At 41.2% G+C, this 288,358-nt stretch overlaps 1 protein-coding gene, 1 long non-coding RNA gene and 1 pseudogene across 10 annotated transcripts; 1 reads left to right on the top strand and 2 right to left on the bottom strand.

Moving 5' to 3' along the window:
- Positions 1 to 20,345: 20,345 nt before the first annotated feature.
- LOC114228594 (small nucleolar RNA U13) lies at positions 20,346 to 20,435 on the bottom strand (annotated as a pseudogene).
- A 52,009-nt stretch (positions 20,436 to 72,444) lies between these two features.
- On the top strand, positions 72,445 to 90,325 carry LOC129147127 (uncharacterized). Its single transcript, XR_008554465.1, has 3 exons — positions 72,445 to 72,589; positions 81,317 to 81,433; positions 90,151 to 90,325. It is a non-coding gene; the product is annotated as an uncharacterized LOC129147127 (long non-coding RNA).
- A 46,637-nt stretch (positions 90,326 to 136,962) lies between these two features.
- Positions 136,963 to 273,508, bottom strand: NEK10 (NIMA related kinase 10). 9 transcript variants are annotated; one of them, XM_054729842.1, is made up of 37 exons: positions 273,415 to 273,508; positions 273,073 to 273,133; positions 265,179 to 265,309; positions 263,447 to 263,545; positions 251,977 to 252,061; positions 245,038 to 245,079; positions 243,729 to 243,807; positions 242,551 to 242,618; positions 238,592 to 238,671; positions 237,170 to 237,256; positions 234,630 to 234,854; positions 233,461 to 233,600; positions 231,168 to 231,229; positions 230,138 to 230,215; positions 227,991 to 228,055; positions 226,530 to 226,632; positions 226,308 to 226,436; positions 225,702 to 225,839; positions 223,574 to 223,619; positions 221,171 to 221,292; positions 220,934 to 221,036; positions 215,171 to 215,246; positions 202,234 to 202,363; positions 201,233 to 201,303; positions 184,831 to 185,044; positions 172,592 to 172,775; positions 172,423 to 172,509; positions 170,605 to 170,659; positions 166,659 to 166,696; positions 166,419 to 166,559; positions 156,888 to 156,915; positions 155,592 to 155,694; positions 149,351 to 149,461; positions 144,270 to 144,378; positions 142,204 to 142,256; positions 142,063 to 142,118; positions 136,963 to 137,916 (listed from the first exon to the last, which is right to left on the bottom strand). In XM_054729842.1, exons 1-37 carry the CDS (start codon positions 273,489 to 273,491, stop codon positions 137,868 to 137,870), a joined length of 3,525 nt encoding a protein of 1,174 aa, XP_054585817.1. In that variant the 5' UTR covers positions 273,492 to 273,508; the 3' UTR covers positions 136,963 to 137,867. The 9 variants fall into 9 exon arrangements, with proteins under 9 accessions (XP_054585817.1, XP_027985961.2, XP_054585819.1 ...); XM_028130160.2 differs by lacking the exon at positions 156,888 to 156,915 and having other exon boundaries at positions 155,592 to 155,692; XM_054729844.1 differs by lacking the exon at positions 166,419 to 166,559.
- Positions 273,509 to 288,358: the final 14,850 nt, after the last annotated feature.

The raw sequence follows: 288,358 nt of genomic DNA, 5'->3' as shown, positions 1-288,358 counted from the left end.
CCCCTGCCACACCATCCCCCTCCCCGGTACTGGGGGACTCCGGCGGGGCTGAGGGGACTGGGCACCACCATATTTGTGATGGAGTTATAGTCAATTTGCATATTCCCTCTTTATTAGCTAGAATGGGAACTTAGGCAAGTTCATAAACTCTGTTTATTTGTTTACTTTTGTATAAAATGAGGGTAAGTTTGTACCTAACTCTTGGGGTTATTTCATAGATTAGATATAATAATAAAGAGTCTGACATACAGTTTGTACTCAATACATATTAGCTAGTAGTTCCCTTCCCTAATAAGTGCAGAATAAGTACTGGCTTTATAAAAATTTCATTATGTGTATTCCACTCTAAAATGCTGTAGGGGATTGGAAAATCTGGTAAATCAATCTCTTTTGTAGGGAGACTCTTTGAGATTTAAATCCAGTGCCAAGCATGTAAAGGAAATTTCCAATGGACAAGTTTTTAAAGCATAGACTCCTCAAACTAAAACCTTGAGCAAATGTTATGTGAACATTTTCATTTTATAGAATGTTACAGTACAGCATAAGACCCCATGAACTTCTTCTCCCAATTGCAGGGGGGGGGGGGGGGGCTGTGTGTATGTATATGTATGTGTGTGCATTATGTTGACAAAAAAAGGCTTATCTTCAGGCTACATTCAGCAGTGAGTCACCAGCTAAGATCTTTCTTTGGGTGATGGGGGAGCAAATTGGTTTCAAAACTCTTACTGGTAGTAAGACATTTCTATGTCCATGGAGACACTAGGAATATCAGCTCTTGAGCATCTATTTGCATGGACTAATTTCTACTGGGAAGAAATTGGTCTGAAAGAGGTTTGTGTATAGTTACCATGGACAGATCTTGAAAAGGAGAAGAAGCTTGCTGTCCATGCCCCATGCAAGAGCACTATGCACAGTTGGGTAGGCTGTACCCTGCACAACCCACGGGGTTCCATTCACATCACCATCTATGAGAATGGCACCAACTAGGACTGTGTATTAAATCACATGTATATGCAATGGTCCTGTAGCAGCAGACCTTCTATTGATGTGTGAGTTGTATGTAGAGTTGGCTATTTTTTTAGAAGCTCTGTGACCTGAGCAGTACTGTGTGAGGCTCTAACAGTGTGCAGCACAAAAGAAGCAACAAGTCTTCCTTTACTGCAATAGAACAGACGGCAGGGGATTCTAGCAGGAGGCAGTGCCATCGCCATGGGGAAGCATGAGGAAAAGGAGTGTATCCGTTTGCAAAACTAAGTTCCAAAATGATTTGACTATTTGATTATTTTTTTATCCATCTAAGCAACTCTGATGGGAGGTGCGATACTATTTTTATCCATGTATTAAAGAAAGCTGAAGCCCTATCATGTCACATCATATATGTCATTCTGAGGCTCTTGGGTCTAGTAGAGACATGACAGATTCCAGAAAATGCCTGGGGGTGCAGACGCATTATGGAGTGTATGGGGGCCTTCTCCAGAGGGTTCTTAGAAATTCAGATTTCTCTGGGCCTGAGCAAAAGGGGTATTTAGGGGGATTTGAGTGTCACCGTTATTTTCTTCTTCTGTCTGCATAGGCTGGAACATTCTGGGAAAGCAGGGACATGTGGTCCAGATTTTTTAAATGCTAGTGAGTGTTATATAGTTTTATATAAACTAGTTATTAATTCAGGAAAAATATAGACATTGCCACCTTGTAACTATGGCCCATGCTTTGATGGTGACACACCAAGCTGTGCACTAAATGATTTATATGTATAGTTTTTCATGAGAATTCTTCAAGCTGAATACTGTTATCTGCATTTTAAAGATGGAAAAACAGAGGCTTAGAAAGACAAGCAACTTGCCCAGAAGTATTGAAACCAAAGCTTGACTGACTCCAAAGCCTGCTGATACCTCCTCTGTTTCAGTGATCTTGGGCCTGCTGTGTAGACCAGACCATAACGTCAGACACCACCAACTGAGTTCTGGAGGAGACAGCTTGTTGCCCCATTATTATTTCTACTGTTTATCTACACTGAAATTATCCAGAATCTACTCAGCCGTCTGATTCACACTCTGCAGACACAGCATTTTTATAAGATTCATGAAGTTCAAAAGTGAATCTAGTCCATCAAGTGTGTGGGGCCTTGGAGAACTCTGAGTCATCTCTGGCCCACGGAAGTGATCTCGGCTGCAGCGTCATCCTTCACCCTTCATCAGATAACCAAGTGTCTGCAGGTGCATCTGAGGCTATTTTAAGTGGGGATAAAAATCATTCCCTGACTTTGCAAAAAAGAAACATAAATTCACCTATATAAATGCACACATTTTCCAAGAGCATTTACCCTTCACACCTAAGAGGGACAGAAACATTTTATATCTATTTAACTGAGAGAAAATTGTTTCTCCTTTTAACTGTGGGTCCTTGCTTTGACTCATTCTGTTCAGGTTCTTTTTTTTTTAATAAAGAACCTTATCAAACAACTTAATTAAAGTAAATTGATATACAAAAACTTGGACATATTTAATATATACAATTTGATGTCAAAGTATATTTGATTTAATGTACACAGTTTGGACATATACATATACCCACTTGAGAAACTATACCACAATCAAGGTGACATAACTATCACCTCTCCAGGTTTCCTTGTGTTCTTTGGTATCTGTGTGTGTTGGGGTGGGGTGGGAAGAAGGAAATTTGAGACAAGAACTGCCCTCTCAAATTTGTTAGTGCACAATAGATTATTAACAATAGGAACTATGTTGTACAGCAGATTTCTAGAACTTACCCATCTTGCCTAACTGAAATTTTATGTCCCTTGAACAACTCCCCATATATTAGCCTTTGCAGAACATTCCATTTGGCTCAAGGTGATTTGGGAGAGACCCTCAGAGTCTACTATGGCGCTAAGGAACTGCTTGTTAAGAAAGAAATTCCACAAAGCATTCTTACTATTCACCATGCACCCCACTTCCCAGAAAGTGATTTAAAACATACAGAGAATAATTGCATGAGTTCAACATTTAAAAATGCTTTACCAAGAACTTACTGTATGCCAAGGTGGAAAAATAGGTTGGGCTATAAAACTTTTCCAGGAAGAAAAAAATGATGCAATAAAAACAACTCAGAAAGTGTGAGATGTGGTTGCTTTTGTTTGTAGGGACCCTCTGCATTGCCATCAAAAGAACAAGAAGCAGGAGGAGGACGTGTGAATTGTGATGACTCCATGCCTTTCAGTGCTGGTCAACTTGTCAATGCTGATCAACCTCAACGCAGGTGCAGGGCCATGTTTCAGGGGCAAAGGTCCTGAATGATGGTTTTTGTGCCCCAGAGAGCACCATAACTGAGAAATATTCCACCTCGGGGTGGATGTGTATCTAATCCCAGGAAGAAATCTTTTTAAAAAAAACTGTTTACTAATTTATTTTGCACTTCTCTACTCAGCAGCTGAAAACCTTCCTGAGCTGGAGCCCTTAGCCAATTGCCAGTGTTTTAAAATGGCTCTTTCAACAAACACTGATGTTCTCATAAGCAACTACCCAGAGGCCAGCGAAACTTTGACAAGAAAACATTTGCTTTGAAACGTGCCAGACAAGCAGGATCGTATTCATCATGGGATTTGCCGAGGCTGACAAACCCCAGAAGATGCTGTGGGGAAGGTATTCAGGACCACGATCTCATCTCACCATCTAGAGCTCTCCACAAGGACCCAGATGCAGGGCCTGAAGTGACTGAGTTCACATTATTTCTGAAGAAGAAAAGAAAACCCATCAGGCTGCAGATGAGGTTAGCAAGTGTTTCATACAATCCAGCCTTTGGTAAAGTCTCTCAATAGAATTAATGGAGACGCTGTCCTGTCAGCCCTGACGGACACAGAAGGAAAGCGTGTCAGAAGGATGGAGGAGATTGAGATCTGTCTCCTGGAAGCTGGATATCCCAGCAGTAAGGGATCCTGGAGTCTTCTATTGCCAGTGGGATTCCAGAACTGCATTCCTGGCTTCCGGAGGATAAAATGGGACAGCAGTAGCTGGAGGTGTGGGAACCTAATCTCCTATCCCCCAGCTCTGCCCTGCACCAGCTCTGTGACTTTGGGCGAGTCACTTTTCCTCTCTCTGGGCCTTAGCTTTCTCCTTTATAAAATAAGTAGCGTTCTGAATTGGCCAATACAATAGCCCCTAGCTAATGTGAATTAAATACAAATGTCCGTTCTCAGTAACATCAGTCAAATTTAAAGTGCCACGTGTGGCTAGTGGCTACCATATTGATAGCACAGATTAGAAACCATTTTCATCATGACAGAGAGTTCTTTGGAATAGCGCTGGTAGAGATGATAGATCCGGTCTTTTCTAACACAACAATTCTGAATCTATGCCCACATACCATCTGTGTAAGGCAGGATGACAAGGCATGGACTTCTGGCCTAGAACAGTAGCCTTGGTCTGCTAAACATGATAATGAGGATGGCATTTGTAAGAGAATAGGGAGGCATTGGCTGGGATCAGTATTCACCCACCAAGCAGATGCAACAAGGAACACAAGGGAAAACCCCACCAAAGAGAAATAAAAGAGAGAGCTGGCTGGCCAGATGGCACTCCTGGATCCCCATTCCCAGACCTCCCACTTGGTCAAACCTCAGGAAAGGGCAGAAATATTAGACCCAGCCCTCAGAGAACAAGGGCTTTATTGCATACTCACTGATAACTTGCTAACTCAGGATGAGTCACAATTTAAAACATGGTTAATGCTATAAGAACTAAACTCCAAAAGAACCTTCCCCCAACAAAGCCAGAATTACAGATTCAACTTCCCAGCAAAGCTTGAGGAAAATGAAAATGCAACTCGTGGTTATCTCTGGGCCTCAGAACAAGGTGCCGACAGAGCAGAACAAGGTACCTCGGGCCCTGGCTGGTATGGCTCAGTTGGTTGGGTGTTATCCCGTGCACCTAAAGGTTTGCCAATTCAATTCCTGCTCAGGGCACATGCCCAGGTTGTGGGTTTGGTCCCCAGTGGGAGGAATGCAAGAGACAGCCAATAGATGTTTGGCTCTCACATTGATGTTTCCCTCTTTCTCTTCCTCTCGCTTTAAAAATCAATTTGAAAATCTTAAAAACAAACAAACAAAAAAGATACCTCCAGCCACTCAGCTCCTATTCTTTGGCCACTGAGTTTCTATGTTTTCCTGGGACACAGCTCACTTTTGGTTGCTATTGTGGTTGTTGGGTTTTTAATTTTTGAGTCAAAGAAAGCTCTGAGCATAGAAAAGAGGCACTGTTGAGAGGTGATAAGGATCCAGGCCAAATGGACATAATTCTGGCACATTTTTCATTCCAATGGAGTGCAACTAAATTCACAACTGACGCTCCTTTAATCATGGCCTCAGGGTCCAGAGCGCCAGGCCAATGGAAAATCCATAGCAGCACCCTTTTAGCCCAAAGTTTACATTCTCTACTCAACCTGTTGTCAACCCTTGCTCTAATAAAATAAGACTCATCATGAATATTTGTCTAGCACTCGTTACACACTTGGCATGCTTGCAAATGCTTTGAATATAGCTGCTCATTTAATCCTCATAGTAAACATATGAAGTATGAAGTAGGTCATATTGTTCCCATTGACAGTGTGAAACGGAGGCACAACACACACCCCTTAATCTGAATTCTAGGGGCAAGGTCTATAAGCATTGAGCATCTCATTTTCCAGATTCTTTTTTCTATTTATTTTCTTTTTTCACTGTCACTGCCATCTCCCATTCCCTCAATGATGTGTTCCTCTCTGGGGGCAAAGTCTACACATTTTAGATGCAGTCATTACTAGGTATCTGGTTTGGCCCAATACTAACTGTGTCAATGTGGAATGTTTGTATGAATGAAAGAGGATGGGTTTTCATAATATAGCAGTGGTTCTGAGCTTGACAGAGTAAAAACATCCTCAGGGTAAACTAGTTAACTAGACTCTGATTCTAGTTTCCTAAGTCCTTTTCTCTGTCTGTACATCCCCAACCTCTTTTGTTCATGCCATTATAAAGATATGTCTGATTCTAGAGATATGTGGAATCAGACACAGCTACGAGTTGTATAGCCCTCATAGCTAGGAATAAAAATAATTCAGAACATAACCAAGTAGATGAGTCCAATCAAGCTGTAAGGTAGCATGGATTGCAAATTTCCTTAAATAGTGAAATAAGAAAATATTATTAGGACTGACACTCAGAATGATGGGCAATCTGCCCTGTTGAAATTCTGGAGTCCCTGCCATTGCCATCTTTAAAAGCCTGCAAATAAATTTTAATTAAGGCTCTAGACAATTTCTCTAATGTTTATGTAACCTTCACTAGTTGAGAAGGTAACCTCGAACTTATTTAGATAATATAATCCTTGTTAGCAAATAAGAATCTTTTAACCTTGAGAAAATTGAAAATAAATATATACATGCTTATTTAAGAGATTTATGATTTTGTATTAAGTATGTGCTTAATTTCTTAAGAGTTTATAATATTTAAAAGAATTATGCCTTCGAGAGTAACATATCAACTTTATGGTTTCTATGTGAAATGTGTAACTGACTAATTGATTTAGCCATGTAATTTGAAGTTAAAATTGTACTATGCCAATATACATTGTGGGACTGTTTAATATAAATTTAAATTTTCTAAATTTTCTATTTTTATATGTTTAATTTATAGATTTCAAAGAGTGATATAAGTGTTCAAAATGTTTTACATGTCTGTTATTGGAAATTCTTAATAAGAAAATTTAATTTATAAAGTGAGTTTAAAGTGTTCAAAAGAGTTTAACATTTAACATTTCAAATAGGACAGAATATTAGTTGAAGTCCCTTTAAAACTGAGTTTTATATTTTGCTACATTTATAAATATAATAAAAGATGTATGAGTAAAATTAAAAATAAGAGAAAAACTTGTGTTGAATTAATTTTAATAAATGAAATATTAATATTAAATAACATCTAGATAATTTTTTCTGTTAATTAATATCTTCCCAGGGAACCCCAATTCTTGCCTTAACAGTTTATTAGCCTTAGTTTCTTTCATCCTCCTTTTGGGGAATCTCCCAGGAATGGATTGTGGAGATGGATGGGGCCAGGCTCTACATTCATGAAGAAGAGGTTAGCTTGGGGCAGATCAGGGGGTCAGAGGTATATCGAAAGGTCACCTGAAGACTAATGACCTGTCAAATATCATTTTGGGTGGAAAGGAATAGATATTTCCTAAGCCAACGCTAATGACAAATGATACTGGATTAATTGGCTGTTTGCCTATTGGCCACTGGAGTTAGTACAAGATCTATGCCCTTAGGCAATCAGTCCCAGGCTCTCACATTGTTCCCTAAGTGGTGAATGGAAAATGTTTTCATTGACAGGAAAAGTGTGGAAAATTGAGATTGCTATTGGTTAATAAAAAGCTATTTGAGCTGAGTGGTTACCTTTCTTTTTTGTTAGAAATGAAATCAGTGAGAGATAGGTAAAGGAATGGTTTCTATTAGTATCCACACAAATTCATTAGACGTTTGAGGAAGAAATAGACTTATTGGTGGAGAAAAGCGGATATGCTTGAGGATGGGGACCTCCATTTATATTGTCTTCTCTGTTAGTCTTCACATGGTTAAAATAATGGCAAATTAACAGATTTTTAGAAAGCCATCTGCACCCCCCAGAGCCTGGATGAAGTTTTGGAATGAGCTGCAATGCTCAAGGGTGTTGAACTCTCTGTGTCCTAATTTCCCTTCTTACTCTCTGCTTTGATTCCACTCATCAGAGTTAGGCTTGGAACTCTTCAGGGAAGGAGTATCTCACCTGCTTGAGTGAGTTCTTCCACATTCTTCCTTTTGGTCCTGTAAATCTTTCTGCTTTGTGTCTATTCACTTTGGTCTAACCTTCAGAGCAGAATAAGGATGCTAGCCAGGAGCCTCCAATTTAGAGTTGTCATTATTAGGCAGAGTTATGAACAGGATGTAAAAGCAGAATGAAAGTAACAGAATCAGAGGATTCTGGCATATACCTGATCATCACACAAAAAGAAGAGCAAGAGGGTGCTGTTGGGAGATGCCAGTAGGTCAGTATTCTGTGGGACTTGGAGGCTGCTCCAGGGTACACTTTAACGACAATGCATCAAGATTCAATCACCAACTGCAAAGTTTAAGCTAAGCATGAAAGGAACTTGGTTGGAAAAAAAAGAAGTGTGATTGCAGATGATTCAGGGAACAATGACTAAGTACGCAGAGAATGTTCAGCAAATATATTTTGTAGAATTTTAGAAGTACAAGACCTTTGAGGATGATGGAGTCTGAGCCTTTAATTTCATGGATGAGGAGAGTTTACAAGTCTTGCCCCAGGGCAATGGGCATTAGTGTCCCAAGCCAATTAATTTCCTTTCCATTGCTTGAGGGTCGTTTGGAAGGTGATGCTTGTTGGTGGGATTTGATTACAGGCACAGAGACTGCTGGTCAGCTAGCCCACAGAGCCCTACTGCTCTTCCTCCGAGGTTGGCACTCATCTCCCTCAGAAATGAAGAAGTCTCTTCTCATTAAATATCACTGGCAAAAGGAAGTAGTTATGCCAAGAACCACAGTTTACTGCTTTGTTTCTCTTGGAATGGTGCATGACAATAGTATTTCTCTTCACTACGGAGCTTTTGGGATCCTCTTAAGTTTTGCACACACCTCATTGGCCTCACTCTAGTCCCGGACCTGCCTGGATTTACCACTTCTTTGTTACGGGGAAGAGGGAACTGGACCCTATGGAGCAAACTTCTACCTGGTGTGTGGTAAGGTGTGGGAACTTAACCAGCCACTGAACATTAAAATCACCCCCATGTTTTCGTAGGCAGATTTCCTGTGTACATTGTGATGATTTTATGACTGGTGTTTAATGCTTGAGATTCTCCAATGATAATACCAGCCAGGAAAATGTTGCCAATTTACTTTATAAAGTTTACAAAATAGTTACAAATGGAATAAAAACTAGTATATTTTAATGAGCCACAGGAGGGAGGGTGGGGCTGGCCAGAAAGGAAAGATAGGAGAATGACTTTTCTTAAGCTTCCATGAGAAGGTCCAATTAGAGCTGAGAGGTGATGGGGAGCTGGCACCACGTGGTAGCAGTAGAAATGGGGAAAAGTCTTCAGGTTTTGAGAATATTTAGATCTATAGCCAACAGAAGGTCATAATGGGTAGGATATGAGAGAAAGAATGGGGTTGGCACTGATTCCAAGATTTTGGTCTGAGCAACTGGAGGGATGAAATCACCATCCACTGAAACGAGGAAATCTCTGGGAGGGGCAGGTTTGATAAAGTGGGTCAATAGTTCAGTTTTAAACTTATTATATTTGAAATGTCAATCATTAGGAGATTCCCTGGCAGGAAGATATGCTCTAAAGAGAAATCCAAGGATGTGGAGCGACAGTCTTTTTCTAGATCTTTGAAAGAGATAAAAGGGCACAATAATCAGCCTCACAGGAGGCTGTTTGAAGTGATTAGGTGTGTAAATCATGCATCCCCTCAGCCATCCCAAAAGAAACCAAAAATAGAGCTGAAGTTATCTAGAAAAGACTCATGGAGGAACAACTTGTCTACTGAAATCTATCCCTGAAATAAAACAGGAGACCCAAAAGTTTTTTAAGGATGTTATATCAGCAGATGCACTATTTGTTTGGACTAAAAGGGACTGAGAATAAATTCATTCAACAATTCATTTTCCAGAATCCACTGATCATTGTAAAAGGGGATGGAATGCTTTCTTTTACTCAGTTTCTCAGCAGTGATTCAATTTAACATACCTATATTGAGTGCCTACTTTATGCCAGCTAATGTGATAGGAACTGGGCAATGAATGGAGTCTGAACATCTGCTATAGCCTCATGTACATGGAAAACTTCATTAATCTCAATTGCAATTTCATTTCAGAATCCTTCCAATAACTTCCAATACTTCTTTCCTCATTTTTTCTGAGGTTGCATTCATGCATCATTGCACACTTATTGTCTTAGACCCATGCCAACCAGTAGACAGGTGTAAATCCTGTAGCCATTTCCCCTAAGGAATTAAATCATAACTCAGAATTTCCTAACTTTAATGAAAACTTGAAGGATGTTATACTCTCTCCTGTTTTCTTCTATCTTATTAACTCTATCTTTTTCATTCTTCATCCTGTCAAAGGATTGTTCTACCAATGGCCTTCCCCACTGCCTGCCCCTCACTAGCATAAAATTCCACTTTTTTAGGTGCTATTCCTGTATAGTGCAGCTCCAATTATCAAGTGTGTGTGTGCATGTGTGCATGCATTTGTGTGTGTGTGTGTGTTATAAGTTATTGTTGAGATTTCATTTTCTCATAGGCTATTCTATTATCCTGGCACCATTTATTGAAAAGACCACCCGTTCCCACTTCCCCTTCAGTGGCACCCTTTTCATAAGATCAAGGGACTGTCTATATAAATATGGGTCTGTTGTTGAGCTATTTATTCTGTGACATCTACCTTGTTGCCCATACTATCATATAAACCTTAAGTGAGATAAATTAAAAGAGAAGCACAATCAACCACATCATGGTCAAACTGCAGAAAACCAAAGATAAAGAAGGAGGGCTCTCTGCTGTCTCTTCTTATAAGAACACCAGTCCTACTGGATCTGGGACCACCCTCATGACTTTATTTAACCTTAACTACTTCCATAAAGATCCTATCTCCAAACACAGTCACACTGGAGTGTTAGAGCTTCAACATATGAATTTGGGGATGAGGGGACAGAAACATTCAACCCATAACAAGTAGTAATGAATTGTTTCTTAAAAAACACACACAAAAAAACCTTGAGTTCATTGGAGAGGAGTCATTGATTTTGTTTTATTGTGTTATTAAAATAAATAATACAATAAAACACTTTAAGCACACCCTCCTATGGAATAACAAATTAAGCCAAAAAAAATGGGGGGCAAGCATAATTCTGTACCTGGAAAAGTGCCTGGAATGAGCTGAGAGAAGTTATTTATTTTTTGAAGTAATGATTCCAATGCAAAACAGGCAATTAATTTAGCAAATGGAAAAGAAAAAAAAAAGTTTATGTAATAGCCTTTAAATGATGAAGATGTGAATAACTCCAAACATCTGTAACACTTCAAAATATTTCATGAAATAATCTTCTAACATCCTGCCTCAAAATATAGAAGCAAAACAAGCCAAGCATCAACTAATCCAAATAATAAATTTATAAATTTCATTTTGAGAAATATAGAAACACTGCCTGGCTATAATGAAAAATAACCCAACTCTAACCAAGGTGTAATCAGTGACAAGAAATAAATACAGGCATATGTGCTGAAAACACTATTGCTCTCAGCGAAAAATCTGATGTGTCTTATGTGTGCTGGGGCCATAATAAATCAGTCTTTTCCAGGTAGGCTGTTTGCCCCAACCTCAAAACCTGCAAAGACTTTTAACTGTTTGTCCTGTGTACATCTTGGCCCAGTATTAGTAAGGGATGTTCCTTTCCTCCTCTAGTTTTATTTTACCCTCAGACCCTGCCTCTATTTATATATAAAGAGATTCTAAGGTTTTTATTTTAAAATAAAGGCAGGCCCTAGCTGGTTTGGCTCTGTGGATAGAGCGTCAGCCTGTGGACTGAAGGATCCCAGGTTCAATTCCGGTTCAGGACAAATGCCAGGGATTGTGGGCTCAATCCCCAGTAGGGGGCATGCAAGAGGCAGATGACCAATGATTCTCATCATTGATATTTCTCTCTCCCTCTCCCTTCCTCTCTGAAATCAATAAAAATATATTTAAAATAAAGGCAGTGTTGGGACCAGCACCATCTTGGATCTTAAATATTGTTTTTCTGGAAATAAAGATGGGATCTAGTTAAGAGAAAAGAAAGTTTATGATCAGATTGTTTAAAATATACTTTTAAATATTGGGAAAATTTCACAGAAAATAATTGAAAGCAGTCTTTTGTGTGAAACTTGAGTAGACTCATTAGAACTCCTATACAAAGATCATCAATTTATTTTTTTTAAAATAAAGAAGCCTATTGTGTATTGTTTGGTCTTTCACCATGTGTGGGGCCCAAATAGATCATAATCCATGTAGCAAATTTAAGAAAATTAATAATTCGTTATGTGTAATAGGTGATGTTGGTGCCCCACCCAAATTCCCTAGCACTTTCCACTCTGCAAATCTGATACCCTGCCAACTGCATCCCTGCTTTACATGAAACCTTTCCCTGGCTCTTGGAGCTCTTTGCTGCTTGCATGGCAGGTTGGATGTGCCAGAGAGATAATGGTCCCCCGGAGCAGCCCTCCAGCAATGCAGGATTGGAGTCATTGTATGAATACCCCAGCTCTCTCCCATCTCAAGAGGGATAACTCTGAAGTGTGTCCTACACTGGCTCCATGGTCCCAGAAGGATTAAGTTTTATTTACCCACAGTGGTAACTGGATTAATAGCAAACTGTTTATTGGCTGTCTTCCTCCTCTAACTTCCTCATTCCCCTCCTAGTGATCTCCAAGATCACCTACCAAATAGGTTTCCATTCTTTCATCCCTGTCTCAGGGTTTGCTTCTGGGAGACCCCCCCAAAAAATACATCATGAACCCATTGCTCATCTATTTTGCAATTGTCCAGATATTTAATTATCACGTGGAATGAATCAACACTTTTAATATATATATATCTCCTATCTAATAAAGAGGGAATATGCTAATTGGCTGCCCCGCCCTCAAAGATGGCGGTGCCCACAGCCAATAAGGAGGGAATATGCTAATTGTCTGTCATGCACTCAAAGATGGCAGTGCCCACAGCCACAAGATGGCAGTGCCCAGTCCCCTCAGCCCCACCCAGGCAGCAGGTGCACAGCAAGGCTCTGTGCCTGCCTCCAGAGTCCTCCAGTCCTCTCAGCCCCCCAGCTGCCCAGGGCTGGCTTGAGACGCAGGCAAGCCTCAGATGGCGGCTGCCCAGCCACCCAGGGCTGGCCTGAGGTGCAGGCAAGCCTTGGATGGTGGCTGCCCAGCCGCCCAGGGCCAGCCGAGGCTTGCACTGCCAGCAGTGGCAGCAGCAGAGGTGTGATAGGACATCACCTTCCCCTGATCGCTGGGTCACCTCCCACCCCTGAGGGCTCCCGGACTGAGAGGGGGCAGGCCGGGCTGAGGGACCCCCCTTCTAGTGCATGAATTTTCATGCACCGGGCCTCTAGCATATATATATTTAAATATATAAATATATATAAATATATAAATATATATAAATATATTTAAATATATAAATATATATAAATATATATATGCTAGAGGCCCGGTGCATGAAATTTGTGCATGGGGGGAGGGGTGTCCCTCAGCCCAACCTGAACCCTCTCCAATCTGGGATCCCTCTCACAATCTGGGACTGCTGGCTCCCAACTGCTTGCCTGCCTGCCAGCCTGATCACCCCCTAACCACTCCCCTGCCAGCCTGATTGACACCTAACTGCTCCCCTGCCAACCTGGTCACCCCTAAGTGCCCTCCCCTGCTGTCCTGATTGCCCTAACAGCCTCTGCCTCGGCCCCCACCACCGTGGCTTTGTCCGGAAGGATGTCTGGATGGATGTCCAAAAGATGTCTGGTCTAATTAGCATATTACCCTTTTATTAGTATAGATATATATATATATATATTTCAGAGAGGGAGAGAAGGATAGAAACATCAGTGATGAGAGAGAATCATTGATTGGCTGCCTTCTGCATGCCCCACACTGGGGATCAAGCCCTCAACCCCTTCTCTCTCACTCCCTCAGGCATATGTCCTGACCGGGAATGGAACTGTGACCTCCTGGTTCATAGGTCAACTCTCAACCACTGACCCATGCCAACTGGGCTGAATCAGCACTCTTTGACTTCAATTATAAAACTAACACTTTTAGTAGCTGAGCTAAAAAGCTTTAATCAGTGAGACTATATTTCAAAAGGTCTATAACAGAACAGATTTAACACAATTTCAGTCTGCCATTCACATATAGCCTTTTATTATGGCACTCCAAATGTCGATATCTGTAGGTTTTATTGAGAGACCAATTAGCATCTAGAAAATTCTATCATCTTCTTCTTGGGGAATTATAAGCCTTGATTCTGCTATTCTGAGGACCTGGAGAAAGGTTTACTCAGACACCCATCATTTCATGTAATCTCCCTGTTTTTGATTTTGTTTTCTTCACCTTTGACTTTATCAGGGCTATGTGTCTAAAGTTTCAACACTCTTCTGTTTCCATTTTTCTTCGCAATGAACCTCTACTTTTTTTTCAGGAATGGAGAGAGCTGCTTACAGAAGGTGAGAATGGTAAGCACCTTATACATTAATTTAACTAATATTTCTCTTCAGCCCCATGCCTTTATCCATATTGCATTGGTTCTCCAGTTCCTGGGACATTCCAGGGTGGAGCAAGGGATATTGATTTCTCCTTAGTATCCACCCTGTACACTGCTAGGTTTCAATTTCCTGGGCTTCTCCTGCTGTTGTCCTCCTCTCCAGCTCTCTCTGTTCTTGCAGCCTTATTTCTTTCTTACTAATTTCTTTTAGGTCATTCTAGTGGGAATTGGAGGTGGAACAGAGAGAAGCATTTGATTGAAACTACCATGTTTGACAGAGGCTTCTCGTTTTCGTTTTTCAAAAAAAAGGTTGGCTAAAGTCATCAGACATCCTGAGTCCCACAGTCCTCCCAGGTTTGCAAAAAGCGTGATCTGAGGATGTGCTGTGCTATGTGGATTCTCTGTAGAGAAGTTTTGTTTTTATAACAGGAGAGAATAAAGACCTAAGGTAATGGTCTGACTTACTTTGCTGTAAAATCATGTTCAAGACATAAAAGCCCTTCATTTTTCTGTGGAAGCTGTGCCTTTTTTTTTTTAACCAGTAACATGTACTTTTATTTAATCTGCATGAGTCTAGCATATTTGGTGACAAAATGTTTTTCTTGTGCCTTAAGGGAAAAACATTAAGAGTTTGAACATTTACTCATGCAGTGAGTCTTAGAAAGAGTCAAATAGGGTCAGGGGACTAAATCAATAGTACCATTTTTAAGTCAATTGTTTGAGAAACACTGAAAGCCAAGAAGAAGAACCAAAACAGATTTATTTAAAATGATCTAATGAAGCATAATCCTAGAATGTAAAAGAGGAAAAAATTATTACCTTAAAAATAGGGTTAAGTGATCAACCAAAGGACTTGTATGCATCCAGATAAGTATCACCAATGGACACAGACACTAGGAGGGCGAGGGCATGTGCTGGGGGGGTGGGAGTGGCCGGGGAGAGGTCAATGGGGGGAAAAGGAGACATAAGTAATACTTTCAACAGTAAAGAATTTAAATTAAAAAAATTAAAAATAGGGTTACCATATATATATGTACATGTATGCTTGTATTTCCATCCAATCACAACTGAGACACAAGTCAAAATCAATGCTTTACTTTCTTACCCTTAAAATAAAAAATCTACCATGTTTTTATTTTTTTAAAATATATATATATATTTTTATTTCAGAGAGGAAGGTAGGAGAGGGAAATAGAAACATCAATGATTTGGTTGTCTGCCTCCTGCATGCCACATACTGGGGATCGAGCCCACAACCTGGCATGTGCCCTGACCAGGAATCAAACCATGACCTTCTGGTTCATAGGTCAATACTCAACCACTGAGCCATGCTGGCCGGGCTCTACCATGTTTTTAACCAAGAATCTCAATAACAGCATGTGACTTCATTGTATATCAAAGAAGGAAGGGGTATCTTTAAAATTTGATTCAGATTTGGTGTGTCAAAAGAATAAAGAAATTGTTCCATCTGAGGGAAACATACAGATCTGCAAGAGATATTAAAATGTAGTTAATATTAAATTTCAGTTGCACTTCCAAAGGATTGCCTATCACCAAATAAAGAAATATTTAATTTTTTATCGTAAGGGTTGCAACTAAGATAACAAATCATTAACTACCAGGGTTTTTAGCTGGTGTTTAGTCTTTCCCCATATTGGGTTATATTATAGCTACATTAACAGTAGCTAATGGTACCCTATGTTGTATACTAGTATGCCAGGCAAAAGTGGTTCAACCTTGGTGTACTTATTTTCCTTTTGATTTCTAAGTGCTTTTGGTCATTTGAAATACTTGTAAAGTATACTAGGGAGAATAATGCAAGGTAACTATTGTATATATAAAGGCTCCAAATTGTACATTCCTCATGGTTTGTCAACAATACAGCTAAAATGTGCAAAAAAAAATATTGGGATTGGCAGGTCCTAGCTTCCCCCTTCAATTGTCTGTGCTTGAACTGGAAAATTAGAAAAGCAAAAAGAAAGATGCTGTGTTTTACACTTTATATTAAAAGAGTTTTAGAATAAGAATAAATACTAATTACTTTACTGCAATATTAAGTTTCAGAGTAAAATGAGGCATTTAATTAACATCAGTGAAAAGGAGAGGCGAGTTCATAAGAGATGATGATAAATGATAAATAGAATGAATGCCTCTTACACTTTATAAATAAATGTTCTTAATAAATCTAAGAATTTAAACAGAGAATTTGTTTAGGGAGATAAAGGCTCCTTTTGTTCCCAGTTTACTTGGTTACTTAAAAAATAACTCTAAATTCTTCCTAGGAGTTTTTAATTTTAAGTGATAGAGCTTTATTAAGTAAGAACTTTGGTATAAGTGTTATGCACCCTTAAGTTTTTCATGAACCTTTTTTTTTTAAGAATTAGAGTTGCCAGCTATGGATAAGAGCCATCTAGTGCTTACATAAGCCAATGGGATGAACATATGCCAAGAGCAGACCATCACCATCACTGTGACCTGTTAGGAGATGTACCTGCACTAGCAAGGCCCTGTGGTAATATCAGGAGTCAGGTAGCAGATGTATGTGCAGTGTGTAGAGTTTCAAAAGAAATCTTTCCCTATGAAAAACCTCAAAGTTTATCCAGCAGGCACAAGGCATGTATGCCACAGTGAGACTGAACACTTGCTAAAACACATGGTAGGAAACAAATGTAGCCAGTCATTTAGCTAATGGAGCAGATTCGTGAGCCTAAAGAAATAGGCCTTTCAAGCCACTAGATTTTGGAGTGATTGGCTGCAAAGCAATAGATAATCAGAACAGCTACTAATTATCTATCCAAGACAATTAGTTTAACATGCTATGATGTGAAATAAAAGCTTGGGATCACAATTATTGGCAATATGTTAAAAGAATGGGGAGACAGGTGAAATCCCTTATCCATTCTGGAATTAAGAATTTTTTTTAAAACTCCTATGACATAAACCTAAAGCAAAGTTCAGAGATTTCAACAATAGCTTACCTGTCCATGAACTTCAACCTCATGTAAAATTTTATAATATTTACTATATCAGACTACCCAGATCTAATATTTCCACTGACGATGATAAAATATTAGAAATTGAAGACATCTCAGAAATCTTCTAGTTCCTCACTGACACATGAAGAAACAGAAATGTAGAGAGGTGAAGTGACTTGTCTGAAGTGTCTCAACTCATTCATACAAGGTCATTGGCTAGAATTCAGATCCTTTGATGTCACGCCAAAGCCCTTTTACTATTATGGCGAGGGGGGGGGGCATACAAGATTAGGGTAACTATTCAGTTTTTTGTTCTTTCACTAGACTATTTTTGATTTAAGTCTCTATGAATCAGTCCTTCTGAAGACAAAAACTCTAGCAAGAATGCTTACAATAGAAAGAAAACACTTCATTCATTTTATTCATTCATTGACTAAGTGGCACATGCTGTTCCAGGTAGGGAGGCCGTGAATTTCAGAGGGGAAGAAGGAGACTAGAGACAGAGGGTCTAAAGAAAATAAATAGGTAGGTCAAATAAGTTCACATGTTGATTCATCCTAAGAAGAAAATGAAACAATGAAAGGGAGACAGTGACTACTTTAGATTAAAGAAAGTCTTTCTAAGACATAAACTCTTACCCTAGAAGTGGAATGACTACAAGGACCTGGCCATGCGAGGCTCTGAGGAAGCCCACTCTGGAGCATGGAGGCAAAGGGCCTGAATCCAGAATGAGTATGGCCAAGCAATCCAGGAGGGGAACGGCCCATGTGGCTAGAGTGTGGTGCCTGAAGGAGACAGTGGAAGGTGATGAGGTCAGAGAGAGATAGAAGCTCTATCCTGTTCATGATAAGAAGTTTGAATTTTATTTTATTTTTATAGTGTGTGGTGTGTTGTGTTTTTTGTTGTTTTTTTTTGTTTGTTTGTTTTTTTACAGATTTTAGAGAGGAAGGGAGAAGGGGAGAGAGATAGAAGCATCAATGATGAGAAAGAATCACTGATCGGCTGCCTCCTTCATGCCCCACACTGGAGATTGAGCCCACAACCAGGCATGTGTCCTGATCAGGAATCGAACCGTGACCTCCTGGTTCATGGGTCGATGCTCAATCACTGAGCCACATCAGCTGGGCTGAATTTTATTTTTCATGCTAGTGGATCAATTTGAAGGTTTTACACAGGGAAACATGATTCCTCTATTGATTTTTTTCTTTTTAAATCACCATGACTGTCTATGTGGAGAACAGGTTACAGTGATGCCACTATAATTTGATCTATATTGTGTGACATGCAGCAGAAAATAAAACAATCTAATCAGAAAAGACAAGGCAAAAAGAACTGGAATTATTTGAATATTATTTTGTCAAGCCAATTGGGAAAAGAAAGTTACAGAAAAGGACAGCTGAAATCTGGAACCCTATACATCTGGCTGTTGACAAAGGAAGGACCTTGCCATCTAGTTTTACTCAATACAGTTTAAGAATCCAGAAACTTTGAAGAGAGTCATTAAAACTCATGCTACAAATTATGTGGTCAATATCACTCTATTTTGCAAAGGTCAACATAATGAATCTTAATGAGAACATTAATATATTATACTAGAGGCCCAATATACAAAATTCGTGCAAGAGTAGGCCTTCCTTCCCCCGGCTGCTGGCACCAGATTCCCTCTGGCACCCGGGACCTGGGCTTCCCTCGCAGCCCCGGCTTCATCCGGAAGGTCGTTTAATTAGCATATTACGCTTTTATTATTATAGATTCTCAATCTATCTTATTTTCACATTCTTTTCTCTTGACTTTGATCATTTATTCCACTTTTTCATGACCTGTCCTTGAGTGAATGGAGATTGCATCTGCCTCATTTTTCCTGGGGACCAAAGTACTCAACCTGTTGAAGCAACCTGATAAGCAGTAAGTCTAACCCCTCTGATATATGTGAAAAGACTCCATAAGAGGTAAATAGGCACCAGTAAGGTACTATGTTAGTATTTTAGGTATGCCAGCTCATGAATCTTAACAAAAACATCATAAGATAAGTTTTGTTTTTTCCATTTTCCAGGTAAGATTGTTGAGACTCAGAATGTTTGCCAAACTCTCTTGGGTCACACAGCCAGTATATGGCAGAATTGAGGTTTTAATTCAGGAGACTATGGAACTCAATGACCAAGACCTTCTCCTTGGAATTGTCCAGAAAGAATTCATTGTGCTGTAAGAGAACCTTAGGGAGAGTTCTGCCAGGCCTCCTAGTAGACCTTGTGGGACCTGGAGTGTGTACCAATTTTCAGTCATTATTTATCACCTCCTCATCACTAATGGGAATATCCCTACACATTTTTAAACAACTTAGTGATAACTGATATTAGCGGCAATTCAGAACATTAGGATTAGTGTAGCATTATAATAGCTTTAAAGTTGTCTTTTATAAAACAACTTCTTATAAGGTTGGATGGCATGTAAAATCCACTCCCATTCCTACTGCAGTTCAGTGATGCAAATTGTTTTCCCTTTTGTGGTAATTTAAAGCTCCTCTGAACTGGCTCCAGTGATTTCAGAATTTGGCCTCCAAACAGTCATGCTCTGATACAGAACCCTACAGTGAGAAATTCATTTTCTGCTTGACTTTGTAAGTGAAATTACACTCTGACACTGCTCCTTGCTGCTGTCGCTGAACGGTATTAATGAAACATGGCACCAGAAATTTATTTGCAAGGTTGTCTACTATTATATCCTTTGGTTTGAAATGCCTTTACAGATCCCTGTGACAAGAGGGGTGGGGGAAGAACACTCTCAGTGTGGCCAGAAAATCAAACAAATTGTTGGATTTCCAGATTGAGAAGAAGGTAACATTTTCAGAGATATCTTGAATGAGAACTTTTATCTTATAAAAGAGAACTGTTCTCAGAAAAGAAAACTATATAGATCATTACATTCTGCTGTGAAATCTCAAACTTAAGGTTGTCTCTAAATAGCGTGTTCCTGTTTATCATAAATTAGAAGTCATTATAGGGTGTACCATCCTTCAGAAAGGGAAGTTATCTCTTTTTTTTTTTTTTTCACATCAGACGAGTAATGTGCCAATGTCCTAATAAGGTTTGAAGGCGGCACATTTCACACCCAATCATCACACTTATGAACTTTAAAAGGATCTGGAAGTTATCTTGATAATGAAACTCATTGTTCAGGCTATGGTTACAGAAGCAAAGTGTTTAACATCAGGATGAAGTTTCTTGGAGTATTTCCCTGTTGACTGACTTTGTACTTCCCTCATTCTGAGAGAACAAAACCAACCATATTTAAGCAGCAGCCTGTTTAGATACTCTGATTAGAAGACAACTCACTCAAGATTCTTCCAATTTCCTGTCCATATTCTTGCCAATTCAACATGATTTATTAATTACATGGAGTCAGTCAGATTTCTATCCAATTTGCACTCAAGGGTCATCTACACATGCTCCTGAGCTATCTCCCTGTGCTTTACTTTCACACCCAAAGTAAGCAACGTACTCCCACCTCCTTGTATTTCTATGTTAAAACAATATGGTGAGTGGTTTATATCATGGGTAACCTGGTTAATAGTTGAGCATACTTTTCATGATGATTGCTATCTTCCTAGAAAAGACACATAATAGAAAAACAAAAGATATTTGTTGAGTAAATAAATGAACAAATCATTCTAGGGTAGTTGTTTTGTTTCCAAAGTTGTACAAACTATGTTAAGCTTCCAGAATCAAAATTATAGAAAGAAGCAGGTCTTAATTTGGTTGACATTTTCTAGGTACTCTTGGGCTCTCAATTAATCTGTTTTTTCACTGTCCTTGTACTTTGGTTTTATTATTTAGTGCTTGTTATTCTACTTAGGTTTTTCCACAAAGTGTTGACTAGTTACTTTTAAAATGCTATTTGAACTTGAATGTGGGCTATTGCTTGGTTCTAGGAAGATGAGATATATTTCTAGCTTTAATTTTTACTAATAGTAAGTCTTATAGATTAACCTGACTGTGATAGTTCATTAAAAATAATCTGCTTTTGCCCTGGCCAGTGTTGTTCAATGGTTAGAACGTTGGTCTTTGCACCAAAATATGTGTGGGAGGCGCTCTCTCTCTCTCTCTCTCTCTCTCTCTCTCTTTCTTTCTCCCTCTCTCTCCCTCTCCTTCCCTCCCTCCCTCTCTTCCACTCTAAAAAAATCAATGGAAAAATATCCTTGGATGAGGATTAACAAATAAATAAATAATCTGTTTTCCTGGGATCTTTAAGAAGTTATTGTTTTCCAAGTAACTCTAATATAACTTCTAATTAACTTGACTTCATTCCCAAGACCAAGTTAAGTGGTCATCCCCTGGCTTTCATATTATTCCTTATCACTTCATTTATTATTCCTTCCTATGATAATTGACTATCAGTCACTCCCAATTTGGACTGTGTATGCTAAAAGCCTGTGACTCATTCACTATTTTTATCCAGAAATTAGCAGTATTTAAGCATTTAATATATAATAGAGTTTTAACGTAAGTTTGATAAATGAATAGATGAAAAAAATACGTGATAGATTGGTAGATAGTAGTTAGATGATAGATAGATAGATAGATAGATAGATAGATAGATAGATAGATAATAGATAAAATTTCATTTGGGGGAGGTGGAGACAGTCAGGATTCCCTTTGGGCTCTAGCATAAACCTCAATAGACTTCTGTCCACAGTGAATAAGTTGGTTTTAGAGTCCATACTACAAACTGATATCCGTTGGTCAGGGCAGTGTGAGATAGAAAGCAGGAGTCCTGAGGACTTTTTTTTTTTTTATCAACTTCTCATATACAAAGACATTTATGTCTAAAACCTAAAATTTGACATGCTTTTTGCCCAAGCTGTAAAGATAAGGACAATATTCCAGATATCAGCAACCCTCAGTGCAGATTTTGAAGAGTCTCAAGGGGTTTGTGAGTTTGCTGTACTTTCCTGAAATACCTTCTGACAGGGATATGTAGACAACAATTATAAAGTTCCTCCCTCACACTCCTAAATCAGTTCTGAGATAGCATGGAAAAGAACAGACATTTATTGGGTGAATTATTGAGAGATATAATGGGGAAACAGTAATTATCCCAAGTGCCCAGTCTCAGTTCTCACTGCCTGAAGATCATTATTACTAATAATTCCAGGCCCTGGGCTTAGGGAGACTGGTATACATTAGCATATTTAATGCTCATGATAACTCAGTGAGAACCAGGGCTATTTACATTTTATGGAAATTCAAATCATGCAAATTTTAATTATGCAAATTTGAAAGAATGTAATATAAAATGATCACCACATTCCAACTTTATTTACAAAATTTCAAATATAGCAAATGTCTCCCGATTTTAAAGAGTATGAAGAATTGCCTAATTTAAATGACAAGCCTGGAGAATTTTAAAGATTATTTACTCTTTGGTAACATGCAGGTGTGCCACTTTTGCTAGAAAATAATAATTGTTAGAGTGAAAGCTAGTACTTATTGAACACTAAGCATTTCATAGATATCATTCCTTTTATTTTTCACAGAAAAATCCAATGTTGTAGGACTACGATTTTTCCCATTGTGCATATGAGGACACAGTGAGAAGCAGAAGTAGAATTTAAGCTCAGGCAGCCTGGCTCCAGTTTTAATCAAGGCCCCACTTTTCAGGATCCATGAAATTGGAAGGTCCTACCAATCCACAGCTCTGTGCCCTATCCCCTGAGTAGGTGTGGGCACTGAACATTGATTAGAAAAGCATTTGCTTCCAGAACATCTGAATTATGTGCCTTTTGAGTGAATATAACTTTTAAAAACTCTCCTCTCACATAAAATATGCCTGCCATGTAGGTATTATATTCTCACCTTGGAAAATGAAACTTTATTTTTGGGCTATGTTTTTATTGATTTCAGACAGAGAGAGAAACATAGATGAGAAAGAAACATCAGTCAGCTGCCTCCTGCATGCCCCACACTGAGGATTGAGCCAACAATCCCGGCATGTGCCCTGACCGGGAATTGAAATGGCCATCTCCTGGACCTGGTGCATGGGTGGGACACTCCACCACTGAACCACACCAGCCAGGCTGAAAATGAAGCTTTAAAGTGGTGAATAACTCGTCCAAGGCCTCAAAGCTAATGGAAGCCCAACTCAGCTGTCAGGAACATGAGCTATTATGTCCACGTAACATCACAGACACACCTGGAAAAATCAACCTGAGACTCCAAGTCCTCCTGTTGTGTGCCTTTGTGGACTCTCAGCTGTTTGCTTCATATTGGGGAAGCTTAGCCCATGGAACTCCTCGTGTTCAATTCTAAGCCTCTTTTTTTTCCCCAGGTCCCTTCGAATACTAACCGTGTCCTAAGAAAAATACACGTCTCCCAAATTCCTGACTATCCTACCGTATATTTCCATTCAAATTCAGACAAAAGAACCCTGTGGGCACTTCCTCTCAGTACCCACACTCCTCACAGTGTCTGTTCTGTAATTATAGCACCATCTTGTCAAACAGCAGCCAGAATCAATACAAGTTTGATCCAGGCAAATATCAAGGGAGGTGGGGAGAGTTAGTCACTAATCACCACACCACATTCTTGCTATCAGATTTAGATCGATCTTTGCGGAGCATACCTTACCGTGTGGAAAATGTAAGATGTATTCTCTCCAGGTTGGCATCAAAATTGACAAAACTGTACCTGTGGACGCTGAAAATTGAGGGCATGTTCTTTTTCTGTCCTCCTAACAGAGCTCCACAGCCCATAAAGCAAAGCTTTTGTAGGAGCACAAGTTTAGAATGATGCCTTTTGATGGATAACAATGGGCCATTTTCGCATAGGTGGTGCTAAAGCTTTCTGCCTTTGTACTGGCAATAAAATTAGCAGTAATTAACCCAGATGTGTGTGTGTGTGTGTGTGTGTGTGTGTGTGTGTGTACATATGTGCACACATGTGTAACGGAATGATGAGGAAGAAAAACAGTTTTCTCCAGAAAGATGACCACAGCCTATTAATAGTAAACCCTCTTTGGCACAAAGTAAATTCCTTTTTTTAGAAGAACAAAAGATCCATGAAATTGGAAGATCCTAACAATCCACAGCTCTGTGCCCTGACTATCCCCTGAGTAGGTGTGGGCACTGAACATTGATTGGAAAAGCATTTGCTTCCAGAACATCTGAAACAGCTACTGGAATCAATTAAAACAAAACAAAACAAAACAAAAAATGATTGTTCAAACTAAGTGCCCAGGCCAATTTCCTAGTCTTCAGCCTCATTATTCAACATTTTAAAAAAATCTGCTACCTATAAAGAACTTGACTTACAGCACTCTTAGTTGTTTAAAACAATTAACTATGAATTCCATTTACAGGTGTTGATGCCTGGACCCAGAGAGGTTCAACTACTTGCCCAAGGTCACACAGTGATGGATCCAAGGCTGGAACCAGGAACAACGCCTCTAACACATCCACAGCCTTCCTTCCTGGACTGAATACTTAACATACCAATCAAGTTCCTGATTTATCCTGATCTTTGTTTCTAGGAGATCATTATCCTCTTCTTGGGCATGTTTTAAAAAAGCACGTACGCCATGAAAAGGGGCATAGGACCACTTGCTCAGAGCAGCCCATGGAGGAGAAAGAAAGGAGCCCTGGCCAGGTGGCGCAGTTGATTGGAGCACCCTCCCATATGCCCAAATAGATTGTGGGTTTGGTTCCCGGTCAGGGCACATACTTAGATTGTGGGTTCCATCTGCAGTCAGGGTATATACGGGATGCAAATGATATTCTCTCTCTCTCTCTCTTTCTCTCTGTCTCTCTCCTTTTCTCTCTCTAAAAATCAATGAAAACATATCCTTGGGTGAGGATTTAAAAAAAAAAAGACTTAAAGGAGGACAAGACAGCCTGAAGGTGTGAGGTGGTGGTGTAGCTGCCCTCTCTTCTCCTTCTCAGACTGCCCGAGTCTGCAGGGAACCTGGGGTCTTTGAGGAAATATCGAGGAAATGAGCTGTTAAAGGTCAAGGCTGAATCATTTCAGTTAGTGTAAAAGAGAGTAGTTGCAATTGATAAAAAAAAAATAAGGTAGAGAATGAAGCTAGGAAATTCAGAGGCACTGGGACATCTGTGCAGACTGGACCACAGCATGAATCTCAGGACAGGCAGATCTCGGGTCTGGGACTAGGACTGAATGAAAATGGACCACAGAAACTCTCCGGGCCTCTAGGGAAAGACCTTTGGACTGGTCTGCTTTGGGTCACATGTGGAAATGAGGTCTGGCCTCCTGCTTAAAGTCCCAAGATAAAATAGCTGGCAGGCAGTTACAGTTCATAAATAGCCACTGCTGCACATTTTTAAATGATATCTGAGTTTCCACACATTTCTCAAATATCACATGTAAAGCTAATATTACATTTTAGAATGTACTTTCCAAGTATTTCAAAAGCTATCATTTTGTTTTATTTCAACAAACAAGCTCACACTCAGAAAACAAGTGGATACTTTTACAGTGAGAATAGTAAGGCTCAGGGATGCTAAGAGGTATGTGTAGGGCCACATGGATAGAAAGGGGTAGGGTTAAAGCCAAGTGCTCTCTGTTATATTGTACTGCTGATGTTTGATCATGTCAGAGAAAGAAAAACGGAATCAGGGCACACCCAGATCAACTAAAAAGCATCTTTGGGGGAAGAACCTAGCATTGTTAATTTTTAAAAAGTGCCCAGGTAATTCTAAAATGCAAACAAAGTTGAGAACCGCTATTCTAAAAAAAATAGCATTTGAATGTTAGAGGCAAAAAAATCTCTTGAAACCTGAAATGTTAAAGGTCTGCACATACTTTTGCTGCCTTTTTTCCTTTAAATGCTATCCTGTCTTAATATGAGCTTGGATTTATAACAACAGTTTTGAGGAAAAGTTGGGGTTGCTAGGGGCGATCTAATTTACCAGGGAAACCAGCTGAGCTTGGAGCAGCACCGGGTGGAGCAGCCCACAGCTAGAGCGCTGTCTGCAGAAGGGCATGCTCTCTTTGTTGCTTTAAGCAGAAATTGGAACCTTATGCCTTTAGCACTGGAAAAAGAGCATTCGTTCTTTACTGGAAGATGCATTTATGCAACTAAGACCTCCGTTTCCTGCCTCTGCCTCAAAGAACAGTGTGCTCCCTATAGAGCGTGGCAGCCAGCAGTCAAAGGCTGTCCTTCTTTACTTCCCCCTGCTGCTCCTTCCACCACGAAGCATTCCAGTTCTTTTTACTTAAGGAAAGGAGTGCGTGTCACTGGGAAGTTCCTCAGGGAACTAAGCCAGTCTGATTCAGATTGTTGACAGATCTGCTCTCAACTCTGATGGAAGATGCTGTTCCCAGTTGGATGCTGGTAAGGACAGCAGAGCCAGTGTTTTCTCTCTTATGTGCAAAATAGGTAAAAGGAAGGATTCGATAACAGTACACAAGTTATATATTTTTGCTACCTAATTCTTTACAATATTACTCTAAATACTTTTTGCTACTTAACCCTTTACAATACTACTCTAAACATGCATCCCCTGTACAGTGTTCTTTCAGTGTTGCCCTTTGTTGTTTGATAAATGATTATTAATAAGTGGATTAACATGGAGATATTTAGGAAATCTGAATTTCAACTTCTAGCACATGCTTCAGATCACACACCTAAGGTTTCAGATAACACAATTATAGGGTATAAGAGAGAAACAAAACCTTCTTGCGTGATGAACTTGTGACTCCTGAGCAAAAGAACAAATACAGGCTAATGGTGATTTTATAAAAATTCCAAAAATGAGCTCATGTTAGTCTCTCATTTGTGCAAATATCACAGTTCAAGGCATGTAAAATGCGATGATGACTCATGATAACTCGAAAGTTGCTTCTGAGTTATTTATTTATTTTTGGATGTGTACTTATTAAAGTCATTGTTCTAGCTATGTGTACAGATGAGCCCATGATCCTTCCTTCATAGCCATGATCAAACCTAAGTCAAATTTTTGCAATTTAACCAGTATCCTTCTTTTTGCCTGACTAATTCCCAACCAACATTTGGGTGTCTGCATAGCAACATGTCCTCCTGGCAGCCTTCCCTGACACTCCATCCCACAGTGAGTTCAATACTTCCCTCTGTGCTTCATGACATCCTCTGCTGACCTTCCCATGGCAGTGATCACATTGTCAATTTTAGACTTCAAGTTTTTTTTAATATATATTTTTATTGATGTCAGAGAGGAAGAGAGAGGGAGAGAGAAATAGAAACATCAATGATGAGAGAGAATCACTGATCAGCCACCTCCTGCATGTCCCACACTAGGCATGACCTCCTGGTTCATAGGTCACCACTCAACCCTTGAGCCATGACAGTTGGGCTAGACTTCAAGTATTTTTATGCATGGATTCATTTCATGCATTCATTTGCTCAAAGTACATTAGTACCCACTGTGTTCCAGGTACTGTCCTTGATACAACCAAGACAAAAATCCCTGTCCCTATAAAGCTTGTATTTGGGGGAAGACTGATGAAGATATGAAATGTTTACAGGTTGTGGTAGTGGGGGTGGGGGTGAAATTTTAGATGGAATAATCAGAGGCAGACTCATTGGGAGGGTGATATTTGAGGACCACCTGAAAGAAGTGTGGGAGTGAGTCAAATGAAATTCTGGGGAAAGAGGGTTTAGGCAGGGGAGCAGCATATGCCAAGGCTAAGGTTCTGAGGAGTATGCATGGCATGTCTGAGGAACAGCAAGATGGTCAGGGACTTCAGAGTGGGAAGAGAGAGCAAGAGTAGAATATGATCACTTTGTTGCTGTGCTTAGAATATAGAAGGGACTAAGTAACTATTTGTTGATTAATTCATGAGTAATAAAATGTCAGGAGCCAAGAGTTGGTCAAAGGATTAACTCTGACCTTACTTCAGTAAGTTACTGAAACAGAAACTCACAGAAACTAGGCCCACTTCCTCTTGCCTGAGGACAAAGCATTCTTTCCATAGTTGCCCCTCAACCACCATATTCTTTACCTATAGTCAGCACCCTTTTACGACCTTAGTCAATTATCTAAGTCCACATGACCCTTTCAGCCCCCATCTCCCCTAGACATCTCCCCTTTTAGAAACCACATATAAGGAACGCTGTAAAAATAAAATTTCGAGGCTTGATCAGAAACCCCTTTGTCTTGCCTCCATTCTTTGCGTCCCTTGTCTGTCTCTCATTCTCTTAGGTGCGCCGCCTCGGTAGCCCCGTTAGAAGACCCCGCTGGCCAGGGCAATAAAATGAATAATAAATGTAGTAGAATGCTATATTATTTTAAACTGTTATTCCCACAACCAATCTAGCACACTTTCTGATAAGAAACACTCAGTTGTTCCCTCTGCAAAATAAAAGGATGGACATGCAGATTTCTGGGAAATCTGGGGTTAGATGCACCAGATTATCTGAGAATAGGTGGGCTGTATTCAATGATAACCAAGTTTTACTCATCATATTTAACTTATTTGAAAGTAGCCTTGATTATTAAAGTGAGTACCACTTTTACTATTTTAAATATCTCTCCAAGAGTCTCATCTCTTGAGCTCATCATGGCTTTGGGGTAAGCACTGACTACTGTTGATTCTCTCTATTGAGTAGGCTCACTTCCCAAAGGCTTTTTCCTAATGGCTTATTCTCCGGTAAATTTTTTCTGGAGACCTCTGCCCAAAGCAATGACTTAAAGAGAGAGTTCCTACCCACAGCATGATGAAATGAAGTAATGAGGGAAATGCTTAATCTCAATATGTTAGCAGCTTTGTCAAGTAAAAGTAGAAGAGAAAAACATATTTCTTCACCCTTCCTACCCCGAACCATTCCAATGGGCATGGAGATGTAAGGGGTGTGTGCAGAGGGTTGGCAGGTGGCAGGGTGGAGGGGGTGCCATACTTCTAAATAACTGCAAATGAAAGGGCAAAATGGAGACTCTTTTCTTGTGATCCATCTCCTTGTACTCAACTTGGGGAAAACAACCTGATGGATTGAGCTGTAAATCCCAAATGATAGCTTTACTGGCTAGGCAATCTTGGGTGAGTCATTTTATCCTATCTGAAGCTCAATTTCTTTATGAAGCCTGGAATCAGGTAGGAATGAGACTTATTGGGGATGACTTCATAAGTTATATAAATATGTAACCACTCTACCCCTGAAACTAGTATAATAGTGAGTGTCAACTGTAATTTTAAAACAATTAAAAAAGAAAGAAAATCAGCATTGCTTGTCTCCTAAGATTGGGATGAGCATTAAATGAATAATATGTATGACAGTATTAAGAAAATAATGAAGGATCATTTAAAAATAGCATTCTATGGGTTAAAATAAATGTAATACAGAAAATAAAACCATGGGTGGGGGAACAATCAGATATTTTCCTTAAAAGTTCCTGTTCAGATTGTTTGAAAAATAAAAGGTGATTAATGTCCTCAGCTACACAACAGTTCTCTGGATACCAGATGCTGTCAGCTCTACCTCCAAAACATACCTTCCATCTGTCTGCTGTTTCCCTACGTAAGCCAGGGAGCTGGGCCATAGCCCCAGAACTACTACTTCCAAATTCCATCTCCTCCTCCTCTTTTCCTCTTTTAATACTTTCCCCACAGAACAGCAAAAGTGATCTTTTAAAATTGTAAAAAAAAAAAAAAAAAGATCCTGGTACATCTCTCTTTTCAATCCTCCAATGGTTTATGATCACAAATTCTTAGCAAAGGCTAAGACTGTGCCTTTGCTAACCCTTCGGATTTCATCTACAACTTGGGTCTCCCTCATCCACAATGCTTTCACCTCATGGACTTTTTTTCTGTCCCTGGAACATACAAAGAAATTACAACTGCCTTAGGAAATTGCATTAGGAAATTGCATTGCTCTTTCCTCTGCCTGGAAATCATTTCCTATTTGTGTTTGAATGGCTTCTTTCCATAATCCTGGCCTCAGCTCAAAATTCACCTCATTGGGGAGGCCTCCATGGTACCTCCTTTCCCCCGTCACTCCATCACTCTTTCTTCTTAACACTTAAGATTTATAGAATTGCTTGATTTGCTTATGCTTTATTGCCTGTGTCCCTCAATTGAATGTGAACGCCACAAAAACAGTGGTCTTATTAGCCTTTTCATCACGGAATCCCCTGCTATCAGATATTTACTTAGATCATAATAGGCAGTTAGTGAATATTTGCTGAATGAATGAGTTAGCGAAATGAGAAGTCTTATGAATGGTTATGAAGTGCCATTTAAAACTATGAGGTTTTGGATCTTCTGGATGAAATGATTATTCAGCATGAACACATTTCCTGATCTCCTTGGAAGGAAGACTTAGGAGACTGTGCCAAGGAGGAGGATGGCTTTGTTTTGAGCATGGATGTGCCATACCAGTTGGAAGCAAGCCAGAAACTTGTAGTCAGCCCTTTACAAGTCTGAAATGTCTGTCCCGACTTGACACAAGTCATAATAATAAAACCTGACAGCAAAATTGGAAGCCTGTGTCTGTATTACAATTTTCATTTCTGAGAAAATACATATCCACCCACTAGCTCTGGCTTGGCACAGTGTTAATTCCAACCAATGATAAAAATATTTTTTCAAATAAATCTTTTTTAACAGCTTTATCAGGGGACCTTCACATCAACATCTCTGTGGCAGCACTTGAAAAAACTAGAGCTGTTTTCAATCATTCCGTAAACAATGTGACATTTAAAGAATGGGAAAAGAAAAGAAAGAAAAGAAAAGAAAAGGATAAATAAAAGTAATATCAAACTTTGGGGACCTGTGTAGCCGAGACCGATTCATTCTCTTTTACCTGCCTATTCAATTATACATGAAAATAAAAGGACCTGAAATTAAGAATATCAGTCCATAATTGGACAGATGTCAGAATCAATTTTTACTAATCAAACATAGATGGGAGCTGTAGTAATTCCATACAGTACAGATAACTTCAAGATATCCAGAAAAAAATTTCAGGACTCAGAATTTCACAGCCTGGTAAACAAAGATGGAATGAACTCTGTCCAATGGAACCACCATGACCTGCTAAATACTGGAAACTCATCCAGGATGCTGCCAACAGCCACCTCAATGGATTAAGTTCATAAAGGTAAAAAATAGAACTACTTTTAAAAACAAGCACCCAAAAAGGAAACATAAGTGAATAATACATCTCACATTTAGAAAGGGTTTTCTAAAAAATAAAAATAGAAAAAGACAATGTTATCAGTAATTTTAAAAAAGACTTTTGGAAAATAATTTGGCAATCTGTACCACTAACTATCTAAAGGCCTATAGCATTTGACTTTGTGATTTAACTTCTAGGAGTGCCTCTTAAGCAATGATTAAATACTTATGTTTACAATATTCATAATAGCCAAAAAAGTCAGAAAGAGAGTTTAATGTAAAGCAAGACATAAATATTTAACTAAAATTTAGTATATCAATAGAGTGCATCATAACTTAGATATTTATTAAAATTCTGAACTTAAAAATGTGAATTTGAATTGACATAGAAAAAGGCTTAAAATTTTGAAGTGAAAAATAGTAGAATACATATATTCACAATTATAAAATTTTGGGATTACATATACACATATTAAAGACAGGGAAAGAGATAGAAAGAGCATGAGTGAGAAAGAGATATGAATAAAATGTATTCACCAACACATTTGTGGCAGTAACGATGGTTTGAAAGGTAATAATATTCTTTCTTCTTTACAATTTTATTAAATTTATAAATTTTATAAGAATCAAGCACTTACTAATTTTATAATTAGAAAACATCTCTACATAGTCCCTCCCCCCCGCCCCCAATGTTTCCTTTGTATTTTCTTTTGCCCATTTAGCTCTTTTTTATCTCTTAAATTGCCATGTTACCTTGAAAACCTTGCCTGGTGGTTCTCTGGGCATACTAAGCTTGAATAAATTTGAACTGAAAATATGAAAGAGAAACTATATGTTCAAGAAAAACTTCAAACCCTAAACAACCTGAGTTTAGGAATCAGAAAGAGAAAGGGCCCTAAAATCTGGCTTGTGTTCCACCGGCTTGATTTGGGACAATATTTGGGAGAGCCAAAAGACAACTCATTCATTGAGATAAATGCTATTTTAATATATTATTTAATTGTACTTATCTTGATACCTTTTTAGAGTCTCCTAACTTTTTCTACCTAAGGCAAGTGCCTGCCTCACCCGCCCTGGTCCCAGCCATTTCACCCTATGCCAGATAAAAACATGGCCTGATCATTTATTTCCAAGGGATTATCTGGTATAAAAATGGCTCTTCCACCTACAATCCAGAGTGGGTGTCAATGAATCACTCAGAGACATCCATGACATTTGTACACTGTTAAACTGTTAACAATCTGGCATGACCAGGAAGCAGGGAATCGTCAGCCCATGCTTTCCCTCCATCCTGCGCTCCTCATTGTAATCACTGCCAGCGGCCCACTTAAACACTGCCAGTTACAGAGAGCCAGTTAACAACACGCAGTCTGTGTTCAGTGTAGAGCATCAGATGAGAGGGAATTGCCAAGAAATTTCTTTCCATTTCAACCTAAACTTTTGCAAAATTGGGCCAGCTATGAAAGGTCAAAGGAGAACAGAACTCTCACACTTTTTTGTTTCCTTTGTCAGCAAAAAAGTGTGAAAGAATCCAGGCCTTAATAAGGTCAATTCTTCAAGTAAGACTGAGCTGAAATCAGTATGCAGAAGCCTGTGCCATTTGGTCAAGATATATACTAGATTTCAAAACCTCTAACTCCCAATCCAAGTAGTGTTTGCATGGTCTACTTTCCAATCATATCTTCGTTGAGATAGAGACCACCAAGCAGAGACATACTTTTAGTCACATGTACTTCATTCATCATTTGTAACTAATGAAGAGAACAAGAAAAAAGGGAGCCCTAACTAGTTTGGCTCAGTGGATAGAGTGTCGGCCTGTGGACTCACGAGTTCCAGGTTGGATTATGGTCAAAGGCATGTACCTTGGTTTCGGGCACATACCCAGTAGGGAGTGTACAGGTGGCAGCTGATCGATGTTTCTCTCTCATTGTTGTTTCTAACTCTCTATCCCTCTCCCTTCCCTCTGTAAAAAATCAATAAAATATATTTTTTTAAAAGGGGAGATCTTAAAATATATGAATCTAGACAAGAAAGTCATATTAGGGCCATTATAATTAAACTAGAGTCCCAGTGCATGAAATTCTTACACTCAGGGGGGTCCCTTAGCCCAGCTTGCACCCTCTCAAAGTCCGGGAGCTCTCAGGGGATGTCTGACTGATGGCTTAGGCCCGCTCCCATTGGAGAGGCTCCCACCACCACCGCTGGCTCACCAGCCATGAGCCCGGCTTCTGGTTGAATGGTGCTCCCCCTGTGGGAGCACACTGACCACCAGGGGACAGCTCCTGCATTGAGTGTGTGCCCCCTGCTGGTCAGTGTGTGTTATAGCGACCGGTCGTTCTGCCTTTGGTCGATTTGTATATTAGCCTTTTATTACATAGAATAAATGTTGTTAAATGAATCACCATTATACAGAAAGAACATTAGCAATATCATTATTTCAAACATAAATGACAACTTCAGAGAGTCCTTATGTGTTTTAGGACATCAAAGAGTCCACACGAACTTTAAAACTGTAATGAACAGGGAGATGGTCAATATACAGGTGACATGCTTTCTCCTTGTGCTTGTTTATTGGAGATCTGATTTACATCACAACAATCACACCTGCCAAGTCTGCAGGAAATCAGAGTTCTTTACTCAGCAGGAGCAGCCACCAAACAAATCTCCATGAGATTTAGGTTGTAGATAAAATAAAAATAAATACATTTTTAAAGTTTTTTGTTAAAGTATAATGTATATGTAGGAAAACACACATATCATAAATGTACTGCTGCAAGAATTTTCAAAATCCCAGCACCCAAATCAAGAAACAGAATATTATTCCACAAGTGTCATTCATGTTTTCTTTCAGTTGTGATGGTTAATTTTATGTCCACTTGGTTAGGGCCCAGTGGTTGGCAAACTGCGACTCGCAAGCCACATGCAGCTCGTGAGCCATGGTTTGCCACTCTGTTGACTAATGAGTTTGCCAACCACTGGGTTAGGCTATAGAACTCAGTACCCAATCAAACACTAATTGAGGTGTTAGGAAGGTGTTTTGTAAAAGTGGCCAACATCTACAATCAGTTGACTTTCATAAAGGAGATTGTTCTCAATAATGTGGGTAGGATTCATCCCATCGGTTGAAAGGCCTTCAAAGCAAAACTGAGATTTGCCTAAGGAAGAAGAAATTCTGCCTCAAGACTACAGTATCTGCTCATGCCTGAGAGTCTCCACCTGTTGGCCTGGCCTGCAGATTGTAGATTAGCCAATCCCACAACTATATGAGCCAGTTCCTCAAACTAAACCTCTTTCTGTGTGTGTGTGTGTATGTGTGTATACACACACATACACACACACACACACACACACACGTATTACATATACTTACATAGATAGCCAATTGGTTCTGTTTCCCTGGAAAACCTGGAACCTATATAGAGTTACTACTTTCCTGAGAGTAACTTCTTTTTCAACTTCATAGATTCATTTTATTTAAAAACATATTTGTTATTTTAGAGGTGATAATGATAACTACCATTTATTTATAACACCATCTTGGCAGACACTACTTTAGCCCTTTACATTCCTTATTTAAACCTTATAATTTGTGCTTGTCTTGTTTGTTCTTTCTTCTAAAAATGGCTCTCAATCAACTAAGCAAACTGGTACGAACATTGCATTAAACTTCACTTTACTCACAAGTATGAAATTTAACTTTAAGTGCAATTAACAGGTTATTTCTATTATTCCCACAGATTCTGTTTAAAGTTTAGCATTTCAAAATGGAGCAAGGATTGTCTAATGCATATTATGCTTTACAATAAAAAATGTGTAAATCAAAAGAAAAAAGGAAGGGAAAGAAAAAAGGAAAAGTAAGCTCTCTCAGTGATCAATATTTGTCCTAAAGTCCTTGGAATTTTTAAGGTAATAAAATGCAAATAGGGTGACACAGATTATCATGGAAGTTTAAAATTTGAGAGCTAGAAAATAATTTGAAAATTACTTCACACAATTCTCTATCTGGGCTTTCTTCTTTCATATAGTACTGTGTTGCAAGAGGAAGAGAGAGGAAGTAACACACTTACTGCATGACCACCACTACACTAGGAGCTTTTCAGATGTTAATCTAATGCAATGTTCATATCAGTGATGGCATTTTCTAGAATGTACAGATGAGGAACTCAAGGCTTGGAGACTCAAAAGTAGCACATCTACCAAGCCTTGCAATGCTTGCCATTCTCACTTACCCCTTCTATGGTGTCCCCATGGAAGTGGTCACAACTAAGTGGCTCATTAAGCTCAAGTGGCTCCTGTCTCAGAATCTACATCTAAAATTTGCCCTAGTTAATCAGCATAACTCATATTCTCTTCTGAAACAACTAGAAGCCCGGTGCATGAAAATTCATGCACTGGAAGGGGGGGATCCCTCAGCCTGGCCTGCCCCCTCTCACAGTCCGGGAGCCTTCAGGGGTGGGAGGTGACCCGGTGATCAGGGGAAGGTGATGCCCCATCACACCTCTGCTGCTGCCACTGCCAGCAGCGCAAGCCTCAGCAGGCCCTGGTTACCTGAGCCTCAGGCAGCCCTGGGCAGCTGGGCAGCCGCCATCCAAAGCTTGCCTGTGCCTCAGGCCAGCCCTGGGAGGCTGGGGGGCTGAGAGGACTGGGGTATTCAGGAGGCAGGTGCCACATGTCTGCTGCTCCAGTGGGGCTGAGGGGACTGGGCGCTGCCATCTTGTGGCTGTGGGTGCTGCCATCTTTGAGGGTAGGGCAGTCAATTAGCATATTCCCTCCTTATTGGCTGTGGGCGCTGCCATCTTTGCGACAACATGAGGGTAATTAGCATATTCCCTCTTTATTAGATAGGATGATAGTGTCCAGGGCAATGGGATGTGCTGATTGGCTAAAGATTTTTAGAGGAAACTAAAAACTTAAATAGAGAATAGTTGCATGAGAGAGTGCTAAAGTAACAGATATGAAGCACAGACTAAATAGACCCACAAAGATGCTAGAAGTCGAGGTTTCATATTCTATCATAAAATACAGGTGTGCAATGAATGTATACAACCCAGAAGGAATTAGCAGAGGGGCCGGTGCCCAATCACATGAGACCAATGCTCCATTTCCCTTTGGTACCTTCCCTTCCCTTATCAACATAACGGATAGGAGCTTGAAAAATATGATACTAATCTAGTTAGGGGAAATTTAGACACTCTAACTTGGCAAGGCATTAATAAACACTGGGAAATGTCTAGAGGACTGCAGGCGAGATCTTTCCGAAAATATGTCAACAAAGAACTCCCCAAACACTCATACAATTGCTAAAAAGTCCTTCCAAAGGTAAATTCAGTGCTGGCTGGGAAGTGAAGGTTCTGAGCGATTTCTGGGGCCTCCAGAGCTGTCTCTGTTATAATGGGGACTGAGTTTATTTCTCTGTGGGGAAAACTAGAAAAAGCAATAAATTCAGACTCTTTGATGTCTAGAAACAGACCTGCTGCCCACCCCACCTCTTAGTGGTGGCATTTGTCTTGGGAAGGGAGGGCCATTCATTTCCTCTGCCTTTGAGATAAGGAAACATGAGTCATTTCAATTGCAAATAGAGTATAAGGAATTACTAAGTCTGAGGAGGTTGTGCTCTGCAATGTATTTTAGGAGGAGTTAGGCAGGGGAAATATCAGTCCTGCTGCATACATTTTAAAGGGAGAGTGGGGAAAATGCATTCTGTGATCACCTATCATGAGTTTTTCTTGTTTAATGCACTGGTTACCTAAACCATATACACACACACACACACACCATGTATACAGTGAACAAAAAGGGGTGCTGTAATAAATCACAAATTCCTAACCGGGCAGCTCATGGTCAGTAGTAATGTCCTAAGCCTATAACTTCTTTTTTATTTTAATATATTTTTATTGATTTCAGAGAGAAAGGGAGAGGGAGAGAGAGATAGAAATATCAATGATGAGAGAGTCATTGATCCTGCACACCCCCCACTGGCGATCAAGCCCACAACCTGGGCATGTGCCCTGACTGGGAATCAAACTGTGACCTTCTGGTTCATAGTTCAATGCTACCACTGAACCACCCAGGCTGGGCCTAAGCCTACAAGTTCTTATAGTGGAAGGTTTTTAAGCAAGCCCTGCCCACTGTTCTTGTGCATTAGGTTAACATGTCTTTGACATGCCAGAATTAATATTTTCACAGAGTGTTAATTGGGCCCTCCATCAATACACAGTGTTCTATAGCTGGTGAATGTTATGGGAATTTCCTCAAAATGGTTCGGCCCACACAGCTTGGCCTATACGTGAGCCCCTCCCACTTTCCTTCCATGCTCCTGAGCACATAGAATTCCATATACTCATATGCCCACAACTTGGTCCCCAGAAAAGCTCCTCGTTTTGCAGGCATCATTGTTTGAGTACTTTCCCACTCATTCCTTGGGACACTGGTAACCACAAAATCGGTGTCAACTGTGTCAGAATCAAAACAAGATTTCAGTTCACTTTTGCTCATTTCAATCATTTTTCTTACATATTTGTGGCTCCATTTTCCAAACAAAAAAGTCCCCATCCTCTATCTATAAGGCACTAACACCTTCTATTCTTCCTGTCTCCCCAACCATAGGCATGCTTTGCCCCTAAGGAGGGGGATAAGCCCAAAATGTGCTCCTAAGGTCACCAAATGGGGTCATCACACAAAAAAGTGGAATGTGTTGTTATTGTTGTTTGTTTTGCATGAATGGGAGAGGCAACAAGATTCTAAATAGAATAAGGTGTAATCACAATCCTCTCTTCTCAGACTGATTTCTATACTCGCCCCTCTCAGGTGAAGCTGCTTGGAAGGAGGCTGCCTGTGGCATATGAGCTGGCCCACCACCTCATGTTCCCCATAGGCCAAAACCAAAACAAGAATACTCCAAAGGGAACACAGAACTTCTGGTACCAATAGAAGCTTTAGGTTTTGTCATAGTCAAGCTCAGACCAGATCAGATGAAGATTTGGGGCTGAAGCAATACAGAGTGAAAGTTTTCCCATAATATTTATTCCCTAGCTGAGGTAGCAGTGACCTTGGTAGGCACTGGTCTAGCATCCGAAGTCAGAATGCTAGCTGTAACACAATCTGTCTATATTGTTAAAAGGCCCGGCTCATTTAAAATAGTTTTATGTAATTGATGCCCAGTGACTGTTAATGGTAATTCTGAATGTAAAGGAATAGTCAATTGGGTGAGTTTTGTGGCAGAAAATGGAATTAACATAAAACTACTATATGTTAATACAGCTACTATATGGTACCACAGGGCTAACAGATTTGACCGAGCATCACATTTAATCCTTACAACTCTAATCACGGTCCTGTCTCCCTGATGTCTCAACACTTGATGAACTAAATGTATCAATCTGCAAGTTCATTATTATTGCGCTCATGTGCCAGATAAAATTAAAATTCAAAAAGTGTCACTTCTATGAGGTTATACTTTAATATATTCATGAACATGGCCAGTTATATCTGTGTCATGAGAAAAATTTAGTCAAAATTCACTCTGTCCATGTGTTGTGTCCTCAACAATTTGTCCAGTGAATTGGCCAAGTCGAGGAAACAGCCAATTGACAGATTGAATGTTTTTTAATGTAATTGGTTTCTGTGGTGTTTTATACACAAGCAATACTTGCTACAGAGCAGGCAAATATGTAATTATTATTAATAATAAATAGATAATATATCCACAAATCGTTGTCTGAATTTGTCTGAAAAGTTATAAAGAATTCTCTTACATCTACAATAGTCCTATGGTTCCTAGGTTGTATATACATTCTTTACCATAAAAATTCAGACCATTTTCTTGGGTGTAGGAACCCTGAAGTAGGTAAAAGCTAGCCAACTGTTACTTAAAAAAAAGAAAAAAAAAAAAAAAAAAGAATAACTATGCTGGAGTGAGAAGCTTTTATATAATAAGAAAATGGGATTTTTTCTTTTACTTTAATTTTCTTCTCAATATATTGTTTTATTTATTTTTCTTCATGGCTTTTCAAATTTATTCTTCATGAACATTTTTATTTTAGTTTAAAGTATATTTATCATTGGAGCCAAAGAGAGAAATAACAGTTTGGGTCTGGAGTAGATGGACATTTAGATCAACATTTTCCATGGGTAAAGATGGAACTTTGTGATCTACCTTCTCCTTTCCTTTTATATGTAAACTAGAGGCCTGATGCATGAAATTCATGCAAGGGCTCACCTTCCCCCCCCCCCCCCCCACACTCCAGCACTGCCACCTCGGCCCTCGCAGCCCCGGGGGTCATTCAGAAGGATGTCCAGAAGGACACCCGGTCTAATTAGAATATTATGCTTTTATTATTATAGATTGTAGTGATTGGCCACAAAGCAAGGGAAAAATAAATACACACTGAGATGCTCAATGGCAATGAATTCAATTCAGGTTGAAAACAAGATGGTACAGACTACCCTGAAGTATAGGGCAGTAAATCTGAAGAATTTGCAAATAGCTAGGTACGTACTGACCAAGATATTCTTTATTCAATTTTCATCTCATAATTATCTCTATGCAGGTTAATACTACATGATTAAACTTGTTTTGTACTCTATAATTTACATGATTCTTACATATACAATTACCAAATTTGATCTTTAAAACATCTAGCAAAATGCTCACTATATTTTTATTCCATTTTATAAATAAAGGCACTAAAAGTCAAACAGGTGAAATAGCTGACCAAGATCACACAGTAGAAAGTTCTGAAATTAGGATTCATCTGTAGTGTCTGCTAGTCTCATGACCTTTCTAGGAGAGCAATAGCCAAGCATGAGCCTCATACCAGGAATGCTGTCTCCTGTCTGTACATGTAGCAAACCCCAGTGCCAACATCATAAGCTCACAAAGACATCAATCATCCAACTTCTACTCAGCAAACAGTGAATGACCAATTTCTAAGGGACCCAACACAAGGTAAATGGAAAAATATGGCATGTGCCCTTAAGAAACTCATCAATAAAATAGAGTAATTCTACCCAAAAGTCTCTTTCTGTGACCAGTAACCTCAGGAAGCCCTGGAGAGATGATCATTATACATTTAACCTTTTGCACTCGGATGTCGAGATTAAAATTACTCTTTGAATGTATCAATAATTTGAAATATAAAAAAAGTCCAAATAAATAAGTTTGTATGAAAAGAAACTCCAGTTTTTTATTCTACTGCCGCGCTTTGTAAAATCTGGGGTATTAAAAAATTAAATCCCGAGTAGAATAAAGGAATCGAGAAAAAAGCAAGCGAGTGCAAAGGGTTAATTATAAGGCTTTCAATTCCTACAGCCAGTGGTCAGGCATTACAAGACTCAGGTATCCAGGCATATAAAAGACAGTCACATTCTTATATTTCAAATATCACATATGTCTAAATATTAGCTGTTACACTATAACTAATTTACATTAACCTGTTCTATATTGAAGGACTATAGAGGGATTTTCTAAGGACTAAAGGGGGAAAAAAACATATTACAAAGGATGAATACAAGGGGGGTGGCCCTGAAGAGCAGATCAGAATGCTCTAGGAAAGCATAGGACAATGAGAGTCAGAGAGGTAATCATGGGTGATAACCATTCAAACTTTTTACCAGCCAAGGTGGTGGGGATACACAAAGAAGAGATGGGTGCTTAGAGCACACAAGAACAATTTTAATATTGGGTTAAGCAAGACTAAAACAAAAAAAATGCATTTTTAGTTGAAGTGGGAAGGAAATTAATGTTTACCAAGAGCCTACTATGCTAAACACTTTATATAAACTTCATGGAATATAATTTTTCTTAATTCACTACAAATAACGAGGACCCTTTTTGCATTAATAATCCCTTGCAGTAATTAAACTCTAGTTTATTTGTTTATTGAACTGCATTTAATGTATTCACTATGTTATGGGGAAAAGATAAGCACAGGATTGCCTTGAGGAATTGATTAGAATGAAGTAACTAAAAATAGTACATTAGCAAACACCAAATCCAAATCCAACTTACTTACCTTAACACATTCCAGCTGCCTTAGGTATTTGTGACATAGACAATGAATACTTTGATATCATAAGTAAAGAGAAATCTTTCTTAATATATTCCTCTAAGCAATATGGTGCTGGCTGTGATTCCTAAAGATTTCACTGTAACCCATCGAATTTCTATTCTCCTTTTTCACTCAACAAAGAGAAAGAAAACTCTGAGCGTTTAGCAGATGACCTCATGCTTTTCCTTCCTTCAGTCTCTGCTGCAAACAGAGCCAGGAGGGGGAAATGAATTCAGCTAACACAACGTTCCCTCCTTTGTTGTTAGTGGTTAAGAGGTTTCTGAAATTAGAGATTTTTTTCCCCTATGAGATACCACAAAGAAAATAAGAGCTAGCCTGAAAGATAAAGGTTATATTAGATTACATTGTGGCTACGCAGAGGTCTGCGCCAATCAGGATTTGATAAGGGAGACATGACTACATATTTTAAATAGAGAGAATTTAATTTATGGAATTGGAGGAAAAGGCAATAGAACAGCTTGGTGAAAACAGGAGACAGTAAGAAAACCAGAGATTAGGAAAATCAGGAAGCCACGTGCACCCCTAGGATAAGACGGGTAGTAGTAACAGCACAACCCAAGGGCGAGGTCATTCAAGGCTAACTGAGGCTAGGGTGGGCTTGTCCGGCCTGAGTTGGAGCCATGGGGGAGGTAAATCCTGAGGCAGGGAGGAGGGTAGAGAATTCCCCTGACTTCTCCCCTCTTCCCATCCACCCTCCTCAACAGAGGAAGCACAAGGAATGGACCTATGGGGCAAACAAGTCTGAATCGGCAAAAGGCCTTAGAAACAGAATTATTTTGTTACATTGCACTTCACATCTTACTTACCAGAACCGAGCTGTGTGAGATGCAGAGTTCAGTTCTGTCCCCTTGAGGTGCAACGCCATCTCCCCAGGCCAGGCTAACCGCTCTCCGGCATGAAAAGCAGCTGTCGGCCTGAAGTGGAAATATATGTGAGACTTGTTTGTGAATTCATGTTTGACACCTGAAACGTGCCCTTCCTGATGGGGATTCCAGAAATCTCTGGGTGGGATTAGGCAGGAATAAGGAAAGGAAACTTTCTCCAACTTTCAAGGAGGCAAATTCAGTGAAACTTGCATTATGAGCATAAACAGGGCCCAGCATTACCTTGAGACTGGCAATAGCTGGGACAATTCAGATGACTAATGCACATAACTAAACACAAGCACAACACAGCGTCAGAAGTGGTGATCATGCCTGTACTTTCTGAAATTTCGGATGAGTATATTCATTTTTAAGGTTCTAATTTAGAGTACTTACTGCTTTCTGATTTCCTGGTTGGAGCTTGACTCACCCAGACCCTCTCTGGGTGGCTAGTATCTCATTATCCATTTCAAGGCAGGTCAGCAAGCACCTGTCTCCCAGGTGCCGCTCGCTGGGAGCACATCTAATTGCCCTGCCTTGTCAAAACCCGGCATTCAAGCTCTGACTTCTGAGCGCCTCTGAGAAGCTCTGATCAAGACGGGTCTTGCAGCTCTAATGTTCCCCTCATTGTGACTAAATAAACTTCAGGCAAGTCTTCCTGATTATAGGCCCCTGGCCTCCCTTTTCTTAGAGCATTTCCTTCAGAAAACTAGTATTCACAAATTCTTTTTCTGCCCCTTTTGAAATATATATACAAATCTCCCAAGAAGCTTTTTACCAGTTTGAGACCCAGGAAATGTCTTTCTCAAGGACCCGAGAAGCATCTCTTCGCAAAGTAAAATTCAAAGGAGCTAGCTCCCTAGCTCCCAGTCTCTGTGGGCGGGTAGGAGCCTAGCTTCACAGGGCACCTTGTTTCAAGCTGTAAAGCTACCTCCCTTCGTGCAGATAGGAGAACGTTTACTTTTCCTTTGGGTAGAGCCCACTAGCAAATACAGGTGGCTATGATTCCCCCATCACAGCTCTTGAAAACCCTCCAGTGAGCAAGATCTGTGAACTCAAGTTTGACACCTGCAACATCCCCTTCTCCAGTTGAATTCAATCTCTCTCTCCCTTTGCAGTAGTCTTGCATGAAGTCTTCCTTGCCTCTTTCCCTTTTTTTCATCACAATTCTTATTTTGACACCTCCCTGTTCCTCCTGGGCTCATCCTATGAATCATTCATGGTTTCTTAACAAGGGGAAATAGGATTCATAGTTGACGCCTTCATTTCCCTGGGGTGCATGCTCTAACAGGGCTCTCTTAAAGCAAGTTGCCTTTTATAAGACAAGTTCCCTTACTCTCAAAAGGCCTCCAATTAAGAAAATGTTGTTAGGTTTCATTCTCTCCTCTCTCCTTTTTCTCTCTTCTCTCTCTACAAATACCACACACACACACACACACACACACACACACACACATCTTTCTATCTCATTTGAGGAAAGTCTGTACTCTTCTCATTTATTTAGAAAAGAAACTACCGTGAAAGACTTGTCACCCAGCTGCTGGAAGGGCTATTTGGTGGAAAGCCTTCAGTTTCCACCTCCTTCAGTGATTGCTTCACGGCAGAGAGTACCCTTGCCTAAGACTCCTTGTCCATCAAACACAGAGTGCCCTCACTCAATGGCTGACAGATGCAGGGGTATAATGATTTGGGCCTCTTGGCCAGACTCAAGACAACTCTTCAGCACACCCTTCCAGTTCCAGAGCTCCCATGGAATTGACTAAAACTCATTGGGCCTACATCATAGTTTAACTTCTCCTTCTGCCCCATTCTGCTTCCTTCCCCCCTCGTTCTTCGTGGGTCATCCCAAGGATACCTTATAATAAATATCGTGTCCACCTTAGAGTCAGGAAATGCAACTTGAAACAGGGTTGTTATGAGAATTAAATTAAATGTATGTGTAATTCCTACAGAATCTCTGAAGTGAAAACCAACTGAAAGGTAAAAATAATGACCACTTAGCTTTTTTTAAATATTAATTTCAGAAAAGAAGGGAGAGGGAAAGAGAAAAAGAAACATCAATGATGAGAGAGCATAATTGATCGGCTGCCTCCTGCATGCCCCACACTGGGGATTGAGCCTGCAACTCGGGCATGTGACCCAACCAGGAAATTGAATCCTGATCTCCAGGTTCACAGGTTGACGCCCAACCACTGTAGCACGGCAGCCAGGCAACCACTTAGCTTTAATATGTATTATTTAATTCTCATAAAAAATGGCAAGATAGATATTTTCTCCTTTATATTCAGGTGAGAAAAATAAGGTTCAGAAAGGTCAAAATTTTTGGCCCAGCTAACCCAGCTAGCTACCAAGTGGCAGTGACTGGGATTGGGCCTGAGGTCTCCGTGACTCTCCTTCCTCCTGTTGATTCATAATCTACCACAACCTCAACTTAGTTAAGACAGCTTTTTGACTGTGCGCAGTCTATGGACTTGAAATCTACGACTCTTGAGAAATAAGCGTATTTAAAATGAAAGAGAGAAGTGCTTTCAGGTGGGGAGAGTGTATTTGAGAACAACCAGTGGAACGTTCAGCCGCCTCCTCCCCAGCAGCGCCAGGATGTGCTCCTGCTGAGAACAGAGAAAGGTTGCCCAGTCTATTAACCTCGGCAAATGTAAATGGGGACCCAGATGCTCTCATCTAAAATAAAATCCTCTCCAACAGATGGCCGGGTTTAACAAGCTGGTATTGAGACCGAAGCTTCCAACCAGATCCTCTGTACAAGAGCTGAACCAAATCAAACCAAAAAGACTTCAGCCACCCTATTTTCTGGGGCTTATATACTGATCCCAGGAATGGCCAGCTTTTAAGTAGCGGGACCTCTTGCTAATGCCAGTATCCACGTGGCAGACCAGACTGTTTTATTATCTGATCCAGGAGGCCTGATGTGGTGACCAGGAGACTGTCTAGTGTGGGACAACCCTGCGAGAAGAAATAATCTACTCCTTTGAACCATGTTTATTGGGCAGTTATATGCCAAGCACTGACTCCGTGGCTGGAGGTACCAAGTAAGGAAGTGGCAGTACTTGCCATTAAGGAGGCCATGGACCAATGAAGATCAATGGCTAAGGGAGCAATTTTGATCGTGTGCTTTAAAAAGACACCAGGGATAACAGTGGGTACAGTGAGAGAACATAGAGACGTCTTCTAAGCTCCCATATTCGAGTGCATTGATTCTCAAAGTCTGGTCCCTGGACCCTCCACATCAGCATCACCTGTGAACTTGTCAGAAGGCAGATTTTTGAGCCCCTTGTGAGACCGACTCAATTAGTCCTCCGTGATTCTGATGAATACTGCAATTTTGAGAACCACTGCTCTTGTCCACTGGTTCATAAACTTGGCTGGACATAGGAATGGTCTGGGATTTAGATAATACTGGTGCTTGCCTCTCCTCCCCAGAGATTCAGATTTAATTGGTAGGGCGTGGTCTTAGCATTGAAAATAACCTTGAAATCTCCCCAGGTGATTCAACTGTCCTACCCCGAGTGAGAACCACCGTTCTGTCCTAATACTTGGAGTTTCAGGCTTATGGCAGGCATGGGCAAAGCCTGCCTCTTCATCTGGCATTGCTATTTCCTGCCTCTTTTTCATGAGAGTCTGGACACACTCCTCAGTCCCCCTTTACTTTGCATTGGCTGGGCCCAGCAGCTCACTTGTCAAACATTTTTTAAGATTATTCCCATATTAGTAATATGACTCTGAATAATCCTGTGAAGGAGGTAATGCAAAATATGCCAAATGAAGCTAATGTTCGTTGTTTATATGACAAACAGTAGTGACTGGAGTGGAAACATCACTGTGAGGGTACAGATTTTTGTGACTTAAAATTCCTCAATAATATTGCACATAGGTTAAATACGTCTGTGTAGTGGGGATAAATAAACAATACAGAATATAAAAGAAATTGTCTCCACCGTGGAGAGAAGAGCAATTGTAAGCCTGAAATAGAAAAGAAGATAGAAATGTAAGCCACATGAACTTAGGTTGAAATCCCAGCTCCCACGTTTACAGTTTTATGGCTTTGGGTAAGTCACTTATTCCTTCTGACCTCATAGCCTTTATCGGTGAAATGGAACTCATTCATACTTACTTTGCAGAGAAATGATGCCTGCAGTACATCAGCACAGGGCAATCCCTCAGTCCGGGGCCATTATGAGCGTTATGGTGCTGGATTTATAATACAAAATAATAAGAGCACTACGCTCACATTGTAGTATAATTCTCTAAAAATCTCTATAAAGAAATGCTGTTAATATAATTTAATAGATGAGAAAACTTGGGCTTACAGGGGGCAGTAACTTACCAAATGTCACAAAAATGAGAACAAAATTCATGGTAGAATCCAGCAGACTTTCTGGTGAGCAGCCTACATCCGTGCTCTTCAAACAGGCACATGAATCGCCTGAAGATTTTATTAAAATGCCGGTTCTGATTTAGGAGGTTGGGAGTGGGGTCTGGAATTCGCCATCTCTAACAAGGACCTAGGTGATGTGAAGCTGCTGGCCAGCAGACATCTGCAGGAATGTGCAGTGTGTTCATCGTGGCTGTTAAGAGATATGAAATTAGCCCAGCTGGTGTGGCTCAGCCATTGAGCGTCGACCTATGAACCAGGAGGTCACGGTTTGATTCCCATACTGGGTTGCAGGCTCGATCCACAGTGTGGGCATGCAGGAGGCAGCTGATCAATGATTCTCTCTCATCATAGATGTCTTTATCTCTCTCCCTTCCTCTCTGAAATCAATAAAAAATATATATATATTTTGTTTTTAAGTATGAAATTACCGTGTTTCTCTCTGCCCCAAGTTTATCCTTAGAGCGATAAACTTGTGTAAATAAACTGTCTCATCGCTGCTCACATTAACTGCCCCACACCCCACCCCACCACCATGATTAAACAATGCTGACAACATGCCAACATTTAGAACTTCAGGGAGATGATACTTAACTCATATTCCCAGCTGGGAAAAATAGGGGAGGCCACACGATTTCATGAACTCAGATACTAGTAAACTTCTCGATGTAACCCCCAAGACTAAGTTTACTAAAGACTTTATTTCCAACTAGGTGAATATACCTCCCTCAGATGCCACAGCTATAGTTACCCATTTTTACAGGCTTGGTTTCATGCTATTGACATTCACAGGAGTCCTGATTTCACTCGCAAGAGACCCATGGCCCTGGAGAAAGTACACGCCTGAAAACACGACTGGTTTTTCCTGATTCTCTCCCAGAAAACTCTAGAAAACTCTGCCAGCTATTCCAGACAATAATAAAACAATATGATGAAAACCAAAGAGAAGGTCTGTAAATCATTTGCATTAAAAATGTGTCATGGTTATTTCAGCTATCACATATGCTTCTGTTACAGGGAAGAAGGAAAACGTATCTTCTATGCAAGGAAATAGACAGGCTCCTAGTCAGCCAGAGGGAATGGAAATTGGAACAATCTTTCTGTGGCAATCACGCAATTCATATAAGTAAGCCTGAAAGTAAACATATGTTCTCCTTCTGGAAATTCATCATAACAAACTATTAAAAGGGCCCAAACTCACAACTAAAGGATGACCCCATGAATTGCATGAAACTGAATTAATAAATGCCTTAAGTGGACAGGGCACAGTGGCATGCAAGGGGTCTGTGCCACTGGTGTGCATCTAAGAGGTGTGGCGTGGCTCTGAACTGGTAGCAGCCAGCCTACCTCTGGATCTCAGCTAAGACCATGTGGAACTACAGTAGACTAGCAAGGACATCCTGACTCCCCAATCCCAGCGAGGACGGCATGATGCTGGCGCAGCAGGTGCTTCCTGAATGTAGCAGAGGTGTCCTGGCCCCCGATGGACTCAGCTCTGTGCTGTTGGCTGGGAAACAATGATTTCAACACCAAAAGTTTCTGTATTAAATTACTTCCTTCTTAAAATGCTAGAGTAGTTTCTCTTATCTTCAACTGAGCAACGATTCATATCAGAGATCAGGGAAGGAGCCATAAATAAGTGACTAGAACCTCATGCTGCATATTAAATAGTTAAATGAGAGACAGGAGAAGGAAGAGGAGGGGAGGGAAAGAAGCCAGGAAAAAAAAGGAAGAGGAAGGGAAGAGAAGGAAAGAAGGATGGAGAGGAGTAGAAAAGAAAAAATTATAGAAAGATTAAGACCATGTTTCTCTGGATTTTAAAGCCCTCTTCAGACAATATAGAGACTCTGTTAAGTGTCTTAGCCAATCCAATCCAATTATTATGAATACCACAAATTTCACCAATGGAAACTTATATGTTAGTCAGCAGTGCCTCTGGGGTCGATCAAAAATAATTCCAAAAAGTAAAATTAATTCCTAAATGTGAACTTTCTATCCTAGTACCCTTCCTTGAGTAAAACTGACAATATTGATAATGTAACTAAAAACCATACATACTACTTGGCTGCTCATCCTGAGTATTTTGAAATAATAACCAGTGTTCAGTACAAATTTTGGGTTAAATAAATTTAAAGTTGTCATAATAAAAATGTAAAAGACACTGAGTAACACTATCAACACATTGTCACTGAGTTACAGAAGTTAATTTAGGCAGGATGCCACTTTAATTATATAGCTATAATGAGTCAAAACTTGGATTGGATTTGCTATCATTTTTGAATTTTAAGAAGTTTGTTTTTTCATTCTTTTCACTTGCCCTCAAGTGGTTGAAATTGTTATAGTTCATTTTGGTTGATTTGCCTACAGGTTATTGGCTTCTTGAGTCTTCCATTGGGGAATTATTGTTGATTTTCAATTTGGCACTATCCTCCTAGAATTTTTCTCTACTAAACTTCAGCCTCATTGGAGCAAATGAGAAATGTGTAATGGTGTTGAAAATATTTTTAATTTGGCTGTTCTTATGCTATCATTAATCATGTATTATGTGCTTCAAAATCATCATTTATTTCTCAATTATCTCTTTAAATCAGCATGAATTCCTTCCTATAATAGAGAAGATATTCATTGATGCTTTACCATTAAGAAAATGAGGCATAGATACATTAAGTGACTCCATTTTCTCCACTAAAAATGGAGACATGAACGTTGTGGTCTAATCTGCAATGTCATATCAGGTACACGGTGTTGCCAAAAATTAGGATAAAGACTGAGAATATCCTCATAGTAATATTAGTACATAGAATCTTCTTTCCCACATTCAATGTTCTACATCTTGTACTTAAAAGTCTAGGAAGGTCCAAACCGGGTGGCTCAGTTGGTTGGAACATGGTTCTATAAACCAAAAGGTTGCAGGTTTGATTCCTGGTCAGGGCACATACCTAGGTATAGGGTTCAATCCCCAGCCAGGGCATGAACAGGAGGCAACTGAGATGTTTTCTCTTCTCTTCTCTTCTCTTCTCTTCTCTTCTCTTCTCTTCTCTTCTCTTCTCTTCTCTTCTCTTTCTCTCTCTCTCTCTCTCTCTCTCTCTCTCTCTCTCTCTCTCTCTCCCCTTCTCTCTCCCTCTCCCTTCCTTTCTTTCTAAAAAACAATAAAACATATCCTTGGGTGAGGATTAAAAAAAAAGTCTAGAAAGCATGTCAGAAAAGATTAAGATTATCTCAAGAGTTCCACATTTCATCCATACATCTGTAGCACTTTTCAGGGGAACTCATGCTACCAAATTGTAAAGACAGCAAAATAATAGCAAATCTCATTTATGGTGAGTTTCTTGTTATAGCTCTCATTTCATATATATATTACATCATTCCTAAACACCTGGGAAATGAAAACGCGACAAATTTTCAAGTTTCTACTTTATTCTCTCCTGAGACACTATTTTAGAGGCCCAAGGCTACAAAAGATTGCAAAGAGTGTGCACAGCTTCTTTTAAATTAGCATCCTTTCAAGAAAGAGGTACATCAGTTTCCATTGTCATCATTAGAAATGACATCTCAGAAGTGAAGACGAGGGGTACAAGAGCTGATAACAAGCTGAACAATGGTCTAATTCTGACACAGCTAAATAATTGATTATGGGATGTCCTTATTTGAGGCCAGTGTCAAAATAGCTTCCAGGAATGTGATGAGAATATTGGTCAGAATTGAGTTAATTTCCCAAGTAAAGAGCTCAACTGTGTCAATGGACCGTGATTTTTATCTTCTCGTAAAACTTTTACCGCAATAAGAAGCAAGTGTATCATTGCTAATGTTCAGCTCTTGCCAGAGAGCTAAATAGGTATTTCCCAGTTTATGCAATCACTCCAATGCAAGGTGTCCTGGGAACCTTCTGAATGTACTGAAAATTTCTCTTTCCTTACATTTTTTACCACAGTATAAATGATGCATATTATGGCTAATGTTCACCATTTGACTAAGGACTTCATAAATATTTCCCAAGTTATATAATTGTTCCATTTCAGAAGGTTATTTGTAACTCAAATTCTGCAAGGTCAAAAAAATACATACTTTATGTGCTCAAGGCACATAATGATTCTGGGGTACAGAGTGGAAGCTGAGGGAAAAGGAATGGGGATAAACTCACCAGAGTCCTAGGGCAGCTCAGAAAATTTCAGGAGTAGCCTCAGGCCTGATCACCACTGTCTTTTAACATGAAGAGGGTGATCGTTCAGGAACGTGAGAGAAGTCATCGGATTTGGATACCATCCTCACTTAACTTGCTCTTGACTGCTTTCTTAACTTGTGGTCATGTACCATCTCCTGGATTTCAAAAACCATCAATGATTAGGAGTAAAGGTTTACTTGTGTTACCTACTCATCACTTGCCATCTTACCTGAAGGCTTGATTCATGGACCTGACCACGTTGATTTTCTGTACATGATGTGGTATTGTCTGCCACTAAAAAAATAACAAACCTCATGGAATAAATTGTGCAAGAACGAATTCCCATTTGTCAAGAGTTTTATGAACCAAAGAGCAATCATTAACTTCAGAATCATAAGTATAGCTCAACACACACACACACACACCCAATGTAACATATGAGCACACTTTCAGTTTTAGATTTGTGTCTGATGGTGTTTACTAGGATGTGATTGCCTGATTTGCCAGTTGATTCTATACTCTCCCAGGAGAGACATCGGTCTTCTTCCTGCAAACACTCCCCCTTTTAAATTCTTCTCCTTTCTCTAGATATGTTCTCTTGCTTCCAGATCCACATGGAAGCCGCTAACATCACCCACATTGCTGATGCTGAACTTAGTAGCAGCGCCTCGAGGACAGTAAACACTCATTGGGCATAGACTGTAAGCTCGGGATGGCCCACCACACCAGTACATCAAGGCTTCCTGTTGGCAAGTTGAGGTCACTCTTAACCACTTACATCACATTCTCCAGGCCCTTCCATTACTTCCCTGCATTTTTCAAACATGGTTTTGTTTTCTCTGAGGATCCTACTGTGCCATGTGCATACACACACACACACACACACACACACACACACACACACCACACCACACCACAAAGCTGTATACACAAATAGGTATCATCACTGAGAAGTCCTGCAAGTGGAGACATACATCAGCGTCCCATTCACTTCCATCCCAATATGGGTAAGTCCAGGTGGATGGAACAGAAGGACCCTTTTCTCTGACATCAATACTTGACATAAAGCGTGAATGGCCACACACAACAACCTCCTGTTAGGGAGGCTGAGACACTACATCCTTGGTACCCAATGGCATAGAAGCTCAGGCTCAGCAACACATGCCCTGTCTGACTGCCTGCTCTGACTCTACAATTCTCCTCCATTCACATCACTGGACCCAGAGTTTGCAAATTAAACTGGTGGCTCAGACATTAAATCTAGCCACCAGATGGCCAGAAGGATATAATAATGTGTTTTGCATTAGCTGCTGAAAAGAGAAGAGGCAACATGAAAATATGAACTTTCAGATTCCCTCATCAGCCATTGCACCCTGCCTCACCCCGGGATGCGCTGGACCTTGAAACTCTGGTGTCATACCAGGATGCTTCAGAAAGAGAGAGAATCTCATATGCACCCTCATTGGGGGTGTTGGGAGTCCCCAAACAAAGCCCTTCCCAGAAATCCTCTTAATGTCAGAGCCTGCCCCTGGCTGATAAAACGTTTATCACCCACAATTCCCCACTTTCCCCAAGCCCACAGATCCACCTGGCCCCTTCGTCACAGCACAATAAAGAGGGTAGGAAGCAGCTCTGGCTTTTATGGGACTCAGGAGCCAGTGGGAGCCTGGTCTCCATGCTCCAAACTGCTTCATTAAATAATGTATTTAACAACTTCTGCCAAGACCCTGTTGCTGCTTAATTACTTGCTTGCTTTCTTCTATCTCTTTTCAACTTCCTTTTAATTGAAAATCCTAGCCAGGCTTGTCGAAGCCTGGGAAGTCAGATCGCTTGGAGAGATCTTCTGACTGTCTCATTAGGTGTGCAGCCACTAAAAAATGTATGACGGTTGGCGAAAGGGCAGTAGAAGCAAATGCAAACAAAGCAGATTTACCAACCATGTGTGATGAGGGAAACAACACTTCAAAACACCACTCAGTTTACTATTGAACAATCAAAGCAGTAACTGCGGCCATACAAATGATCTGAGAGCCGAAGAGTTGCTGGTACATGAGGGCTGGAGTCAGTAATAAGGAAAACAAACAGCAGGGGGTGGACACAGCCAGTACATCATTGTATCATTAAGGGATGTGAGACGAATGGGACGTCTCAAATCTGTGCGTGAAGAACAACAGAGAAGGGGGGGCCTATCTGAGCAATTCAATCAGAAATAGGAACACAGTGTATTGGAGCTTGGATTTCAATCCCAGTCTTTCTAATCCCAAACTGATGCTGTTTTACCAATGACCAGGGAGATGCTAATTCGAGAGCTTAAAAACCCCTCCGGTGTTTGATGGATCTAATTAAGCCCAGACACAGAACCAAATCCAACAAGCTCATTAAATTTGTTTACAAGTTTTGTAATTGATAGAATAATGCCCAATCAAAATTATTGAAATCTAAGCAGTTTAATGATTTATACTTGCTGTGAGGGTACTATGTTTAGAAGTTAGCTATTAGCAAAACAGAAACAAATCCAACCATTGTCATCTATCTTCCAGGGCACTGATAAGGGGAAAAGTAATGATGTTTTGTTTACTTTTCTGGACCAATTTTCCTATTAGCAAACATAATTTATCTACCCCCACCCCCACCCAACCACCACACAACACACACACACACACACACACACACAAACACACACTACTTCTCTCTGTGGCACATAGATCAATCTATCAGCCACTTCCATAATCTTTCATCAATCTTGAAAGGTCTCCATTGGTACAGTAGATAAGGGATGGTTAGTAATATAGTCTTCTTTAGAGCATGTTTCTGAAAAGGTATTTTCCTCCAGAAATTACCTGGGTAGATGATTACCCAAATCCTCTCTTTTGCACCTTACTTCCAAATAAATTCAATGCAATAATAATTGTTTAAAAAAACACCTTTGCTTCTTTTCTTTTCTAGACTTTAGACTTGAAGCATTTTAGAACGTATCAATAGCTCTTTTGACAAGCCCATGGGAATCTAACCTTCCTTACATTCTTCATGATTAATATTTTTGCTGTAGGGCCAGGTCTCTAAGTGGTTTTTAAATCCTGGAGGAAGATAAGAAACTCCTAAAGTAAAATAATTGCTCCTGGATTTTAGTAGTCAAGAACACTTCTTCCAGAGAGTGACACCAAAATGATAAAACGATATCCCTCAGCAATTTCAGTGATGGCAGCAGCAGAAGAGCAATCTAATCTAATTGAGAGATTACTATGTCCTGTGCCCAGAGAGTCCAGAAATTGGTGTGGGCTCTACATGTCAGCAGCAGAGCACAGTAGTAACTGAACTAAGAGATGTTTGGGGGGTTCCAGAGATTCCTGTTGTCATTTTCTTTCATGAGAGAGCCCATGAATAAATAGATAGAAGTGAGTTTACTGAGGGGAAAAGCCATCAGAGGCAAAGTGTCATAGGACAGTATTGTCACAAAGTGCTGTTCTCATTAAGCACCCTACCATTTTCTGCAGGGACTTTTTCCGTGGCAGTGTACACTTCTATATTAAAAATAAAGTCTTGTTAATAGTAAGATAAGTGATAACTGAAAGATTATATACATGATACTGGCATTGAGTGGCCATACTTCGCTAACTCTATAATAAATAGTACTGTGACCAAGCAAAGAAAACTTAGCTGCTTGCTCCAGGAAGTACTCACACCTAGAAGGTAAGTCTGTTAGCCAACCAAACCAATCATAATTAAAAATATGAGCCCTAACCAGTTTGGCTCAGTGGATAGAGTGTCAGCCTGCAGACTCAAGGGTCGCAGGTTCAATTCCGGTCAAGGGCCTGTACCTTGGTTGCGGGCACATCCCCAGTAGGGGGTGTGCAGGAGGCAACTGATTGATGTTTCTCTCTCATCGATGTTTCTGACTCTCCCTCTCCCTTCTTCTCTGTAAAAAATCAATAAAATATATTTTTTTAAAAATATGAGCACTGTCATATACTACTATTGCAGTCTAGACTTCTAGATTAACTCAAATGCTGTATAATAAATGTATTTCAACTTTTCCGAGGCTACCTTTATATTTCAGCCATAACTGGGGGTTATGCTGCCTACTGGCATTGCAGTCATCCTTTTTGGATGCTATCCTGAGACTCTATCTATTCCCCCTTCTCCTTGGTACAACAGGCTGACCCATCATTCAAAAGACATCACTGACAACACAGTTACTATAATTCCCAACTATCTCAAGGAAAACATACTGGTCTAGTAATGTATCTAACCTATATACCAAAAGCATGTATAGGAAATGAGGTACAGGTCACTGGTTTCATTTTTTTTCCATACTACCAAAGTACATATATGAGACTCCTTTAAAAATTCCCTACAAAGAACATGCTCCAATTTATTAAAATTTTAATAGGATAAGGATAGTTTTATTTCTAGATTTTCCTGATTTGATTTTATTATTAATGTATCTTTTTTTGAATTATAGAATACAGAAAAGTAAATGGACAAATCACAAGTATAAAAATAAATGAATTTTAATAAAATGAACACATACATCTATGTAATCGGCACCCAAAGAAAAAACAGAACTTTTCTTCAATATCAGTAGATCACATTTGTCCCCTTTCAGTCATTCTCCCCCAAAGTAATCACAATCCTGACTTTTAACACAATAGATCAGTTTTGTGTATTTTGAAACTTTACATGAAGAGAAGCACTGCGTGTATACTTTCTTGTATCTGGCTTCTCTCCTTCAATATTTTGTTTGTGAATTTATCAATCTTATTAGTATTTCAAAGTCATACTAATGTGGCCTAATTTAGTGTGCTCAAAACATGTGTTTATTTTTGATGACTTTTGTCACTTCCACATGCCAATGGTTCTATTATGTATTTCATGTGTTTTCTTTAAAATGATCCACTCTTAAAACCTCATTCTAAGCTTTGAAATTTATGAAACAATGGGGACTGTTTCTGTGCTAGTTATAGTTTTCTAATACATTGAAAATAAACATGAAGTATTAAATTTAAAAATATTTGTACATGAAACATTTAAGATAATCTCATACCACACTTTGTACCAACTGGCCAAGACTCCCAGTTGCAAAAGGATTTCTCTAAAAAGTGCATTTTCTAGAAAATTCATTATTAAGGCTGATATTTTACTTGGCTCAGAAACACAGATTTCAAGCTTGTCAGTATCCCCCTGTTACTCAAATTCTAGGAAGCTTAATCAAACTGACCAATCTTACAAGACAGCTAAAGAAAGCCAGAATGCCAATTTGAGGAAACGCTATGAAACCTACAACTGCCAGCCTGCCTGGAAGCTCACATCAGTATGCCTAGAACATTCTCTTCCTACAGACAAGCTACTCCCAGAGCCAACTCACAACCTAAAGGTTTCTTCCTGAGTGTAGAATCAAAACAAGGCAGCTGTGCAATGATGGACAAGCTGCGCTGGCCTAAAAGCAAACACTTCTGTCTATCTGGGTGACTTGCAAACCACTTCTTGAGCACATATAAAAGTCTACTCCTTCTCTGGGCTACCAATAGCATTTCTAAGATGTGGTGGGGAGAGAGGGGGAAGTTGAGGAGTGGAATGCCTTATTATCTGTTTAATTTGCTTTTGATGGGGAGACTAACACGCCAAGAAAGTCATTAATTATACACTGATAAATAGTGGGGCTGTATTTCTTTCACAGATCTACCTAGTTAAAAAGTACATGGGTTTTACATTATATTATATGCCTTCCCTATCTAGCTAGGCCAGCTTCTCTGATCTATTTCAATTCTCTGGAATTTGGAGTCTAAAGCTGTAAAAAGATTGTTTTATTTTTTGCTTAAAAAATTATTGTTTAACAGATACAGAAACTGAGTTCTGTATGGAGACCTGAGCCCATTACAGCCCATCTCTTGTCTTGATTACAACTAAAAGTTCTAAGTAAAACATAAAAAACAGCCCAAGGATACTGAAAAATAAATAAGAGCAGATGGATCAAGGATGGATGTCAAAACTTAGAGACACGATTGCACGGCGTGAGTTTCTCTGCTTTTGTTTGTTTGTTTGTTCGTTTTTAACAGCTAGACCCTAAGAGCTGTGAGGTGGTGGCAGCAACACAGGTAGTTAACACTTGAGTAAAAACTCTGTATTTCAGGCCAGAGAAACCGGGAAAAGGAGATATTGATGGCTACAGAGGGTCCCAGAATGAAGAAAGCCATCTCCTAATTCTGTGTATGAACCTGCTCAAGCCCTCTGGCTCACTGCTGAGCTACTCAGGAGCATGTGGGACACAAACCAGCATGGCAAAGCTTAGCGACTGGACCTGGAATTTGAATTGCCCCACACAGAAGGCAAGACAGACTTTCAGTTCCAATCTAACCAGATTACTTGTCTGATCAAATGCAAACATCAACATTTCCCAGAAGATTATAACAGGACTCAGAGTCTGAACACCATAACATTCAAAACGTCCAAGATAAAATCCACAGTTACTCAGTGCACAATGAAGCACATACAAACAAAACGCAATAAACAGAAGCCAGCCCCTTGAAAACCCAGGTGTTGGAATTATTATTAAGTCAACTGTTACAACCATGCTTTATGAGATAAAGGAAAACATGTCTGAAGTGAACAGATAGATGTAAGTTCTTAGGGAAACAGAAGTTACAAAAAAGAGAGAAGTGGAAATTTTAGAACTGAAAAATAGAATATCTGAAAAAAATAAATTTAATCACTGGATGGGCTTAAATATGATGATAAAAAAGGGTATCAATAAAGTTTAAGGTATGTAAATAGAATTATCCCATTTAGCCCTGGCTAATGTAACTCAAGTGGTTGTAGTGTCCTTCCATGCACCAAAGAGTTGCGGGTTCGATTCCCCATTAGGGCACATACCTAGGTTGTGGGTTCAATCCCTGGTCAAGGCACATGGGAGAAGCAACCAATGGATGTTTCTCTCTCACATCTCTTTTTCTTTCTCTGTTCCCTCCTCCTTCCCCCTCTCTCTAAAAATCAATGAACATGTCCTCAAGTGAGGATTTTAAAAAATCTCACCTAAAATCAGGAAAATTATCAAAAAGAAGGATAAAAACTCTCAAAGAACAATAAGACAGTATCAAAATATTTCACATATCAGTCACTTAATCTTAGAAGGAGAGGAGAGATTGTGGAAAGAACATATTTGAAGAGATAATAGCCAAAAACTTCCCAAGTTTGGTGAAAGATATAAATTTACAAATTTAAGGTATATGATCCAAAATAGGATAAATTCAAGCAAAACCACAGATAGACAAAATCATAGTCAAACTTCTGTAAAACAAAGATAAAAATATATATCTGGAAAGTAGCTACAGAAAAGTAGCATATTACATACAGGAACGCAATGATTTAAGTGACTTTGAATTTCTCATCAGAAAAATATAGAGGCCAGAATACAGTGGAATAATACTTTAAAAGTACTGAAAGAAATGAAGTTTCAACTCTCTTTCAGGAATGACAGTAAAATAAAGACAAGCTCAAGTGAAGGCAAACTAAGAGAATGTATCACTAATAAAGAAGCTCTAAATGCTAAAGGTTTTTTAGGCTGAAGGGAAATGATATTAAAGGAAATTTTGAGTCTTGAGGAATGAAGGAAAAGCAACAGAAATAGTAAATTTCTGGGTAACATAAAATATTAAACATATATGACTAGTAAAAGTAAAAACCATAACATTGTCTAATGGGGTTTTCAATGCATATAGATATAATCTATCTGACAGCTATAACATGATGGTCAATGTGGAATGCTAAGTGGGCTTACATGATTGCAATGTGTCTACATTTCACCTGAAGTGGTACAATACTAACTCTAAGCAGGTGCTAAAACTTTAGGGATGTATATTGTATCTCTAAAAAAAATAGACATAAAAAGAGCCAAAAATGTCAAAAGAGAAATTAAGGTGGAATACTAAAAAGTATTCAGACATTCAAAATAAAGGCAAGAAGGGAAATGAGAATCAAGAGTAAGAAAGAAAAGAAATAACAAAATGATAAATCTAAGTCCAACCTTATCAATAATTTTATTAAATATAAATTAAGCAGAACAATTAAAAGACAAATAATTATATTAGATAAACAATGAAGACCCAACCACATGTTCTCTATAGGAAATCCACTTTAAGTATAAAGATATACATAAATTAAAAGATAAAAAATAACATAGCATACAAACACTAATCAAGAGAAAGCTGGACTGGCTGCAAATACCAAAGGGGACTTTAAAGCAAGCAGTATTTTGAGGAATAAAGAAGGACAATTAAACTAGAATCATTAAAAGTCTGAATGTGTATCCACCTTGGAGCTTAAAAATATTGAATCTGAAACTAACAAAGCTAAAAGAAGAAATAGAACCAATCTACAATTATAGTTGGAGTATTCAACACTCTTCTCTCAGCAATCAATAAAACAAGTGGACAGAAAATCAGTAAGGATAATAGGGAATTTGGACAACATTAACCACCAGCTTCACCTAATTGATATCTATGTAACACACCACCCAACAAAAGCAGAATATGCTTCCTTCTCAAGTGTATGTGAAGCAACAAAGATAGACAATATTCTGGATATGAACACAAACCATAACAAATTAAAAGAATTAAAATCATACAAAAATGTCCTCTAAGGATAACAGAATTAAAGTAGAAACCACTAACAGATATGTATTTGGAATACCCCCAAATAATTGAAAGAAAATGAAAACTTAACATACAAAATGTGTGAGATATAACTAAAAATTACAGAAAATTTTACCAAATTTAAAATTTATTATTGAATTAATAATTTAAATTTTCACCTTACCAAGCTGATAGAAATAGAATAGTAAATTAACCCAAAGCAAACAAAAGGAAATAATACAGATAAGAGCAGAAATCAATGAAATTGAAAACATAAAAACAATAAAATAAATAAATAAGAAGAAAAGCAGGTTCCCTGAAAAGATGTAGAATTTTTGTATTTCTCTAGACAGATTTAAGAAGAAAAAGAGAAAGAATGTAAGATAGTAAGTACATCACTATTCACCCTACAGACATTACAGATAATAATGGGATATTATAAAAGCCTGTGTGGCCAGCAATTTGAAACAAAGATGAAATAGATAACCTAAGTAGTCCTAAATATATTAAGAAATTGAATTCATAGTTAACACCATTCTACAAAGAAAACTCCAGCCCTTTTGTAAATTCTAACATACATTGGAAAACCTAATACCAGTTTTATACTAATACCAATTATTTTGGGTACTAAGAAGTATAATTGCTGGGTCACATAACAAGTTATGTTTAACTTTATAAGAAACTGTCAAACTATTTACCAAGTAGAAATGAACATTTCCCAACTTATCTTATGATTTCATGGTCATTTTAGTATCAAATCTAGATAAAGTAATTACAAGAAAAAGAAACTTACAAGCATTATTGAATCCAGCTATACCTAAAAAAGAGAAAAGGTAAATATAAACAAGTGATATTTTTCTCAGGAATGCAAGGCTTAGTCAACATTTAAAACCAATTAGAATGGCAACAATCATTAAAAGCAATTGACAATACCAACCAGAACTTGTATATGTCACTGATGAGAATGCAAAATGATACTACTACCTTGGAAAATAGTTTGACAGTTTCTTATAAAGTTATACTTATTACGTGACCCAGCAATTCCACTTCTTGGTAGCCAAAAGATATAAAAATTTATATTTATATAAAAACCTACAAGTAGATGTTTATAGCAACTTTATTAATAACCTGCAAAAGCTAAAAACAACCCAAATGTCCCCAGACTTGTGAATGGATATGCAAAGTGTGGCCCATCCATAGGATAGTCAGCAATAAAAAGAAACTATGTGAAAGGGTTAAAGAGAATAAAACGGGGCCGAGGAAACTTATTATGCTTGGCAGATATCTTGCAGAAAGCGTGCAGGCTTGAGCTCGGCACAGCCTAGATAACCACTAGACATCTGGTGATGGGATGAACCAAGGACCGGACCCTTACGTCAGCAGAAACAGCTTTCAGCCAGCAGGAGTTAATAAGAACCTGCATCTCCCTTCAGTCTCCGCTGATTCCTTTTTCAGTCTCAGCCCCCCTGCACCCAGGTGCTTGGAATAAAAGTACGCCTACTCTTGCACAAATTTCATGCATCGGGCCTCTAGTTGATAATAACTATGTATTGGAAAAGAAGTAAACTTTGAATATGGAAAAATATTTTGTCTTAAATAATAAGCATTCTTTTTTGTCTCACTATAAACCAAAACCAGGCAAATTATAAGAAACCAGCCTTGGCTGGTGTGGCTCAGTTGGTTGATCATTGTCCTGTGCACTGAAGGGTCGCCGGTTGGATTCTTGGTCGGGGCACATACCCAGGTTGCGGGTTCGATCCCTGTTGGGCTGCATGTGGGAAGCAACTGATTGATGTGTCTCTCTCTTCCTCTCTCTCTAAAATCAATAAAAACATATTTTTTTAAAAAATAAAACAGGGTTGTTGTTTCTTTGAAAACTAGACAAAGATTTTTTAAATGTCAATACAAGCACTGGTAAAGATGCAAAGCAAATTTTTATTTTGCCCAGTAATGATGATGGTTTAAATTGTCACAACCCCTGGGATGAAGAGGGGACTTGGCAAAGTATAGTCATAGACTTTAAACATAGTTGTATATCCTCTGACCCAGGAATTTCATTTTCAGAAGTTCATCTTAATAAAGTCATCAGGATGTGCCCTTTTATTTTAAAATGTGTGTATATAGGCCTTATTTTTATTGTGAAAAATTAGAAACCGTTTGTACGCACCATAGAATTGCTTAAATGCTATATGCGTACACACATCAATGGATCTCATTCTTCCTTAGTCTTGTTGCAGGAAAATGTCTAATGATATCAGAAAATGCCCAAGATTTACTGTTAAGTGTGTGTGGGGGTGGGGGGGGGGGAGAAATAGATTACCTGGTATAATGTGTACTATTATCCTATGGTGGGCAGAATAATGCCCCTCCCCACCCACAGATGCCTGTGCTGTTATCCCCAGAACCTGTGACTGTGTTTGATTATATGACACTAGGGGGCTTGCAGATGTGATTAAGGTTAAGGACACTGAGGTGGAGAAATTATCCTGCTTTATCCAGGGGGCTCAGATCTAACCTCCTGAATCCTCAGAAACAGAGAGCCTTGCCTGGCTATCATCAAAACAAGATGTGACCACAGGAGGGTCAGGCAGATGCCACTTCATTACCTTTGAAGACTGAGGAGGCTGGAAAACAGGAGCCAGAGCATGCAGGCAGCATCTGGAAGCTGAATAGGCAAATGAATGGATTCTCCCCCCCACTGCCCTGCCAGAACCTCCAGGAGGAGCACAGCCCTGCTGAGCCCTTGGTTTTAGCCCAGGGAGCCCTGGGTCAGACTCCTGAACTGCAGAATCGTGAGATAATAAATCTGGCTGAGCCACTAACTGTGTGATCATTTGTTATATCCGTGATAGAGGACTAAGTCACATCCTAATTTTGTTACACACTACATGTATATTTTATATTGAAAAGAGAAGAGCCCGGCCAGTGTGGTTCAGTGGTTGAGCATCAACCTATGAACCAGAAGGTCACAGTTTGATTCCTGGTTGGGGTACCTGCTCAGGTTGCAGGCTCCATCCCCAGGAGGGGGCATGCAGGAGGCAGCCGATTGATGATGCTCCTTCATCATTGATGTTTCTATCTCTCTCTATCTACCTTCCTCTCTGAAATCATATATATATATATATATATATATATATATATATATATATATATATACTACCTAATAATAGACAAATATGCAAATTGACCGTACCTTCACTATACCCGCGATTGGCCAGGAGGCGCGGGGGGGCGGGACTCGGGGTGGCCGGGGTGGCCGATTGGGCCGGCAGGACGCTGAGCTCGCGTCGCCAGCCGCGGCTCGAGCTCAGCGTCTGCGCCATGGCTGTGCTGTGGCACAGAAGGGGCCTCTGGGGCAGCGAGCTCACATCCCACCGCAGACCATCAAAAGCGGGGGAGCTGGGTGCCTGTCCGCTGGTGCACCAGACCTTTCAGAAGCCTCCGCTGGTGCACCAGCGGACAGGCACCCAACTCCCCCGCGATCGAAAGTGAAAGCGTGGGAGCTGGGTGCCTGTTGACTCAGGCACCAGGCCTTTCAGAAGCCTCTGCCATGCAGGAGGCTTCTGAAAGGTCTGGAGCACCAGCGGACAGGCACCCATCTCCCCCCCAACTACACGTGCATGATTCAATCATGCACTGGGCCTCTAATATATATATATATATATATATATATATATATATATATATATATGAAGAGGGATATCGTATTTGGCCAAATGCTAACAGTGGTTCTCTCAGAAATTATGGACATTTTAAATATTATTCATCATATATTTCAAAGTTTTTCTGAATTTTTTAGAAATAGAATACTTTAAGTTTTGTAACCAGAAAACACATTAAATTATATTTAAAAAATAAAAACCACCTCTACTTAAGCATAACAATTATGAAATATTCCTAAATAAATAAGCCACAGCTTTCAAACTGTTCACTTTCTCTTTCAGCGGGTCCTTACTAAGAACTCCTAACATGATCTGTATTAAACAAGCATATGTTTTGTTTTGTGTTTTGAAAAGAAAAGAAAATTACATTTAAGTGAATCGTGTGATCTTCACTGTCACTTTCAAGGACTGAGACATCAGATCCATTTCAAGAGCACCAGGTGCTTGGAGTTCTCTCCGCCTTAGAGGTGAGGGATGCATCAGCCCTGAGCCCTTCCTGGTCCCCCTGCAGAGTCTCTCCAGGTCACCAAGTACATTTCCCAGGCGGTTGCCTGAGTTAAAAGTAAGTGTTTATTCCAAAAGGACAGTGCAGTCCTCAACAGATGCTCTAGATGATGTGATGACATCTTATTGGTATAATTCCATCCCTAGTGTGCTATAAATTAGTCCTCAGAGGAGTCCCAACCTGAGGCAAAAGGGAGGCCCTTCAATACTCCCATACCTGTCCATCATTGGCTAGAAGGGGCCCCAGAGCCAGGGAGGGGGGGAGGGCGGGTATCAGGTCATTTCCAGCAATCTGCCAGGACAGGCGAAGCAGTAGCCTGAGAAAAGGCTGCCAAGGGAGAGTCACTAGTGCCAAAGCAAAGCGCACCAGAGCTTGGGAAGGGAGCACAGAAACTGTAAGGGGGCAATGACTCCGGCCCCACGAAGACTGGGGCAAAATCATCCCAAGAAACAGTAATTTCTCCCTCTTACCCTCTGATCCCCAAACAAGAGTCCCTGCGAGAGAAAATGTGTGAAGAGGTGCAATGAGAGGATAAACATTGATGAATCCCCAAAAGTGGAGTTCTGCACACACCCCTCCGGGTGTCATTGCCAAGACCTCAGACCTGTGACCTCAGAGTCATTCAAATAATAATAATGTTAATAACAGTGATCATAATAATAACAATAGCTCACATATATGAGGCACTTGGTGTATGTCAGACATTGTTCTGAGTCCTCTGTATTTATTAGCTCATTTAATTCTCACAACAACCCTGTAAGGTATTGCTAGTTATTCCTGTTTTATGGATAAGAATACGGAGACACAGAGCAGTCTAGTAACTTGGTAAAGGTCACACAGCAAGTAAATGGGTCGGGTGGGATGGGAACCCAGGCAGTTCAGATCCAGAACTCATCATGCTCATAACCACCTCATGACACTGCCTGACTCTGAGGTCATGTGGATGACTGGATTAACATTTAAATATCTGTAAGTTGTGGCAGTAACACATAGGAAGAATATGAATAGAATTTAGAGGAGCAGTCAATAGATTAATTAAAATCGCATCAAGTGAGGCAGCAATTTCCATGTGGAGACATAAGAAATAGGTAATATGGCAAGTGAATCCAGGGGTTGTGGGCTGTAAACTGAGATGAAGGGTAGAAGGAACAAGAATAAAACTCAGCTCAGCCTTATAGTTGTGACCTGTTTGCAAAAATGCCTTCAGCATCTCACATGGAAACTTCTTAGGTCATGAATAGCCTCAACCAGCTGTGTAAGTAAACACAAGAATTATTTGAAAAGGTTACCCTAAATATTTTGGTTTAGCATAATTGTTTCATTAGTTGCTATCATCTCTCAACACAAGGAAGGTTCATAATTGGGTCTAGAAATATGTAAGAGAATCCAAGCCATAATACTAGTATTGTTTTAAACTTGTGCATGTTTGGTGTGCTTGAGTATTTATAATAATCAGGAGAATCTGTTCTATTAAGGTAATAGGTTAGACTTGTAATACTAATTCAGAAATTAATGTGCAATTGCGTTATTGGTTTATACTTTTGATTCTTTTAAATCATATCTTTAAAAATAAAATAAAAATATGTTAACAAATAGGTAACATTACCACAATTCTTAACCTCTTTTTCATTCTCTACAACAACCCTTTTCCATCCTTTGGAGAAAATAGTTTTAAAATTTTGTTTTTAAATTGAAGTCTTATTAAGTTATTGTAAATACTATTAGAATACTAAATAAAACTTACTTAAGATTCACCATATAAATTTAAATTACTAGATTAATAAGAAACACTTAACTACTCAACTGAGGTACTTAGGAGGTAGAGTATATTAAATTAATAGATGGATGCAATTTAAAATATTTAAATGAGTTTAATTAAGAGAGTTCATAAATAAGGCCAAATAATAATTGCAGTAAAAAATAATGTTGTATTCACTACACTGTTTCTCCTTCCTGCAAACTCAGGAAAATTCTATTTCCTAGCCCTACTAATAGTGAGGATGGAAGCTTGTCATTGAGTTCTTGTCTATGGGAATATGCTACTTGGGTCTAAGATGGTTAAGAGCAGGAGTGAATGGAAGCAAAGTTCTTTAAGATGGCAAAGTTTCCGAAAGAAAGCAGCCCAGATCCCTAAGTCATTCAGGAGACATGCCCAGGAAAAATACCCAACCTGTACCAGGCTTTGACTGAAGTGAGACATACATCTTTGTTGCAATTAAGCCCAAAGGAAAACACTCGGTATTATTAATCATAAGAGAAATGCAGATCAAAATCACAATAAGATTCTACTACAGGGTTACCCGAATGGCTAAAATTAAAAGATCAGTAAGTGTTGGTAAGGCTGAGGAGCAAACAGTACTCAAATATCCGTCAGCTCAATGCAAGGTATGGACCTTGATTTTTGTGAAATTAAAAAAAATTAGGGAAGGGAAGGTAGAGGTGGGTGAGGTGGGCAAAGGGGGACACCTACAATAATGTCAGCATTAAAATTTTTTAACATAAATAAATAAATAAAAATTAAATCATGAGAGAATCAGAAAAAAATGAGTATTTTAATATTGACTAGCAATTTGCTAATATTAAGGAATTGCTAGTACAATTTTAGGTGTTCAATGTTGTGGTAATCCTGAAAAAAAAAATCTTGTTTTAGTGGTATATACTGAAGTATTTATGGGCAAAATTATAAGATGTCTGTGAATCTCTTCAAAATGATCCCATTTGTGGGGAGTGGGAAGAGTGAGAAGATATAGACAATATATAATTGATCATATTTTAAAATTGTTGAAGATCTATTCAGCCTATTCTGTCTACATTTTTTTATGTTTTAAAATAAAAAAGCTTAAAATGGTTTTAAAAGCAGCCAAAAGGAAAAAAAATACAATTAGCATGACCTCATTTCTGAATATTTGGGGAACACTGCCTTTCTGAACATGATGAAGAGAATAAATACAGAGTTGTGACATGTTATTAGAACATTTACTATAAAAAAAGATTCACTAAAGCTTTTTCTTAACCTTTTCCAGTAGGCAATGTTTTGATTTTTGATTTGGCCCACAGAGCAATGGCAGCCTGAGTTCTTGGACCAAAGGACTAATTAAATGAGATGCCAGGCAAAAGAAACTACCCATTACCAAATCAGAGCTGCATCTCTGCAGGTGATCAGTGATGGATATAGAGTGCCTGCATCTGTCCCTCTAAGAGCTCACCCCCTAATTCATATCTGATTCTGTAGGAGAGATCTCTAATGGGTAATTGGAAAACACTTTCAATTCTGGACTCTACTCTGAAATCTCAGCTGTTTTACAAGTAAATAGTGATTCATTTACTGTCCTCTTAGTGAGAGAAGGAATTTGATTGTTAAAAGTTGGCCATTAAATCTGCTCAGCCACAAGAAGGAGGAACACACAGACAACATTGGGAATGGATGTTCCCGGTTCACTCTAGAGAGGGAAGGATTCAGGCCCCTGCTGGCTGGACTAATCTTTTTTTTTTAATTGTTTTCAGAGAGGAAGGGAGAAAGAGAGAGATAGATAGACACATCAATGATGAGAGAGAATCATCAATCCGCTGCCTCCTGCCAGACCCCTACTTGGGACTGAGCCCACAACCCAGTCATGTGCCTGACTGAGAATGGAACTGTGACCTCCTGGTTCATAGGTCAGCACTCAACCACTGAGCCACACCAGCCAGGCCCAACTGCATTCTTAAGAGCTTTAGCCCATACTCAGAGATCAGCTAATTGTTGTCTAATGAATTCTCTCTCTCTCTCTCTCTCCCAAAACAGAGCTGGAGGTATTAACTCTCTTCTGGCAATTAGGTAGGTGTTCAGATGAGGACAACTCACTGTAGGCATTCAGTTCAACAAGACAGATTTCAACTTAAAACATCGCAATCTATAAATGTAATATCCCACTTTATTTCTTTCTTATTCTGATCCCTACACACAATTATTTCAATCTACTGAGAGTACTGTTTGTACTTATATCCTTTCACCCTAAGAATCAATCAACCAACAGTAGACAGTGAAAGAAATCATAGAATTTTATGTTTGAAAATATAAAAGTTGTGTAACCTTACAGCCCCAAAAGTGTTTTTCATTATGTGTTTATTGGTCTTAGGAGAGAAAAAAGATGGAAAAACATGCATTCCAATAAATTTAGGAATCTTAATTAAACAAAATAAACAGATTTTATTTATGGCAGAGTTTCTCAAAGCATTTTATATGTTAATGCAGACAATAAATTGCTAAGAGAGTCATAGATTGTGCATTTTCCAAATTTTGTTTTACTACATATTGACTCTAATTCAATCCATTGTTCTAGAGATGGTTGGACCAAGGACAGAGAGACTTTGTGAGTTTTCCAAGGGCATAGGACAAACCCACCTTAGAACTGGAGTCCCTCACCATTTCTTGACCCCCATGTCAGAGCACTTCCCACTATTGGTGCTGGTCATACAATGGCTGACACTTTAAAATATTACCTCTTAGGTTTGTGCATTGATCATTGAATATTAGCCTCTCCATAACATAGCTTGGAAGACCTAGAAATTGTATTTCTTCTTACAGGTAAGGAAAAGGAAGCCAAAGAGGGTAAAGTCTTCTTCATAGGTAACCCAGATCTTTGGGCAGATGCCAAGGTAAGGACAATGCTGAGTTCATCACAAGCTACCACTCATAGTACAGACCTGACCACTTAGTAAAATGGCAAATTAATTCCTTAATCCTCTAACTACTTTATGCAGGAGCTTTCTTCTCACGAGTGTTCTCTCTGGACAGGCAAATCAAATCTTTCTCCCATTGCAACTCCTCCACCTACAAGCAGTGTGATCCTGGACACATTATAGACCATCTCTGGGCCTGAAGTCCTATCTGTTAAATTAACATGTAGAGTTGCTGTGAGGAGTAAATGAGCTAATATATGTAAAGTTGAGAAGAGGCCTGTCACAGTATAACCATGATAAGTGTTGCAACCACTTAGGCCCAAAACTATAGGCTAAACTAGAGAGGTATGAGCCCCAATTTGCCACGAGACGCCCCAGAAGGCAAAATGTGAGATCATTTCCATTCAGTTATATACAGTATGCAGTGTTAACTAAAGGGACCATCGAAAATGAGTGCCAGCTACCAGAAGAGTAATGTGTCTTGGAAATTTAATAGGCATGGAAGTTAACTATCTGTAAATAATGAAAATGACTCTATCTCAGATCTTCAGACTGAAACTTGAAGTTCATTTTTTTAATTTTCATCCTGAACATATTTTGGGCTGCCCTTCATTTTCATCATCTTTCAGCCATCTAATTATAAGCTTCCAGCTACTTTTTGGGTCAATATTCCAAAAAATACCCACAAACCTCCCCCCCCCCCCACCACCAAGAACTTTCTACTTGTGCTAGTTATTAATTAGAATAATTAATAAGTTACCTGGGGGCTTTAAGGAAATAATTATGTCAAGAAGTAGACTAGCTCTGTCCAGTGTGGCACAGTTGGTTGAGTGTCATCCATGCATCCCATGCACCAAAAGGTGACTGGTTCGATTCCTGGTCAGGGTTTCCAGGAGGCAGCCAATGGATGTTTCTCTCTCATGTTGATATTTCTCTCTCATCTTCTCTCTCCCTCTCCCTCCAAAGTCAATAAAAACTTTTTTTCTTAAAAGAAGTGGCCTAATGTGTAACTAACTAGGGAGAAAAGCCTAGCCTTGCCTTTAATCTGTTTCTGTATCTATTCTAGTCCTACATGGCTGAAAAATTTCACCAGGAAGAATATGATTATTTCCTCAGAAATGTGGGATCAGCCCTAACCTGTTTGGCTCAGTGGATAGAGTGTCGGCCTGCGGACTGAAGGGTCCCAGGTTTGATTCTGGTCAAGGGCAAGTACCTTGGATGCGGGCACATCCCCAATAGGGGGTGTGCAGGAGGCAGCTGATCGATGTTTCTCTCTCATTGATGTTTCTAACTCTCTATCCCTCTCCCTTACTCTCTGTAAAAAATCAAAAAAATATTTTTTAAATAAATTTAAAAAAAGAAATGTGGGATCAAATAAATGTTGAACTGGAAAGAATATAGAAGGTCACCAAATAGAGTGATTCTCAAATTTGGATGTACATCAGAAGCACCCACAGAGTTGTTAAGATGCAGAATCTCACATCTCATCCCCAGCGATTCTGATTTCAGTAGGTCTGGAGCAGTGATCGGCAAACTCATTAGTCAACAGAGCCAAATATCAACAATACAACGATTGAAATTTCTTCTGAGAGCCAAATTTTTTTAACTTAAACTTCTTCTAACATCACTTCTTCAAAATAGACTCGCCCAGGCCGTGGTATTTTGTGGAAGAGCCACACTCAAGGGGCCAAAGAGCCACATGTGGCTCAAGAGCCGCAGTTTGCCAACCACAGGTCTGGAATATGATCATAGAGTCTGAATTTTCATTAGTTAGCACTTAGTAACCCTGAGAAACACTGATGTCATCCCCAGGCCTTTCAGAGTCATAAGGAGAGAAACTGAGGCCACACAGGTGGAAGGATCTGAGCTCTCTTGATATTCCTAGCAACACTTTTTCTATAACCATGGCCTTGGCTTGCTCGGAGTTTCCAAACACAAACGGTTCCTGACGTCTCCTTTCAGAGAAACAAGTGATCATGGAGGTTGGGATAAGCTGAAGATGCTGAGACCTTGAAGTAAAGATTTCAGTGGAAGGAGCACATTTGAGTTTGCCCTGTGATCCCATATAATGGTACTTGACTTGGTAAGACCAACTTCTGTGCTAAACATTTAGGGATAGGCAGCAAGGGGAAATACTAGTCTTGTTATCCATGAGGATTTGCTTGCCTGAGGGCTCTGAGTTATAAGGAAGTAAAGCAAATTTGCTAAAAATACAGTCTGCTACATTAAGTATCAGTTATAAATAAAGACAAATGATCTATATACATTTAGATTCCAGTTCCTACCAACATAGTTCTTTCTCCCAACTCCTATCTGTTATTAGAAGGGACCCATGTTAAGGAAGCTTAAGGCCTCCTCCACCCAATAAACTGAAACATACAATTATTTCCTTTCCAATAATGAGAACTATACAACTTACCTTACTTCCCTTCCTTCCTTGGACATCAGGAAACTCAGAAGCAAATCTGAAGCACCATCAAGCAACTATGTTGACCACACTGGTCAAAACACTTGTGTTCTTCTATAACTTTATTTTTTTCTTCTGTTTGTATTTTCTGTTTGACTACATCTTCAAATATGCTGTCTGTTTTTGTTTTAGGTTTTCCTAATTCTCTGTGGACAAAGACACCACATAATTACAAATAACATTCATTATAAGTGAGACTCAAACTAGACATGTCAATTATACTTCTATCTTCCCAAACTCCTGACAAGGGGCCAGGTTTAGGTACCCACCTTGGGTTCCCAGTGGCTTTACCCACTACTCAAAGACTTTTTTTTTAACTGACCAGGGATGAGATCCTGATCCAAAAGCAGCCTAGCCTTCCAGACTTATAAGATCATTTGAACTGAAAAATCTCTTGCCAAGTTGATATCAGTTTGAGCGATCAGAACCTCATTTCCAGGAATTAAATTGGAAATCAATGAGAAAGCCAAGCAGTTGGCAGTGAAAGCTGAATTAAAGGGATGCACACAGAAAGGCCTGCAGGGGACTCAGGGGGATGGGGCATGTGAGCAGAAGGTATAAATAAACAAGCAATGTAAGGCAGCAGAAGCTATCAAGAAGCAAGAAGCTATAGGCACACAGAGTTACAGAAAGGTGAGGAACCAGTGGGCTGACCACACAGGAGGTTGAGAAGGTGGTGCCTGGCACCTTCCACCTGGCTGAGGGGGGAGTTGGGATGGAAATCCAGTGTGCACTCTTCTATCCAAACTGTGCTCACTCTCGCATGGCTGTGCCCACCGGAGCAAGGTGAGCACAGTGGTCCTGGCCACGGGCACTGAGAAAAAACATAGACTGATTCAGAATGAAGCAAAGATCTAAAAAAGGGGAAGTCCCATTAGTGGTATACAAACTGCCACTGGTGAGGTCCCTAGATCTGCTGAATGAGCTTCCTGCTCACACTCCTTGAGACTGGGGTCTTCTGTGATTCAGATACTTATGAGGCCTGGATGTTGGGCTTTCCCTAGGGGCCAGAGAGGCTTGACTGTGACTTTGATTTCCATTGCCATTGCAGTGGGAAGTTTGGTGCACCCTGACAGCCTCCCACCTCAAGACCCAGCTGTATATTTTCTGTTTTTCAGCCCAGGTCCAAAGCTATGGGAGTCTGTCTACTCCGTGAGACCGCAGTCCAGATGTACCTGGGAATAAATACCCAGAGGGAAAGCCTCGATAAATGGTGAAAGGAGGTTTGAACTCCATGGATAAATGCCCCAGCCTCTGGGTGCTTGGATGGACTCTACTGAAAGGCATTCTATTCTAAGAGGTCCCATTGTCTGTAGCAATGACCTTGATGCATCTTCATCTTGACCCTTTCTCCTTCCTGGTCTCACTCACCTTGCTCTCTCACTTCCACTTCCTGGGATTACCTCCCAGATCATATTATCTGCACCTGAATCTTTGTCTCAGTCTCTGGTTTTAGACTAACTCAAAAGAATTTAAGGTCTTTTTATCTCTATTCCCTCCTGCCACTGCCCTAGTCCACTGGTCCCATTACCTTCTGCATAGAATCTATATAATAAAAGCCTAAGCAACCATTATGGCGCAATGACTGGAACAACTGGTCGCTATGATGCTCACTGACCACCAGGGGCAGACGCTCGATGCAGGAGCTGCCCCCTAGTAGTCAGTGTGCTCCCCAGGGGGAGCGACTGCTCAGCCAGAAGCCAGGCTCACAGCTGGTGAGCGCAGTGGCGGTGGCAGAGCCTCTCCCACCTCCATGGCAGTGCTAAGGAACAGCAAGCCAAATGGTAAGGAGCGAGCAGGCAAGTCTGTAAGGAGCGAGGGATCCAAGATCACAAGAGGGATGTCTGACTGCAAGAGAACGCAGGCCGGGCTGAGGGACCCCCGCCCCCCCACACCCACACACACACACCCAGTGCACAAATTTATGCACTGAGCCTCTAGTACTGTAATAACCTCCTAATAAACTTGCCTCTTCTACCTCAAATTTATTTTCCACACAACAACCAAAATTCTCTTTTTAAGTCATATTATATCACTGTCCCACTTAAAACCCTTCAATTGTTTTATTCCTCACCTAGAACAAAACTTAAATTCGTTGCAGTGGCCAGTGAAACCTTTGATGTCTAGTCCCAGCCCAAACCCCCAACCTCATATCATACCACTTCCCACACGTCACTATGTTCCAACTACTATAACCTTCTTTCTTTCCTGAATATGCCACACCATTTGCACCTCTGTGGCTTTATACTTACTTGTCTCTTTGCCTGGAATTCTCCTCTCCCAGATACTTTATGACTGGATCCTTCATATTTTTCAAGTTTAGCTAAGACTTCTTTTTAGAGAGGACTCTGCAGTGGACTTATGTAAAGTACTCACCAATCCTATGAATTGACTTCATAAACCTTATAATGATACAAATTGTTTCTTTTATTTGTTAACTTATTGACTTCCTATCTCTTCCTACCAGGATGAGCACTTGTTAAGGGCAAAGACTTCTATCCATTTTTTTTTTTTTTTTTTTACTGTACCCCACCACACATTGCTTGGCGCAATAAATGGGTTTTAAATAAAAAAATAATTTAAATAGAAACAGACAACTTACATATGAAAAAACACAACTAAAAAAAACAATCAATCCAAAAGGATTCCCTGTTTCGAGTAACTAAAGAAATGAGATTTTTATATAATAAATCCAAATAAATGTTTCATTGTTAATCATGTGATTACATGTAATTCTCTGTAAACAAATAAAAATCTTCTAGGAAGTAATTTGGTAATACATATCAACAATAATAAAAATGTTCATACCCTTTGGTATACTCATATTACATTTGAAAATTGAATTGAAGAAAAATATATAAATAAATATGTGGAAAAGCTCTATGGACACAGACTTTCACTAAGATTATATCTGCATAGTACATATTACAAACAGAGAAATTATTCTATATTCACTGGTATGAGCAGAGATTAAAAACAATGGTTATGGAAGCAAAGTAGCAGCATGCGAAAATAACCATGCTATAAAATTAAATTAAAAAGGATACAGAAATGCAGGTAAAACATGAAAAAATAAAACATACAAAGATGATAACAGAGAAAAGTGATGAGATTAAAACTGTTTTTTTAAACTTTATTTTCCAAACATTTTGTGTTTCATTACTTCCATAATGAAAATAAATACCTGTTCTGCTTATCTGAAAAGATTATTTTGAGCATAGACTGAGACAGCTCATGAATTCACTCTTTCAACATCCAGTCCCTAAATACGTATGTGCAAGAACCTGCTGAATCCCATAGGGCCGTGGTCGGCAAGCTGCGGCTCGGGAGCCGCATGCGGCTCTTTGGCCCCTTGAGTGTGGCTCTTCCACAAAATACCACGGCCTGGGCGAGTCTATTTTGAAGAAGTGGCGTTAGAAGAAGTTTAAGCTTAAAAAATTTGGCTCTCAAAAGGAATTTCAATCGTTGTACTGTTGATATTTGGCTCTGTTGACTAATGAGTTTGCCCACCACTGCCATAGGGGAATAGACCCGTGATTGTCTTTAAGACCTGGCCAACGAGCACAGAGAGAAAATATGGCTAATCACAGTGTAAAATGGGGTGTGATAAGGACAGTAAAAAGGGCATCTGTATAGGAATAAACAATTCCTAGTCCTCCATCGGAGGGTATTTTGTTACTCTCAATAAGTTGTTAATACTGGGAAGTGTATTAGTCAGAGGAGTCTGTTACACATCCCCAACTCCCAAAAGTCCAATGCAGATGTTCCTGGTTAGTGATCCTTTGAGGGCTGGGCTCTCTTCTAAGCAATAACTCAGGCATCAAGGGCTCAGCTGGCATCTTCCAAGCTCTCTTAAGGAGGGAGGAAGTGCCAGGGGAAGACACACCAGATAGGCAATCCCTTCTGCCTAAAATAACGCATCACGTTCACTCTCTTTTCATTGGCTTGAATGAGTCACATGACCTCTAAACACAAGGGGCTGGATGCCGTGCAATGACTATACCAAGGAAGGCTTGGGGGTCACATACGTGGTAGACTTAGACTGTTGCAAAGTAGGGGAAGTGGAACATGAATGCACTTTGTCACCAGAAGTGTAATTCAAGAGCAAGACACTATTAGCAGCAGCAGCTTGGACAGTGGCTCTTTATTTGGGTCACAGACCTCTTTGAAAATATGATGGAGCCCTAGCCAGTTTGGCTCAGTGGATAGCATCAGCCTGCGGACTGAAGGTGTCCTGGATTCAATTCCGGTCAAGGGCACATGCCTGGGTTGTGGGCTCGATCCCCAGTAGGGAGCGTGCAGGAGGCACCCGACCAATGATTCTCATCATTGATGTTTCTCTCTCTCTCTCCCTATCCCTTCCTCTCTGAAATCAATAAAAAAATATTTTTTTAAAAGAAAATAGGATGGAAACTAAGAATCCCCTTCTAGTCCATGATAGCTATTCTATTTGTGGTCTGTCTCTTCCTTTCGTGTTTTTCCTCTGCATAAACATTCGGGATTAAACCACTCCATGGAATTTATGAGGAAAAATGTTTGTAGTCACCTAAGAGGTGATCATTAGAATAGTCTATAATTTCCCTCTACTTGTTCTTTAGCTAGAGATCTTTCATCCCAGTTAAGATGGGGATGAGGAGACTGCAGCCACTCAATGAGGGATTCATTATTTTAGGACATAAGATAGTTGCTGTCTGTGCTTTGCTCGTGTCCCTTGGGCCTCTCCACTTCACTGCTCTTCAGCTGAATTCCAGCTGTCAGCATCTGCATCTCTTCCCCCCAAAGGGCTTTCTCGGAAGCTGGAGAATATCCCTTTGCAAGGCAGGCTGGGAATCCTGGGAATTATTGCCCCCTGGGGAATGGTGATATATAAAATCTAAAGTTCCTTTCCCTCACATGGGATAACCTTGAAGGGTGTGTACAGTTTCCCGGGGGGTCTCCCATGGGATGAAGCTCCAGGTTATGCACTGTGGTAGCAGGGTTGATAATATGCTTTCTGTATTCACTGTCTTTCCTCATTAGTGGCACTTCTGCACTCCCTTACTTGATGCTCCCTGTACCTCCCAAATAAACTACCGACCCTTGAATCTTCGTTCCCAGGAATGTTTCTGGGGGCCCCCAACCTGAGACAGTAGAACTAAGCTCAGGGAAGGAAGTTCATGAGCACACGGTGCTTCTTAAGGACTGACAATGTCTCATTTGCTCTGTATCCCTACCATCCAGGAAAATGCTTGGCTCAGGGTAGTCATCCAATACATCCTTCATTAAGGGAATGAGAGATTATGGCTCTTGAGGAAGCAAAGTAGTAAACTAAGCATCATTTAAGGAATAACCAGCATACATATCTATAGCAATTAACCATTCAGAATTTCAGAAAGCACTTTCCTCTATATCCCTTGCAGATATTAACAACTTCATTGCACATAATAAGCAATTAAGTTGCAGAGTATCCTACTGACTTGGCCATGGACATGCTGGGAGCGATAGTGCTGGAAATCACAGCATGTTCCCTGATGCAGGGTCAAACTCTTATTGTCACTGTCAGTATGTCCACTTGCCAGCAGCATGATGTCTCTGTCTCTGTGGAAGACATATTCGGTTATTAGGTTTCAGCCAGACACGACACCAAACATAACCAAGCTTGCTTCTTTTCTCTTTCTTGAATTTCTCTGAGTCAGGGGTTCTTAACTTGGGGTCCATGGATGGACAAAGAGGACTTAATGTTTATGTTTATGTGTATTCTTTGGAAGGGGATTCTTAGCTTTCATCATATTCTCAAAGAGGTCTGGAACGCAAATACAAACAAAGCCGTTCCTGCTAATCGTGTCCAAGCCATTCCTGCTAATAGTGTCCAAGCAGTTCCTGCTAATAGTGTCTTGCTCTTTAATTTCAGGTCTGGCCACAAAGCCCATTCACGTTCCACTTCCCCTACTTTGCAACAGTCTAAGCACCCTTAATGAATTCAACCATTATTCCAGCAGATTTCTTTTCACTCAGTTCCCTTAATATGCATATTAATACTCTTTTTCCTGTGCTTGGATGCCACTCAAGCCTCCATTGGTTTTACGTTAAGTCTCTCCAATATTGGGCAGCAACCAACCTTACCATCTTATCCTCCATTAATCTCTCCATCTTCCCAGCTGTTCAGTGAAAATGAGATGGCTGGTTTTATTGCCTGAAATTTTCTTTCCCTCTAGCCTTTTATACATCACCACTCCCATTGGAGATGCTGTCCCTTAGACTTCTCACCAGGAAAAATCCTACCAGTATCCCAGGACATGACTCAAATGCCCTTTCCTCAGCCAAGCTTTTCTGTCCTAATATTGAATGATATTTATAATGACAGCTAACATTTATTGAGGGCTTGCTATGTACCAGGCATGATGTTCAGAAGTTTTGGGCAAATATTTAAACCAAAACCTTTCAAGGTTTAGAAAGATTAAGTAATGTTAGTTTCTGTAATAAATAAAACAAAATAAACAAGGAATAATCTCAGTAGCTTAACAGAAGCTTCTTTCTTATATATATAAAAGTCAAATATGTGTTCCTTACAAGCAAAAGGTGTAGGGATTTAGGGACTTGGCTCTTCAGTCGCGTGACTCTGCCATCTTCAACATCACTACTAGGTAGGCATTAACTATTTCTATGATGAGTCAAGGAAACTAAGGCTTAAAAATATTAAGTGAGCCCCACTGGCGTGGCTCAGTGGTTGAGTGTCGAATGTGTTCCAGGAGGTTGCTGGTTCAATTCCCAGTCAGGGCACATACCCAGGTTACAGGTTCTATCCCCAGTATGGGGTGTGCAGGAGGAAGGCAATCAATGATTCTCATTCATCATTGACCTTTCCATCTCTTTCATTCATCATTGACATTTCCATTTCCTCTCTGATATATATATATATATATATATATATATAGAGAGAGAGAGAGAGAGAGAGAGAGAGAGAGAGAGTAAATGGCAGACCTGAGACCTGCATCCAATTGCTAGCATTAATCCAGAGAAAACATTATTAACCACCATGTTAGGTTGTGCTGTGTTGGAAGGAACGCGTTTAGACCTCTCATTTTAGCTGGTTCTCTTTCCAGGGCACTGGTCACAAGGTGCAGGCTGCCCATCCAGGAGTTGGCAGTGCAGGGCAGACAGAGGTTGAAAATCCAGTAGAGCAGAGAATCCTGGAGCAGGAAGAAATGAACACACACCAAGGCTCCTTTGAAAAGAAGAGAGACCCCCCCTCTCCCCCAGGAGGAGGGCCTTTCTGCTCAACATGGTCCCACTGAATCTTGGCTCCTGCGGCTTTAACATCCTGAAAACCACAGGAGTCTGGAACATCCCTCCACTAGCCAGGGAGGGGCTAATTAACTAATAATGTTGTCTACCCTCCTAGAGAAGGGCAAGTTCAAAGAGATCTTTATTCTTTGGAGCAGCCATCTGTCTCAGCAAGCCCGGCATCACCTAACAAAGATTGCTTCCTCCTTCTTCATCTCTCTGGCTCTTCATGCCTTCCTCACCCTTCAGTGAACGCTGAGGAGCACTCTTGTGCCTCAGGCTGAGTTTAGACATCTGTAAAAGGTGATGCAACAGAAGTACTTTGCTCTTACTGGCCTTTCCCAGCACCCACAGGGAACCAATATTTTTTTGTAAAGGCAGTAATAGCTATTGAGCTCTGCCTATATGCCAAGTCTTTAAGTATCATCTGCACAGTATCCCGTCTATTCCTACAACAGCTCCTGAGCTTCCACGATTCTCATTTTTCAGACGGGCTTTCTCTGACCATGTAATATGAGTTTGCTTATTTTTATCACTTTTCTAAGACTCTACACAAAATATCCATTCAGGAAGGTTGTCAAGACCTCTCCCACTGGGGCCAGCAAAAAACTGACCTTTGGGAAAGAGAAATGAGAATGGACAATATCCTGGATAAGAATATAAGCTTCTTAAATCTCTTCTGCAGATGAAAATAGATCTGGAACTGAAGCCCTGGGTGTGTAACTTTCTAGGTTAATTGCTTTGCTTTTAGGCAGGCGCATTTATGTCGTTTCATCTGAGTGCTTCCCTGGGAGGGAGTGTGTGCTGAGATTATTAATTAACTTTGCATGATATTGGAGCAGCATCTAATTCCCCGAAGAGGATGCAGAGAGAAGATAGTAGCAAAGAGGAGCCTGGGGAGATGTGTGCCCCCTGTGGAGCCCTAAATGCTGCTTTTTGTGAGCCTAGACTATAAAGAGAAAGTGGGCAGCCTGCCTTGCTCCCCAGGGGTTCCTGCCTCTCCTGAGGACCAGCATTAAGAGTCTTTTATGTGCCATAGTGGCAGGAAGGGCAGCCTAATCCCAGATTATTGCTCACAGTAGTCACTTCCCCTAAAAAAAAATCTGCTGTAACTGCACATACCCTTGATGGTTTTTTACCACCTGATACTGCAATGAAAAAGTTGTTTCTTTCCTGTTTCCTAAATTTTATTTTCAAATAGAAGTATCTAAAAATCTGATTCATGGTTCATGACCAATCGTGGATGGATGTACGGACAGATGGATTGAGTGAATGAATGCAGATATAAATAAACTAGTGGCCTGGTGCATGAAGGGGCAGTTCCCTCAGCCCAGCCTGCACCCTCTCCAACTGGGGACCCCTTGGGGGATGTCCGACTGCCAGTTTAGGCCCCATCCCGGTCGGGCCTAAACCAGCAGTCGGACATCCCTCTCAAAATCTGGAACCACTGGCTCCTAACCGCTCACCTGCCTGCCTGCATGATGCCCCTAACTGCCTCTGCCTGCCTGCCTGATTGCCCCTAACTCCTCTGCCTGCCTGCCCGATCGCCCCTAACCTCTCTGCCTGCCTGCCTGATCATCCCTAACTGCCCTCCCCTGCCGGCCTGATCTTGCCCCCAACTGCCTCTGCCTACCTGATCACTCCTAACTGCCCTCCCCTGCTGGCCTGATCTCGCACCCAACGGCCCTCCCCTGCCAGCCTGATCTTGCCCCCAACTGCTCTCCCCTGCCGGCCTGGTTGCCCTCAACTGCCCTCCCCTGCTGGCCTGATCTCGTCCCCAACTGCCCTCCCCTGCTGGTCTGATCTCGCCCCCAACTCCTCTCCCCTGCCAGACTGATCACCTCCAACTGCCCTTCCCTGCCTGCCTGATCACCCCTAACTGTCCTCCCCTGCCGGCCTGATCTCGTCCCCAACTGCCCTCCTCTGCCAGCCAATTTAGTTCTAATTGGTCGGTTTCTATGCCAGTCAGCGTCAAAAGCTCCACCTCCTAGGCATCCATTGGCACCTCACACTTCACCCAGATTTGGTTCTGATTGGTCGGTTTTTATGCCAGTCAGCGTCTCTGGGCATATCAACGGGGCCTGATTAGAAAGGCAGGGCTAATCAGCAGCCCTGGTGGAGGCCTGGAGAGAAATGGAGGTGTTGCTGCTGGCCGGGCCTGGAGAGAAAGAGAGAGGCAAGTGCTGATCAACAGCTGTCACACAGGCTATGGATCAGACCCTGCTTCTCTCTTCAGGCCTCTCTCAGCGCTGACTGTAGGACTGACTTCTGGTTGGTCGAGCCTCTGATCATGACAGACCCAGGGTTTTTATATATTAGGATGAATGAAAACCTAAGTGCTCTTCTTCATCGAATCATGCATAAAGCATGGAGCCAGACACCCTCATCCTAGATTTTAGCTTCTTAGCAGCTTAGAATGGCTTAGTGATGCTGCTGGAATATTTTAGTTGACAGAACAAACTCAGAAGAGCAATGCTTGCCGTGGTTCAAGCAGCATCATGAAAGCTGATTAAACAGACTGAGCAATGAAGGAAAATGTCAGTCTACAGAGGAGAACAGTCTCAGATGTTTGCTTATGACTCTCTGAATGTGAGGCAATTGATTGTAGTTTCTATCATTTTCCCCTGACTCACTTGCCCATGCACACACCTTTGAACAATTCCTGGGACATTGTTCAAAGCATGCTAATTAATTTAGATAATCATCAAATTCATAAATTCAGGGTGTTCCTAAAAATGTATGCATACTTAGAATAATTATGAATTCCAATGGGTTAAATCTGAAAATAAAGAAACATCAATTGAGCTCTCAGCTGTTAAAGTGTGTATACATTTTGGGGGACATATATATTTACAGAATGGCTTTCCAAGACCATGCTCATCTTACTAAATAATGGTGCAACCAAAAATTTGGCATCATAAATCCACTAAGCCACGATCATAAAGCTTTAACAGTAGATTCAATGCTGTCATTCAACCCTTCTGTGCCTTGAAATGTATATGTTTTCATAGATCCAGATCCTAAAAACACTAAGATTTTCTCCATATAATTAGTAGCACCAGAAGGAAAAGCAACATTCTCTTGCTCTTGGCTTCAAATGCATAGTAAGTGAAAGCTGGAAGAGAATGTAGAGATGATCCAATCTAGCATCTAGGTAGTTGCTAGTTCAGATAGCTTTAATATGGAAACTGAACTGAAGTGAACATTTCATCACCCAGGTTGTTCTGCTTTCTTCCTTTTCTTTGCAGAATGGAAGGCTCTGTTTTTTCACACCTCCAACAAAGATTTGAAAAATAAGCCTGTCCTATCCCCCTGAGAACAGAGCAACAAGGCATTCAGCTATAACGGTGCCAGGGCTGAGTTAAGTAAGTTATCAAGCTTTCTTGGGAAAGAAATGGAAGGTGCAAAGGAAGTTTTCATAGCAGCAGAAGCTACATAGAGTGAATGGAACTAACCAGTTCACTACATGACTCAGGTATTTAAGAGTTTCATAGAAGCTCATCTCTCACCACCGACTACGAAGGCTGTCAAAGTGAACACTTCATCACCCAGGTGGAGTGCCTTTATCAACTGTACCTCCCCATGGGTGCCCAGTGAGGACTTAACTTTGTCAGTATGCATCACTGCCCCAAGGACTGACCATCAGGAGTGCCATTCCATTATGAATACAGTTCCCTTCTAATTACCTCCCATGTGACCCTCTGCAACTCACAGGAACCTGGGAACTCAAAGGAAGGGGTGGAGCACTGGCTGGCATGGCTCAGTTGGTTGGTTGTCCCATGTACTGAAAGGTTGCTGGTTCCATTCCCCGTCAGGGCACATGCCCGGGTTGCAGGCTCAATCCCCAGGTTGCAGGCTCAATCCCCAGTTGAGGGCATGCAGGACGCAGCCAATCAATGTGTCACCCTTGCACCTAAGTTTCTCTCTCTCTCTCCCTTCCTCTATCTCTAAAAGAAGTCAATTAAAAATTTTATCTTTAGTGATTTTTATTGGTTATATCACTAGGAGTAGAACCTTATAACTGAAAAAAGCTGACATGAAAATCTCAAAGCCCCCTGAGCTGTGTGACAAATATTACTTTGGTTTTATTTTACATATGAGAAAATGAGGGCTCAGAGAGGGTTTTATGATTTGCATGAGTCTCAGAACTTGGTAAAAACAGCAGGCACTGATGTTTTCTTAGAAAACATTGTCTTTCCATGAAAATAGACTTTTCATTCCCCCTCCCCAATTCCTTGGATCAGTCATGCAGATTTAGCCAACTATTTGGGCACCATACTGCAAACTCCACACATCCCCTTGACAGACACAATATCATCTCTCCTGCTTCAGTTCACCTGATAAATTAATAGGCATCTAATCTGTAAACAAGCCAGCGTGCAACCTCTGAAATGAGTGATTGAAAATACCATTTGGCAGCAACTGCCTAGCTCAAGTTCAGCATTAAACCCATGTCTCATTGCATATCTTATTGCCTTGGGGAACACAAAGAAATCTGCTAAGATTTTTAAATGCATCACATACATTTCCCCCACGTAGTTCGGTAAGATGATTAAAACACAGGCTCTGGAAGCAGACTGTATGGGTAAGTGTCCTGTCTTTGCCAGAAGAAGAGCTAATTTTTATGGTATTATGGAAGATAAAAGAGGCCAAATAGTCTTGAACATCCTCCTAAATAGAAGTGCCTAAATTTTAGTATAGAATAGTGTTTCTCAAAATGATCTTTGAACTAAAAACATCACCATCACCTGGGAACTGGTTAGAAATGCAAATTCTTGCCAAAACCGTTGCTAGAGCATCGGTCTGCGGACTGAAAGGTCCCAGGTTCGATTCCAGTCAAGGGCATGTACATTGGTTGCGGGCACATCCCCGGTAGGGGGTGTGCAGGAGGCAGCTGGTCGATGTTTCTCTCTCATCGCTGTTTCTAGCTCTCTATCCCTCTTCCTTCCTCTCTGTAAAAAATCAATAAAATATATTTTTTTAAAAAAAGAAATGCAAATTCTTAGGTCCCACCCTGGCTTACTAAATAAGTGGGCCCAGCAATCTGTGTTTAGCAAGCGATTCTGACACAACTAAAGTTTGAGAAACACATGTATAGAATATTCTAGAATATTAAGTTAATCCTTATATTAAAAAAGAACACAACACAATTTTTTAAAAATCTCAACTGTGTTTTTAAAATATTATTTAGGCAGCAGGCAGGACACTACCTAAGCTCAGAGAAGATTGTACCAAAATACAGATGGGGGGCATGTAGACACAGCTGGCAGGCAGAGGAACAGAACAACAGAAAGCCATGCAAGAAATGATGCTCACCTCCCTTGAGAAGTGCTTCATGTGACAATAAGCAGTCATGTGAGAACAAAGCCACATACAAGAATGTATTTACTCACCCAGGTCACCAAATTATCATGGCCATGACTATTATGCATGTGCAGTTGTTTTAAACACTTAGATTCTTCACTGAGCACTTCAGACCAGGTAAGAGTTGTCTATATATAAGCTAAGTAATTGCATTGTTTATGAAACGAGCTGGAAACTGTAGCTTGTTACATAAATGAGTAGCTTGTTTCTCTCTCCCTCTCTGTCACACACACACACACACACACACACACACACACACACACACACATTAAAACCAGCACTGATGTACAAGTAAGTGCAAAACTACAGCTACACATCCACCCAATGGGGATGAAACAAGTCAAAAATCTCAGGATTTTGAAAAAGCTGATCTGTCCAATATCATTCATTTACTCACCCTGCATTGTTGGGTACCTAACTACTTGTATCAGCGACACTATAACTTTAACAGCTAATTTGCAATATACCTTCTTACATGTCAGGTACATCATGCTTATAAGAATTTTCTCAGTTAATCCTATGATAATTTATCTTTTGGGTGTACTATTACTATTCCCATTTCAGAGAGGAAACTAAAATTAATTAACACCCAAAGTCGCCAAGCAGGGAAATTGTAAACCCAGGCAGTATACTGTGTCCTCTTGACCTCTGTGCTATATTGCTTCCTGCAAAATTGAGAGCACTTTATCTATTAATGTGTAATTACACATAGCCTGCCTGTTGCACAGATTATTCATCCTCCAACTAAAATCTGTCAAGGCCTGGCTCTACTGTGTACTCATTGTGGGAACTCAGACACACTACCTTTTCTCACTGAGCTAGTCTTTCCCTGGAGTTCCCAAGGCTGTTATGAAGATGATATAAAGCACTTGGCACTAGGAGGTCCATAAAGTTTTTAGAAACACTTGGAAGGGCTCCCCCACCACCACAGTCAGGCTGAATCAAGACACAGTCCTATAAAGTCCTGACACCGTCTTGTAAAGTCAAGACGCAGTCCTGGAAAGTCCTGTAAGTTCGGGGAGGGTCATCCTACATATTCCCAACTTAAACACTGGTCATCTTAATAGTGTCTCCCATGAAAAGGTGGCTTTGTATGTTCAATTGAAAAAGATTCTGAGAATACCAACATGCCCCCAATCACGTGAAGGTGCACACCAAAGCCAGAGGGCCACAAGCTACTATGGACCAGCTCAGGTGTTCAAACGGGATTCATTTCTTAGTACTTTGCCTTATCTAGTACTCAGGACAGTGAGTTTGATCATTCTCGTCACATTCCAGATGAGACAATTAAAGCACAGAGAGGTTAATTGACTTATCCATGTCATCCATTGGCAGAGCCGGGATTCAGAACCAGGTCAGTCTGAGTTTAAAGGTCCATACTATTCCCAGTACATAATGCCGACTCCCTGGTATAAAGACACATATGGATTATGCACCATATCAGAAGCAGATAACCTTCTGTTTTTCATCATTCGTATTGCTAACTATAACTACAAGTATCACCCTGAGTTTCCTCCATAGGATGTATTATCATGAGAAATGAGTTGCCCTTACTAGGCAGCAGACTCTTCCTATGTCTGGGATGAGATTGGTGTTTCCCAGTGTTCAGTCATGTGTGTGCCACCTTCATGACTTTTGCTATTTCCAAGGGACACCGAGAAGGGACCACCATTGTTACATGCCACAAAGAGAAGGCACTCACAGAAATAAATACAAATAAGACTAAACAATGCCATTGGAGCCTAACTAGATAATGTTCCCTTGCTTTTTTCAGGAAAATGGAGATTAATGAGCATTTGAGAAGTGGTAAATACATACTAACATCAACCTGGATATAACTCTCTACTATATATAATCAGAATGATTGTATAGTATTGGAAGGAAACACCATTCACTGGGTGATTTAATGCTATGGAATGCTTTGTCCAGGTGTCACATAAAGTTAACCCATATGCCCCCTGAAGAGCATTGGATGTGGCTCCAATGATAGCTTACAAAATAATGAACCAAAATGTTTTCAGGGTTCCTTCTGGCCTTTCGATTTTATGGAAATTTTTTGTGCTTATGCTTTTGGTAATCCACCTATTAAATAAATTGATGTACATCCAAGCAGTGCTCAGCAATACATGAGGGTGTCATAAATATTGGTAAGATAAAGAATACAATCCTCACCTCCATTTGAAGGTACACTAACAACCAGAACACAATTCACCTGTAAATTTAACAGTCCCTGAAGCTGAATATGTCTCCAGTGACTAGAAACAAACACTAGAAAAAATATCTGCCTGTCAAAACAGAACATAGCTCACACCAGCTCAAAATCACATATGAAATTGTGCTGGATATTTTCTACTGAGGTAAAATATCTGAGGTTTATCTGTACGATGAATTGCCTTCCAATGTTCCTTTCTGCCTCCCCAAAGGATTTTGTTTGTATGAAAGAGATAAGAGAGACAATTCCTAGGGAGAAGGAAGAAGCTATGCAGAAAGAGAATGCATATATCTGCTTGCTATTGGCATTTCCCAAATCTTAAACATTATAACAATAAATAATATAATGGGGAAATAACAACTGGTTACAAATAAGACTACTTCATAAGCATACGTAAGAGCTGTTCTTTGTTGATTGGCCACACTATACTCAAGCAGAAGCTCCCAGATTCTCAAATACTGGTGATTTTCAAATAAAAATGTCCTTCTCCATCCAATTACCCCCCTGGAAAATTCTATTCAAAAAATTCAATAGATACAATTATCACCTCCATAAATTTTGCATTCCCTTTCATAGACGTGAGAGTCAGGGACAGTTATATCTGAAGATATCACGCCAGAGAACCAGAAGATGCCAAAAGAAAGGTCAAGGAGAAAATCCTTGCAAGGAAGTCCCTCATGTTCACTGAGGAACATGAAATAGGCCTGATGCAGACCTCATTTAAAATGTGCAGGCATCATGCCCTAGCAAGTTTGGCTCAGAGGATAGAGCATCGGCCTGCAGACCAAAGGGTCCCGAGTTCGATTCCGGTCAAGGGCATGTACCTTGGTTGCAGACTCCTCCCTGGCCCGGGCCCCAGCTGGGGCTCATGCAGGAGGCAACCAATTGATGTGTTTCTCTCACATCGATATTTATCTTTATCTTTCCCTCTCTCTTCCATTCTCTCTAAAAATCACTGGAAAAATATCCTCGGGTGAGTATTAAAAAATTCTGCAGATATCGCCATTAGATGTAACCTAGATGTTAACTGGGCAGGCCCTGTCCTTTGGTTGGACCCCAATTCCAGGGTCTGTGACATGACAACACACTCCACACAATTTCTGGACCAAGTTTATTCTTGGCTCCCCCTGCCTCTGATTTCTATATGTGAGGATGCTATCTCTGTTTCAGCCTAATGACAGTCATCAACCTGAAGGCAATGCACCCTGCCTGTCCCTTCTAAGCCTTACACATCTGCCAACTTATAGCAAGCATGTATGAGTATTTCAGATTTTACTAAAACTTGAGAATCACAAAAATGTACTCTAGGTATCCATTGCTATGTTACAAAGGCCTGCTTGAAATAAATCACCCCCAAATTTAGTGATGTAAAACAACAACAATCACTTGTTATTCTCAGAGCCCCTCATGGTTATAGGGTTGACCAGGGCTGGGCTTGGCCGGGAGGTGCTCCTTTCGGCCTCTCATGCAGTTACAGAGGCTGGGGCTAGAGGGTTTCCTCACTCACATGTCTGGTGCCTGGGCTGGGGAGACTCAAATGGTTGAGGACTGGAACAGGGGCCTTTCTCCAGGCTGTCATTCTCTTTATGATCTTTCCAAGTTGTCTTCACTGAAGCATTTGTGATTAAGGATAGCCAGACTTCTTATATGGCGGTCCAAGGCTCCAATGTGAGAGACAGCTAACAGAAGCTATTTCACCTTTTCTAGCCTGGCCTTGGAAATCAACCATCGTTTCTTTTATTGCTTTCTATTTGTCAAGGAAGTCACAATGTCTCCAGTTTTAAAGGAAATAGACAGATTACCCACTTTTAAATATATATATATATTTTATTGATTTCAGAGTGGAAGGGAGAGGGACAGAGAGGTAGAAACATCAATGATGAGAATCACTGATCGGCTGCCTCCTGCACATCCCCCACTTGGGATCATGCCCACAACCCAAGCATGTGCCCTGACCAGGAATCAAACTGTGACCTCCTGGTTCATAGGTTGACGCTCAACCACTCAGCCATGCCAGCTGGGCCTGACTACCCCCTTTTAATAGGGGAGTAGCAAGGATCTAAAAGAGCATGTGGAACCAGAAACATTTTTGTGGTTATTTATGGAAAATACAATTTGCTCCACAGGGATGGTGTCATGGAGACTCTCGTCATTTTGTTGACTACTCTCTTCTGTCTCCTTCCTGTCCTATCTCTTCACTGCCTTCGTCCTATATTCCTTAGAGCTCCAAGTTTTTATCCCTCTATTGTGAAGAATAGTTTAATTTTCTCCCAAGTCCTATTTCCACTGTTAATCAGAATAAAGGGACTCTATTCCCCAGGAACCTGAACTTCTACCTTCTTTCAAAAGCCATTTTGCTCCCTTACTCAGCTTTAGAAGTAAATAATACTTGTGCCCACTCTCTACAGGACTACAAGGAATGGTCTGAGAAGAAATAAAGAGAATATCAAAAGAATTGCCCACAGTCTTCGACAAACAATTCTCCTTCTTACAATAGAGCCAGTAAAGAGTGAAGGAAATAGTTTCACATATTCCAAGATACATTCTTGGAAACTATGTGGACAAGACTACTGAGGCATGGACAGCATCATTTAATGGTCTATTTGAAGGCAGAGGAATGCCATTGCTTTGGCATGGAGTAAGAGATTGGTCAATAAGAATGTCAGATATAGAAAGGCTTCAGAAAGGGAAACAGAATTCTGTAACTCTTACACCAACATCAAAACCCTCTATTTCATTTTCTGTGTCTATCAGTTTTGCCAATTATTTTTAAAAAGTGAATATACTAGTAATAGTTTATCTGAAGATGTCATTGCATAAAAACTATTCTGATACAATAGTCCCCTCCACATAGTATCCTAAGAAAATGTTTTCCGTAAGAGAACATGTGTGAGATGTGCTTGTACCAAGTTAGATTATATTCTGTTGCATGTAATCACAAATCTAATTAATAATAGTTTAATAATTAAGGGTTTATTTTTTCATGTAATAAAGGTGCAAAGATTTCTAGAACAGTCACTATCATGGGTTTACGATTTCATCAGAGATTATATTTCCTTCTGTCTTTTTAGCTCCACCAACGTCAGTGTGTGCCTTTTATGCACAAGGTTGCAAGATGGCTGCTGCAGCCTCAGTCATCCACTCACTTTCCATGTAAGACAAAGGGGAAAGCACAGCTTTTATCTTTGTATGACAAGACAAAAGCTTTTCTCGGTGACTTTGCCTACATCTGATTAAACCAGAGCTCGGTCACATGGCCACAACGAATCAAAGTGATAGTTTAGCTCTCCAGTAAAGCTAGGGGAAGGTACAGAAATGGGGATTGTGAATGGTGTTTGCTTACAAAAGTATGGTGTCTGCCAAAGTAGCACAGCGTGAGTCAGGAGTGCTGGCTTCTATCTAATCCTCTGATCTGGGTATCTAATCATGGAGGAGGCCTTTAACCCCAGGTCTCCAATTTGCTCATCCAAAAAGAATGGGATAATGAAATAAAAGATCTCTAATGCTCCATGATTGTCTGGATCCAGGATTATTTTAAGGCAGCATGGTTGAGACAGACACTGTTAGTCACCTGCCCAACAGCCATGTCCTACCTGTCTTCCTTACTGGCTGAGACAACCCCTCCCACCCCCAAAAGCTGGTGAGGTTTTCCAAGCCTACCTCCCAGCTAGAGCATGATCATGTGACCAAAATTTGTCTAAGAAGACCCAAGGAAAGGTATCCCATGGCATCTGGGAAAGATTTTCCACCAGACTGTAAGCTGAATGTGTAAGAAGTCTTCTGGTTCCCTGTCCTAGTCTCTCTCCCTTCCCCATTACTCCTGTGTTGGGCTCCGTAGTATGAGCTGTAGCATCCCTTTTGAAACCAAGAAGGCAACAAACTCAACACTCTGAAAATGATGGGATAGAAAGCTGATAAAGAATTTTAATCACTGATGAGATCAATCATGGGGCCATCTTTTCCTGACTTTATGTTATGGGAAATAATTAGAAACCTGTTATTTATGCTGTTTTTTATATGATGACATTGCTTGCAGCCCAAAACATCCAGTACAATACAATGATCCAGTAGAAACAATTGTACATTATCAACTAGCACATCTTACATTGCATGTGCATAGGACTCACCAGAGAAGCTTGTAAAAATGCAGATTTCTGATGCAATAGGTCAGTGATAGGGGCTAAAATTCTGCATTTCTAACAAGCAAATAATGTTGATGTTTCTGCTCTGCTGCCGATCTGCTTTACAGATTGAATGGCAAGGTGCTAACCCATGTGCGGCTATAGTACAACATTGATGAGGTCACCTCACTGCCCCAAGCCTCAATTTTCTCATAGGATCTTATATCTTATAACTCTAAGTATTATGAGAAGAAAATGTATTCATTTCCTCCACAAATGAAGACACACATGAAAAGTGAACCGGGGAAGCATAAATGCTGTGATTTATTTTAAGCCTTCTGCCGAATGCTTATTAATCTCATTACTTGTTACAAATTGCATCCAGGACAAGGGCACATCAGCCAGCGCTTGTTTCCATGACTGCCCAACTGCCCCACCTACACAGAAATACCACGGGGACAAAATGTTAAACTGAGCCGTGTTTGCAGCTGCTCTTTGGAATCTCATTATGTACGATGTGTGTGCTAATCAGAAATTCAATTAATAAAGATTTGACAAGATTTAGAGCAATCCATCCTCTTCTTCGCCCCATTCTCTTTCAATGACAATGAAGAATGAATGTGGTTATTTTAATAGAAGGAAAAGCCATCTGCCTGCAAGGATGGCTGCAATTGGGTACCCTCTGTCCCCTGGCAGTCCACAAACCGAAGTCTGGCTGCTTTCACGTCCTGTCCTAGTGTTCTTCTCTCCCTTTTGCCACCACTGCTCTTCAGTTAGGCCCCTGGTGGAATGCAGCCGGCCTTCCTTTGGTACCTCTCAAATCAGAGCCTCAGACTTCCCATTTACTATACTCTGACAGTGTCAGGAAGGGATAAAGCCCTGTTCTACCATGAGTGGGAAATGAGAAATGTCCTATATAATAAAAAGCTAATATGCTAATTAGACCGGACAACCGAACAGCAGAACAACTGTCCAGATGACCTTCTGGGCGAAGCAGGGGCTGCGAGGGCTGAGCCTCTTGCACGAATTTCGTGCATCAGGCCTCCACTTTATATATATATATATATATATATATATATATATATATATATATATAAGAGAGAGAGAGAAATGTCTTAGAACTATTTCAGATTTATGGAAAAATTGAAAAGATAGTACAGAGTTGTTATTTACCTCACATTGGTTTCCCCTATTATTCATATCTTTCATTAATATACATTTGTTGCAAATAATGAGCCAATAATGATACATTATTATTAACTAACTAGAGGCCCGGTGCACGAAATTCATGCACGGAGGGGGGTTGTCCCTCAGCCCAGCCTGTACCCTCTCCAATATGGGACCCCTCAAGGGATGTCCGACTGCCCATTTAGGCCCGATCCCGGTGCAGTCGGACATCCCTCTCACAATCCAGGACTGCTGGCTCCCAATTGCTTGCCTGCCTGCCTTCCTGATTGCCCCTAACCACTTCTGCCTGCCAGCCTGATCACCCCCTAACAACTCTGCTGCCAGCCTGTTTGCCCCCAACTTCCCTCCTCTGCTGGCCTGGTCACCCCTAACTGCCCTCTCCTGCAGGGTTGATCACCTCCAACTGCCCTCCCTTGCAGGCCTAGTCCCTCTCAACTGCCCTCCCTTGCAGGCCAGGTGCCTCCCAACTGCCCTCTCCTGCTGGCCATCTTGTGGTGGCCATCTTGTGTCCACATGGGGGCAAGATCTTTGACCACATGGGGGCAGCTATATTGTGTGTTGCAGTGATGATCAATCTGCATATTACTCTTTTATTAGATAGGATAGAGGCCTGGTACAGGGGTGGGGGCCAGCTGGTTTGCCCTGAAGGGTGTCCCTGATCAGGGTGGGGTTCCCTTGGGGCGTGGGGCAGCCTGAGCGAGGGGCCTGTGGTGGTTTGCAGGCCAGCCACGCCCCCTGGCAACCCAAGCAGAGGCCCTGGTATCTGGAATTTATTTTCCTTCTACAATTGAAACTTTGTAGCCTGGAGCGGAGCCAAGCCTAGGGCTCCCTCCGCGGCCGGCAGCCATTTCTGTTGGGGTTATAATTGAAACTTTGTAGCTTTAAGCGGAGGCCTGGGCCTGGCCAGGGTGTGCGGAAAGCTTTGCTTCCCTCCCCTGTTGCTGGGGGCAACCCTGGCCTGCTCTCTCAAGCTCCATTCTGCCGCCATTTCTGTTTGAATTTGTTTACCTTCTATAATTGAAACTTTGTTGCTTGAGTGGAGGCTTAGGCCTGGCAAGGGCAGGCAGAAAGCTTGGCTTCCTCTGTTACCTAGGAAACCTTGCTCTCTGTGGCTGTAGCCATCTTGGTTGGGTTAATTTGCATACTCACTCTGATTGGATGGTGGGCATGGCTTGTGGGCGTGGTTTGTGGGTGTATCGGAGGTATGGTCAATTTGCATATTTGTCTATTATTAGGTAGGACATCCTTGGTTTATTTACATTTCTTGGTTTTTCCCTATAAACCTTTTTCTGTTTTAGGATTCCACATTTACAGCTATGTCCCTTCAGGCTCCTCTTGGCTGTGACCATTTCTCAGACTTTGTTTAGACAACTTTGAGAATTTTAAGGGGTACTGGTCAGGTATTTTGTAGGATGTTCCATTATTAGAATTGTCTGATATTTTTATCATAAGACTGGGGTTTTGGGTTACTGGGAAGAAGGCCAAAGAGATAAAGTGCTGTTTTCACCACATCCTATCAAGCATACATACTATCAACATGACTTATGACCATTGATGTTGGCCCTGACCATGTTTTGCCAGGTTTCTTCAGGGTAAAGTTATCCTTCTGTCCCCTTTCCATGCTGTGCACTTTGAAAGGAAGTCACTTTGGGCAGCCTACACCTAAAAAGCAGGGGTTGATGCGTCAACTCCTTCAAGGTGGATATTTGCATAAAATATCTGGAATTCTTCTGTGTGGGAGATTTGTCAATTCTCCCTCACTTATTAATTTATCTGGTAATTGGTGTATATCAGTCTGGACTCATGGATATTTACTTTATACTTTGAGTTAAAGTCCAGTACTGCCTTATGGTTTTGCTCATTCCAGTCTGGGCCATTGAGAAGGAACTCTTTTGTTGCCTCCTATTTCCCTTTGGCTTATCCACGTCACCGTGCACTTTATTTTTTTCTTAGTTTCTGGTGCTGCAAGATGATCCAGGTTTATCTTCTATATTTCCTCTCCCAGTCATGGAATCAGTCATTTCTCCAAGGATCCCTGGTTATTTTTATTGGAGAATGGTACTAGAAATCAAGATTAGGGTTCTAGGTGTCTTCGTTGGGAATGAGGTATCATTTCTTTCAGGCCCTCTTAATCTGACAGAACAAAAAACTATGTGTTTATACTAACCCATGTATATACTTTATACATGTCTATACATTTTCATATGTAAATATCTCTACTAAGCTAAACATGAGTTCATGCTGATATCTCTAACTCTAATCCAGTTGTCACATGGATTATTCTAGCTTATTCCCCTTGCTTATCTGTAACCTTCCAATTACACCACCTGCTATCCATTTAATTAGTTATTCTATTCCAATATATGTTAACTATACCTCCATAGAAACAACTTTATCAACTAGGGTACGGTTCTTTTTGCCTTAAGTCTCACAAACTTCTATTTCCAAAGATACTTCAGTCAGCACCTTTTCTCCCCATCCTCTTCAGTGTGGTTGTTTCATACATTTGTAACACAGTTAAATTCTCCTGTCACTGTCTGTATTCCTTCTCAGACTCAGGCAGCTCCTGTGTGTGTCTCTTTAGACCTAGGGCTCCATTTTTCAGTAACTGCATTTCTCTGCAAATGGTCACAATTTCCTCTAATGGAGAGGAAAGCAAATTGCTATTAAAACAAGGAACCTGCATAAATGGAAGGAGCATTAATTACTATTGCCCTTCGCCTCCTGGGAACTCATGCTTGTCTTTCCATGGTGATTGTCATGATTACACGCTACTTAATTGTATATTGAGGTCTCTACAGAAATTACAGACATGCTTCAGCTTAGCTAGAGGAGTTTTCAATCAAAATGAGTTAACATACTTTTTCTTATTCTAGATTAAGCTTAATAGGGTTGGGTTCATTTTAAATGCATGATCACATTCTTGGGCTTTTCGGTGGGAAATTTTGGATAGAGATTGAGTCCTCATCGTCATCATCTGGGAAGCCTGTGGGGTCATTTGGTCTAGGTCTCTTTAGCACTAGGCTAGTCCAGTGAGTATATGGCAAAGAAGCCAGACTAGATACTTTTCCCTCACTGGGCTGGAAAAACTTGAAATGAGTACCATACTCCCACTGGTTCCCATTACCTGTGTCATATTTAACACTGTAAGATTTTCTACAAGTAAAGTGACTGATGATTCCTGACAAGTGTGGGAGCCTGACAAGTCTCATGTCCAGGATTTTGGTGGCCCTGCTGTCCCTTCACAATGGAGATACAGGTTGTTGGAGCCAGGTGAGAAACAGGAATATGCCAGGTTCCTGATGCTGTAAGGGTGTTTCTTTCTTTACAGCCTGGAACTTTACTCCCAAAACCCAGAGAACATTAGAGCTGAATGACAAGAGTTTATAGCAGTAGAGACTGAGTGAATGGCAAGGGAGAGTGAAGAACTCACTTTTAAAAAGGTATGTCCAAACCCAGGAAAAGGCCTTATCCACTAATCACTAGGTCAGGACCCATCAGCCCACCAATGGGTATATATAGCTTGGCATTTCAGGTTTATGAACTATTGCCAAAAGAGCTCAAACACCTTTCTAAATGGCTCAGCCCAATGTGCCCATTCGCCCATGTCAGAAAATGAATAACATCTTAAGTAAGCATCAAATAATTTATGATTTAAGCCACAGTGGAAAATACATTTCCCCAGGCGCCAGAAATGATTTGTATACCAACTTTCCAAAAATAGGTGGATTTTATTTATGTTTTTACTCTTGAAGCTGCTGACAGAAAGCTCAATCTGGGAAATCCATGTTGGTACTAAGAAGTTGGCTACACAATAGAGAGAATTCAAGCTGGTTTAGTTCAAATCTACCTGCAATTTAGAGACTTTTTGCCCTTAGAATCTCACCTGACTAATTAGAAAAATCTCCATAAGGTAACATACATTTGTCAGTGTTAGGAAGGCTTGACAACAGGTAGGAGACCTGGGTCCAATCCTATCTCTGCCACTAACATGTACTTCAATAAGACACAACCTTCCTGAACTTCAATCCTCTAACCTATGAAAGAAAGCAGTTGGATTAGATTAGTGTTTCTCAATCCTGGACGGATTTAAATCAAATGGGAAGATTTTTAAAAATATGATGCCCAGGCCTTACCCTAGAGTAATAAATTAGACTCTCCAGGAGCAGGGCTATTTGTTTAAAGTTCAATGTTTAGCCAAGGCTGAGACTCCTGAGGCCACATTTTTCCTAAGTCCACACTGCATGAACATTCTGTCACTTTCAGTTTATGTTCCATCATCTCTGAATTTTCTCTCCTGTGGAAGGCAGAATTCAAGGATGACTCCCAGTGAGTTATGCCTCTATAAACAAACAAACAAACAAACAAAAAACCCACCTGACTACAGATAGAGCCTGTGACTTGCTTCTGGCCAAGGGAATATGGAAAAGCTGTTGAAATAATCACTTCCATGATTATTTCATGTTATATGTAGCAGACTGGAGTGAGAGCTCACCTGTGGGCTTTGAAGAACCAAATCGCCATATTGTGAGAGGTTCTCTGTTTCACTCTCAATGTTTGTGTCCCATTCAAATTTATATGTTGAAATCTAACCCCCATGATGGTATTTGGAGGTGGAGTCTTTGGGAAGTTATTATGTCATGAGGGTGGAGCCTTCATGAATAGAATTAGCGCCCTTATAAGAAGAGGCCAGAAAGCTAGCTCACTCTCTTTCCATGATGTCAAGATACATGAGAAGATGCCAGTCCACAGCCTGGAAGAGGGGCCTCACCCCATCCTATAGGCATCCTCAGCTCAGACTTCCAGTGTCCAAAACTTTAAGCATAAAATTCTGTTTATAAGCCACCCAGGCTGTGGTACTTTGTCATAGCAGCCAGGACAGACTAAGACAATCCCTAAGAGCAAGAAACCCTCTAGGAGCTAATAGGGGGTCCTGGATGACAATATGCAAGAAAGTGGGGACCTCAACCCAATAGACATAAAGAACTGAATTCTGTACAAAATTATGTGAGCTTAGAGGAGGATCCAGAAGTCAGAAAGGAACAGTGTACACCCAAACTGCAATCTGAGCAGAGTCCTACAGTCTGTGACTGGTCTCCCAACACACAGAAACTGTGATTTAATAAAGTAGATATATTGATTTAAGCTGTTAACTTTGTTACACAGCAATAAAAAAAAACTAGTATGTCTTCAAAGGGTATATTTGTATTAAGTGTTGCTCAATGCCTGGTGGTATCCTAGAGAAAGATATGAGGTATGTAGTGGAGAAAACCAGGATTTGTGATGCTAAAATATAAACTGTAGGATGAAGCTTTTGAATAAATGAAAGGAATATGTAAATAAATACATATCTGAAATTTAAGTTATAATTTCTCAAATAAGAATACTTAAATACTTATTCACTTTTAATTCAGTCAAGTTCTATTATTGACATTTAATTTTGTAATAACTAAATGCCTTGAGGTTTATTCTTCCCATGTTTTGATCTCAGGTCTCTCACTTATAAAACAGAGTAGACAAGTTCCCTTTTTCAATAGCAAAGTTCTATGATCCTGTGCTCTTAGCAGAGGGAGTGCATCAACATAATGATTAAGGGTGTGTAGTTTTAAGGTAGTCCCACCTGAGTTTCAATTCTGGCTCTACTACTTTGGCCAAATGATATATCAATCTTGCTAAACTTCCGTTTTCTTATCTATAAAACTAGGGGCCCGGTGCATGAATTCATGCACCTTGAAAGGAACTGTGGGCCACGAGGCTGCGGTGGGCACAGAGGTGGGTCTTGGCCCATCCTCCATGCCTCTGCCCGGCCCCTCCCACTGCGACCCCCGGTCCCCTGTCTGACAGCAGCCCCACTCCCACTCCCATGTGCTGACGGTGCTAGCCCCCCTCGCACCTGCTGATGGTGCAGAGTGATTGGGGCTGACGCCAGGAGCGGGTATGAGTGGGGCCAGAACTGTCAGTGGGTGTGAGAGGCAGCTTCCAGCCCCAATCGCCCCTCAGGAACAGGGGGAGGTGGAGAAGCCCTGAGGGGCGATTGGGGCCGGCAGCTGCCGCTCACACCCACTGATGGCGCTGAGCGATTGGGGCCAGTGCCAGCAGCAGGTGCAAGTGCCCAGTGGGACTGCTGTTGCAGGAGCAAAGAATTTTCAGTAACCACCAGCAGCTTGCCCCAATGACAGCAACCGACACCCCACCTTGGTCTGGCACCCCCACTCACCTGCTCCACCATCCCACCACAGCCAACGCCTGCCATGTTCTGTGCACATCTGCTGGTGGTCAGCGCACGTCATAGCGACCGGTTATTCGGTTGTTCCGCCATTTGGTCTATTTGCATATTAGGGTTTTATATATATAGATGGGAATAATAAAACTCCTTAATCCTCTAGCATTTGGGAGGTGGGTTTATTATTTGAATCAATGGATATAATTAGCTTAATTGAACAAAGGACTTCATACATAGTAATGACTCAAGAAGAGTAGTTCTTTGCTTGCTTATATTAGAAAAACTTTTTTTTACCACCTATTATCATCCTGCTAGGAGATCATTCAGGAACCTGGAAGGTTCACTGGTCACGTTGAAAAGCATGGATTAGGGAGGAGAATGCAGTAGTGAGACAATGTCTGCATGAGAGGGTAGTGTCCTGCTCCAAAACCAGCAGGTAGAGGCAATCCCCGCTAGGCCCCTTCTTCTATGTTCATGAAGCAAGCTTCAAAAGCCACAAGGCCAATGCGGAGAGGAGGGACATGACAGGGGCTAACAATGCATTCCAAGTTTATCTAAATTAAAGAACAAAAACATGAATCCACCCCCCCCCCCTTTCTTTAACTTGTCCCTAATATATTCTTTCCCTTTCCACTATCAAAGCTAGTCTTTGCCAAGCACTGTTCTGAACTACTTTCAGAGACCAGATGTAGTTCTTTTCAAGTCAAAGCATGGAAGACCGCTTGCCAGCCATCATAAAACTATAAAAATTGTGTTTGAGCTGTGTTATCCAGGAAGACTAGGGCCAAAAATCACATTCTCTGCTCAATCAGATTTATACAAAATAATAATAAGTTCCAAAGTTTGCTTCTGAGCGTCTCACTAACTGTGAAGAAAGAGAACTATAAAGCTGGGTCCCAAGAGAGGCTATTGGGCTACGAAGAGCTTTCAAGAAAGTTGCCTAACAATCCCCAGAACTCACATGTGTTTGGCAAAGAGTGGACTGCTTTTCAAAAGAGAGAGAAGTAACTAAAATGAGAAATAACTTCTCTTCCGTGAAAAAGAAATTCTTTTAAGGATAAACAAAAGTTGTTAACAGTTAAGTGAAAGAAATACTAAATTTTATTGAAAGTTAAAAGTTAGGAGCTTAATGCATTCACTACCAGAAATTTGGCATGAACTAAATACAAAGAGGTTTAGATACATTTATGAATATAAAAACCATAAGGAATCATCAACTTCAAATCAGAGGTCTTGGAGGTGTTCAGAGAGTCTGAAATACTTGTCACAAACATCAAGCAATTCATCCCACCAAGGTCCCTTGGTGATACCATCAGAAAAGCAATTCATCACAGATTGGTCCTTGTGTTGCATTCTTATTTTCTTGGACACACAAAGGAATAGAGTGGAGTCTTTTTTTTTCAGAAACACTTTTATCTAAAGCATGACCACTTTCAATACCATGGTTTTTATTTGATGGGGCAACTGGAATAAAATTTGCCTTTGCTGAGTCGCTATAATCATTGCAAGCTGTATGATTAAAATCAGAAGCAAATTTCCCATGAGAACCATGTTCAGATGTAGGGCTGGCCTTTGCTCACACAAAATAAAACAGGACTGCTGGCCCTAGAGATCTTATCTGGTTCTCTCTGTAGATACAAGGCTGGAAATCGAGCTGTTTCGAAGGCAGGAAGAAGAAAGTAAAAGGATGAAAGAAAGGGAAAAACAACTTGGAAGTTGTGCTCAAGATGGTCTCTTGTCAGCTCCTGCTATGGGAAGATCTCAGAAGAAAAAAATGAGTTTAGGACCTGCCACACGCATTCAAGATCCCATTAGAAAGATCTCTTCACGGGAACCAAGGCTTGGATACAGAAAGTGAAATCACGTGACCCCACTTCAGCACGTCATGAAGAGGATCTGAATGCACTCCTGGCAGTTCTGGGACTGTATCAACATATTTTTTTCAACATTTCTTCAGGTCTGACAATTCTCCAAGCAGTTAGAAATCATTTATGAAACCGTGATCATGTCTGGCATCAAAACTGAATTTAAAAGAACAACATTAATCATGTCTTTGAGAGTAGGAACTCTGGCTTAACGGATTCCCACCATTAAGCAAAGTGTGTGTTCAAAAAAATGAACTTAAACATCCATTTCCCCCTTCTACCCATATCAAAGGAGAATTGTTCATAAATTTCTCCCATAATTCACAAAGATGATAGCCAATTAGATGTGGTTTTCTGGATGCATGCTGAGATATAGCTTGAGCCAATGGGATCAGGCTTTTGTATCTTATTTCAGTTAGTAGTGAGCTGTGGCTATCTACCTAGAGAAGAGGGCATAACCTTTCAGGCATCTCCTAAAAATATAGTTCCTGTAGTAGAGAGCAAGTCTCTGGAGAAGGATGCAACTTTCCGCCCTTAAACTCAGAGCAGCTGGGGCACAGGTGTACCTACTATAAATGGGACCAGCAATATTGGCTACAGCTACTTTAGCTTGTTCCAAAGGGCTATCTCTGTAACACCTCCCATGAGTGCCTCCAACCCTCACCATACAGTCCAAATATTCTATTTAAACAGAAAATAGACACTAAGTAACATATATCAGGTGAATGAATGTTGAGTACTATATGAAACTCAGAATTTCTCTTTTATGTATATTCAGCAGATCTTTAATATGACATCAGGGAGTTGGAATTATAGATAATACATTACTTTCTCTTTGACTAGCTCTATAACTATGATGATAAGGCAGATTTTACTAAACTTTCAAAAAAAACTCTCCTCTGGGTTAAAATCATGCATGATAAATTTCTAGGGGAAAAGATCGTTTTTTCTAAAGGTTACAGGCCTAAATTATAAACTAAAGTCAATAAGTTAGACGTCTAAAATATTCTAAAAATAGGGGTGGATAATAAGAGTGCTTTCTCAACCAAAACCACAACGTTCCTTCTCTGCACTCAAAGAAAGCAGCAGAAACTAATCTTTCTCCTCAAGTGGAAAAACAGGTAATAGAAATCCACTAGATGCCTTGAATTTGGGGCACTGACGCTGTACTTTCATCAATCTCATTTATGTTTGTCTGAAGTATTACTTTCAGGCCATTTTCAGAATCAGGCCACATCCACCGAAATGCTCTGGGAGAGGAAATGCCTTCTACTAGCAGGCACGCTGATTTTCTGGGTTTTACCATCGTTGATGACGTCTCCACTGATGGAAGGAGAGATGGTGGCTCATAGAATCTTAAATAAGCAATTGATAGAGATTCTTGGAAACAGGGAGAAGTCTGGAGGTCTCTGCTGGGTGAACTTTGGAAAGGGTATAGACGTGCTTTGTCAAAAGGACTCCAGCTTCACCGAGTGAAGAATTGGACAATAAAAAATGAGAAGAGGGTTCCAGCACTGCCATGGTTCAAAAGAGATAGGGTGGGAGGCCAAAGTCCTGCCCAGCTAGGTCCTTCTTCCTAGGCATCACCACCTTCAACAACTAACATATATGATTGTGTCGTTTGACTAATTAAAATAATTGAGTGCAGACAGATGCTAATAAAAGAGGCACACTGCTATACATACAGCTAAAGAGACAGCCAAATATGAAATGCAAAGGGGCAGTGGTCTTTCTAAATCATTGCTCAGTCATTGATTTGAGACAATTGTATTCTTTTCAATCCAGGTGATCAACTGGACACATTTTTAGCATTTTTTAATATAAACAAATTCACAGAACAACAACAACAAAAAAACACCTGTTAAGACTTTGTTTTGGGTTCCCATTTGGACAACTCAGTTGCCCCCATTTTCAACATCTATCAAATTACCCCAGTCAGTGGGCCACTGGAGCTTAAATTGCTAAGGAACTTTGGGAGCAAGCTAGCTAGCTTGGGAGAAAATGCAGCAAAATGGGAGTGGTGATATCCCCTTCCCCAGGAAAAAAGGCAATTATTGAAAGAGTTCACTTTTTTAAAGTTCTAGACTTTTCTTATCCTGCCCTTCCTCCCAGCCCCTAACATCTCCCTTGCAGTAGTGTGAGCTTCCAAAATACTTTAGTGGGTGAGCAACTAGAGTTTGGGAAATGTGGCCTGATGACTTCAGACACTTCCCGGGACCAGCTGAGAACTAACTGGAGATTCTCTTTACCATCTTCCAACTCCATACAGATCCTAATCGGTTGCTTGGTCCTTGTCCATGGCTTTTAAGTTGCCCCTCTCTAACCTGACCCTTTGAGTGTAATATAGTTTTAGTACAAAATGTGACCTTAGAGATAATATCAAACAAAACCTCCTTTTATAGGTGAGAACAATGAACTCAGAGAGAAGAAATGACTCTCTCAAGGTCACACCTTATAATTTGCAGTTAACATTGAAGGGAAACCCATTGCTTATTCTTAGAAGCTGAGGGAAGTGCCAAGCAGTACAGCAGTGTAAGTGACCTGGGTTTAGCACATCACTAGTAAAAGCTGGATCATGCCACTAACTTCTAACAAAGAGAACATCAAATACCATCAGGCCTTTTATACCGACTGAGGAGAACATTTTGTCTTTGTCATACTTGGTTTAATCCCTTTGCCTCTAATACCCATAAGCAGTCATTTTTTCCCAGTGTCACAGCCAGCTGTGCGCTAACATTTCAGCAAATTAAAAAATAATTACCTCAATAATGGATTAGTTGCTGAGTTTAATCACTCTGAAAAAGTACTTGACTTTCCCATTTGTGGAATAATAAAATGCTGCATTTCTGTACGGTGCATCATTTAGAGGTCCCTAAGAGTGTCATGCCTTCATTGACATGGACTGACATTAACAACAGAATGTAAGTAGGCAGGTAGAGCCAGAGGAGCTACAAGAAGGAAAGAAAGCTGGTGACCAACTGTATTGACTACAATTATTCAGGTAAAGGGTGAAAACAAATAAACAAAGCAAATCTCACATCCTTGGGTTCTTCAATAGACAAAATCAAATGAATAGAATATAATCAGTATTTTTATAATTTATAACCTCATCCTCTCTCTTTCCATCCACTAAGATTTGTACAATTTTTCCATTTCCGCCCAACTATAGTGAAATTCCCTGCTATTTCCATTGAGTTCCACCTTAGGCAGAAAGTCAGGTTTTCCTGTTATGCCCCATTCCACACAGAATTCCCAAGTTCCTGGCCCTATATCTCTACAAAGCTTGCAAATATCCAGCACAACTAAACATCAAATTATCTGTAAGTAACATGTTGGCAGGTATATCCATTAGCCATGGTTATAACAGTGCTGTAAAACAAACCACCCCTACAAGTTTAAATTTAGAACAGTTGAGTATGATAAAACTTCATTTTCCTGTAAATTTGCAGGAAATACAGAGGGACATAGTTGAACTGCACCATCATTATGTGATCCATAAAATCCAGACTCTGCAAAACTCTGCAGGTCAAATGGCCTAGGAGGCTTTTCAGCAGATAAAATGTAAGGAAAAGGATGAAAGGGGAACCTATAGATTTAAAAGGAGGCTTTACAACATAAAATTTTAAAAATAGAAACGAATGGTCAGATTTAAACTATTGTATTGAGATAATAAATATTTGGGAATTGATACATAGAGAAACACAAGGAAATTATTATTCAAAAGTTAAAACGGTGCTTAATTTTTAAAAAGAGAGGGCCTACATTTGGGACAAGGCACTTGGAAGCCTCCTGGGATGTTAGCAACATTCTCTTTGTTGACGTGTGTGGTGGTTTCATGGGTTTTCATGAAAATGGCCAAGAATGGAATGTGGGCAGGAGTGGCCCCGTGCCAATTCCAAGACCAGGCCTTAAAAGGCATCACTTGTTTTCTTTTTCTTTCTTGAATTTCTGCCATCAACACAAGAGGCATTTCCCCAGGTTACTGGTGCCCTCTGAACGCAGGGCCCCAGAGTAAATATACATGAAAGCGCCCTGAGCCCAATGTGCAGTGTGAAGCTGAGCCCAGTGATGCTCACAACTCGAAGCTCAGCTGCTAGCCAAGCCCAGTCTCCACTAATTGACTACCAGGTACAGGAATAAGAATAAATGATAATTGTTCTAAGCCCCTAGTTTGGGGTGATTTGTTACATGGCATTAACTAGCTGATACACCAACTATGCTGGTGCAATATGTGTATCAATCACTTCTTCCTAAGAATTTCAGCCTTTACCTGACTTGTTCTAGACTGAAAGCCCACAGTTTGTCATTTTCCATATCTCATTCTCCTCTTATTTTGCCCTTTCCCTCACTTTCCTATCCCAGAGTAAAAGAAGATAATGCAATCCAGGCTTTAATAATTAAATTCTTATGTATTCATTGCAGCCTTCGTCCCTGGCCTTTCTCTTTATCCCTTTTCCCTGCTCCCAATAATGTGCTTTTCTGATTTGATCCCTCACCTGGCCTGTGTGAGTGGCGTACACGGCACTCTCCACATTGTCTTTTGCCTCTATTCCTAGATAAGAGTTAGAAGTAGGGTGGAGGAGAGAAAGAACAAGGAAAAGAAAATCTTGAAACTGTTCTTGTTCCATTTTAAACTGCATCCCACCTACAGCCTATTTTGTCATTTCTGAACTATCACTCTACTATCACTCTTACCTATGATTCATTTTTGCATGTTTTGTCATTCCCAATTCTGCAATTTCGAGACACTGCAGAGAAATATGCCAGGCAATAAAAAAGATCCTCCTAAGGAGAAAACCGATACTGTCTTCCCCAACCAGACACATTGCAAGGCAGTGAAATTTCCAACAACCTTCTGGAAGCAAGCAAACTGCCATAAGAAAGGCATCCATATAGGACTTCCTTTCATCCTGGGACTCAGGATGCAATGACAGGTGGCTCAGATCCTAGGAGTGGGGGGCTCTTCCCCAGGAGGAAGGCTCTGGCCACAGAGGGCTGGACCACCAAGCATCACCACCAAGAAGGAGAATGACCTTGAGAACAGGTGCTGCCTCCCCCTAAAAATGTCTCCCCTCCTCCTCCTTCTGCTGGGTTAACACCTGGTAGCTACCCTGGCTGGACACCACATTCCTGGGGCTCCAGGGCAATGAAACCTCATATATGGAATAACCTCTATCTTAGACTCAGGGAATTCTTCTGATGATTGCTGCTTCATAAGGACTAAACAAAAAATTGTGTGATTATATCATCCCACCTATGGCCTGCCAAAGAACCTGTATAAGCCAATGTCTTTAAATCTACCATGCAATTACCCTAGAAATATTTACCGAGGAAAGGAATCTGAATATTAATTGTGTCCATTACTTGCCAAGTACTTTACATAGCTTATTTTATTTACTTCTCATAACATCCCTATAAAATATGTATTTTTATTCCTATTCTACTGCTAAGAGGTTTAAGGGTCAAGAAGATTCAGTCACCTTACTTAAGGTCATACAGCTGGTAAAAGGTAACACTACTCATGGGAGAAACAGGACAGCTCATCAATTTCAGAGTTGATGCAGAGAAGAATCATTATTTTGAATGGCATCGCATGGTACTTAGGTATGCAAGAAATGCTAGTATCCTCCTCCTTATCCCCCAATGCCCACTCAACACATAGAACTCTACCCATACATTCAGTCATTCGTTCTTTGAACAAACTCACACTGAGTACCTTCTCTGTTAGAGACTGTGCCGCGCACTGGGAGGCCCTGCCTTCAAAGACAGATACAGAAATAAAAAAGGGGGTTATCCTCACATTACACACAATATACTTTGCAGGGGGCCTTTTGATTCATATGAACTTAACTCTTGCTCAAGTACAAGATTAGGCCCAAGAGGAAGTCACTTATGCTACTCCCCACATCAGCAAACTAAAACTTAATGTCTATGACTTAATGCCTGGTCTCCCAATAAAGGAAGGCCTAGCTCACCAATCAGTGCTTGCCTGCCTACTGGCACAAGTTACCTAATTCAACTGCAAGATTTTCTTTTGTTCCATATAAGAAAAGTAAGCTGCTTTAACCAATCAGCATATACCCAGCATAATATTCTTGTTCCTGCTCACTTTGGTCTACAAAAATCTATTGCCTTGTAGAGAGGTCATCAAAGTTCCTTTCTGTCTGCCCATTTGGATGCTGCCCAATTCATGGGTTGCTAAATAAAAGCCTGCTAGATCAGGAAATGTCTGGGGGCAATTTTCTTTTAACACTCTAAGTACTGACAGCATTATCTGCCGGACCAATTTGCCACCCAGGATTCCTGGTCACCCCAATGTGGGTGCCAAGCCAGCTTTCTTTCCTCAGGCCTTGACAAGCTATGATTTCCCCTGGAGAGAAGAGGGTTAGATGGGATCCAATCAAGGTCCCCACAGGTTTCAGTTAATTATCTCATATTGACATGCAAACTTTAATTTGAATTCTCCTCATGTCTGTAATAATAATGATCAGATGCAATCAAGCCGGATATTAGCTCAAATCAGGGGCTTGTTAACTTCCTAATTAGCTCATTGTGTTCGCTGTGCATATAAAAGGCAGACCCTAATGACAACCATTTAAAGTTCACTTTGTCTTACTCACTTTTAATTATTTGGGTCTTTCTGTTCTCACCTCCATAGCAAACCCTGCTGAAGCTCAGCATGGGCCCTGAACCGGAAGATAGATTTCTGGCTACCTGGGTTATGCTACTGATGTCCTGCAACTGTAGCACGCCCACCCCCTCAAATAGCACACCCGCCCACCTACAGCACACTCACCCACTACAGCACATCCACTCACCTTTAGCAGCAGGCTATTACCATGCTCCTCTTCCTCTTCAAACTCTAAGAGGCAACCCTCTGATCCAAATTCACTCTGCTACAATTTCAGGCCCAGAGCAACCATCCATTCATTCATGTATTCATTCGATGAAGAAGTCTTTATAGAGCATCCACTTGGTGTCAGCTCTATGCTAGGCTTAAAACTCAGTGCTAAGTGTCTATAGCTAGTGATCTTAATAGCTCACCTGTCCACACACTCAGTGGTCCTCACTGAGTCCATCTTATCATAGCATCTGAATCGGATGTCTGTAGGCAGTGACCAAGAACCTGTTCACCCACACCATGGATTTCTGGGCTTAATGGAAAAGATATTTGCTCACAAATGCTGACATACATAAGGGCCCAACCAGAGCAATCCCCCTTGTGGATTTGCCTTTCATTGTCGTTGGTCCAAGGAGTAGCAGATGTAGTCCTCTTACCATTCTCTGTCATCCCTCAAGCAAAAGTATAAAATGATGTTAGAAGGCATACAAAACACTGAGTGGTTGGAAGACAGAGGGCTGGAGAGCAGCAAGGCTTGAAATCAATTCAGTTTCCTCTGGCCATTTCCCTCCCAGTTCTACTCCCTTACTTCTCAGCAACTCAGTAATGACATGCTTTTCACTTTATCCTCATGGAAACTTGCTTTTAAGTAAGATATCAAAACCAACCACACTGAAGACAGAGAACACAAAATTGTAAATATTACCTCTCGAAGGAACTGCAGTTGCTATGCTCCAGCCCAACCCCATCATATGAAAAATGAGAGCACTGAGAACGGTGAAGAACAATAGATTTTGCTCTACAACCATCTCTCACACTTACATCCCCAGCCCAGATCTTGCCCCTGAAATCCAGACTCATATAGCAACTATTGAGCAGTCATCTCTGAGTGGATATCTAATAGGAATCTCAAACTTGACATGTCAAAAACCCAATTCTCAATTTCCCCTTGCTCACTGTGTGTTCCCAAGACCATCCTCAAGCTTGATGATTCGCTAGACAGACTCTCAGGAATCAGAAAAGTTGTTATACTCATGTTTATGATTTATTGCAATGAAAGGACACAGATTAAACTCAGCAAATGGTGAAGGTACATAAAGTGTAGTCCAGGCAATTCACAGGCAAGCTGTGAAGTCAGAGGGGGACACACTTAATTCAGTCAGCAAAGATGTCTGACAATCCATGTACAGTGTTGTCAACTAGGGAAGCTCACTTGAGCCTTAGTGCTCAAGAAGTTTACTGGGGCGTCAGTCATGGAGGCATGCAGCACTCACATGACTAACCTCAGTTACTCAGACTCCAGCCCCCACAAAGCAAACACAGGCATTCATCATAAATCATACTGTTGGGAGAAACTTACCTGGTCACACTGGTGCCACGTGGCCCAAACCTTTAGACATACAAAAACATTCCTATTGGGCAGAATATTCCAAGGGCCCAGGAGCGGGCTAAGGGCCAGTCCTGAAGACCAGCCTCTCTTTGCAGTGTGCAGAGTTTAAGCAACTCAAACCTGCTGGGTTCACTCTTTGTCTGCACAACCTGCATCCCCGTCTTCCCTGATTGCGCCAACAGCAATCTCATCTTTCCAAGCCAGCCTTGGAGGAATTCTTGACTCCTCTCTTCCTCCCTTATCCCACATCAAATCCATCGTGAATTTTGTTAGCTCTACTTACATAATTTATTCAGAATTTCAACCACTTCTCCCAATTTTGCTCCAGGCTATCAGTATGCATCCCCTAGGCTTATTGCAATAGCCTCTACATAATCTCCACTCCATCCTCACTCAGCACAACAGCAGCCTTAATCTCTTACAATAGAAGTCAGACCGGTTCCCCCTCTGATCCAGCTAGTCCCTGGTTTCCCATTTCAATGGCCTATTTCAATACCCTGGAGGCCTTCCCTGCCTCGAACTCCATTTCTGACCTCACCTCCACCCGTTTTCTGCTGTGATCACTCCTGATCAAGCCAGTGGCCACTTCACTATTTTTCCCAGTTATCTGCAAGGCTGAGTTCCTCTTTCAGGTTTGTGCTCAAGCATCACCATGCTGGTGAATTCCACCCTAACCATTGTGTGTAAAATAATACTCCCTCCACAACTTGGGGCAGCCCTCATCCTGCTTTAATTTTTAATGTTACTTATCATGCTACGTGCTTATTTTACTAGCTATTTACTTGTTTATTTGTTTGTTGCCTTCCCTTAAAAATAGATACAAGGACTTGGTTCACTACTGTGACCCAGGCCTAGTCAAGTACTGGAACATGGTTTAGTAAATACCCATAGAAGAAGTGAATGTGGTCCCTGGACCAGCAACATCAGCATCTCCAGGAAACGAGTTAAAAATGCAGTACAGCATATGGAATATAGTCAATGATATTGTGGTAACTATGTATGTCTGCCAGGTGGGTCCCGGAAATATTAGGTGGGACACTTTGTAAAGTATATGATTGTCTAACCACCACGCTGTACACCTGAAACCAATACAAAACAACACTGAACATAAACTGTCACTGAAAACTTTAAAAAATTAACAAACTTTTTAAAAGGCAGATTACCAACCCGGCACCCCCAGACCTGCTGAACCCAAAACTCTCTGGGGGGAGCTCAGGGATATCTATCCAACGAGCCCTCCAGGGGCTGCTGATGCAAATGCACCCTGAGGACCAGGACTCCGGCTAATGCTTCCCCACAGACAACGAAGTTTAGAGAGAGGAAGTTACTTCCTGCAGTGACACACCTGGATTACCACCACAGGCGTGTCTGGTTCCTGAGGCTGCTCACTTAACCCTGATACTGTGATGGTTGCATTTGAGAACCTTTTCCTCTCAGAGAAAGGTCCCTATTTCCCTCCGTGGGGCAGACTACCCGCACTGTTTCCTAACTCTAAAGGTACATTATACTCTCCCAAACAGTTGTCAGAATGAGGCAAAGACGAAGACCATGTCAGAAATGACACCCCCAGACTCAGTTCTTTCCTGGGACTCCTGTTACCCCACCAAGACGTGCTCTGCATTTCAAACCAGGCCGACCGCAAGTCCCCATCCACTTGCTCAGCGGGGGCTCTGATGCCGGCAGCTCTCATCACCAACCAAGTGCATCCACCCTACGGCCGGAATTGATTGCCAACAGAAACAAACACAGGGAGCTCTGTGAACTTGAAAGGCCTTGGTGATAAAACAGACCCAGAGTTTCCACTGCCTCCCCGTCCGAGCTGTCAGCTAAAACGCTAACTGCCGGTGCAGGGAGAAGCGTCCGTGCTGAGATTACCTGCAAAACTGCTATTGACAAGCATGAGAGCATCTGACCTCTGCAGCCCGAGGCCTCCCAGCTGCCGGAGGTTAGCCTGGCACCTCCTTTTAAGGTGCTTTCGGATCGCTTAGTCCTCCTTGGCTCCCCACTCTCCTCCCTCTCTCCACCCTTGTCCTCAGCAGTAGGCTATGGTCCTGGTGAATTTTAGAAGAGGTAGGCTGATTGGCAAAGCTCTCCCCGGAGATTCAATAACCAGGACAAATAGAGTTCACGTTCTGCCCCGTTGCGCTCAGCCAAGCCACCGGCTTCATTTCCTCCTTAAAATTCAGTCTCACATGAAATGTTTTCTGTCACATCAGGCAATCTTCGGAGGTTTAAAAATGGCCAGAGGAAATGGGCTGCCCAGGCCCAGGAACCTAATTCCTTCATTGATCTAAATGCTAATGACCACAGGCCAGCGAACCAAGAGAAGACAAGGGGGTGGGGGGGGGCTGCTGTCTTCACTACCTTCAGGCCTCAGCTAGAAGTGGCAAAGGGGTGACAAGGGTGTGACGAGGGCCACGCAAGCCTCAGCACAGGAAATAACCAGTTGGGGGCCCCGGAGACATGCAGGAAACATCGCTGACCCAGGAACATGCATTCTACAACCACTGGGTCTCAACCAAAGCAGCACCACGGCTGCCTTTGCCATGGAGAGTTTCTAGAAAATCAACCGCATAAGAAATAAAATGAAAGAGAAAAAAATAAAACCATTGAACATAAATAGCATGCCAAGCACTTTAAATATATTAGGTCTTATACAGTGCCCTCCGGTTTCCTGAGACAATAAGAAAGGTAGCCCTGGCCAGTGTGGCTCAGTTGGTTGGGCATCATCCTGTGCACCAAAAGGTTGCCAGTTTGATTCCCAGTCAGGGCACATGCCGGGATTGTGGGCTCAATCCCTGGTAGGGGGCCTGCAGGAGGCAGCCAACCAATCTTTCCATCGCACACTGATGTTTCTCTCTCTCCCCCTCTCTTTCTCTCTCCTCTCTCTCTCAAAAAAAAAAACAAAAATCAATTAAAACTCTTTTTTTTTTTTTTTAAGAAAGAAATGTAAGCAAAAGAGCATTAAGCTGGGACTCAAACCTGCTCTTGGCTGTTACCTTGAGGAAGTTAAAGTTACAGGACCTCAAATGCAAGTATGCAAAAGCGGCCACTGTAAGAATGGTTCTCCTCTTGGAACATTGAAATCCCCTGGGAAGCTTAGAACATACTAAGATCTTGATCTGGGATGCAGCTTAAAAACTTTCTGGGGTGATTCTCATGCAGAACAGTTTAAGCACCACTGAGTATAAAACGTAAATGAGGTCATGAGTGTAAAACCCTGACAGCTGCTTAATAACTGTCTTCACAACCTTTTCCACTGCTTGTCATCTCTTCCATCACAGAAGGAGTCCAGAAGGAGGGCAGAAACACTCACTGTCTAACCATCAGATGTGCAGTTTATTCACATCTAGGCAAAAACATGGACATTAAAACTGCTGGCTAAGTGGGCTGTGAGGGTTACCTGTAGACTTACATTTTTTTTTCTAGGTCATCCGGCATACCCTGTGACAGACAATTGACTATCTTGAGCAATGGAGCATGTTATTGAACTTCAAGGTAATGTCAGGGAGATAACCACAAAGGATGATACACCTGTAAGGGATTAATATTAGACTTCGTAAGGAATTGGGAATGTGTACTTTCCCCTGTGAGAACACTGCAGATTCATGCCTCTAAAATTAGACAATGAATTAGCTTAAGAAATAGGTTTAAATCCAGTCATGATAACTACTTACTAACCCATCTCCCAGCTGATATCCTCCAATTACAATATTCTTCAGGTTGGGATAATGCTCCCTAATTATAGAATCCTAATAGAGTTTAAAATATTATCTCTGCTCTGACAGCTGACACATGAAATTCTTTATTTTCTGTTCCCAGCCTACACAAATTCTTGATTCCCAGCTTCTCAGTTCACCATACAATTTTACATTCATTTTGAAAAACTAAACAAATAAACAAAAAGAAAGGTAACCTGGAAATGATAGCATTGTGGTAACCCAAGATCTTCCTAATTACATGGCTTGCAAGCAGAGAGATCAATAAATTGATTATGATAACCTGGAATGACACATGAACCTGGTCTTCAAATGCCAAGTGTGAGTAGGGTAAGCATAAGAAAGCATTAGTCACATGTTCATTTGAACATGCAATGCATCATTTAAACTTCACCTTAGTAACGTTCTTGCATTTGTAATTTTTAATCAGATAAACTATTTATGTGTGGTCATTGGAAGTAGATCTGTATTTTAGTTCCCTGTGACAAAAATGTCTGTGTTGAGGATGCCCAAACTTGGTACACTTCACAGATCAGACCCCAGGGCTGTGTCTCTATATATGCTGATGGGCAGGGAGGGAGAACACTAAGGAAACACAAGTATAAGATGAATCCTGAACACTGATGGCCAAAAAGTTAAGGGCCTCACAGTGGCTCTGTGGACTAGGATAACGCAAAGCTTGTTCAGGGGAGAGCAGATCAAGAGAGAAAGAGGCAGGCACCAGACCATAAATGGGAATTCAGTCGGGTCAAGGAGGCATAAATGAGTTGAAACAAAGGATCATGTGGAGAAATCCTAAAAGAATATTAGCAGCATGGGTACACACACACACACACACACACACACACACACACACACGCACGCACGCGCGCACACACATACACACGAGCTCAGAATAAAGCTACCTGGTGCCTGCAGAATCACGTCTTTTAGTCTCACTCATTCTGCACCAAGTGTCTCTCAGGACAACTTCTAATGGTTCCCATGGACACATATATGCATTCTCTTTCCTGGTGATCGTAGCTCAGGAAGGATTGGGGATGGGATATGCTGAACTTTCAGCAGCAATAGATTTAGAAACACACGTGCCAGGACTAAATGAGAAAAGGTCCAGGAAGATAGGCCCAGCCCCAAAAGGTAGGCCCACTAGGGTCAGAGAAGTTGTAATAGAAATGCTATTCATAATAATAGGTCATGTGTGCTGACCGCATGGTTAGCCTTTTCAATGCTTTATTCTCATTTATTACTGCCAATACTGCCACTGTAAGTTAAGATTCTTTTGGCTGCAAGAAATAGAACCCCTTCCTCAAACTGATTTAACCAGGAAGTAAATTATTCTCTCTGTGAAAAGAAACCTAGAAACAGGGCAGATTTCAGGATTGGATGGATTTGGTGCTTTAGCCAGGTCATCCAAAAACTAGCTGTCTATCTGTGCCCACGTGCTTCCATCCTCAGTGTTGGCGCATCCTGAGTGCAGCAAGACGGCAACTCCAGGTTGTCACATGCAGTATCTAGAGGAAAAGTGACTCTTTCATGCTCTCTCTTAAGGGGCAGGGAGCTGGTCAACAGCAGATTTCCCCTCCCATCTCAGCGAAGGGAACTGGGGCATGTACTCCCTCATGAAGCAAATGGCACAAGGCTCACTTTCTCCGGCTCTATGGAGGAAGGATGGAGACCTAAACAACCCCGGAGTTCAGGGTAAATACTCCGGGTGGGCGTGACTCACTGGTTGAGCGTAGACCTATGAAACAGGAGGTTACGGTTCAATTTGGTTAAGGGCTTTAAGGGCTCGGATCCTCAGTGTGGGGCATGCAGGAGGCAGCCGATCAATAATTCTCTCTCTCATTATTGATGTTTCTATCTCTCCCTCTCCCTTCCTCTCTGAAATCAGTAAGAATATTTTTAAATGAAATAAAATGAGAAACAACACAATTATGTACACTACATAGAAATCATTGTTACGCTCTGAAAGTGAAAATGAGGCCCAGGGAAAACTAAATGACCTTCCCAAGGTCACACAGCTCTCAAGAGGGAGATCCAGGATGTATTTTCAGGAAGTCTGACTTCAAAGCCCACATTGTAGACACTTTGCCATACTGCTGTGTTGATGAGAGAGATGAGACCAGAAGAAACTACCCCTGAATATTTAGAGGTAGTCTTAGGAAGCTGATGGTCCATGCCCTAGAGTTTTTCAACATTCAGTCCTTTGTCATTAAGGACGCTAGTAGTAGCCAGTCAGAGGGAGCAAAATCCCACCTCCCCGACCTGGAGAGTATTATGCTGAGGGAAATAAGCCAGTCAGAGACAGACAAATGTCACATGATCATACTCATATATAGAATCTAATGAACAAAATAAACTGAAACAAAGTAGACCCAGAGACATGGAAACATGCAACAGACTGCCAATTCTCAGAGGGAAGGGGAAGAAGGGGGATGGAGAAGAGCTTAACCAAAAAATGTATATACATAACCCAGGGACACAGACAATAGTGCAGTGAAGGCCTGGGAAGCGTGCGGGAGTGTGGAGGAGGGAGTCAATAGGGGACATGAGTAATACTTTCAACAATAAAGATAATTTTTTTTAAATCCTGCCTCCTCAAATAAGTGAGCAAAAGTGAGGCAGACTGTTAGGATTCCAGACCCATCCACAGGCTAAGACACTGCAGAAGTGCAGGGTAAGCTCAGAGGAAGAGAAGACCTGGCAACCAAGGCCTTGAGATTAACTCTAGGCCCTAGCAGAATGGAACGTGGCCTGAGGTTGGGTGAGAACTAGCTTAGGCAGCGGGTGGACCATGAACCTGGGAAGCCCGAAGCTGGCTGGAGAAATTGGAGACTGACTCAGGTGTTGCAGCCCTCGTCAACATTAAAACTAGTAAAATGGGTGAATCAACAGTCATAAAATGAACTTACAATTCCTTAGGACTTGCTTAAATCCACAATAAATGATAGCCACCCATCTCTCACCACAACAAACCTCTAATCAGAAATGGACTATTAATTAAGCAAAAATCTACAACTAGAGTAATGGAAACAGAGTTTAGAAATAATAATAATAATGAGGTCACTTCAGGAATTTTTTTCCCAGTAGGCAGGCTAACAATTACTCAAACTCTATCACATATCTAAATTAAACACATATTGAAATTAAAGGTTTCTTCAAGGACATATTTGAGACTAAATAACCATAATAGAAAAGCACAAACAATATATTCTTCCTCAGGCCCCTATTGGTTTCTGAATATGCTCTTTTTCTCACTGCTTCTCCTAGCTTCCAGGGCCCTCCTCAAATTCTGGTTCTGGGTAAAAGATACCTGAAAGACAGACCTTAATGCAGCCTCTGAAAGGGCAAGAATATTATTCCTACAGAAAAAGTCTATATATTTCTCCTCTTGAGTGAAATCAGTTATATTCAAATCACAACAAAGCAACATACCAAATGGAAAGTTGAGTGAGAGTCTGGCTAATTTAGGTAATAAGGCCCCAAATTCTTGTTAATTACATGGGCAGTTTGCAAACTCCAAGTATGGGTGGGATATGATCCAAATTCTGTGTTGCAAGGTAACAACTTTCAAATTAACCTATGCATTGCATTATTCTTCTGCAGTTCCCTCCACTGCTATCCTGTCCCCACTGTTCACACAGCAACAAGGACTTTCTGTTCTCTGTGCTGCCCTCGGGGTAGGGATGTTATAGCAAAAATGCAGAGAAAAAAAGAAAGGGTGGCTGCACAGCCTTGAATTGCCAACTACACTTCTGAGGCCCCTGGGGAAGACAGTTGCTTTCATAAGGAAAAGCTTTCTTTGCAAGAACTTGGGTATTTTGAGTAGCAAAAGAAAAAAAAATGTTTTATGATCAATGGTAGATTTGAGGATAAAGAGCTGGCTAACACCTGGTCCCATCCTAGAGCAATGGGAAAGAATAGACCAGGAAGGGAGTGGGGGGGCTGGGGCAGGGAAATCAAGGAGGGTTGTGTGGAGAGGCTGGGAAGGACCATGTAACCAGTAGCAGGGTTGGTGTCAGAAGGTTCTTCAGAATCTGTCTGAGAGAAGAGGTCAGCTGGCAGTGGCAGGGAGCTCCCAGAAGCTGAGTTCATGTCTAGAGACTCTGGTTGCCAGTGGAGGGTGTATCGTGCCATTGTTTCTACCATGCACCATCCCCCTTCTCAGGTCATCAATAACAACACTCACCCACAGCAGCCAGTGGTGAGCCCTAGCCGGTGTACTCAGTGGTCACAGCATCAGCCCACACACCAAAGGGTCATGGGTTTGATTCCCAGTCAAGGGCACATACCTAGGTGTCTAGTTAGATCTCTGGCCCTGGTCGGGATGCGTGTGAGAGGCAACCAATCAATGTGTCTCTCTCACTTGGATGTTTTTCTCTCTCTCTTTCCCTCCCTCTCTCCCATCCACTCTCTATAAAAACCAATGGAAAAAATATCCTCAGCTGAGGATTAACAAAACAAAACAAAAAACAACAAACAAAATAGCCAGTGATGAGCCTGTGGGTCCTCCAATACAAGTGGTATCATTTGATCATTCCATGAGTCAGTTGACCTTGTCCATGGCCCAGGGCAATTAGAAGCCCCATAAATAGAAGATATGGGCCTGAGTGCCCAGAAAGTAGCTGATGTTAAAGATGGGAAAGGCTGCACTAGGATGGACAAACAGATTTGAGATCCTCTATTAAACCCTCTGATGATGAAAGATACTACCTTCTCCCTTCAACATAGTTGGCCAATAGCATTGGACAAATTAGGTTAAGTCCACAATTCCAGTTATAAACCTGAAATGCATCTACAATCCCTCAATAATATCATCATAATTTTCTTTGGCTACCGCAAGTGCTCACAAGATTTGACGTCAACACTGAGAGTTCTTCTGTTCCAACACATTTAGCAACATGGAGACCCAACTTTCCAACTGAATTCCTTAAGGAACTCAGCATGCCATGGCCTCAGAAAACCCTTGTAGACTTCCAAGGCCTTGCCTGCCAGTGAGACAAGACCATAACCTCACAGGCCTCAGTTTTCTCCTCTGTAAAATGAAGAGGGTGAGCCCCATAGGGTCTGCACTCACTGCTTCCATGATTTCCAGAGTCCTTGGCTGGACTCCCAAGAGAAATCTTACACTTTTATGTATTCCTGTCTCCAAGACTAAATGCTACAAAGTTAATTGGCAATCACCAAAACATGGAGAAATGCAGGGGAAAAGAAAACCACATCTATTCAAATTGCCTGACTCCCCCTGTTAAAGACACAGCCAACAGCTGCAGTTCCACTGACATTGGGTCAACCTATTACCTTGGAGCCCCTGCCATCTCCTACCTGATTGATGGGCCCCACGAGAAACAGAGGAAACAGGAATATAAACTCACGGGTAACGTTCTTTGCCAAGTTGTCACTGCAGGGTTGACAGATGAGTTTTCTTCTTGAATGTAGGCTATGCCTCAAATGCGAGATGCGGCCTTACTTCTGACTCCCCTTGGTCTGGGGCTCATCTATGATTCCTAGTGACTCTGGGAGATGACGTGACAGCCCCAGCGTTTCTAAAGCCAGAGGTCATCAACAACAAGCCAGAGGTCATCCAGGGTAGTAGAGGCCAGATAAGGCCTGTGGACATGCTTTATATGTTAAAGAGCACACCTGGGGCCTTAATACTTTGTATTCAATTGTGGTATGTGGCTTCTATTTTATTGTTCTAGGCCTCTGGGAGCTTAACCTTAAAATAAAATAAAATTGTAACTTGATTTTGCATATGCATTGCTCTGGAGCGATGCAACCGCTTTCATCAGATTCTTTTTGGATCTGTCATACTGGCTCAAAAATAAGTTAATAAATAAAGAATTCTTATTTCGTATATTCCTAATGTATTCCAGGGACTCACGCATCAGTGAGCATTAAAACTCAGGAAATGAGAGAAACACAGCAGCTCCTCACCCTGCAAACCCAATAACATCTCCAAGAGCTTTAACAAATGCAACCAAGCAGTGGCCTGTCATCAATACATGGCAACTCAGGCCTGGAACTCTATTTTTTCTTCTCACTTGCTGTATTTTCAGCACTTTACTATCTTCAGATACTAAGTTTCATTTTTTTTTATTATGCTGTATTGTGTGTTCTATTTTTTTTCCTAATAAAATGGTAATATAACTACATAATCCAAAAGACAGAAAAAAGAGGAGGGAGAAGTATAGGAATAGGCAAATGTAGGTTTACAGTTGTGAGTTCAAGAAACAGAATTTCTTCTTGTATTATTATTTATTAGTTCTTGTATTATTTTCATGCAAACAACTGTAAACCTACTTTTGCCCCACCCTGTAGTAGCATTATCCATGATCCTTGGAGTTGGAAAAATTAGGCTAATTTTGGGAATCTTCCTCTTGGTACCTATAACCTTGAGTAAAATATTTGACCTCTTTGAGTCTTTGTTCTCATCTGTATAATATGGATGATGATGCCACTTCAGAGAATTGTTTTGAGAATTAAGAGAAATAATTAATTGAAAGAAGGATGTTACTTTCCTTACTCCAATCCTATCAACCAAACACAAACGGTATTTTGTGTATTTCCTCCAAATATTTTTCCAATAAACAAAAATTTGATAGTAATATAGGTATGAATTTTAACATGCTTTTAAATATTCTAATTTGAAATCATTTTAAACTTACCAAAATGTTGGAAAGATAATAGAGTTCCTGTAAACCATGCACCTATCTAGCTTCTTCTATTGTCAACATCTTACAATTTAAAAATAGTGCAATAGCCTGGCCAGCATGGCTCAGTGGTTGAGCGTCAACCTATGAATCAGGAGGTCACAGTTCAATTCCTGGTCAGGGCACATGCCCGGGTTGCAAGCTCAATCCCCGTGTGGGGCGTGCAGGAGGCAGCCAATCAATGATTCTCTCTCATCACTGATGTTTCTATCTCTCTCTCCCTCTCCCTTCCTCTCTGAAATCAATAAAACTATTTTTTTAAAATAGTGCAATATAAAAAATAAGAAGTTAGTATTTGTATGACACTTTTTTTAAACACTTGCAGGTGCCTTTCTTTTCCAAGATTTTAGGTTAGTTGGTGGCTCTGCTATTTTTGCTATCTGATGTATTCCATGTGCCTGTATTCTTGTTGTAAGGGTGGGAGTGATGCTCTTCCTGACTCTATCCCCGTGAAACCTGGGAGACCCAGCATGACTAGGACTTACCCCCCGCTCTTCTTGGTAAGTTTCCTTCCTCCCTGAGTCAGGAACACATCCTTATTAGTCTAACCTTCCTGTTAGTAATCATCGCACAAACATGCACAATTCCCCAAGGGCTAGTAGGCTGAACTTTTTATAATTACAAATTTGGTTAACCTTGGGACCACTCTGTAATTTTTCAATAACTGCTTATTGCTATGCTGGTTGAAGTCCTGGGAATCTTAGCATAACATTGCTAGCTCTCAGAGAAGGTATCTGTGCAAATAGGGGTTGGGAGAAAATTGCTGATATACCCCAGCCATGCCAGGGTAGAGCAAGGGCCTGAGAAGGGGAAGTCGATGGAAACCACTTGAGTTCAAGAAGTACTGGGTGCCTGCTATGTGGCAGGCGCACACTAGGCAAGGGGCCACATAGATCGAAATGGCAGGGGTCTTGCCTCCTCCACCTTCCAGTCTAATGCATAAAAAAATAATTGTAATACATTGTGATAAGTAATGTACCAGAGACATATGCAAATGTTACAGGACAATAGGTGGGAAGCGCTTCTTTTTCCTAGGGAGTTCTCAGAAAACAGAGAGGAGGGAAAGCAGACCCTGAGGTGAGGAGATGAGGATAAATGATTTGTTTTGGAGGTGATCCCAGGACACACCAGTAGGGGCGTGGAAACAGAGACAGGGGAAGGAAAGCAATAAAGGGCATGTTATCAAGATCAATCATGTTAGAAGATCTGGGGGCCCACAGGCCACACATAGCTTGGGATTATTCAGCCCCAAAGCAATCCTGCTGGTTATTGGTGGGGATGCTGAGTCCCTGGGGGAGGGACATTAGGTTAGTTCCCTTGTGCTGGCAGCCAGCATGGCACATGGGCAGAATGGACTCCATGGCCAGAGCAAGCTCACAAGCAGACTCATACAGACTGGCCGCTGGAAGTTAAGTTGACACACACAGGAAAAGGTGCCGAGGGGTTAGAGGTGGGCTGCTGGCAGCATCAGCTGCAGATGCGGCAATTGAATTGTACCTTGAAGAGTGGGTAGCGCCCTAACCGGTTTGGCTCAGTGGATAGAGCGTCGGCCTGTGGACTGAAAGGTCCCAGGTTCGATTCCGGTCAAGGGCATGTACCTTGGTTGCGGGCACATCCCCAGTAGGAGGTGTGCAGGAGGCAGCTGATGGATGTTTCTCTCTCATTGATATTTCTAACTCTCTATCACTCTCCTTTCCTCTCTGTAAAAAATCAATAAATATATATATTTTTAAAAAGAGTGGGTAGCAATAAAGAGAGGAAGTCCACAGGAAGAAAAGATGGCAGAGAACGAAAGACAACCTTGGGACAATGTGCTCCAAAATAGTTTAACAGGGATAGAATGAATGGAAGTGAGGTAGGTAAAGGTCAAGTGGGAGGACTGGATATTCACTCTGTGGGCAATAAGAACCATCAGGAAGAGCAGTTGGGGGTGAGGGGGATGGAGAACTGAGGAAGGGGAAGCATGGCCAAGGGTATGCTGTGACGCGTTTTCTCTCTCTCGCATGCCCATGTCCACATCCACATACGTTTTCCCATTGCATCTGTGTAATGTCTTACTCCACACTAGGGCTTGGATTCCTAAGGAAAATACAGCAAGGTCTGGTCCTTGCAGAGCTGACATCTTTGAGTTTTCTCCTCCTACCAGCTTAAAAGAATTGGCTGTTGCGTTCTTTTCTTCACCCCCAAAGAGCCCAAAGCATTCCTGTCTCAGAGCAGACCCTCAATATACATCTGTGAGAAAATGAATTAAAGTACGTGAAAGCATCAAGACATAAAGTACTCACAAGGCAGTTGTGGGAGATAATAATAATAATCCTATATAATAAAACCCTAATATGCTAAGTACCTGGTCCACTGGTTGGCCGTTCAACCAATCAAAGCATAATATGCTAATGATATGCTAAGGCTGCTCAATAGCTCGCTATGATATGCACTGACCACCAGGGGCAGACAGTTGACCGGTCAACCAGTCGCTATGATGTGCACTGACCACCAGGGGGCAGACACCAACTGGATCAGGACTGAGTGAGATGGGCTGGACATGCCCTGGAGCCCTCCTGTGATTCCTCCTCGGCTGGCCAACCACCCGCATTTCTCCCCAGCCCCGATCATGCACCAGTGGGGTCCCTCAGCCTGGCCTGTGTCCTCTCGCAATCCGGGACCCCTTGGGGGATGTTGGAGAGCTTGTTTCGGCCCAATCCCACAGGGGGAGCACCACTCAGCCAGAAGCCGGGCTCATGGCTGGTGAGCGCAGTGGCAGTGGCAGGAGCCTCTCTCACCTCCGTGGCAGTGATAAGGATGTCCGACTGCCAGCTTAGGCCCACAGCTGGCAGTCGGACATCCCCCGAGGGCTCCTGGACTGCGAGAGGGCACAGGCCGGGCTGAGGGACCCCCCCCTTCCCGAGTGCACGAATTTTGTGCACCGGGCCTCTAGTAATAATAATAACATTAAGTGTTTTAAGTGTTTTCATATAGGAAGGCAGGGAAACAAAGCAAGTAAGTAGATGGCAGACCTGGGATATAATGCAGGTCTGTCTGTTTCTAAAGCCCAGGCACTATCCATCTACCCTGGTTTCTTCAACAACCTCTCTGTATTTTAATGAAAATTCCTCAACAAACGGTGACAGCTCATCCAGCAAGCAAACAAGCCCAGGGCCCTGGGTAGACTCCCCTCTCAGGGCCCTGCAGCAGGGAGTCCCAGACATGGAACAGCCTGGACAGCTCTCCTATTGGCCTGCTCACCCACCACCTGTCCTGGGAAGTGGCCCCGGACAAGTAACTACATTTGTAAAAGGGACTGCAGGGTCAACACAGCGACAGCTGCTGTACTGCAGCCCGTGTCCCCAGAGCTCAGCGTTCCTTCCTAATGGACAGTTTGTCTGCAAGAATTCAAGAAGCATTTGTGTCCTCTGGGCAGACAAAGGCCCTTAAAAAAAAAAAAGCAAGAAAGGAAATTATTTCTCAAGCAGTTCCTAATGAAATAGGACTCGTCTCTCTGTGTATTTGGTGAAAGAAAGAAAAGTTTCTCTCCAGCCTAAATAAACCTTGACAGCTTCCAGAAGCAATGGCAGGCTGTTGAATAAACAGAGAACCTTTGAATGAACATTCTTAGCTCTTAGCATGCAATTGTTTTTCTCTTTCAACTAAAAATAAAAGCACAATTGTCATTTGATGCTGTAATCCTGGGCTTCGCAGCCCACATTTCCTCATTCTTTCCACTGGATTCCGGAGAGAAATGGATGGAAGTACAGGGCAGGACTTAGGTTGATCTGAGAGGGCACATCTGGAACTTGAATGTGCATAAGAATCACCTGGGGGACCTTGTCAAATGAGGTTCTGATTGCATAGGTCTGGAGTGTGGCCTGAGATTCTGCATTTCTAACGAGGCTCACAGATGATACCATTGCTGCTGGTCTGAGGGTCACACTTTGGAGCTATCAAACAGTGCCAGTGGAGCTTGAAAGCAGCCAGAGACAATCCACCAGTGAATGAGCATGCTGTGTTCCCATTACATATTAGTATTTACAAAACTAGACAGTGGCAGGATTTGGCCTGCAGGCTACAATTTGCTGAAACCTGGTATAGATGAAGGTTTTCCAGGCATCTAAAGGTGTCTAGATTTTTTTCTTTCTGCATATTTTTTGTATACCTTTTTTTTCTGGGGAAAGTGAGATGCCAAACAGAAAGGGGCATTTTAATTAAAATAATAATAATAATAACAACAACAACACCGTAGAGAGAACAATGATGCTCTTAAAATCTTCCAGTTTGGAGCTATGGTCGTCCAACTCAGAAGCTGGAAATGCCATATTGTCTCCAGGCACAGCCAAAAACTATCATGCATTAATGGAACAAGCCCAATCCAAGCCGTTTCTAATTCAAGTATGGCCTTTTCAATGCATCCTCCCAAATTCAACCTGAGGGCTCCCTCCAATCTGGGTTTTTCCATGAGTTAGACGTTGGACAAGTTTTATAACCTGCAGAGTGAAGCCCAAGGATGCTTCTCTCCAGGCTGATCCTGCAATAAATGTTCCTGATTTAGTGATCACAATGAGGGACCATTCGCAGACAGTAGTTTCAGCCCACTGACGCCTGTTAAATCTACACTGGTGATAACAGCAAGGACGTTGAAACTATGAGGCCAGACACTGCCTACTAAAAAAATCATTAAAGGCCTGGGTGGGGGGACAGGTGGGGGGTATAGAGGGTCATTGGGGGAGAAAGGGGGACATCTGTAATACTTTCAACAACAAAGATAAATATGAAATAAATAAATAAATTTTTAAAAAGTCTTTGAATGCTGCTAGTTGTCTCCTAAAGCCCATCACCGAATGACGGTCATGGGACATGGCCATTTTCTATCCATGATCTCAGGTGAGCTCACACGGACGGCAGCTTAAACTGAAATGGCATGCCAGCCGAAAGGGAACTTTAATTGAATCCACTTGCTATTTAAGCTGGAAGGAGAGCCCATTCGAGAGAGAACAGATGAAATTGAACTTGTTGAGGGGTAAGGTTTGGGAACAAAGCCAAAGTTGCTTAAGATGGTGCTTGTAGGAAACCTCACCATTATATGTTACTCTTAAAGGTATACCCTCCCCCCAGCCTCTACCCCCACATCCCCCGCCCCGACCCCCCCTCCCAGTTCACCACAGCCGAGAAAGCAGAGGTCTTCCCAGTGCCTGCCTGGGGCTATCATGTCTAAGATCTACAAGAATGCAGCAGCGAAGCACGGCTCTTGGCTGCAGGCAGGGAGATAACTAATGCATGAGCCTTCCATCATTCCCAGCGAGTTAGGGGCAAATTGTTCATTATGTGGAGAGCCAGAGTTCTGAGGCAGGAATGACAGCCCTAACATTTTCACCAGGCCTTATTATCCCCCTCTCCCAACCCCAGCCTCCTCGCTAGGCCTCTTGGGGATCTCTAATGAGCTCTTCGAGAGGCAAGATTCTTATTATCCACGGAGAATGGGCTTCCAACTGACGGCTGTGAAACAGCCTACCTTTTCCTGCTGTGTGCCTGCTTCCTGAGCAAACGTCTCCACAAGCTGTGCTGTAAGCTGAAAAGGGAACTTTCCGAGGGTACAAAGGAGTGTTTGCATTGCCTGGCTAGGAAATCTGTGTTGGCAAAGAAATCACGCCAGACACAGGGGAAGAAGATGAATAGGGATGAGGTGGGGAGAGGCCTTGTCTCTACGTGATCTCCTGGGCAGCTTCTTTTTTGACCCAGCTTAAATGATATGAGGTTGATGGAAATCCAGATAGAGATGGAAGATCGTCAAAAGTTTGGGTGTCTAGTAAGGTTGGGGGATGTAGGTTATTGGTTGCATCAAAATGGCTGGGAATTGGGCATCATCTGGCATGTATGTGCATGTGTGTGTGTGCGCGAATGCATGTGTGTAAATGCAAAGCTATGCTTATACCAAACATCTTGAAAAACTGTATGGTTCAAAAAAAACACCAAAAAACAGGCTTTAAAAGCCAGGTAATTGGTCCAATAGTTGTGTCTCAGTGGTTGGGCATTGACCCATGAACCAGGATATTACAGTTCGATTCCCAATCAGGGCACATACCCGATTTGGGGCTCAATCCCCAGTAGGGGGCATGCAGAAGGCAGTTGATAGATGATTCTTTCTTATCATTGATGTTTTATCTCTTTATCCCTCTCCCTTTGTCTCTCTGAAATCAATAAGAACATGAGTGTTTTTTAAAATTAAGCCCTGGCCTGTTCATTTCAGTGGTTAGAGCATCGGCCTGCAGACCAAAGGTTCAAAGGTTCAATCCCACATCAAGGGCACATACCTCCATTGCAGATTCCCCAGCCCCAGTAGGGGCACATATGGAAGGCAACCAATCAATGTGTCTCTCTCACATCGATGTTTCTCTGTCTCTCTTCCCATCTTCCCTCCCTTCTATTCTCTAGAAATCAATGGAAAAAATATCCTTGGGTAAGGATTTTAAAAAAAATTAAGTCAGGTAATTGAAATGCTAATCTAAGGTTGTCTGTGGTTCCCTTAGCAAGAGGCAGGGCCAGTGGCTATTAGGGTGACTAATGAGCAGAATGCAACAGGGAAGACTCAGTTGGCAAAGGCTGAAGAGTCTGGCCCCTTACCTGTCATTTACCAATGACCCACCAGCATCATGCCTCTATTTTCTTACTACCTAAACTGAAGCTATTGTTCAAAACTTTGATGCAGGTTTTCATTTATTTAACTTTCAACAAATATTTACTGAATTCCTATATTCCTTATCAGTGAAACACTCATTCATAAAATATCATCTGGGAGCTTATTAAAAATGCAGAAGCCCAGGACCCAGCCCAGCCTGACTGGATCAGAACCTGCATTCTAATGAGATCCACAGGTAATTGATATGCATATTAAAATTTTAGAAGCACTGGACTGTGTGATGAACATTTGTTGTATAAATAAATAAAAGGGTGAAAGGACGCTCTTGGCTCACAAGATAGAGTAACCCAGCTTTGCTTTATTGATGGAGGGAGAACTCCCTCAGTGCCGTTAAGTCATGTGGGCAGGCTTGGCCCCAAAGCCCATTGGGACCTTTGAAGCAAAGAACAGAGTTAAAGTGGGTGAATAGGAAAAGTGAGACCTCTGTGAGCTGAGGGAGGGAGGGCTGCAGCCCAAATTTTATTATCCTGAGGGGGATTGAAAAGCTTGTCTTGATGTGGGGGTCATTATCCAAGGGCTTACTTTGGTGTTTGGCATGTAGCAGGCTGTATGTTAGGTTCCAGGTGGTAAGTTTGTGTTGGACTCAAGCAAATGAGTTGAGGTTGAAGGTCAAGCCAGGGCCTGGGTTACAGTCAGGCAGATAACCCCTGAATCACCTGGGCTATGCAGATTGGCTTGGGCCTGAGCTCTATGTGACACACCTGTTAGGCCAGCAAGAATAATGCCAGATCCAGTCAGTGGTGGGTTGAGGAAGAGTTGTGTGTGTGTGTGTGTGTGTGTGTGTGTGTGTGTGTGTGTGTGTGTGTGTGTGGCTCTAAGCTTCTAGTAATATACTGGTTGCTCTAATCAGGTTGGGCCCAAGGCTTGGAAGCCTGAACTGCAGGTTACCAATCAATGAGGCAGACTGAGTAGAGTTTAGGGAAAGGCTGTGCCATGCTCTGGCCCAAATGGAGGAGAGTGGTGGAGGGAAACAAGAATAGCATCCCTGCACAGTCCTTTTGAGAACAAAAGAGCTGGATGTTGTAGAACTGAAGGCAGAGGAATTAACAGGTGTTACTACAGCAAAGTTGCAAACTGCCCCCAGGGAAGGATGTATCTTTCTTCCAGCTTGCTCAGTGTTACTATTCTGCCTAGATTACCCAGGGGGCTCTCTGACAAATGAAACACAAGAGCTATGCAGACAGTTGTTCCCCGGGCTTCCTGATTTGCTTTGATTATATTGCTTTTCTGCTGAAATCTTTTGATTAAAAGATAGTTTGTCTCAGTACCTGTAAGAAAACTGAGGTGATGAAGTGGTGGAGCAGGAACAATTTGGCCAGAAATCCCTGTCTATGATCAGATGTAAATGCTTCCTGATGAGACTAAACCAAGTTCATAAGGATCTGCTTTTGTCTGCCAAAAAAAAAAATCCTGCTCCTCATTATCCTTAGATTCATCATTTCCTCACTCTCATTCTTGGATAACTGCCCCTTTCCACTCTCAAGCCATGGTGTTCCATAGGCTCCTTCATTCTGGGTTCCAGGGATGGGCATCACATTTTTCTGGCCACAGTGATTGACTCAGAGTTGAGCACATGCCCAAGGCAATCATCTCAACTCATTTATCTTCTCTTCTCTTCTAGTTTAAGTACTGGACCTGTTTACCCAGGTTGGTTTTCTGAGACTTCATTCTGGAACTTCTCTCAAATTGATAAGGGAATCTTTCTGATGTACCGGGAACTAGAAGCATATAATCCTAGTGTTCTTTTAAAGCAGTGTGGGAAGAAGACCTGCTTGGAAGTAAGTCTATAATGAAGAGCAAAACTCAGAAATGAGTATGAGAGAGAGAGGCAGGGAAAAACAGAGAAAGATTGAGAAAGAGAGAGAGGGTCCTGTTGCTACCTCTGAGCCTTTGACTTTAGCAATGTCTGGTCCTGAATATTTCAATTATATCAGCCAAGAAATTCCCTTTTACTCTTTGAACCTCTTGGTAGTCTATCTCTTGCAACTGAGAATTGAACAGGATGCTGGGGTACCAGCAGACCCTTCTGACACTGTCCCATTGGAACAGTCATTTTCAAGGTCAGCCATCCTTCAGAGGCAGTACAGGCTGAATCATTTAAAAAATTTGGAAATAGACTTAAATGTTCAGCAAGATTGCCCTTCAACCTTTGGGAAACTACAAGTTAATAAGGCTAGTAGTTTTTACTTATTTAATGTTTCCTCTATTCATTGAATTAATTATTGCTGATATGTTAGCACCTTATGATAATACAATAATAAAAGCACTGTTATCTCAGAAAACTGAGGTCCAGAATGGTTAAGTCATTCACCTTAGGTCACACAGCCAGTGGTATATCTCCTTCACTTTGGAAAAAGAAGGAGAAGCCTCAGTCCATTGATTTTTTCCCCCCATTGATTTTTAAAGCCAAAATGCCCGGTTGGCTTTTGAGCCATTTAATTAGAAAATCATATTTGAGAACTCACTACATATCAAGAGGTTCCATGGGCAGGGTTATTGAAGCACTTTATGGAAAGTTGGGTCCTAGTGAAAACATTAAAAAACGGGCTGTCTTCTGGGGTAGCTTGGGCTTCGGTATCAGGGAATTATTGAAATTCTAATGTAGTCAGCATTTGTGCTTCTGAAAAAGGATGAATAGTAGAGCATCTTTTCCTGTAACTATTTAAGGTGTTCAGACAAAGCAGCCACTAGGAGACAAGATGTTACCATGTAATAAGGCACACAGAGAATTCTAAAAATCTCATAAAGTTAACCATCCTTTCCTTACAATATAAACCAAGGGTTTTGCTTGGTAGGGATAAGAAGAGCAGCAGAATTGGAGCCATGCAGAATCTAACTTTTCTCCCAGGGTCCTGACTTTCTTTTACCCACTAGCTATTAGCGTCTTCACTTTTCTGCATCTCAGTTCTTCCCAATAGTGTTAGTTATAACCTCTTTCTCAGGGGCCATTATGCTGACTAAATAGACATATGGAAAGTGCCTGGCACAGTGCATGCCACACAATAGCCACTCGACACTCTCTCCCTCTTTAGTGAGAATTTATTGAGAGCAGTAAACTTACTGCTCCAAAAAAAACCTAGAACTTCTTTAAATTGATCTGTTAACCTTTGAATGAATGAAAGACCTTCTGATTCACATGATTTGTTGACCTCTTATTTGTGTGCTTGTTTTTAATCCATGTAGCTCAGTAAAAATTTTTAACATAAAAATTCTGGGTCAAGATGTAGTCAGAAATTTTGTTTCCAAGTTAGCAGTTCACTTCTACTGTTTCTGAGGGGGAGAACAGGATAAAAATGGGAAAACAATGTTTCCATTACATTTCATATACCTTAAGGTAATGCACATTAAAAATATTGAATAATTAGGAGAAAGTGGAAGATAAAAGAAAATAAGCTTTAGCATTCAATGAGTGTTGACCCTTAAAGTCATTGAGTTATGTAGACTGAGCAATGTTTCCTAGTAGACACAGAGTTAGTGTTAGCATATGAATCAACATACTCTGAATTTTAGAATAAGAAAAAGGAGGGAACAGTGAAAGAGTTGAGTAGATATTGGAGATGCAGCCCGAGCTTGGTGCTACCTCAATTGACCAATGAAAATGCTAACCAACAGGAAAAGGACTGGGGAGATTTTGTTCACCTTCTCAAGAGTGAGGGTGGGGGTGGGAAAGGGGTCGTGGTGTGTGTGTGTGTGTGTGTGTGTGTGTGTGTGTGTGTGTGTGTGTGTGTGTGTGTGTTATTGTGCAGGGACGTGGGAGCAGAACAAGTGTCAGGAGTAGAAGGGGCTGGGAAACAGTTTCTGGTAGCATTCTCCTGAGCTTTTCCTCCTTACAATTGCACTGACTGAGTGCCAAGCAGAGTTTCAACAACCAGAACTTCACTACCCCTCCCTACTTTTCTGCACTTTTCTCATTTGGAATACTCTCTCCAAATTGGAGCAGCTGATGTCAAAACCCTAATGTTGCTACTGATAAGACCCAACCAGGCCGGTGATGACAGGAACAAAATGGGACATGTCAACCCCTGAAAGTTGTCATAAAAAATGTCCAACAAAAATAGTTCCTCATGTGTAACTGACCAGAGACGCTGATCTGCATTGGACATGAATCAATAGTCATTTGTTATGTACTTCATGTTGAACGTTACATGTTTGTCATGAAAATTCACTTTTTGGAAAGGCAGGAGATAGGACTAGCTAAAAGGTTCACAGTAAGCTTAATCAACATCATCCAAAAGCATTTTTAAATAATTAGCAGACACCAAGATGCTCATTACTTTGGTTGAGGTTTTTTGGAAAAAGTACTGTAAACACTCTCAAAGTAAAACTAGTAAAGCATATAGGAGAAAACATTCCATCTCTCTGAGAGATCAAAAGAGGGTCAGCCAACCTGTCCTCCGTCCCCGACAGCAGGGAGGTTTCCCCAAGGCTGAGCTGACTCCTTTTGTGTGCGGCCAATGGAGGTGGGGGAAGAACCCCCTGTCTAAAGGTTCATCTTCCTGTGATGTCCTCTCCTTTTCCTGGAATTCTGGCCTCACTTAATCTAAAGTACAACAATACATCACACAGAGAGGCAGCTGGCTCCCCAAAGACAGGCAGGAATGCTCCAAGACATTATAGGAGGTTAGGCAGGTGCTTTGCTTAGGCAGCTGATCTGTTATTCCACTAATAGCTACAAGTGGCCGCCAACCTGGGGTAGGGCAGTGGTCGGCAAACTCATTAGTCAACAGAGCCAAATATCAACAGTACAACGATTGAAATTTCTTTCGAGAGCCAAATTTTTTAAACTTAAACTTCTTCTAACGCCACTTCTTCAAAATAGACTCGCCCTGGCCATGGTATTTTGTGGAAAGAGCCACACTCAAGGGGCCAAAGAGCCGCATGTGGCTCGTGAGCCGCGGTTTGCCGACCACTGGGGTAAGGAATGTGGCCCCAACTACCAGATCATAATGTCTGGTTTTTTCCTGCCTAATAGGGACTCCATACCCAACACACCGCAGTGACACCAATCAATGCATCATTTCCTTAGGCACCTGTACCGTTAAGAGATTGTCAATCCACATGCCTAGTCACACAACTTTTAAGCTAATATTAATTTGGCCATTTATATTCTGCCAGCGCCTTCCAGGAGCTTCCCCAGAAGCATGTCCTGAGATGTGGGGCAGTTTCACCAGGAAGTGTTGCCAGGAAGACTGATAGGTGAGTGGAAAGAGAGGAGGGAAGCCAGGCTAGGGTACCTGAACAAGTACAGTTCCACGGAAGATGACTCTGATTCATTCTTCAGGGGAGCTGTGAAGCAGTGAAGAACACACCTCAGAGATGTCCCAGTCAGGCATGAGGGCACTGGAGGTTTGTTCCTAAGGATCTGTCAGTGCTTAAGGGCTGCGTCTGGAGACAGAGTTTTTCAGATGTTACCGTTGCTGGCAGGCCAAACCAGCTCCTGCCACCTGAGGGCAGTTCCCATCAAAGAGCCACAGATGCAGACTATTGGGAGAGAAAGTACCCAGGAGGCCACGCGCACAGGCACGGTCCAGGGTCTGTTGGACCCGGGTGAGTACAGGCTAACGTGGTATTGAGCATCTTACCTGCATTGCATCCAGCTTAGGCTCTGTGACTTTTAAAGGGCCCAGATCCTTCCCAGTGTTCACTTCTCACTTCATGTGCAAATACATTTAGGGAACTTTAGACTTTAAGTGATTTGTTCCCTGATCCTTAAACAATTCACAGTATGTACCCATATACTCATTAGGAAAATTACAACTATTTCCCTGGGTCATGTAAACAACATTTCTGCACGTGGGAAAATGGTTAAAATGTCTGTGGCAAGTCTCTATGGCTCAAGAGATAAAACCAGTGTGTGCACAGAATTAATTCATGCCATTTTAGTCTTTAAAGTATGATAGCAACTTAAATCAGCATTATAGAAACAGGTTCATAAAAAGAGCAAAGTGAATATGAGTTATACTCTCAGTCTTGAGGAGAGGGACAAAATCTTTATATTTGGGAGATATTTTCTTTTATTCACTACTTATGAAGTGTTTTTTTTTTAAGATGGCCATTTTTAGTTATATAAAGCTATACTCTATAATTCACGTAATTCATACTCTTTGCCATATAAACATAATTACTGAGAACAATCAATTTGTTCCCATTTAATAAAGGACTAAATTAAGAATAGCAGAGTATACTGCCCTGAGCCTGGAGGGCATGAGGGATGTCCACAAAGCTCCTCTGGCCTCAGGAAGAATGATTTCCTCTCCTGCTTCTCATGCCAGTGACTGAGCTTTGTCTGTCTGCTGGGTTGGACCTGGCTTTCAAGAGCCTGCTGGGGACAGCCCACTGAATCCTGGGATGGGGCCTAGACTCGCTCTGGAATTCAGGTTCTGCAGTCTGAGGTCATTTTCATGAGACTACCTCACACAGTTCTTTCTTCTCCAGCTTTTTGGATATTGTGATATTTTGTATTTCATGGCCCTAATTTTTCAGGTCTCCCTATGTGTGTGCGCTTTGGTATTGCACTCTGTGGCAGACATACCGTAAGGTGACCCTAAGCATCCATTCCCTTATATAACCCCCTCCCTTTGAGTGTAGCTTGCACCTGTGACTTGCTTATAACAACTAGAATATGGTGAAGGTAACAGGATACTGTTCCCTTGATTTGGATATGTTATAAACCTTTGTTTTAGTCAATGAGAGAGAGAGAGAGAGAGAGAGAGAGAGAGAGAGAGAGAGAGAGAGAGAGACTCTAGCTACTGTTTGAAAAAGCAAGCTGCCTTGATGTGAACTGTCTACACATGGCGGGGAACTCCTACTGGCCACATCTAATTGCTGTGAACCTCAGTCCTACAAACACAAGGAACTAAGTCTGCCAGTGATCACAGGAGCTTGGAAGAGAATCCCGAGGCCCAGAGGAGAGCCAGCCCCCTGCCCATACTTGATTCTAGCCTGTAAGAGGACAGTTAAGGCACACCCAAACTTCTGACCTACGGAAATTGAGAGATTAAAAAATGTACTTTTTCTAATTGCCAAGTTTATAACAATTTGCTACACAGCAATAAAACCTGATACATCTGCCTACACTAACGGGGGTTGGGGGGTTTGACCATCAGAAAACTTGTCATAAGCAGAAGCTTGACAAAGGAGTCTTGCATTTCTACATTCTTCAACTCTTGCTACCGCCAGCCACAAAAACTCGTCTGCTAAGTTGCTGGAGGGATGTGAGAGACACAGAGGAGAGCTTCCTTTTCCCCTCCGAGTCCATCCTAGACCAGCCAGACCCCAGGCAACCTGCCAGCTGACCACAGACGCCCGAGATTATCCAGTGGAGATCATCTGAGCCCCACTCAGACCTGCAGAGCATCTCCCAGCTGACCTACAGCTTCATGAGAAATAATAAATGCTTGTCATTTCAAGCCATTAATTTTGAGGGGCTTCATTGTACAACATTAGTGGCAATAGATCATTGCTGCAGGCAGGGACACACCAATTAAAATTGCAGGACACTTTTGAGATTAAACACGTGCATCTTTGCCTATTTGGAATATTTTCCTTAAAATCAAAAGACTTATAAGTATAAAAGGAGAGATTCGGGGGCTGGTGAGAGAAATAATATGACCATTTGCTATGAACGCCTGATAAAAGAAAAATTTTCCAGTAGGTTGAAAATACATTTTTAATTTTCTTTAGCATTTTACAGAGCATATCTAAGGCGATAGCAACAATAGAGGCCGCTTGCATTTTTATATAAATCCTTTATAGAGGCGTTTCCTTTTCCTTCGCTTCCAAGGCCTCAAGGTCATCAGCAGCTCAGGCTCCATGTGCTCACACAGGAAGGTGTTTGGGAGGTTTGGGGAGGACGGGGCCATGTGCAGGGGGGTCCGCCATCCTCTGCCTTCCACATCACACATGGTCACAGAACTGCCAACATCTCAAAAAACCCAGGGACCCCAGCAGGACACCCGGGAAGTCTGTTCTGGGGGAGGGATGGGGCGGGGGTGTTCCAGGCCTAGGGCTGGAATAGGAGGAGGTACCCTCTTAGAGGCTGAGGTGAGGAGTGCAAATCGGCAGTCCTTTTCCGTCCTGTGGGCCCAGGCCTTGGTCTCACACGCCAGCCACCCAGAGGATAGAAATCCTGAGCAATGTGGGATCAGGGGCTGCCCTTTTCAGAGAACAGCTCTGTTCCTGCCAATCCTGATGAATTCACCGCTGAGAACAATAAAACACAGGAAGCATTCTCATTCCGTTTGGTCCACTAAATGCCAGTAAACAAAACGCCCTCAGAGGATTTTTCTTTTAACTGGTTTTTGTTTTCCATTTCGGAAGAGCGAAATGATGGGATCTCTCCACGAGTTAGTCAAGTGCGTGGTTTTCTTGAAATACCTTAAAATGTTTCTTATCTAACCTAGCTAAGTGTCGGCATATTCCAATCTGCCTGCACTTACCTAAGTCCCACATATATTTCTTATAAAATGAGCACTATCAGAGGAAACGGGCCTGAGGCCATAGAGGAGAGACAGGGGAGAAACCATGGGCCGCAGAGGCAGAGCTGCATTCACTTGATGGCAGACGGAAGTGCTTCTTTGAGGTGTTTCCTGCTTCGTAGGGACCCTGTCCTAGGGATTTGACCAAGTTCCTGGGAGCCTCAGGAGGCCACTCTGGGGGTCACCTGACTGGCGAGAGCTCAGAGACCACAGTCCAATGACACTGCACTCTGGGGGGTGACGTGAGTCAGTCAAGTGCATGGAGTTACCTGGCCCCTTGCCAGCTGCTCACCACCTGTGAGGAGCCTGTAGGCAATGTCAGGCGCTGGGGAACTACTTGCCTTCTACATGGACTCCAACTTCTCAAAATAGTGTTTGTTTGGGGACCATCCCATGTCCGTGAGGGATCCATCTTTCATCTTTGACAAGCTGGGATTTCACTCCTGAGAACTTACAGGTACTCATCCCCCTCGATGTAATGTTGGACTCATACAAACACTTCAGATACTCATTCCTGACATGAGCTATTCCCAAACCAGCCGTGTTCCCTTCACAAGTCACTGACGTAGGAGGCAGACACAGAGAACGTGGAGGGCAAGGAAAGCAAGTTCAACCGTCATTGATAAGCCTTCTGTTCTCTTTCAGAATCCTGACTCAAGTGGTGCTTGACATGCAGACCTGACTCGTGGGTTAAGAATATCATTCTGCAAGTGACTTTCACAGTCTGACTTAAAGGTGCTAAGGATTTAAAGCACGTGTTTCTCTAGGTTTGTTACTTCGTCCAAACCTCTCTCTACCTGTTTTGTGAGACCAGTCTGTCATATGATTGCAAAAACTTCAGCTAATTTTTCATGTGTGAGCTCATCAGATCAGTTCTGAGTATCGACCCAGACTTGTTGGTGAGCTGTCAAAATGACTGATTTTTCTATAAAGACAAAACTTTGTTCGGAGGAAAACAAAGGTAAGCTAGTTCCAAAGGACAGCAGTTAAAAAGTCACATATTTGCTATAACACACATCCGCTACTCCTAAATGCAGTTTCTGGGCACAGGGCAGAGCTTCAGAGTACAACATGAAAAAAAGACAATTTGTCATGTTTAGAGGAGTAATTTTTAGTTTTCAATTGAGAATATAGAGTTCATTTACTTTTAGGATAAAAGCAATAAACTGTATTTAAATTTTTGTATATTATTAATCACTGCATATATGTAGTTAAAACTCTAACATACGTCACATAACAAGAATGCTGCTATCATTTTAGCGTGTGTGATCTTCATTTTCGAAAACAACTATTGTGCATTGACCCAGAGCATGCGTAAACTGGCAACATCCATCCCATCAAAATTATAAACTCTTTCCGTTCCTCTTGCAAACCTCAAAGCAACACCATGGCAGGAATGTAATCAACTATAATAATCATAATTACGATATGCAAGTTAACTATAATGACACAAATAAGAAATTCTTTATCACAAAGTTCTTTCCCTGAGATGTTTGAGTCTTCCCATCAACATGAAAAACAGCATTCAAGGTTAAGTATACAGTTAGCAGCACATTTCAATTGAAAAGATATACAAAATGATGCCCACTTCCACCAATGTGTGCAATCTGAAAGATATTATAAAGATATGGAATACACTTATCATAACATTTAGTTGCTAAACATGAAGAATTGCATGTTTGGACAGAATTTTACCCAAAGTCAAGGTCAGTCTCTGAAAGCACCAAGCATCCCTTGCTCAGGCGCCCTCTGCGGCTGCATCGCCTGCCTCTCCAGTTGATTCCTGTGCTCATGAATACACAACATTAGAAAAGTGAAAGGTAAACAATAAAAGCAGCTTATAAAGAAGCGTTTCCTGCTTTCAGGTAGAAGTTGGACCTACTTATAAAGGAATCCAGCATATTGATTATACTCAGTTCCTTGCCATTCCAAACGAAGGAATAGCCATAAATTAATTCGCAATTTAGCAAATCAAAGGAAGGATGTGGATTCTAGGCATATTAATACTGACAGAGTTGACTAAACAATATCATCGCCTCCACATGTCTTAAATATGAGTGATGATTAAGGATATTGCTACAATTGCATAGAATCAAGCAGCCCTATATTTGTTTTCGCACATCAAAATTTATGGTATTTCTTAAGCCATAGATAGTATCTCTAGGAAGACCTTAACTCCTAGTCAGTTCCACCATTTGGGTAAACTTTATAACAGTGTTTGCTAATGAGGTTCCGCTTCAGAATGCCGAAGCAGATTGTGCACACTGACCACTGCCTCACCAGTACCCCTATTAAACTCAAGCAGCATTTTTCTAGATTTCTGAAATTCCTCCAGGAGCACTGGGTCTAGTGCGCATATTACTATGTCCTGAAGATCTCTAATGAAATGCATCTGGAAGGAGACAAGGTTAACAACCAGGAAGCTCACGGGCCTGCTACAGTCACTTCCTTGAGAAGGAACATTTTTTAAGAAGCAAACTAAGGTTTCAAATATACATATTCAGATAGAGCTGGTGGATCATAACATAATTCACTGAAGTGTCTGTGTAACAAAAGTGATCTGAAAAGACTGACTCATATTCTGTCCCATAGAAATATTCAGTGACTGAGCATGAGATAGATTAACAGGGATTTCATTACACAACACATAATTAAAACTCGTACAAAAGGAAGAGAAATTCTGGAAATGCAATCAAGGTAAGATGATGAGGTCTCTAAAGTTCAAGTAACAATTTCTTTGCACTAGAAGACAGTTCAGATCGTCAAAACAAACGATCCTTCTTGTTTCCTTGTAAGGGGGAGTGGAGCTTGTTATTTGAAAGACAAGGCTTTTGAAAGTTAACTTTGCTGATGGGATGTGCCTCCATGCACAAAGTGATTCCTTTACCAGGACCTAACTTCCTCTTAAAGGCTTGTTCTTGCCTGGGAGAATGTTGATTCAGTAACTGGTAGTTAAAGGGAGGGATTCGAACAGCACACATCCATTATTTTGGCAAAAGAATCCACTTACCAGTGATGGGCCTGAAGCTGCTGCTGAAAAAGACATGCATTTGCTTATTTTTGTTTGTTTTTTACTGGCTCCTAATAATCCATGCCATTCCTCTGGCCTGAAAGTGTGAGATGGAAATCTTCTGCTCAGTTCATTAATGAGATTGACTGCATGCATTGAAGGTCACCTTCAATACATAATGTCTCTTCTCTAACCAACGTGTGACCTCTGAAGACTATTCTTTTCTATATATTGTCATTTATAGATAAAGAACTTTATTGTTCAAACGTTCACCACATAGCTTGGTTTATTTCTAAGTACTTCCCCTCTAGGCCTATGCCTCCTATACAATGAGAAAATGTGCCCATTCCATATATTTAAAAAAAACAACACATGAAAAGTAATAGTTCAGGTTCAAATTAAATGGAATAGGAATAAAATTTTGCTTGGTTTAAATCAACAAAACCACAGCATTTTGATTTCATGTGTAAATTTAACATTTGGATGGAATTGGTTTGAAAGCTGAAAATGAAATTGTCATTACTATATTTACATCTATGATTTTAAATTAGATGTGAATCTATAAATTGCACTGTATTTGTTATTACTTTGGCTTAAAGACAAAGATTCATTGACAGTCTTCAAAGGCATTAGCTAAAGGGAATTTGAATATTGTTTAAGTATTAAACATGCTAATTGTAAAAAAAGATGGATTCACATTAAAATATTTTTCCATTCTATACAAAAGGTTAGTGTTTTAACAACTGTAAATATATTGAACTAAATTCTATTCAATTGTGCTAAAAATATACCAATGTAAATAAAGATAACAGAACTCAGTGAAAAGTAAACAAAAAGCCTAATTTCAGATTACTAATTATATAGCATTAAAATATTATTTAAGAAGTTAGAAGTGCAGTCTGATTTGACAATAAGGGCATTTCTTGACATTACAGAAGTTGTAAGAAGCCAATTGAAGATATTTTAGCCTAATAAGAATCTAGAAAGTTTCCATCGTAAATTCTTTCTATATAGGAATGTGACACTGTTTGGTATTCTGATTTCTCTTTTTAAGGGATGTCTCAATGAATCAAGGAACTTCGATTTTATTATATAACTTATATTCATTTCAAATTTTCAACAATAAAAATTTTATAACAATGTAATTTTAGTAAGGGGGGACTTAGAACAAGAAATATTGCATCTCTCTCATAGATTCTATGAACTCTTCAAAGTGCTCTAAAAACACTATAAGTTTGATTAGCAGCAAAGCATTAGCCTAATCCAAATCCCCTCTGCCCCCACTCATATGTACATATACACACTGTACATCCATATATTCTATTACTCTAACCTAAATATGACTATTTGATAGTTATTCCCAGAGGCTGTGCAAGGTTACAATACTGTCTACACTGTATCCGGGTTCAAGACCACTAGCATCCAAGTGGTTAAGAGAGAACCAATCCTTTCATTAAAACAAACAAAAAAAATCAATCACATTTTAAATATCTTTTAAGATTAAAAAATGGGAGATACAGTGGATCACCCCATATGTTATTATTTTGAGTCCTATAATTTTCTTTAACTAAAACTATTTTGTATACATGGAAGGCTAGATGTCTCTGAACTTAGCAATTCTAAGTATAAAATATTTCTTTGAAAAAATATGACAAGGTGTTCATTTTTTCTAACTTGGAGGAAAGTTCTGTGAGGAGTGGGTTTTCTTCCCGCAGGTGAATGTGCAGCATCTTCTCCCAGAAGCACACTGGGAGCCCTGTCACCCCGTGTGTAATGCATCCCAGGAATTGAGCCTCCAAGCACTGCAGCCCTCACAGAGCCTAGCACCAGACCTCCAGAAAGAGGTCCTGCCGGCACCATGGGATCGTGGTCTTTTCTCCTCCACACTCTTTTAACAGCACCCAGTCCTCAGGCATCTTGCAGTGGTGGCGGAAGTCCCGAACTTGAACTTCACTGGGAGAACCAAGTTCATTCAAAGTGCAGCATTTTCATCTTTTGGTTGGGTGGTTCTTGGTCCCCCATGGATAGGAGTGATACCTAGAAAATTCAGAAGAGTTCTATAGAGTCAAGAATATTTTAGCTTACACGTTCCATTTACAGAGCAGTTGCTCAGGTGTATAAGTAAATAAATAACAAGTAAAAAAGTGGTTCTAAATGACAATAGCATGAGGAAATTTTTAGAAAGCAACCTTTTGCTGATGTTCAGGGCCAATACAGTGCCTTTGTCAAATTATGAACTCAACTAGAGGCCCAGTGCACGAAATTCATGCACGTGGGGGGGGGGGGAATCCCTCAGCCTGGCCTGCACCCTCTCCAATCCGGGACCCCTCGGGGGATGTCCGACTGCCGGTTTAGGCCTGATCTCTCTCACAATCCAGGACCACTGGCTCCTAATCGCCTCTGCCTGTTTGCCTGATTGCCCCTAACCACTCTCCCCTGCCGGCCTGATCGCTCCTAACTGCCTCTGCCTAGGCCCCGCCATTGTGGCTTTGTCTGGAAGGACGTCCAATCTATCTGGTTAATTAGCATATTACCCTTTTATTAGTATAGATAGGAACTGATAACCTTGTATAGTGGAAAAATAAACACCTATTCAAAGTAGCTTGTACATTTAAATGCCTATACACATTAAATATTTATTTTATATATTCATCAGTTAATGGGGGGAGGGGAGCAATGAAAGTTGATTCAATGTAGATCTCTTTTTATCTTGCATATCCCTATTTCTCAACACATATTTTCATTACAAAATAAAATATTAATGTTACATTTAAGTATATGTTTGTCATCTATTTGCTCATAGAACTCAGTTTTACTCTCACAACAATGAGAACATTAAGGCATGCTAGGCTGTATCTTTCTGGTAAGAAAATTAAATGTTTATGTGTCAAATATGATTAACCATACAACCCTAGAAATGATCTGCTTTGGGCTGGCCAAGTTTGTTTTGACCTTGTTTCATTTTCTTTACCCTGCTTTCTTCCTCTCAACTCAGGCCTCCTCCCCTCCCAGAAGCCCAGAAATGAAGAATCCCCTATTTGGTTATGGTTTCTTGCTGCTATTCCTGTTTCTGTTACCATTTTTTTAAAAAACTAATGCAGCATTTTGTGCCAGAGAGATTCTTCCTACCACTGTCCCAGCACTACCCTCATTAAATAGTTCTAGAAATCTTCCCAAAAGATAGCCAATAGCTAGATGCCAGTGGCATCTCTCTATCCCTAAACAAAGTCTTTAATCTAAGCTGAAAGTGTGTCATCTCTTGGCTTAATGCTTTAGTTGCTATCTTGATGCTTTGTAGATGTGTGTATAAATTTGAACTGACAGTCTTAAGCTGTAAACAGAAATTAGGTATATAATCCTCTGTGCATGGTAATTTAATAACATTTGGTGATGATGATGATGATGAACATGATGAGAACAATAGCAGATCTGAGTAGACACTGGCAGAGGAGTTAAAACAATGTTTTCCATTTCTAATCATATTACTAGGGCAGGTTTTCTCAACTTGTGTTCCCAGTAAAAGCTGAGGAATTACTGCGCTAAACAAAGTCAACAGATTTCTTTCCTACAGTCCATCTCAGAGTCTTTAATATGGTATGTGTGTCAACATTCTTCACAAATGGAAAATTGTATGTTCAGAGTTTCCCAAATATACTTGGTCATGAAACTTTATTTTTCAGGGAACATCTATTAATATCTCTGATAATATTAGCTCTTCTCTGAGAGGTATTTGGGAAAACACAATCTACTGCTTCTAAATACCTATACATGTTCTGTGATATTTAATATCCTTTATCTTTTGATTATAAAAAAATCATTACTGTCACAGCTGATTTTATTTGTATTTGAAATTATGTGTATTTCCAGCTTCTAAAGTATTGGGTTCTTCTAAGTACAGCTTGAATTATTTCTTGGGAATTAATTTGGAACACCAGTAAACAAGTGATGGCTTTAAGCAAAACCAAGGGTTATTTTTACTAGTCAACTGTAGAGTCTTTCTCCCAAGATATATTCTATCATTGCTAGTAGAAGCGGAAAAGGGAGTGTTATGATTATATGGATTTATACATGGGTGAATCATTTTCATTTAAAGCATTTTTAAGAATATTTCATATCTATCCGATGTTGCTTAAACGTGATCATTTAAATCATGTCTTCCTATTCTATTCACAATTCTGAATACAAATGTGAATAATTTTTTGCCTTTGTTATTAAGCATCTTATCTGTTTATCATAATAAGAGAATTTGAAATGTCTTTTAATACGGGAATATGTCTTTGGAAATAGAAGTAATTTTTTATTTTATTTTTAAAATGTGATAGTAGAACTGAAAAACATATGCAAATTTTTCAAAATAAGGCTGAAATTGTTTTTTTAAAGGAAAATTAGCTCTTATACAAAGTTCTCTAAGTTCCTTAAACACCTGTTTTTTTCCATTAATATTTAGTTGATTTTTCTGCAAAATATGAAGACAGTTGTTGCTCATGACCCTGAGTCTCTGAGAAGATACAGATTTAAAACTGACAGGTATTCCTTTTGCCCCCCCTTAAGACAAAGCACTTGAAATGAGATGCTAAGAGTCAAGAACAGAGACATGCACACTATCCATGGAAGGCTGAGTGTTCCCAGTCCAGGAGCAGACAGTGAAAAATTAAATCTCTCCAGGAATGGTGGAAGGCTAGTGAACATGGAGATGGTGATTTCTATTAACAACATATCCTTGGGAAATGAGAATTACTCATCATTTCAGTTACAAATCAAAACAGAACTACATTTATGATGGTAGTATTTTGGAAATAAATTGCCACACCAAAAGAACAAGTAGTTGAATAATCTCATGTGTGATTCATAAGAACAACTCGTGAAACAGAAGGAAAAACAATGTTGGAAACTGAACTAACCTCACAAAGAATCTAATTTCCGTACAATGACCTTCACGGGATGTTCTTGGGTCCTCTTTCTCTCGCCATGGCTACTAATAGTTATCTTTGGGGGAAACTTCTTGAATAATTTAAATCATGTCACAAGATAGTTTCACTAGTTAGAAAGGGAGGCAGTTCCTCTAGGCAAAAAAAAAGGCCACTTTGGGAGAACAAACTCCATAAGACTGTGCTGCCTGCAGCTACTTTTAGCCACATATAATGTGTATGTGGTTGCTTACTATCCATGCATATTCTGTGTGGCTTCTTGGAAAAATCAAGAGACAACTTGTGTGTAGCAGACACTGTCAATGCTCATATTCCTTCATCCTTACCACTTCGAAGCATGCTGGCCTGATTCCAATGGCCAGCATCTGCATTTCTTTTCCTTGAGAGTTTCTCTGGCCTGTAGAATAGGCTTTGTCCACTTTCCAGAAAGCCAGAAATGCCAGGTAACTAACATCCCCTGGGGAAAGGCCTCAAACAATGACTGATGGAAATTGGAGGAATAGTGAGGCTCATCTTCTACACAGGCTCTCAGATTCCCTGGTGGGATCAAGCTCGTCATCTGCAATGGTAACTTGCTTGGAAATGAAACCTCTATTGAATGATCTCTTCCCCTACCAGTGCTTCCTGGAATTGCCTCTTAAATAAACTAATTGTACTCAAATTTTTGTGCCCAACACCATGTCCAACAGTAAAACTGCAGGAATCCAGAACTGGACTAAATTGATAAAATAGAGTATATTTTTAGAGCATCAATAATGGTTATAGTAGAAGATACTATACAGCCCCTGTATGGGGTACTCAAATGGCAACACATCACAACAAGTCCCTCTCTCACAAACATAAAGTGACCAGAAGTGATTGTTTTGCTGCATTTTTCCTTTTGCATCCTATACAAGCAATGGGTAGATTTCAGGGATGGAAATCGGAGATTACAGCTCTAATGAATTGAGCAAACAACTGCTTAATTTTTTTAAAAAATCTAAAAATGATTTTCCATTTTACTGTGTTCATATTTTTATGGGAGTAAATTACTACTAAGTGGTCACCCTTTCTTTTCAACAATACCGCATCCGTACAAAAGATGAGCAACATATATTCTACCAATGGTATATCTAGTCTGAGACAAGACACTTTATAAAAGTGTTTAAAATAAAAGTTGGAAAAAGCCTTCTGGAATCAAATATAGAGAAACCAGATCTAATATCCACTGATCTCAAATGATATTTCAAATTGGAAAGCAAACTCTAGAGCTCACCTGTTAGAAGTAAAATTGTAATAACCACTTTCCTCTAGGACTTCTTCAATCACAGTCTAAAGTTGGAAAAAGAAAAATCGGGTTAGCATTGAGTTAAAAGCAACAAAATAAAATCATCCAGAGGTACTGCCGAAACCTCACCTGCATCTGCTCATACGTTATTCCCTCCTCCAAGTCACAGCTGGTGGGGAGGCCTACAATAAATGATGGAAAGTCTGACATTTGGTTCACATTTTCTTAGTTAGACTTTATTGGCAATTATGGCTCAACTGCAGGGAGATCAGGTCAGTTTTTTAATGATGAAGATGAGTACTTACAAACATTCCAAATAGTCTTGGCTTAGAACAGTCAAACTTTTTATTTCTCTTCCTTTAATACATAGGTGCTTTTGAGGTAGCCATCACAAAATAATACACAAAGATTTAGGACATTCCTCCATTGAGAGAGAGAGAGAGAGAGAGAGAGAGAGAGAGAGAGAGAGAGAGAGAGAGAGAGAGAGAGAGAGAGAGAGAGAGTTTGTGTGTGTAGTGATTCCAAACTGCAACTACCTGATGGGTGAGTGTTCTGATCATTGAACTCTTCCTAGTCCACAAGGTAGAGAATAGATTTGTGCTAGAAAGAAGATAAATTTTTAGAAGGAAGCAGAAATAAGACAGTAAAAGACAACAAAAGACCTGACCCTGTCTTACGGCTGCCTAGAGGGAAATAAAATGTATACATTTAATGCCAAAAGGCAATACTTGTTTTGATGTTTGATCTGAGTATGATATGTTAACACCGTAAGCCACTCTGACGCCACCCAAAGTAACATCAACCAGCTTCCACTCAAATCAATCAACACTGACTTATGTGGATGCCCTGGGGCTCCCCTGCCAGTTGGAGAGAGAAGAAAAGAAATGGGATGAAGATCAAGGGAAGGTATGAGCATGGGAGGTATGAGGAAGCTTGCTTTTAAAGCCCACAGGGTCTGCTGTCTTTGCTTTTGCCCAGCCTGCTGTGACAAGGGATATTCCTGGTCTGCTCTGGGGTGGGGTGTTCAGCTGTCCTGGTCCAATCTGTCCACTCGCTCTCAGGCCACAGAGAGACTTCTGCCAGACTCTTCAGTTCACAGAGCTGCTACTGTCAGAAGGCTTGCCTGCAGACTGACTCGCCTGCCTGGGAGATGCTTTCAAAAGCAAATGACTTTAGACAACAGTTTATCTTTACCTTATGGATTTCTCAGGATCTATTTCACGTGAAATTCTGCCTACATGGGCTAGCTTTATCCCAGGACTCTAAGACTTAGGGAAAATTTAATAATTAATACATGAAATAATTTGCCTATATTAGGCAACCACAAAGACACAACCAAAGTGAGTATTTTTCTAGGCTGAGATGACAAGTCTTCATTTAACCATAAACTTGACTTCAATCCATTCCACTGAGTGATGTAACTATAGTTTACAGGGACTCAAAAACTTTGGAGGAATTCTGAAACCTCAAGTAGCTTGAAAACTTCTGAGAGTTCAAATGTCACAAGAAATGTGACATTTGCTGAGCCCTTACTCACGGCCAAGCACTTTTTCCGAGTTTACACAGATCCTCACTTTAACTCTGTGATACGGGTACCATTTTTATCCCCACTTTATAGGCAAGGCAACTGGATGCAGAAAGGTCAAATAACTTGCCCAAGATCAGCTACTAAATGGATGAGCCAAGATGTAAATCTAGGCATCAATGTCTAAGATCTGTAAGAATCTGTACCTTTAGTCCCTATGCTATATATAGCCGCCCGATGTGAGATTTGTGCAAAAAGAAGAAAAAAATTAAGTATGTCTGATGTGAATCCTTCATATAAGTTTCAAATTTTCTCCATTTTAAATATTCAAATTCTTCATTTCTGCTTTTTATCTCCCTGGATGCTTTGGGCACTTGATTTGTCATCACCAGATAAGCAAGAAGAAATAAAAGGAAATATAATTCACCCACACGGATTCTGCTGTTTGTTTACGGTATTAATAAATGATCAAGAAGCTGCCACAACCAGGGGAAGTACATCTCAGGGAATGTCTAGATTCCTACCGTATCCCTTGGAACTACTTCCCTAGACAATCAAAATAAGCTCTATTTTTCTTTTAAATTGAAGATTATAATCTTTAAAGGTAGCTCTCACTCCAAAAGCCATATTTCTCTGTGAGCGCCAGATTTCCCATGCTGGAGACCATTACCTGCCGGTTCATTTGGGGACAGACTGTTTCCACCTGCTGAGTGATGTAATAAGTGATAATCCGCCATGAAAAAGCTGGGCTCGATGGGTTCTGGAGATCCCTGAGATAACTGGAACAGAAAAAGCAAAACCACATCATCTTTTACACTCAGGCGCAAATGGCAGGAGGCCTCTATGTGAGCTTTTCCATTTCCCTGCGTCTGCACAGAAAATTTAGTGCTCTGTGCATTTCAATCCCTTGTAAATAGATAAACACACATCTTCTTCCTTCCAAAATAACGTATAAATCAGAAACAGCCAAGTTACACCGAGAGCAAGTTAGATAATTCCCTGGTCACATGAAAAGAAAAAAAAACACAACTCTACACTTTATAGCTTTATGAGAGCAAAATAAAAAATAGATAGAAAAATAATGTCACGGATTGGGACATCAAAATGTGGTGTGTGTTTTTTTTAATCATGCGTAGGTGGAATGAACTTCAATTATTCAACAGAACAATATGTTTAGCCCAAATCACCAACCTTTCTCGTGTATCTGCTTTGAACAATGCCTTATTCTTCTACCAAAGCAAACACATTTCTTAATACATTTTCCTGAATAACTATTAATTAATTTTAATTTCCACACATTGATTCCCAGTACTCTAAAGGAAAGAGTAATTCACCAAATGACAGAATTTATTGAAGTTGCAATTGTTTATTGCTCTTCTCTGCAGCTGAAATTTTTAATGAAATTTTTTACTATAAACATTTTTTATCCTCCTTTCACTTCTAATTCCAACCAGCATGTGGACTGGCCAAGGTTTAGTGCCTGCACTAACATAATATACTTTTAAAATGTTGACTCATATTAATAAACATATGGCACAATTTGGACCATGTATTAGTGGTTACCTTGGAGTCACATACTCTGTTAATGAATTAAAATACATCATAGTGCCCTAGCCGGTTTGGCTCAGTGGATAGAGCATCGGGTGGTGGACTGAAGGGTCCAGGGTTCAATTCCAGTCAAGGGCACATACCTTAGTTGCTGGACCCCGTCAGGGTACCTGTGGGAAGCAACCAATTGATTTGTCTCTCTCACATCGATGTTTCTCTCTATATATCTCTCCCTTTCCCTTCCACTCTCTTTAAAAAAATCAATGGAAAAATATCCTCGGGTGAGAATTAACAACAACAAAAAACCCATAAAATAAAATACATCATGATCAATCACTTGGGAAAACTGTTTGGCAGTATATATTAAACTTAAACAACATATGGATCCCCTATGACTCAGCAATCCCACTCTTAGGTAGCTACACAAAAGAAATGAGTATGTCTGTCCATCAACAGAAATGTATAAGAATGTTCATAGCACTTTTGCTCACAATAACCCTAAACTATAAATACCCCTAATGTTCCCTGGTAGCAGGAAAATAGAGATGCTGTGTTGTGGTGTGCTTACCCAATGGACTTCTTCAAAGCAATGAGAAAGAACAGACTCTGGACACCCACAGCAAATGGGTTGAGCAAAAGAACCAGAAGCAAAAGAATACACAATATCTGACTTCACTGATATACATTTTTACAATCAGGCAAAACTAACTGATGGTGATAGAAATCAGGAAAATAAGTGCACTGTGGCAGGGGCCAGGAAAGGGCAGGCAGGAGCCTTCTGGGGGAGTAGAACTGTTCTGTGTCAGTGTAGGTGGAGGTCACATGGGGGAACACATCTGTTAAAGTTCAGGGAGCTGTGAAGGTATCTCTGTGTGCATTATGCATTTTATTCCTTAATAAAAACATTTCATATTAGCAACTTCTATCCCATGAATGCACTTTGGATGCTGTAAATACAAACCATTTGTCTTTTTCAATCTTCATGTTGCCAAACAACTACACTTTAGAAAAAAATATAGTTCTATCCTTTTACATTCCTGAACACATGGTGTTAAGGGAGTTCGTTGCTGCTTGTTTAGTTTCTAGACCATTTTAGTAAAAACATTAGAAAATATCTGTATTTTTTTAAAGATGGAATTTATCATAAATTCATATTCATTCATATTGATACTTCCTATTCTAATTTGAGTGACTATCTTCTATCTTGTTTCTCCTTCCTCCCATACTGGAAGTTCTAGTTCCCACAGACACCTACACAATGACTCAGATGCTTTACTCCTCTGCAGCTCTGGCCAAGGTGGAGGCCCCTGGACTGAAGACCACCTCAGGTGAGCTGTAAATAAGGACCTTCATTTGTTAGAAAAGGGATTTTCCTTTTTATTTATTTATTTTTAATTCCTCTCTATAGCCTGCTGGGTCATAGCCACAGTGATCCCATAACGACTCCTTCAGACTAGGGACCTGGTCCCTAAGTTTCAGGAGAAGTTCCAGAGGGGAAGGTGGGAATCAAATGCGTTTGACCTGCCCTCACCACTCGCTGCTTCCAGGGCCCTGGTGGGTGGCCATGTCAGTCAAAGGCTAGTTGGCCACTCTTCCGTGGTTGTACAGGGGATGAAAAAAATCCATCTCTGAACAAAAGTCATCGTTAACAAGAGATTATGCCAGAAAGGAGGAAAAACAGAGGCCACCGGTTCTTCTCATTTAGATTTAGATGGGGCAGGAGGGTTTCCTTCTATATTCACATATGAATATATTATATAAAACCAACATAGAATATATTATACGGAATATATAGGTAATATAGTCTATGTTCAACAACTACACATTAAGCACCTACCATGGGCCAGGCACTGTGTAAGACCCTGAGGGAATCAAAGAATAAGACACACTTACTGCCTTTGGAAAAAAACAGGAAAGTAAGGCAGATGACAGACAAGGTACTTAAAACACAGCAATATATGTGAAAAGGGACTGAAGTATGGGGAAAGGGAGATGAATTCTGGACAGGGAAAATGATGGAAGGTTTTTACGGAGGACTTGGCTTCTCAGTTAAGTGGCGAGGGATAGAAAATACGTTGACATCCCAGGATGAAGATTTCTTTAGCACTTAGGAGATGAGGACCGACTGATCAGGAGGGTAGACACCATGGTGCGTGAACCACCACAAGCTCATAGCAGAGGAGGGAACCGGAGCTCTCTTCATAGGAGAAATAAATCTGTCTTTTAACCAAGTTGAAATTAAAGATGAATCGATGCCCCTTTGGGTCCCCTCACCCATGCTCCCTGAACACCCGCCACCACCCATCCATCCCTGCTTCTAGGACAGAAGGCAGGTGCTCTAATGAGAGATGCCGCCATAATACAGAAGCAGGCAGATAAGGTTGGGGTGCAATTTAACGAAAGGAAGTCTCTCTTCTATTAGGAGAGAAAAGACAGCAGGGAAGGGATCAAAAGTGAAAACCTAAGTAATCAAAGAGAAAATGATTTGCTTTGAAGACACGCACGGATGGAAAATTACTTCAGGGGAAGAGCCGCGCCACCTTTGTGCATCAGACCGTTCGTGCCTGGCACTTTCATCTCCTAAAGCTGGGATTTCTGTTAAAATGAATTTTGTGTACAACCAGGGTTATTCTGAATATCATTTTAATAAGGATCTAAAAATCTTTTCATCTTTTCATGGGAGATTGGAGCTTCTGTCTTTTTAAAATCTATTTACTGGTATGAGTGAGATGATATAGAAATATGTTAAAATAAATATTGATCTGCGGTCTCCCCCACTTCTGTTTTGATCTCCCCTAGCTTTGTTGCTTGGCCTTATTTGCCAACACAGCCCATGGAAGAAACCTGGCTCTCTAATCTCTGGTGAGGTGGGGTTTAGGCTTTGTTTACTTGCTGCTGTGCCTTTTATTTTTTTCCATCTCCTGTGTGTGTCTGTGCAGCCACCACTGATGTAAGGTAACAAAGCCAATACACTGTCTGAATTTCTTATCAAAGAGCCCATCGTCCTGCCTGAATAATGAGCACATTTATGTCTAAGATTGGAGACACTGAAGGAAAAAGAAACCTTAAAAAATATCATTAGAAGCATGACTGTGCCAACGTTTAAGTATCTGATGAAACTTTTAAAAATTATATGAAATTGGAGTGGGACCAAGGATCTGTACCCAGGTGGGCCCAAACTGCCCAGGCCTTGGGTCTTCGGGGACAGGTATGGGAGCTTATGACCATCTTCACGTCTGTATTAAAATGCTATTGAGCAGGACAAAGGGATTTCCTGTCACCATGTTGTTAAACAGAAACAAACAATTTTCTTCCTGTCTGGTTGACTCGACCTTGTTGTGATTTAGTTTCTGTATGTATGAATAGAAATATTTGCTAGCACCTGAAGTCTAGGAGGTGGTAGAATGTCAAGATGGAAAGAACCTTACAAATAGTTCAGTCTATTTGTAAGGTTCTCAGAGGTGATAAAAAAATCATGGTTGAGATGGTTAAATGACTTGCTCAGACTGGCAACACTCAATTTAGGGACTTGTTGAAGAACATTCTAATAAAAAATTGGGATAGAGTTCTCTAAAACAAGATTAAAGTCTATTTAGAGTAAAAATATTTACTAATATTTAGTCTTAGGAAAACATGCAATAACATGGAAAGAACTTTCTGCTATTTTTCTGAGAATAGTGACTTCAGACATAAAGATGAGAAAATGAGAAGCAAAGACATGTTCTTGACTTAGTGTCTTAAGCAATCTGAATGTTTGTCCCCCAAATTCATATGTTGAAGCCAATCCCCAAGGTGCTTATATTACAAGGTGGGACCTTTGAGAGGTAATTAGGTCAGAGGATGGAATCCTTCTATAAGTGCTCTTATTTTTTTAAAATGCCTTTATAACAGGGGCCTAGGTGAGCTCCCCTGTCTCCTCTGTGTGGGTGCAATGAGAAGCAGACAGTCTACAACCTAAAAGAGGGTCATCACGCTGGCACCCTGATCTTGGACTTCCAGCTTCCATAACTGTGGGCAATAAATCTCTGTTGTTCATAAGCTCCTTGGTTTATGGTATTTCTGTGATAGCAGCCTGAGTGGACTAAGAAAATAATAGCACCCTTTAATAGAGGAGAGAGTACAAGGCAAAGGAGGTGGGAAATTTAACTCGAAGGATGTGTTTTTTTTAGCCAAAGAAGAATTCCTAAATGTAGAATACCATACCTTTTTAATTTCAGATTTCAAATTACAAGGGTTACTCTGCTGGCTGAAGAGGGATTTCTTGAATCTCTCTATAACCCTTCTTTTCAAATTGTGGTGCAACGCTGGAGGAAGCTGTATAAAGTGAGAAAACAATCATTATAAGCAAATTGTTCACACTGCACAGCTGACTGACGCCGGGGAAGCATTTACTGAGGGTCAGTGTAACAATATTCGCTCAACAGGACTAAATAAGAATTTAAATTGTACTCCAAATAGCATGAGTCTATGTTACAATTTTTAATTCTATAATCCAGAAAAAAATATATTACTCTGCTGTCTTTCAAAAGGCTGCTTAATTTATCTTACTGTTCTTTCATTGTACTGATATTATTTTTCACATAACAACTAAATTATATTAAGTGCACATATAAATTGACTTTTGTAAAGAACAGACTTGACGAGGAAGAATAAATTCTATCAGATGTTTAGATGTCTGGGTCATGCTCATAAGCAAAACCCATGCTTACACTCCAATCAAGGCCCTGTCCTGAAGGATCTGATACTTTGGACCAGGAAGCACATATCTGCGTCCGCACATAATCAGATCCTGCCAGTGAGTGCTTCTGAGTATACAGCTGGAGACTGTAGAGACCAATCTTATCGAGAAGGACAGAATGGCCCTAGCTGGTTTGGCTCAGTGGATAGAGTGCTGAACTGTGGACTGGAGCATCCCAGGTTCGATTCCGGTCAGGGGCACGTGCTTGGGTTGCGGGCTTGATCCCCGGTGGGGGTTGTGCAAAAGGTAGCTGATTAATGATTCTCTCTCATCATTGATGTTTCTATCTCTCTCTTCCTCTCCCTTCCTCTCTGAAATAAAAAAAAATATTAAATATATATATAAATATATATATATATAAATATATATATATAATAGGAGAGAGAGAGAGAGAGAGAGAGAGAGAGAGAGAGAGAGAATTATTACACATGAGGGCCAGGCCAGGATGAGTTAGGTTTAATAAGTAAGTAGTAGGAAGTCACTACAGAATCTTAGAAAATGTGGGAATGGATGAAAATGGGGATTTCAAAATATTGTGGTTTTTTTTACTACTTTGCAGGTTGGATTTATACAAGGAAATCAAAGGTCCTAAAAGCACAGAGGGGTAAAGTGAAGTTTGGGAGATGGACAACAGAGGAAATAAATAGGGTCAACATGATAAGGAGTCTCCTGGTGAAAATGGCATTTGGTTTGTTGAAATATGGAGCAGTCTTGCAAGGAGAGGAAAAGGAACCAGTAAGAAAAATGAAAGGCTAAATAGGAAGAAAAATGTGGTAGTAGGAACTCTAAAGATTTAAAAGAAAACACACAGAGCTCAGATGGAAAGAAAGAGTAATGTAGCAGAGACGATTATTACGCCAGCCCCCTCTTTCAGTTTTAGTTTGGTGCCATGTGACTACTTGTGACCAATGAAAATGACGTGTGCCATTCCAAGAATAAGGCCATGCAAAGCCAATGTTCTTCCTCCATCCCTGCCCTCCTCTAGGGCAAGAAGCTTGGAGTCCTGATGCCAGAGCCACAGGTGAACGACAGCCAGCGTTAGCTGAGTGAGAAGTAGACCTCTATTGTGACAAGTCAAGAGACTCCAGGGTGCATCTGTTAGTGCAGCATAACTTAACATATCCTGACTAATACAATGGACATCTAGTATTGTAAAGTACAATACAAAGTTCCACAAAACAGGGAGATATATAAAAGGTAATAGTAGAGCACTGAATAGGGTCTACAGGAGCTCACAACCACTGATTTTATAGCAAAGAAAAACTGTTCATCAGCTCAAACACAATAGAATACGGGACCCATTAAGAAGCACGGTAATGATATAAAATAAGAATAATGCAATTGAAAAAAGTTTTAAAATGCATCTATAATCCTAGTTAATCCTTGACTTTGCTTGAGTCAAAGCAGTTTAATTACAAAAGAATTAAGATGGGAGATTCAGAAGCCCTTCAGTGTACCCTGAAAGGTTTTATAGGTTGACTGCACTGAACCTCTGCTGCTCTATTTTTACTTCAATATTGTGGCTTGTTTTACCTTGAGCCAGACAGGATTACTACTTCCTACCCCAGGCAAAGAGTCATAATTAATGTTGTTCTTTAATGAAAAGGGGCAGATTTCTCAGCATTAATGAGCAAACAGTTGGAAGACAGATGAGAAGGAAAATGAGTATAAATGATATTTGTGTGCATGAGAGATTAGCAAAAGTGGGTAAATTTAACTTAAAGTGCATCAGACTATGAAGAGGAGAGCATGTGCATGCTTTCCTAGCAAGGGGGTGATGGGTTGGAGTGGAAAAGAGATGGGGAAAGTGCCTTGAGTGAGATACTACTGAATTTGATAATTTCCTACTATTACCCACCAGAAGTTGCCACTTCCCTAAGTTAAACACCAGATGGCAGTGTTGGCCTGGGACTGTCTAGTAACTGCCCAACATGGCCCCAACAGTCAGAGAGAAAGGCTTAGAAAGCCTGTTCTGATACACCTAATTGTCTGCTATGGCAAACTTTTGAAGATGTGAATCATCAGTGGTCCATAGATTCCTTTAAAGGCGGCTTACCCCAGTACTGGCAGCTATCAGTATCAACTTACTAATTCAGATGCTCTTAAAATCATTATTTATTTATTTAACTTATTGAGCCTTTTGTTAGAATTAGTTTTACTTCTCCTGATGGCTTGAATTAATCCTCATGAAAACTTTCTTGAGTAAGCTAACATTCCATCAACCTAAGATTCATACACAGGGTGGTATTAAAAAAAGATATTGTGTCCTATTGGAATAACTATCACTGGACAGCACTGCATCTTTAAAGTTTTCACGAAAGAATTTGAAATTTTACCCAGTTGCAGATGACATAAGTATAAAAGTATATAAAAACTATAGTACAAAACATGAATAACCTATGATTTCTATGTGCCAGGCGCTCTGATTACTCTTTTATGAAACAGTAAGGCACATTTTTCCTACAACAAACTTATAAAGCCGGTTCTATTTTATAGGTGAGGAAACCAGAGCTTAAAGACATTACATAACATGCAAGGATGCTTCCTGAGGTAGCGAGTCCTCTTGCACAACCAATAATCTGGAGCAAATAGCGTCACCATAAGCTGTACTGTAGTACAGTACTTTATCATTTATAAACATCTCATATTCTTTCTTTTCTTTATCACAATAGCCCCATAAACTGCCTGAATTTTACTGATGAAGGAAATGAGTCTAGAAAAGATAATGACTCACGTCTCAAAGCTTGATTTTTGTTTGTTTGTTTTTACTACAAAGTAACAGATGAAATCTGATACGTATGTTTTATAGTAGGTTTTCTCAAACTTGCTAAATATATGGATTCTTTTTAAAGAACATCATTCTCTAGTATCTCCAAGAATACATCGGCAGACCATTTGGAGTCCGTGGGGCTCCATCTGATAGTGACTTAATATCTGTTCCATAATAAAAACCCTATTCTGACTGCTTAAGAGATTTATTTAAATGCTAAAGTAAAATGTTCCAAGATTATCATAAAAATAAATACACAAAATGTAAGACTTCTCTTAGAATTTACAAATCCTGCAAACCTGAGTTCATTTGAGAAACACAGCATTACCCTAAATTCTATTTAACTGCCACCCTCGCCATTAGGAACCAGGAGATCCAGATGCGGGAGTGTGGATGGTTCTCTTTCCATCCTCATCACTTATGAGAAAGGCAGTATGTTTCACAGTCCATAGTGCTACTTGCATCTGAGGACGGCACAGTGCTCTTCTCAACCAGATAGGTTTGTTCTGTTGGCAACATTTGTGGTTGATAAGATGGAGATGCAGAATGCAAAGCAGCTCTGGCCAAACTGCCTGTCTGTTCTCTGGGAGACAGATGTTTAATTCTTGAAAGTAGCTCTATGCTAATTTTCAAAGCATTTATTTAACAAAACAACCAAACCCTAAATGCAGAGTTAAATCCAAAGCTGAAGTTGGCTAGGCAGGTCTTACCTAAGGGAAAACACACAGAGGCTCAGGCTAAAAGGTAACGTATGTACTTGGTGACCTGATATACCCAGAGATTGACTTTGGCTTCCAGAGATGGAAATGAACCACTGATTTCATTCTCAGCTTTTTGGTCTTAAGATTACATCTCAGTGTTGATTAAAACATGTCAAATCAGTGAAGGCAGGGTAAGGATTTTAACATCCTGCCTTTTAAAATAGTTGCTCTTGGATGATTTCTACAGATCTGTCTCCATGGAAACTGGAGAGAAAAGGCCACCTCCAGCCACAAGTGAACCGTTTCCCCTGTCAGGTCATCTGCTGGCTGTCAGGAGGGACCGGCCCCGACCTGCAATCCGGGGCGGCCTCCACAGCCGAAGTCTGAGAGTTTGACTAGTAAATGAATGTGTGGACAAGAAGATTTTTTTGTTGATTCATTTTGTCTTGTCAATTCCATTTTACTTTTAGCAGTTTTCCTCTGCAATTGGCAGAGAGAGAGAGACAGTGATCTTGGTCTTTAACCTCCAGCAAATTCACTAGTATAATGGTTAGACTTGTATTTGTCTCCTGTATTTGAAAGGCATTGACTTTAGTTAGCCCTGTAATGTAAAGTTCCCCAAAGAGAAATCATTCCTTACTATGTGCAACGTCATAAACTTTAAAGGGTCCTGGAAATGCAATTTAAAAAACCACAATGGTTATATCTGAACTTACAGCAAGGAATGCCATCTTGCCAAAAAATTTGAAACCATTTGTTATGCTGGCAGTGTGAGAGTATAATAGTAAGATCATCATAATAGTTTCATTCTTGCTTTAAAATAGGTTGAAATCTAATAAAGTTATAGAATACATCCATTAAAAAGTTTTTTATTATATATAAATTAGCAAGAAAGGCATATGAACACTACATTTAAATTTCAAAGGCTATTTTCTCTCAATTTACGAGTTAATCATTGAGGCACCAATAAGCTATTTCCATAACACTAAAGTTAAGAATGCTTTCCCCATATATCTGTCAGTATTTAAGTAGAAACGCAATTCTGAATATAATACCTGTTGTACTCAATAGAGATGTGGCACATTATATTTGATTTATTAACCAAGTCCCCCACCCCCATCCTCCTATTGAGAACTGGTAGATGGGGGGCGGGGGGTGTGTCCCAGAGAAAGGTCTCCCATGTCTGCCCCCCTTCCCCAGGTTACGTGTGCCAGCTGTCAATTTATTGCCTCTTAGGTCCAAATACACCCTTCACTGCCCTGCTTGGGATACTGGACTACTTCTCCCCTGCCAGCTGGCAGGATGATCAGCTGTATGAGAGAGGGCGCTGAAGGGACGGACACACTAAAGGACACTGGAGGAGGGCGGAGCTTGTCCCTGCTTCCAGGGATGCTCCTGTCTTGCCCTGGGCCTTTAGCAGGAAGCAGTCAGAGCAATGGGGTCCCCCCAGCCAGATTCAACCCTGCAGGCGGCGCCTACCCGTGGGCAGCCTCCCGGTCCTGTAGAGGGCCCTCCCCATCACACCATGCTCGCGTAGCAGGACACCTCCTCATCGGTGGCTCACCCCAACCCCCTGAGGAAACAGCACCTCCGTGGACTTCCCCCACCTTCCCAGGCTGGGGTGTCCCCTTCTATTCTGTCCCTTTCTTGTGCTCTGCCTCGGGACTTTAAGTAGTGACTTCCCTCTCTGATCCTCCTTTATTTTCTAGATTTCTCTTCCTCTCCTTAGTAGACGAACAGTCAAGCCAGACACATTTCTGTAAGTACTTGGTAGCCATTTTTAAACAGAGTTGCTGAGGTTTAGAAAAAGGGAGTTTTCACAGTCCTGGATTTTCTGTGCTTATGGTTCTCATTTCTCTGAGAGGTCCTGGTTTTAAGCCAGCACCCTCAGGATACTTTCCTCTTTCCTGCCTGTGGTAAAGCTGGTGTCAAAAGCCCATCTCTGTCCTCACGTTCACCCCCACACGGAGGGCACATGCGCGTTGAAGTCTGGTTTTGGTTGGGCACTAAGTGGAAGAGGAGGGTGGAGGCCACAGGGAAAAGCAGTCCTAGTTGCTTTCTTTATTCTGCCATCTCCCAGGCTCTGCTGCCAAGCCATCATGTCCCCAGATATTTGTAGTCGGGGAGGATAAAAACAAGTACTCACTCAACTAAACGTTCCACAAAGTCTGTAAGCGATATTAGCAGCAGATTTATATTCAAGATGAGGAGGAAATGAAAGGCTAAAACACTGACCTGCGTGATGTAGATGATTTTGTGCAGCTGAATTAAGATCTGCTGAATGGGATCACTGATCTGACGGACTTTCCTCTGGGATACAGCGATCCCTGCAGACGCTGTGGATGACACATTTTTCAGTTAGTCAAGACCCTGGTTGTCTCTCTTAAAAGTGATTATTAGTAGAAAATGGGGTAAAATTCTGAAATAAAAGTTAAGCAAAGACCCTTATCCTACTAATGAGACAATATGTAGGGACCTTGTAACACTTCAATATTTTATAATAGGGGATGTACAAGTTCTTCCTTTTACTTCACAGACTTCTACTTTCTAACATCCGAAAGACCAGTTATCTCTTGGAATTTTGCCTGCAATTACATGAGGCTGCCACTGAGAGTCAGTGGCAGCCACTGAAAATCTGGGATTCAGATATGTACAGTTAAGAGAGTATCATGCTTTTAAGTGTTAAATTCATTTATGCAAACACTGAATAGACAATCTTACAGAGAGGAAAAAAAATCCCCCAAAAAACAAAAAATTCTAAGAACAAATGTTCAAATTAAGTAACTTTCAAACTCTTGACTATTACAAATTATAATTTTCACCTGGATTTCTGTCCAGGTCTCAATAGGACACATTTATCATTTATCCCAAATTCTCATCATAGAGCCACACTAGTTTCACAGTTTTAGGCTAGGTTGGTGTCAAATATTATTTTCTTTATGGGTATCTTTATTAAGTTAATTATGAAATTCACACAAGAAACAATCTAGTTCTAGTTCATCTGCATTTAAGAATTTGTTTAAATGTTTAAAATTTAAAGGATCTATCTTCCTTGGGAACTGTGTCTAACTCCTTTTAAGCATCAATTACTTGACCATTAGAATGAGGTTTAATAAATTACTCATAGGGTAAAAAGGTGAAGGTAAATCAGAAAGAATGAAGTTAGCTCTAAAACAGAAAACAGAGCTGGAGCTGCAGCCTGCAGAGACGACTGAGTGTACGTGTGCCATATTTTCTACAGTGGTGGTTTCTTGCCAAAATAATTGTTAAAATGCAACTGTTTGTCTAGACCCATACCAAAAATTAGAGACCATGTAATGTGGCCAAGTTGATGTTGCAACAGGAACATTAACTTTGCATTTTCAAAAACTAAACAGCTCAGTTCTTGATCATTTTTATGTTGCCCACTTTATGCTTTTGATATGTGGACTTAATACTTCTAGGAAACGAGTTACTCTCACAGCCTGGCAGAGTGTCCTTAGATTTGTGATGACATTTTGAGTGGGATGTCACATGGGTTTGACTCTATCTTGCCACAAGAATGTGCTCATCTGTGGCCCTAGATACAAAAACAGAGATGGTTAGCTAGCATGCCTGTCTTCTGAATTACTCAATTAGGCAAAATAACTTAAAATTGTTTTTCTTAAGAACCTTTGACAATTCTCCCTCAATTCCAATAAATTCTTGACTTTGGAAAATAGTTTAGATTGCTTCCTCTCTAAAAAATAAATTTAAAAATGTTTAATTACACATGCCCCTTGTAAAACAAGCAAACAAGCATAATAACAACCTAAGTATTACAGAGGAGCAGGAGGCCCCCTGGAACCACCACCCATCAGCCTCCTCCCCAGAGGTAACCTCTGACATCAGCTTGGTGTGTTGCCAAGTCACTTTTCTATCCATTTACATACATAAGCTTTAACTTCACAACAGTATTTTTCAAACTGTGGTTGATCCTGAAATGAGTTGAATGGGCCATGACCAGCATTTTGAAAAATGGGATGGAATGAAGTGGAACAGCATAGAAAACTTTCAGGGTGCATTGCATGTAGCAAGAGTTCACTCATTCAAGATATAAAATGTGTTTCTTATTGAGGATCATTGCCAAAAGATTTTGAAAACTACTATTGTAGAAAATCTATAGCATTAGCTTATGAATTCTTTCTCTTTTTAAAAATATATGGCGATACATCATAAGACTTGTTCATTTTTTTTCTCATTCAGTCTGGCATGGAGATTCTTTTTGCCAACACAGAGTTCTGGCTCATTCTTCAGACCCACTATTGAGTAGCACTGCACATTCTGCATGCAGCACAGTTTACTTAGCCACCTCTGTCTTGTGTGTGTGTGTGTGTGTGTGTGTGTGGGTGTGTGTGGGGGGGGGGGGGTGTTAATCCTCACCAGAGGATATTTTTCCATTGATTTTTAGGGAAAAACAAAGAGAAACATCGATGTGATTGGTTGCCTCCTGCACGAATCCCAACCAGGGCCCGGGCTGGGGAGGAGCCTGCAACAGAGGTATGTGCCCTTGATTGGACTCGAACCTGAGACCCTTCAGTCTGCAGACCAATGCTCTATCCACCGAGCCAAACCAGCTAGGGTCCCACCTCTGTCTTGATGGGTACTGAGTTTGCTTTCAATTTCTCAACCTTATAAGTGATGCCACAGTGAGTGTACATGAGCATGCTTTGTTGTCCATAAGTACAAAAGGTCTTTTAGAGAAGATGAGGAGAAATTAAATACTAGTTGGGCCTTCACCTATACATATTTCTTATTTTAACAAATACATTTTAAAGTGGCTAAATCAACTTGCATTCTGATCAGAAGAGAATCCATTTGTCTATAACTTGATCAACACTATATATTATACTTCTCAATTCTACCAATCTGATTCTAGGAGTTTTTTTGTGTGTGTTTATCTGAAGGCAATGAGGTTATTGTACTTCTTTGGTGAATTTCCTATTTGTGTCCCATGTGTGTGTTTTTTCTTATTTGTTTGTAAGTGCTCTTTACATAGTCTGAATACTAATTCTTTTATTGCATTTTATATATTAAAAGCATTATCATGTAACCTGCTGCTTTTTTTTTTTCAATTTAAAGTTATTTCCCACCCCATCACCTAGATTAAAGGTAATGTTTAGTCTCAGGTACCACAAGAACAGTCGCTCAGGTACCAGCTGCCGCTGTATCATGGCAAAGCAGGACCCCATGACCAGTTCAGCACTCCTGGTGTACTCTGGAAAATTTACTGAGATGTGAGTTATGGTTGGAGAGAAAAAGGAAATTTGAGACTGGAAATTTGCAAACCCTCTTGATTTCCTGAACAACTTCGGCTAATTCTGGGTATGAGAACTATTACTCCTTCTTTTCTACATGATCAAATCTTCATAATTTCTTATATTCCCTCACTCCAAAATGTATACTTATTTAGCTCTTAATAATTTTAGGAAAACAAAAAGGGATAAAAATCCAAATAGATACCTTTTAAAACTTTTATTCCCTATTTAAATATTAATAACTACCAAGTTAATGGCAAATGTTAACCATATCATTTAGAGATTTAAAGCATTCTCTCTCAATAAATCCTTCAGATCAATACACTGAAAACACTATGCATCCTAACTATTTACACAAAAAGCACTAGGCCTTTGTCGCCTATGCAGTGCACTATATTCTGCTTGATTAGGTCATGGCACGTTACAATACCAGGTCAGTCATGGCCCATCCCTGTGCTTTGAGACTTGATTTACACTATGAACCCAATCTATTAAAACTACAGTTCACAATGCAAGCTGTTAATTACTATAAACTTAGCAAAAGATGGATTACACTGCATTCCCCAGTTGACCAAGATATAGTATCAACCTACTATTTTCCTGAATTCTCTCTGAGAGTCAGCAATTTTTGAACAAGTGGAGGATAGAAAGTTTCAGGCAGGAGCTTCCTGAAGAAGTGAAAAATATTTTCCCTTTATGAATGGGGCTGAAACATACACGGGCTTTGCTCTTTTGGACCGACTTCTCTGTTAAAAGACAATACAACCTTTTACATTTAAGTATGGTGGACAGATTCACTCTCATTTCTTTCCTTTACTTTTAAGTAAGATGAAATGAAGTAACTGAATTGTAGTTCAAATCTACAAATATTCAACAACCAACCCCTGTGCTTAGAAGTTGAACAAAGGATCATGGGAGGTTCACCCCAACAACCGGGGAATGGAGGGCCAAGAGTTTATAAAAAGGTTTCATTTGTGAAGCCCATGCAGAATGAGGAGGCTTTCAATAGGCCAGGACATGGATCTGGTGTGAGGGAAGGGAGACTTGAGTGAGAGCTTCTGAGTGGAAGAAACATTTCCAGCAAAGGACAGGAGTCAGCTAAGTAGGGCCACCTCTGGAGAGCAGCTAGTATCCAGTTTATCCGGGGTGCAGTACAATGAAGGGGTGTAGGTACGACTGATGAGATAGCCAGGGACCATATATGATGGCGAGGAGCCATCCGGGAGACTGTATTTCAGGGAAGGTGATCTCATGAGAAGAGGCCTAGAGCTGAAGTCAGAGGCTTGGCTTGGAATGGCATGTGTGACTGTCTGGGGGAGCAGGAGCTAAGGAGACTGCGGAAGCTTGGGCTCCAGTCACTGAGAGAGAACGACATCTGGTGGAAAGGGAGAGGGAAGTGAGAGAGAAGAAGACTGGGAGCTTGGGCACGGAATCTTCCCATCATAGACCAACAGGGAGTTCTGCAAGTAGGGCCAAGTCCCCCTAATGCCACACCTGGTGGATTTCCCACAAAATGGCAGGAAGCTACCGCAAAGCCTCAGCTTCTTTCACCCTCTGAGTGATCAGGCTCCCTTCAACCCCCTTTCATGTGAACCTTCAGATAGGAGCTGTTTAAAGGCCAAAGAAGCAAGGCTGCTTTGAAGCCCTTCGCTCTTAAATTCTGACTTAGTCACCTTGACATAATGCATTTCATCCTGCTCAGGCTTAATCTCTCTCTCTCTCTCTCTCTCTCTCTCTCTCTCTCTCTCTCTCTCTCTCAACCAGGTAGGGGGTCCCCAATTCTAAACTTGCTATATCTTTAGTTATTCTGCAAAATATAACCTCAAGATTTTTAAAGTCAAAGTTCGTAGAAATGACTACACAATACACATGGCAAGAGGCTGTGCAGAAAATTTTCTGTTGTATTATTTCCCACACTCCCTTTCCACCTCATGAACTCCCTTTGCTGAGCAAGCAGAGTGCGACTAGCATTTCCCCAGGATGGAGTGGCAAAGAGGAACCAAGGAAAAGAGCAAGTACGTTCCTGGGCTTTAAAAAAAAAAAAAAATCTGTCTAAGCAGAAGGCAGAGAGATTCAAAAGAACAATTGCTGAATAAACTCATCTTCCCACCCCTCCTGGATGTCATAAAGATTCTCTGAGGAGGGAGGATACAGAGAAAAGGAGAAAAGCAAGTCTCAGAAGAGACTCAAATTGCAGATCACCTTAGGCGAAGTCTGGGTGGGAGCAGAAAGGAGGAAAGAGTTGGTTGATGGAATTGTCTTTGAGTTTGGGGGTTCAGGAGTGGCAAGACTGGGTGCTGGTTCTCATGCAGAGCTTACCTGCACCATCGGCAATGGCATGGGTCGGTGGGGCCGCAGAGATAGCTCCTTGGAGTGTCAGAGACAAAGAGGCTCTGCTGAGATCTCAAATCTCCAGGCCCAGAAATGTCAGACTCGCCTCCCCAGCCCCTGGAGAAGGGAAGCCAACAGAGCGAGAGCTTGCCCTACAAAGGCCTTGCCTTCATTCCACAGCCACCGTGGAAACACGGACTGTAACGGGAAGTCAGGTAGGCTGTGTCACTTCCCTGGATGCCAATGTGGAAGAGTAACCACGCTCAATAATCAGATCAGACACCAGCACATGTGGTCTCAAAGCCCCAGTACCATGATGCCAATTAAATCCCTGGCACAAAAATATCACCCAGGGAAGGAGAGAGAAGGGCAATCCTCGGTTGGTCTGACTTTGAACCTGATATAATCAAGAAATCACCAACACATTGACATTTAGATTTAGGGTAACTGACCATGTTTTCTGATATCTGGAAGGGGGCTCAATATAACAACTAAGGTCAGTGTTGGGAAAATATAGAGAGTTAAATTTTATTCCTGACTTTTTGGACTAAAAGTAACATATGCATTTGGTCTGGTCCATACAGCCTAACTCTTCTCACTTAGTTATTGCTTATGCAATGCTACAATGACTAACCAAGTCATGCTGACTCACTTATTCCTGCTAAAGGGAACTATTTTTTCTCTGAAAGTCAACTCGATTGATGAAGCCCAGATTCTCAGGAATAAAATATTGTGGTGTGAAAACCACACTATGTTCAGCATTGAGAATGCAAAGGCTAACCAAAAAAACCCCCCACAAAAAAACAGAAAGAAAAGATGCCCCCAACCCCATTCAATTCCCTGAACAAGAAAAATGCTCAGTGACCGGAGCCCAAGCTTTTCCATGATTTATCCCAATCATGGAAAGACTAGGCAAAATGATCATTGCTTAATTCTCTGGCATCGTGCTAGATCGTTTTATAACCCCACTTGATCCTAATCTAACACTTTTGGGTAATGTCCCAGTATATTTAACTAACAATCCATACCGATAAAGGTGCAGGTAGTTTACAGCCTGTAGCATTAGGGATTTACCTGCAGAAACTGACCTATTGGTATGACTTCATAGGCCGAACAAGAAGTTAATCACAAACACACATGGTTTAATTGCCCTGTAGAAATTTCACCAGTCTTATGCTTAATTTAGCAATGTTATTTCGGCTTTTCTTTCTTGACTGACTATATAAATCCCTGCTCTTTAAATGCTCTTGGAAGCAGCTCTTTTATTCTCCAGCTGGTTCCATCATTAATAGATTAAATAAAACTGGAACATTTGTTGAAGAATAACTTTAAGAATTGTGCTTTTGCATTCCAATATGGTTTGAAAAATTATTTACATAAATTATTTACATAACTCACTATCTAAAGCATCCCAAATAATCTATGGAGTCCATACTAGGGAATGTTAATCAAGCATGGGTGAGGTCCCGGGTGTACTGGAGGGCAGGCAGGTGACCCAGCTACAAGAAAGAGCCTCTTGTCATTAGTCTTGACTGACTTGTCTCCGTCCTCAATACTCAAGTAACTATATGATGACAACTCAAAGGATAGTTGAATATACTTCAAAACTATTTTTTAAATTTTATTAAAATAATTAATAATGCCAATTTGGAACTTGAGAGCCTTGCTTTTGTATTGACTCAGTTATTTTGGACAGAGTGCTACCCCCATCACCCAAGCCACAATGACCTCCCTTTCCTCCTACCAGAGGGGGTGTGGCTTTCCCTTCCTTCCACCTGGCCTTTCCCCCAGGGCAGAAACCCTCAGGATGGGATGTGAGCTGCCACTGATCAGCTGATTTGCAGTAGGCACTTGGTCCTGGATTGGGACCATAGATAACTTTTGTGAGTCTGAGTATCTCTTTGGAAAGACATTATCCTACAAAGAATATAAAAAAGAAAATCTATATCTCTGGCAGCGTCCTCCTGGGACCTGGTCCACACTCCTTGGCAGGAAGAATTAGGAAGCAAATTATCGGTGGCAAAGGAAATGTCACCTACCCTTTCTCCAATCTAAAGTCTAACATTAAAATATTGTTTCCATCCTTGAAGTAATCATAAGATTACTATGCAGCTGTTCCCAATAGCAAGGATAGACAAGGATGTATGTAGGGTAGGTCTGCATCATTCACTCAGTAAGTTTTCAAGGGCCTGATCTCAGAGGAAATGCTCCAGATATATGCAAACTTTACGAAAGACGCTTGTAATCTGGTTGGAAGGTAGAGCTAATACAACGAAATCCCAACAAGCGATATAGAAAGTATATAATTATATGCCAAATCACATAGTATAAACTAGTATTTTAAGTTTTGATTAAAATCTGGGGAGCACATTTTTATATTCGAAAAGAATTGTTACACAGTAAAATGAGAGAAGGCATGTACTCAGAATCATGGCAATTGTGAAATTTAGTATTAAGTACCTATTGTGAATGACTAATTTGAACGTAAGCTACTAATTTGAACGGTTGCTCATTAGACGAGAGAATTAGCTGTACTCTCTGGAATATTTGGGAGGGACACTGACTATTTTCTTTAGATCAGCTCATTATGAGCAAAAGATAAGTATAAAAATAGATTCTCTGTCATCTAGTAAGAGAACAAAATTAAGAGCCCAGATTTCATGAAGTGACAATTCCTAGTCAAAACACAGAGAATAAGAATCTCCATACATCAATTCGGTGCCTACTAATGCTGATGAAAATGAAAACTGAGCAAGGGAGAGAAAATATCAGTGTCAATCCAGTCAAAACTATGTACGGTGCCAGGTGGGCACTGGAAATATCAGATGGGGGAAGGGAGGAAGGGAACACATTGCAAAGTATATGATTATCTAACCACTATGCTGTACACTGGAAACTAATACAAAATAATATTTAATATAAACTGTAATTTAAAATAAAATTTAATGTTTCTTTTAAAAAATTAAACAATATATCAGGAAAATAGTAGTGCAGATGGTACTCAGGTATGGTCAGCTGTGCAATGAAAATCTATAAGTGACTAAAGTTAGGGAAGCAGAGCTAAAATAATCAACATGTTTAAAATTTTTATTTAACCATTAATTCCATGTTAATTATTGTTACTATTTTCACCTATGCAATATAGGAATTCCTAAATTTTTATTTTTATTAGCAGAGAATGATAGTCTATTATCTAACCTAAAGAAAGTCTATAAAACATTTACACAATCTAGTATAAAAAGAAAGAATAAGCCCGGCCATTGTGGCTCAGTGGTTGAGCATCGACTTATGAACCAGGAGGTCATGGTTTGATTCCTGGTCAGGGCACATGCTCGGGTTGGGGTTCAATCCCCAGTGTGGAGCGTGCAGGAGACAACAATCATCATTGATGTTTCTAGCTCTCTCTTCTCCCTTCCTCTCTGAAATCAATATAAGTATATGTTGTGAAAAAGAGTAAGAGGACTTTTCATTGTAATTGTGTTCACCTGAAATAGTTCCAGAGTTATTTGTTCTACAGGAGTTTTGATTCTGCTGTATCATCACAATATGGACCTAGAAGTCCACATTTTAGGAGTACAATGTAGGCAGGATCTTATTACAACACAGCCACGTGGGACTCTAAAATAATAATTCTCACCCTTTGTTCTGCCAGAGCCCATAGAAAATGATGTTCACATACTAGCTATAGTCCTGGGGGCATACCTAGGCTTTGACATAAATCCCCTCCCTGACAATTTTTTCTAGAACATTTAGGTAATACAGGGCTGCAGCTGTTGGTTATACATAATTTCCAGCATGTTCCTTTTTATCCAATAAAGCAAAATCAGATTTTAAATAAATGAAATACTGTTTTGTTTTTAATAAATCATTCTCACATCCCAGTGCTGTACCTATCCTGGGTAACAAAGACCTAAAGTATAACCAGAGCAACAGTGTCTCCCGCCTTTTTATTCTCTGAGTTAGGCTAGAGATACAGAGGGGACAACTGGAGAGGGGCATGATTTGCAGATGAGGGTGGGGCTGGTACCAGTTGTTTTAGGATGGAAAAAATACAGAATTGTTTTTCTACTGGAAAATAGAAACCTACCACCTACTACCATAAGTTGTAACTCAAACGGTCATATGCATGAATGTGTTCTATATTATTAATCTCCTTTATGGGTAAACTTTAGCATTCACTAAAAACACTCACAAATGCTACACCATATTCTGTTTTAAATTAAAAGATATATATGCATCAGTGAATATTTAAAAAATTGAACAGTATAACGAACATGTAAACTGTGCTAAAAAGGTCCAAAGATCTGATCAATTTCACTGACATCAAGTCAAATCTTAATCTGACCTTTAGGAAAAGCAAGCATGTCCTTTAAGAAAAGGAATCCCTGTATGGGTCACAACAGAACTGTGAGTCGTTTACATATGTGTGTGCATGATCTGCTCCTGCTGTTAAAAAATTAATCAACAATGACTGTTTTAGCTTCACGATGATGCTGTGAACGTGCCCTATGCCAAAATAGTAGGAATAGAGGAGCACAGTCCACATGAGAGCTTTGGACATCTTAATAACAAAATCATCCTTTTTTGCATCTATGTTGACAGTGTAAATAGCCCCAAGCTCTCAATAACTGTTCCAAGTATCTTTATTAAATACAGAGAGATGGACTAATATTACAGGAAATCTATTCACATCACCTTTGTTCACTACATGTGTTAACACTACAAAAACACGTGAATTGAGGAAGTTAAAGTGAAAATAGCATTAAGCAATAATTCCAAATTAACCAAAGTAGTCAAACAAAACTTTATACTTGAGTCATCTACTCCTACACATGTTAAACGCACAATCACTAAACTTTTTCCTGAACTGTCCAGGTTTAGCTGACAATTTTACCATTACTGTTGTACTTTGGTCCTCTTTAATAGAAATCAGAAACTCTTCCCCCCACCCCCACAACCATTATTATAAATATTTATATTTATTTTAAGAATCATAATTATTAAATTATTAAAGAAAATGTGATACAATATTGTTTTAATCAAATACAAATAATTAAAAAGAACTATCTGTATCAGAGTAAAGGAGATAGAAAAAAATGTGCTTTAGTCTCCTATATCATATAGGTCTAGAGCTTATAGAAACATGTATGTAAAACATAGCTACTATTTTTTGTTCGTAGGTATGCACTTTAAGCACCAATAGTTCAACTGGTTAACTATTCCCACCAACGCAGAAATGCAAATTTTAGAAAAACAGCCTATATTTACATCAAATAAGTGAACACAGAAAACATTTTGATACTCTTAAATGCCAAATAATGATAGACAAAACAAGATTCCTCTGCTCTTTGTATTAAAATTACCTCCCAAGCATCATTCAGATATTTCAAGCCCAACTATAATTCTGTGTTCACCCTTGGTGCGCTTGACATGAACTTGATCTAATAAGTACTACCATGATCTTTGAGATTGCGGAGGATCACAGTGGGGAGGCTGTGGGACTGCCACCCCGTCACTAGCTCGGCCTCTACTTCCTTAATGTGGGCCCTGAGCATGAGGGGTGGCACTTTCAGAAGCAGGTCAAGAGGCAGCAAAGCTGAAGAAATAAAAGGGGGAAAGATAAGAAACTGTAACATACATTACATTGAATTTCAGGGAGGCATGCATGATTTCATTGCTGCCAACATTAAATTACCTGGTCTTGGTCTTGATACCACTCCCCCAGTGAAGTCCCTGAAAACAGAATTAGGGGCCATTAGAAGGACTTGTTCAACTTGGACTTGACCAACATTTACTGAAAGCCTGCACCTTGCTATGGCTTAGATTATAAAAATAAATAAAGTTTTTCCCCCTAGGACACTCTCAAGAGTTCAGTAAAGAAGAAAATAAACATATCTGAACCCAGAGCAGACCTGACAACCCACTGAGCATTAGAAGAGCCTTGCCTCGCCAGAGTTGTTTATCAGCTCTAATGACTAGGAGCCTAAATCTCTTAGCACCTTGAATGATTTGCTTGTTACACTAAAATGAACATACTGATTTGTACTGAAAAGAAATATTTAATTTTTAGATATATTATTTTCCTACACTTTGTCCCTGATGTTTTAAAAAGAAACTATCTCATCCTATGAGATAAGATGATTTTTGCATTTAAAAGGATTATATCTTGCCTAAACTTTCCAGTATTATTAACGTCCCTTGTTTGCACTGTCTTAAAATTCTAGATTTTCTCACCATTCTGCAAGTTGGTCTCAGCACATTCAACCAAGGGAGCTGGCCTAAGACCCCACCAAGGACAGCCATAAATAACCTTCTTTTTTCCACTAAAATTTAGACACCATTCCTTAATAATTGGATTTTTAAAAATAAAATAAAAATCTGTGCCCTGGCAAGTTACAAGAACCAGACTTCAATTTAATGCAATCCAACAAAAATATATACAACATCAACCAAGTATGAGGCACCTAATAGTCATTTGCTGAGTAATGATGCATTCATATAGGGATTCAAATAAACATGATTGGTGATTCTCTTACCCTACCCTATTCATTTTCATCATAGAGATCTTGATACATGCATGCAACATCTACCTAAGTTATGAGGAATAACAAAATTGGCACTCATTACCTACCACCTAACTTCTAGGTACTAGAATAAAGCTAAAATCTTTACATCCAACTGTGAGTTCCTTCCCTATCCTTTTCCATTCCTCCTAACCCTCTACCAAACCAGCCCTCTCTTGATCCCATTATTTTTTCTGTCCCATTTCCAGCCCATGTTTCCAGAGCCTTAAAAAGTAAATGAATCTCGCCAGTCTTGCAGTTAATGTACCCTCCCTAGCCCTGGGATAAGGGGATGTATAAAGAAAGAAAAGGGATGGCCTTTCCCTCAGAAAGTTCAAAGAGGGCAAAGCTCAGCCCTGGCTGGTGTGCTCAGTGGTTAGGGGGTATCCCTGCATACAGAAGGGTCATGGGTTCAATTCCCAGTCAAAGGCACATACCTGGGTTGCAGGTTTGATCCAGCCCCAGTCAGGGCACCTGAGGGAGGCAACCAATTAATGTGTCTCTCACATCAATGTTTCGCTCTCCCCACCTCACCCCTGCCCTCCCTCCCTTCCACCCTTCCACTATTTCTAAAAATCACCTCGGGTGAGGATTAACCAAAAAAGAAAAAAAGAAAGAAAAGAAAAGGAAGGAGGCAAGATCCATAGCTCCTGAGATTACAAAAGGGCCTTTCTGGCCACGTGTATGATACTGGATAGTTACAAATGCCCATAATCATCTTTATATGCAAAGACTAGAGTCAGGCACACACCCCTGAATACAATTATGCATTCACTGATTTATCAAAGTTGTGAACCACAAGCATCTCTGCTGCCACAAACATCCGATGTCATAAACTAGCCTGCCAACTATATCCTGTTGCCTTAGCAACAGGACGCAAGCAAGCATGGAAAAAATCTTGTTGCCTAAGCAACAGAATCTTAAAGAAAAGAGGGAGTGGGGCCTTAGGCTGTGACTATGGCAAAGGCTGTAAGGTCACACCAGTAGGTGAGATTTCAGTCCTATTACAGTGAGAAATATAGAATTTCTGCCAAGATAAAAATCATGCAACTATTAATTACAGGTATTTGTGGACTGGAACCTCTGTGCAGTGCACTGTGTCCTGGACAATGCAATAAAAGACCGGACGTAGTCTGTTATGTACCAACACACAGTAATAAATATCAATTGATGTTCTTAAGGTCATGACACAGTGACCAAAGCTTAGCAGGATCAGGGTGTACGTGACAATGGAAGAGGCTGAAGCCCCTGTGTGCATTATCAAATTCCACTATACAGAATAATTTATTTGTAAATAGAAATAAAATTTTATGGCTTATTGAGTTAGAACTATCAATATATATACTGAGTGAGACCATAAAGCCCAGCTAGAAACTGATAAAAGTCAAGCCCATTCCCTACTCTTGTAATAAAGGAAGCAATAGTAATAAAGGAAGAAGATTTTACATCACTTAGATCACTGAAAATGATTAAAGTTGGAAATTTCAAATAAAGTCCTAATTATTGAATTTTGAATTGCTTTTCCCTGACAGACATTAACCCAGCTTTTGTCTAACTCTGTTGATATGCACAAAACATCAAACAAACGTTAACAATAAGTGTGTCTATTCATATGGTTATTTGAAAGTAGATATTTTGTGAGAGTTCGACCATGAACAGTGAGTTCTATTTTCCCTCTTACTCCTTATCATTTGAGAGATTCACACATTAGAGGATCATTTCCACAAACACTATCATCTGCTTCACCCCCTCCCAATATACACATGAAGTTCATCTCTCTCAAAGTGGGGATGGAAAGGTGCTACAATCCCTCTGGAAAACACTTTGGCAGTTTCTTAAAAAGTTAAGCATAAACCTACCATATGCTCCAACCATGTCACTCTAGGTATTTAGCCAAGATAACAAAAATTATAGTCCATATCAATTCAGAAATGTTTATCTGCTTCTCCCTGGTTGATCACACTCCTCAAATCTACACCATCCAATCATCTAATAAACAAAACCCACCAAGTATACTACTTTCCTTAATATCCCTGTTCTCTGCTTTCTCGCTGCATTTTATCTTTGCCTCCATTTCTCAGACACAGAGAAACGGTTGTCACCTCATCTTTCCCAGGCCCCCTCTCTGGCTCCAAGCCACTCGGAAACTGTCCACCATCGCTTCTCTTCCATCCTAAATCTCTCCTCTCCAGGGTCTGCTTCTCCTCAGTCCCAATCGGCCTGCAGAAGATTCTAGAAGGCCCTTTTCCATTGACATTCCCCACCAGCTAACTTTCGCAGCTCACCCCTCACTTTCTTCAATTGCTCTACACCCTCCCCCTGTCACTTCTAAAACCACCACAATCAGGCTCAGGCTTCTGTTCACACCAGCCTCCCCCAAGGCTACAGAAACTGCTCTCAGGAAGGTCGGTAGCCAGGGACTTGCAGAAGGCCAAATTGAATAGTTTTGTTTTAGTCCTAAGCCCAGGAATCAACTGTTGTAGAAACTTCTAGTTATCCCAAAACAATAATTTCTTATTCCTTTTAAAAACAGAAGCCCCCACACATATTCATCCTCCCTTGCAGCTAGAAGTGGTCATATGACAAAGTTCTGGCCAATGGTATGTGAGCAGAAGGGATGAGCACAATATCTGGGTCTTGTGCTTAAAAGGAAGGGGCTGTCTCCCTTTCCCTTCCCACTTCCCTCCAGCCACATGTGGGTGTGATGTGGTCCGCATTTACCATGAGGATAAAACCTATTCCCCAGAGATGTGAAAAAACAACAACAAAATATAAGGAGCCAGAGTTCCAGATGATCTCATAAAAGCACAACTGCCCTACCTCCCTGGCCCACGCTTGAGCTCAAAGAAGTGAACTGATTAGCTGAAGGTCACAAAGCCAGACTAAAACCAGGTCCAAGCTTAGTACTCTTCCCAGGATGCTGCTTGGTAAACTACATCAGTTCTGGGAGGGTGGGCTCTAATAGCCTCCATTTCCACATGCCCAGGGTAACTTCTAGCTATCAGGTTTCAAGTTAGCCAGCAATAACACAACTCTATGGAGTCTAAAAATATTCCTAAGAGCTCAATGTGTACATACCTCATTTGGGATTGTCTTTCTCCTCCTGAAGCACTAAAACTTCTCTTTAAAATGCCTGGAACAAGAACATAAAAATAATTACAGAGTTTCCCATTGCAAATCATTTATTTGTTTGGTTGATTGCTTAAAACGTGCTTCATTCTATTATCTGAGAAATTGTACATAGTATAAAGACTACCTTCATTTATGAAAGCACCAGCTAAAATATAATGTTGCAAACTAATATTTACCTGACAGTTTTGTCTGGAGTCTTTTTTAATTAAGAAAAGGTGCTAAGCAAAGAAACTCCATTATTAATAGCTAACAAGGAACAGTAACACATCTACGTCATAATCATCCGAAAGCTTTGCCAAGACAGCCAGCTGCAAGTTACCACATGCAAATTTAAGGGTCCAACTTTTTCTTTCCCACTGACCCTCCTGCCATTGTTACTGGAGATATACAGCACTGAATTCATCTTAAAACAGTCAGTAATTAACTGCTTCTTGAATCTGCTACACATATTTATATGCATGGATATTTTTACGGTACAATATTCATGTTTTCCCAATTATAAATCAAGACATTTTCCCTAGGCCCTACCCAGTTTGGCTCAGTGGATAGAGTGTTGGCCTGTAAACTGAAGGGTCTCGGGTTTGATTCTGGCCAAGGGCACATGCCTGGGTTGCGGGCTTGATCCCCAGTAGGGGACGTGCAGGAGGCAGCCGATCAATGATTCTCTTTCATCATTGATGTTTCTATCTCTCTGAAATCAATAAAAATATATTAAAAAATTTTTAAAGACATTTTTTCCTAGTAGGATGAAATTTATAGGGAAAACAGAGCAGAGTGTTGGAAATTGGGATTATCCCGGAAAACCTGAAACATCTAGTCACTAATTTTCCAATTAAGTTTGAAAAGGGACAAAGAAGGAAGCTAAATCCCTGGGGTTCTAATTTTATCCTTAGGGAGACTATTTTATACCTTCTTTTTTGAGACAGTCATTGGTGAGAAGTCAAACAGTCATTGATGAGAATTATTTTCACTTATTTTAGAGAGTATTTCTATTTACCCTATTTAATATCCCATGAACTTATTCTTTTAAAAGAGTTTTTATTTTCTCTCCATTTTCTATTATAACATCTTTTCTTTCAGATTTGTTGAGTGAACTGAATCCTCCCTCTCCTTATCATCTTTAAATTTTATCTTAATATATCTATTATTTTTCTTTCCCATATCCCAGTGTGACTGTTTTCTTTACTGTTTCAAATTAAGAGTTAAATTAACATAGCAAGATGCTTAGTCACAAAGGTCTGTGTAAGGACTGGATTTATATAACATATTTTTTTCATAGTTCAAAACAATTGAATTATTTAGGTTACTTTCGTGTTTTAAGAATAATACATCCCTTTACATTAATGTAAATAACATTTTACAAAACTTAGTCTATACCAACTCTAATTTATTCTCCAAGTTTCTTTTTTTTTTTTTTTTAAATTCTCACCCGAGAATATTTTTCCCATTGATCTTTAGAGAGAGAGTGGAAGGGCGAGAGAGAGAGAGAATCATCGATATGAGAGAGACACTTTGGCTGGTTGCCTCCCACACCAGCCCCAAGGGGGGCTGGAGATCTAACCTGCAACTGAGGTACGATTTGACCACTGAGGCAACAAAAAACCACAGTGCTGGTTGGTTTGGGGGCTCAGTCAGAGTGATGACACACCTGTGCTAATTAGCATTGCACCTGGGAAACAAACCACGGGGTTGTGTATGGGATGACATTTACCTGACGCCCAAACTACTACCTGCTGGAATCCACAACTGGTAAAGAACGCTTACTGAATGTAGATTCTTTCAAAGGGCTGGAACTGGAGCTGCTGGAGTTGTCTGAAATGTCCAAGTCATCGTCTAGCTCTGAGTATATATCTGCACATTAATAAAGAAGAAGCAAATGAACCCTGAAACAGAGAGGAGTCCAGAGTGCTTGCCAGCCCTTCACTAGAATTACCTTTCTCCATGTTTTCCAGATTGAAGGTATCATCTGACAGGATTTCGTCACAGGCCCTGTCTTCTTCCCTTCCACAGGGGGCCTGGAGCCCTTCGGGGGGCAGGTCTGCACTCTCGGAAAGCTCGCTCCTCAGGCTGGCAGCCCCGCTGCTGCTGCTGCTCAGGCTCGCCTTCTCGAAGGTCTCCTGAGAGAGAAACACAACGTTTAGTTGATACTTCTGTCTTCCTTCTTCAGGTTACAAAGCTTGTTAGGACATATATTAAAATACTTAAAGTAGCATTACAAATATGTGTGCTGAAGTATCATCAGGGGCTCCAACTGTAGATTTGCCATAGAATTCATTCTCTCTCTCTCTCTCTCTATATATATATATAGATATATATATATATAGAGAGAGAGAGAGAGAGAGAATGAATTCTATGGCAAATCTATAGTATATATAATATTTTTTAGTAAAGGTACCATTGGACCAAAAAAAATGGATGTAGCAAGATGCTTAATCACAAAGGTCTGTGTAAGCTGGTGGGAAAAAATGTAGTACTCAGGCCCTGGCTGGTGTGATTCAGTTGGCTGGGCATCGTCCCCTGCACCAAAGGGTTGCTGGTTCGATTCCCAGTCAGGACACATGTCCAAGTTGTGGCTCCATCCCTGGTGGGGGACATGCAGGAGGTAGCCCATTGATTGATGTTTCTCTCTCTCTCTCCCTCTCCCTTCCTCTCTCTCTAAAAATCAATAAAAATATCAACAACAAAAATAAAAAGAAAATACAGTAATAAGGAACCAACGTGTATCAATTAAACTGGGAGCTCTCTTAAGTTATTTTGAAAAGATGTGCTATCACATCTCAGCACCACAGAGAATAAGTAAGTACGGCTTAGTTTCTTCAAAGTTCAAAGGTAATTAGTAGCAGACACAGCCAGGCCATGGAGAGAGGGGGGCGGGGGATGTTCTTAAGAGATGAGCTACAGCAAAGGGACTTCAAACCACTTAGGACCCCAGGCCACTGCCCGGAGTCAATACTTTCCACAGAGCTTTGCTAGCTACAGGCTCCTCCCACTGCTGTGAGTGTTTTTATTATTATAGCATCCCAAGGTTACCATCTGGCCATGTGAGTCCACATTTCCCTAAACTGCAAGTATTAGAAACTGCAAGATTATATCTGACAGTTCAATAAGAATAAAGGGGAAAAGAAAGATTACTCTCATTAAATTCCTAATCCATCATCTTGGTATTGCTAATCCAAAGACAGATTTGCTAGACATAATAATACTAATAAAGATGAGGGGAAGAACAGTGTCATAATCTAAAAATATCACTTATTAAAGTTTTTCATTTTCTAAGAAAAAGACAGGGAAAGGAACCACATATGACTCAGCAGGAAAAGTACTGTTTCTTTACTCAGTTGAGTCCCAGTTCCTAAAACCTTTATTGTGTGCAACAGTTTGTGGTTAGTGTGTAAAACCTTATGCTGTTGAGCTAAACAATGCTGACCCTCTAAGGCATAGACCAGGAAGATGAAAAGACAAAGGAAGAAAGGTCATAAGAAAGGTAACTAAAAGTTGAAGAGCCTGAGAGGAAAGCAAAGGGGTGCATTTATTCAAAGAAAAAAACATCTACTTGTGAAGTGTGTCAGATTGCTTAGTCACAAGTCAACTCCAATGATGAGCAATGCTTGCTACAGAGACAGGTTCATGATTTGTCCCCTGATATTTATTTTCCTTGCCTGCAAAACCCACTCAGCCTCTTCCAGGCCCTCTTCCTTTTTCTGTCCTATCCCACAGATCCTTCTTCCTCCAGCTCTCCTCAACTGAGGTCACTAGAAATTTACATAGAAATACACATTCTGTTTAAGGCTTTCTCCTCCTTGTAACTTTTTTATTCTAAATAAATCATCTCCTGCCCTATTCTAAAGTAACACCCATAGCTTCAAGGAGCAGTTTTCTAAAAACTCTGTGGTGGTAGAATTTGCAGGTAAAGACAATCCAAGACCTTATGAGTGACCGCAGTTAGAAGTAAACTTATGGAAACTTTCATGTATTTATGTCTATTAAACAAGACACACACACACACCCAAAAAAACTATCGAAGACATTTTGTGCATTGCAAACTGTCCAATGAGTTTGTTATGTCTTTTTCCTGAGTTTTTTCGTTTTTCCTTCCTCAAAGTTTGACTAAGATACTTGGAGATATTTCTTGCTCTGTGGAGAGTGACATGCAGTTAGTTGAAGGAGCATTTTCATTTTCTTTGTCTAGTCATCCACCCAATGTTCAATGTCTTCCTGCTTTGGGGACTCAGAATTCCTCAACCCTCCTTCTTGAGTGCACCCTGGTCTGCTAAGTGAGAACCTGAGATGGGAAATGCTTTGAAAACCCTTCGGCAGAGCTGAATGTGTGCTCCTCCGAGAATTTTCTCATGCCTAAGTCTCCCAATGCCAGCCTCAGTTCTGCCCATGCCCCAGATCCCGATACCAAATCCAGAAGCTCCTTCTAAGGCTCAAAACTTGTCTGCAAAACCACTCAACCTCTTCCAGGCCTCTTCCTTTTTCTGTCTGATCTCTGTTTAAGGCTTTCTCCTCCTAGCAACTTTTTTATTCTAAATATATCATCTCCTGCCCTATTCAAAAGACCACAACTGCCACTTACAACCCTTTAAGGACTCTACACCCAAGATGAGTCAAAGCTATCAATGTTGAAAACAAGACAAGAGATCATTTTTTACTTAGAAAACATTTTTTTTCTGGATTGATGTAATTAGATACTAGAATCCATATATGTGTAAAACTAGCAAAACTTCAGCAAGGGCTTTTTCTCTCTTGAGAACAGGTGTGGATAAGACACCAGAGGAACATTTTTCTTTGAACAGCTGAAAAGTAGGGAGATACTGTGAGTCCCATATATGCAATTCCAGACTTAAGGAGGTCTGACTTGCCACCAACACCCAAGAACCAGTTGGGTTGCAATTCAAGTCCTTTGCAATTGCCAAAATTGCATCCATGAGTAATTGGGTGTTGGCTTAAATGTTGATAAAGGGAACTCCCATTGTGGGAAAGATGGTTCTTCAGACTCTATAAGCATGACAGGTATGATAAAGTAATGTGGAATGTGTAGCTTGTTTTGCTTTAAAACCTCTATTTCTATGATCTCTTGAAGCAGTTTTTGCTTTAAAAAATTCTATATATATTTTTTGTAGGTGCCATAAACTAAATGCCACCATAGACACACTTTCCCAAGTATGATTTCCAGAGTTTTTGCTTGTGGATATTTGAGTACTCAAGTTATTATCCAACTCACTCCTTTAAGACCTGGGGGCTATTTCAGTCCCTTTTAAATTCCTGGATACCTTGCACATAGCAAATGCTCAATAAGTAGTTGCTGTGTTGATAACAAAAGGAGAGAAGGGCTAGAAAAACAGGTGAATTCCCTTATAGGATGAGCAGGTTTTGTAACTGCTGTGTTTTCAATCTTGCCCCTTTCTGCGGGGTCCTACACTGTGACATTTCTGAGAGGTAAAGGGACTGTTTGGTGATGCGAGCTTCTCCCTTCGCTTTCCCTCTCTGCACTAGGAAAGGCTGTAAAGCTCGCCTGTCTTAGGAATGATCAGCCCAGCAATGACAACAAGCACCTGTAACCCAGCAGGCACTGGGCAAAGGCAGAGATGGTCGGGTATTTTCAGCCATAATAGTTGAGACCATTAAGATGTTTTTAAAAGTTGCCTCAGCAAGTACATAAACCTATTAAAGCAAGTTAGGGTGGTGGGGGAAAGGTACACCTTGGGGGATGGAATTTGGCTGCTGTCATTTTTTGTACTTTCTAATTACTTAGGGTTTTTCTGGGAATCGGAGAGTGAATTTAGATTTTTTTGGCTTCTGTATCTCCTAGGAATGGATGGACACATTCTGAGTATTGATATGGCAGCAAGGAGAAGACAATGGAAATTTTACAATAAAATGATCGTTGATGTGGTAGTCATCACCATTAGAGAAGCCGCTTCCTGTCACAATTGCTGATATAGACACAATTATGTTTAGCTCATTATAATGTAATGTTTATGTGTGGAGCAGATCATAATACATTTTTTGGTTGAATAGCAATTCTAACAGTAACAGGCTGGCAATGCCCAAATTAACTGTGGCAGTAGGAAAAGAATTAAGAGAGCCTAGTTTATTAAAACTAGTGCAATATTTTTAAATTGCCCAGAATGTTAGTTTTATAACAAGAGAAAGAAAAGCAAGAAATAAATATAAAGCATAACACCAGCTACATCCTGTAGAAGCTTTACTGTAGAGCCATAAAGAATGCACTACATCCGTTGTGTTCTAAATATTCATATTCTATTTGTTATATCTTTACCGCATGTCTTCCATTTATTCAGTTAATAATAGTGATCTTAAATACATGAATTTAGGGCTATCCAGTGCTTGACAGAAATTCACCAGGATGAGGTGATCTCTTTTAGGTGACAAAACAAGTTTTATGTTTTTCATGGCTGATAGCACAAAGAAAATTCAAAACAACCCAGTCAACCTAAGAACCAGAGGTCTCAGTTCGATTCCCAGTTAGGGCATATGTCCGGGTTGCGGGCTCCATTCCCAGAGTGGGTGTGCAGGAGGCAGCCAATCAATAATTCTCTCTCATCATTGATGTTTCTCTCTCTCTCTCTCTCTCTCTCTCTCTCTCTCTCTCTCTCTCTCTTTCTCTCTCCCTCCCTCCCTTCCCCTCGGACATCAATAAAAATATCTTTTTAAAAGAAAACTCAAGCCCTAACTGGTTTGGCTCAGTGGATAGAGCGTCGGCCTGCAGACTGAAGGGTCCTGGGTTTGATTCCAGTCAAGGGCATGTGCTTTGGTTGCGGGCACATCCCTCGTAGGAGGTGTGCAGGAGGCAGCTGATCGATGTTTCTCTCTCATCAATGTTTCTAACTCTCTATCCTTCTCCCTTCCTCTCTGTAAAAAAATCAATAAAATATATATTTAAAAAATAAATAAAATTAAAAAAGCAAAGAAAAGAAAACTCAAAACAGGAGACAGATTATTAACTGCATATCATTGTACATAAACTTAGTTACTGAATTTTAAAGTATTTAAAAGGTCAGCCAGTTTGGTCAGATGGCTGAAGGGGCCACATAGACTCGGCCATAGCTGAGTGGATTGTCCACTCAGCAAGGGCAATGAGAGGTTCCTTCCAGGAACGCGCCCTGGGACCCTGGCTTTGCCATCACAGAGAGGTAGGCTGATGCAGTAAGGCTGAAGTCTGGTCCCTCAATATGGAGGATGGAACTCTTTTAGTTCCAAAGTTCTTTGGAGAATGTTTAATTTCATTGATAAAATCTTGAAGCATTTCCCTTCTCCCATGCCCCACAGAGTAATATGTTCAATTTAAACCAGAAAAACTAGTGTTTAAGCCTTGAAAATAGCTAAATTTACAACTATTACACAATAAAGGAAAATGGTCTCTTCACATTTGAATATTAATTAATTTTGTTTTGAACTTGTTAAAATATTCATACAAAGCTAAACATTTCACTTTAATATAATTTATGCACATAATTATGATTACAATATTATCACAACATTCTCTGAACTTCTTTAACCCATAAGAAGATATTAATGAACTGTCACTAACTTAAATAAAATTAGAGAATGAATTAATTATAATAATTCAGTCTAAAATCCTAGAACCAAATTTACCATGTTTGGCAATGTTTCCCTGCCACCCCATAACTAACCTGACATTCCTAATTCAAAGACAGATTTGCTAGACATAATAATAATAATAATAAAGATGAGGGTAAGAACAGTGTCATAATCTAAAAATATCACTTATTAAAAATATAGACAATATGGTCTACATCAACTACCAACCACCATTTTGTTCCAAGACTGCAGACAGATGAAAACAACTGAATGCCTATTAATATTTCCAAAAGCATTTCAAAAGAGGCCAGATCAGGCAATGCCACTTAATATGTAGAAGAAACAATGCACAGAGAATTATCAAGCAGTCAAGTTTTAAGACATTCTAATTTGGATTGCTCAAAAACAAGAAATGTAATTGAAAACCAGCATAGTTTAAGGCATTAAATAGAATGAAATTAGACATGGGTGTTATCAATAGAGATGAGATCCTCAAATTGGAACCCCACTTACTGTTCCATTTTTAACACAAAATTACATTAAAAAGGGTCTAATTCTTGTTAAACAGCATTCTTAGCACAGAATATCAAAATACCAAATTGAGCCTGGCCAATGTGGCTCAGTGGTTAAGCATTGACCTATGAATCAGGAGGTCATGGTTTGATTACGGTCAGGGCACATGACTGGGTTGCAGTCTTGATCCCCAGTGGGAGTGTGCAGGAGGCAGCCGATCAATGATTTTCTCTCCTTATTGATGTTTCTATCTCTCTCTCCCTCTCCCTTCTTCTCTGAAGTCAATAAAAAATATGTATTTTTAAAAGATGTAAGATTCTAAAGAAAAGGCTTTCTTAAAAACAGCACAGAAAAGTTTTTTTTCTAAAGTACCAAACTAATAGACAAAGAATTAGAAATCAAGGAAAAGAGTCTACATCATTTTTTTGCCTGGTCCCAATGCAATCTCCTCCTAACCAATTTCCCTGCTTCCACTTTTTGCACTCAGGATTCTATTACTACACAGCAGCCTGCTATATCATTTGGAAAGATTATGTCACTCTCTTTCAATAAACTCACATCACTCAAGTCTATACCGTGGACTTAGAGCCTCCTCATCTCCTAGAGTCTCCCCCTGCTTCATTCCACTCCAGCCACACAGGCCTCCTTGCTCACTCCTTGAACTTGGCAGGAACACTATCACCTCATGATCTTTGTACTTGCTGATTCCTCAGCTATCAATGTTGTGCCTCCAGATATTTGCATGACTCATCCCTTTAATATATCCTGGTCTCTTCTCAGATGTCACATAAGTATAGAGGTTTTCCATGATATCTCTATTTAAAATAGCCTCTTTCCACATGAATAATCACCTTCTATTACCTTGCCTTCTTATAATTTTTGCCCATAACACTTAAATTTATTTGTATGTATCATTCGCCTTCCCCAACTATGAAGGTGAATTTCTTTGACTGTTCTGTTCACTGTTATAACATCAGACAAGAATAATTCCCAGAAGAAAGCAGATGCTCAGTAAGTTTTGTTGAATAAGTGAAATATAATATTGATTTTTTTTCAAAGTGTTGTACAACAACGGGTAGAAATCAAAATTTCAGCACGATTTTTTAAAGAAATTGACAAACTGATTCTAAAATGAATAAGGAAATACAACAGACCTAGAACAGCCAAATCAAACTTGATAAAGAAGAACAAAATCAGAGGAAATACACAACTGATTTCAAAACGTATTAAAAACCTACAATATAACAGAAAGGAGTTCAGAGATAGGTCCACATATGTACTGTCAAATGATTTTTACCAAAAATGCCTAATAAAATGAATAGGGAAAGATAAGGCATTTTAAGAAATTATATCTGAAAAACTGAATACCCATGTGGAAAAAAAAGAAAACTCAATCTCTTCATTATTCTATTCACAAAACTATATCAAAATGCTATCATCATAATTAGGTAGTTCATTAATATTAATAAGGAAGAGAGCAAAGGGGAGGCCAGGCACTATAAGCATGGTCATGGGGCAGCTTCCCGCTCCCCAGGGAACCAGGGATCCATTCCCTGCCAATCACTGGGGAAGAGATGGAAGAAAGGGGAGATGGGCGCATGCACAGAGAAGTCAGGTGATATAGGGGAGGTGCCTGCCTGTCAGTCTAGCCTGGGAGAAAGATCATTGGCTAGAAGGGTGAACCCCAATGTAAGCCTGAGAAACCTTGAAAGGGCAAAACCCCCAGACAAAGAGTTCTCTCTTCCTTGTCTCTTGTTTGCTCTGTTCCCCTTACTCCCCTTTCTCTCTAGCTCCATGACCCACATGCCCCCATGCACTAGTCTGCCATATGGCCTTAAGCTTGCCATGTGGCCTTAAGCAATGGACTGCAGCTGGGAACACAAGCCAAGCTAGCCAGATGCTGGACTGGACTGGACTGGACTTTAATATGGAATAGAAATTTGGGGCAGTGGCTTTAATTCTAGCCCTGCTGAACTTCTTCCATGGCAAGATGGAAGAAGATAGTACCTTGGAGGGGAACCCAAATAATTTTACATCATCAATAAAGCTTTCCATGAAACCCCATCCTCCTTTTCCCTGCAGCACCCAAAAACTCTACTTCCACTGATAACAAAAATGGATCACATTACATTAAAGCTATAAACACGAAGAATTTACAAGAAAAAACAAACTTATTTTTTAACCTTACGATAGTAAACAATATCTTTAATAGAATTCAAAAAGCATGAACAAAAACAAAAATCTAAATAAATAAATTGGACTTTAACAAAATTAAAACAACAAAAATTTGTGCTCATAAAGAAAATATCATTAATAAAATTTAAGAAGCCATAGACTGGGAAAAATATCTGTAATGCATATGTTCAAGAAAGTCATATCTAGGATATATAAAAAACTCCTACAAATAAACAAAAACAAGCAAACAATTAAATAAAATAATGGGCAAAGATTTGAACGGACACTTACAGACACAAAGAGATAGATAAATGACTAATAAGCACATTTTAAAGTGCTCAATATTCTTGGTTATTAGGAAAATGCAAAATAAAACCACAAAGAGATATCCTTTTATACCCACTACAAAGGTTAAAAGACTGTACCAAAAGTTTACAAGAATGTGGAACAATCTCATACATTGCTCCTTAAAGTGCTAAACAGTGCATGTTGGAGAACTGTTTGGCAGTTTCTTTTAAGTTTAAACATGTAACCACCTTATGACCCTGAAATTATATTCTTAGGTATTCATCGAGGAGAAATGAAAATATATCCACAAAAAGACTTACCCAAGAAAACTCATAGCAGTTTCACTTATAAAACCCCAAGTCTAGAAACAAAATATAAGTGTTCCTCTCCAAGAGAATAATCAAATTTTGATATATTCATCCATGTAATACTCTAGGAATATGAACAAATTACTGCGATACATGACAACATGGATGAATCTCACAGACATCATGCCGTCTGAAAGACCCTAGCCACTCAAGAGTGCATGTGTATGATTTTTATATGAAATCAAACAATATGCAGAAGTCCTCTATAGCAATGGAAATTACCCCAGTCTGTCTGTGGTCCAGGAATTGGGTGAGAAAGGGCAGAGGGAACTTTCTGAAGTGAAGTAAATGTTCTGCATCTGGTTTTGGGTGGGAGTTATGCATGGTCAAAAGTTATTAAACTAAGCACTTAAAATCTGTCCAGTTTACTATATGTAAACTATATGTAAAAAAAATAGAAAGGGGTGGATTGCATATATATCTGGTGTGGGAGTCTATAAGGCATCGCTTTGTTTTCTTAAAACATAATAAATATAGAACATTTCCAAAACGAGTTATGATTTTTCCTGATATTTTTTTCACTGCATCATTCCTTGTTGCATTTTCACAGCCTTGGGGAAAATTTAGTCAACAACTAACCAGACAATAAGAGCAAAAATGTTCACTAAAATATTGTCCTTTTAAAATATATCATTTTCCACATGGCTTATTCAATCTCTAAGCAGAGGACTGCAGACACGTGCCTTTAGTGGTGAGCTCAGCACGTGTAAATGACATTTGGCATAATGAAAATAAAACAACTCAGGTAAATAAATAGCACATTTTTTAAACTTTGCATTAAGAAAATATGAATCGGGCCCCCTACTGGGGAACAAGCCGGCATGTGCCTTGACCCAGAATCAAACTGTGACCTCCTGGTTCATAGGTTGAAGCTCAACCACTGAGCCATGCCGGTAGGGCTATTACTACACTTTTAAGTAAAAATTGCAATTCATTTTTTTTTTCTGAATTATTGCCATTCCTGACTCTGTGCTCTCCTTGAGATAGATTATTTTGAGTTATAAAACTTAGAAATCTTAACATTTTCCAAAGGCAAGTCTTGGTTCTTTCATAGAGGCTACATAAACCACAGGACACAGGCATGAACTTATTAGTGAAGAACTCCTGTGCGTTTGCGGCTTATATTAATTCTTGTCTTTACTAGCTCATAATGAACACTTTCATAGTTCAGAATAATTTAACGTGTGGAAGTAAACAGCATGCCCACCATGAGATAGGAGCCTTTAATGCTTCTTATCAATTGTTTGCTTACCTGCTAATTTGCAAAATTTCAGTAATTCGCAGAGGATCTTTTTATCGGTGCTGGGAATTCATACTGTTATACTGAACCCACTAATTTGCCTTTCCTTTGACTGGGATTTATCATTAGATTGTGTAATTGCATTATTGAGATTAGCAGCTCTGGGAGAACACGCCACTATATTTGAAATGAAACAATTACAATACCACAATACTGCTTAAGAAAAAAAGAAACAACAATTTTACACTAAAATTCTTTTGCCAGTAATAGTGTAGATGGGAGTTTTAAAAAATAAGGATGGTACCCAGTGAGGATAAGGCCAATTAACTGCATGCTGTCTTTAATGAAATGTAATGATTTCATCTCAGTTCTTTCATAAAGCTGCATTTTTTCCTCCTACCTATCATTTGATTAATCTTGAAATGAAAAACCACCAGTATGTCTGCATATAATGCAAAAGAAGGTATTATGGCTCTTTAAAGTAGTAGTGCGAGCTCTGCTTTGTTTGCTTCTCTATGGTCCCTGACATGGAAGGCTCCAGCAGGGCTTGGAGGCTATTAACCACACGGGTAACAGACGTGGATTTAGTACTAATGGACCTTTAGTATTAGATTAACAATTTGCATCAACAAACTCTTCTTCATCATGGGCATTGCTCATTTTAAATAACTGATGCTATCATACAGTTTATACCACTTTTTAATTCGCACAGTATTCAAACACTTTGATCTAGTTAATCCTATGCCCTCTGCAATTGGTAATATTTCCCCACTGATTTACAGATGAGTAATGAACTTCTAAAACCTCAAGACTCTCTCCTTGACTGTAGGTCTCTCTCTTTATTTCGCCCAGTCATGGCCTGACAGCTGGGTTTCCAGTTAAAATGATACGGCCTCTTGGATGTGGGAGGGAGTAGCGGGTAAGCATAGAGATGACACATGACTGGTCCGCAGCAGCAAATTGTTAAGGCCCGGGATGCGTACACAAAGCACTGTCTTTACCTTCATAAATGTATCAAATTTTCCACAATAGAGTTTTTTAAAAAGCTGAGGAATAAAATTAAATAAAGTAAATGGTCTTTCTCAAGGTGTTTTGCTAAAGATAAGGGAATTTCTGCTGTGCGATTTTAAACTAACTTCACCTATCAGCTACATGAATCTCATATAAACCGACTTGTTTATATTACATTGGAAATTGGCCAAGTAGCTTTGCAGTGCAGAACTTAACAGAAGGCCCCAGATACTTAAGATCTATAGAAATGGCTAAATCCCTTGCATTTTAGTTTATTGGAAATACTAACTCTGAATGCAACATGGCATCTGTGTGTTTCTCATTGTTGCCTAGTTTTTACAAAGTCGGGTAGCAAAACAATAAGCAAAGTCACTCTAATTCCCTGAGTCAAAGATTTGACCGTTCTGCAAGAGCTGTAATGCCAAGCTATATGCTCCTAAATATAAACCCAGGCCTTGGAGAATCACCATGAATTGCTCTGTGAGATTACAGCTGGGATCAGCATCTAAGGCAATGAAGATGAGTTTTCCCCCAAGGAAAACTATATTGAATCTTTAATTCCTGGATTCCAAGTACGTCAAGACAAACTCTCCTAACAGTAGGGTGGGCTAACTTCTAAGAAGAGAGCATGCTGACAGCTCTGTGTGTGTGTGTGTGTGTGTGTGTAGGAGGTGAGGGGGGAGAGGATAGAGTAAAAATAAAAATAAAAAAAAACCTCATTGACAGGGACAACAGTGTGGGGATTACCGGAGTGAGGGGTGGAGGAGGGTATAGGGGGGATAAATGATGATGAAAGGAGACTTGCTTGTGGTGGTGAACACACAATACAGTGTACAGATGATATGTTGTAGAACTGTGCACCTGAAACCTGTATAATATTGTTAACTACTGTCACCCCAATAAAGTCAATAAAAATAAAAAAAATAAAGGAGTTATTCCTTAAGACAGCGTGAACAACCTTAGAGCACCTACTAGAGTGCATCATAAAGAGACTGAAGGATTCACACTTACATGAGACAGTGGAGCCAGTTCATGGTGACATGTGACGGCGTTCCGGTTGGCTTCCATAAAATACCTCTGTGTGCGCCTCCGTTCCCGTTCCAGTTTCTTCTCCAAGGCCAGCTGGGATGTAGACAAGCTATCTAAATACTTCATCATGACATCCGATATCAGGGAGCTGACTTCCACAATGTCTGGGCGGGCTTCTGCGTCAGGAGTGAGGCACCTACGAGAAGATCTGTTCATTACTACAGTCCAATCAACATCAGCACCAGCCAGCAGGCTTGGAAGGTGAAGGTTAAATTCCTCTCTGTGCCCACCACGGCGTTTGCACCCAAGAGAACCTAAGGGTGGGCTGGACATCAAGCATAGTTTTGAATCCAAGACTTTTCCAAAGGCATTTGAAAAGTTTGGGGAGGGGAGGGAGACAGCACTGTTCTCTTTGCAGCTGGACCCGCAGGCAAGGGCTACAGGCTGAGCATGAAGCTGCTCCTTGGGTCTCAGGACAGGCGGATGGGGTCATCTTCTCCTGTGTGAACTGGTTATTTTCAAAAATCGCCACCAACTCACTGGTCAGTGAAACAAAGATGGAACCTGATGATAGAGTCCCTGATGCATCAAAGAAAGAAAAGTTGGGGGCGGGGGGTTCACAAATTGACCTTTTCCAGCTGTACGGTGGCAAATATTAACAAACCTAATTAGTGACTGTCTTTCAAAACATGAGGTCATAGAAATAACATGCACTCCAGTTACTTAAGAGGTTTAGAGTGTTTGTAATAAATTTTTTAAAAAGTAGCTAATTTGATACATTGCTTACTAATATTTTCTATGATGTTGGCGGTATGAAATATCTATCAGCCTACTAAAAGTAGTACTGTTCATGTCACAGCTAACCACTAGATGCCCAGGGAACCAGTTGTCAAGATCTTTGGCTAGCATCCTTAAATGCTTCTGGAACTCACTGCAATATTTTCTCTATTTTTAAAAATATATTTGTATTGATCTCAGAGAGGAAGAGAGAAGGAAAGATAGAAACATCAATGATGAGAGAGAATCATTGATCAGCTGCCCCTTGCATGCCCCCTACTGGGAATTGAGCCCTATATGTGCCCTGACCAGGTATGTGCCCTGACCAGGAATCGAACCATATCTTCCTGGTTCATAGGTCAATGCTCAACCACTGAGCCACATCGGCCAAGCAATATTTTCTCTATTTTTAAATTCAAATTCACCAACTTCACTAAAGTTATCTGTGCTTTTCAGTAAAATTTAAATTGTTTGGACTTTGAGAAAAAAAATCTAATTTTCATATCTTGTATTCTATTTAGCAACCCATAGTTAATACAAGTTGTGCCTATACTGATATCTCCAGGCAATATTGAAGAATTATTACACACAATTATTCTTCCAAATAAGATTCTAATATGTTAATTATTCTTTCTTATTGAGTTTATTAACCAGGAGCAAACCACACATATCTTAATCAGAGTTTAAGACATTCCATTTTCATGCTTTATCTTTATGCTACTTCTTTTTAAGTTCTGAGGCAGTTGGCTTCTACGATGGTTATGATCAACACTTATACATCTTCATATTTAACAAAGTTCAGTCTATGAACTTTATTATATACAAAGGAAGGTTAGAGATCGTAGAGACAGGGCCAGCTACATAATTTGTGTGGTTCCCAGTACAAAATGAAACTATGGGCCCCAGGAGGGAGTGGGAAGTCAATCTCCCCTTTCCACACTCCAGCATCCTGATAGAAGATGGGAGACCCCAAAAATTGCAACCTCTGTGCCAGCAGGATGCAATTGGTACCTGGATTGGAGGTGGGCAAGAGACCCCCCCACTGAATGAATGACCCTCCAAACACACCATGGTACTGCCAGCCTGGTCAGGGATGACCTCTTCTTGGCCCTGAACCAAGACATAGCAGGACACATGCTCCATCCTGACCCCTTCTTACTTACCTTCAGCAACACCCCACGGGGAGGAAAGTAAAGGTGGAATACAGGCCTCCCCTGCTGACATACCCAACTGCCACAGCAGGTAGGGGGCAGCAGCAATGATGGGACAGAAACAGGGAGATGGAGCTGGCGGCCAGGTAAAGGTCCAGGGGACTGGAGCACATGGCTGAGAATCTATGCCAGGGAGGCAGGGAGCATGAGCTGAGGCCCCAAACCCTCAACACACATGCTCCTTATCCCATACTAGAGGCCCAGTGCACAAAATTCGTGCATGGGTGTGTGTGTGTGTGTGTGTGTGTGTGTGTGTGTGTGTCCCTCAGCCCAGCCTGCACCCTCTCCAATATGGGACTCCTTGAGGGATGTCCGACTGCCCATTTAGGCCCGATCCTCTAAACGGGCAGTCGGACATCCCTCTCACAATCCAGGAGTGCTGGCTCCCAACTGCTTGCCTGCCTGCCTTCCTGATTGCCCCTAACCGCTTCTGCCTGCCAGCCTGATCACCCCCTAACCACTCCCCTGACAGCCTGATTGATGCCTAATTGCTCCCCTGCCAGCCCGATTACCCCTAACTGCCCTCCCCTGCAGGCCTGGTCACCCCTAACTGCCCTCCCCTGCAGCCCTGGTCCCCCACAACTGCTCTCCCCTGCAGGCCTGTGTCCCCCCCAACTGCCCTTCCCTGCAGGCCCGGTCACCCCCAACTTCCCTCCTCTGCCAGCCTGGTCACCCCCAACTGCCCTTCCTTGCAGGCCTGGTCCCTCCCAACTGCCTTCCCCTGCTGGCCATCTTGTGGCAGCCATCTTGTGTCCACATGGGGGGAGCCATCTTTGACCACATGGGGGCAGCCATCTTGTGTGTTGGAGTGATGGTCAGTTTGCATATTACTCTTTTATTAGATAGGATATCCCAATATTTCACTTCCAACAGACCAATTCAAAGATGCAATAGTTGACCTCAAATGCAGACCCTTACCCTGAGCACAGGACTGATTTGAGTGCAGAGGCCCTATGCATTGGTCGTAAGCACAGAAAGCTGGCTTTGTGAGGCAGTGACATTATTTGTGTTCAAGTTTCTTACTTTTGTTCATAAGCACAAAAGAAGCTAAGTGTTGAAGTTCATCTTCTAACTAGCTGTGCTTTTTCCTCTACCCTCACTTAATTAGCAAAAGGGATTAAAGCTCATAAACAATGTTTGGTTGACCTAGTGTTGCTTATGACTGCTATGTGAGGGGGGAAAACAAAGGCTCCCAGCAACTGAGCCTTTCATCAATGCAGATATTCTAAATTCTTAGTCTGCAGATTTTTAAACTAATTCAACATAATATTGGCAGTTTAATTATCAGCTGTTTTTTAATTGAAAAGGCAACATAAACTAATTTTACAAATTATATAGTTATATATTATGGTAAATGGGAACCAGCATGGCCTTTGTTCTGGCATTTATCCATCCCCTTCTCTCCCAGATTATTCCCCATCCTGCATTTGCCATCTAGGAGGTACAGTTTAGCATCATAATTAGGTCTGAAGGCTCTGAGCCACATCACTGGGGTTTAAATGCTGGCTCGTCCTTCATTACCTCTGATGTTGGGCAACACTTCACTTCTAAGCCTCAGACAGCCCATCCGTAAAATGGTATCATCATAAGATCAAGCTGGCATGGTGATGAAATGAAGCCAGCCCTGTAAAGTGCTGACACGTTATAAAAGTCTAATAAATGGAAAAGAAAATCCACAACTTTATTTCTCTCCAATCCCCTCCCACATTCAACCAACACTAAGTCCTGTGGCTTCTGCCTTTTCACTAATTTCAGACTCTGTACCCTTCCCCTCTGATCCCAGGGCCATTGCCTATTTCATCAGCACTTGCTTGGACTACTGAAATCATCTTCTAAGTGGCATGCTCATCTCTTGCCCACCTCTGCTCCATATGGTAAAATGCTACAGAATAATATTCCAAAACTGATTACGTCGCTCCTCTGGTCAGAACTGCTCAATAGCCCCTCAGTGGCCCAAATGGACAAAATCAAAATTCCCAGCATGCCATACAAGCCTCTCCTGAACTGTCCCTTACCTCTCTCCACCACCTCACCTCCTCTTCTCCCTCTGCCCCAGCAACACAACAAATGCTCCTCCCTGTACTTGCCCAAATAGCTCATGGCTTTCCTATGCTCCCATTTCTTTGCTCGTTTTATTCCTCCTGCTTGAATCTTTTTTTTTTTTTTTTTGCTGATGGTATCTGCCCTTTTCTAAATCACATCCAATAACTGCTTACCAAAATCCCACTCTTTTGCAAGTCTCTATCAGTAAGACTTTTTGGAACCCCCTCAGGTAGACTCACTGTCCCCCTCTGGTGTGTCCCCACTGCACTGTCTATATTTAAGTACTTAAAACAACTATAATTATTGTATTATAATGGTCTGTTTCACCACTAGAAACTGGAAATTTTTTGAGAGGGGGGACATGTGTCCCCTTCGCCATGATCTCCCCTCAGCATGTAAAATGGAGTCTGGGTCCTAAGAGGAACTCAGCAAGTGAGTAAACAAACTAAATAAAGCTTAGCCTAACATTTAAAAAGTTACCTGTCCATAACCCAAACTATTTGGCCACAGACTGAGACTACCAGGTATATCTCCCACCAGAAGTTCTAGTCTAGCTTCATTGCTTTGAAATGTCTCCCTGCGTAGATAGTTCACAGAAATTCTTAAGAGCAACCCAATGCTTCAATAATTCTCGACTCGAATAAGCATGGAATCATGTTCTAGAAAAAAATCTGGGATGTTCCAATCAGCCTGACCACCTTGTCCCCACTCTACACTGTGTCCAGATGGAAAGAATTAGAGGGCTACAATGTTGAGTTGTATTCGTTTCATGTTTAAAGAAGCAAAGAGTTGAAGGTGGGGTGGAAAATGTAATGATCAATTTGTCCCCAGAAGAGCTGAAAGCATTAACTCTGTTAGTCTCCCAACTGCCTGGGAAACAAAGGGCCGGCCAGCTTATGCAACCAGGCAGAGACAGCGAAAAATAAGGCAATCGGAATATTTTGTGCATAATAAGAAATGTTCTTCCTTTTTCAAAAGTAAACAGACAATACTCCCTTGACAGTCTACTGCAAGGTAAAAGTAGTAATGCTGATACTGTGCAGAGCAATGAAATGTATTTATTTTCTGCCCCAAACTCTTCAGGGTTGCTAAGGTATTCTCCTAATTTAAAAGCCTATTAAGAAAAAAAAAAGGTTCCAATGTCCACTGTCTACTACCTCAATAAACAGGAAAACAAACTGTATGAGCTCTAGCTGACAAGATGCAGGAAGTAAAAGTGAGAAGATGGTACAGCAAAGAAAAAAGATGTATGATCAGAAACAACACCTTGTTGAAAATTAAGAATGAGTCTAGCGGCCGAAACCGGTTTGGCTCAGTGGATAGAGCGTCGGCCTGCGGACTGAAAGGTCCCAGGTTCGATTCCGGTCAAGGGCATGTACCTTGGTTGTGGGCACATCCCCAGTGGGGGTTGTGCAGGAGGCAGCTGATCAATGTCTCTCTCTCATCGATGTTTCTAACTCTCTATCCCCCTCTCTTCCTCTCAGTAAAAAATCAATAACATATATATATATTTTTTTAATTAAAAAAAAAAGTTGGTTTTTTTTTTTAAATAAGAATGAGTCTAGTGAATTTTCCCATCAATGGTTGTCTTGTATTTCAAAAGCTCTACAACAGTACTAGTGACTGGCTCTGAGCCTGGTTTGCTGAGTCATAAATGATCATTAAGAACACTTCTGCCTTGATGTTCCCTGGTACCAATTTCCTGAGGAAAACAGAAAATTGAATTTGTTCCCTAATTCTTTGGGAAGTAAATTTTTAAAGACTAAAAATCCAAAGGAAATTAAATATGTGACTGCAAGTAACCCATGACTGATTTTGTTTTTTGTGTGTGTGTCAAACTTTCTAAAGATAAAACTTTATTTGTGATGTGAGCCCAGACAATGAGTCTTGAATAACTTTAAATGAAAACAACATCTGTTACAAAATGCATGCTGCAATCTTAATTTACAGTCAGTTATAAAACTAATTGTCAGTTCTTCTTATGGCATCTTATTATTTTGAATAAAAATTATCCTCAAAAACATTTAATCTGGAGTCTCTTTTTTTTTTTTTTTTTTTTTTGTTATGAAAATATTTTATTTTATTTTATTTTATTTTTTTAATATTTTTATTGAGGTATTATATGTGTACATATCTTACTATTACCCCCCCACCCCACACCCACACATGCCCTCCCCCCCAGAGTTTTGCGTCCATTGTTTATGCTTATATGCATGCATACAAGTCCTTCGTTTGATTTCATAACTCCCCCACCTTTCCCAAACTTTCCCTCTGTACTTTGAAAGTCTGTTTGATGCTTTACTGTCTCTGTATCTATCTTTTTGTTCACCACTTTATAATGTTCTTTACTATCCCTAAATGAGTGAGATCATGTGGTATTGTTCTTTCATTGACTGGCTTATTTCACTTAGCATAATGTTCTCCAATTCCATCCAGGTTGCTGCAAATGATGAGAATTCCTTCTTTTTTATGGCAGCATAGTATTCCATTGTGTAGATGTACCACAGTTTTCCGATCCAGTCATCTGCTGATGGGCACCTAGGCTGTTTCCAAATCTTAGCTATTGTAAATTGTGCTGCTATGAACATAGTGGTGCATATATCCTTTCTGATTGGTGTTTCTAGTTTCTTCGGATATATTCCCAGGAGTGGGATTACTGGGTCAAATGGGAGTTCCATTTTCAGTTTTTTGAGGAAACTCCATACTGTTCTCCACAGTGGCTGCACCAGTCTGCATTCCCACCAGCAGTGCACGAGGGTTCCTTTTTCTCCGCATCCTCGTCAACACTTGTTGTTTGTTGATTTGTTGATGATAGCCATTCTGACAGGTGTGAGATGGTACCTCATTGTTGTTTTGATTTGCATCTCTCGGATAATAAGTGACTTTGAACATGTTTTCATGTGTCTCTTGGCCTTCCTTCTGTCTTCTTTTGAAAATATTCTGTTTAGGTCTGTTGCCCATTTTTTTATTGGATCATTTATCTTCCTCTTATTAAGTTGCATAAGCTGCCTGTAGATGTTGGAGATTAAACCTTTATCAGTGATAGCATTTGCAAATATGTTTTCCCATGCAGTGGGCTTTCTTGTTGTTTTGTTGATGGTTTCTTTTGCTGTAAAAAAGCTTTTTATTTTGATGTAGTCCCATTTGTTAATTTTCTCTTTAGCTTCCATTGCCCTAGGGGCAGTGTCAGTGAAGAAGTTCTTGTGGCATATGTCTGAGATTTTGTTGCCTGTAGATTCCTCTAGTATTTTTATGGTTTCCCGTCTTATGTTTAAGTCCTGTATCCATTTTGAGTTTATTTTTGTGTATGGTGTAAGTTGGTGATCTAGTTTCATTTTTTTGCATGTATCTGTCCAGTTTTCCCAACACCATTTATTGAAGAGACTGTCTTGACTCCATTGTATGTTCTTGCCTCCTTTGTCAAATATTAATTGAGCATAGTGGTTTGGGTCGATATCTGGGTTCTCTATTCTGTTCCATTGATCAATATGTCTGTTCTTGTGCCAGTACCAGGCTGTTTTGAGAACAGTGGCTTTGTAATACAGCTTGAAATCTGGTATTGAGATCCCACCTACTTTATTCTTCTTTCTGAGGATTGCTGAGGCTAGTCGGGGTCTTTTTTTATTCCAGATGAATTTTTGGAGAGTTCTTTCTAGGTCTGTGAAATATGCTGTTGGTATTTTGATGGGGAGTGCATTGAATCTGTAGATTGCTTTGGGTAGTATGGACATTTTAATGATGTTGATTCTACCAATCCAGGAACATGGTATGTTCTTCCATCTGTTTACGTCTTCCTCTATCTCTTTTTTCAGTGTCCTGTAGTTTTCTGCGTATAGGTCTTTTACCTCCTTAGTTAAGTTTATTCCTAGGTATCTTAATTTTTTTGGTGCGATGGTAAATGGGATTGCTTTTTTAGTCTCTCTTTCTGTAAGTTCATTATTGGTGTATAGAAAAGCCATAGATTTCTTGGCGTTAATTTTGTATCCCGCTACATTGCCGAATTCATTTATTAAGTCTATTAGTTTTTTGATGGAATCTTTTGGGTTTTTTATGTACAATATCATGTCATCTGCAAATAAGGACAGCTTCACTTCTTCTTTTCCAATTTGGATGCCTCTTATTTCTTCTTCTTGCCTAATTGCGATAGCTAATACTTCCAGTACTATGTCAAACAGGAGTGGTGAGAGTGGGCATCCCTGTCTTGTTCCTGTTCTTAGGGGAAATGGTTTTAGTTTTTGCCCATTGAGTATGATGTTTGCTGTGGGTTTATCATAAATAGCTTTTATTATGTTGAGGTATGAGCCTTCTATTCCCACCTTGTTGAGAGTTTTTATCAAGAAAGGGTGTTGGATTTTGTCAAATGCTTTTTCTGCATCTATTGATATGACTATGTGATTTTTATCTCTCAATTTGTTTATGTGATGTATCACGTTTATTGATTTGCGGATATTGTACCATCCTTGCATTCCTGGAATAAATCCTACTTGGTCATGGTGTATGATCTTTCTGATGTACTGCTGGAGCCGATTTGCTAGAATTTTGTTGAGGATTTTGGCATCAATGTTCATGAGGGATATTGGCCTGTAATTCTCTTTCATTGAGTTGTCTTTATCTGGTTTTGGTATTAGGGTGATGCTGGCTTCATAGAAGGAGCCTGGAAGTGTTCCTTCCTCTTGAATTTTTTGGAATAGTCTGAGGAGGATAGGTTTTAGTTCTTCCTTGAAAGTTTGATAAAACTCTCCTGTGAAGCCATCAGGCCCCGGGCTTTTGTTTGCCGGAAGCTTTTTGATGACTGCTTCAATTTCTTCCATAGTTACTGGCATGTTGAGCTGTTTAGAATCTTCCTGATTGAGTTTTGGAAGGTTGTATTTTTCTAGGAATATGTCGATTTCCTCTAGGTTGTCCAGTTTGTTGGAATAGAGTTGTTCGTAGTATTTTGTAACAATCCTTTGTATTTCGTCAGGGTCTGTTGTTATTTCACCTCTTTCATTTCTGATTTTGTTTATTTGGGTCCTCTCTCTTTGCTTCTTGGTGAGCCTGGCTAGAGGTCCATCAATCTTGTTTATCCTTTCAAAGAACCAGCTCTTGGTTTTGTTGATCTTTTGTATTGTTTCTTTGGTCTCTATGTCGTTTATCTCCGCTCTGATCTTTATTATTTCTTTCCTTCTGCTTACACTGGGCTTATCTTGTTGCTCTCTCTCTAACTCTTTGAGTTGTTGGGTTAGGTAATTTATTACCATTGTTTCTTGTTTTTTGAAGTAGGCTTGTACAGCTATGAACTTCCCTCTCAGGACTGCTTTCATTGTGTCCCATAGATTTTGGATTGTTGTGTTTTCATTGTCGTTTGTTGCCATGATGTTTTTTATTTCTTCCTTGATGTCTTTGGTAACCCAGTCATGGTTTAATAACATGCTGTTTAGTCTCCAAGTGTTTGATTTCTTTGGGTTGTTTTTATTGTAGTTAATTTCCAGTTTTATGCCACTGTGATCTGAGAAGATACTTGATATGATTTCTATCTTCTTGAATTTGGAGAGACTTTGCCTATGTCCTAACATATGGTCTATCTTTGAAAATGACCCATGTGCACTTGAGAAGAATGTATATTCTGTGGCTTTGGGGTGAAATGTTCTGAAGATGTCGATTAATTCCATCTGTTCTAGTGAGTCATTTAGGATTGATGTTTCTTTGCTGATTTTTTGTGTAGAGGATTTGTCCAATGGTGATAGTGGGGTATTGAAGTCTCCTACTATGATTGTATTACTGTCAATCTCTCCTTTGATATCTTCCAGGAGTTTTTTAATGTATCTTGGTGCTCCTGTATTGGGTGCATATATGTTTACCAGAGTTATTTCTTCTTGTTGGATTTCTCCCTTTAGTATTATGAAGTGGCCTTCATTATCTCTTGTTATGTCCTTCACTTTGAGATCTAATTTGTCACATATAAGTATTGCAACCCCAGCTTTTTTTTCATTTCCATTTGCCTGGAAAACCTTTTTCCATCCCTTTACTCTCAGTCTGTATGCATCCTTTTTTTTGAGGTGGGTTTCCTGTAGACAGCAGATATCTGGGTTTTGTTTTCTTATCCAGTCTGTTACCCTGTGTCTTTTGATTGGGGCATTCAATCCATTTACATTTAAAGTTATTATTGATAGGTACTTATTTGACGCCATTTTTATTCTATACCCCTGTGTACCTTCTTTGCTTCCTATTTCTTTCTTTTTTTTTTACAGCAGTCCCTTTAGCATTTCTTTCATTGCTGGTTTGGTGGTGATAAACTCCCTTAGTCCTTTTTTGTCTCTGAAGCTCCTGATTTCACCTTCAATTTTGATTGATAGCCTTGCTGGGTACAGTATTCTTGGATTTAGACCCTTCCTTTGCATGACTTGGTATATTTCATTCCATTCCCTTCTGGCCTGATGAGTTTCTGTTGAGAAATCAGTTGCTAGTCTGATGGGGGTTCCTTTGTATGTAACTGTCTGTCTCTCTCTGGCCGCTTGTAAGATTCTTACTTTGTCGTTGGTGTTTGCCAACTTAACTATAATGTGCCTTGGCGTCGGTCTTTTGGGGTTCATTTTGCTTGGAACTCTGTGAGCTTCTTGGATTTGTGTGGGTTTTTTCTTCCCTATATCAGGGAAGTTTTCTGTTATTATTTCTTCAAACAGGTTTTCTATTCCTTGCTCAGTTTCCTTTCCTTCTGGCACCCCTATTATCCTGATGTTGTTTTGTTTTGTATTGTCCTGAAGTTCCCTTACGCTCTCCTCCATCTTTCTAATTTTTGTTTCTAGAAGCTGTTGTAATTGGGTATTTTTTTCCATCTTGTCTTCTAGCTCACTTATGCGGTCCTCTGCTTCATCTAGTCTACTCTTGATGCTTTCTATTGAGTTCTTTACAGCAGCGATGTCATTTTTCATTTCTTCTTGGTTCTTCTTCATTTCTTCTTGGTTCTTACTCATATTGTCGAATTTGTCTTCCATCCTTTTCAGCCACTTTATGACCATTTCTCTGAATTCTTTCTCTGATAGGTTGTTTGCCTCTAAATCGTTTACTTCCTTTTCTGGTGATGCCTGCTTCTCTTTCCTGTGGGGGCTGTTTCTTTGTCTCCCCATGGTCTCTCTTCTCCGGATGTCTGGTTATATAGATTTCTCTCTCTGGCGTTGATTTAAAGGTATAAAATACAACACAACCAGGCACAACAGACAAGGCACTGAACAGAATTGTATTCACGATATTAATAACCTCCAATAAAGGTAACCACCAGAGAAAGACAAATTAGGGAATAGGAGTGGAAGAGGGAGAGTAAAAAGAAAGAACAACAACGAAGAAAAAAAAAAAAAAAAAAACAAAAAAAAAAACAAAGAGTGTGAATCTGAACTTGGGAAAAGAGCAGAAAGAAAGAAAAGAAATAACAGAAAAGAAAAAGAAAAGAAAAAAAAAGTAAGAGAGACAAGAATGATACTAAGAGAGAAAAGGGGAACAAACTATATATATGGGGAGTAAACTCCACTAGAACAACCACTATTCCCAGCAAATTCCAGCAACACGTGCCTGGAGATTAATACAAACTGCAACAGCAGCTAATTTCAAGTGAGGCAAGGGAAAACAAAAGTAAAAAACAAACAAAAACAAAGCAAACAAAAGAACCAACCAAACCAACAAAAAGAATAATCAAAACAATCTCCTAAAAAAGCATAAAAATTCAATCTAATCAACATTCAAGCAAACAACAACAAAAGGCCCGAGAGAAAAATAATTTTTTAAAGGTAGCGTAGAGAGAGGTTTGTATGGATTTGGAGCAGGGGGTTGGGATTAGATATATAAGTAGGGTGAAGTTTTAGCAGGGAGTAAACTGAAAAAGTAGGGAAAATCTAAAGCCAGAAAGGGTTAAGATAAACTGGGGAACAAGGGGGAAAGGTTAGGAGGAGAGTGATGGCATAATGTTAGCTTTGAGATAGGGTAAAGCGATTGTAAGGGAAAGATGCAAATCGAATGTAGGACACTAATCCAAAAATAAAAGAAAGAGAAAATCAAATGACATTAAAAAAAAAAAAAGTAAAATAATAGTAATAATATTGCTGATTGGAAATAAAAATGTAATAATTAAAAAGGTGAAAATCAAGTGAGGAAAAAGAAAAAATATTAGTTTCTTAAGTATAAGATGCAAAAAATGAAAATAAAAAAATATGAGAATAAAAAATTTAAAAAATTGAAAAAAGAATTGAAAATTAAAAAATAGGAAGACTAAAATGTGCAGTAGCGGCTGTCATTCACTTCCTCTATTATTCTGTTTGGTACGCCTTTTTCCCAGTCTGGGCGGTATATCAATTCAGCTTCATTCCAGGGCTCCTCAGTGTTGGAAGCCAGTCCTGCTTTTTAAGCCAGCCCTGTCTTAATTTCTCGTATTTATTTTTGATTACACCAGAGACAATTAGCGTTTCAGCCCCTGGGTGGCAGTGTTTCTGAATTGACTTCCGGGCCTCTCTAGCTCTTTTTTCTTTTTTTTTTTTCCCCTTCTATGGCACTCACTACCGGTTTGTAGAGGTGTGCGCCTCAGAGCTGCCTCTCTGATGGTCACACGCAGCTCTGGCCCCAGGTTCCGAAAAAACACCTTCCCCCTGCAGTCTTTCAGGGTTTCCACCTGGGTTTGCCTCTGTATTGGGCTTATCACTCAGAGTCGGAAAGAGCCCAGGTGTGCGGACCGTGGGTCTGTGCCCCAGACTAAGGAGCCTGCACTCCTTTGAAAATTCTTAGTCTGACCCTCCTCGTCAGATTAAAATGAGTTGCTTTCAAGAGGTCACTTCTGTTAGCAGCTCAGAAGACCCCCCTCCTCATTCACGGATCAGGGCAGTTCCAACTGCCGCTGATTTTTCTAGGCACAGACCTCCCGGCTCCTGCCGGTCCTGCGGCTGCCGCACTTCCCTCACCCAGGGCTTCCCTCACCCACCGCGGGGATTAGAAACCGCAGCTTATTTCAGACAAAATCTGACCTTTCCGTGGTGCAGTGGAGAGTTTCTTTGGATCCAAATGTTTGCGCTGATAGGGGACCGGTGGTCTGGTGCTCCCAGCAGTTCAGTGTTTGCAGTTGTCGCGGAAAGACAGGTTTCCCCTAAAATCCTCCTTTCCTTGCAAGATGGCACGGCGCCCGGCAAGCCCGCAGCTCCAAGAGGGGACCCAGCCCCTGTGGGTGCTGCGTGGTCAGAGGAACACTGCCCAGCACTCCCCCGCCTTCTCCTGGAGTTTAGCTGTCCCTTGGCTTGCCCACATACACTCCCTCTGCGAGCCTCTGCTGCTCCGACTCTCCGCCCCAGGAACAGACTCCAAACCCGACTCTATTCCGTCGCCATTTTTTCATGAAAATCTGGAGTCTCTTAATAGTGATCATTCATTCTCTTAAACATTCCGGTGACACTACCCACCCAGCAGCCTGCTCCATGGTGTGAGCCTCTAATTCTGACACATACTTCCTAATGGTGAGCTGACCTTGGCCTCCTAGGACTCTCTACTCCATGATCGTGGCTCCATTTTCTGAAGTTCCATAGAATAAATCCAATTGCTTTCATTTTTTCAACGGCACCACATTGTCCCAGTTAACTAAAGTATTTTTTAATCCTCTTGTGATTGTACCCCAAGCTTATTGACTCAATTTCCAGCCTACAGTGAGGAAACAACCCCACTTCTCTCCATCAACACCAACCCACTCCAGTCAAAGCCACCATCAGCTCTCAATGGGCAGCTGGGCCTTCCTCTCCCTCCCACACTCGTTTCCTCCAGTCTGTCCCCCATGATCTGTGCTAAAGAGGAAATTTTCACCGTGCCCAGCCTGTTATTGCCCTTCAGTCCTCTCCTCAGTACTCGAGGTAAAAATTCCAAAGTCTCACTGTGGCCTATAGGACCTGGTCAATCTGGTCCCTCCCTATCCCCTAATCATGTGCTCATTATTCTCTCCCATACTTAACACGCTCCATCACCAGTTTCTTTCAGTTCCTCAAACTAACAAGCTCTTTCCCCCAGGAAAGCCTTCACAGATGCCCATCTATGAAATGCTTTCTCTACTCCGTTTACTATTTGAGAATTGGTCAGGTCCAGATTACATATCCCTTCTTCATAGTAATCTTCCTCAAATCTCCAGACTAGGCCAAATTCTTCTGTAATCTCTTATTGCCCCTTTACTATCCTGCATCACATTTATCACAATTTGTTTTGTATACTTAATTCCACACATAATATTGTTATTAATAGCAATACCTAGTTTTATTGAGTGCTCACTACATGCTGGGTACTGTGCTAAGAGCATCAGAAGCATTATCTTATTCAGGCTTTGAAGCAAGCCCATGAGTAGTTGCCATTGCTACCCACGCAGCACAGGTGGGAAAAGTGGGGCTGGGAATGTTCAGATGAGTGGAAGAGGAGGAATTTGAATTCAGTTAATTCCAGAACCTACTGATGCTCTTAACCTTTTCATGACAATGCTGATGTATGACTCTGCCATAGCCTCTTAGCCCCAAGAGGCATGGGTACCAATAGCTGGGGAGCCTGTCAGAAGCAAATTATGGTTCTGTTTGCCCGGTGCCACAAAATCAGAATAATGTCTCTATCCTTTTTCTCTGCACTACCCCTTCCCGGCTCCTTGTGGCAATCAAAAACCTATGAAATGGAGAAGTCAAATGAGTACGTCTGGTACTCCTGTCTTGACAATTCTGGAGACTTGGATTTTTAAGGCACTTCACAAAAAACAGATAGCAGAGGACGGGGACAAACTGTGAAGATGAGCAGTTTAAATACATTTGTCTGGATTCATTAGCAGCAAGGCACGATCCAAGACATGCAGAATTCAGATGATTTAGGAAGGGGTTTCAGCTCATTTCCTGTAACATTAACAATATATTCCCTGTGTAATCATCACACCAGCCTGATGAGGTTGGTGCTACTAGGATCCCCATTTTACTGAATGAGGAAGCAGAAATGCAGAAAGAGTGGTCAAATGGTTTGTTCAGAGTCTATAGTTAGTGAAGCTCAGCCCGAGCTGGGCCTGGGGCCCTTAGTGTACAGCAGGACAGCACTGTGCTGAGGACGGAGAGACTCCAGATATAACCGGGCAACCATGTGAGGAATGCCTATTACTGCCGAACAATGGGCTGGGAGGGGAAACGAAAGGGGAAGGGGCACAGCCACGGTAATATCTCTATGACATCCCACCAGAGATGCTGCTCAGTGCTGGGACAGACACAGAACCGAGCTGGACGGGAATCGGGCAGGGGCATGGATAAAGAGTCTCTCTGAGGTGACTCTAGGGTTTCCATCATAATAATGAGAATTTGACTCAGCTCAATGGGGCAGAGAAGTAATCTTGGGCCAACTTAAGTACTTAAAATGGTCCAGAAATAACAATCAGCCAGATAAATGGGAGTCATTTATTCGTACAACCAGTATTTAATTTGTTAAGGGTCTACATTGTGCCAGTCATTGCTTTGGGCACGGAACAGCTGTGTGCTAAACTGAAGAAGTCCCTGCTCTTGTGGAGTCCGGTGAGGACAGAGAGACAATAAAGAGACAAGTCCGCACACACAGGCACAACATGTCAGGGTGATGGATGCTGTGAGCTTTAGAAAGCAGGCAAGGGCACGAGAGGGTACAGAAAGGCTGTGGGGCTGGCTTCCTGACACAGGACATCTCAGCAGAAGCCCAAGGGAAGTGAAGGCCTGTGCCATGCATGCTTCAGAGAAGATAGTTCCAGAAAGGGGGAATAGCAAGGTCAAAGGTCCAAAGGGAGAGAAAAGAGGAAAAGTGGGAGGGGAGAGGGGCGGGGTCAGCTGGGACAAGCCCAGTGGGGTCAGAACTTTGCAAAGGGATAATGCCTTTCATTAAACTCCTACTATATTGCTAGCTAGAAAAATTCTTCCCAACTTTCTTTGAAAATGTATTATACAATACAACATTACTGATTTAAAAACAGAAATGAAAAATGCTTATAATTTTATCTAACATGACCTTTTTCCATTTCATATATTCCTGTCCAGCCTTTTTCCACATTTATGCCATATTTTTAAGCTTTTTGTCATAGTTATAAACAACTTTACATCCTGCAAAGGTTCATACTGCACGCATCTTACAAGTGGAAACAAAGCATTCAGAGTCATTATTCTAGTGGTTGCATAATATTTCAAGTGAATGTACTACTTCCTCTTGGACATCTCATGGCTTCCAAGTGGTCACTATTATTGATGATGCAAAATATTTTTCCAGGTTTAGATTATTTGGGAGCCCTCCCACCGCATGAATATTTACAAAGGAAATCCTTATAATTGTGAGTTATTTCTTGAGGATCCCTATACGTTCAAAGTTGGGAGCCTAATTACCTGCTGATGGTATCTGTCACTTTTTCAGAGTAGATGCCTTCTGGCACTGGCTCATATACCGCCTCCACTATCTGCAAAACAAACAGAGTGGATGGGAATGAAGGGACATGGATATTTTTTGAGTGGTAAAGCTTGGCCACCACACGAGAGTTACCCAGTAAGCATTGTAACTTTGTGCACAAATTCTAATCAGGAGCAAAAGCATTCCAACAAATACAAAATTGACATCCATTAAATAGTTCTTTAGCTTGGAATTGTGTTCTTTAAGCTGAGCTAAAGTTAACCTCAGATTCATATGAATGATGTGGAGGATAATATAATATGTTATGTTGGATTGTGGGTAGTCCAAACTGCAATTAAGAATAACAGACCAAATTGCAAAGGGAAGGTGGGGGTGAGTGGGTGGGTGGATGTGATCAACCAAAGAATTTGTATACATACATATATGCATAACCTATGGAGAGAGACAATAGGGTGGTGAAGGCCTGGGGTGGGGGACAGGGGGGTTCAGCGTGGCCATCTGGGGTGCGGAGAAGAAGGGCGAGGGAGGAGCTAGAAGGGCGGGGCGGGGGGGAATGGGACATATGTAATATTTTCAACAATAAAGATCTAAATAAAAAAAGAATAACACCAAAAAGTAACTTGATATATTTATTTTATAATTTTCTATTATAAATAAAGGCAATTACAGGGGGAAATGTGCCGTAGCACATGATGTAGATTTAGAAGAAAGGAGGAAAACTAAACTAGAGCATGTGGTTAATAAAAACTATGCCTGCTGCCTGGCCGGTGTGGTTCAGTGGTTGAGCTCCTTGATGTTTCTATCTCTTTATCCCTCTCCCTTCCCTTCTCTCTAAAAATCAGTAAAAACGTATTTTTGGGGAAAAATCAATGCCTGCTGTTATTTGACAGTTTTACTGATGTCACAAGGTTCTATTTAAGCAGAAAAGGAGTGGTATTCTCAGCAACAGGAGGCCCTGTTGCCTCCCGCGCCTGCTTACTTTTGTAGCCAGGGAGAGCATGTTGGAGCTGTAGAAGGGGGGGTTCAGCGTGGCCATCTGGTACAGGATGCAGCCTGCGGCCCAGACGTCAGCCTTCTCCCCGTACGGCTCACTCTTCAGTACCTCAGGGCTGAACGAAAAGAAGGATGTTAATAGACACTGAAAAGCAGAGAGGTCAGTTCAGAAAGAAGTCCAAGTTTTAAGCTATAGTTGGAGATACAAGGAAAAAAATCTGAAACTGTTGATCACTATTTCAAGTACACACATGAAAAAATATCTTTGAATTTGCCCAGACTTGGATGAACCACAAGCACAAGCAAGCGATTCCATTCAAGCACCAGACTTCAATTGACCATAAACATTGCCTACCAAGTGTCCAGGGAAGTCATTTCCAGAAACAACCACCTCTCTGTGGTGGAAGGAATCGCTGGCCCCTGTTCTTTTCTATTCTGGAAGTTTTGTACATCTCACCCTGGCCTCTTCGTAGGCAGTCTTTGTTACCCACTCCTGCCTCTGGTTGTGATGGTGCTGCCTGGCTCTGGCCAATGCCATGTGGAAGGGACAGTGCACCAGATCAGGTCTCAGTCCAAACAGGTTCAAGGGCTTCCATTTGTCCCTCTAGGAGCTTCTAGAAGAGGATATCCCAGGTAGGTGCTGCCTCTCCGGCCTGAGCCCGTAATAAGACACGTGGAGCAGACCTGGCGCAGACAACCCACAAACCTGCAGCCTGAAGCAGAACCAACTCAGAAGACCCAGACCTGTGAGTCTGACAGTAAATGCTTGTTGTCGAATGCCATTAAGGATTTGCGGTGGTTTCTAACGCAGCATTTTTATGGGAAAAACTAACTGATACAGCATTTTCCTTTGCTATTCAACTGTAATGTATAAAACAGGTGGAAAACTACATTTAAATATGTTGCAGGAAATGACAATACCCATCATGTCAGTTTCTCTGAAATTGTATTTCCGATCTGGACAAGGAGGCTGTCAGCCTTTAAATGAAGTTAAGCTGTGAGGGACACGTTTGACATGTTTTTCTTTCTTTTTATTCTTCTTCTTCTTTTTTTTTAATGTGGAGGGGAATGTTGTCCCCTTAGATATTTTGGACTAATAGAAGTTTCCTCCATCGTATTTGTAGAGTGAAACTCAGCAAAGTGTCAAACCCACACACCCCAAATAAAGTAGTTTGATAATTCAGTCCTACAGCATATACTTAGGGCTGTGCTAAGCCCTCTAAATTAATGGAGTGGGGATTAATGGTTAACTTGGACAGTGAGTTAAGGTTTAGAGAAATTGATAAATCAATGTCAGAACAGAGTAGGTATAATTCAGTACTGACTGCTAAGAATAACCAAGGAGTCGCTGTTCTTGTGCTATTCCGGGGAATTCCTGGTGTAAGATGCCCATTATGTATTTGCAGAGGAACGTGTGATTCCTAGTCCCTGAGTTAAGCATTGTCTTATTTGGCGCTTTTGAATTCAATCACATGGCAATAGGGGAGTCTGAGGTGATTTGCAGGACTCTGCTGGTCCCAAGTGACTAAAAAGGTGTCCCTTGGTACCACCTGATCAACTGCTCACATTTAAAAAGAAATGCCTTACAAGAAATAATGTCCTTATGTTACAGAAAACCGGAGAAGAACCAAGCAATACTTAGAGATGGACTTACATTTATTACGCGCGGGTCCAGAGGAAAATGTCTCTCAAATTCTGGGCCCCAACATGGAGGAATTTTCCCTATTTATATGTTTTTACCATCTTTGTCTCCCAAATATGGGGTGTTTCCGGCCCCCTTTGCAAGTTCTTAAAGACCCCCTATGTGCTGGGGCCTTGAGACCTCAACCAAAGTCCTGGCCTGGTGCCAGCACTGATAATTTCGTCCGGGGAAGGTTTAATGGCCTCTCTGAAGTGGTAGTAGTCTTATTCTCCTTATTATTTAAGCAAGCAAGCATCTACAGAAGCCAAATAGCAGGGTTAAAATTTCAAACAACAGTTTTTATATAAAATGGATGCTTCACTTAAGAGGAAGATGCTCTTGGCTCCCCACAGACAAATTTCTCAAATGTTTTTATCTACTGAGAACGCAAGAGATGTGCTTCCTGTTTCTAAGAACTCATGAAGCAGATGCTCTGTGCCCCACCAGGGGCCCAGGGCCCTTCTCCAGTCACTCTCCACAGCAGTGTCTGGACTTCTCTAGAGACAGTTCATTTCTCCTCAAAAGATAATTCCTCAATGTGGGGAGAAAACACTTGTAAGAATAGAGTGTACTCCATTTACTTTACTCACCATTACATCTCCTCCTCCTTCTCACTGGAGACCACAAACTCCTCCCGTCCCACAGGCATGCCCCCTTTCCACAGGCTTTGGGGATCCTTCTATCTAAAGGGGGAGCCTGCTTCTCCACCCCTCAAATCTTGGCTGGACCATATGATTTGCTTTGTCTAAGGAAGTGTCAGTAAAAGTGATGCTAAGAGATACTTGGAAAACACCCTTTTTGGAACTCACTCTCTCTTTCTGCTCTTGAAAACCCTATGCATGCAAGCCATTGACAATCATGTGAGCGCAGTCCCTGCTGGGACCAGCCCAATTTGCCAGCACGCAGTGTATTGAGGGTGGGGGGAGGTTATTATATTAAACCACTAAGTTTTGAGATAGTTTGTCTAAGTTAACTGATATAATAGCTTTCATCAGATTCTTAACGCTGTCCAGAGGTCCCTCAAAAAGACCGAGAATCACTTCTCTGGAAGAGAATAAGAAAAGAAACAGAGAAAAACAACACAGTTGCTAACGATCACTTTGCTTCTGGAATCCAACTTCAATTAATCTCCACGCTAAGAGTTTCATAATTACAACTAAAAGTAATGACAAACTGGAAATAGAATCTGATATTTAGAAGACACAACAAAATGTTCGGTTATACAGTCTGAACTTTGCCCCCCAAATTGTATATGCTGCAGTCCCAACTCCCAGTACCTCAGAATGTAACCGTGATTAGAGAACCGGTATATACAGGAGGACTGAATTAAGAAGATGCCATTAGGATAGGTCCTGATCCAATATAACTAGTGTCCTAAGAAGAAGAAGAGACACCTGGAGTGTGTGTACACAGAACCACCATGTGAAGAGGCAGCAGGAGGGCGGCCACCTGCAAGCCAAGGAGAGAGGCCTCAGAGGAAAGCAAATCTACCGACATCTTGATCTTGGACTTCTAGCCTTCAGAACTGTAAGCAAATAAATTTCTGTTCTTCAAGCCATGCCAGAAGCCAATTCCAGCATGTCATAATTGCAAGAGTTTCATTGAAAGGTGATGGAACTTGGGAACTCAACAAAGGCTGAGTCACATATGTTATCGCCTGTTGGGAATGGCTAAAGGCATTTCCCCAAACCTGAAAAGGATGATTGCTTGCTGCCAGACAGCTCAGGACATCTTAATCTACATGTTATTGTCTCCTGTTGGCCAAACACCTGAACAGCCTGAGGTAATTCCCCAATCTGACAATGGATTCTGTACCTAACCCTATCCTTTGATGTGTATATCTCCACCTTGCCTTAGGACAAATTGTGTTAATAAAAAGCAAGGGGTTCTGCCGAAACCGGTTTGGCTCAGTGGATAGAGCGTCGGCCTGCGGACTGAAGGGTCCCAGGTTCGATTCCGGTCAAGGGCATGTACCTTGGTTGCGGGCACATCCCCAGTAGGGGGTGTGCAGGAGGCAGCTGGTTGATGTTTCTCTCTCATTGATGTTTCTGGCTCTCTATCCCTCTCCCTTCCTCTCTGTAAAAAATCAATAAAATATATTAAAAAAAAAAAAAGCAAGGGGTTCTGAGACAAGGAGAACTTGGTTTCTTCAGCCAAGCTCCTCTGGCCCCCAAAATGACTTTCAAAATTATGTTTCGTCTCTGGACTCTTATTTAATTTACATACAGCCCTTCTCCAGGTTTCTGAACCCCCCTTGCAGATGCCAGATAAAGACCACCAGCATTAAAGCTACCCTGTCTGTGGTATTTTATTACAGACCCTAGCAAACTAATGCAGGTTTTCTGAGAAAACCAATAAATTCAATAAATTAAAAAATTTCCTCAGCAAATGTTAGAAAATACTAATAAAAGGATCTTGAGGAGTTTGGGACATAGTAAAGACTAAATGTTTGGAGACAAGTTTCTCTTATTGAAATAACTCACACCACAATATTTGCTTCACTGAGTCAAGATAGAAAAGGGATTTTTGCATCTCCCAGCAATGTATTAATTTCAGTCTATTAACAAGTACATTTAGTTCTCTGGTTCTGGCTATCAAACATTCATCTCCCTAGACTGCCTTCAGAACAGAGGAGAGAGAGAACTAACTTATCATTGTTAACGGAAAGAGAAACAAAAATGTAAATTCCAAAAGAATATAAACCATCTGTTTGAGAACACAAGATCCGCTATTTGCTCAGTCAAGAAGGCAAAAATCCATATGAATTCATGAGGATAAAAATCTGAAGTGACATAATTAAGACTATAGGCCAATAACTACAGTTTATTTAGACTGAAAAGTAAATTGTGCTGTATCTCGGAATGATTCCACATAGAGCATTTAGCATTATAGGATGGCTAAAACACACACATGCACAGTGTGTGCACATATGCATGCATGTGTGTGTGCCTGTCAGTGCATGTTTATGGCTGCTGAGGGTGGGGTAAAATGATTCTGAGAAATGGCTCAGACAACAATCACTATGGTGGGATAGAAGGCAATGAGAATCGAAGGGGATGTGGGAAGTTGGGAAGACTCAGAGAGAATAAGTACCTGGGTGCATTTTCTGGGAAGGGGTGAGCAATATGATATTCAGATACTTGGTGAGATGAGCAGAGCTTAGCAAAAAGGACTCTAGGCAGAATGACGCATGTAGTTGCAAGATCCATCCATGTTCTGGTCTTTTTCGATGAGGCCCTATTATTGAAAGTACCTAGAGGCATTGATGGAATATGTCTAGTCCCACTGGAGCCACAGAATTTAGAGGCCATTTTGATCAACCCAGTGGTGCTCTCCACTATGGAGGAGGGTGGGACTGAGCTGGAGGAGGGACAGAAAGAATGAGTCTCCATTAAGGTGCTGGTCAAGGAAATGGGAGAAGAGAAAATCCCCAGGACCAAATGCACATGGGGAGGAGGATAAGGGAAGGGGAAGACCCTCTCATCTTTCAGGCTCCCGAGTTTCCGACTTGGGTGATGGGGTGATGAATACACACTACAATATGCAGTGTGTGCTCATAGGGGAACTAGTAGAAGCTAGGTCAATTTGGAGTACACTGATTCATGCCTCAGAGAGCCACAGTTAGGGATATCCAATGGGTAACACTATTCTGGAAGCTGTTAGACTCATAAAGCCCTATCCTGACAGGTTCTGCAGCCAGCGCCACTGAAATATTCTCAACTCACAGATGCCTGGTGCCATTAAGCAGATAATTAGAGAGATTTGATATCTAAATAAATTTAAGTTTGTTCTAAACACCAAGTTCTTACACAGAGAAAAGAGAATTAGATGACACATTCAAGAGCCAGGGATATGCCACTGAAGGAAATAGGCCACACCTTTATACAGATTTTAGAGTCTGCCTGGACCTACGTTGCATCTAGGGTTGGCAGCCTTAGCCAGTGAAAATCCAGATCACCAGCTAAATTTCAATTACTAAAAATTTGCAACATCTGGGATGTGTTTATACTAAAAAATACAATATTTGGACACAAACTGAAAAAAACTAAGTTGTTTATTTAAAAGTCCAATTTCTTGTTCTGGAATGCTGTGCCCATCAATTAGGTTTAAAACATCTTAATGACAGATATATATATATACACCGTTTTGGGAATCTTGTCTTTTATTCCAGTGGCGCTATTCTTTGTGTACTTTCCTTTGTTAGTGCTCAACTCATCCTTCTTACAGAAAGACACACGAAAAGCTGCTTAAGCATTAAATGTGGTTTTCTGCACTTACTTTAGAAAAAATAAGGATAGCAGCGTATTTATATTTCTCTAAAAGCATCACATTTCTCTCATCTTGCATAAAGACATGTATTGATGTATTGTAACACCAATGAAATCAATGATTAGAATGTTATTTTAAATATAAACTTTTACGTATAAAAGTTCTTTTAAATATGCATTTAAATATATAAATAAATATATATATATGAAACACATATATGTGAAATGTTAAGTCCAGCCCCAATTTTTGCAATGACCATATATCATCTGTAAACATTTTAGTTAAATAATAAGTAAACTGGACTATGACCCATCAGAATAGCCTCACTAGTTCCATAGGTCGAGGTGGACCATGACTAGTTTCTAGATGCCAAAATTTCCCCATGGGTCGCCTGCCTCCTGTGGATTCGGGAGGTGTATTATTCAAGTAACATTGTATGAACTAGAGTGGCAAGACACTCACTCTAGTTGGAAGAATTATCAATACATTTTCCATGAATGAGTGGTAGATGCTGCTTAAAAATAAAAACTGACCCATTATTTCATTGATTAATGCAACACTTCTTTAAGCTAGATAAGCGTCTTATGTGGAAGAGCATTTTACTAGAAAATGAAATGTCAAGTTACATTCAATTTCACCTCCCCACTAGGATGAGTGAACGTTGCACAGATGGCACAATTGATTCTAGATCATTTTATCTGACACTGCAATTTATTAAGAATGAAAAATACAAACGCAAAGTGGCATCATTGTTATTCTACAGAGAAATCTGTCACCTTTCATGGGGGTTGTGACAATAAGTGGGTTAGATAAAAACCAGGCAGCACGGCAGACATAGTAGTGAGGATGGGACTGTCATATTGCTGAATCCTGACGAGGTCTGAGTGGACAAACAAATATTTGACCTTTGGCCTATTCAAGTCAAAGTCAAATAGGGCAAGAACTTTTCCCACCCTTTACCACCCTCGGTGAAAAAAGTCCATAGTGATAGCAGTGGTGCCAGACTGTCTTTTCCAGCAGGTCCAGTTTGAGAAAAGGACGTATGATCTCAAAAACACTAGCGGTAGCCTGCTCTCACCCTGTCCCACCCACGTCAATTATATTAACATTTAAATTCTTCTGATCTTTGCGCCTATTTCATGGCAACCCTTATCTAGCACGTTCACTCTCTTCATCCCCAAGCAATACTATTCTTTATCGTACAGATCAAGTTCTACCTATTGGGTGGAACCTTCTCTTACCAAGCCAGCAAACACAGATGGCCTGACACCAAATGTTAAAAGCACTATTGCTCCCTAGTCACATTTTCATTTATTCAACAAATATGTATTGGCCACTTACTATATGCCAGGTACTGTTGCAGGTGTTGGGGACATAGCAGTGAACAGAACACACACACAAAAAAAGTCCCTGGCCTCATGGAGCTTCCATTCTACTGAGACAACTGACATGTAAGTAAGTAAATAAAAGTTAATACTAAGTGCTATGAAGAAAATCGTTATTTAAAAGAAAAAACGTGTATCTCGCGAGTTACATTTAACTGTTCTGTGGCATCAAACAGCTATTTCACCTTTGGAGGTCTTGTTCTCACCTCCATAAGAAAAAGGTTTGTAAGACATATTCTTGTTCTGGAATGCTGTGCCCATCAATTAGGTTTAAAACATCTTAATGACAGATATATACACCATTTTAAAACAAAGATTACATTCACTTTTCTGTATTTCTAAACATACAGAAATATAACGTTGATTCCTACCTTATATTCAACATTATATTTAACATTAGATAGCATTCTACTCGAAAACAAATTGGTGAGCATATCAACAATTACTGTTTTTAAGACTTTTAGACAAAATAAAGGGTTTTTATTCTAGAGAGCCAGCACATTTTTCAAAGTCACTCTTTAGAATTCATTCTTTTTATTTATAGATTTCTTAGACTGAATCCCCACTGTATTTCCTCATAAAGTGCTGGGCAAATACATCCTATATCTGCACTCTTCTGTGACTGAAAAAGAAAAAAAAATGCATTCCTCTTTCATCTTTTAAATAGACATTCCATCGTTCCATAACTCTGAATATATGAAAAACCTTTGGCCGTGGCCTCTGACAGCTTTCTCATGAATGATTTGACTCTGTCTCACTATCCCTGATAAGTAAACTATTTGCTAAACCCCAACAAAGAGAGCTGTCAATAACAAACACAGATCCGGTATGCTATCAGGAGTACAGAGAAGCTTCTTTCACCCAGCGAGTCTTCCCTGAGGCCAATATCTGCCATTAGTGAAACCCTGTAGAGATGCCTGGGAAATTGATATGGGGAAATGGGAAGGAGGGATTAAAACATGGAAAATTCATGGCTGGAGTATGTTTGATAATGACTGGTGGACAATGAGCTAAAAAAACAATAGCATAGCCGAAACCGGTTTGGCTCAGTGGATAGAGCGTCGGCCTTCGGACTCAAGGGTCCCAGGTTCGATTCCGGTCAAGGGCATGTACCTTGGTTGCGGGCACATCCCCAGTAGGGGGTGTGCAAGAGGCAGCTGATCGATGTTTCTCTCTCATCGATGTTTCTAACTCTCTATCCCTCTCTCTTCCTCTCTGTAAAAAATCAATAAAATATATTTTAAAAAAATAAAATAAAGAAAGAAAAAACAATAGCATGATATAGCATCAAGTCCAAGGCTTTATAGTAATTTCCATAAAATCAGAGCATGGCATTAAAAAAATTATAGATGGAATAAAGAAGAAAAAGATTTTCAAGAGCAAAAGAGGAGGAGTTTTAAGCCATATTTTATTACAACTGCTCTCTACTATCGGTAACGAACATGACAAGAAACGTGTTTTCCTTGCCATTTTGTTTTGCTAACATTCTGGTTTGCCATAATTGGCTATTATCTCTACTACCCTGACTAAAAATTAAGTTGTTGTTTTTTTCCTAACAAAGCAATTGTTCAATGCATGACTCTTAGATTTCTGGGTAAAAGTTAAAGAATGAAGGTCCATTTCTGCTACCATTGTACCTATACTAAATTGCTAATTTCCCTCCTCCTGTTGGCAAGGAGCTAACTTATCTACCTCTACTTCTCTTCTCTTACTCAAGTCCCTGAAATGGAAGGCCGGTAGCTTTTACTTCCTTTTGAATCTTCGTCCTTGAAAATGTCCATATTCCCAACACTGCTAAAGTTCATCTTAATAATCTGATCGTTTATGAAGAGTCCCTTCTTCTCTTTTTAAGTGCAATAACAGATCTTCAAAACAAAGAAATAAAGCACCTTACTCAGATCCAAATTTATTGTGTTCCACTCAGGAATTAACTGCTATCAGTGTAGCCCATGGATGCCAGCTCCAGAGAGAGAATAAATCAATTTAGCAAAGAACCTGGTGGATGAACGGAATGAGTCCGTGAGATACGCTCTTCGTTCTTTGTTTCCTTTCCCATGAAACAGGAAATGCAACATATTTTCAAAATATAAGGCCCAGAATGCCGTATTTACTCAAATAATTTATACTCAGGCCCTTTCCTCCGATGTCCGCAGTTTAAATGGGAGGAAGGGCAAAAGAGAAACAGAGAAAGTGAAATAAGGATTGTACTTTGCTTTGTTTACCACATTTAGAAATTGTCACCTTAATTTATTGTACCAACACTGAACAGTTTGGTGGTTTTAAATTGATAACTAGGGCTCTTAAAAAGTTTCCTCTCCTTTTTCAAATGTATAAAAAGTATAAACTAACAAGCTTTGTGAATGGATTCATTGTCTGGGAAAGAAAAACAGGTCATTCCCAAGGAAGGTCCAAGAATTCCAGACAGTCATTACAGATTCAATACCTCAGTAAGAAATAAAGAAGTGACTGTGGGCCGAAACAAAAACGAGATTCACAATACTAAATTAAGACAAAGAAAATGTTTGAGACAAGCAAACAAAGAAATATTTAGTACACTAGCCACTTCTCACTGATAAAAGGTATGACTGAAAATAAAGATTCATGACCTATACATATCTGTACTAAATTATATAAAAATAAAGCAGAAGAAATTTTAAAAAGAAGAAAAAATAGAGCAGAAACTATTATAAATATAAAGACCACTATTATAGACTAAATGTTTGTGTTCCCCCAAAATTGGTATGTTGCGGTCCTAACCTCCAAGGTGATGGAGTTAGGAGGAGGGCCTTTGGAAGATGATCAGGTCATGAAGGCAGAGCCCCCATGCGTAAGATTAGTGCCTTTTCAAAAAAATCCCAGAAAGCTCTCTGTGCCTTCCAACATGTGAGGACACAGTGAGAAGACGGCCTCTGACATGGTGATCTGGCCTTCCCGTTTCCCCACGGTTTAAGTCCTCTGACTTCCCCGACTCTTTCCTCTCCCTGTTTACCCGCATCACTGTTGTTATCTCTGTTCTTCACGTGTGACCTGTTATCATTTTATTAGTCAGTCAGACTCACTTCCAAGCAAGTTCTGTCATAACATCTGAAAGGGAGGAAGCTATAGATCCCTTTGCATAATGCTTACATAGTACACAGACATGGCACGACCATTACACAGGACAGTGGGGTGCCCACCCCAGCGCCACAGGCCTTCCCCTCCGGCTCTGCAGCACTGGCTGGTCTCTGCTCTGCCGTGGCTTTCTGCATTGTCCCTGGGGACCTTCCGATGCCCCTGATGAAGGCTCCTACCACATCACATGGAAAAGGATTTAAGTCATCTACTCCCGACAAGTAAGTGCTGGGATATCTACATAAGGGAAGGTAAGATGATAAACACACCCTTCCCTTCCCTCCCCTCCTCTCCCCTCCCCTTCCCTTTTCCCTCCCTTCCCTTCCCTTTCCTTCCCCAGTTTAATTCCACAAAGCTTAAAAATTAAAAAAAAAGTGCTTCCATTAAGTGACTGTCAGGCTGAGAGATACCCAGTGGCTACAATGCCATGAGGAAATTTCCAGGTCTCCCAATATCTCAACATAAATCGAAACCCAACCAAACCACAGCTCCTGCTCTCCCCTAATTATGATGAGTCCATTCAGAATTGAACTGAAGGATGATTTCATCTTCACAATTCAAAAAGACACTCCTGAGATGTACCAATGCTGAAGGCACAGAGAAATGTAACACCTACTGTGTGGAAGGAGTCAAGGCATTGACCAGGCCATGTAGTGGAGCAGCCATATTCTACTGGTGCCCTGTGCTGGGGTGTGCTGGGTCAACCCCAGAGCTACTTACCGTGTCAGTTATCAATTTAATGCTTCTTAGATCCTAATGCACCCTTCAATAAATGATGGGATTCCTTTAAACATTTCTCCTTTAAAGTAAGCACAATGCTAAGCTTTCTTTAGAGATGGTGCTAGAGGGACATTGCCACCTGCACCTGGAGGAAAAGGCTTCCTGAAATGTCAGGCATGGGCCAGGGGTAGGCAGTATAGGCATGAGGCTACCCAGTGGAACCTGTCCAGACACAGGGGCAGAGTTTTAAATGACACTTATTTATAGACTAGTGGCCCGGTGCATGAAATTCGTGCACTCAGTGGGGGGGAAGGATCCCCCAGCTTGGCCTGTGCCCTGTCACAGTGCGGGAGCCCCGGGATCCATCACCCCAAAGAGGTAGGCCCCGCCCACCCATCTGGGGCTCCTCGATGGATTGTCCCAAAGAGGTAGGCCAGAGCCGGGGGTCCTGCCTCCATACCGCAGGACCCCCAGGCCTCACCACGTGGAGGCCTCCACCAGACCCCACCTCTGGGCCACACTCCGGGCCGGGCCGCGCTGAGGCCTCTGGGCCCCCAGTGGAGGCGCGCAGAGGCCTCTGTTGGGCCTTGCCTCTGGGCCTGGCCACGTGGAGGCCTCCGGACCCCCGGCAGAGGCATGTGGAGGCCTCCGCTGGACCCTGTGTCTGGGCCGGGCCAAGCAGAGCCCACGGGACCCCCAGCAGAGGCCTCCGGACCCCCGGTAGAGCCGCAAGGAGGCCTCCGCTGGGCCCCAGGCCTCCTGGTTATGGACTATGATGGAGTAACGCACGTCCCTGACGCTGCAAGTCCCCAACCACCCGCGCCTGCTGCACATGCAGCCTCCTGCTAATCGGTCATTTAATGAGGGCATCCTGACCATTTGCCTATTACCCTTTTATTAGTATAGATAATATCCATCCTGCCTTGAGAAGATTCATTTTGAATTCTACCCCCAGGACTCAAATGCACAACAATAGACTAGATTTAAAAGAAGATGGAAGTGTTTGATTACTTAACCTGACGAATAATATTTCAGAAATTTCCTTGAAATCTGTATGTCTACTGACTACCACATGCATTTACTAATTTCAACAGATTCAGACAAATGATGTGTAATAGGCGAAAGAAGATCCTCACTTCAAAATAATTAATGGATTGCAAATAAATCCTCAGATCATGCTAAAAAGCTACAAGTGTCTCAATTCATCAAAATATAAACACTCATTTACTCTGGAAACAACCAACCTTGTAAATATATGTCTAAGTATGTATGTCATCATTTATTCATTCACACAATAAATTTATTAAGCACCTATTATTTGCCAGATGGTGCGATACTTATAAGGACATAAAAAAAAAACCTTCCCATGCCCTTGAATGTGGATAGGCAGAAAAAAAGAATCATATATACCATAGGTGTAATAAAAAGTTTTAAGTGTCATGTTTGGTAACAAGTGTACTAGTTCATTCACACAATCAACAGTTATTGCACACCTACTATGTGCCAAGGCTCATTTCCATATCTAGGTAATAAAAGAGTCCCTACAAGGGACTGAGGAACAGTACTTTGTTGTCATTGTTTTAAACACACAGAGTGATGTATAATTCTACACACGTGTATTACTTGGGTAATTGGGGAAAACTTACTAAATAAGCTTCTTTTCCTAAAGTTGTCTTTCCTTTGTGAGCCAAGAAGAGGAATGAAAGCCCAAACTAGTTAAGTCTGATGTTTGAGAGCCATGAAATAATTGTGCTTACCAGGAATACAGGATTGTTCCAACAACAGATGTGAGTTTACTGTTCTCTTGTTTTTGCTTTGCCAGGCCAAAGTCAGCTACAATTCACAAAACAAAACAATGTTAGCATTTTTTTCCCCAGAATTAGCATCGTTCCTTAGACTTTGAGATTATGTATAATAGTTATTACAGTTCACAACCTTCTACAGAATGCCCTATGTATCAATCTTCCATACCACCACCAGCCTTAATGAATGGCATACATACAATATTCCATTATGCTATGTATTTTGACATGAGGTTTATCATTTAAAAAATACTAAAGTAAGTCTTGCTAACTGAAACATAGGACAAAGTACTAATTGAACTCCTTGTTTCACATTTCAAATTACCTTTTATAATTTCAACTTAATAGAATTAATCTAATATATTGGCATATAGCAGTCATGATCTCACCTGGCCAAAAAATAAATAAAAATTAAAAATAAGGTAAGCCTGCCGAAACCGGTTTGGCTCAGTGGATAGAGCGTCGGCCTGCGGACTGAGGGGTCCCAGGTTCGATTCCGGTCAAGGGCATGTACCTTGGTTGCGGGCACGTCCCCAGTGGGGGGTGTGCAGGAGGCAGCTGATCGATGTTTCTCTCTCATCGATGTTTCTAACTCTCTATCCCTCTCCCTTCCTCTCTGTAAAAAATCAATAATATATATATATAAAAATAAGGTAAGCCTGCCTGGCCGCTGTGACTCAGTGATTGAATGTCAACCTATGAACCAGGAGGTCACGGTTGGAGTCCCAATCAGGGCACATGCCCGGGATGCGGGCTCAATCCCCAGTAGGGAGTCGGCAGGAGGCAGCCGATCAATGATTCTCTTATCATTAATGTTTCTATATCTCTCTCCCTCCCCCCTCCTCTCTGAAATCAATAAAAATATATTTTAAAAAATAAGGTAAACCTAAATAACCACCATGAAGATCTGAAAACATGAAATTAAATGGCATCTATTGGTACTAAATCACAGTAAATATGATGTTCAGAATCATCTCAAAATATTTATACATCGCCAATTTTTCACAAATAATTCTGATTTTCAACTTAGAACACCAAATATTTATATTTAATATTAGCACTTGATGAACTTTTCAAGTCACCTACAGATTTGGGTGTTTTTTTTAAACGAGTCAACAGCTTAGATCAAGGTGGATCTTACTTGGCAGGTGGCAGCATTTAGGGCCAACTCCAACTACGCTGAGCCCAATGTGCCACTGAGACAGGGTCTGTGTCACCTCCAGGGCTGCAAATAAGTGCAGTGACAAGACCCGGACATGTTTCATGGCAACAAGTGATTAAAAGATGCCTTAAAAGATAGTCTTCTGCCCTGGCCGGGTGGCTCAGTTGATTGTAGCATCCTCCCATCCACCAAAAGGTTGTGGGTTCAATTCCAAGTCAGGGCACATACCTAGGCTGCAGGTTTGATCCCCAGTCGGGGCACAAACTACAGGCAACCAATTGAAATTTCTCTCTCATATTGATGTCTCTCTCTCTCTCTCTCTCTCTCAAATCAGTAAATATATTCTCAGGTGAGGATTTTTTAAAAAGATACAGCCTCCTATGTGGAAATATATTTAGACATTAAAATTAGCTACCATTTGTAAAATTATGCACACCTAAATATGCTGGTACTCTGCTGCCTCATGAAGGCAAAAATCCAGGCAGCATGTTACTATAAATAATTGCTAACTAACCTTTATCTTAAAACATCTAATTCACCTACAGTGAGTGAAAAGAGGAAAAAAAGGGGAATTTTTCATTTTTCTAAAGTGTTTTTTTCTGGTCACTGTTTTAATACATTTTGTCTCATGCATCTTAAACATTGTTTGTCAATTCTGTGCTTCTTTTCTGGGAGTAAATAAACCTTCTAGCACAGAAAAGAGAAAAATAAAATATGACAAGGCTGCCCCTTAGTGGTGACATGCTTACACACACACATATACACACACATACTATTTTTATAGGCTCTATGAATTGTAGCTTTATTTAAATCTCCCCAAATGTGGGAATCTTATACATCTGATTTCAAATGAATGCTGTATTATTTTAATTTAACTATAATTCCTCTTAAAAATAAATAAGAGTTTTAATGTCCATACTTATATCAATCGTGAGACACTGAAAAACATATTTCATCACAATTTTATTTTAAATATTTTAAAATAGTAAAACAAAAATACAAAGAGCTAACAACTGAGAATAATTATTTTAAAAACTAAGAGATTATTTAGTATAAAGACCTAAGACTAAAAGGATTTCTAGAAGGAGAAACAGAGAAAGCAGAGGGGAGAAAAATAGTGAAGAAATCATGCAGGAAAATTTCCCAAAACTAAAAATTTAAGTCTCCAGATCGAGAAGTACACCTAGTTCCAGACACACTGAATGAAAAGAGAGCCATCCAAAGCAAATAAAGGAAACATTCTAAAAGTTTCCAAAGGAAAAAAAAACAGTCCACTTATCAAGCAATGGGAATCAGAATAGCATTGAATTTCCTAACAGCAAAATCAGATGCTAGAAGATTAAAGTAACACCTTCAAATTTGGAAAGATAATGACTTTCCTTTGAGAATATAACACAGAAAGAGAAAGACACAGGATACAAGAAACAGAGACGCCAATCAGAAGAGGAGCAAATGAAAGTTCAAATCCAGTCATCATTACAGCAAATAGCTATAGAAATTGGTTTGTCCAGAAAAATAAATTGAGAAAAATTGTCATGTTTGACCATGTATAAATAGTACAAAGAGGGCTTTCATAATGTTTTTAGAAAGTTTAGAAAGAAGAAATAATGGGTACATTTAAAAAAAAAAAAAAAAACCTAGGAAAATAAAAAGAGGGCAATTATTAACTCCAAGAAAAACAAAAAGGTCTATGAGAAAGGAAAGGTAATCAACACTAAATGATTACTATCTACACTAATAAAAGAGAAACATGCAAATTGACCATCACTCTGCTACACTACACCCACCAGCCAATCAGAGCAAGTTTGCAAATTAATCCAACTAAGATGGCGGCCGCCATGGAGCTGGAGTGAGCAGGAGGCTTGGGTTGCCACTGTCAATGGAGGAAGCCAATCTTCCCACCTGCCCTGCCCAGCCCTGGCCTCCGCTCAAGGTTACAAAGTTTCAATTATAGAAGATAAATAAATCCCAGCTAAGATGGCGGCCACCACGGAGCTGGAGCAAGCAGGAGGCTTGGGTTTCCCCCAGTGATGGAAGAAGCCAAACTTCCTGGCCAGCCCTGGCCTCTGCTCAAGGCTACAAAGTTTCAATTATAGAAGATAAATAAATCCCAGATACCTGCTTCCAGCCGGCCCTGGCCTATGCTTGGGTTGCCGGGGGCATGGCCAGCCTGCAAACCACTACAGACCCCTCATCCAGGCTGCCCCATGCCCCAAGGGAACCCCCACCCTGATCCAGGACACCCTTCAGGGCAAACCAGCCAGCCCCCCCCATGCACCAGGCATCTATCCTATCTAATAAAAGAGTAATATGCAAATTGACTGTCACTCCAACACACAAGATGGCTGCCCCCGTGTGGTCAAAGATGGCTGCCCCCAAGTGGACACGAGATGGCCGCCACAAGATGGCCATCAGGGGAGGGCAGTTGGGAGGGACCAGGCCTGCAGGGGAGGGCAGTTTGGGGGGACCAGACTAGCAGGGGAGAGCAGTTAGGGGCAATGAGGCTGGCAGGCAAGGGCAGTTAGGGGTGACCGGGTCGGCAGGGGAGAGCAGTTGGGGGGGGACCAGGCCTGCAGAGGAGGGCAGTTAGAGGTGACCAGGCCAGCAGGGGAGGGCAGTTAGGGGCAATCGGGCTGGCAGGGAAGCAGTTAGGCATCAATCAGGCTGGCAGAGGAGTGGTTAGGGGGTGATCAGGCTGGCAGGCAGAAGCAGTTAGGGGCAATCAGGAAGGCAGGCAGGCAAGCAGTTGGGAGCTAGCAGTCCTGGATTGTGAGAGGGACCTACTGGGATCAGGCCTAAACAGGCAGTTGGACATCCCTCGAGGGGTCCCAGATTGGAGAGGGTGCAGGCTGGGCTGAAGGACACACACCCCCGTGTACTAATTTTGTGTACCGGGCCTCTAGTACAATAATAATAATGTAAACACTGAATATTTTCTTTACCCAAATTGTGCTATAAATGCATTGGCAGGATGGTAGATGGGGAAGAAGAGGAAATTTTAAAAAAACTAAATCTTCAACTTTCATAGTGGAAAGTCAAATGCCAGAAATAAAGTTAAAAAGAAAAATGGTTGTTTTAGGGAAAAGGAACTGGGAGTTGCTTAGAGGTAATTTTTTCTTTATTAGCTTTTTAGCACTATTTTATTTTGTAAACTACTTTGATATGTAGTACTGGTTAAATAAAATATATATAATTAATTAAAGTAAATTTAGGGGGAAAAATCAAGCTACTACAATAATAGATTAACCTTGATGTATTTAAATCTAATCAAGGGAAATGATTGCAGTTAATCTTACTGAGAAAATTAAATTCAGGATTAGCTATTATTCAGGAAATATGGCCTGAGTAGCCATCTAAGAAGAACAAATTTGTTTCATATATATATATATGAAGATTATCCACAGAGTTTCTGTTTTAGGTTGCTTTTAATTTTTTAAACTAATATAGGATCTCTACTTGCAAAAATCGGGACAGGAAATCTAATCATTGTTATTGAAGACATGGTTTTGGTAAATGTGTACTTTTGGTAAGGAATTAGGTTCCTCTAAAATTAAGAGATTCACCTTCACAATGTTATCATATATCTTACATCCATAATATTTAGGGCATTGGTCTCCAAAGTGAGTGCCTATGGCAATCCACTGAGGAGCAGGAAAAAATATTAAAACCTGTACTCTGATTATTTAATATACCCCTTTGTATTTTATTTCTGTAGACTTAATGTACTATAGAATAATTACACAGTGATATATGTACAGAATTTATAAACAAGCCTACATATAACGGCAGCATGTTATAAAAAAAAACCAACGTGTTACTGATAGAATGTCATGATCAAAAACATATAGAGTTCTGATTTAGAGATAGCTTCCCATTAATAGTGCATAAGAGTAACACAAAAGTTCATGAGTGAAGAAAGGCAGGAAAAAGCTAATATATCATTAAAGCATTAAAAAGTTAAGTTATGATTAAGAATTAACCAACTGTTGGGGGAAAATAATTTTCTCATTTGTAAAATGTTAGCCAACATGAGGCCTACCTGCTGCAGTTGAAAATACTTTGGTAAAAACTCATGTTGAAAATATAAATGGCTGGATTTTTTCATAGACCTTGATAAGTACATTTGTTACCTGTATGGTACAGACCATGTTAAAATGGTTTAAAATAACATGCTCACATGGTGGTCATAAAAGCTTGTGTTGATGAAGTAACATTCTACAGAAAGAAAATACCTAGAGACCATTTGTTTGGGAATTAAATTCTCATGAATCCTAAGGGTACTTTATTCTCTCATGCGGGCAATATACAACTCAATAGTAGCTACTAGTCACTTAGGGATGTTCAACTTAACGTTTAACAGAATTTCAGATTCACATTCTCAGTCACATTAGCCACATTTCAAGTGACCAACAGTCACCTGTGGCTAGTGGCTGCTCTATCGGATAGTGCTGATACAGAACATCCCCATCAGCATAGTTCAGTTCCATGGGACAGCTCTGCCCCAGAATAAAATTCAGGAATTCTGAAATGAAAATGTTTAAGATGTTTATACTTACTCACTGTTACTTTGTCCTTATCCCCCAACATGATGTTGTTTGGCGTCACATCTCTATGGACGATTCTCTTCTCCTTGTGCAAGTACCGAAGAGCTAAGCACAGCTTGAAACAGCAAAGACGAAATTTTATTTCCCCAAATATACATATAACCACTGAGGAATACCACACGCGGCTCTAAAATATCAGCTCGGGTCTTCACCGTTTTATAGGAAAATTTAATGAAAATAAACGTGTACCTGAATAAATATTTTCCATAGTCTTTCTTCAGTAAAATGAAGTTGTTTTTCCTTCAAAGAACTGAAATGCTCTCCAAGAGGGGCTCCTTCTATAAGCTCCATAACTATATACAACCTATCATCTACAGGAAGAAAGAAAGAAAAAAAAGAAAAAACAAGAAAAAGACAATAGAAATTTAAGCTCAATAAAGATATTTTGGAAACACTTAGGAACTAGAATCTGAGTTTCCCAACAGGTGCGCAGCACTAAAGAGTTAGAAATGCCTTAAGATATGAATCCACTCAGCCCTGGAGGGGGTGAGATCGGGGTAGGAGTGGGAGGGGGGGGGCGGATCTTGGGACAATTGGAGCCCAGCAACAGTCTCTCCCAGCTACAGGAACCTCCTAGCATTAGTTTACACAGGCCACTACTATCATTTGCTCTGTACGCTGTGACATGGAATGGTTGGGAGGCACCAAAGAGAAGGAGCTAATGAGCCCAAGTCATGGAGGATTCCCTGAAGAACATGTAAACCCACTTCATCTCAATAGTCTAATATTTACCCTTAAATCAAGCCAGCCATTCCGAAAACTGCATTTTACACTGCATTGTTTGTAGGTTCATAGGGTTACCTTCCTGACTTTTGCAATGGAATCATACTATGGCCTTGTAATGAAGGACAGAGTTGAAATACCACCCAGGATAGAAATTCCTGTTATGCCCCTCAAGAGCACAGAAAGCTGCGCTTCTCCTGGGTTTACCTGATGGACACTGAAAACCTCCTAGCTAATTCTGTTCCTCTATCTGCTGTGGATGCCAGGAAAAAAAGGAGAAAATTCTACTTCCTCCTTCAAAACCAATATGAAACTACGCACAGTGGAATGCACTGTGTATCTTTTGTGATGTTTGGGGTTTATATACCAGTAGAATACGCATGTACACAATATTTACAAAAGCAAAATCATACTATATGTGTTTTGCAACTTGCAGTGTTTTGTTATGTGTCAGTATACATAGATCCATGCCATTCGTTCTGTTGGTTACATTATTACTCCACAATACAGTTGGATCATAATTTATTTAATCATTCTCCCAAGGATAGACATTCATATTGTTTCCAATTTTTCATAATCTCAAGAAATATTTTTATATGTACTAACCTTACCTCTACCTTTATTCTTCATTTTCTCACATTTTATTTCCTTTTATCACAATTTTCTGCTGTTTTATCACATTTTATGTATTTTTTTAACCACTTCCAATTCTTTTTGGAGGAAGTTAGGTTGCAAAAACACTTTGTGTTGTTTTATTCTTAAGTAAGACACGTCGTGCCACTTCAATACAAGTTCAGAGCCAATCTAGAGCTCTGAGTGATTGGACATGCACTAAATCATAGGAAATTATTCTAATATCAAGAACCAACAGCCAGGGGCGCGGGATTTACTGGAGACTTCTGGCACTGAGTTCCTAGGGGGAGGGAGATGGGTAAAACCATAATATGTCGCAGTACACAACAGGTCTGCTTAATAGCAACTATGAAGAGGCAGTGAGGAAGCCCCAATCGTTGCCTTATATTTCTTAAATCTTCCTTCAAATGGAGGTTTACTCTGAAAGCTCACGCATGTTGTATGAAGGTTTATCAATACTTACATTACTACAGCCAGAGGTCCTATGCTGTTTTGAACAATTGACTGTTTTGGCTGTGTCTCAACATCAACCCTGCGGAAAGACCCTGCCTGCCTGCAGCATCAGTCATGGCTCCATCACCACCTTGTGGCAATTAATTGAACTTCAAGTAAAAGTAATCAGACCATCAAACCTCAGAGGGAAGGTAGGGGAAGGTTGGGGTAAGGGGAAGAGATCAACCAAAGGGCGTCTATGCATGCATATAAGCCTAACCAATGGACACAGACACCAGGGGGGTGAGGGCAAGAGTGCAGGGGGTAGGGGAGGCATGGGGGGATAAAGACACATATGTAATACCTTAATCAATAAAGAGAAAAAAAAAGAAATCAAAGCCAGCCCACTTCCAATTTATTTTGGAGGTGGAAATGTTATCTAATTCAATAAGAACAACTTTCTTTTTTTTTTTCTTAAGAAAGCCACTATCCTTAAGTTTCTTCTCTACAGATCCGAAGTGATTTTTATGTGTATGAAAATAGCTGCAAAAGCTATTTCAGTTTATTCATTCAGTGTCTCTCAGATGAGAGTCTAGGTACTTTATATATAACTGCTTAGGTCCCTGATTACATCACTGTTCCACTCATCAAGAAAGTGATGTACAAAATTGTCGACTGTCATATAAACAGCAAAGAAAGTAAAGTAAGTAGGTGATTGAGCTTATTTTTTTTACATTCTAATATGCAAATATGTAACAAAGATACTTTCCCTTAATTGGAAATATCATGAAAATTCATACTTACTTTCCAGAAATGTTTTGTAGTAGCGTACAACATTGGGATGATAAAGCTATAAGAAAATAAATAACAAACATTACACTACTTCAAAATATAAACTTTTTACATACTTCATATTTGAAAACAACAAAGAAAGTGTTGTATTTATTTTTATTTCTAAAACTAAGCATGTTAAGTTACCTAATGGGGTGGGAGATGTGGAGAAGGGTATAGGGGGATAAATGGTGATGGATAGAGACTTGACTTAGGGTGGTGAACACACAATACAGTGTAGAGATGATGTGTTGTAGAATTGTACACCTGAAAGCTGTATAATTTTTTTAACCAGTGTCACCCCAATAAATTCAATAAAAAGGGAAAAAAGTTATCATCTAATTCAGATTTTTTCATGATTCTTTTTTTCTTTTTTAATATATTTTTTATTGATTTTTTTACAGAGAGGAAGGGAGAGGGATAGAGAGTTAGAAACATCAATGAGAGAGAAATATCGATCAGCTGCCTCCTGCACACTCCCTACTGGGTATGTGCCTGCAACCATGGTACATGCCCTTGACCGGAATCGAACCTGGGACCCTTGAGTCCCCAGGCCAACGCTCTATCCACTGAGCCAAACTGGCTAGGGTTCATGATTCTTTTTATTTGCTACTTATCAAACTAATCTGAAAATACAATCTCCTATAGTCTTATCAAATAGAAGTAAACACTGATTGTGCTTCTCACTTTAATTAAACTAAAACAGAGAATTGTGGAACTAGAAGGAACCTTAAGAATTCCGGCACTGAGTTCCTCTGAGTCCCAGGCCCAACACCACACACAGAATGCAGAGGGAGAAAACAAAAATGAAGCAATTCATGTTGAGTACAGACCTCCTTGCTCTTTATCTCTCTTCACCGCTTAGGTATGTACATTCACTGTTTGTGTCTATTTACACCATGTGTGCCTTTTAATGCTCTCCAAAATGATTAGTAGGAAACGCAAGTGAGAGAGTTAAGTCTGCTGAAATTATAACAATTGACAAAAACTCCTTTCCTGACCCTGATACTTTTTTTCTTAGGAAATGGACTAAAACAAATAGTCTACCTCACCAACTAGCAAGGCCCCAGCAGGTTTTAAACAATCTGAATCCAGGTAAGCAACCAGAACCATATTTTAGACCCAGCTCACTGGCCAGGACTCCGCCTAGACTTCAGTTCCAATGAAGATACTGGATCAGCTTAGGGTAGAAGCCACATTCCAGCCTGTGTTATAATGAGACAGCACACTGCTGAAGGCTAGACTATTCTAAGCATGAGCAAACTATTATTATATAAAGGTCAGTTATAATTAAGCTACTTATGGTAATATTTACTATAATTTACAAATTGGAGTAAAGCTGTAAATGTCGATGCATAAAGATCATCTTATTCATGGTGATCGCTATGTCCCGGCACAGATGCTGTGCAAATGTAACTAGTGGAGAATGAAGTGCAGGCAGTGGATGGCTCTCCACAGGCATTATAAAAGAACAGCGTCCGAAGTGAATGTACGGAAGGAAAGCTGAAAAAGAAACCCACGCATTCTTGGGTCACAAAAAGAAATCCCAGTTCTCTTCTGGCATGTTTATTCTTTCTCCCCAAACAAACCTTCATAATGATAGTTAATTGATGTGTTACATTATGTCAGAATATCCTGCTCATGCTAATAAATAACAGCCCATCTGGAAAAGCCACATTTTAGACTTAATAAGCCATATTTGAGGAATGTTAACAGCTTGGTTCCACTTGACAAAAGTCATGGAACTCTTAGTCATATTCTGATGCATGTAACTAAGTAACCAAATATTGTACAATATAATGAGAGAGAAATGGATATATTCCCAATGAAAAGAGAAGGGTTTTTCATATAAGAATCACTCTGTGCAGTAAACTCTAACGTTCTGCCCCCCTTGCCCTGATATAAACTGCAGAACGTGTTTCTAGGGTTCAATGTCAAGCCTTAAGAAAAAAAACTTGGCTCAAATCTCACCCCCTTAATATGAATTATTTTAAACAGTAGATCTTAAACAGCCTGGAGAAGAATAGCAAAAAAAGTTTACTTTCTTTTGATGGCATTTATTTAAGGGAAATACCTTCATAAACAAGAAAAAAATATTTACCTGCTCTTTAATTATGGTTAATTCAGAAACAATATTCTTCACACTGCTGTCTCGATCTTTTTTATCCTTTCCAAAGGCTGGGTTATGTAAATTGACTTCTTTCATTGCTAAGAGATTTTGACCACTACGCTTCCTAACCTAACAAGACAAAAAATAAAAATAAAAAATAAATGAGGTGGAGGTAGAAAGGGGAGAAAAGAGATACATTAATAAGGTCACATGATTAAAGCAAGTCATTTAAATAAGTCCTGGAACTTTTAAAATTCTTTCTGTATTTACACTAAGCTCAGCTCAAAAACTGGTATCTCCTGGGTCAATCTGCAATACTGCGTAGGATTTTACTATGTTAATACAGAATGGAGAGAATGTGCCATGCATGGGGACAAGCCATTGTGACTATTTTTTTATGAGAGATTAATGATGGCTTTTCTCTTCAAGGTAAGATAAGACAACATTGATGCAACTATATGATGGACAAAAACAATAATTCTAATGTTTATATCTATTTTTCACTACTTTTCAATGAGGGGGCTCCAACTCAATGAGAGTGGGTGTGCAAGTGGGACTTAATGGTGTGCTTGGGGATATAAGAAAGGGCAAAGTCACCTTGTAAACACAGCCAAAAGCTCCACTTCCAAGATGATCCAAAATTGCGTAGTTGCCTATATATTTTGAAGGAGCTTTATTCTGATTAATACTTTCAATATTTTCAGCAATTTGCATCAGTTCATCCTCCTAACCAAAAAAATAAAAAAGAAAGTGGGTTGCTCTGATAAATTCCATCCTGACCACATAGCAGCCTGCCAAAATTTAAAACTCACGACTTACCACTAATAAATTCAACTTTGAGACCAATTCTTCATAAGCACTGATATCACGCACGTAATGTCCTATGTCAATGAAGATCTCAAACAAGTCGGTGGGAAAAAGTCTACAGGGAAAAAACACACATGCACACTGTTGCTCATTCCTTCCATGCTGGATCTAGCTCATTCACAGATTAATGAAAAACACTTAACTTCCTTAAGTTATGGACCAAGTGGGAGGAAATACCAGCTTATCTCACAAAAGTGAACTATAGCCACAGTTCGTAAGGGTAAGGAAAACCAATTGAAAGTTTAGAGATCTGCTGTACAGCATTCTGCTATGGTCAACAGCACTGTATTGTACAATTAAACATTAGGTAAGACGATATAGCTCATGTTATGTGCTCTTTACTACAATAAAAAAATAAATATGATACAGATTAAAGAAATACCTTATTTGTGAGATATTTGGGGGTATAGGTATTAAACATGTTACAAAGGGATGTTTTTGGATGTTTATTGAGTACTGGGCACTTTCATAAACACTATTAGATTCAGTCCTCATATGAGCCTAAGGAGGTAAATATTAACCTAATTTTTTAATATTTTATGAAAATAAAAATACAGGTAAATGAGGAAAAAAAATGAGAGATTTACCATCATTTCCAAGGTATTGGCTAGAGGGTTTATTACAATCTTTAAGTCCACTCAAAATGGATGATTTGGGGCCTTGAAATGAAAGATTTTAATAAATGAATAATTTCCTTCCCTCCCGCCCCCCCAAATTCAAGCATCATATGGAAATACAGTAACAACATAAAATGCTCCATGCTTCTAAACAAACAATATTACATTAACTCAAGCTTTTATTTCTAGTCTGCCTTATCAATAAACTTCCTGTAAAATCTTGGGCCTATGATGTTGGCTAACCTGCCCAGCTGAACGGCCTGCAGACCACACCTGTAGGGAACCAGTGTTTGCTTCCCGAAGCGGTGATTTTTGTCATGCTCACCAGCACAGCCTCCGACCCAAAAACATCAGCCTCCTCCCCTTCCAATGAACCCCTACCCTATGGCAGATACCCAGACAAATCCTCTTCTTTCCCCAAGAGGAAATAACTACATCAACTGGAATTTATGAATGGGCTAACCCAAACACAGATTTTAATGTCATCCACTTAAAATGTTCATGTCTAAAAAAAAAAGAGAGAAACTAAAACTATAGCAGCCACATGTCATTAAGAAGAGTTATACTGATAGCATGATTCATGCTCTTTCGTCATTTTGTTCATTTTCAGTGTGAAGATATCCCTGGGGTAGCTCAGTTTTCTCTGTGGATTCTCCGAAGTCTGGAGCCCCAGGTTTTGCATTCTGACTCATCTTCCCTTGCTGTCTGCATCTAAGTCAGCTATGTGGAGACAGTTCAGTCTTGGGGGGGGGGGGGGGGGGGGGGGCTGGTCGCTTACATTTCTTGAAGCTCCTACCTTTTGAAGAGCGGCCTGTTTCTTTCCATACTGAAGAGAAACCTCAAGGCTCTGAAAGCATAACACTGGAAAAGACAAGGACGTGTGATTCTCCAAAGGCAGCTCAAGAAATGAAAGAAAACCTTTCAGGCTACAACTATCAGGAGGTAAACATGAAAGTGGTTTTATGAGTGTGGCTGATCTACGTGGGAGCCAGCGCTTATTTTTAAAGAGCACTTATGTCGCATAGATGCTGGGGATCTTGGCCTTGGTTCACTCGGGACTTGGCATGCATTCCTTTCTAGAAAGTACCAAATGAGCACAGAGACAAGAAAGAAAATTCCTCCGCTGAGAAAACCAAGCGTCCAAGGAGCTCCGGGAGCTCGGGGTTGGTTTGGTTTCCGGCCTGCCACGCATGCCTCAATATTTACATGGGTTCTGTGAGAAAATAAACACTAGCCATGATGACACACAGAAACAGCCGCGGCCACACTGGACTCGGACTTGACAAATTGGTCTCTTGAGTAAAGAGTCTTCAGCGTTCCCCACATAGACTGATCTACAGCCACTCCTGTGAACACTCAGAAAGAGGCCTGTGAGACCCGCATGGAGAAAAAGAAACGTCTGACATTTGGCAGCGCAGAGAAATGAAAAGACAGCCTCCAGCCAGCGTCTGTACCTGCACAACAGGCCGCCCCTGGGGTGACCGGGCTCTGCTGAGTTTGAGTCTGAAATCGTTGCAGAAAATCAGTGATCTGCATGCAGTGGAAGGGTCTCACACACACAGTTGGCCAGGGAAGTCAGACGGGTAAAAAAAATGACCCACAGGAGCCGTGAGGGTCGTGGCGACTGAGAGAGAGTGGAGAACACGCGTGTTCCTAGAAAGCCATTTCAATGTGACTTTTTAAAATTCTCTCCTGTTTCACAAAACGCATCTACAGGATGGGTTTGACTGTGTCCGTGCTTGTTACGTCCATGCTCTAACTCCAGGGAATTCTGTAAGCAGTCACTCCCCCAAAAACACTGATTGTCCTCGGCCCAGGGCCGTGCATCTGCAGGCATTGAGAATGTTCAGTCCCACACCCGCGTGTCCTCCTTCGTAGTTCTCCCAAAGCTGTGGCTGCCGGCCCTGAGACCGCCGATGGCTCTCTGCTAGGTTTGCCCCCCATTCTGGGAAATAGCTCTTAAGTCAGATTGGAGGCAAAGGAGGTTTCATACTTTTCTAAATGACTTGAGGAAAAGGATGAGCTGCATCTACCATAAAGGCTTATTTAAAATCTGATTTTATCATTCCAGTGTCTTCAAGGACCCCTGATGCCCACTCCTCAAAAAAGCACACAGGAGTCCAGCCTGCATGGCTCAGTGGTTGAGCATTGACCTATGAACCAGGAGGTCATGGTTTCCAGTCAGGGCACATGCCTGGATTGCAGACTCAATCCCCATTGTGGGATGTGCAGGAGTCAGCCGATCAATGATTCTCTCTCATCATTGATGTTTCTATCTCTCTCTCCTTCTCCCTCTCTCTCTGAAATCAATAAAAATATATATATTTTTTAAAAGCACATAGTACCTCGCATAATATGTCCCCATCTTACCTATGAGGCCTCACCTCCAGAAGTACCCTCTCCCCCAACCACACATCCAGCCCCACTGAGCAGCCTCAGCACTGAACTGGAAGCTGTCAGGCTCCCACACTTTGCACATACTGTTCCCTCCATGTGGATGCCCTTCCACCCTGTGGCAGATGCTATTGGTGCCCCGCTCATATCCCTGCATCCATCTGGCACGTCTTTCCTCATCCATGGAGATCCCTTTACAGGCTTTCCTTTGTCAAGGTGAAATGTTAGTGACTGGGGTCCATGCTTGATTTTCAACTCATTATTTTCTGCTACTCAAGCAATACATGTTCTTAAAAAATAGAACTAACTGATAAGCAAAGAAATATCTAAATAAAGTTACCTAATTCCCTCCCGCAGGCAAAGTGCTGTGAAGCCTTTTACTGTAACAGCATTTGCTTCATGCCAGCCTCCCTCACCAGGTATTTTCCCTCCCAGTCAGTGCAGGGACTAGCCCTAAGCTAAAAATTCTAAAAAATCATAGATTAGATTATCAGGGTTTCCCCAGATTTCAGTAACTTGATATTGAAGAGCAACAGGGATGTTTGTTACCTGTAGTAGATTAGTTTTTGCTGCATTCTTTTGTTTGTTCGGTAAAATCAATTTTGCTATGGTGTACACACCATTCTCCTGGAAGAATAAAGGGGCACGTGGTCAGGGACCAGGGACAACGCCACCGAGACACACAAGCATAAAGAAGCAACTGAACAATCCCCAAAACTGATGTCATGTTATAGTTAGTATAGTCTGGGAACTTCAAGTAAATATGACAGGACAATACTAAAAATGTCAGTGTATCTTTTACGTACCAAAGACTACAACCACAACCTTAAAACTTCAATGGTCTTTAAAGATGATAAATAATAAAGTATATCAATCTAATACTTTAGAGTAGGGGATAGAAAGGTACTTAAATATCTTTTTAATCTGTATACACTGCCTTTTAAATATCTAATTATGAAAGGTAATTTCCCCTTTTATAGTTTTTTTAATAAAGTAATATATCCATGTTAGTTATTATAGAAAAATAAAAGAAACAAGAATAATAATTGTCAAGGATTGTGAATAAACACATTTTTACATTTAAAAACTAAGAAAAAGAACAAAATGAGCATTATTCATGAAAATACAGTTAACATCTTTCTAAACTTCTGTTCTTTTTAAGCCAAGCAAGTTAAAAGAAGGACAAGAATAGAAAATGGAATTCTAGAAGTTAAATAAGACATATTAAAAGGTTTTAAAACCATGTGATGGGCCAAAACCGGTTTGGCTCAGTGGATAGAGCGTCGGCCTGCGGACTCAAGGGTCCCAGGTTCGATTCCGGTCAAGGGCATGTACCTTGGTTGCGGGCACATCCCCAGTAGGGGGTGTGCAAGAGGCAGCTGGTCGATGTTTCTCTCTCATCGATGTTTCTAACTCTCTCTCCCTCTCTCTTCCTCTCTGTAAAAAATCAATAAAATATATTTTTAAAAAAACACACAAAAACCATGTGATGGGATCCCCAACGCTACGTTCTGGGACACTGAGTTGGACCGGCCTGGGGAGCCCCCTCCCCTCCTCCCCCAGGCAGCGGCGCACATACCTGAACCACCTGGTGGGCGTTGGTGTCGTTGAGCACCAGCTCGGTGAGGGCAGCACAGCAGGCTGGAACGAGAACCGCCAAGGTCAGGCCTCATCGCTGTGACTGCGGGACCGCACGGGCACGTCACCATCTAACTCCGGGGAATCTGTTAGCAGTCAGCCCCGGACCACACATCTTCCTCAGGCCCGGCTCCGGGAGAAGGGGACTCTTCTCTGTATGTAATGTGTGTACACATACAGCCCACAGAAGCCTTTCAGTGAGCAATAACTGTGCACCAAGAGGCAGGGACTGGATCTGTCTGGTTCACTGGAATCCCCAGTGCCAACGTGTGCCTGCCACTGAGCAGGTGCTCAATAAATACGCCCACACTGGTTGAATAAATGAGTTTTTTAAATATCCAAACTGATCGTTATAATCAGAGTATGTGCGATGATTACCAGTTTTACTGATGAGAAAACCGAGGTTATGGGCCTAGGCCACAGAACTATTAAGTGGAAGGGGCCAGGGGTCCGAACCCAGCCTGCCAGGCGTTAGGTCCCACCACCCTTCACACTGGGAGCTCTTTGCAGCCACGTGGCAGCCTCTGGTGGCATTCTGTCCCGAGCTGCCTCCTGTCCAGGCAGAGGTATGCTGGATCCCGCAGCACAGAGCATCTATGAAGGGTAGTGCCGCTCTTACTGAGCCCTTGCACCGGCCCTGCACTCTGCTAAAAACTTATGTCCTCATGTAATGCTCATGGACACCGTGACCACCATCGCCATTTCACAGGAGCAGAAGTGAGGCCTGGACAGATTAAGAAACTTGTCGAGACCATAAGGCCAACAAAGGGGTGCAGCCAAAACTCGGACCCTAATCCTAAGACCTTATGTTTTGACATTTTAAATCTGTTTTATTGAGATATAAAATGAGCTGTGTAAAGCAGACACATCTCAAGTGTACAGCTCGGTGAGCTATTACATATCTATCCACCCGACAAGCACTGCCCCCAAAGGCCGTTTCCCAGGAAATAACTTCTCACCCCGCATGTGGGTAACGGCCCTTCTGACCTTGCCACCATCAATCTCATCCACGCTTGGGAGGGGCCTGGAGCTACCAGGAGCTCTGGTTTCAGCTGGATTAGATTCTGGGGGCCTTCAAACTGGAAATTCTCGGTAAGAGTCTTTATACTGAGGCAGAGGCCTTTCAGAGGAAGGCGAAATGACAGCTCAAGCAGGGGCCCCCATTTCCCTGGCCTCAAACACCCGTGAGGAAACACCTCTATTATCCAGGAGGACAGAGTAGGAAGCAGTCCACCCTTCTCCTACCCCTCTTTTCCTCAAATTACCGCCCCCCCCCCCATGTCTGCTCTTCCCCTTAGGGCCTGCCTGCCCTCCTGCTGCCCACCCGGTGCCTCTCTGTCCCTTCCTGGGCCAAAGCAGGGCACCCGCTTGGTCAGCAGCACTGTAGCCCCACTTGCCCCACCGGCCACGTGCACTTACGCAGGCCACAGGCTACAGCACTGTCCCAGGTTGTGCCAAACTGCCCAAAACTTCATGCATTCCTGCTCCCGCTCTTGTGTGGAGATCCCACACAGTCAGCACCTCTCTCTTCTCTTTAGGAGCTCAGAGGTGTGAGGCTAGCACCCCCTGCTCCCGGCAGAGTGGGTACGTGTGCTGTAGAATCTCCCTTAAGGAGGGAGCCCTGAGCTCTAGGAGACAGATCAAGCTGTATTCCCTAACCCAGCCTTCCCAGTAACAAGGCTAACATCCGCTCTCTTTCCGTCTGACCTTTCTGTTGACCTCTTGGTGTGTGCAGGACGTGGAAGGGGGAGGAAAGTTTGTGGTGTCATGAACCTGCAAGTCCAACACTGGTACCAACCAATTTCGGACATCCACATGGATTTAATTTCACTTTTTTTAAAACTTACAAATCATGCCTAATTAATACTATCATACTAACTTTATAAAGACAATAATAAGGCCTGGCCAGTTTGGCTCAGTGGATAGAGCGTCGGCCTGTGGACTGAAGGGTCCCGGGTTTGATTTTGGTCAAGGGCACATATCTCGGTTTCAGCCTCCTCCCCAGCCTGGACCCTGGTCCAGGCTCGTGCAGGAGACAATCAATCAATGTGTTTCTCTCACATTGATATTTCTCTCTGTCTTTCCCTCTCTCTTCCACTCTCTCTAAAAATCAATGAAAAAATATCCTTGGGTGAGGATTTTAAAATAATAATAATAAATTGAAAATAAAGAGAATAATCAATGTAATATTAAACAGTACCCAATAGTAAAACATAATAATATGCTATAAATACCTGCTTGAAGAGAGAACGTATTTTCTTGTATTTCCCGAGGGCTCAAATCTTCTGACAAATGGAGCTGCTGGATGCGGCCTGCCGCATTCGCACTGGACAGGCTTCCGATGGAAGAGCGGTCAGAAACAAAATTCCTATCTCTGGAAGAGAGAAGTTAGTGCACAGATCAGTTTACCAACTCTCCTTCCTCGTCAGTGCTTTCTGCGTCCTGTTGAAGAAATCTCTGCAAAAACAGAGTGAGAGCGAGAGAGGAGGAAGGAGAAGGAAGAAGGAGGAGGAGGAGGAGCTTGCCCATCCTTTTCCTAATTCCAGTTTCTAGTGAATTTAGCAGTTTTGTGTAGGTTATTCAATCTTTGTCTTCTTTCCTAGCTCGCAACCTCTCTCTTCCCCTTTCTATTATCCTCTCCTCTCGTCTTTAATCTCATTTCCTAAACGTCCTGTACTGTTTAACATCTTTGATAAAATAAAACCTTTGTTTTTCTGTTTATGTAATGCAACATCTTCCACAATAGAGTCTTGGTGTCTTTTATCTGCTTTGTTCCCTTTTGTTTTCTGTGCACCATATTTTTTTCATTTGTTTATTTTTGACAGCAGCTCTGCCTGGATTTCTGTGCCTGCATATAATGTGGATAGAGTCCCCCTCATCATCTGGGCCCACTGGTGACTGCAGGTGAATGGGTATGAACAGGCGCCCTGGAAACTGCCCTGACAACACCACCTGGTCATACTCAAGCCAGCAGAAAACCTGGCAACCTCCACCCCTCGAACCAGCTCGAGGCAGCTCAGGGGCAGGCACAGGCTCTGAGAGATATTGTTTATCCAGGTGGGGTAATAAATTCTCCCAGAGCACTGAGACATATTTCACATAGAAAAAGTGTTGACATCTCTCATCTTCCCAGAAGAGTATTCTAACACTGTGCCATAGAAACGGACTGGGAAAATGCCTCGTTAGACGTGAAAGAACTCTTTTCTCTCAAGGATAGTTATGGCTTGAGCCAACGAGGAAAAATGGTTCCTTGGGTTAAACTCAATGCTATGTGGTAAAAGGATAGGTTTTTGTCTTTGAAGTATTGCTTAACTATTATAGACCAGGAGGGAGCGAGCCAAGCACGTTTCCAATCTGCAGTCAATGACTAGGGCAAAGTAGGACAAAGCCCACCCTCACTCACCCTCGTAAAATATGAAGCAGCTGCTTGATGCCTCCCCAAATGCGGATTTCCACACTGGTCTCGGGGTCCTCGCAAACCTGCACCAGGATCCAGACCACGCTCCAGAGCAGCTTCAGGTGGTCAGAGTGGAGCAGGCTGAGGAGGACGGGGATCCCCTCGTAGAGCTTCACCTGCTCCTTCACCTGGGGCTCGGCACAGAGGAGGCGCAGCAGCTCCGCAGTCAGCCTGAGGGGCAGGCGGCGAGGATGAGAGTCACGGCAGTAGTGGGTCATTGACTATATCTATCATCACTGCATGAAGGATACGTCTAACGTTTTCTAAATCACAGGTCAACATGCATTTTCTGTGCAGGGCTGGGCCACAGCCAAATGTTTTCAGCTTTGCTGGCTGTCACAACTAGCCAGTCATGCCAAAATGTGCAAAAGCAGTCATAGACAACCCATACAAATAAATGGAGCATGGCGGTGTCTCAATAAATCTTTATTTACAAAAACAGGCAGGGGGCCAAATTTAGCTTTCAGGTCACGGTTTGCTGACTGCTGTTCTAAGTCATATTCTCACTGTACCCCGATTGGTCTGGCTAAAAAACTTCTAACCAGCAAGTAGGTGTCAGGTACATACAATGGGACCTGCATTGTGCTCAAGACACAAGAAATATAAAAGCTTCATCCTAGTCTTCAGCAACTTACTATGTGGTACTCACCCCACTGTGTCTAAACTCAAAGACATCCTCCTCCTCCCAAAATCGGCTCTTCCTCTTTTGTCCCTGATCTTGATTCATGACACCATAGAAGAGTGAAAATCATCTCAACCTGCCACTGCCAATCAAGAACCTTCAGTGCCCCTGCTTCCTGGGCAACTGCTGGGATCAAGTCTCTTGTAAGTTGTTCAGCTAGCTAACCCCACAGCTCCTCCCATTCCTGTAATATTTGATTATGCTCCAGGTATAAGCCCCTCTGTCATCTACATCTCCAATACTCTCATTCCCTTCAAAATTCCTTTCCCCTGAGCCAATTTTCCATAGCTCCTCACTTCCATGCTGTGACATTCAGAACATATGTTCTTTGGTAAACAGTATTCTCTACCTCTCGGACTTTCTACACAACACATTCCTTCCTTGTTCTACGTGGATCTCGTGCAGCTGTATTCCCCACCCCACACACTGCCTTCAGAGTAATCTTCCCCACAAATAAACCTGATCCTTCTTAAAATCTTTCTGTGAGCCCTCCTGCTATTCATGATAAAAAAAAAAACAAAAAAAAAAACTACACTCCTTCTTTAGTACAAAGAGCCCATCATGACCTGACTAATGGTGTTTTATTGCCTTGGCCATAAAATATGGACATTAATGGGGTTACTGTGCAGCTCAATGAGTGAACACACAGAAGGACTTAGAGCAGGGCCTGACCAAAATTAGCTGTATTTTTAATGTGTCATTAATACTGTCTAGTCTAGGTTTCTGGCACTTTCCCTCCTGCATTCTTGGCTCCAGCTGTGCCCAACCATGCAAGATCCTCTAACACATACCATTTCAAGTGGGAGCATATTCTGTTTCCACTCGCGCTCTCCCTCTGCCTCGATCACTCCTCCTGCCCTTGGGAAACCTGCGTGCCCCCTCGGAGGTTCTGCTCTATGCTCCAGCGTATCCAGTGCACCAGGGACCACACCACAGACACACCGCGGACCTCACCACGGACAGTGCTGTGGCAAAACCGCTGATGTGTGTGCCTGTCCTCCTCTCCTACACTAGTCACTTGTATCTTATTCATCGGTGGTTCGCCAGCACTTGTGCAGAGGCTGTTAGTTGGGTGAATGAGTTCAGATAGTCAAGTCTTTAGGGATAGTTTGTAAAAGAATGATAAAATGGCTTTAAAGAAGAATCTAGTGGATTTACTATGAATTTAAGTGTCAGAGTTTTATTACTTGACTTTCTGTTATCTATTTTGCCTCTTTAGAAAATTATTTACTTGACTACATATCAAATGATGTTGACTGTATAACTCTATTTAAAGACAAACTAATAACTATCTGTATATAGTAATTCTTTAGAGCAATATGTAGTTCAGTTGAATGATTTAATTTTATACTAGTTTCTGTTTTGAGTTATAAAAATAGGAGGTCATGAAACAGGCCAGTACCTGTTTTAATTTATTTTACTGGCCTTAAGCAAAATAGATTTTAGCAATTAATCATTTCTTCAACACACAATCTGAAATTACTAAAAATAGAGCCATGTCAGATTTCCTTTCCTTAAAGAGACAAGATGTAAATAAATGCAATAAGAAATACATTAAAGATGTGATCATAAGATTTATACAATTTGATTCTATGCCCAGATCTAGAAGTAATATAAGACTAAAGAAAGATAAATTGATACACCACCTTGCTCTACTTACTTCACATAAACTTAAATAGAAAACAAATGCAAAGCTGACTCATGATATTCAGTTAATAATGTAAAAAACATTGAGATAATAAAAAAATAATAACCATTTTCATCAAATATAAGACAATGTCTTTATCCCTGTGAGCAATCCTACCTTTTGGAAAGTAAGTCATATTCATGTAAAATCATCAGCAGATTTTCTACAACGTTGAGTTCACTTATCTTCTCCCTACATTCTGGGCTACAAATTGAAAACTATTAGTAACTACTAAAAACACAGTTTACCATATTCACTTATTTAATATCCTAGCTCTCATATTACCTCGGGAGGAAAACAAAATGCAATATAACTCCACGGGGCAGGGTTGCATCACATCCCAACATTCAATTAACATTATGGGTCATAAATCTGTTTAATAACAGTATGATGATAACTTAATTCCTTTTCTGCAAAGGGAATCATGCTATTCACCAAAAAAGTAATGATCAGCACTATTCACAAGAGCTAAAATATGTAAATGAGCTATTTGTTCTTTGACAGATAAATGGATAAGGCAAATGTGATATATACGATTGAATATTATTCAGCCATAAAAATAAGAAGCATGGATGAACATGGAGGGCATTACGCTAAGTGAAAGAAGCCAGGAAGAGAAAGGCAAATACTGTACGTGGAATCTAAAAACAGCATCGAAACAAACCAAAAAAAGCTGATTAAGTAGAAACAGAGAATAGAATGGTGGGTGGTTGCCAGGGTCTGGGAAGAGGAGGAAATGAGAATATATAGGTTAAAGTAAAGGTATAAACTTGCAGTTATAAGAAGAATGAATCCTGAGGATCTAATGTGCAGCATGGTGACTACAGGTACTAATATGGCATTGTATACTTGAATGTTGCTGAGAGCAGATCTGTGTTCTTATCACACACACAGAGTTAACTACGTGAGGTGATGGATGTATTAATTACGTTGATCTTGGTCATAATTCCACAATGTATATAAATCTTCATGTTGTACACTTTAAATACATACAACTATATTTCAACTGTTTCCTATAAAGTTGGAGAAAAAAACTCAAAGAGAAAAAAAAAAAGCCATGATCCACTTATTGGCATAAAATATATTTCCAGCTCTTTTATTTTAAGTAATCAGATCTATATGAGGACAGGTTATTTAGGTTTTTTTTAAGGATAAAAATGTTTGAAAATGTTGTATATGTCAAAATAAGTATACAGGAAAGAATGGAAAAAAGGTTAGGGAAATTCAGTTGTCAAAGAAATATTGTAATAATTTTGAAAGTAGAAGTAACTGAACGTTGAATGAAAAAGTAGGTACATATTTCTGGTTAGGGGAAAAAATAGAAAGAAAAATTTAAACTGTGATTTGCCTTTCCAACAGCATAAAATTTAAAATGATGCTTTTCTATCCAAGATCCTCTTAAATATATATGTTAATGGTATGCCATGCTTATTTTTCTGAGTAGGTAGCAAAGTAAGTAGAGAAACTAATCTATTTGGTATCTCTGCCACCTAAATTGCTACAGTAGTAGAACTGGACAGTATATCAAAACACACTTACCTTTCAGCCAAACTCGCCAGAGCCAGAAGGGCACCCAACAGAACACTGGTATCTCGGGCACCGAGTAAATTTACTAATGTCTGAAAAAAATGAAGAAAAAGAAAGTTTAATTGCATAAGTACCACATGCTTCTTGAACAGTATAATGTTTCCTTGTAAAGATCATAGAGGCTTAACCTCAAAGGGAGTTCTGTTAAACATTCATGGCATCCAGCTCTTTTTTTTTTTAATATATTTTATTGATTTATTACAGTGAGGAAGAGAGAGGGATAGAAAGTTAGAAACATCGATGAGAGAGAAACATCGATCAGCTGCCTCCTGCACACCCCCCACTGGGGATGTGACCGCAACCACGGTACATGCCCTTGACCGGAATTGAACCCGGGACCTTTCAGCCCGCAGGCCGACGCTCTATCCACTGAGCCAAACCGGTTTTGGCAGGCATCCAGCTCTTTACAGGGGCCAGGTGTCGATCCTTGACTGGAACTCTTGACTCTAGCACCTTGTAGCCATTCCTTGCCCAAGACAGAAAGGAAAAGGGGCCAAGCCACACGGCCAGCCCGGTTCTCACACTTCCCTCTATTTCCGTGTGCCCAAGAAGTCTGCTCTGCTTCTTCTGACCCTCCCCCAGGGAGAAGTGGGGAGAACAATGACATAAACACTGGTCATGACAACTAAGTACACAGAATACTGGTCACTGAGAACACATTCCAAGTCAGGCATTGTGGAACTATTTTCACCAAAATGTTGAAAACTGTCATTTCCCCCCAAACTAAGCAAGATATGTCAACACTGCAAAGCACTCCATTTGCCTCCCAGATGTCTAATTCATGTTGAAAGAGCATGAATCAACACTTCCAGACATCATCTTGAGGAGCATGACTTGGCTAGAAGTCTTCTGATCTTATCAGTTTGCTCTGCTGAATTCCCATTAATACAAGTTCATTGCTCTTCTGTCTACATTTTTAAAACTCAGAGTCCCCCAGAAGTACCCACTCAGACAGAGTCCAGGCCACAGTTGCAACAACTGCTGGACAACTTTGGATTTTCCATCAGTAGGTTTTTCTCCTTTATGATTTCATGCATTTTTATGAAGCTATCATTATCTTTGTTTCTCTGATCCTTTCCTCTTTTTCATCTCACTTTTTCTTTCCTCTCTCTGTCTTCTAACTTAAATGTTTTCCAAATGTCAGTCACTGAGATCCTTATTATAATTTTTGCCACAGCCACTTAAAACCTCAATGCTGCTCAAAAATGTTTAGCAATTTCTAAGCAATAATATCAGTGAAATATGACTATTTAAATGAGAAATGTTGACCTTATATCACCTAGAATCATTCCTTGTACCAGGGGTGGGCAATGCCTGGCCAGCAGGCTATATAAGACCCACAAAATCATTTGATCTGGCCCTGCCAAGGCATTAGGGGTAAGTTAATTAAATGTTTGACCAAATACAGCAGGCTAATTTTTAAGCTGATAATTTTGTATGGCCTACAAATGATTATATAAATATCTAAATGGCAGTCTTTGGCAGAAAAATGGTTCCCCACCCCTGCTATCCAATGAGCAGCATCTGAGGCAACCTTGCTCTAATATACCCTGCAAAGTGGCTTCCTGGAATATAAGAAATCAACAGATTATCAAAACTTGGCTCTAGGCAGCTACCATCTAAATAGTTTTGCTATAAATACAAATGTAGTCTATTTGGTTAAACCTGCATTCAACTATCTTGAAATGTACATTTGACCCATATACTTATAATATTACTAGAGGCCCGGTGCATGAAATTCGTGCACGGAGGGGGGTTGTCCCTCAGCCCAGCCTGTACCCTATCCAATCTGGGACCCCTCAAGGGATGTCCGACTGCCCGTTTAGGCCCAATCCCTGGGATCGGGCCTAAACGGGCAGTCAGACATCCTTCTCACAATCCAGGACTGCTGGCTCCCAACTGCTTGCCTGCCTGCCTTCCTGATTGCCCCTAACCACTTCTGCCTGCCAGCCTGATCACCCCCTAACCACTCTGCTGCCAGCCTGTTTGCCCCCAACTTCCCTCCTCTGCCAGCCTGGTCACCCCTAACTGCCATCTCCTGCAGGGTTGATCACCTCCAACTGCCCTCCCTTGCAGGTTTGGTCCCTCTCAACTGCCCTCCCTTGCAGGCCAGGTGTCTCCCAACTGCCCTCTCCTGCTGGCCATCTTGTGGTGGCCATTCTGTGTCCACATGGGGGCAGGATCTTTGACCACATGGGGGCAGCTATATTGTGTGTTGCAGTGATGATCAATCTGCATAGTACTCTTTTATTAGATAGGATAGAGGCCTGGTACAGGGGTGGGGGCCAGCTGGTTTGCCCTGAAGGGTGTCCCTGATCAGGGTGGGGTTCCCTTGGGGCATGGGGCGGCCTGAGCGAGGGGCCTGTGGTGGTTTGCAGGCGGGCCACGCCCCCTGGCAACGCAAGCAGAGGCCCTGGTATCTGGAATTTATTTTCCTTCTACAATTGAAACTTTGTAGCCTGGAGCAGAGCCAAGCCTGGGGCTCCCTCCGAGGCCCAAAGCCATTTGTGTTGGGGTTATAATTGAAACTTTGTTGCCTTAAGCGGGTGGGCCCGGCCAGGGTGTGTGGAAAGCTTTGCTTCCCCTGTTGCTGGCGGCAACCCTGGCCTGCTGTCTCAAGCTCCATTCTGCCGCCATTTGTTTGAATTTGTTTACCTTCTATAATTGAAACTTTGTAGCTTGAGTGGAGGCTTAGGCCTGCAACGGCTGGCAGAAAGCTTGGCTTCCTCTGTTACCTAGGAAACCTTGCTCTCTGTGGCTGTAGCCATCTTGGTTCGGGTTAATTTGCATACTCGCTCTGATTGGATGGTGGGCATGGCTTGTGGGTGTGTTGGAGGTATGGTCAATTTGCATATTTGTCTATTATTAGATAGGATACCGTCTACACTAATAAAAGAGAAAGATGCAAATTGACCATACCTTCACGATGCCCACCAGCCAATCAGTAGTGAGTATGCAAATTAACCCAACAAAGATGGCAGGTTAATTTGCATACACAGGCGCTGAGAGGCCGGGGGCAGGATGCTTGCATCATCGCCATGGCGATGATGCAGGTGTGCCACACCGCCCCAGCAGCTCCGGGCCTCTGGGCAGTGTGGGAAGGCAGAAAGGTGGCTCTAGCCAGAGCGAAGGCAGTGCAGGCAGCCAGGGGAAGGAAGACCCAATCTTGCACAAATCTTCGTGCATCGGGCCTCTAGTCTAGTTATAAGATGGGACCATGTGAAAGTGGCCCACAGACCATGGCAACTTAATATGGTTCAAACCAACGTAACCTGGAAACTCACTTTTTAAAATGGAAAACAAACTAACAAACAAAAACTTGTTTTTTGAAAATGGAATGTTCCAAATTTTATGGAATAGGTATTATTATGAACCCAACTTCGTAGATGGAAAGTGAATAGCTTCTGACATTTTAATAGAAATTAAATGAGACAAAAATTTTTGCTACAAATCTGCTGTTACACAAGTCTCTTTGACATTAAATAAAGAAAGCTTGCACTCAATGAAAATCTTAAACATGAAACTGGGCTTTTCAAGACAAGACCTGTGATCTAAAAGTCTTCCTTCTGGTGCCACATGGAATGCATTTCTATGAATACACACATTGCACTGTTTATTTGTAAGCATGCACCTAGGATCAGTTTATGTATAGTCAGGGCTTTGCAAGCAACATTTAAATTGATAAACTTAGTTGGTATTAAGTGACATAAGGGGGGAAAGTTTCAGAAACCCCTGTATTTGCTCCTTGGGCTGACAGAGAATATTCAAGGGTTAGCAGAGATTTACAAGTTGAGGCTCGGTTAGCAGATCTGAGTTATAATGACATAGAACTTGACCACAGGGCTCTGAAACCCATGCAGCGTGAGCCATTGCCATGTGGAGCTAAGTGTTGGCTTCCCAGGACCACTCACCTTGTGGGCGCCGCTTGTGGTGACCCATTCTCTTTGGTCTTTGACAGCAGCAAGCTTTTGAAAAATATCTATAAAGAAAGGAAATAACTCAAAGAGGGATTTGGAACTTAAAGAGGGTGGTACTCCTAGCACCTCACGCCTAAAGTATTGATGAGCCAGCAGAGAAAGGGCAGTGAGAAAGGAGATAGCACAGAAGGAACAATGGAGGGAGGAGGAACTGGGTTATTTGTTGTTGTTTTTGAATTCAAGAAGTACCTCTCAAGCTCAGCTGGTATTTATTGTATAACACTATTACATAATGAAATAAGGGGGTAGCAAAAAGGCAAAGCTTTCCTTCCACCTAAAGTTAAATGAGTTTCTTAACATTGTTATAAGTTCACAGTGAAACCTGTTTTTCCAAGACCCTCCCCATAAAGATCTCAACTGGACAAAGGAGAGGGAAGCCAGCAGATGTGATGGACCCAGCAGGTCTCCTCGGCTGAGGGGAGCGGTTGTTCTCAAAGAGCCTTCCTGGTGCCCAGGGCTCCCCACCTGCACTTCTCTCCCTGTAACTGAATCAGGGTGCTGTCCAGTACACAAACACGGGCAGGAAACCAGCCTGTTCACAAAGAGAGGGGGCTGGGTACCCCCACAGCAGGAAGGCTCTGAAGAGGATGGAAGGTGGGGCTGGGAAGAGCCTCCAGAGAGAGAAGACGGGGTGACCAGAGAACAGCTCACCACACAGAACAATGATTTCACATTATTGTTATCACATTAGGGCTTTTTTCTTTTATATGCTTTGGATGTTCCAATGTTTGAAGATAGGCATCATTATTAACCTAACTTTATAGATGAAAATTGAATAGCCTCTGACATGTTAATAGGAATTAGAGGAACCAAAAAATATGTTTACCAAAATCTGCTGGTATGGAAGTCTCTCTTGCATTATATAGCGAAAGCTTGTGCTCAATGAAAATATTCTTAAACGTGAAACTGGGCTTTTCAAGGTAACAGCTGTGATCTAGAAGTCTTCCTTCTGGGTATATGTTGGCACTGACTACAACAATTGGCATGGAGTCTCAACACATAAATGTTCAAAGTATCCCTTTTCCTGCTGCGCTGCAAACACCGTGCTGCTTATTCTGCACATGCAGAGTTAGCTGTGCCGCCCCCCCACCCCGCCCCCCGGCCATGCTCACACGTCATGTTGACCAGCTTGCCCACACTGTGCTGCTCCTCGCCGTAGCTGAGGTACTCAGTGGCCACGATCTCCATGTACTGCAGGAGAGACCAAACCAACAGGCAAGTCAGAGAAGACACCAAAAGCACACAAGCAGGTGACAAGATTGTGCACTTCTAAAGATGAGCTGTAGGTGGCGCAACAGATTCACCAAATAATAGTGCTTCCGGGCCCCTTTCATTCAAGTGCAAATAGGTGATTGAGTTTCTGGATTCTTGGCCTTCTCTGGCGTGCCCTGAAGTTAGGGAGGGATCATGCAAAAACTGTATAAACTCTCAAAAGTCCCCCAATAATTTGTAGATGAGTAGGTTTGTAGTGTAATTTAGTCTCCAAGTATAAGAAACAAATAAGATGCATAATATGTAGAACATAGAATTTTATTTCTTCAATGTGACTTTTTAGGAGAATTTAATTTCTGATATTTTAATGGAGGTTAAAGTGAATAAGAATGTCATTTACAATTTTATGAAAAACTATTTCATTAAATGAGGTAAATCTCCAGCCAATTTTTTAACATCTTAAAAACAAAAGCTAGATACATTGTATCCATTTCCCAAAAATGAAAATAACATAAACAACATTAAATTGCCATTAAACTTCATCTTCCTTTAATAATTCAGAGTGAGTTTTGAGGGCCACAGACGTATTATGAAAACCATTTTTCTGTACATGCTATGGGTTTTAGGAGAATGGATTGTTTCAATTCAATGCCATGCCATGTTTTAGCAAATTAACAAACCCAAACATTTGATGAGCTCAGCACATATATTCTCCTGCTTACTTTCCCTCAGTAGTTACCAAAGCTGAAAAATAAATGAAGTTAAAATCATTCCTCACATTTTCATTTCCTGGTTAAAATTTTAGTGAACACAGTGATTCTTTTTAAAAGTGTGAGAAAGTTGCGAACAGCTTCATCGCCAATATTTTCTCCCATCACTTGGTACGTGCAGCACTGAGGACTGGGCCTGCCAGCCAGGATCTATTTCTTTTCATTACTAACTAAAGACATGTGACCTTTTATAGCACTTTCTCGTTTCAACAGGCTAGGTAAAGTGAGCCCAATTAGCCAGAACAAAATGTCATGGGGCCCGCCCTGCCCCGTGAGTGTCCTGCCTCACACTCTCACTTATTAACCCTGCCTCTTCCTCCCCTGGGCAGGCAGCCTATGGTTTAAAAAAGCCATCTTCTGTCACATACCTATGTAATCCTTCCCAGAGCCATGGCGCCACATGGAAAGGCAAGACCAGCCACCGCAAAAGGAATCTTACCTGAGCTAGGTTTTCAATCCCACCCAAGCTGTAGAGTATTTCCTAATAAAACAGAAACAACAGAGCATACATAAAAGATGGGGGGAAAGGTGTGTTTTGCATGCAATTTCTTTATTAATTCGTGAGATTTAGAATTATTTTATGAAGGTCCACATTCTAACATGAATGTGGAAAACTTGAATGCTTGTCATACTACATTTAAGGTAAACTGTTAATAAAAATGATAGTTGGGTTGATAATCAGAAAATATAAATATGCTCATAACTTCAGCCAGACTCCTCACTTTTTCACTTTCTCCCATGTCATCAGAAACTGGTAGAGCTCAAAGGAACGGTTACATATCGCTCCCTTTAATCCTCTCATGTTGCAGACAGGCAAACTAAGACCCAGAAAGGTAAACCACTTGCCTAAGTGACAAGCCAAATGCCCAGACCCTTCCTCTGGGCTTCTGCCTGGTGTGGTCCGCAGACCAGTGGCATCAGCCTGGCCTGGGGGCTGAGTGGAAATGCGGAATCTCCTGCTGACTCACACTCTGAGTTTCCACAAGGTCAGACTAGACTGCAGGCTTTCCTTAAAATGATTAGGCTAATGGTCTTCTTAAACCTACGCTCTGAACCAGTGTGAGGGTCATCTTTGCCAAATGTCGCCTGACACAGGTCTTAAAATCCAATTCCCAGTCAGAAGGCATCTCATCACAATCCCGAAGCTTCCTGAAAGTGCCAATGAGGAAGAGAGGGGGTGGGAGGCTGGAGACTAGCTTGGAACTATGAATAGGAAGTGTTCTCGGGTTGTTCACACTGACATTTGTTTTCAGGCCAACGTAGTTCAGGTGGCCCTAACCTGTTTAATTAAAGCTGTGTTGACGTCTCACTTCTTACTTAACATGCACACAAGGAAGTTATTTGAAATATAAACATCAGCCATCGGTCCAGTTCTGGGAAGTGCAGGGGGCTGAGTACACGAGTGTGAGAGGGAATAGTGAAGTCCCGCCAGGAAGCCGACCTACCAAGAGAGCAGGTGGGGCAGGTGGGGGGCAGGCACAGGCTCTCAAGGCCTCCGGGGTCAAGGTTTCCTTCTTCTGTGCAAAGTGAATTTGGAAAGACTAAACATATCCATGTTTAAATTAAGAGTGAAGGGACATTTATAACTCAATTAAAAATAGTTCTGTGACTACCTATTAATTTGAATTCTCTTCATTGCTACTCATGCCAGAAAAGCTATAATTAAAGAACACAGGAATGTTGTATACATTATCCCTAGTGATGTTGGGATATTTTATACATATAAAAATAGAAATAACATTTAAAAACTATTAATATTTATTCTACAATTTTTTTTCATTCCTGTTATGTAAAAGCCCTGGGTTAGGCTCTAAAGAGGACACAAATATGTAGATGGCAGAGGCCTACTTCCTGAACTTCAGGCATAAGGTAGATACACAGAGAACTGGAATTTAAGGCAGAATTTGGTCAGTGTTATAAGAAAGTTATTCATGAAGTCCTAGGGACACGTGATATCCTGCTGAGAGGACTAAGGGAAACTTCATAATAAGAGTGATGGGCTCTGATGGACTGAGAAAGATGGAAAGATCTGCTGGGGGAAAACTGGGGGGCAAGGGAAGATAAAGGAGATTCCAAGCAAAGAGAACAGTGAGTTCCAAGGCACATAGAAGTTGTGCAGAAAGAACATCAAGATGTTCCATAACTCTGCAAAGCACTTCCGTAACTCCAGGAAGAACACTCTTGGGACTAATGTTAGAAAAGCAGGGTGGGATCACACCGCGGGAGGACTGAGACATGAGCCTGGATTTGGGCTTCATCATGCAGACCAGGAAACCCAATGAAATGTGTGAACAAGGGACTGATCAGAATCAGCTATAAGGATTTCCCCTCTAGTCTTAGAATGAACTGGAGAGGCAAAGTGTCAACTGGAAGCCCAGTTGGTTTGCCATGGCAGTGGGAAGGCAGATGGAGAGGCCGAGATAGTCTTTGAAGTGGTATGAAGAGGAAGACACATTGGAAGAAAGGGAAGAAAGTACAAGGCATCACCATATTAGAGCCTGGGTGACGGGGGGACAGGGCCTTGATTAACAAACACCAAGAGGGAGAGAAGACTAGACTAGGTTAGAGGAGAAGACTTGATTTGGATATATTGAGTTGCTAATAGGATATACAGGTGAAAAAAAAGTACAACAGGCCATGAAAAATGAGATAAGGGCAAAAGGTTCAAATTTTAGAGTCGCTGACATGAAGGGGATTTAAATTTGAATGAGGAGACACCAAGGAAATGAGAAGACACCAAGGAAAAGAATAATGTTTAAATGATTGGTAATGGTCAAGTTCACTTTAAAAATTTTGTTTTTGTTGTTGTTCTTGTTTGTTTGTTTTTTAAGTTCATCTTTAAATGTTTACCCTGACGAGAAATATACCAATCCAAAAATTAATGTTAACACTATGGGACTTCGTCAGTGTTTCCTAAACTATGTCATGGGGATGATCATTCTATTCTGTGCAGTGGGTGGTATTAGAAATTCTACACAAAAAAAAAAGTTTTGTGATCAAATTCAAATTAGCTTAGGAAATGCTAGGTGCTAGGTTACACAGAGTTTAACAAAGTGCTTCATCATAGGACTCCTCAGAGCTTTTACTATGCTACTCCAATGGGAGACCTGGAGTGCAGCCTTTCCTAAACATATCTGTCGGAGCACAATTCTGTTCACAGAATACTTAACCACTGGGAAGCACAGTTTGAGAAGTACTATTATGAAGTATAAGAAGGGCAAAGCGGCCCTGGCCAGGTGGCTCAGCTGATTGGAGCATTGTCCCATGCACCAAAGGGTCACAGGTTCAATTCCCTGTCAGGACACAAACCCAGTTTGTGGGGATTCAATCCCCGGTCAAGTGCATGTGGGAGGCAACCAATCCATGTTTCTCTCTCACATCGAGGTTTCTCTCTCTCTCTCTCTCAATAAAAACATATCCTTGGGTAAGGATTAAAAAAATAATTTTAAAAAGTTTTTTTAAAAAGGGTAAAGAGAGTTTTGTTGCTATGTACTCAAGACTTCACCCTTCATTAATGAAATAAACATTCTGCCCCCTCCCATTCTCTTTTGGAGACTGGAGCAAGGCCGAGAGATTGCTCACAGACCCATGGTCTTCCTTGTATTTCCTTAGGTTACACCAATGGGATTGCTCCAACCTGAGAGCATCAACTAGAGAAAAACAAGACCACAAGGTATGCACATACCTGGGCTTGACAGCTCTGGTTACTGATCTGAAAGGCAAACATGACTGCCTGCTTAGAGTACAGGGCCGCCTCCTGCTTGCCCTGTCGGGCCTCAGTGTTTTCTCCCTGGTCACAGCCCAGAGGGTCACAAGACTGGGGTCTGTACTTCTGAGCCTAATGACCTGAAGAAAGTCCTTTAGTCAATCAGACCTCCATTTGATGTGCAAAATGTGAGCAAATGTCCTTGTTCTGCCTATCTCCTGAGTTCTTCCTTTTATTGAAAAAAAAGTGGGGGGAGGGGGGGAGATACAATAATATAATACAGATAAAAAGTATGCCTAAAAAAATGGAACACACTGCACGCCAATATGGGTGTTGTTAGTCCACCACTATTTCTACCACAGCCAAAAATGTCATTGCCATTAGACATGCTAATCCTAAACCTACTCAGCAACTAAAGCAATGCTAAACACACTGCAGGGAGCCCTTGATCCTGAATCACTAACCTGATCCTTTTCTGGGCAAACTTATCAGTGTTTCCACACTGCTGATTCCTCCATCACGATTTTAAGACCCCTCCATGCACTGGCCTTCACTTATCTCCCCAGGAGTAATAGTAACCACTCTTCTCAAAGGCTTGAGGGAGAATTGAAGAGGTCCATTTGAAAGTTATTGCATATAATGTGCTACAACAGTGCTTCTCAAACTCTTTGGTCTCTGTACCCCTTTACACCCTTACAAATTCTTCAGAACCCCAAAGACTTTGCTTATATGGGTTATGTCTATCTACATTTACCATATTAGAAATCGCCAGTGAGAAACTCCTAAAACACAAGAGCGCACAGCACATGTTCCATCAGCCGTCACAGCCATGACAATATCACGCAACCTGCAGCCTCTGGGACACCGCACTACACACTTGTACGGAGTGAGAGCAGAGGGGCAGATAACACCTGCGCGCTATCTTGAAGACAGTTTTGATCCTGTGGAACCCCTGAAGGGGATTCAGAGACCTGTAAGCAGTTCCTGGATCACACCTGGAGAACCATTACGCTACTGTGTCACCGGGATGGCTGTCCCCATCATATCCCTGGAAATGCAGGGCTTAAATAAAGGAGAAAGTTTGAGAATGCAGATATGTGGTTGGGAGCAAAGAACAGCAACAACAACAAAAAATGATAGTTGAAGCCAAGAGCTAGGAAGATGGGGAAGAAGAAGATAAAGAAAAGAACTTTGGGCCCTTCCGGCGTGGCTCAGTGGTTGAGCATCAACCTATGAATCAGGAGGTCATGATTCAATTCCCGGTCAGGGCACATGCCTGGGTTGCAGGCTCAATCCCCAGTATGGAGCTTGTAGGCAGCAGCCAATCAAAGATTCTCTCTCTTCGTTGATGTTTCTCGTTCTCCCCCGCCCACCCCCCACCCACCTCCTTTCCTCTCTGAAATCAATAAAAATATATTATTTTTTAAAAAAAGGAAGAAAAGGACTTTGGGAAAGTTAACATTTAGAAAAGCAGGATTTAAAAAAGGAGCAAGTAAGTAAAACAGAAGAAGAAGGAAAAGGGCTTAGGAAGAGCCGGAGGTTCTCAGGGTTGGTGCAGGCAGAGTGCGGGACAGGCGTGCACTGCTGCAGAGGGCTGGGGAGGGCGAGGCCGAGACAGGGCCACTCCGCTGGACTGTCTTCTCGCTGTTGCTTCTAATGTAATTGTAGTTTGGAGCTTTTAAGATTTTCCCTTTATCCTTGATAAGTAATGTGCTGCGGTTTCACTATATGAATCCAGCTGGGAATTTATCTTATGCTGCTCAGAGCTTCGACAATACCTGAAACCTCGAATGTCTGCCTTTAATTAAGGAAAACGCTAAGCCATTGTGACTTCTCTTTCATCCAGTGTTTTCTTGCTGGAATCTCCATTAGGCATACCTTGAAGCCTCTGTACACTGGCAGGAAAGACTCACTCTGCAAGCCACCGGCTTGCAACCTCTGGGTGAAGGAATGACGGAAGCCTGCCACACTATGGACTATTAAATGGCTTCCAGAGAGAGCCCTGTACACAGAATTCCATGTTCAGATAGAAAGGAAGTGGGCTCATATCCTGACCTTTCAAAAAATGTAGTGATGATGGTAAGATGGAAGATTGGGAGGGATAACGGATCAAAAAGGGGGTATTTATGATAAAGGCAAACAGAAGGGGAGCCACTGACAAGAGAACAGATGGGAGGGTAAGCCTTGGCAAGGACGGGGGATGTTTCCTTTGAAGCAAGGAGAGAAGTAAAGTTGCATGATAATCCAAATATTTAAAGCAACAAAGAGGAGGAAATAGGAGCGCTCCCACTGGGATGTCTTCAGAGTTCCCTGTGAAACAGATGTACGGTGATGAGAGTGACAGGGGCAGGAGGCGGTTTGGGTGTGAGAAGGAAGGTGGTTTGGAACAGCCGCTGTGGATCCTGGATACAACCAGCGAGGACAGGAATGCCGAGCCGTGGCGAAGGCTCGCTGAGACTCTGCGGCATAAGTGGTCGTAAACCCCGGCCTAGCTTTGTGACTTTGGCCAACAATTCTTGGCAACTTTAGATATTGAGTAACGGCCTGAGCACATGCTCTTCTTTGTGAAAAGGCTGCCAGAAGGAGCGATTCAGAGAGCATCCCCTTCTATGGAAAGGTGAAACCAGAGAGAGATATAGTTTAATATGTGTGTTGGTCACAAAATCCCATAAACGAAGAGGTTACTGAATTCTTTCCTATGGAGAGCAGTACAATCAACCCTGACTGATTCCATCAGGAACTTGGCTGAGAAAGGAGATCAGCCGAGCATGACACAACTGTCACCAGTGTTCTGAACAAACAGGACATCTCTAAGGCAAATATTTTCCTAATTTCTATAAGCCAAAGCACTAGCTCTCCACCTGCCTCCAGGAACACATGCCTTCAAATTATATATGCACTGTTCTCACCCCAATTGGGACATGCTGGAGAGAAAAAGAGGGTGCTATTAATAATTAAGTAGGATCAGTGAGCACACACTGGGACTGACTGGGGCAAAGTGGAACATATGGTTCACCCTTATCATACGTGACCCACACTGCATTGCTCATGGCAGCTCAGAAATGTGAGGAACACACAGTTCTGTGTGGTTGGTCATGAGGGAAATGAAAACTCCTAGAAAACTGTGAGCCACCAGGACAGAAAGCCATCAGAGATGCCCTACGTCTCATGGTCAAATGATTATGGTTGGCTAAACTATAACAGCACAAAGCCAGCCTAAAATACAGAAGGAGGAAGGGAATGGTTCTTCTAAAGGAAAAATGTGGAGCCACCATGACTCTAGAGCCCCCCAAAGCGCCCCCACTGGTCACAGCTGACTTTGACCTAGTGAGCTGCTTAGCCTTGAACATGCTTGAAGGTGTGGCCAAGTGCATACCTCTCTGAACTGCCTGTGGTTTTCAATGCCAGCTAATAATGAAAACATAGACCAACGAGTAATCCACTTAATCCCATAGGTAATATAGTAGAAATGTAGAGATTTTCTTTTTGGTCCTCATTAAATCACTTTTCTCCTATCTTGTAAATAGCAGATGAAATACTTTCCAAATTTGAAAGCTATTGAGTTGCAAGAGAATGAAAAAGTTAACATGGTCTGCTTTGAAGAAAAACCCACCAGTGTTTTATTTCATCTTCATCACCAGTACAAAATATCTTTATTTTTTTCCAACCAACCTGGTAACATGGATCCCTCATGAGTAGTCTCAGACAGATTAACACTCTCAGAAAGTGAATAGATGGGGCTCGATTAACCCACTCTCTGAAAGAAGAAAACAAGAGAGAACATGTTTGTTCATGTCTAAAAGACGAACATGCCAGTTCATGAACAACGCACAACTATGAAGGAGATGAGGAACATACAAAGGAATAGCATTAGTTTATTTCAAACTTAATCTGCAATGGGAATGGTTATTTTGGACTTACACATTTGTTCCATTTTAATGCAAAACACATAAAAGCCATCATTAACACTCTGACGTAGAGGCCCCCACACCCCAGAGTTACATGGCTTACAGTGCTGTTACTGACTCCGGGCAGACCCCGACCAAAACAAATAGCTAGAAGGTCCAATAATTAGATTTACCTTAATACGAACGTATGCCCTAATGACTAAAAAATAATACACATACATTAAAAGGAAAATATTTGTATTTTATTCTTTTTTTTAAATATATTTTTATTGATTACAGAGAGAGAGAGGGATAGAAACATCAGTTCTGAGAGAGAATCATTGATCAGCTGCCTCCGGCATGCCCTCTACTGGGGATCGAGCCCGCAACTGGGGCATGTGCCCTGACCGGGAATTGAACTGTGACCTCCAGGTTCATGGGTGGACGCTCAACCACTGAGCCATATGGGCTGGGCTGTATTTTATACATAAATGACCACATTTACTTATCAATGGGTTGAGTGCATCCTCGGACACCAAGCAGCTTGGAGCCTTGGAATCAGACTGGACAGCACCCCCACGGGGTCCTCTTCCGCCTGCTATTTATCACAGTGGCCACGGAAAACCCAGCTTCAGTACGCTATGCCATCGTCTCTAGGAACCAGCACAAGCTTCATGTGGAAATCGTAAGCTACCTTGAGTAGCTTGCACTGTGTCTGATGGATGCCGAGTATCGCTGTTTTCCTCGAAAATTTAAAATAGCCATGACGCCCCTGGGTGTTCTCAGTTTGAGGCCCTGAGCCTTGGGTGTTTCCTGTGACAGCCTTCTGTGACATGAGGCCAGGACATGCAGAGACCAACACGGCACAGGTGGGGCCCCTGAGAGCGGAGGAAGGCAGCTGGGCACTGGCGGCGCCGGGAACTTGCTGCGTGCACTGCCTGAATCCCAGTGCACGGAGGACCCGCCAGGTGACACCTGCCTCACACTGCCCGCCAACCTGGTCCGACATGGCACGTGGTGCAAAAATGAACAGAAACCTAAAATAAAAAGCGTCTGCTATCCCATGTTTAGCCGAGAAAAAACTAAGGAAGTTACAGGAAGAGATTCCAGATGAGACTCCACAGAATTTCTCCCTCCCCCTCCCACCTCCCCAGCTGGGCTGGCTGTGCATGGGGCAAGGTTACAGTAAAGATCCGTCAAGTGAAGCATTTATTGAGCCGTGACCCCAAGCTAACCCTCGCCTGGCTTGTCCCATATTTATTACTCTTCCGTGCAGAATCCAGCTTCGTCTTCTCTATGATCCTGAAATTCAACTCTGCCCCCACACCTGCACATCTCAACCTGAGTGCAAAACCCCACTCTCCTCCAAGGCAGGATGGACATCTGGGGTCACTGCCCCTGGAGGCATCGTCCCCCACCCTATGCCACCCACACTCCACCCCAAGCCACTCACCATTCCTCCCATCCACCAAGACTTGGCTCCTGGGAAGGAGGCTGGGAAGCCTGCTTTCCCTTGGCCTTATATTCCCAGGGATGACTGGCGGCTCTTTATAGACACAGCCCCCAGCAGAGGCCTGGCCCCGTGGGGAGAAGTTGGGCTCGGAGTCCCAAGAGCATTGCTGGCTGAGAACTATTCCTCCTGCCACAACAGAGGCTTCCGGCTGGAGCTGCCCACCACAGCAGCAGTCGACCCTCCGACCCTTCTCCAGCCCAGGCATGTGACAGTGACACCTTTCCGACTGAGGCAACCCACCCCAGGGCTACCAGCCAGGCAGAACTACCCCAGGCCACGCTGGGAAGCTACGGCAGTTCATCTGACCTCCCCACATTGGGAAAAATAATGCCAATTTGAAATACACTTTGAATCTAAAACACAATCACCTATGGGGACATTTGTAAGGAGGTGGTTATTCGGAGGCTCCTGTCACAGAGAGAATACCTATGATCTTACCAATAGGGAGGTAGCACACGACCACTCTCCCTTCCCTTCGGTGCTGGAAGGCTGACTTTTGGTGCAAATGCTCCGTCCCAGAGACCTACCGGAAGTAACCATCAAGTGCAACAGCTGCTGGCAGCCCGATGAGGGTTAATGCTGATTGCTTTCCTTACTTAAAGGAAAAGCCAGGGGCCTGTTCAGAGGTGATTCATGGAACAAATATGTGTACACTTGGTGTTTTTCCTAACTATATGCAATCTTCCTGAGAAAAGTTCATGGCCTTTCCAGTGTTTTCTCATGTCAAAATAAGTAGGAAAAGTTTTTTGCTTCCTCCCCTACTAAAAAAAAAAAAAAAAAAAGGAAAGGAAAAGAAAAAAAAATTCCACCATAGGTTTCATTTTTTTTAACTGTTAAAAGAATGTAAATAAATGGCTGAAACCGGTTTGGCTCAATGGATAGGGCATCGGTCTGCGGACTGAAAGGTCCCAGGTTCGAATCCGGTCAAGGGCATGTACATTGGCTGCGGGCACATCCCTGGTAGGGGGTGTGCAGGAGGCAGCTGGTCGATGATTCTCTCTCATCGATGTTTCTAGCTCTCTATCCCTCTCCTTTCCTCTCTGTAAAAAATCAATAAAATATATTAAAAAAAAAAAAAGAATGTAAATAAATGAAGAGGTCCAGAAAAAATCTTGAAAGTCCAGAAAAGAACTTTCAACTCTCCAGAACAGAGTTGAAAGTTCTATTCCAAAAAAATTGCCATTTTTAATGTGTTTTTTTGTGGGTTTTTTTGCTTTTTTTGGGACCGAAGCCCAAAGCTATTAATATTTCTGCATGGTTCTGGCCTCGGCTGCGGTGAATGTAAATAGAATTCCTGGTGTCTGAGTCCTCTGGCTCTTCCTCTCTGAGCACTGACCTCTCAAGGAGCAGTTGTTCCTGCCTTGGCTCCCCGCCCTTGACCCCCACGAGAGCATGGCACGTCGCATGGAGCTCTGGTGTCCAAGGGGAGTGACGTGCTCTGTAAGACGATATCGCTCTCTGTTTCCAAGGGTTGGGGGACTGGGAAACACACGCTCAGTGCCAGCAGAGAGTGGCCGAGCATGACAGTGGCGGGCTGGAGAGCCAGTGCCTTCACTTCCCGGCAGCAGCAACCGCGGCCTGAAGCAGCGGTGCCTGCCGCCCAGGCCAGGGTCCTACCCCAGGGGATGGCCGGAGGGAAAGTGACTCTTACTATGGGAGCAGGAATGCTCAGCACAGGCCAGGGGATCCTCTGAGGCAACTCTGGAAAACCTGTCTGTCTGCAAAGATAGTGTTTCCCCGGAGGATTAGGTCCCAATATAGCAGCCACACACCACGGATTCCGAGCAGGCAAATATTATCCCCTCTGTGACTGAACCTCTGCCACGGCTTTCACAGGACTATTAATACATGGCAGCGTGATCGGGGCCCGGGGCCTTGGCCTGGGACCGGCTGCCACGTCGCTTGCAGCCTCAGATGCCGCTTTCTGCCATCACTATGAAAAGCGGAGGAAACTGGCATCACCAGAGGCCCAGCATTTGAACAGAGAAAGGGTAGTTGGGGTTTCACCTTCTTGAACAGTGGGGGAACCCAGTATGCGATGTGAGCGCTCCGTGGGACCACCAGCCACGGAGCTGTGGTATTGATTATTGAATAATAATAAAGCTGCAAGCACCAAGCTAAAGGAGAGCATCGGATAGTCTGGGGTTAACTGACCAAGGGCTGTGCACATGCCAGAGGTTACAACCTAGACCCCCCTGGGCAATGCTTCCCTCTGTCTCTCATCAGAATAAGCAGCATCTTCATGGGGAGAGTGTTCTTTAGATTTCCCTTCTCATGTTGTCATACTGTTTGCGTTAACACAAAAAATAGCAACAAAATTGCCGCTTTTGACTTGAGATTTTAAAGTGGAGGAATTCAAGTCTGTTTCAAAATAAATATTACCTCAAATTCATAAGACAGAGAACTATTTTTTTTATATAGTTTAAAAAGTAAAAGTAACATCGAAATAGAAACTGATTATAAATGAACTAGAGGCCCGGTGCACGCATTTGTGCACCGGCGTGGCCTGCGGGGATTGACCGAAACCGGCAGTCCAACGCCACCTGCCACTCCTGCCTGCCACTCTCACTCATCCTGACCCTGCTGCGCCTGCTGCAGGCTTGCGCCCAGTCAGTCAGTTCCAGCTGTGAGCCCTGTGTCTGGCACCCATCAGTCAGCTGAGCAGTGCTCTTGGTGTGGGAGCACACTGACCACCAGGGGGCAGCTCCTTCATTGAGCGTCTGCCCCCTGGTGGTTAGTGTGCGTCATAGCAACCAGTCGACCGGTCATTCGGTCGCTTAGGCTTTTATATATATAGATATTCAAGGAATCTTTGCTGACTTGTTCCACTCTTCATAATGGGCCCGTGTTCTTCCTCTGTGTCTACCCCTAAACCTAGATCAGCACAGGCCCCAATAGAAAGTCCATGCAGTGAATTATACTGGTCCCTAAACTCAGAGAGATAGTGAGCAGAAAGGACTGTCTTTTGATGTTTCTTCCAGTTAGTTGATGAAACTTTCAGAGGCAGAATGCTTTTAAATATGTACTCATCACCTACTAGGAGTTGGCACTGTTGCCCCCTCAGGGATGGCTACAGTTTGGGACAAAGCATGCACTTGTGTTCATCGCGCTTCTTCTAAAGGGAGAAGACCAATAATAATACACACAGACTGATAAAAATGTACATCAGGTGGTAACCAGTGAAGAACAACCACAGTTAAGGCTGTAGGGGTTCTGGGGATGCTATTTTAGGACAGTCAGATGGAGAAGGGTTCTCGAATAAGATTAGCATCTGAGTGAACTGAGGAGAGAGTCTGGGTGGGAAGAGCAGAAGAGTTAAACATATAGCCCATGAGCAGGAGTGTGGTGGTTTGTGCCAAGAATGACAAGGAAGTCCTTGGGGCTGGAACAGAATGAGCCAAGACTGAGTTACAGGAGGGAAGCCAGAGAGAGAAGGAGCCACATCTGCAGGGCTTTGAAGAATACGAATAGGGACTTTGGACTTTTTTATTCTGGAAGGTCACTGAAGGCTTTAAACGGAGGACTGCCATGATGTGACAGAGAGTGTGAATGGATCCTTCTGGGTATGGTGTTGAGAGTAGTATAGGGAGCTGCCTACTGCAATGGGCCAAGCAAGAGATGATGGCAGCTGGGACTCAGTTAATAGGTAGGAAACTCTAAAGCTGAGGGGAGGGCAAGTGGAGAGAACCCAATCAAAAGTCCTATTGGGCACCAATCAATGCATGAAACAAAAGATGAATTGTCAGCAAGAGAGATATATACTTATAAGGCACAGTCTCTCGGGACAAAGCTGATGAGAGTAATTCAGGGATAGGTGGACTTTCATTAGTGGGACTTTTGGGGGATTGATGGATTGATGTTAGCTGTGGGAATGTGTCTGTCACTTATTGCCTGGCTCTCAGAAGCTCCTGAACTGATGGAAAACTGTCATTTATTGCTTTGGCCAGGTTAAAACTGGTTCTGGTGGTTGCATGTGGCCAAAGAACAAGAAGTCCTTTCCTGGGAAGGTGGGAACATTTTAATGTCATGCCTGTTACACATCCAAGTGAAAAAGTTTTGCAAGAAGCAGTAGTAAATAGTGAAAAAGAGAGAAAATGAATCCTGAAGTGATTATTTTTCTGTGGTGCAGAACTGAGGACAGATTTTACATGTACTTTGATTAATGAAAGAATCAGGTCATCAGCGAGGCAGAGGAGAAAAGAATGTTATTCAAGATTTGCGTCAGGACCTTGGGCTTGTCCCTACCCTCTCAGCTACCTTATCTCTCAAAGGAGGCTGGACTGGATTTTTATTTCAGGATCCATTCCACCCCTGTAATTGGATATCATTTTTTTTGTATTTTGTGTGTGTGTGTTTGTGTGTGTGTGTGCACATTTTAAGTTTTGGATAAACTCTAAATAACATTTCAGGAGAAATAAAAATGTAAGAACTAGATATTTGTTCCAATAGGAGAAAGAGGAAACATTATTCTTACTGGAGGTTACATGAAGTCCTAGGTTCTTACGGCTTATACATATAAAGTTGTGAAACTTGGAGCAAAAAAAAAAAGATACAAAAGGATAAGACCATAAAGGATATTCAGCCAATGATTCAAATCTAAAAATTCTACTCTGGATAAAGGCAGAATACAATTTTGTATGTATATAATAATCTCTCACATAAGTGAAAAAGAAAAAACATAGAATTTTTAAAAATATTAGAAGGAAATATAGTAAGAGTTGAAGTAGCTATTTCTAAGAATGGTATAAAGAGTAAATTTTCATTTTTTATAATGTTCTGTATTTTTCAAAAAAATTTACGGTGATCAAAACAATTTAATGCAAAGAAGTTCCACTTTATGAAGACTCTCAGGCTCCATGCTCTGCGATAAAACCAGTGTCAATGGCTTGAGTTGGGGATAAAAAAAAACCAAGCCCTGTTCTTCAGAAGCATAGTTATAGTGGGGAGGAACTCAGGCCCAGGGCCATAGGAGGGAGAGGGGGGGAGGGCCATCGAGGGGCCAGAACAGCCAGAAAGGAGAAGATGTGGGGCAGCATTCTTCAGGTGAGGATGAGCATGGGCCAAGGCTCAGAAGTGAGAGTCATAACTTTCCAAAAACAATGAGTGGTTCACTCTGACCTTGGTGAGCCCAAAGGGTGCTACGGGAAGGATCAGGAGATGAGGCTAAGCTCTAGCTGTTTTGGCTCAGTGGTTGGAGCATTGGACTGAAGGGCACATGCTTGGGTTGCAGGCTCGATACCCAGTAGGGTATTCTCTCTCATCATTGATGTTTCTCTCTCTCTCCCTCTCCCTTCCTCTCTGAAATCAATAAAAAAATATATTTTTTAAAAAGAGAGAGAGAGAGAGAGAGGAGGCCAAGAAGGAACAAGATCTCAAGAACTGTATCAACCAGCTAAGGAACCGGAGGTTTACCCTGGCCATTAGAATGTTTTTAAGTGCCTACAGGCCGAATCCTGAGACTTTGTGGGACCTTAATGAACCTTTATCTCTATCCAACTTATGGGGCTGATTTAGAGACCTCTCTGGGGAGGTTAGAACGATCTGGCAGCCTTGACCAAGGTGACCAGGCTTCTCTTTTCCTAGGCCAGGAGGAAGCCTTCCAAGGCCCCTAATGGCCTCTCTACTCCCTGGTGAGATAGAATCCCAGAAAAAGCATCTCTCCATCAACTTCGTGTATTTTAAGACCCCAATCAAGACACTGAAGAGATTGCTGCTGCATCCTAACTTCTAGTCCTCTCCTCTGACCTCCTGTGACAGGGTCTGGATAGCTAATGCTGAGGATCAGGAAAAGTTCAAAGGAAGAGTCACCTGCATCAGACATATGCCCAGGAGTGGACATGGGCACAAAGGTCTGATGAGTAAACAAATAGCTACATAGGTCCTTTTGGTGAGGGGTGTCTGTGAAGTTCCCAGAACACTTCTAATAGCATTTCTAACAAGATTGGATGTTTGGGCCAGATGTGTCCCCCTAGTTCAAGCAGTTCTGGAGCTCTTGTATAGAATGTAAATATAATCTTCCCAAGCTAGACTCCCTACAAACTCATTTCCAAAATATTTCAAATTTGTAGAAAGTATTTCAGGAAATGTGATGTAAAATAATGATACCAACTTGTTCTTATCAGAAAAGTGACTGCATTTTTGGACCGAAAAGATCATGCTAAATGATACAGTTGGTTCTCTTTTAACTGGAATTAGAGAACCTGGGGTATATTCACCTCTATAAAAGTTACAGCATAAAGAGGTTCATGTTTGCAAATATGTTAGAAAGAGGGGCTATCCTGGCAATTCTAGAATAATTATAATCAGAAAGAGGCCAGTTAAATGAACCCACCTTAAAATAACACCAAATTTCACAATAAATAGCAGAGGCAAGATTCCATTTAAATATTATAATTGTAACTCTAATCTAACAAGTAGAAAAAAAGCAAGAATAGATCCAAAATCGTATAAGGTGATCCAATACCCTTGACTTCACTTTTGACTTTTGCAGCATTAAGAGGTTCATTTTTGCAAATATGTTAGAAAGTTTCATCAATTTTCCTAATGGCATCTCCTACTCTTTGCCATTTAAAATATGTTTATTTGAAGTCCCATCTTGTCATCTTCCTTGTTAACACTCTCTTCTTCAATTCAAAGTTACTTTCAGTAACTTCATAACACTCTACATCTTTAGCCAGATTCACAAGTTCATTTCACAAGTAGGTTATGTTACATTTGCATTGTCTGGCAATCAGCAAGGAATGAACCAACAGAGAGGGAGCTCAGAGGAACAGATTCACAGAAGAGATATTTGAGTGGAGGTCAATTTTATAAGTGGTCAGTTTTCTGGGAAATATGTCAATTTTGTGACAACTTGTACTTCTCTACAGAACCTCAGAACCTTATCTTGGATACCAAGCACTCTTTGTGCTTTCTTTGCAATTTCCTCCAGATAAGATAAGAAGAGGTAGGTTTGTTTAGTAACGGCAGAGTCTACAAATGATGTTATGGCAGAAATAAAAGTTGGGAGATCAAAATTTGCTCCCATGCTCTGCCCACATAGGGATTTATTACCATGTGTAACCAGCAGTAACCTTAGATTCAGAGGCCACACTTTCACTTACCCTTAGAGATCTACCATGAGGTGTTTACAGTGTTACCTTATCTGACTCTGGATTAACAAGTCCTGTTTCATTTCAGAGGCTGCCTGACAATGTCATTTCTGAGAACAAGGGAGTATCACAGGTCAATCTTAGGAAAATAACCCAGAAGTGAGGTATCCAGAAGTGAGGGATAGGGGTTGACTGAAGTTGGGGAGGGTGGAATAGAAGAGGAACAACATCAATTGGGCATAAATAGGGAGAGGAGTTGGAAGAGCTCACACTCCACAGATGAGATTAAGTTCCCAATCAGCCATATTCTCAGGATAAAAGTGAATGGCATAACATCCTGAATATGCCAATCATGTCTACAACCAGAAATGGACCAAAGTCCAGACCCTGCAGCCTTTGGTGGGCTTCATATACACAGTTTATATTAACCATAAGTTCCCTTATAGGTGATAGAAAATAACTGTTTTGCTGGCCAAAGTAGACTCTGAGTCCCTAGAAAAAAGGGACCACTCATCTTATTCATCTTTGTATTTTCACCCCCTCTTCCTTCTCCATCATTTGCTCTATTTCTCTTCCTTGCACATAGTAGATGCTCAACAATTTGTTTACTGAATTGAATCCAAGCCTTCCAGTCAACATTAAGTCTGATGTTCACAAAGAAAGGGCGTGGGAAGCCATACTAGAAAAGAATTACAGCCCTGCGATTTAATTCTCCTGTAAGTCTAAAGTTAGACAGAAAAGGACAAAAGGGTAGTCTGCCCAACTTAGCAAGGTTATATGGTCCGAGAAACAATAGACCTTTAGACCTTTTACCCAACCCTGCTTTTAGAATAGAACAGAACATACCAATCTGTCAGCAGCCAAAGGATGATGTAAAAGGATGTTCTTGATGTTTAACATTCCCAAATTCCTTCTCATACTATGAAAGCAAAGAGATCTATAATCATCCTTTCCTGGTTTGAAGATTTCCAGGGACTGCTCATATTGCAAACCAGTAACATCATCCAATATAAGATGCCTCATTAATCACTAAGAAGTTGGAAAGGTCCTGACAAGAGATCTCTTGACTTCAGAATTGTTAAGATCTTTTTCAACTGTTAGATGCCAACCCTTGCCCAATCATTTTCCATAACAATATCTGCACCTAGTGCCTTCAGTATAGGGACACAGAGAGGTCTCTACAGCTTTAATACAGGAAATCTGTTCCCTTTTCCAAAGTACCAACCTGACAAATAGCCTCCTAAACATCCCTTGAAGAATCCATGATAGTTGCCTTCAAAACAAATTAAAGAACTTCATTTTTCTAATACCACTTCAGGCATAATTATTCTGCTACTAATCATTATTCTACTCTGTTCAAGCTGAAGAAGAAAGAACCCAGAACAACTTCAGGTCCTTTGTAATGTTCATTAATCTTTCAATGATCTTTGCATATATCGTCAAGAATTGAGCACTGACCTATAATTACATGGCCATCCTCAAGATTCTAGGCTTCTGTGTCATCTGAGTCAGTGTAATAATCCTCTGCTTAAATCAAGTACAAAAGTATGACAGATGCTGTCCCAATCCTCAATTGCTTTATGCTAAATCAACATTCTTAGCAGTCACTGCCCAGTATTTAAATACTCAATACTAAATAACCCCGTCCAACAGACCCAAGCATTAGGCCACCACTTAGGCATGCATTTAGTAGCTGATTCATCATGGAGGACCCATTGGGATGATGTTCTACTTAAAGTCAGCTATTACATTGGACCAAGTCAGAGTTTTCTTTCAATCAAGGCATTAAATTATTACTATCTCTCCTATTTTCCAGAATAAGAGCAGTTTTTTTTTCTCATCTCACTGGGACAGAATCAGATATCTCAATCAAGTCTCAAGTGATGGGGAAGATGTAAAGTTTTCATAGGTGTCTTTTCAGCCAGTGCTGAGGGGGGAGAGGGTCTGGGCCTCCTGGGCAGAGTAGAAGACCAGGTCCTACCACGACCAAGTGTTGGGAGCCTCCTTCCAGCAGCCCAGAACAGGAACTGGAGAAACAACTCAATCCTGACTGCAATCCAGCAGGAGGGCTCACCAAAACGCCCTGAGACTCTCCAGAGAGAACCTAGAGAACTGGCTAACTGTTCCTTCTCTACAGTCCCACACTGCACCTGTGTGAAGACAAAGGGGAGCAAAGGAAAGAGCATTTGATTTGGTCCTGGGATCACAGGTCGTCATCGGGCTGTGAGTGGATGTCACACATTCACCCTTTCTCCAAGGCTGGGCAGCCCACGTAATCAGTCCCTGTATAGACTACAGAAGTGCACTGTGAGGATGTTGCCCTGTGTCACCTGCTGTCTCCCTCATAAGGACCCAGACCATAATCTCCGCCTGAGTATCCAAACTCAAACTAAGGGAAACAGTGTAGCTTGCCTTTCTCATTTTACCGTATTTACCATTAAATTCAGCAACTTTGGTACCTAACCAGAGTAAGCTCAATGAGATCATGTGCAATGGCTGTTTATTCATCTCCTTCTAAATGGCCTTTGCTCTGTTTAATCCTTTGTGTATGTTATATTCAGTCTTGTAAACGACTTTAAACCATATGCTAGAGATTTATATAAAATATGCCATTCTTGGCTAAATGTCTATCTTTCCTGGGACAATCTTACCTGCATATGAGCCTATTTTTCACCAACGCTGTAAAGATCTCCTGAAATAGTTGATGCTGGGGATGTTTGCTGAAATTCCTCTCATTCTTGTAGTTTATACTGAGATGAAACAAACAGAAAAGTATTTCATAACAAAAAATTATTTAGGATGCCGCCAAGTTACCAAAGAATGATCATCTGTATTCATGCAAATGTTCAGGGATTCTTGGATTTTAATATATTGCCAAAGGCAAGTATCAGTTATTAAAAATATGAAATAGAAATGCAGTTATAATGCAGTTATAAAGTTAATATTAATATCACAGGCAAGCATATATATTTCATTTTACCACATTAACTAACTTATGCCCTACCAACACTTAACAGCTAAAATTGGTCAGAGGAAGGAGATGAGTATGTGGAAAGAATGATTGGGGCGCATTATTTGGACAGCTGAGCAGTACTTAGAGAATTCCTCCCTTCACTTCTCAACCCACTGTGATCTCGATGGCTACTATAGCTATTAACCCCAGGGGTTGTCACACATATTTCCTTGTAGATAGTGAGAGTTTCTGGTTGCTGATTGTGTGTGTGTGTGTGTGTGTGTGTGTGTGTGTGTGTGTGTTTAACAAAGTCCAGCTCCAGCTTCTTTTTTCTGGTATTACAGCCATCAGAGGTAAAAAATAGCCCAGACATTACACTTCAGAACTGGGAGAAGATAAGCGATAAATGTACAAAAGGGTCACATTGCTACAGAAGCTATAGTACATTTTTGTGCAATGTTAAAGTAGACCAGCTTTAAGATCTATGCCTAATAAGCTGTGATCACATAAACATACCACCTCGAAGGCAATCTCTGGACCCTTAGATGGCCAACTGTACTGTACTGCCTGCCTTCGCAGATAACAGTGGACAGTGTGTCCCTACCCTCGGCAGGCGAGGGTTATAATGGTGTCTTAGTACATGGACACTGGTAGACTGAATATGTAACCATTTTTAAAGAATTTAGTGTCCCTCACTAAAACTATATTTTAAATATATGAACTTGTAACATCATGTGACTTTTGTGAACTACTAAATTCACTGTCATAAAATGACGGGGAAACAAAATCTAGGCCAAATAAATAAATGATCCTTCTAGAATATTCATGTTGACATTTCATGTCACTCACTATTTACGTGGCACTTAGTGCCAAATGACCTCCGTGCACCCTAAGACTGACAGAACCAGCTCCTGGGAGGGGAGTGGCCATGGGAACATACAGCTTCTAGAAGCTCTGCATGGCGACAGGAGAGACAAACAAGGGCTGACACAGTCAGTGTTAAAGGTGAGGTGCAAGCCCTTCATCTGAAAACCTCTGTTGGTTGGACAACCACAGTCTTTAGCCACCACATCTGTTCATGGTCATGGGTTATTTTATTTCTCCTCATTGCTGGACACACCACGCTGAAGACAAAGCGTGGAATCGGCCTCAAAGGGTCAACACCGTGGAGCCACTTCCCCACGGAGCAAATGTCAATTGCGTGTCACCAAAGAGTCCCGAAGCTCCCAGTCAGTTTCACCGGCAGCCAGTCAGCCAGTAATTCACACCCTATTTCTGGGAATTGTTTAGGCACTGACGAAAATGATTAAGAATCCTCATGGTAAATTTTGAAATGGGTTTTAAATTTCAGCTCCCTTGATAAACTTATATAAAGCTTTGGGCTAATTAGAATAGGTTGCTAAAGGCAAGGGAGATCCTGGATTTCTTACCTAAAATTTTCAAGTTCAACAGCTTCGGTGGACTCGTGCCACTGACCTCGAGCTCTGTGTCCACCCGCCTTGATGGCGGGCTCAGACTTCGTCATGCTATTTTGGGCACTATCGAAGGTAATGGCTGGAAGCTACAGAAATAGAAGCAGAGTATGTGAGGATAACAATTCAGCCCAGGATAAAGAAAGTAACCAAAAGGGGGAGGGGCGGGGGAAGGGAACGAGTCTTTCTTCAAACCAATAGTTAATATGGTAGCCAAGCCCAAGGGAGGGGTTTTCCGAGATTGAAGACCATTGACTTAAACACAATTTACTCTTTCTATCTCAGACTGCTTCGTTTTCCTTCATAGCTCGTCACACCTCCTGTCATATCTTACAGTTATTTTTGCATTTTCAGTCTCCTTTGATTCAAGTGTCAGCTGGAAGTAAGCAGGAACTGGCCTGTTTCAGTCCAATGCTGGATCCCCCTACCTCAAACAGTGCTGGGACACAATTGCACAAGGCCTGAGCATTAGGATATTTTGAAGTTTCTCAGGTGATTCAAATGTGCAACCAGGATGGGGAGCTTCAGGATCTCGCTAGAACACTCTTGTATAGAGAGTGGAGCCCCAAATTGAAAGTCATCATTTGTTCATTCCATCCATCCATCCATCCTTCAACATTTACCAATCATGCAACACTACTTGCCAGGTGCAATGGATATAAAGGTAAAGAAGATTCTATCACTTTTAATTAGTCTTAACATCATGAAATTATCTATAATAATAAAAGGGTAATATGCTAATTAGACCAGACGTCTTCTGGATGTCATTCCGGATGTCCTTCCTGATGAAGCCGGGGCCAGAGGGAAGCCAGCCTGGGTCCTGGGTGCCTACTGGCGGCCGGAGGAGGGAAGGCCAGTCCCGGGTGCCAGCGGGAAGCTGGTGCCGGCAAGCAGGGGGGAAGGAAGGCCTACTCTTGCATGAATTTTTGTGCATCGGGCCTCTCGTATTATATAATTCACCATAAGAAAAGTAAAATGTGCTTAAATCAACCACAACAACTTGAGCATGCTCCATTTACAACACGAACTGGTAATTACTTACATAATAAATTCTCAAGTTCTCAGCATTCAAATAGTTTCATTTACTAATATTTACCTACAAGTGGGATAACCTGGAGAATTGTTTTTGTACCACAGTGAAGCTGAGCATAGTGCAAACAAATAGCCTATTCTTCCCCAAGTACAAACAAGGGATGTTCTGCAATTAGCTAAATTACTATGTATTAGGTAAGCAGAGCATCATATAACAGGATAAAGGATCCAATGTTCAGTAAACTGTTTCATTCTACATACCATAATTATCAAATAAAGCTATAATATGTTGTGCTTATCTTATTCCATCAAAGTATTTGATAGAAATCTGCATAAAGACATCATTTCCTTATCCAAACAGAATGTCTGACTTCCTATAAGGCAGTCAGCTTATGAAACAATGCATTATAATGAGAATATTGTTAAATAGCTAGCAAAATAACAAACTCCGAATCCTTCTTCATCATATGCTAGACACAGTTGAATTCTCTCAAAATAGTAATATAAATCTTTCATCCTGTAAAACAGGATGTTGTGTCTTGTGGTGGCTGTGGATTGGCCCCACTGAGGTAAATACCATTTCACAGATGAGAAAACTGAGGCACAAAAGGGCTAAGTGACTTGCCTAAGGTTCACACAGCTAGCAAAGGTCAGAGCTGAGATTCAGATCTAGACTATCTCCCTCCCTCTTCACGGTGCTCAATCCTCCAACACCTATTTATCTCCAATGAGGAGAAACACTCTCTTGAGTCAGCCCATGTGCTTTTCAGAGGTCTCCTTCATACTGTTCCATCTCTGTCTTCCAGTCCAGCATCATCACCTTTCACAGTATTTGAAAGGACATGATTGTTTATTTTCTTTTCTTTTTTTAAATTGTTTAAAGTTTTACATATGTCTCCTTTTTCCCTGATTGACCTACCCCCCACACAGCCATTCCCACCCCCAAGAGCAAGCCCCCACCGCCCCAGAGTCTGTGTCCATTGGTTATGCTAATATGCATGCATACAAGTCCTTTGGTTGATCTCTAACCCCCGCCCCCCACCTCCCCTGCCATTTGTCTCTGGATCTATTTTTGTTCATCAGTTTATGTTGATCATTATATCCCACATATGAGTAAAATCATGTGATGTTTATCTTTCTCTGACTGGCTTATTTCGCTTAGCATAATGCTTGCCAGATCCATCCATGCTGTTGCAAATGGTAAAAGTTCCTTCTTTTTTATAGCTGCATAGTATTCCATTGTGTAGATGTACCACAGTTTTCTAATCCACTCATCTGCTGATGGGCACTTAGGCTGTTTCCAAATCTTAGCTATGGTAAATTGTGCTGCTATGAACATAGGGGTGCATATATCCTTTCTGATTGGTATTTCTGGTTTCTTGGGATATATTCCTAGAAGTGAAATCACTGGGTCAAATGGGTGTTCCCTTTTTAGTTTTTTGAGGAAACTCCATACTGTTCTCTACAGTGGCTGCACCAGTTTGCATTCCCACCAGCAGTGCACGAGGGTTCCTTTTTATCCATATCCTTGCCAGCACTTGTCGTTTGTTGATTTGTTGATGATGGCCATTCTGACAGATGTGAGATGTCATCTCATTGTTGTTTTGATTTGCATCTCTCGGATGATTAGTGACTTTGAGCATGTTTTCATATGTCTCTTGGCCTTCTGTATGTCCTCTTTCGAAAGTGTCTATTTAGGTCCTTTGCCCATTTTTTAATTGGATTATCTTCCTTTTGTTAAGTTGTATGAGTTCTCTGTAAATTTTGGAGATTAAACCCTTATTGGAAATAGCAATGGCAAATATGATTGTTTCTTTGAACATGTCAGGCGACTCATTCTGGAGGGCCTCCCCAGACTCCATGCTCTGAGGACAGACAGCCCTGTGGAGAGGCCTTGCACCAGCAAACAGCACCGCCTTGACAGCCCGTGGAGTAAGTCACGTTGGCAGTGGGTCCTCCAGCCCCAGGGATGTTGACAGGACCACAGCCTCGCAGACACCTGACTGCAACCCCATCAGAAACCTGAGCCAGGACCAGCTGCGTTGAATTCATGACCCACAGATGGGTGAGGGACAATAAATGACCTTTGTTGCTTTAAACCACTAAGATTGGGAATGATCTGCTATGCAGTGTTTGATGACAAGTCCACCAAAGAATAAAACAAGGACCCAAGGCCATACAATATAAATACATAAGTGAATAAACAAAAGATAAAAAACCATGCCCCGAGTTCTGGCTACATCAAACTGGTCACCCATCCCGGAACCACCGTAGTGTTTGACCATTCCATGCCTGGGCGTGTGCTGCAGCTATAACTCCAGATCGCCTTTCAGGCTCAGCTCCAACAGCCTCCTGGTGCGCACCTGCCCAAGCCTTCCTGGCTGAGCTGTTCACTCCCTCCCTGGTGGCATTACTGTGCTGATCTCTCCTGGAGCACTTATCACGGCTTAGTGTGATGTCTAGTTTACACATCGGCCTCCTCGAATTTGACCCCCCTGAGGGCCAAATGTGCCAGGCTCTGTGACCCCCCTCTCACAGAGCCTGGCACATAGGTGTTCAAATGTGAAGCTGTTGAATGAATGCTCACTTTGTCCACAGAGTCTTGCGAATCTGATTCATCTGGTATATTACCTCCAACCACGTTCATCCATTCACATGTTTGTTGCAGACACATTGTTTGCCAGATGATGTGTGAGACACTGGGTATAGGTAAGCAGGACGGCCATGGCCTCTGCCCTCAAGGAGTTTGCAGACCCATGGGGGTGGGGAAGGGGTTAAACTAGCATAAGAACATGCTGCAAAATTAGTGAACAAGGGTTTGTTGTGGTGGAAAGTAAAGAGAATAGGGTGGGCCATGGCCCAGATGCCAGGAGTAATCCAGAGGGTTCTAGGCAGATTTTTACGCAGGCTGGAAGGCAGAGAAAAACTGTGGGTGCTGTAGAAACTGAAAGCTACCTGGGCAGCTTGAATAATACGAGTGGAAAGGAAAGAGAGCCAAGAATAAAGCAAAGGGACTTCCTAAAATTTTGGTCATGTAGCTTCTACTTGGAAAGGTCAACATTCCCTGTTGCTTATGGATCCAGGACAGCATTTGCAGATGGGCCGTCAGATACTGCACAGCTTCTTCTAGCTTCATTTACCACTGCTTCCAGTAGAAATGTCCGCTCACCATTTGGCTTTTGCAATGCTTATTTTCTTTCCTTCAGATATCTCATTATTTTATTCACTTCACCTAGAATGTCTTTCCCATCCATTCTGCTGATGAAAAACCAGCCCATTTTTCAAGAACCATCCTCCTTAAAGTCTGTACCATTCACAAGGCAGGATTCTGGTCCTGCCTTGTCATGTACCGGAATTGTCTTTCCTACACTTGGTCTGTGAGACCACAAGAACTGTACCTTATGCTTTTTCTTTCCACAGCATCTTTTATTTCAAAGGCATTTAATTGACCTGTCATTAATTAATTTCTTTATTCTATTTTTTATTGCAAACCAATTTCTCAGCTCCCTATGGCTTTAAATGTGTGTGTGTATGTATGTGTGTGTGTGTGGGGGGGGGGGGGAGGGTACTGAAATTCCAGCTCTAGGCAGATTATTTCAAGATTTGTGAAAAATGGCCTGGCCTAAGTAGCTCAGTGGTTAAGTGTCAACTTATGAACCAGGAGGTCATGGTTCAATTCCCAGTTAGGCCATATGCCCAGGTTGCGGGCTTGATCCCTAGTGTGGGGCGTGCAGAAGGCAGATGATCAATGATTTTCTCTCATCATTGATGCTTCTCTCTCTCTCTCCTTCTCCCTTCATCTCTAAAATCAATAGAAAATATTTTCTAAAAAAGGATTTGTGAAAACCTCTGGTGAAATCTCCAACCAATTTTGTAATTTCCCTTTGTTGCAACAAACCTGGAGCAATTATTTTCCTGGAATTATTTGGCGTCACTGGGTTACGATCATTCTAACCCTGCTTATGATGAAGGCAGGTGTACATCTGCCTCAGTGTGTGTCTGCCCCACTTCTGTCACACTGTGGGACCCTCCTACGGAGCCGCAGACGCTAATGTGGTGGAGAGCAAACAGGACCGACAGCGAAGGCAGACACTGGAACACAGGAAGCAAGGAGGTTCAGTGGCGGGCCTCATTAGAGTCAGATGAAGGACACTCAGTTCTCGCAATTCTCTGCCCAAACCCACAAAGTATATTTCCTCTTCAACTGGTTAATTGGCCATCTTGGCCCATTTACAAATAACAGGCCAGGACTTGCTGGAACCTAAATTCAGGTGACTGGGCCTTAATCCCAAGTTTCTGTTTTCAAACTGACTGCTACTCTAAGTCTCAGAACCAACGTGTGGCCCACTTACACATTTTGATGGGCATTTCTGCCTACGACTCTACTTTGCTATAACCCTTGTTTTTCTTTCTTCTTGGCCCTGGTTTAATTAATGGTAACCTGTCATACTTGATGTGTCTTTATAAGCCTCCTTACTGGAACAAGTAAGATATAAATAAATTCTTGATTTATTCCCTCCAATTTCTTTCTTCTCCTATAAATGCCTCTACACTATTTTATGGAAAGGAGAATAGGCTGTTCAGAATAAGATTTATTATTTTAGAATTTAAAATGAATGAAAGTTTTATACACAGAATTAGGAATGGATTTTTGTGAACCTCGGGAACCTTCACATAGTTGAGCAGTTATTTTTCATAGAACCATCTGCTTTCTGAGTAATTAAAACATTACAAATACACATTTTTGTACATGTGAAATATTTCTCAAAAAGATAAGCCATATGAACTTGTCAAACAACAGATTGCAAATTCTAAAACTGGTTTTAAGCGGGGAGGGAAACTATTCAATTCACTTTCATTAACAGCCAGGTGTTGAAAGGGGACACAATAGATCTAGCGCAGCATGAGCTTCAAAGGTGGAAAACTACTGCCAAAACCACCACTGGTGATTCTTTTACCCTGGCTAGAGGGTTGTTATGCATACCCATGTGGTAACCCAATTCTTAAGACACAGTTCAATCTGGCAAAACCTGACCAAGAATTCACAGAACAGAGGATACAGCAGAGCAGAGGCATAAGTCAAAGTTGTTGGCATTGGGAAATCTATCATCTTGCCAGGAAATTAGACACGTAGACAAGAGTTTCCAAAACAATGGAGAAAATAATGCTACGAGAGTGAAAGATGGTGCATTGAGGAGATGCGTAATTACTTCTAGAATGGAAGATAAAGGGAAAGCTTTTTGTGGAGGTGGCATCACTAGATTTGAGTCTTGGAAATAGGTAAGAAATTCAGGAGAAAGGAATAGAAAGAAAAGGTAGAAGTCTGACAATATGGTAACAACTTGCAGTGAGAGAGAATGGGAACTACAACCAAAACTGCATGCTGAGTCATCCTGCTCACCTTACTAAGGAAGAATGGGCTGGATTTGGGGCAATGATTCATGCAGGTTGTGAGCAGTGAGCCAGAAGGATACTAAGCTATGTCAAGACAGACAAAGGGTAAGAGTGACTGCTAAAATCGGTGGGTGAAAAGAAAGGAGTTACTGCGAGGGGAGTGAGGGTGCAGCATTAGTAACAGAGAAGAAGGAAGTGATAGGAGAAAAAATGGTCTAAGGCCACGTTTACTCCAAATCAGAGCTTACTCAACGACTTTTTTAACGGTACATGATTTAATTTCCCAAGTCGTTTAAAAGGTATCTTAGTGGTTAGAGGCACACATTGCCGAGGTGGCGTGTCTGAGTTCCGATCTGCCTTCTACCATTAGCTGCCTGTGTGATCTTGGGAAAGTCACCTAACCTCTCTGTGCTTCTGGCTCCTTACCTGCGGAAGTGGGAGCTTTGGTTGTTAAGCAGGGTAAGGCAGGAAAAGCATCAGGCACATAGTAAGCGTTCCCTAAAATGAACTATCATTATTTGGCCTTTATTTGCCATCAAATCATTAGAAAGTCATTCTCTGCTATAAATAAATAGATAGAAATGCTGTAGTTCTCTGCAAAGTTCGGCTGATATAGCAAAGGCCATCGATGTTGAGTTACCACCACATGAGCTCTTAAACAAGTAAAACGAGAATAGCATAGCAGGCTTTGGAGCCATGCCACCACGGTCAAGTCCCATCCCAGCCACTTACTAGTTAACAGCGCTAAATAAGTGTCTTCTATTATTATTATTATTATTATTATTATTATTATTATTATTATTATTATTAGCATTGCTGGGTTGTTTCCCAAACCTCCAGGGATGGCATTTAATCTCATGACTCTCCAAAGTCTTACAGAAGCAAAACCAAAAAGAAATGTGTCAAGATAAATTCCTTTTTCTGTCTAATAAAAATATAAAAATATTATTATAAAAATAGCCCAAACTCACTCCTCTCCCCTCTTTTCAGCAAGAGACAATTGGCAGCAATCCTCAAGAGTGTTGCTGTAGCAGGTGGGCAGCATGAGGGGGTGAAGAGGAGAAGAAGGGAAATGTGGTGAAGAGCGTTTTGAAAAAATCACTTGCCCCAAAGCTCTGAAGACTTGAACATCGGGCATTCAATAGAAGACATGCTGTTTCCAGACCTGAGAGCTTGGGTAATGAGGACACGTGGCAACAAGCATAGAATAGAGCAGGTCCGAGGCCTGAGAGGAGAAGAATGAAAAGACAGACTATCGATGCCAAGTCTTGGCAGGTGTGAGAGACACAACTGGGTGAAGAAAGACAAAAATACGCAAAAGAAAAAAGAGAAGTAGGCATATCATTCATAAAGATGTTGAATGGATCCCTTTGGGAACGCGTGATTTCCTTTTTATTGACATCCGCACCTTCTTTGAAAACCCTACCTGTTGTTTGCTTGATTGGACGTTCAAAAGGCACCGAAGTCTTTTCAGATCTGAATAGTCCCTAGGAGAAAGAATAACACAATGTCAGCCAGCAGAAGACTCCAGGTGAACTAGGCACGTCACCCACTGATGGCACTGCCACCGGGAGGCCTGCTTTTATGGGCGGAAACAGGCACTCTGAACACTTCCTTTAGGACTTTGCAAATGGTCACACAGTACAGTAAACACTGCAACCCACAGTAGTACTGGTCCAGGGTCCCCGCTAGTTCTCAGAAACCTATTAAATCTGGTTGCTGGCCACGGCCTAAGTTAAAAATTAGCAAAGACTCAGTATGGGGTTACCTGGTGGTGGTGATTCCTTGCTGTTTTTTATCGGTTGATTTTTCTGTGGTCTTCACCTTTCTGTCTTGATCAGGCATTGTAAAACGTCAACGCCCCAGAATTAACATTGCATTCCTTTCAAAGTAAACCGGAGGGAAAAACTTTAGTTGGGTTGGATGCTCCAAAATATTCTCAGTTAATACAGCCAAAAGTCACTTATAACATTTACTTAAATGTGCAAAAAAAAAAAAAAAGTCAATATGAATACCATTTACTATTCTCATCTGAAGGCCTCTGGGTACATTGAGAGAATGGTTTATAGTACTCCAGAACCTATATTTTCTAAGTCATCCTTGATTTCAAACATTCTGACCCATTGCTCCAATAAGTATTGTTCTGCATGTCAGGAAAAATGTCCTCATTTGGGGTTTCTGAAATATGTATATCTATAAGCAAATACCTACATCCCAACTGATGCTACTATGCCTTCTTACTTGTCTTTCTTGACAAGTATCCTTGACCATAGCTGCTAGTTAGGGGTTCCTTCCTCATCACAGGTCATGTCCATAAGAGTCCCAGAGAAAGCCTCATCCACTTGCAAATAAGCATTACAATGTCTAGAGCAACAAAATGTCCTTGGATTTCCAGAATTCCTAAAGTGCTTGAGTGCCACCTGAATCCCCACGTCGATCAATTCCAGTCATAAGCTCTTCTGCAACAGTTGGACAGGCCCTGGACTCACTCAACCATCTTGTTAAAAACAACTCAACAGGCCCAAAATGGAGTCACTTATGCTAAGCCCCACATTACTGAACCAAGACTTCATTACATTTCAGCTCTCCCAGACGTGGAAACTTAAACCAGCATGAGTTAGGTAATCTACCTGACAAACTCCTACCATCCCCTTTCGGTAAAGCAACCTTGCAATAGCCAGCCTGCTTTCTGCCTAGCACAACTTCCTCATTCCTGCTCCGTTCTGCCTATAAAAGTCTTTCTATTTGCACAGCAACTCAGAGCTCCTTTCTATCTGCTAGATTGGATACTGCTGCCCAATTTATAAACTGCTGAATAAAGCCAACAAAAAGTTTTAAATGTACTCAGTTGAATTTTGTTCTTTTAACAAGTGGGAGAGTGCACCTCAAAATACAACCCAAAAGGTATTTCAGTCTTCTGAATGAAGCTTTGCGGTCACTGTCAACTTTCCAAGGTCAATTTTAGTCCTATTTCCCACCCCTACTCAAAATATGAGTTCACAAATGGGCAGAACAATTTATTTGTTTGCTTTTTTACCCTTAACAAACTTCTCATTCAATTGTTTTAGTTTCCAGAATAGAAACAAAAAGGAAGTGGAAGATACCCAGACTTTCAACTCTATAGCAAATACAAAATTAAGTATACTATTAGTTTAATTTGACTGGATGCAAATGTTTCCACTGTTCCTCAATGCCATAGCTAGACTTCACGGTGTGTTTTTCAGGCATGGAAAAGCATGCATTACTGTCTTATAACTGCATGCCTCGATGTATTATGAAATCAATGGTCAGCATCCAAGTGTTTCAGAAGTATTTAGAGGCAAAAAGAATTGCCAATGGGTGTTCCACGGCAACAGAATCTAGTAAAATTTAATTTTGTGAGATGTACAGACAGTTTAAGAAATTAAAAATTATTTTCCCAATATAGTTGTCATATTTGTGACAAAGAGTTCAGCTGAAATTAATTGGAGGCCAAGTCTCTCATCACAGATGCACACCAAGAAAAAAACATCACTGATATTTTAGGATTGTGCCTAGGACATAACATTATGGACTCATCCATTTAACAAATATTTATTTACTATGTCTAATCTCAGACAGAAAACTGTTAAAGGTAAAAGAGGCTATCACAATTTTGTGATTATACTACAAGCAAAGAAAAACCCACTTGGGAAGTTTAAAATATGTTATGTATGATATTCAGCTAGAGATTTGAATTAGCATTGTCTTTACTCAGAAAGAAAGGAAGGCAGGGAGGAAGGGAGGGTGGGAGAGAGGGAGGGAAGGAGGGAAGAGGGAGGGAGAAAAGAAAAGAAGGGGAAGGGGAAGGGGAAGGGGAAGGGGAAGGGGTAGGGGAAGGGGAAGGGAAGGGAAGGGAAGGGACAGGAGGGGAAGAGAAAGGAGAGGAGGGGAGGGCAGGGCAGGGCAGGGCAGGGCAGGGCAGGGCAGGGCAGGGCAGGGCAGGGCAGGGCAGGGAAGGGAAGGGAAGGGAAGGGAAGGGAAGGGAAGGGAAGGGAAGGGCAGGGGAGGGCAGGGCAGGGCAGGGCAGGGCAGGGAAGGGAAGGGAAGGGAAGGGAAGGGAAGGGAAGGGAAGGGAAGGGAAGGGAAGGGGGAAAGGAAAGGAGGAAAGAAAGGCAAGAGGGAGGGAGGGTGGAAGAGAGGAAGAATGGATGATCTGTAAATTATTCTTTAAGCCTGGCCTGTGTTGTTCAGTGGTTGAGCATCGACCTATGAACCAGGAGGTCATAGTTCGATTCCCAGTCAGGGCACATGCCCAGATTGCAGGCTCTATCCCCAGTGGGGTGTGTGCAGGAGACAGCCGATCAGTGATTTTCTCTCATCACTGATGTTTCTATCTCTCTCCCCCTCTCCCTTCCTCTCTGAAATAAAAAAAATATTTTTTTAAAATCATCCCTTAAAAGCAAAAGATCCAAGTCCTTTTTATAGACAGATATTAAAATACCCCCAAAAGTTCTAATATATATGGAAATCCAGTCAAAATAAATAAAATTTAATTTTACCTTTCCCTCAATGACAGAGGGAAAATTCCACATAGACACATTGACCCTTTGGCTTCCCATTCCTGCTCAGACCCATAGCTGCAAACTGTTTTACAAGTAGGGAATGAAAGCTACAGAGATTAGCACATGAAAATGGGTGGAAAAGCTCACAGCTTCTTCTGCCAGAGATCACATCCACGGCAGGCAAATCCTGCTAAACACCTATCTGACTCCCCTGCTTAATCTCTGTAATGTCATTGACCCGGTATGTGAACAGGAGATAATCAGCTAATAGTTTTATCAGTTTAAGATTTGCATTTATTCTCTGAGCTGGAAGAGCGAAAATAAATAACTCCCTGGAAATGTCTCACTTAATTGAACAGTAAACAAATCCATCAGAATCAGTAGAAACAGACAATTGACTTTATGATTAAAAAAAACCACAACAAATCCTTTCCACTTGATGGCTGTTAATATATAAACTATTCCAAAAAATAATAACTTTGAGAATTTGGGAAAGCTTTAAAATATGTCCTCTGATTTGATTTGATTTTTTAAATGATGACACTATACCAGTAGTTATAATCTCAGAATGGGGCCGGGGACCAGGAGGCAGGCTTGGTGGCGGGGAGAGCAGTTCAGAGCTTCAGTCAAGTTGCCCAGAGGAGACAGCTTAGTGAAAAGGTGTTACCAAGACAGGCCCAGCAAGGGTGCTCGCTGAGGCAAGAGCTCTCCAGAGGGTAGCTTCAGCCTGATTCCCAGGAGAACTCCGCTGGGTACAGGCTCTGCCTCAGAGCTGTCTAAGGCCGAGGGAAGGGAGCCGGGCTTTTGTGCTCCTGTCGCCTTCAGTCACTGCTTAGGGGCCACCAAGAGAGGTCATCTCTCCCAGGCACTCCTGCCTGGGGACTAAGGAGCCTCTGATAGCTTGGGGGGAGGGAGGGGGTCCTCCAAAAAAGAGATACGGAAACTAGCTGTTAGAAGCAAAAGGACATCGAAGCCAATACCCAGGACAAACAAACAGGCATAGGGGATGGAAGAGGCTGTGGGTGGAATGCCCATGTCGTCCACTGTGATCACCGACTCCAGTGGAGGAGCTGTGGGTGATGAGGGAACAAGAATCTTTACTGTGGCTACAGGCTGAGCCCGAGCCTCCTGCACTAGCTCTCAACTAATGAGTCCCGTGTCCCTGCTCCTTTGCTTGACCTCTCCAGATGCTAGCATGACCTTGTGGCCTAGCAGTCAGCTTGGTGTCTGGCCCTCTTCTCTTCTCTATCTCCCCGCTTCTCCCGAAGGGATCTCTTGCAGCCCCATGGCTTTATCATTCCAAATGTATACGGTCAGCCCGAACCCCATCCTGAGCTCCTCGATGCGCAGTCCTCACCTGGATGTCTAACAAGCATCCCAAATTTAATACACCCCAAACAAAATCCTTGAACCCCACCCCCAGACCATAGGGCCCTCATCTAGTCACTGGCACCACCCAGCTAGTCTAGACAATGTTCTCCATCCCTCTCCTTCCCCTCCCCACATTCCAGCCACCACCACGACCAGTCCGTCAGCTTTCCCTCATCCCCACTCCCACTGCTATTGCCCTGTACTCCGAGCCACTGCCGCTCTTGCCTGGACCACTGTCACCACTCCTCACTAGTCTCTCTGTTTCCACCCTTGCTCCTCTATATCTGCAGGAGCCCATGGGATTGGTTTAAAATGTGAATCAGCCTGGCTGGTGTGGCTCAGTGGTTGAGTGTTGACCCATGAACCAAGAGGAGGTCCCCAGTTGGATTCACAATTAGGGCACATGCCCAGGTTTCAGCTCGATCCTCAGTGGGAGGCATGCAGGAGGTCTCTCTCGTTGATGTTTCTATCTCTCTATCCCTCTCTCTTCCTCTCTCTCTAAGATCAACAAAATTATTTTTTAATACTAAATGAGTAAAATGTGAAGCAGATCTGCCACTCTGTAGTCGACAACCTTCCTGTGGCCTTCCCTGCTGCACTTGGCTTCTAACCATGACTTTCACCTCGGAGCTCTTCTAGCCTCTCCCTTCCCTCTCGCTTACTCCACTGCAGCCGTGCTGGCTTCCTCCCAGCCTCATTCCTGCCTGAAAGCCTGGGCACTTGCCACTCGCTGTGGCCCTCTCATGTTCTCCGGCAGGCTCTCTCGTGTCATTCCGGTCTCAGCTCAGATGTCCCCTCCTCAGTGAGGGCTCCCCTGGCCAATCTCTACAACGTATTCACTCCCACACACCCACTTTTACCACCTCCCCGGGTCTGGTTTCCTTCTGGAGCTCATCAACATCGGAAACCCTCCTGTCCATTTATTGGTTTCCTTGCACAAGATCATAAGCCCCGTGTGACAGAGATTGCGTCTGTTTTATCCACAAATATATCCCCAGCGCACAGAACAGCACTTAGAACAGGGCACGGCACAGTATAAAAACTCAAAAAATACTTGTCAGAATCTGTAAAAAAGTGGCTTAAGGTATTTTTTACCAGTTTGTGAATTATTTGCTTGTTAACAATTATTTAATTTTAGAATTAGGGCCCCCCCAACCTGGTGCTCCTTCTCAGTGCCCCAGGGAAGCCTGAACTCCCCACACTGCAAACTTATACATGAAATATCACAACTGCCTGGTCACCCCATAAGACCAGGGACTGGCCCTCGCTCAGTCACCAGACACCCGAGAGGCTAACAATGATCAGGGTGGGGCAAAAGAAGGTTTTACAGTTGTGAGTACACGAAACAGAGTTTATATTTGTATTATTATTTCTTAATTGTTGTGTTATTTTTCCTATAAACTTACTTTTCCCCACCCTGTATTAATTAAATAAAAATTAATGAGTGGATAAAAAAATATATTTTTTAAAACCTGTGTCATTATTTTAGTTCAAAAATCTCTCCCTGCCTGGTGTGGCTCCGTTGGTTGGAGTATCATCCTGTGCACAGCAGGGTTGTAGGTTTGATTCCTGGGCACATACAGGAGGCAACTGAACAATGTTTCTCTCTCTTCCTCTCTCTCTAAAAATTCAAGAAAAGCCTATCCTTGGGTGAGTATTTTAAAAAATCTCTCCTCAGAGGGAAGGCAGGAGAGGGTAGGTGGGTGGGAAGAGATCAACCAAAGAACTTGCATGCATATATGCATAACCCATGGGCACACAATAGTGTGGTGAAGGCCTGGGGGTAGAGGGTGGGAGATAGGCCAGATAAGGTCAATGGGGGGGGGGGGGGTTTGTTGTAGCAATGTGAAATTGCTGTGAACATCTCTAAACACTCTCCTCATAGACCAATCACATACCAGTTTGGAGACCACCTAAATAGCAATGGCCTAGACCAGTGGTCGGCAAACTCATTAGTCAACAGAGCTGCAAACTGCAGCTCATGAGCCACATGTGACTCGCGAGCCGCAGTTTGTTGACCACTGGCCTAGACCATTGAAGTCTTTCTTTTCAAATAACAATACTGTCTTCACAGCAACCCTAGATGGTTCTCTGAGAACCACTACCCAAGTACTACACAGCCTGAGTAGTGTCAATTCCAGGACAACCATGAGAGGGCGAGAGTGAGCCTGGGAGGGGAGAGGTGTGGTCAATAGGGCTGAGCATGGGCTCCCCACTTGCATGAACCCAAGCAAGTCCTGCTTCTCTGGGGTTCTGGGTAGTTTCATTTGAGAAAAGGGTTCTTCTGCTAAAAAATACAAATAGAAAACCACTCATTTTCTATCATTTATTTTATAGATGAGATGAGACCTAAGAGATTACAATACTTGCTACGCAAACACTGTGCTCACGTGGACTTTCGTCTGATTCTAAATGGAAAAGCTGAACGTGTGTGTGTGTGTGTGTGTGTCTGTGTGTGTGTGTTTTCTGAAAAAAATTGGGAGTACATTTTTATATGTAAATTTATATGTAAAATCCAAATGCATATTACTTTTTTATTTAATTTAATTTTATTGTTTAAAGTATTACAAATAGTCCATATGTCTCCTTTTTTTCCCATTGACCTTCCCCCGGCCACCCCTACCCCCAAGCACATGCCCTCACCACCACCACCACTCCCCCCCCGCCCCCCCCCAGTGTCTTGCATCCATTGGTTAAAAATGCAATTACTTTAACAACAGAAACTTTTGGTATCTTTCCTTGGGACCTCAGTCCTGGGACCCAAATCCTATCTCCCGTGGGAGAGATAATATCTTTCCATACATCACAGGACAGCCACATGGGTTTGGTGTTTACAGCCCCAGGAAAGCATAGAAATCATCACAATTCTGATGAATTTTTTTAACCCATTCAAAAAAAAACCTCTCAAATGTAATTCCTATCTTCTATTGTCACCTGAAATTTGGGTTAATTCTAAAAGAAGTCCCCAGAGACACACAGCTCGTTTGCTTTCAATCGCTTGGTAATTGCAGGATAAACGCATCTGACAGAGAAAGATATCCAAGCCATGGTTAAATCACCCAATTGACTGTCATTAATCTAAATTGTACAATTTAAACCCACTACACTAAATGTCGTGATATTTGTGACATGGTTTTCAGATTTTCTACCTGGAAGTTTTTTTTATCCCACCGTTGACTTGGCTGCTCCAAATATCCTCAAATGCCTCATCTTTACAAAGTCACTGGATTCATTATGGAAATACTTCAAGTCCCACAATGCCTTCTTTTCCTTCTAATCACTTAGGGCTGCACCTTATTTTATTTACTATATTTGCTAATGGTTAAAAAAGACAACACTTAGAAAGTAATTATAGTAACAGACTTTGGTATAACTAAAGGTAATTGCCACTCTGGCCACATCGGGTTTATTATTTTGAAAAAGAACTAAAATAAACTGCTATGAACCCTACCACAAAAGGAAGTGACACTTCCTTGTACCAACACCAGGGAGTCCTTATTTCCATTGATGAGTTATGGTTAACCTCCCACTAGATGACAAGTTGCAGTTCTGTCTGTGCTCCAGTAAACAGTACAGAAACTCAGAGAACCCCCAGCCCTGTAACTAGCTGGCATTGCAAAATGAAAAATCATTTCTCCACTTCCTTTACTGTGGACATATTTTTCTTAAAATTCCTTTCATAGTGGTTCTTTGCAAAAAAGTGATAAAAATAAGATATGACTCACAGAAAGCAACCAGAAATAAGAAAAAAATATATTAAATGCATTGGTTAAATGTTATTTTCTAAATCTTGATAATTGTACCATAGTGACACAAGAAACTAACATTAGGGGAAGCTGAGTGAAGGGTATATGGAAAGTCACTGTACTATTTTTATAGTTTTCATGTATGTGTAAAATTATTTTTTAAAAAACACTTAAAAATGTGTTGGCTCGGTCCCAGGTTCGATTCCCGTCAAGAGCATGTACATTGGTTGCGGGCACATCCCCCGGTAGGGGGTGTGCAGGAGGCAGCTGGTCGATGTCTCTCTCATCGATGTTTCTAGCTCTCTATCCCTCTCCCTTCCTCTCTGAGAAAAATCTATAAAATATATTTTTTAAAAAATGTGTTGGCCATATAGTGACTGGAGGAGGAACCAAGATGGCAGCAAAGGTAAACAACTAAACTGCTGCCTCGCACAACAATTTCAAAACTACAACTAAAAGACAAAACGTCTACCACCCAGAACCATGGGAAAGCTGGCTGAGTGGAAGTTTTACAACTAAGAAGGAAAGAGAAAGGAGCACAAACGCTGAAAAGCTGAGGTACGGAGGCGCACAAATCGGGCTGGTGGCGGGCGACTGGGCGCATGGCTTTTTTTTCAACCCGAAGGGAGACAAGCTCCCGATCACTCTGAAATCCAGTTTCTGGGGACACGCGGGGGACCCAGACGTCTACGGGGAGAAGCTGGACTGTCAGCCATCGGGTCGGAAAGTGAGAGTGACTTTTTTGCAGAGGTGCGCCCAGAAGTCATTGTTTATTGCGCTGGAGCACGGGACGAGGAGATTTGGAAACACAGAAAGGCAGAGACAGCTGACGGCAGCCATCGCCGTTTGCCATGCCCTAGCCTAGTGACGCCCTGAGACCCCGCCCTGCCCTGCCCTGAGACCCCGCTCTGCACATTCTACAAACCCACCCAGGCTCCACACAGCAGCTTTTGCATATAAATGGCCTGTTCTGTGGAAGCTTAACCAAATAAACTGCAGCTCCAGTCAGACTGCTCCAAAACTGCCAAACCCCAAGCAAAGAGGAGAAAACTGTAGTTCTTGCTGTAGCTCCTGCTGGGTGGCCTCAGACAGTAGCTGACCTGCACCCCATTGGAGATCCAGAAACTAGTGTATCTAGTAGTCGGTGTGAGATGACACCAGATTTCAACTACTCTCATAAGGGACACATTCAAGAGGCAGACTCAGTGAGCACCAAAGCCCTACTGGAACAAGTCCTGCCCCATAAATGTGTCTCCAGCACAGCAATTCTTCCATTATAGACACAGCGGGTCCTCACAGCCAATTGGCCTGGAGGTCAATTCCTCCCAGTGAAACCAACAATAATCAAGACTTAACTACAACAAGGCTGTACACACAGGCTACAAAGGCGTGCACCAAGAGTGTCCACCTCAGGTAACTGGTAGGCTGACCCATTGAACCAACAGGACACCTAGTACACAAAGCTACCCTACCAACTCAGGGAAGCAGTGAAAATGAGGAGACAAGGAAACAGATCACAATTGAAAGAAATGGAGGAGAACAAACGACTGGACATAGAGTTCAAAACCACGGTTATAAGGTTTTTCAAGAATTTCCTGGAAAAGGCCAATAAATTTAATGAGACCCTCGAGGATATGAAAAAGGTCCAACTAGAAATTAAACATACACTGACTGAAATAAAAAATATTATACAGAGACCCAACAGCAGACTAGAGGAACGCAAGAATCAAGTCAAAGATTTGGAATACAAAGAGGCAAAGGACACTCCTCCAGAGAAGCAAGAAGAGAAGAGAATTCAGAAAGTAGAAGATAGTGTAAGAAGCCTCTGGGACAACTTCAAGCGTACCAACATCAGAATTATGGGGGTGCCAGAAGAAGAGAGAGAGCAAGATTCTGAAAACCTATTTGAAGAAATAATTACCGAAAACTTCCCCCACCTGGTGAAAGAAATAGACTTACAAGTCCAGGAAGCGCACAGAACCCCAAACAAAAGGAATCCAAAGAGGAGCACACCAAGACACATCATAATTAAAATGCCAAGGGCAAAAGACAAAGAGAGAATCTTACAAGCAGCAAGAGAAAAACAGTTAGTTACCCTACAAGGGAGCACCCATATGATTATCAGCTGATTTCTCAACAGAAACTATGCAAGCCAGATGGGAGTGGCAAGAAATATTCAAAGTGATGAATAGCAAGAACCTACAACCAAGATTATTCTACCCAGCAAGGCTATCATTTACAATTGAAGGTCAGATAAAGAGCTTCACAGATAAGAAAAAGCTAAAGGAGTTCATTACTGCCAAACCAGTATTATATGAAATGCTGAAAGGTATTCTTTAAAAAGAGGAAAAAGAAGAAAAAAGTAAAGATAAAAATTATGAACAACAAATACATATCTATCAACAAGTGAATCTAAAAGACAAGTGAATTAAAAATCTGAGGAACAGAATAAACTGGTGAATATAATAGAGTCAGGGGCATAGAATGGGAGTGGATTTATAATTCTCAGGGGGAAAGGGGTGTCTGTGTGGGGGGTACGGGAAGAGACTAGACAAAAATCATACACCTACGGATGAGGACAGCGGGGGGGGGGGGGGGGGGAGGTAAGGGAAGAGGGAGGGGTGCGAACCGGGTGGAGGGGAGATATGGGGGGGAAAAAGGAGAAACAATTGTAATAATCTGAACAATAAAGATTTATTAAATTTAAAAAAATGTGTTGGCCACTTGAGCAGTTTATTTAAGTAAAGTGCTCTGAGAATAGAGGAAGGGTTCTTTTTTCTTTTCTTTTCTTCTACAAAGAATAATTGCACTTAATCTCACAGATATAGGTACTTGGTCTTTTTCAAATTAGTTGTGTGTTAGAAAACTATGTATCCTGCACAGAAAGTGTTACATTAAATTGGATAAGTTAATGGCAAATAAAAGACACACACACACACACACACACACACACACACACACTCTTCCTTTTATTTTTATTTTTGTTAATCCTCACTTGAGGATATGTTTTTATTGATTTTTAGAGAGAGAGGAAGGGGAAGGGAAAGAGAGAGAAACATCAATCCGTTGCTTCCTGAACACACCCTAACCAGGATCAAACCCACAACCTTTTGGTGTACAGGACAATGCTCCTACCAACCTAGCCACTTGTCTGGGGCCACGTACATATTTTAAAAGTAAAGTGATAAAAAAATTAAGGAACTTCTATAAGAAACATGACTTACTCATACCTATTATAGCTCAAAGAGGGAGTCTGTTTCTCTAAACTACAGGCTGGATTTTATCCTTTACATAACATTGTTATTGTTCTTCAATGAACTATGTGTGGAGCTAGCAGAACAGAGACAGTTACTATAAGGAAGAACCTTAGAGCACATCTAGTGTCAGAGTCTAACACCTTCCACGCCCAGGAACAGAATGTAAATGAATGACAGATGTAGAGTAGATGACAGAGAGTGGCAGGGCTTCAGTCAAACCTGAGAAGACATACCTTCCCTAAAGGGACTCAAAAATCACATTTAAAATGAAGCTATGCCGAAACCGGTTTGGCTCAGTGGATAGAGCGTCAGCCTGTGGACTCAAGGGTCCCAGGTTCGATTCTGGTCAAGGGCATGTGCCTTGGTTGCGGGCACATCCCCAGTGGGGGGTGTGCAGGAGGCAGCTGATGGATGTTTCTAACTCTCTATCCCTCTCTCTTCCTCTCTGTAAAAAATCAATAAAATAAAAAAAATAAAAAATGAAGCTAAACAAATTGAAACACTTGCATTGGACATACAAAGCAGATCTACAGGTCATCAGTAGCAGGTCTTGACTCAATGTCCTTCATTTAACACATGAAGAAACTGAGACCCAAAGAGGTACAATGTACCTGGGAGTGGAAGGAGAACAAAGCCCAGTTCACCTGCAAGGCCTAAATCTTAATGGCAAACTCTGGGGTAGATGGGAAAGAGGGGATTTGTTGACTTTGGCCCTTAGCCGGGGGCAAAGAGTGATATAATAAGAATTGATGCTTGCATAACTCCACCTCCTGGACCCTGGAGTGCTTACAAACATCCATTCATTCATCCCGGCTCTCTCATGTGAAATAGGTAGGTGGTGTTCAGTAATATCACCATCAGAGTGGAAAACAAAGACCCAGTTGCTACAGAACCTCCATTGGCAGGAGTGCCTCGCCAGCTAAGGGCAAGTATCATCATGGCCTTGCTCCTGAGTCAACAGACTTGACACCTTCCTTGTGCAAATAGTTTATACTGTAAACAATTTTCTATTTTTCATTTAAATAAGCACTTGGAGGCTAAAAGAATCAAACATTCTAATAGTACAGTATTCTGATTGTCTCCCACTCATTCCTACAAATATTTATTGACCAGGGGCTATATGTTAGACACTCCTTTACAAGTTTGCCTTCATTTTCCTCTGGCTAATAGCTACCCAAGTTGGTCTGAGAATGCTGCTCCAAAATCAAATAGAATATGCAGCAAAAAATACCATTACAATTTTCTTATTTTCAAGCTTTATTCCCATACAAACTCATATATTTTTGTGATAAAGGGAAATACTTGAAGATATGAATGTAATTTCTATGAATCCCCTCAACAGTCACTGCATAATGTTATTTGTGTTAAGGTTGTGTTCAAGTTTGTGTGGCTGCTAACCCAAGTCTATTCATGACAGAGTTTATCATGTGCCTGTGTTAGGACAAATGAACCCGAGGCCCATATATTAAGTAGTGATATGAAAAAGGAAAAATAGGTCCATTGCCCGGCCAGTGTTGCTCAGTGGTTGAGTATCAAGCTACGAACCAGGAGGTCATGGTTCAATTCCTGGTCAGGTCATATGCCTTGATTGTGGGCTCCTTCCCCAGTAAGGGGCATGCAGGAGGCAGCTGATCGATCTTTCTCTCTCATCATTGATGTTTCTATCTATCTCTCCCCCTCCCTTCCTCTCTGAAATCAATAAAAATATATTAACATAAATAAATGAAAGAAAAGGTGATATGAAGGAAGAATTTCTATTAGCCAGTTAATGAAAATAACTAAAGCAGCACACCAAATTTCCCTTTTCTCATTAGCCCCAAACACAGTAAAATTACATTCAATTCCCTGTGTTTTTTTTTGTGAGAGAACTGTGAAAATGATATTCATTCGTTCCTTTAAGAAATAATTATTGATCTCCTCATATATGCCAGGTATTGAGGATGCTACACTGAATAAGACATGATCCCAAATGTCTTCCCCAAAAAGTTAACCATCTTGGGAATAAGTCATGATAATAAGTGAGTCATGAATTAGTAATAAGTGAGTATGGACTCAGCCGTAGACCTTCTAAGGGAACACCGGGTAAACACACTGATGTTCATAACAATTGGCAGAACTGCAGGAAACTAGAAGTACTTTCTGAGCCATAAAATAAAATAATAGTATTTTCCCTAATAACATTCCATTCTAAGTACATTTTATTATTTACTCTGCTCTGTGCAGAAGAGACTCCTGAGCACTGCAAAAAAAATCCATCCACAATTCAGTGTGTGTGGGAAATCGTAAATATGTAGTTAATACGAAAAAATGTGTCTTTTTTTTTTTTTTACAGTTCAGCCTAAAACAAAAGATCAATTAAAACACTACAAATGTCAGAAAGCAGAGAAAATGAGTATCCATAGGAGATTACAAATTGAATGAATTCAGGGGAAAGAAAGATCACTGTGGGCTGAAGAGCTATGGAAAGGCTCATGAACCCTGGTGACCTGAAGAAGGCCCATAAGAATAGGTAGGGTGGGTGAAGAATACTCTGGGTGGATGAAGAATACTCCGGGGGAGTGAAACAGAGGTTTGGAGGCTAGATCCTGAGAGTGGTTTAGGGATATGGTGAGTAGATGAGTTGAATTGGAGCTGAGAAATCTGGAAAGAAGTGAATACAGCCAACTTATGGGACAAAATAGTCTCAAATAAAGCACAGCTCTTTGGCATGAACCTCAGAAAAATGACACCGCCCTCCTCCTCGCCCCCTTGCTCATTTGATCACTAAATCCTGACTCTTGTCTTACTCAACATGGCTCCGGTCTGTTCACGTCTCTCCATGCTCACTGCCAACACCCTAGTCTACATCACCACCTGAACTACAGTAATCACTTCTTAAATGGTCCCTCCACTTCCAACTTCTCCTTCCTCCCAAAAACAAATAATCCATTCTCCACACAGCAACAAAAGCACCCCTTGTGTGATACAAATTTGACCAATTAAGCCTTCATGAGCTGCCATGTCTCTTAGGATAAAAACAAAAATTATCAAGGCCTATGAGGTGTTTCATGAGATGATGCCTCTGAACCCCTAGCCAGCTCCACTCATACCAGGCCCTGAATCCTTGTCCCAGATCTGCTTCTCCTTGATGCCTCAGGACTCTACTCCTGGACACAAGGGTCAGATTGGTACAGAAAGGCCTGGAAGGCTCATCCATCATGTCTCAACTCGAGTACCCATTCTTTAAGGAAATTTTCGCTGACCTCCTTGATATAGTCACAGCCCCACCCAGCACTGCCTTGCAGCTCTTTATAATAAAGGCAAAGATTCAGGCAATAATTGAATAAATATGCATGTCTGTCTCCTTAGTCTACTGTAAACCAGTCACGGATAGAAATGACAGTTAGCTTGCTCAGCCTCAGCATCCAGGACAGCACTACTAGTTAGAACAAACAAAAAATTCAATAAATGATTGCTGAATGAATGAATGATTGAATGAACAAATCCCATGAAATATGATTTGGAAGCTCCAAGTATAACTGGAGTATCATTGTGTAGACATGGAGAAAAAAGATGATGAAAAAACTATCACGAAATAAGTTTGCCCCAGTTGATCAGTATCAAGTTATTACAGAATGTTGGTTAGACAAAAATCTCTCTATATCTTATTTACAAAATCCATGTTAAATATGGACTAGCTCAAGTATACATGAAAGGAACAATAACATTTCCTCAAGGAAATATGGATGTTCATATTTACATCAAGTGCAACATATACCTGCACTTTAAATGAATTCCGTGGTCTCCACTGATGAGAGGTTAAAGGTTTGGGAATG

This window comes from Eptesicus fuscus, chromosome 18, assembly GCF_027574615.1.
Source record: "Eptesicus fuscus isolate TK198812 chromosome 18, DD_ASM_mEF_20220401, whole genome shotgun sequence".
In the NCBI taxonomy this organism is placed as follows: Eukaryota; Metazoa; Chordata; class Mammalia; order Chiroptera; family Vespertilionidae; genus Eptesicus; species Eptesicus fuscus.
Note: the sequence above shows the minus strand (reverse complement) of the source record. Positions and strands in the feature narration are given on the sequence as shown.

What these genes read in the sequence shown, in the direction of transcription:
- NEK10 (XM_054729842.1), bottom strand. Translation starts at nt 273,491, where the DNA reads ATGCCTGATCAAGACAGAAAGGTGAAGACCACAGAAAAATCAACCGAT. An exon ending in CTGCTTCATATTTTACGAGG is followed by an intron (nt 233,601 to 234,629) that starts GTGAGTGAGGGT and finishes TCTCTCTTCCAG; the next exon opens with AGATAGGAATTTTGTTTCTG. An exon ending in TTTGAAAGAATCTACATTCA is followed by an intron (nt 170,660 to 172,422) that starts GTAAGCGTTCTT and finishes TTCTTGTTCCAG; the next exon opens with GCATTTTAAAGAGAAGTTTT.